The following is a 288358-nucleotide window of genomic DNA, read 5'->3' as shown; positions in this document are numbered from 1 at the left end:
CACACACAATTTCCAAATTGGGATCATATGTTCCACGGTATTCAAATCTTTCCCTCAAAGAATAATACATCATCAAGTTTTTCTCTTGGAAGAAAATATTCATCTGCAAGTTGAGCAAACCACCATCTGGAAATGCTGTAATTTATTTGCTCAATATCTTATCCAATGTTTGCTCTTGCAAATCAGGCTGAAATCAAATATCCTATGCATGAATCTTTGTATACATATTTGATTCTTTCCTAAGGATAAATTCCAAGAAGTGGGATTGCTAAATTAACAGATAGAAGTCTTTTTAAGCCCTTCTGTCTCTATCACCAAAGAGACTGGAGATCTGGAAATACATTTTGGCTGAGTCAGGCTGAGTCACCACGAAAGGCCTGCAGGGCTGAAAGCTGAGCAGCCTCGTTAGGTGACAGGTACCTCCACCATGATGGCTAAGGAGGCTCTTCTCACACACAGAGCTGTACGGGAGGCAAGAATCCCATTGAAGCGGGTCCACATTTGTGTGTCTACTACTAAAATATCCTCGCACTCTGAGAATGCATTGCACAATGATTGGGTCCAGACATCAGGGACTCATTTCTGGGATGATGCGGTGAAACAGTGTTAGTGTCACACACTCAGTCTTTGCTCCATCCTGCACTGTGTCACCAAACAGGTCTCCTCTACCTGTCCTGCATCTCACCATCCACCAACCTTCGAAGACATGGTGACTCTGAAAATGTTGACTATATAATGCCTGGAACAGGATAATCGCCACAAAAGATGTCACCATCACTTTCTGCTTTGACAGGAGGATTTGAAGCCATACTTCCCAAATCAGTGGTTCTTGGTTAATTGAGAACATTCATTTGACTGCATCTGGGGACATTTTTAACTGTCACACGCAGAAGGGAGTTGGTGCCACTAGCCTCTCGGATGAGGATCAGTGACGCTTCTAAACTTCCATGCACTAGACAGACCCTTAAACAAAATGCCAGTATCTCTCAGATTTGGGGGCAGGGGCTGGGTTGTTCTAATTCTGGCATTTACCTTGACTAGATACCAAATGTCCCACCCAGATAAACTACCACACAGCTGCATAGTGTGTGGCATTTCCCTCCCATCATCTGTGTTAATCCAACGTGTGGAACAGGTGGTTTTAAATGCACCCTTGACCAACAACACACACAGTCTGAACTTCAGAAGGATCCAGTGCCCGTGCATGTGAGCGGGTGTTGACCACTGGGATCTGGTGTAACTGCTGCAAATCCCAGAGGCAAGCTAATTCCACAATTCCTTGTTGCACACGACTTTGAGAGGTGCCTATGGCAATTCTGTCCCAGGTTCTTGGTCATGGTCAACACTGCTTCACGTGTCTCCCTTTGGAGCCAAGACAGCAGGGTGCCCAAACAAACATGGGTTCCTATTGTAGGGAAGTTCCAGAGAGGCAAACAGAAACCATAGCTACCTCCTAAGAAACAAAGCTAGAATACTATCATGTCAGCCATTAGTCAAGAACCTCAAGTTATCTACACGGGAACATTTTAATGTCCTACACCATCTATCTCTCAAAGAGGTAGTCTTGCTATAAATAAGGTTTGCTTCCAGCGGTGTTTAGCAGAATGCAAAAGGGAATGGCTCACCTCCAGCGCTCTTCCGCAGTTGTTCCAGCTGCACTGAGGGCTCCCAGACAGGTCTTTCATTAGATGAGACACAAACAGCACATGCTGCCAACCCTTGTGCTTGCAATGGCCTTTCCCTGGCTGCACTTGAAGAAATTCTATCCTGCCCCCAAGCCCCGCTTCGCTTGTTCCCTTTTCTTCAAAGTCCACTAACTCAGTCAGCCCTAAATTCTGAGCAGAGCCACCACTGCGCAGAAAGTCACCCTCAAGACAACGTCTCTCACACAGTCATCTTGGTCTCTGCATTGGGAGGGAGTATTCTAGACAACACAGGGCCACGTTCATTCTCCAACCAGAGAATGAATTGTGGGATTAATGAATGATTCTGTGAATGAATGAATGAATGAATGAATGAGGTACATCTTAATTCAGATGTGGGGACTTCTCAGTCTTCTCAGGGAACTGGCTGCCTCCCAATAATCATTCTCCTCTTTCTATGAAAACAAAACTCACATCTCAAACTGGGGCATTATCATTGATTTCTCAGGCATTCCTTGGATATAAACATGGTGCATGAGTTCACTTTAGGAACAGTGTGTGTCTTCCATTTCTTCTTCTTGCTCTATGCCGTTTGATTTTATGGCAGGAATTTTAACAGTCAGCTCCGCCTATGAATATAGAAGGTACACACAGAATAAGAGAAAGATAGAGAGTTCCTGAATGCTTGATAATTCATGAAATTGCCTTAGCAGTCCCATTGTACCTATCTCAAAGGTTACTTTCTAAAAGACTATAGACACTGGATGCCTACGCTACTGTGTTTGAGCCTCCTGCTGATGAGCAGACTAAATGCTAAAATCTCCACAGATTCCTTGAGTTCCCTGGGTGGACACATCTTCATCTCTGTGCATGATACATTTGTATTCTTCCAGAAGTTCAGATGCTCGCACTGTAGCCTTAAAAGCCTGGGGGGAGTCGGGAGAAGAAGTCCTCATTGTCCAGCTAGGTTTGCGCATTGCTGTTGCTGTTTCTACTAAAAACTTAGAACAGCGAGATGACGTTTTGCCACTAAACAGAGTTCCAGGAAATTTTCCAATGCTCAGTTGCCAACCTCCTAGTAATAGGTGGACTCTGCTGTTCTTCTGGGAAAGAGGAATATTTTATACTCGGAAGCCAAAATCCTTGAGTGCAGCTGTGACCCTCCACTGGTGCAAAACACCATTTTACATGAGAAACAATCCTTGAACCCACTTGCCCACAGTGTCCATTGCTGTCCTTGCTTCTTTTCCCATCTGTGTGGTATATATACGGCTCTTCTCTGGCTGATGCTCAGCTGAGCTTGCAAAGCAAAGGCCTTTGCTTTCTACACCAGCAGGTTGTCCCATTCACTTCCAGACTCAATCCACCAAATGCTGCACACACCAGCTCTAGGTCTCCTGCCTACACCTGTATCACTGTGGAACAATTGGGCTTCCAGATAGAGTCTGTTTCTGCCCCTGCCCATTTTCCCCATAGCCTAGGCCTGATGGAAACACCCAACAGGACTTTACAGAGATGGAAGATGGGGGTCTGAAGAGCATTTTGATTTTCAACCAGGCATTCTTTGTTCACATGAAGCTACATGTGCAAATCAGATAGCATTATATGTAGTGATATTTTGTTTGTATTTTAATAATACACATACAGAATACTCTAGTCAATACTTGGCCATAATCCTAAATTGTCTTTGGGTACCCATAAGATTATCAGCACCTCCAATCAGTAAGAAGTAGCCTAGAAAACTATGCTTACATTCCCACAAAATGGATTATGGATCTTTGTCTTTGTTTGGAGTGTTAGATACAAGCCGTTATGGATAATGGTCCGGAAAAAAAGGTAAACAGAGGAGATTTGATTCAGAGTTCTTGTTTTGAAAGAAAAAAAAGGGGAAATGCTGTGGAGAATGCACTTGTACAATGTAAAGATTTGTCACTCGTATTGGTTTAATAAAACACTGATTAACAACTAGCCAAGCAGTAAGTATAGGTGGGGCAACCCCACTAGGAGAGTTCTGGGAAGATCAAAGACAAAGATGAAGCCTCCAACCAGTTGCAGAGAAAGCAAGATGAGAATGCCTCACTGAGAAAAGGTACCAAGCCACATGGCTAAACATAGGTAAGAATTATGGGTGAATTTAAGTTATAAGAGCAAGTTAATAATAAGCCTGAGCTCAAGCAGTTTATAATTAATATAAGCCTCTGTGTGTTTCTTTGGAACTGAATAGCTGAGGGACAGAAACTTCTGTCTAAATTAGTGACTCATATGAGAGGGGGCTGATGTGAGCCAGAATTGAGGGAAAACAGACATGATTGCTATAGTCCCTGCATGTTTCCTTCACTCTTTTATCTTTGCATAGGTATTCCTCACTTCAATTAAGTCAGTAAATATATGTTATCACCCCAGGCCCTTCCTGGCCAGTCTTCTAAAGTGGCCCTACCATCAGCCACCCTCTCTTCCTCTGGGATGCATTAGTTTTAATGAGTCCAGGTCTTCTAAGAAACAGACACAGCAGTGGAATAAGAAATGCAAAGTGTCCTGAGTGTGATGGCACATGCCTGTAAGATCAGCCCTCAAGAGGCCGAGGTGGAAGGATCTGGAGTTCAAAGCCAGCCTGGGTTATACAGTGTAGAGCCATCTCAGAAACAAACATGGAAATGTTTGTTATAATATATGAGGAGGGAGGGAGAAGGGGAGGGGGAGAGAGAACATTAAAATGAGGTAAGAGAGCTGCCAAACTGCAATGGAGAAGAGTCCTAAATAATGAGGAAATGGAGGATAAAGGGGATGAGGGAGGAAGGGAGGAAAAGAGGGGAAAACTGGAGGGGAGGAGAACAAAAAGGGGAAGACGATGGGTCTGGTACCAAGATGCACTTCTAAGAATAATGCAAAACCAGGATTGATGGTACAGGCTTATAATGCCAGTCCTCAAGAAAGTGAAGCAGGAGGATCGCAACTTTAAAGCGTGACTGAGTACAAAGGAAGTTTGAGGCTAGCTTGTGTAACTTGGTGCAGCCTTATCTCAGAACAAAAGGTAGAGTAAAGGCAGGGCATGTAATCCAGTGGTGAAGTGCGTGTCTTGCATGTGTGAAATCTAGGTTCAATCCCAGCACTGTCAGAAAAAAAGAAAGTAAGAGGGGGTATACATGCTCCTGTAAGTAACCCCTCACCCAAACTTTTTTAAGTAACCCCAATAAATCCCTTGGTTCACCGAGTTGAAAAAAGAGGGGGGTATAGGGAGATGGGGAAAGGAGAGAGAACAGGAAAGCGGGAGAGAAAACAAGAGCAAATAAATCTCAGCATGGCCTTCAAAAGGTACTCAAGTCAATGCTTCCCATCAATGAGTGCCAGATTGTTCTTACATCCCTGCCTCCCTCTGTATTTGGCAGGGAGCATGCCTAAGAAGTATGGTCCTAAGAGTAAGCAGTAATAACTCCGAGAGTGGCTGGGTCTCCAGTCATTCCACATCAGCAGTGTGAGTTCTCTTCATTGCTCCTTAAATATCTGACAGTGTGTTTGCATTTGCTTGTTCGCTTCTATCACCTGAGCTAAGAAGCAAACTTGATGACACAAGAGGCTTGCTTACTCACTTCTGTGTTCTTGACTGCTGGAACAGTAGCTGGAAACAATAAGGATGCTGGATGGATGGATGGATGGATGGATGGATGGATGGATGGACAGTCGATGGATGGTGGGTGGGTGGATGGACATAAAGGGCTGAGAAATATTAGCAACGTAAAGTTGTAAGGTCTTGAAATTATATTGATAGTTAAACAGAAGACCAAAGACATCTCTCCGGCCTAGTTACATGGAGCAAGAAATGACCATGGTTGAGAAAGCTTCAAGGATGCTGTCACCTTAGGAGAAAAGAGGAGATTCGAAGACTCCACAAAGTTAAGAGTAACTCAGCTGAGCTGTCAGGATGAAGCGTAGTTTCTTGTTCATATCTAATCTGAGAGACAAATTCGCATCTCTGAGACTAAAACCAACAGCAGAAGGCTGTGCAAAGCAAAAGATATCATCCTCACCTGTCTTGTTTACTGTAACCCAGCTGTGTCAAAAACACCTGCAAAAACAACTTCAGGAAGGAGGGGTTTGTTCTGTATCGTGGTTTGGAGGTGTAGTTCATCGTGGCTGGCTGGATCATAGTTTGCGGGTGTAGTGCATCATGGCTAGAAAGTTCTGGAGGCAGGAGCAGGAGGCAGATGGTCTCTACATCTGACCCCACTGCAGTCATGGAGCCCAAGGACAGTAGTAGCTCTCCACCTGCTTCCTCCTTTCTTTTTGTTCAGTCAAGAATTCCAGTCCATGGGGGTGGTGCCGCCCACATTCAGGATGGATCTCCCCACCTCTTTAAACCTCATTTAAAGGGCGCTGGAAATGCCCTCAGACAAGCCCAGAGCAGTGTGCCCTAGATGATTTTAACTCTAGTCAAGTTCGCAAAGGAAAATTAATCAACATGCCTTCCTCTCTGGAGCACTCACATGCTGGCCTTTGTGAGTGATCATTAGCCATATTGATACGATTAGTGATGGAGATACCCTCCCACATCCTCCAGCCCACCCCACACAGGCACTCCATCAGCACAATTAATTTGTATGACCCCCTCCTGGCTTGACACTAACACACTGAGACCTGCCCGCACTACCTGAACACCAATGTTGAAAAGATCAAAGACAACCAAGGGCTTTCAGTAAGCAGAGTGTGGAAACCTGGGAAGAAGATGGCTTCTCTCTAAGTCTCTGGAGGAGTCTAAAGTGATTTTCCTCCCAAATAGTAAGAACGAAAGAGCCCAAAGCCTGTATAAATTGTCTAGTCCGTGTTAGAAGGGCTTTTCAGATTACAAGGACTCTCACTGGTGTGTCAAAGACTCAGCTGATTTGTACAACAAACCATAAGATTAAGTGCAGGTGATTCCATCCCAGGACTGCCCAGCGGATTCTCCAAAGCAGCCTGCCCTCTTTGGTCCACCACACTGTTTTCAGCCTGCGCTGCTGCAGACCGCTAAGCACTTGAACAAAGATGGAATCTTAAAAGAAGCTAATCATCCTCAACAGAAGAAAGGACCAAGGAAAACCAGAAGTCATGAAAGCAGATCTTAGGGTCAGCACCCATCAACACAGCTGAGGCCTCCAGCAGGACAGGAGAGATTCCCTGCAAGGATAAGGGACCTACAAGCACCCATCACCCCTTTCCTTCCTTGCCCAGTGTGCCTTCCTTTCGTCTGACATTTACACTGTGCTAAGGAATGAGATTTTCTGTGAAGTCTGAATAACGGTTTTCAAAGGCACTGATTAATTGTGCTAATATGATAGGACATTGGCTCCCTCCCCCAGGCGAGTTCTTATCTGAAATCCACTGACGTGGTTGCCACCCCATAACACTCCATGGCTATCTCCAAAGTGGAAAAGATGTTCGAGGCATACACTAGACTGTAGTTCTTTCTTTTTTTTCTCCCAAAACAGTATTTCTCTGTATCTTTGGAGCCTGTCCTGGAACTAGTTCTTGTAGACCGCCGACCTTGAGCTCACAGAGATCCGCCTGCCTCTGCCTCCCGATTGCTGGGATTAAAGGCGTGTGCCACCACATCCCGGTTTAGGACTGTAGTTCTTAATGGGAAAATTACTATCAAAGATTACTGAATTCTGACTCTTGCAAACATTGGGGCCAAGAAGATCATCTCTCCCACAAATAACTTGTAAAATAATAAAAGAGAAAAGACATATCGGCACTATGAACATAACATGCTGAATTATTTACAGTATAGCACTTGCACAAGACAGAATACCCTGTCCAAATGCAACGTAGGCATCAAGGGGGTTTTGCTTTACTTCCAGAAGTCTGAAGAAAAGCCTCCCAGGTTGTTTCTGTACTTGGGAACTGCAGCAATGTGGGTCACTCTCTGTTTGCATCCTGACATTCCCCCGTGTGGGCACGGACTGCTGCATCACCGAACATCACATCCTCGCAGAACTACCTACCAAGGCAGAAATGAAAGGACCGCTCCTTTGCTGTCATGGAGAAAAAGCCTTCTTAAGAATCCTGCTACATAGTTCCCTTATTATTCCTTGGGGCAGAATTAGACCATGTCCCTAGACCTTAGCGACATGCAAGCTGAGAAAGGAGGATGGGTATTTTCGGGCTTGATTGACAGAGGTATGGCTGCAAGCAAGGAGCGGACAAGACCTGGCTTGCACATTGGATGCAGAAATTACAGCAGTTCACAGCAAGCCAGAGGAGGCACACCTTAGACAAAAACTGAAGAACAAAAGGACTCAGTGAGGTGAGGATGATGTCAGGAGAAGGGTGTGAACTGTGGTTCTACAGAGAGGACCAACAATAAAGGTCTGGGAGTGAAGGGAGAAGTACAGGCAGGGCGCCAGTTCAGGCTGATGGGAACAGCCAACTACAGGAAGTCTCCAAATGCCACAGGGACCTGCTTCCAAAGCCCAGTAAGGCTGTGTGCAGAAGCCTGAGCCTGCAGCTTAGGCCAGAGACAACAAAGGAGGCAGGAGCCTAAATCCAAGAGCAGACACGCTCTGCTTGCCTGACACACAGAGCTTGCAGTCCAACTGTGACTGGCGAGGGGAGGGCTACTTTCTGGCTGGCTGAACACTAAGCCAAGACCCGTTAACTAGCACTCAACTCATCCCTAATGCATGAGCCTGTTGGGGACACTTCATATTCAAACCATAACCATCTTTCTATTCTATGTTCCCATCTTGAATTAATTTGTAAGCAGGCTTTCTGCTCAGAGAACAGGTCCTCTGACAGGCCTTAACTCAAAAGTCAATTGACTGGGCTAGAAAGATGGCTCAGTGTTTAAGCCATCTTAACTCTTGTTAAGTTGCTCTTCTAGAGGATCTGGGTTCAATTCCCACCACTCACATAGAGGCTCACATCTGTAACCCCAGTTCCAGGGGATCCAAAGTCCTCTTCTGGCCTCCACAGTAACCAGGCACACATGGTTACATCCAGTCAAAACACCTATACTGCTGCTACTACTGCTACGTAGGAGGAGGAGGAGGAAGTGGAGGAGGAGGAGGAGGAGGAGGAGGAGGAGGAGGAGGAGGAGGAGGAGGAAGAGGAGAAGAAGGAGAAGAAGGAGAGGAGAAGGAGAAGAAGAAGAAGAAGAAGAAGAAGAAGAAGAAGAAGAAGAAGAAGAAGAAGAAGAAATATTTTTTCCTGTGGCACAGCTAATGAAAGTCAGAAGGAACATTTGATGGCCTGGATGGACCCTATAGGGGTTCGTGTTCTAAAGTGCAGCCCTCGGGTAAGGAGAATTGTGGAATGGACACACAGTGATTAGAGGATGGAACACCAAGGACCATGGGAAAGGGTGGGGAAAGAATGGGCGGAGTTAGGAATGAAAGAAGAATCCGATGGTGTCTCAGACAGGAGGGAAGGGAACATAACAAAACATGGGCGACTCTTCCAAACGCAGCTGACGTGCGCCTCACGCTGCCGTATCCTGGCTTTGTAACACTGCACATTGATGGTGTCACTTTGGGGGAGTCATGGGGACTTGCAGCGGGTCCAGTAGCTGGCAGCGGTTGAAGCATGCATAGGAAAAGAGGAAGCAGAAGTAAAGCTATACAGGACCTAAGAGAATGAATGTGAGGGAAATCAGAATTAGGGAGGATACAGAGAAAGAAATGGGGTCAAGGTAAGCTATCCCAGGCTACAAAGGACTGGGATAAGCATTCTGAATATAGGGAAAGAAAAGAGAGCTACCTTTTAAAAAGAATATTGAATTACAAGTAAATATTACTACTGGAAACATCCAAGTCAGGGTATATGCCAGCCGAAAATTCCTGAAGACTCTAAATCTGTTTTGTGATGTCCTTCGACTCCATGGTCACTGTAGAACTAAGAGGATCTGCTGCATTCACGCGTTCGTATACTCAATCAACACCGTTACTCACTCAACTCAAGCTGTTGCCTGGCCAGACACCGGCCCAGGGATGGGTGACAGAAATCAAAAGCACTGGCAACAGCCCCGCTCCCTAGGCCATCAAATGCCCTTTGATGGCTGCCCTCTCTTGGCTCTCTCTCGCCTTTCTAGAGAACCCTCTCTGGGTGCACAGGCAGGTGTGCACAGGACACAGGGTACCGTCTGTGGATATGTAAAAGCAGCAAGGAGGAGAGCACCTGTCCTTTCCAGAAACTGAGTTTGGTAAATTTACCTAACTCTTCGTGTCTGACCAGTTCGCTTATGTTGTATGTGTAAGGGAAGTTATTCTCTTGACAACATAACTCAGTGTATGTGTTAGGACAAAAATAACAGGTAAAGCTGGCATGCCTGCAGAATGTACAAGTGATTGTTTGAGACAAGGCAGCATTTTCCCACTTACATATCTTGAAATAAGGATGATAATAATAAAAATAGTAATTTTAGGGCCTGCTTTTGTAGAGAACAAACGAGACAGTTAGCCCTGGGTCCCTGAAGCTTAATCTCTCCATAAATGTTAGATGCCAATCATGTTGATGATGTTGATAAATACTGGATCAAGTCCTCTGGCCTTTACCCATCCCTCAGGTAAAAACAGTGTGTTTGATGCTCTCTATTTTCTCTGCAGGTCTTTCTAGCTTCATAGTCAAGGTTATCAAGCATTAGGTACCTTAGCTCAGTTTGCAAAAGGGCACCCTTTCTAGGAGAAATCGCCAGTGCAACCACAAACCTTTGACTGGACAGACCCCCTTCCTAACCAGCATAAGTCACACAAACTATGTAGGAAGGCCCCTGCTGTGACTTTTAAAGCCAACTGTTGGCATGCCTATCACAGCAAGTATATTGTTCTATAGACTGAAAGAGGAGCAGGATAATAACTGGAGCTAACGGCAGGACTTGTCTTTCCATCGATGCATACCATACTACGGCAAACTGCTGAGATATTACCATCAATAACAATGATCCTGCACATGTGCTCAGGATAAACTAATTTTACCCAAACATGGACAATGACCTAATCACCTAACAATAGCCTAATAGAAACATTCCCTCTTGGAGCGTGTATATGAAGAGATGGATGGAGCTGTCTATGCAAATGTTGCAACCTGTGGCTAAAGAGGCACTTACCATAGGATTGCTTGAATTCGGGACCATGTTTATACTGTAAATAGGCAAATGTACTATGTAAATATTTATGCTCCGTTTAAAAGAAGAGCAAGATCTAATATGCACAAACTAGACTTCCTTCTCCGGGTGTGAGCTACATCTACTGCATGTGTATCATTTAGGGGCTTCTGAGAAACGCAGGGTCACAGGAGACCTACTGAACTTTCTGTCACCCGCGTCTTAACAAGACACTCCAACGCTCCCTGTGCACCTTAAATTTGAAGAGGCATTGCTCTAAAGATTCCCAGGAAGAGGTAGGGGTGGTGACGTGCTGAATGGCTGTCTCTTTCAGTCCAGAACACCACTGCAATACACCAGGAGGAATGTTGGGAAAGAGACGCCATAGCGTATTTTTTTCAACAAACTTTCATTGCCAGCGTATTGCATGTCTGGTACTATGTTATATGCCAAGAGTTCAGCAATGAAAAAATGAAACATCACAACAAGAAAGCAACCAATGAAAAGCAAGACAGGTGTGCAGCTTGTCACGTTACGGTCAGTATTATGAAGTCAAAGAAAATGAAATTTGGGGCTGGAGAGATGGCTCAGAGATTAAGAACACTTATTACTCTGGCAGAGGATCTGAGTTTGGTTCCCAGAACCCACATGGCATCTCACACCTGTCTGTAACTCCAGTTTCAAGGGATCTTCTAGCATCCTCCAGCACCAGGCACACACGTGGCACACATACATACATGCGGGCATATGCTCATATACATTTGAAAAAAATCAACTAAATATAAAACTAAAAATAAAATGATACTAGGTAGGTAGGAGGAAGCTTTGCAATTTTCAATAGGAAAGTCATGCTATGTTTATGCAAGAATAAAATTCCTTTAAGGGGTATGATATGTGGATATTGCTTGAATATCATGTCAGGTAAAGAGGACCAGAAACACAAAGACACCAGGAGCACAAAGGAAGCCATGTCTTCTACTGACAAGAAAGGAACCACTAATGGCTGTTTACAGGATAAACAAAGACTCTCCAATGGGGGAACTGTTAGAAAGGAGAGGATGAGATTCAGCACAAAGAGAAAGAGTTCCATCCCAAAAGGGTGCCTGGAAGTTTAAACAAGAGTAATTTGGAGGAACAGCAAGAGAGGGCAGTGTGTGTACCCAAAGGTGGGGGAACTGGAGGTCGTGAGAGACATCGGTATCTTTTCTGTCTCCTAAAATAGAAGTCTGATTTTTCAGTAGGTGGAGAGTAACAGCAGTACGGGAAGATAAGACAGGGCGAGAACGACTGTGTAGAAGAGGGCCGCGCTAGACAAGTGTGTGCTGGCAAAGCAGCAGGGGGCCCCTTTGTGTCCCAAAGCAGCATCCATTTGCTTTCCCCAGCCACGTGCAGCTCAGGGCTGGAGATGAGGAGACAGCTGAGGTTTCTGTCCCCACCTATCAGGGCGTGAAAGGGGAAGTCTGTTGAGATTGCAGGCAAGAAAGCGTTGACTTGAAGGATCAGGAAATGAGGAAGATAAACAGGGCATGAGAACTCAAGCAGAATGAGGCTCCTTGAAAAGCAATAAGGTTATGGGCTATAAGTCACTGCAGTCAGCAAGTCAGAGCACCGGAAAAATTAAACTGGAAATGTAGAAGATGACAGAGAGCTGGAATTGTTTATATAAAAGTTTATTGAGTTATATAGTCTTTGGGTTTGGGTTGTTAATTTGGGTATGTGATTTTTTTTTTATTTGTGACTTTCTATAATGAAGTTTAAAATTTAAATTCATTATGAGAGGAAGGGTAGACACTTAAGATTGGAGTCATGAAGAGAACCATATATGGGCTAGGCTGGACCATCCAATACGGTAGGCGCCAGCTATATGAGGCAGAGAGGAAGAGGAACTGACTTCAGAAAGAGATGGGACTGAGTGTTGCCAGGTTGCCTGGAGGAAAGATAAGCACAAATGAGAACAGATAGGAATTCTATCAGATAGGACAGCATTGTCCCCCAAATGCTGTGGTTCTCGTGAGTGAGTAAGAGAAGATGGCAGATGATTTAAGATAAAATGGAGTGTTGTGTTAGTTGCTTTTCTCATTGCTATGACAAAATGTCTGAAGAAAGCAACTCAGGGAAGGAAGGGGATATTTTGGCTCACAGTTTGAAGGTGTTGTCCATTATGGCAGGAAAGACAAACATGTGAGACAGCTGACCACAGTTCAGCACAGTCAGGAAGCACGGAGAAACAAGTGCTCACCCTGCATTCTCTGTATAGTCCAGGATCCCAGCCATGGAATAGTGCTGTCCACACTAACAGTGCATCTTCCCACCTAAGGAACCCTATCAGAAAATCCCCCACAGACAGGCCAGGGTAACTCTACATCCTGTTGATTGATGCTAACCGTCAGAGTGGTACTGATGCTATATACTGCCATGGTCATTGTAGGTTTCTTATAAGGTAGTGGTTCACAATCTTCCCAATGCTCATGCTGTGAGTTCCTCATGTTGTGGTGCCCCCCTCAACCATAAAATTATTTTCATTGCTACTTATAACTCTAAATTTGCAACCTCTATGGATCGTAATGTAAATTTCTGATATGCAAGATATCTGATAGATGACCCCAAAGGGGTCAAGACCCACAGGTTGGGAACCACTGTTATAAGGGATGAGCTGGAGCATGTGAGACAATGAGAACAAACTAGGCAGGGTGGAAAGAGGAACTCGGCCTTCTTTTCTCTGCCATCTCATCTAATGCTGTTATATGACAAGGAGAAATCGAGCACTTAGGGTTGAGCAAGTGCCAATCGCAGAACAGATGTTCAAAAACATGGTACAGGATTCCTAGTAACAGCAAACAGCTCCTATAAAAAGCACGAGAAATTGTGACGTGACCTTGAGTGATAACTATAATTGCTCTTAAAGACCCATGTGGGAAGGAAATCTATATATTCAACCATAGGCACCATCTGGAGCAGATGGAGGATTTCCCACTCTGTCCAGACAGCCGCCATCAGCTTCCCTCCCCAACTGAGGATATCCCTACAATCCCAAGCCACCATCACCCCACAGTCTGGGTCCTTACCTCTCCTTCCAAACCTGAGACCAGAAGCTGACTTTGAGGGAAAGTCTCCATAGCAGGTAGAGGGCTGCTGCTGTGTTCAGGAATGGAAAGTCTTTACCTAAAGAATTATTTTTTTCTCATTATGAGTGCCATATGGCAATAAAACGAACAAAAGCTAACATCTGGAGAGGAGCTAATTATGCCCATCCTTAGAGTTTCCGCTTCCATGTTCTTTCCCCTCGAGCATCCTCCCTGGCACCCTCAGGGCTGCTCATGTGCTCCAACCAACTCACATTTCCTTGTGTCTGTCTACAGGCTATTTCCAGGAAGGCTTAACTGAAGAGGGAAGAGCCACCCTGAATAAGAACAGCAGCATCCCATGAGCTGATGGCATCGCAGCAAGGGAAAGGGGAGAAAGTGAGTTGAGCCCCAGAATTCCTCCCTCTCTGCTTCTCCAGTGCAGACACGATGCGATGGGCTGTCTCACATCCCAACTGCCATGCTTTCTGAACTGGCAGCTGGAATAAATGCACTTCCACCTTAAATTCATTCAAGCCAAGTATCTGGCCACAGCACTGAGAAGAGTAACTAATATGTCAACAAAGCCATGCAGAAAAGGAGAGAAAACTGTTCTTTAAAGCCTCTAAATTTGTCACAACTTCTTAGGCAACAACAGAAAACTGATTCATGTCTCCTACTAGACTCTGAGCTCTGAGAAAATAGACCACACCCATCCCCACTGTAACCCTAGCAGCACCTCACACTGTGCCCAGCACATAGACAGACTTCAGCAAGTACTTGCAGGATGAGTAATTGAACGAATGGACACCATGCCTGCAATGTTTACAACCATTTCATAAGGATTCTTTCAATTCACGTTTCATTCAGACTGAGAAAACAGCCCTGGGGTGCACAGGCTATAACACATCCAAGATTCACATAAAAAGAGCATCCTGAGCACATCCACCCAAACCAAAGGCATGAAAAGTGTTATCTTTCCACCTAGACAGAGTCAGCAGATGCCTCTCTCTGATCCACACCCAGAGCAGACATCACTAATCGATCTGAACACATTTAAGAAAAGTTCATCACAGTCCTCCTCTGCTGTGGGACAATGGTCTGTACCCTGTCACTGTATTTTAAAATAACACTGATTGGCCTATTAGCACAGGTTTCTTATTAACTCTTATAACTTATATTATCCCATACTTCCTGTCAGTGTTAGCCATGTGGCTTGGTACATTTTTAGGTAAGGCAGTCACATCTTGCTTGCTCTGTGTCTGGGTGACAACTGCAGACTGAGCTTTCCTATTCTCAGAATTCTCCTGTTCTCATTGCCCCACCTATACTTCCTGTCTGGCTACTGGCCAATCAGCATTTATTTAAAATACAAGTGACAGGGTACAGACCATTGTCTCACAGCACTTCTCGGCTTAAGATTTCAGTAGCTCCAAGCCATTGGTCACAGCTGGCCTAGAACAGGAAATTGACTTATCCAGGGTTAAGCCCTAAGAACTTTTTCTGCATTTCCAACAACGGTACAGGCTGCAGCTGAATCCTCTGCTAGTTGACTTCCCCAGGTCAGCTGATGGCCTCTTCCTTGTAGTATAACTGAACTCCACAGAGACCCCCTTTTTACCATCATGGCTGTACTGTCCCCATCTTCTCTCTGCACCGACAGTCGATGACGGCAATGTGAGAGGGACAAACTGAGCATTTACTGCAGCTGATATTTTATTGTTTAACAATTAAGCGTACATATTGATACATATTCAACATAGGCAGGAAAGCTAACTGAGCAAGAGGTGTGTGTTGTCATAACCAGGATATGACTTTAAACTCGGAAACATACTAAAAGATGGGAGAAGCAGCCAATGGCTTAGCTCTTTGGTTGTGATTTTCTTTCTTTGTTAATAAATTGACTAAACCCCTTGCTCTAAGCATTTCATAGAATGGGGTTACCAAATACACTGTGTTGACGATGCCAGCTCTCTTGCCCAAGGCAAGTATCACTAATTAATCACATCATTCTTTGCTACCTGAGTCCAAGCTTTGTCTTGGAAACCATCCCACTATGATGCTCCAGGCAACCCATATCAATCTAACATTTGTAATCTTAAGAGAATACTTTGTGTCCTCAAAGATGACAGACATGGCCCCCAGCTGCAGAACGCCATGCACATTGTAATAGAGTAACACTTTGATTATTAGGTGGAGCTCAGACCCTGGACTCAGAGCACAGATGAGAAGCCCTTCCAGGTCTCAATTTTGTCATCTGTACAATAGACCTGAAACATTAAACTATAAAGGTGATTAAATATTTTAAAACATACATAGACCTTATGAGAGTCTGTGGCATACATAAATGCTGGCTATTCTTTTTTATATTCAGATAAGACATATAATAACAATAGTCACTATCTAGCAAGGGAGGGTGCATACCAGACTCGGCTGAGAGGTTCTCTATTATCAATTAAAATCCTTAATCATAAGCTGTATGCATTATGTGTGTATTTTGAAGACAGCCAAACCATTTCAACGGTGTCAAATAATTTTCCAATGCCAAATGCCTAGAAAGTTATAGGAACTTCAGTCAATAAACCCAAGTATTTGGAATCCTTGATGGAAGGAAGCCCTTAGTCCCAGCACTGCTCAGGCTCCTAAAGACAGGTGAGGTTAAATGCTCTTTACACTGGCCTTGGAGAAGGCCTGTAAGCTCAGGTGACCTTAGTGCAGTCACTGATAAAATAACAGAGACTATAAAGCAGGCTGGTTAGACGCTCTTTTCCCTGAACCACTAGGGCCAAGCTGTTGCCTGGCATTTTCAATGCAGAGGTCATTCCTAACATAAGAACTGCAGCATAGTCTTGTGACACAGAATGACACTGTCATCCAAGACACACATATGGCAGTGGTCCCATGAGGCTATATAAAGGCTAAAAGTCCTTTGTATGTATCTTCTCTATGTTTACATATGTTTTAGTACACAAATACCGTGTGTTATAATTGCTTGGAATATACAGTACCTGCCCTCCAGCTTGAGGCCTTGGAGCAATAGATTATAGGTAGGTTATGAACATATAGAATATATACTAGGCTATACCATCAGGGTTGTATGAGCCCATTCCAGAGTAATCAGACAACAACAAAATTGCCTAATAAGGGAGTTCCTGTGGTTTCCCTCTCTGGTTAAGTGTTAAATGACTGTATGCATGAAAACACACACACAAAAGTTGGCAATTACTTTTCAATTAGAAAAAGCTGGGCACAGTAATACATAGCTGTAATTCCAACAATGGGAGAACTGGGATAGGAGAATTGAGATGTCGAGACCAGCCTGGGTTAGATAGCGAGACCTTGTTCAAGTATTGAAACAAAAACAAAAACAAAAAAAAATGGTCTGGAGAGATGGCTCAGGGGTTAAAGAGCACTAAAGCTCTTGCAAAGCACCCGAGTGCCCATGACCAGTGCTAACTGCCTATAAGTCAGACTAGGGGGGGTAGATGCCTCTTCTGGCTTCTATAGGAATCTGTATTCACATGCACATACTACAATATGCATACACATAAAAGCAAAAAAGCAAATGAGATTAGGTGGGATGGGGGCTCCAGATTAAATCTCCACAAAAGAAACACAACTGACCTTGAGTCAGGGCAGTCAATGGACCCCGTGGATTACAGGTTTTGGCTCACACGGTCTCACCTGTGCTTCCCAGCGGAGGACCCCGCCTCCAGGATTCCATTGCCCTTCCTCTATCTCTGAGAACAGGTTTGGGGAGGGTCTGGGTAGAGGGGACGGACTGAAGGCCTTCTCCTGCATCTGCTGTATCGGTATGGACATATCTGTCATCCTTTCTAAGCCTCAGTTCCTTAGTTGGGGAGAAGGAAGATAAGAACAACTTTGCTGTATGGGGTTGTTACTAATTCGATTCAAACCCCCACCACCTGGCTCCCATGAACAGATCAATGAATGAGGGGTACGGGACCACTTGGGAAGTAGGCATCGCGATCTGAATTGTCATGCGAGAAACTGTGGCCTTGAAAAATTATGCACGCAAAAGGACCCTGCGTGGAAGAGCCCCGGTGCCGAGCTAGACTGCCCAGTTCCGGAATGCGCATGCTTGACCAGCAGGCTACACTGCCACTCCTCTGAAGAAGCCTGCTCTGGTGGCTAGAGAGGGAGCCCTCGGCTTGTTTCTGAGATCCTTAAACCACGGCCCTCTGAACTTGGGATACGACAGGACCTTGCCCCTTTCAAAGTCCTAGTGGTGACCAAGATAAGCTACCAGGTAGCCACGGTGCACATTATGAACAGTCCCTGAGAGGCCACTCGTGTCTGTTTCGCTTCCTTTCTGCAGAGCCTCACCAAACGCCGTGCCCAGACAAGCACTTAATAGGTTCCTTTGATGAAAACTTATGAAGCTGTTAAGCCTGGAAAAGTATTCATTTTCTCTGCGCCTACCTAACATTGGATGCCGACACTGAGCCGCAGGAAGCAAGCAACAAGAATAATTTAATAAAAGCATGTCGGAGCTCAAGGCAGAGGAGAGCGAGGGAAAAGGGCAGCCTTTGCATGGACTCAGTGCCGGAAGCTTAAGCTAGCGTTATCTTTGAAGCTGAATTCAGGAAAATTGCTACAACCCCTGTTGATGGTTGGAGGGCTTTGGGTTGCCTTTTTTTTGGGGGGGGGGGGGGGGGGAGCTCCGATCTCTGAATGCTGTCAACAGGAAGTACAGCTCTGTAGCCTCCACGCAGCAGGATACGAATCAGGCTGGGAAGCCAAGAAGGGTTCGGGGGCCTTACGTGGAGGCCAGGCCCATCTCAGAGGCCAGGCAGGTCTCTGATACACCCGGGAGAGTGACGCAGGAGTGGGTGTTTGCTGACAGGCAGCTTCATGCTTTGTGTGAATGCTTGCCTTGGCATTTCTCAGTGCTGAATCAGGGAGAAAAGTTGGGCAGGATGCCTGTGGAGTGAGGGAGAGAGGAAGGGGGAGAAAAGGAAAGGGAAAGGCTCAGAGGGGAGAGATGGGGAGGGAGGGGAGAGGCCAAGCCCTAGGTGGGAGAACAAATACCATACAAAGCCACCTGAGCAAAAGAAATAGCAAAAATATTTCATAAAGTACCAGATGCTTCCAATACTTCTTTTCTGTTTGTTTTAGGATAAACCACTCAGTAAGGTAAAATAAATAATAATGGAAAGAAAGGAGGGAGGGAGGGAGGGAGGGAGGTAAGGAAGGAGGGAGGGAGGTAACGAGGGAGGGAGAGGAGGAGGGAGGAGCAAAGAAAAACAAACTCATTTCGCTTTGCACATAAAGACCTAGGGTTGAGAAAGACCCAGAGCTTCACAGTGAAGCAGCTCTCACATTCAAATCTCCGTAAAATGAAACTCTAACCCGTATCACAGCAAAGGGGGGCTTTTACACACCTAACTTACACACCTAATTTACACGCCTACATCCTAGCCCATCTCATAGTGACCCACCACTGTACCTGCTTCCCCACCACCCCTGAAGGTTACAGAAAACCAACCGAACAGCGGAAAAGGCAGAGGTACACTGACATCCGCCTCCTTAGAAAAAAGAGGAAGCGAGCAGCCTCCAGACAAGTCTGGAGGGCTCTCGTTGAATCCCAAATGGTGTCAATGATTCACCTGATGGTGTCCTGCAGAGAGAATATTCCAGAACTCCCCATTCCTCCCTGATGGTGGCAACTCAAGCACCTCCATCTGATAAACATATAAAGATAAACCTGTATATTGCAATTACCATTTTCTTATAACCGCATGTTAGGAAGAAGAGAGAAAAAAAAAGTGAAGTTATCTTTAATCATGTCTTATTTAACCAAGCATATTCAGAATAGTAGTACTTCCATGTGTAACCAACACACAAATTATTGCTGCGATATTTTACATTCAAATTTTCACACAAGCCTTCAGATTTGAAAATCCGGTATGCACGATGCACTTAAGCCGTGTCTCAGCTGGCACAAACCTGGCATAAGAGCCTCGCGTCTACTGTATTAGACAGGGCAGGTCTACGGGATGTCAAAATACAAGCAACTACAGCCTCGCTCTGCATAATGAGAAGCGGCTTTTAAATTACCATGAGGGAAATGGATAATTTGATGTAATGTTCTGTGAATGTTGACACATGTATAGGTTGATGTAACCCCTGTCGTAATCAGAATCCAGAGCTGTCATGTTACCCCTAAAGAACGCTGCTCCTACCGTCAAATTCTCCACCCTGCCTTTATTCCTAATTGCAATATTTTTCTGTATGAATAGAATAATATGGTGTGCAGATATTTGGCACAGTTTGTGTGCATGTGTGTGTGTGTGTGCGTGCATATGCACAGGAGTGTGTGTGTGTGGTGTGTGTGTGTGTGTGTGTGTGATTGCACATGTGGATGCGTGCACACAGAGGTCAGCAGCTGATGTTCGGTGTCTTCATCAAGTCACGCCCCACTTTGTTTTTGGAGATAGGGTATCTCACTGGACCTGGACCTTGCTGATTCAGCTGGACTGATGGGCCAGCAAGACTCATGGATCCTCCAAGCCAGGCAGGCTTCTTGAACTAGTCCTAAGGCCTTTGATGGTCGTCCAAGTTCATTTTGTGCAGCACAAAACTACACTCCTTTTTCTGAGTGAGTAGCGTTCCACTGGGTAGAGGTGCCGCAGTTTGGCGATTCATCACCTGCCAAAGGCATTTTCACTGTTTCCTGGGTAGGATGATTGTAACTAGAGCCGCTGTGAATACAGTTTCATGTGCAGGTTTTGTGTGAACATGGTTTACTTTTCCGGGGCAAATATTAAGTTGTGGAATTGTTAAGTTATGGGGTAAATGGATGTTTAACTTATTAAGAAATCATCAAGAATCTCTGCCAATGTCCTTGGAGCATTTCCTGTTTCTGTCAGGAACATACAAGAGTTCTACATGTTCTGCACCTTGTCAACACTTGGTATTTCGCATTCTTTATTTTAGCCATCCAATAGGCAGGTGGTTTTATTCCATTGTGCCTTTTCTTAATGGCTGATCATGTTACTTTGTCCTCCAGATACCCTCTTGGAAAATACGTCTGAGTCGTTCACCCATCTTTAAACCAGAATGTATATTTCCTGAGCTTTCAGATCTTTATATGTTCCAGGCTGGTGGAGGTGACACAGCCTTTAATCTCAGCACTCAGGAGGCAGAGGCAGGAGGATCTCTGAATTTAAAGCCAGCCTGATCTACAGAACAAGTTCCAGGACAAGCAGGGCTACACAGAGAGAAGCTATGTATTGAACCCCAATCTCAATAAAAAGAAAGAAAAGAAAATTGTATATATTCTAGACATAAGCCTTTTGTTGGATGCGTGAGTCACACTCTTTTATCCTATTATGTACATGATCTTTTTATTAATGTTGCCTTTCATGGAGCATGCTTTTAATTTTGGTGATACCTAACTGATTAATTTTTTTTCCTTTATGTGCTGTGATTTCATTGCTACATACTCTTCTTTTCCTAATACCAGGACATAGAACTTTTTACATTAAGATTCTGAACAATAAGTCATGGTTAATAGCACCAAGCAAAACTACCTATGCTGGAGCTATCTAGAGAAATTCAACTATAGGTTTTAGGTGTGAAAATGTACATTTCTCACCCCTTACATCATAAATAGATTGGAAAGTAAACACTAGTTAGAACAGGGATAAATAAGATCTAAACCACAAAAGCCCTGTCTTGACCAAGAAGAATGGAACAGTGGCCTTATAGCTATCATCTATGAAATTCATTCTTACATTACAAGCCTCATCTTATAACACAGAAACCTGAAACTTAGAAGTTAGGTGATTTTCTGCAGACATGAAGCCAAGAAGTGTTAGGATCAGGGTCGGTTAATTCCAAAGCCTTTAAAACAGCATTCTTGGTTTCCCATTGAACAGAAAATGGGTAGGAGGGAGGAGGAGGAAGGGAGGGACTGGACACAAGTATTTCACAGAACTTATCCAACAGCGAAACAACCAGGTCTTTGAGGGGAAGAAAATCAAGGAATTCAAGCGTATAGAGTGTGAATTTCCATGACACAGTAGCTTCCCAACACAGGCCCTTCAGAGTGGGGTATCTTCCGCCATTTTGAGGCCTCTCACATTTCTCCACCTAAAACTGAAGTTCCCTGGAGAAACCACCTGATTGAGCCATCACAGTCATCAAGAAGGATAGCCAAGACTGAGCACAGTGAGGAACATCATCGCCATTCCTGGTTTGAAAGGAATGTTGACATCTGTTACCAGAGAGACAGAAAGGCTGAAGCCAGCCTTGGCACAGAACCCAACAGTCTGCTGGCAGCTGTGGCTTCCAATACCTTCCCATACACCCCTGTAAAGAACTGCATCTCACTACCATGTGAACACACACACGCACACACACACAAAGTAAGTGCTTCATATAACAGAGGAAACTCTTAAACCATGTGATATGCTGACCTGTCGATCCCTTTTCTTTAAAAAAAAAAATATGGGTTTTTCTTAACACTTTTACTACAACCCTGTCCTCAACTACAACTTCTTTCCTGCTATCTATGAAGTTTCCAGAAGTAGAGAGATGCCCCAGTGAAATTACAAAGTAGAGAACCCCATAATGTATCCCCAAAGAATACGAGCTGCTGCAGTTCACATAACATATGTGCACAGAGAGATGTCTGTACCACTCCCTTGAGCCAGACGAGCCTGCGGAGGTGCATGCACCTCCCCACAGAACTGGACTTTCACACATAGGCTTGGGGCCGGTTGATTTATTTGGAGAATAATTCCAGTGAGTGTGGGGGAGGGGTGGGGAAAACCAGTATGTGGTCACTGTGAAGAACAGTTTTGTGAAGAACAGTTTTGTGATGGACCTCAAAACTGACCCATCCAGGGCTCGCCAGAGCTACTGACTGCTGCCCTTCCATGATGAGGATAGAAATAATGTCACTAACTTCCGGACAGTGCCTGCTTTGTGTGAGATTAAGCCTCCATGGCCAAAGAACAACCTTACAACAAAAATTCTTCAGAAACCTGTAGCTATAGAAGTTGTCAGCAGATGCCCTCTGGGGTGGCCAGAGACAATACAGTTTGAAGGTCTTTGTGAGATACAAGTAGGAGGGAGAAGCCATAGACTCAGCCACTGTCAGCCAGTCCCAACCACAAACACCAGCCCCACCCACCCCACCCAACAGAGGGGCACACTCGAGTTGGCGGCATTACCTTAGAATCACCCAATCTCTTGAAGTTTAGTGGTACAAAGTGCTTCCCAACCTGGCTACCTGCCTTTTTGCCTGGGCATTGCTAACGGAAGCCAAGAAACCCAGCAGTCTCTCAACTCTGACCTGGCCTTTCTGCTTCCCAGCTTGGGGGCCCAAGGATGGGCCCTTCTTGGCCAGTTTTCTCTCTCAACTCATTTGAAGGAAACGAAACAAGCCCAGGCGGTGGTGGTGCATGCCTTTAATCACTTGGGAGGCAGAGGCAGAGGCAGGTGGACCACTGTGAGTTCAAGGCCAGCCTTATCTACAAGAGCTAGTTCCAGGACAGCCAGGGCTATTACACAGAGAAACCCTGTGTTGTAAAAACCAAATAAAGAAAGGAAAGAAGGAAGGAAAGAAGGAAGGAAGGGAGGGAGGGAGGGAGGGAGGGAGGGAGGGAGGAAGGAAGGAAGGAAGGAAGGAAAAAGAAGGGACTTGAAGCACCACTCCAGCCGGCTCGCGTTCAAGAGCCTCTGGGCGTGGTTAATCTTCCCCTTCTTTGCCTGGTCTCCCAGCTACAGTCAGCTGGGAGAAAAAGCTGACATCACAGCAAACAGGCTTTCCTGACATAGGCGACCGGTTTCTCTATTCGGAGCCTATTTGGCTCTCTGAGCCAGAAGCCCATCTGGTTGAAGGGAGACCCTGCTGTTTACAGCCTCCTCTGGGACTCAAAGACAGGAGAAACCCTATCCATTTCTACCCCCTCGTGTTTGTTCGATGAGACTGAATTTTATTTAAGCACCACATTTGGAGGAGGAAGTGGAATTTTAGTCTTTGCTTTCCCAGTTCTGTTTTCAGCATCCTCACCATGACCAATAAATTAAAGCAGTCTTCAAACAGAATAAGTCAAGAACCAAATCTCCCAGGCACACTGCTTCCCAAGCCCAAACACGTTTTCCAGCGAGTGTTTGAAAACCATAGAGCTGAAAGGGGCCTCAGAGGCATTTCTTCTAGGGGAAGGGGAAATTGAAGCAGAAAGCAGTGGCCCATGTCATGCCGCAGAAGGCTTTGACCTCACATCCTTAGGTCATGAAGCTCACTTTAAAGAAAGGTAGAGAAGGAGGGTGTCAGTGTGACCAGCACTCAGGGTCTAAGGTGGGTGTCTTTAAGTTCTTGGCCTCTCATCCAAAGAACTGAAAGAAAGGGTTCACCCCAGATTTGCTAAAATAGCAAGGAAATTTTATCCGGAGGCAAGCGATGCACAGATTAGGGAGGGATACAATGTCATGATTAACAGTTGGGCTATAGTGAAGGTATTCAAGGGTACCAATTATTGTATGGGGCTTCTTGTAAGGGGCTCAAGAGGATGGATTTGGTTACTAAGGAGCATAGTAATCTCTGTTGTGATTAAAATATTAGGTAGCATGATCATTTTTCTGTATTTTTTGCTCTTTCCCATAATGCATCTGGTTTTAACCATGTGCGCATGCAATCATACGTACGCATTTGATGGTCAATAACAGTTTGCCTGAGGTCACAGTTTTGCCTTACTGCACATGCATCTAAAACTGATTCAGCCTGAGCTGCTCATTCTATTCTTCATAACTTGATGCACTGAGAAAATATTGGAAGAGAAACCAAACGTAGCTATGGCTAGGACAGGGAGGATGCATCCTGTGTTCTGAGAGTGCGTGCCTGTCGCTCCACGCAGGTGGGAGTCAAGAGTCGTTAGATGCACTGTTGGGGGAGGGATGTGTATGTCTCACCCGCCAGGAAAGAAGCAAGGCTGCAAAGTGCATTACAGGAAGGGTGTGCATCATCCAAAACCCTGCAGAGTCCCAGGGATTCTGGATTCTGTAGACTGAGGAAGAGGGAGACAATACCTTTAACCACTTTCTTGGAGGCCTGTAAAATAAAAGACAATGACTGGAGACCGCCTTCACCCTCTGGGACCAAGCAGATATAGGTGCTAGGTTTAATTCAGCTCGCGGTGTCAAAGTGAGCAGTCTGCCTAATTTCCTTCATGCCTCTTTCTCTATGTATATGAAGAGACTTCACACCTACTTTGAATTTATGTTGTGGGAATTAAATTGAATGACTAGCCAAGTGAGTTTACACTGCTTACCGAGTGCTAGGAGACCAACAAATAACATCCCCATCCCTTCCAGGACACGGAAACAGGACTGTTGAGTACATTCTATCTACTGTTCATCTTTACCTATAGGCTTTTCAACTAATTCAGGGGTGAATATGCCCAGATTTGAAAGGCCACCTTCCCAGGCTCCTTTGCAGCTTGGTAATCATAGTTCGGTTCTGGAAAATAACCTAAGGAAAAGACTATGTGGGGTGGAAGGGTTCCAAGAAGTGTGTTGCTTCCCTAAAATCGCGGAGAACTATCTCAGCTGGCATTTTCCTTCGACCTCTGCCCTTTGCCTACACCTCTTCTCGTGGTCTACAGGTACAGCCGCTGTCTTTATTGCTGAAGGACAAGCACACCGGAACAGAGGCCAGCTCTCTGTCTCAGCTAGCATTCTCTAGTTGCTGACACCAATGCTACATCTTCTACCTCCCAGCTAAAACAAACCTCTAGTGTATTTCCCACTCTCTGGAGCTCAACACACTCCTAACTGACCGTTACCAACCCCCATTTGCTATGTTGGAATAAATGTTTAGAACTGCTGGGACATTTGTCCAACATCATGTCATAAATTGATTGGTGGCACCCATACGACTTCTGAATACCCAAGTCTTAGATTTATAACCTGAATGCTTTCATAATAGATTACACAAATTCGCCTCCTTCTAGAGACTGAAGTAGCCTGATTTAGTCTTAAAAACAATGGATTTCGTTCCATTTATGAAGGAGCCTTTTCGGCCCAGGGACAAATCCCACGTGAACATCTTCATCCTTCCACAAACAAAGCCCATCTTTGGCATCCAGAACATATCGTGCTGTGGAATCACAATTACAGCCGTCACCCTGTTGCCTAACCTAAAGAAGATCTTGAATTCAAAGGAAGATGCTTCGGAGCCACCGCTAAATATTTCATACCTTGAGCAGTTAGGAATTCAGAACTGAATAACGCCATCCTACTCATATAATTTTTTCATGCCCAAATCACTTGGGCGTAATCCTACTGTCCTTTGCAAGACTAATGAAAACTATTATATAGGTCCCAATAATGCATGTGATAAACAAATGCAACTTATTTCTTGCTCAGTATTTTTATCTATATCCGTGCTGCCTGCTGTGAATTTGCTCCGTCTTTGGGTTCACTCCTTTGCATGGGAAAAGCTACTCCTTGGAACTGTGCAGTCAGGTAGAGGTAGGGCTGCTTGGAATCAGTATCCCCATCAGGCAGGGGGAATGGCTTCACACTGAGTCCCCAGTGGCCTTGGCTGTGCACCTGCCCCTGTCCCCCTGGCCAGACCCCAGTGGCCTGATGGGTGAGAAACACATGGTTCCATCACCAGTCAATTGTATCCACCCCATAACTCTCCAACTCTCTGAAGTAGAACCATCTAGCTGACCAAACACCAAGGCACAGCAGACTCATTCAACCAGAAGAACTCTGCAGCTGAACCAAGACACATCTCTAATCATGCATTAAAAAGCAAATAATGAAGCTGGGCGGTGGTGGTGCACGCCTTTAATCCCAGCACTCAGGAGGCAGAGGCAGGTGGATCTCTGTGAGTTTGAGGCCAACCTGATCTATAGAGTGTGATGTGGGATTCCCCTCTGCATACTGTGAATATGTTCTATTACCATTGGTTCATAAAGAAGCCTCTTTGGGCCTGTGGCAGCACAGAACAGAGCAAGGTGGGAATTCCAAGCAGAGATAGAGGGGAAAAGAAGGTGGAGTCAGGGAGATGCCGTGTAGCTGCCAAAGTGGCACCAGTAGGCCACAGCCTAGTGGGAAATAGGTTAATTTAAGATGTAAGAGTTGGTTAATAAGAAACCTTAGCTAATAGGCCTAGCAATGTTTTAATTAATACAGTTTCTGCGTGATTATTTCAGGTCTGGGCAGCTGGGAAATGAACAAGCAGTATCTGCCTACAAATGTGTGTTCCAGGACAGCCAGAGCTGTTACACAGAGAAACTATGTCTTGAAAAAAAACAAAACAAAAAGTAAGTGATAGTTGTTTCAAGTTCCTATTCTCGAGGGTGATTTTTCTCCATTGTAAAAGTTAATTGATAACAATGTTCTGTAAGCCTCAGCTTCCCCAGTGGAAATGATAAAAATAGAAATTAATAACAATTTCTATTGTTATTGAGAGATGGCTCAGTGGTTAAGAGCACTGACTGTTCTTCCAGAGGACCCAGGTTCAGTTCCCAATACCCACATGGCAGCTCATAACTCTCTGTGACTCCAGTTCCAGGGGATCAGGCACCCTCACACAGACATACATGCAGGCAAAACACCAATGCACATAAAAATAAATAAATCGTAAACAAACATCAACATAGCACCTCTTAAACAAGGGCCTGTGTGTCATGAAGCAGTGTGCAGTTGTTCACTGCCACAAACATTAAAATGCCAATGTGTTACTTTAAGTTCTTTACTTTGAATCTCATCTGTAAGCTTGAAAATAATGATACTAGACAAGCAGTGTTGTTGCAAGGAATTGAGACAATATGCGCATGTGCTTAGGCTGTCAGAAACAGGCAAAGCACCAACAAATGCTTGTTATTCATGTGCTGTGTCGAATCTTATTATCAAAGTTTAGCTGCCTTCTCTGCCCCGGGCCTAGAATAAATCTATTCCATCCACAGTCCTACATCCGGCCTACAGAGTGTTCTTGCCTTGAGGATCACATTTGGCTCCAAACCTTTAGCCTCACGGGAGCTCCGCCGCCTTGGACATTTGCGGTAGAGGAAGACTTTAGAACCTTTGGCAACCCTGAAGCCCCTTTCCCTTCCGCCCCTTTGTAAACTCAACCACTAGGGGGCAGTCTCACCTCCCTAGCCCTGCAGAAAACTGGTTTGTCCTGTCCCATGGGGCGCCTTTCCCTTGATGATTCTGCTCCCACCTACTTGGTGAGCACAGAATCTGCAAGGCTTCCAGGCCCATGGACCCAGGCCCATATCTCCACTGCGGCTACTCTCCTGTTCACACGTCTCTTGCCCTGCCACTAGCAGAGCAACCCCTCCCCCAGATACCTTGAGCAGACGACGTGCTTAGCAACAATTTCCCTGCTCAGGGCAACCTCTCCACCAACGTGAGTGGTTTCATAATTCAAGCCTGCCCATCAGTGGACAGATTTAGCCCACTGCCTGCTGAGTCTGGAAATACTAAATATTAAAATATCCCAGACGCTCGCCCTTCTGACGCCCTCCACGCTCTCGGATTCGCAATTGATTGTACGAACAATGGGTGTCCCGGGACGCCCATCACTTTGTCCCTTAAGCGGGTTTTGAGCACCCTTGTACGTGGCTTATCAAAACAAGGGATGAAGTTGGGCATGTGACCTTGGGGAAGTCCTTATCTTTTGCCTTCGTGGTTGGGCCTTTTCTTCGACATCACGTAGCTGCTTTAACACTCCAGGCCCTTTTTGTGGTCTCTTTGCAATAAAGGGGGATGGGAGTCGTAGTTGGAGGACTTTGTCAAGCAAAATGAAAAAAAGAAATATTCTCAGCCCTTTTAGGGCAGCAGCAGAGAGCTTCCCAGTAATTGAAAACTGCCATCCGTAAGGGAGAAGAAACAGAGGGGCCCTTCCTTTGTGGTGTGTGGTGTGTGTGTGTGTGTCTGTGTCTGTCTGTCTGTCTGTGTGTCTGTGTGTGTGTCACGTCCCTTTTCCAAAAATCTAGCTGACTTGTGTACATCAAAAACAGCCATGTGTTTCTCACCTTTGCAGTTGAATTACTATATTTTTGATTTTTTTTAACTTCAAATCAAAGAACATTTAGACTAACACACACATCTTTGACAACTTCTCTGGTATTGATCAATTTAAAAAGTGGGTTTTAGATTTCTTAAAAGAGGGGATGCATCTCCAAGGATTCAAAACAGCGGGAGGGGTTCTCAACAGTTTGCCAAACCCGCAAGCAAGCTCCATGGATAGACAAACTTTCAAGAGGGGTTTCCTTCACAGTGTTGCAACGCAGTGAGGAATAAAGATAGTGGCTAACAATGCGCAACATGTGTGATCTTTTAGCGTGAGAACCGCGGTGGGTTACAGAGACCACTACAGAGGGAAGCCGATGTTTCTCTATCACCTTCTAGAGGAAAGCGCATCAGACCTGAGCACCGAGTTCAGAGGGGAAGATTCCAGACTCACTCTGCTGTTCTCAGTGGGGCTTTGTCTTCAATGCCTTTCGAGCCTCTTTTCCCTCAGTCATGAAATAGTCCGATAGTCATGACGCATTGGAGGAATCACACAGGTGTCTGTCCATCCTGGGGACAAATCCTTCATGCTTTATTTAAGGACGTCACCCGCGACCCACACAAGACTCTTCCCTTGAGAGTGAGTTCGTCACAGCCGATGAATACAGTACTCATCGGGTTAGTAAGCAGCTGTGCTGAGCCGAGTGACTAATTGCAAGTCGAAGTGGGCTTAGCCCACGCATCTCCCCTCCCAGAAGGAGGCCACAGGGGCGGAGCTTCAGAGCGGCCCAGCCAGGAAGCTAGAGATACCCAGTGTACTGGATCCCAGTGCTGCTATTCTGCAAGGCCACGGATGAGTCTCTTAATGTGTGCATATATATTATCTCCTAACTCTTCTGTCAGAGACCAAACTGGGTCTCACTAGCCGAAATTAAGATACTAGCAAGAACTGAAACACTCTGGAGACTCAGGGGAAGACATGTTTCCTTTCCTTTTTCTGACTTCTAGAAGCCCTGACATTTATTCAGTTCTCCTTTTCCGCCTTCACAGGCGGTGAAATGAATCTGTCTTTCTAATGTTGACCTCTCTTGTTCTTTTTCTCAGCCTCCCTCATCTCATAGGAATTTTTTAAAATTTTTATTAGGACAGTGGGGATAATCCAGAATAATGACCCTAGTTCAAGTCAACTGATTAGCGAGCTTACCCCCATAGGAAAATTCAGTTCACCTTCATCACATGACCTAACATATTCATAGACTCTGGAGACTAGGGAGCCTCTGGTTGCTCAAAAGACCAGGCTAATGGAGACAAGTTGGCCTCTTCCTGTCACTGAGGACTGCTGAGCATCCCCGTGGGGGTCTCACCTCACTGGCCTGTGAGGTGAGAGTTTGGATCCTGCCACCACCACTGGCATTCCCTGTAAGGAACCACAAGCAATAGACTCTTTTCATCAGCTCCACAGTCCAGGAAGAAAGTAGAAATGACCCCTGCAGATCTACACAGATGGGCACAGATGGGCACAGATGACGCACTGAAGGTCTCCTATACACCAGCCAGTGTGAGCCACCACAATACCTACCCCGAAGGAACTCACACCCTAAGATGTCACCACCTGGTCTGTAGTCATTGCTTTCCTCTCCAAACTATTAAAATAGCTTTTAAATCGCAGTTTCCCCATGAACAGGAACTGTGAAACACATCTCCAGCCTTTTAGATTGCAGCATGCATAGTCACGTGTGTTTTATTTCAGTTTTCTCTAAGTTGCATTTTCCAAACATTTAATATCACTAAAACATCTTTCTCTATTCAAAACTCCCTCCCTCTAACCTGTCTTCTTTTAGGATAGTCTTGTGTTTACAAATGACTTTACACAATGTAGAGCAGATCTGATTTTTAGATTTCCCCATATATTCTATATCTGGGTTCAAGCACTTTCCCATGGAGTTATGGATAACTAGTCCTTTTAATGAAGACACAATTTTCCTCCAGCCGATGATACATAATTATTTCCCAGCTCATTGGATGACTTTGGTTTATATTTGCTGTTTAGTCTTTCTGTGGGGCTGTGTGTGTGTGAGAGAGTGTGTGTTTGCATGTGTGTGTGTGAGAGTATGTGTGTGTGTGTGTGTGTGTGTGTATGCATGCATGCGCTGGAACAGAACAGGCTGCCATGAATATCTTCACACATTTATATTCCCGTCCAGTCTTTCTGTAGAATAGTTTCTCGCAAGTAGAATTCCCCCTGACCCTCACAATAGTGCTATCAGGCAAGCAGAACAGACCTGGATCCCGCTCTATCAATGGAGACACTGAGACATGGAGATGTGGAGCTGTTTGCCCCACAGTCACAAGTAGGTTGGTGCTAGGACTAGTGTGAAATTCCCACACCTTCTGAATGTTATAACAGGATGCTATAAACAGCCCTTCCGCGGGACCTCTGCCTGAAACAGAAGTTACTAGATGCCTTTGTAGATCCCTATTTGCTGCCTCTCCTCCACGTTCCCATCCTCTCACCACAAACCTACTCGCTAACACCCTCAAGACCTCCTCCCCCACAGTGCCACTCTTACAATCTCAAAGGGTTGTGGTGTGACACCCTAAAATGCTTGACAATGAACACCGAAAATGAGGCTTTATGGAAAGGTGATTCTTCTGCGAGTCCTTCACAGCAAAGCAAAGCAGCCTACTCCTGCTGCTGGGTGTACAGTCGTGTGTCCTGAGTCTAAGAGAGGGAGGGGGTTCATTCTCTTTCCACGGATAAGGACTTCGGGGTTGAAATTCTGGATGCACACCCTGACCCCTGTAGTAAGGAGGCCACTTGTTCATTTCCCAGCCGCCCAGACTCCTGAAATAACCACACAGAAACTATATTAATTAAATCTCTGCTTGGCCTTTTTGCTCCAGCATCTTATTGGCTAGCTTTTACATCTTAACTTAACCCATTTCCATTATATCATATTTTACCACGAGGCTCATGTCCTACCAGAAATGTTCTGCTGTATCTGTCTTGGGTGGCTCCATGGCTTCTCCCTGACTCCGCCTCCTTCCTCCCAGCATTCAGTTTAGTCCCCCTTCCCCCCACCCCCGCTGCCTAGCTCCATTCTACCCTATCTGGCCAAGACAGATTCTTTATCAACCAATGGTATTCACAGCATACAAAGGGGAATCCCACATCAGACCCCCACCTTTAACCTACCACAGACTCATGGACAAATCATTGCGGTTACTCAGGTACGGTCTCCTGATCTGTAATCTGCAGATGACAACAGCAGTGGTATCTGTAGAGCGGTAAAGAAGAGATGAGCTAGTTTCTTGCCAGTCATAGTGCCGGTTTGACCTGAGGGGTCAGTCAATAACTAACTAGTACTAGACTAGTTACCATCTACCCACTATGCCAACAGCCTAGGATTAGGTTACCACAAGAAATTAGCCATACAGCTGAGGGCTAACAACAAAACTTTCTTCTCTCACAGTCTGGAACCAGAAGTTTGGGATCAGGTTGTAGACCAAGCTCCGCTCACTCCAGCAGAAATTATCCAGAAGAGGATAATTCATCTCTTCTTCCCACTTCTTGGGAACGCTGACATTTTGACTTGGAGCAGTGGGACTCCTGTCCCTGCTCCACCTTCCCATGGCCCTCTTCCCCTCTGCTATGCACGTACTCTCTTCTCTTTATAAAGACACCCACATTGAATTGAGAGCCCACTCTAGTCCAGCACGTCTTCTGCTCAATCCTTACCTGCATTTATATCAGCAAGACCCTATATCTAAATATCTCAGTCCAAACAAATTGCTATGACCAAATGCTCTATGGTGAGTGATTCATAAATAGTAGAAATTGGGCCTGGGATCAGTTCAGTTGGTAAAGTGCTTCTTCCTAGGAAGAACCAAGCGTTGGTTCTGGCATCGGCACTGCGCAAACAGGGTATCGTAACACGTAACTACCGTCTCACGACTGGAAGGGTGGACACAAAAGCATCAGAAGTTCAAGGTTATCATCAGCTATGTAACCAAGCCTAGGCTGGCCTCAGCTTCGGGAGGCTTTCTTTATCTCGAACTGCTCACAGCTCTGGAGACTGAGAAGTTCAAAGCAGTAACCAAACTCCCAGCAAAAGGGGGAAGGGGGCGGGTTCTCTCCTTGCTGGAAAGATAGCACCTTGTTTGTGTCCTTGAATGGTGAAAAGGGACGAAAAGCTCCTCCAAGCTTTTCTTACAAGGAAATCAACCCCACTCCCAGGGGCCCTGCATCCACTGCTCAGTCATGTTTCAAAGGTTTCACATCTTAATACCAGTGCAGTGGTGATTACATTTCAGCACATTATTTTCTATTAGAGTTTGTTAATTGTACAAATGGTGTGTTTCATCATTAATCTTAAGTTACTAGGACAGGATTTAAAATGCCTGCAATGCAGAAAAAAAGTGAAGGAGAAACTGGGAAGTGGGAGAGAGAGGCCCAAAAAGGGGTATGGGAGCCTGAAGGCTGTGTTGGGTAACAAGACTGGGAAAAATCCTGTTGGGTGGAGATTCTCTCTCTCTCTCTCTCTCTCTCTCTCTCTCTCTCTCTCTCTCTCTCTTTGTGTGTGTGTGTGTGTGTGTGTGTGTGTGTGTGTGTATGTACAGGGGCCCATGGACCAAAGGTATTGAATTCCCTTGAAGCTGTAGTTACAAGTAGCTGTGCCACCTGATGTGGGTTCTGGGCATTAAATTTGGGTCCTTTGGAAGATCATGCAAGCTCTTATTAACTGCTGAGCCAACTCTCCAGCCCCTGGATTTTCTCAAGTAAGATTTTAAAGATGAAGTAGGCCATACAAAGCCAGCTCCTCTGTCACCCCTATAAAAACATCGGTTAAAAAGTCAGTCTTTGTGAAAAGGTGAGCATCTTTCTTCTCCTGTCTGGTTCCACGATGATGTCCAAAGCCATCAAACCAAGTGACCATGGACTGGACACCTCTGAAACCTCTAGCCAAAATAAGTCTTCCCTCCTCTACACTGGTGCTCATGATATTTTGTCACAATGAAGACAAGCCAATACAGTCCCCAATATCTAATTGGCAGACAGTAACTCACACTTTCTAAAGCCTGGCATCCTAATTACTACCCACAAGAGATTAGAGTTGAAAATATTAGTTCTTGATGAAGAAACAAGCCTACTAGAGGCAGAGCCTCAAAGCTTGGCTTCCTGATAGTCCATCAGCAGCACCACAATTGCCTGTCCACTAACCCCAGATCACCCACAGGCATGGCTTATGAATACACATGCATTTAGTTGGTCCTCCCTTCCATTCTCGGAGTGTCCCATCAGCTGGGAAATAGCACAAGCCCATCTTAATACTCTTGACCACTGAGCCCTTGCTCGGGTCCAATTCTCACTGTATCGAGCTGCAGAATGCAATCTGCTTTCTTCTGCTTCTCTTTTCTTCCAAACATGACTTTGTAACGAAGAATTGTGAAGCTTTGCCAAGACCAAAGACGAACTGACCCATTCTTCAAGAAGCCACAAGTGTCCCTAAATTGCTCCATGCGTATCTATCTCTGGGCTGGGGAGGTGGAGTAGGGTTCACAGACAAATAAATAGGACTGGGAATCAGCTTTACTCCCAAGATACCACAACGCAGAGAACTCTCAGTCCGAACTATTGCCTGACATCAGAGAGTGCTCAAAAGGTCAGGTAAGCAGAAATCCCACAGCAGATGGCACAAAGTTTCCCAGCAGCCTCTCTGCATGAGGACCAGGTCAAGTATAAAAAAAAGACTGGGACTTCATGGCAGGTGAATCCCAGTTAGATCTTTAAAAGAGTGGGGATCGGAGGGTGGGATTTATGTAACAGAGTGCTTATTTTTGAAGGATGTCTAATAACATTTCCAGGGATTGCTCTGTGGGTTGTCATGGCTTAGCGAGGCAAAATGACTAAGAGAACCCATGAGCTGCAGGGCTGGCTCAGTCAGTTAAGTGTTTGCATGAGTCCAATCCCCAGAAGCCATGTACAAAAGACTGGTGGTCCCCACCGGTAATCCCAGCACTCAAGTGGACACAGTTGGGTCTCTGGGGCTCACTGGCCAGGCAGCCGGGCCTTCTTCACGCACCCGCACTGACACACATGTGCACACACAGAAAGGGTAAGAGGGCTCCGCCGCTATAATCTCCATATTTCTTTTCTTCTTAAGTTACCCATTTAAACTTTTTTTTATTGTGCAGTCCTCATCAGCTTGAAACAGGAAAATAAGCTGAAGAAATTGTTTGAGTGCCTGTGTGAAGACTGAGCTAACAAGATGTGCATGGAAGCCAGGCCTCACATGGATAAAAACTAGATATTATCTTCCCTGTCCAACGACAGGCCATTGCCTCGAAGGAGAATACGCCTCAGGTGTTAAATGATTATTTATTTATTATTTATTTATGCAAATGATTTGGAAAATGAATAGTTGACACCAGAAAGCTGTTTGCCATATGCCATATGGAAATAAATCAAGATTTGTGAGGAGGTAGACTACAATGACATTTTTCTCTTTTCCATGTATGTAGAACTATAATGATATTATTCTTGATGATCCAGGAGATGCAGCTGGCCTTTATTTTAAGCTAGTTTATTTGGATTTGTGCTCTTCTATCATAAACAGAAATAAGAGAGTATCCAGGATGCCTGTGGTACGAATTCCTCCCACTACCCAGAAAGCAGCTGGGCTCCTGTTTTACCTTGGGGGCAATTCCTGAACAGGTTTCACTAGGAGACTGGTATGGAAAAAATGGAAGACCTGGAATCTGCAAGCTTCTGCCTGCCCAGCCTGTTGATCACAGAGGAAAGTGAGCAGGGGGGGGAATGGGGGGACAGAAATGTGGGCACCACACCTGAGCCCATCGGGAACACACAGGGCTTCACGCAGCTCCTGCCAAGGCCCCACGTTTTTTGTTTACACTTCTCCATCATTTGGTGGAGGGGATTTCAAGAGTTAATATGACAAAGATCTGGGCCCAGAGCCAGGCTCACTGGAGGATGCCAAGGGAGGAAAGCTACATCAAATACCAGAAGCCGCTTGGGATGAGACGTGTTCCCCAGTATCTCCCATGAGCTGCCTCCCCGACACTCCACAATAATAGCCTGAGGCCTTATGATCCTCCTTGTGACCGAAGAGCAAACTGAGTTGGCACCTCATCTGTCAGATGATCGGCGCTCAGTCCTCAGGCAACTCCTAAGCGGCCTGTGTCCTAAGAGGCTGGTTCCCGTTCAGGACGCTGTGCCCACAAGTGTTCTGTGGCATTAGGGACATGGGGCCAACATGGGCTTTCTGCACAGTCACTGGTTATACTCAGATTCAAGCAAGCTGTTGGGAGTCTTGGTACGTCTGCTGCACGGAGCTTGAGAGCAACGCCTCTCGGGAAGAATCCATCTAGAAATTACATTCATACAGGTAGTCCTGAGTCATGTCACTGCAGGACTTTCTGCTTGGCAAGACGTGCCATCTCACTTGATCCCGGCAAGGAGAGAAAAACAGGGTGTGTGTGTGTGTGTGTGTGTGTGTGTGTGTGTGTGTGTGTGCGTGTACATATATATACATCTTACATTTTATTTATTTATTTCTCTGCATGTATACACATGACATAGCATATATAGAGATCCGAAGAGAAATTGCAAGAGGAGGCTCTTTCTCTATTCCCTTTGGTGGGATGCCTCACTCAGCCTTGATGCAGCGGGAGGAGCTTGGTCCTGCCTCAACTTGATATGCCATGCTTTGTTGACCCCCCATGGGAGGCCTGCTCCTTTCTGAAGAATGGATGGGGGAGGTAGAAAGAAGGGGAGGGGAAGGGAGGGAATGGGAGAAGAGGAGGAAGGGGAAACCCTGGTTGGTATGCAAAGTGAAAATTTAAAATTTTAATTAAAAAAGGGGGGGGGTAGATTCTCTCTGTCCGCCACGTGGGTCCGGAGACCAAGCTCAGGTTCTCGGGCTTGGTAACATGACAAATCCTTTGGCCCAGTGAGCTCAACTCCTAAAACAGGGTTCTAGTCCTGATTTTCAGAGAGAAGAATTGACTTGCTGAGTAACCTCAGACCTGACCCTCCTTTTTTATTATCTCAGCATCCTTTCGTGTCATATGAAGAGATCAAACTGTGGTCACCCCAAATTATTTTTCATGCCTGTAATTTATGAAATTCATTACCAAGCATCAAGTGATGTTAGAATAAACACAAATGAAAAGGGTTACAGATTAGATGACAACTAACATTCTGGGAACATTGCTTTTATAGTATCAGGCACGGTAACGATATTAATAACTCAGGTCTATCGGGCCTTCTTCTGCCTTAATTCCTTATATGTGAGGTCATTTCATCCTCCCAACTTGTTCTGGCTGAGTGTAAGAAGCCCTCACTGGCTTACGTGTTTGAACACATGGTCTCCAGATGGGGGCGCTGTTCTGGGAGGTTGTGGAGCCTTTTGTAGGTGGGTAGCCACCAGGCAAAGAGCTACAGGAGCTGGGAAGGCTCCAAGATTGCAGGCAGCTGGTTTCAGGTCCAGCTCCCTGCTTCCTTACTGCTGAGCTGGGAGCACACTGCCTTAGATACCCACCACTACAGGCAGTAATAGGTCCTACCGTCTTGCCTTCCCCACCACGATGGGCTGGACCTTCTCTAAACCATGGACCAAAATTAATCCTGCTAGGTATTTAATCACCGCAAAATAAACCAACACACACCCCATGTTATACACCTTCCACGTTATACATAAGAAATGTGATGTTTATAAGGAATCAGTTAAAGGGTCGGAATCGGTGTGGGTGGGCACTGCATTAAACAAGCCCTACAATGGAACATTTTTTAAGACATTGAAAAATGTCATTCTGGGTTGGCACTGTTTTTCTGAGGATGCTTATGGAGCTGCAAGCAAAAATAAATAAATAATAAATAAATAAATGATATTGTGTCTCCTACTCCTTTTCCCGTATCTTTGAAACAGCAGCATTTCTCATGCTGATATATTTTCTTTGGAAAATTCTTCTAAATGGATAAAATTCTTTTGTTTCTTCATTTAAGCGAGTTCCAGCTTTTCTTTTATAAGTAATGTGGAAAAGCCCTGTTGGCATTATTATCCTTTACCCTTCATTTTAGTTTATTTTTAAAACCCAGATTTCTAAAAGCACACCTATAGGAAACAGGCAATTGAGGCATCCACAGTGCTTGGGAGATCTTCCCTAAAAGACTTCCCCAAAGAGTTGCAGTCTGTCATTGCGGCTAGCCGTTCAAGGGGAAACTGACCTGGCTTGCATTTTCAGTGACGTAATTGTATAAAATAAAAACTTCCATATTAAAGTTGACGCATCTCCTTGACAGTAGAGAAAGTTAAACACATGCCCATGTTTACCTGTCAATTACATATTCTATGACAAGATTTTTCATGTCTTTGCTAGTTTCACCCCCTGTTCAAACAGCTAATCACACCTGCTCTGGCCTCCTGCATCTTCTCTCTCTTCCTAGGCTCATGATATTGTCCTGGCCACTGATGCACACAAAAGCTCCTAAAGAAAAAGAAAGCAAATACCCCAAGTCTTCCTTTCTATCACTGCCTTGACTGGTACTGTTTCTGCTAGGATCTGTGACTACTGAGCCCTTTGAATGAGGCTTAGACCAAGGGCTGGAGAGATGGCTTGATGGTGGTAAGAGTGCTAACTGCTCTTCCGGGTTTGATGCCTACCATCTACATGGTACCTCACTACTGTCCAAAACTCCAGTACCCAGTGCCCTCTTCTGGCCTCCATGGGCAATGAACACACATGCAGGCAGAACAACCATACATGTAAAGCAAAAAATGATTTTTGAATGTGGCTAGACCAAATTAAGTGTGTAATGTACATCAAGTTCTAAGAACTTCGCAGAAAAAATATAGGGAATATCTCTCTTATCATATTAACAGTAAAAACAGCATCTGAATGTGATAAAATGAAGTTCAATATAAGGTTCAGTCTGCAGTTGTCACCCAGACACAGAGAAAGCAAGATGAGAATGTCTCACTGATAAAGGTACCTGTGGTTAACACAGACAAGAATTATGGGTTAATGTAGGATGTAAGAGTTAATAAGAAGCCTGAGCTAATAGGCCAACCAGTTTATGATTAATGTAAGCCTCTGTGTGTTTCTTTAGGACTGAATGGCTGTGGGACCAGGCGGGACAGAAACCTCTGTCAACAAACTTGAACACTGAAATCCACCACCACCATCCTCCAAAAACATCAGTACCCATTTCTACAGCAGCTGAGCCCCCCCCCCTAAACCCCAATTTAACCCCTCACACCCACAAGGGCTGTAGACCATCTCCCTGGCTATCTAAATTCTAGAAAAGGCTGCACCTGGAGCCTAGAGGAGCTAGGGTAAATGCAGACAGATGGCTTATTTATAGATCAGGACAGTCTGTGGGCTGCTTGGCATGCTTGGCTTATCTATAGGAAGAACAGCCAGTCTCTGAGAAACATAATCCCTTGAGAGCGGCTTTGCTCACTTCCCAGCCAGCCCAGATCCATCCCCACTGAGGAATGGAGCAGCACTACAGGATGCAGGCCAAGCACACTGTGATCTCTTCCCCATTCTATCATGTGGGTCTGAGCATGTCATGTCTGTGCTTAACAGTACAACTCTCTGTCACTATAAGCCCAGACAAAGTTCTCAGGGAGCAAATGAACTGCACCCCAGCCTGGTCCCAGCCAAACTCTCCCGCTTTCCATGTCCAGGTACCTAGACCCTTCCCAGCCCGTCCACTCCCCTTCATCTGCCAGCCCCACTGTTTCCCAGCATGCCTTTGTTCCTGCTCCTCCATCACCACCTGGCTGAACCCCACCTGTTCCTCATGAAAAGTTTCTGCTCAAATGTGTCAGGCTAAGGTATAGATTCCTGTTCTACCGCTTCCTAATACATGTCTGGGACAAGTCCATTGCCCTGCCTGCAATTTGATTACCTCATCCTTAAGGAATAATAATAAATACTGCATGCCTTCCTGGCACTGTAAGTATGTTCAGTCACCATGAGGAGACCATCCCATACCTGGTAGACAGTAAGTATTTAATACGTGATGATGCTATTACTACAAATAGCATCATCCCCATTATTATTTTAGCTGAGGTTTCTCAGTCTGCGGTGGCAGGAGCTTGCAATGAGACTCTCTACATCTCGGAAGGGGGAAAGCTGAGAATAGACCGGAAGTGGGCCAGGCTATAACCTCAAAACACACTTCCTCCTGTGAGGCCCCATCTCCCAGTGGTGCCACAAAGTACTGAAACAGTGCCACCAGCTGGCCACCCATGCATTCCAAACCATGAGTCTGCAGTAGTATCTGAGCTCTAACAGAAAAGCGTTCACAGTCCTCTGCTCAGCTGCAGCTCAGGCCAAAGCAGGGGGCAGCAACAAAGTTGCATCAGGAGTGACGTGTGCACAGAATGGAGATGAGGAAGTCAGCCAGACAGCCAATTACTGCATCAGAGGCCAGGCTTTGTCCTGCTGTCTGTGGGAAACATCCTGGAAGAATTCTCCAGTCAAAATATGATGGGCTGTCTAGCGGAGCTATGAGGAAAGCGAGACTGACGTTTTGAAGTGGGGTCTCCCATGCAGTGTCTGAGGAAGCCCTGGCTACCTGATGGAAGTCTGTGGATCCTAATTTCAGTTGGAAAACCCTTTGTAATGAAAACCAGAGTGCTTTTTAAATGTCCCGAACAACTAACTAACCAGGACTCCACAGAGACAGAAGCAATAGGAGTAATTTGGTCTTGAGTAAGGAATAGGATGTGCGTGAGTGTGGAGAGGGGATATTGTTATTCCAGGAAATAATTCCTTTCTGTTTCTGTTAAGTGTTGTCTCCACTCCGCACCCTTTCTCAAATACATTTCATTTAGTGTCAAGTACCAAAGTCCACTCCAGGTAGACTCAAACAAAGGGACACCATACAGTCTCAATGTGGTTTGCCTCCTCCAAGACACCACTGAAACTGATCCCCCGTTAGGAGACATTGTGTTACCATTATGATATGGTTAAGGCTTCGTTCTCATGAATGGGTTGCTCTATTCATGACTACAGAAGTCACGGATTTATAGGCTAGGGAGTTACATCAAGGCTGGCTCTGCGACGAACTTAATTTAGTTAAATCTCCCATGCAGTCATTTGCCAGGTGAGGTCTAGCCCAGTTCTGAACTCTGCCGGAAAGAAGGCCATCACCAGATGCAATCCTTTAACCTTAAACCAGAACTGTAAGTGAAAACAAGCAATGAGCACCCTTCTCCTCCTTTCTCTTCCTTTCCCTCTTCTCCCTCCACCTCTTCATCTTATTTTCATTCTTACTTTTGGGAAGAGATAAGAAGGTATCCTGCCAACCAATCTCGATTTCGAACACTTCCAAAGATTAACAGTTCTCAGAAACAATTCTGATTGGCCCGTCTTTGCCCACGTGTTCAATCTCGGTCAAGCAAGCTTTCAGAGAACCTGTGTCCTAGAGAGTAAGCTCAGCTGTTTTGCATAATTCTGGGTTTAGAGTTAAGGACAGAAAAAAAAAACAGGGTATCAGATTTGCCTCCCCACCTAAAGAAAGCCACTGAAGCCAGGCATGTGTCAAGGGTTTCCCTGATTGGAGGTCTAGAGAGGCCATTGTGTGAAGCTGTGAAGTTGAAGCCTGGATTGCCTTGGAGAACCCAAGATGTTAGAGATGCCAAAATCATGGGATCCCTGCCAAGGAAAGCTGCTAACAGGGAGTGGAACCAACCCAAGAGAAAGAAGTGTGTAGCAGTCAACAGAGCTGAATGGAGCTGGAGATCTGGAGAACATTTTGGCATCAGACGTGGAGATACAGAGTTTGGAGTTTGCCCAGCTGGTTTTCAGTCTCGTTTCGCTCCAGTATTTCCTCGCTATGCTCCCTTCACTGTGTTTTAGAATGGTAATGTACGTTCTGTGCCATTATATATTGGAAGTATGTGATCTGCTTTTTTATTTTGATTTTTACAGGTGATTAGAGCTAACAGATTGTATGAATCTCAGAAGAGACTTTGAACTTCAGACTTTAAAACACTGTTGAGACAGTGATAGACTATGGGGACTTTTGAAGTTGGACTAATACATTTTGCATTACGATATTGTTATAAGCTTATGGGGGCCAGAGAGCGGAATGTAATAATCTGAATGTAATTGGTCCCCATAATCTCACAGGGAGTAGTACTATTAGAAGATAAGCCTTTATTGGAATGGGTATGGCCTTGCTGGAGGAAGTGTGTCACTATGGGGGTGGGCTTTGAGGTTTCCTATGCTTGGGATGACACCAAGTGTCTCAGTCAACTTCCTGTTGCCTGCAAGATGTAGGACTCTCAACAGCAGCTACAGCAACACGTCTGCTTTCACATCACCGTGTTCCCACTATGATGACTATGAACGGAACCTCTGAAACTGTAGGCAAGTCACCCCAATTAAATGTTTTCCTTATACGAATTGCCAAGGTCATGATGCCTCTTTGCAGCAACAGAAACCCTAACAAAGACACATAAACTAGACTTCATTGATGAAATGTGTGGTTCTTGCCATACATGCAAGATGGTAACACATCATCAAGGTGCCTTCTCCCATGGCAAAGGATACAACCAAAATCTGTGACCAATTAGAAACCATAATTCTCTGTGGATGGTACTATTGCCAGATTTGTTAAATAAAAATACAAGATAACCAATTAAGCTTTAGTGTTTGCAATGACTGGCAAAGGTATATTCTATGAGATGCTTGGGACAGGGAGTAAAATGCTTTGCATTGAATTCTATGGGATTCAAGTTTAACTGGGCATTCTGCATCTTAACTGCCAACCTAGTGAAAAGGTGATGCTTTCGCATGACTCCGGATCCCTGGCATTTCCAAAATAATGATCGTATCCCTGGGAATGTCAATGCTGGAGAGAGCTGCAGGGGGTTTCAATATGCCAAATTGAGGATACGGTGATTGAAGCTGGCATCCTGAGAGCGAAGTGGATCTGCATAATTATCTGTGAATTAAATTGCTTTGTTGCAGAGAGTCACCTTATTAAATATGCATTTCAATTTTGGAGTGGTTGGCTGAAGAATCTGAGTATCAACAGATGGGAACTCCCTCACTGCAGCAGTGACCTTTACCTGTCAGGCTAGCTCACGGGAACACATGCAGGAAGACTTTAGCATTCCTCCAAACCCTGTCATCCTCTGGCGACTTTGGATGGTGAGTACTGGGCTCTGTCAGGACTGGGCTGAGCATGGTCACAAACAGCCACTGAAATGAACACCTGGGGCTGAGGGGATTGGCTCAGTGAATAAAGCCCTTGCCATGCAGGCATGAGAACCTCAGGTTAGAGCCTTAGCACCCAGGGAAAGCCAGATGCTGTAATTCCAGTGTTCCTACAGAGATACAGGGAGGCAGAGGCAAGAGACTCCCTGGGGGTTCTCGGGACAGCAAGACTGGAATATGTAGACAAACCACACAGTGGTAAACTATCTGTCTCCAAGTGGAGGGTGCTAAATGACACCCAAGGTTGTCCTCTGACCTGTACATGTGCAATAAGCACAGTATGGCACCACACACAGCCAGACACCCTGGACAAGGGCACAGGGGGACCTAGGCTTATCAAATCCACAGATTTACCAAAATCACTACCTAAAGAAGATGGGAACAACAGCTTTTCATCAGGTGAAATGAAACTTAATCTTTATAACGTTTTTCGGATTTGTTCTTTGACTATTGAATACAAGCATAAAGTACATTCTGGATTCTGCAACCCCCTTTCCTCTCTTGTCTCCCTCCCACCCTTCCCCCATCACACACAAGTCCCTCTGCCACACTGTTCTTATGTTTGAGACCCATGTGTTTAACCAGGATTGTCTAGGTGAGAAATAAAATTGTTTTATCTACCAGAGAGTGACGGACTTGAACACATAGATTGTCCCTGGTACCGTCAATATTAAGAACTGTAAGAGAAAAGAGGGTGGAGAGCGCCGAGGAAACAGTGTCTTAGAGACACAAGAGGGACTCTCAGGTGAACTCACGGAGACTGTAGCAGCACAGACAGGGCCTGCACAGGCTCAAGTCATGTGGAGTCGCAGCACTGGGAGGGGAAAGTGGGCATGAGCTTCCATCCCCAACCCAGAAGCTAGAGCCAAATGACGGCAATTTACAAAGAGAAAATTAATTTTCACCAATGGACTCTCACTGAGTATAGAAACTTCCCTTAAGGGTAGAACCCATGCCCAGCATTAGACAGCTAATGTAAAAGGAACTCAACAGTATTTTTTAAGATTTTTCTGTCTGACATTGCTTTGTCTGGGTATATTGTTTTTTATCTTACTGGTTTTTTACTTGGATATTATTATCCAATTTTGTGGTTTTACGGTGTGTATGTGTGTGTGTGCGTGTGTGTGTGTGTGTTTCTTGTGCTTTTGTTTGTTTTGCCTGTTTTCAAAAGAGAGAGAAAGAAGGTGTGGAGTTGGATATGTGGGAAGGTGGGGAGGAAATGGGAGGAGATAGGGTGGTGGTCAGAATATATTATATGAAAAAAATTATTCTCAATTTAAAATAAACAAATAAAACAACAACAACAACAACAAAAGAATCCCGTGGCACAGAGCATTACATTTAAAGTTTAAAAAATAGGTTAGGGCAATTGTGTTGGGTGTGCGAGGCCCTGGGTGGTACCCTCAGTACCACACCAAAGCCTTAATAACGATAATGGTAAGCACTGTGAGGTTAGCATAACGTAATCTCTCCAAGCCCCGGGTTCCTCCTCCGTAAGATGTGGACCATGCACAATGCAATACAGTTCTTCCAATGGGTTTTTTTTTAATCTCTAAATAAAATCACTTGTGGTGAAGCATTTTTTTTAACTCCAAAGCTTTATACAAACATAAAAAGACTTTTAATATTCTTCCTAATTACTTGTGTTTTTCTTTTTCCTTAATTAGTATCAACACTTTTACATGCATATGAAACAGATCAAGATGTCCATTCAGGAATAATTAAGAAAAGAGGCTTTATTTTAGAAAGACTGTGGGTTGTTGTCAGAGGGACAGCATGTCTTTTCTTTCTTTCTTTTTTTCTTCCTTTTTTCAGGAAATAAAATGCAAACGTGTTTGTCTCCCCGAGGTTCTTCTGTACCAAATTTTAATAGAAATTTTCTTGCACCTCAGTAATCCAGTTATGTTTATAATGATAAATAATAACAAAAGGGGGAAAGCTACAGAGAAAGAGCAAGAGACAGTAGCAACATGTGGTTAAATTAACGTTTGGAAAGAGCTGAGGATTCAAAGCAGGGAACACAAATAGATACACTCGACACGCTAACACGTGATAACACTCATTCACACACACCACACACACATGTTCACACTCACTAGTATGCTGGCTTCTTCTCCCTCCCTCATCACCCCTCCCTATGGAGAACACCCTTTCCTTTTTAACGGGCAAAGCGCGTGTGTTTGTACCGCATGTAGAATGTATGTGCGTGCTAGATTTGGCTGGTCTGCCCACGAGCTTTAAATCATTGAAATTCCAGAAGACTGTGCATACCTGGGGCATGGCAGGTGGGAGGGCCAACAGCATGTCGGAAGACTGCTTCCCAACTCTCTCAGGGAAAGCTAGAAGCTAGAAAGGACGGGGCCTGCTTCCAAGTAGCAGTTCTAGAAGAGGTGGAGCTAGCAAGGGAGCTTCCTATGTGCTTTGAAGAAATCTTGAGTTGAAATCATAAAGATTAGCCTGTCCGTGATCCCAAAGAAGCTGCGATGGTTACCTTCAAAAGACCTGCACAAAATTAGTCCTGCTGAGATCCCCACACAGAAGTGGGTAGGGCTCACAACGCCCCATCGTCCCTTAGGGGAGTAGACAAAAGAAAAAGAAAAAAAATGTACCGCCGTGTAGTCCCTCGTTTTTAAAATGCAGAAACTGAGGATGGCCAGGGAGGAGCAGTGACTCACCTGGGAAGGCACCAGCATTATCTTTACAGTGAGCCTCTGTCAGAGGGAAGGCGTTTTGGGGGAGTATGCCCATGTTGGTGTCCTATCACAGGGGGTGGGGTGAACCAGAGCAAAGAGAAGAATTTAGAATGCGGGAAGAACTGACAAAAAAAATTCTGATTTGGATACTAGAAATACTTTCACAAAGAATGTGGCTTCCAAGGCTGTCACTGAAATCCTCAAGGATCCTAGCCACCCAGTGCCTACACAGACACATTCAACATAGCCACCTGCTGTCTAGGGCACTCCTCTCGCAAAACCACAGCGACATACCAGACGATGGAAAAAAAAAAAAGCAAGTGAGGCAACAGGGGAACTGAAATAAAACATGAAAAAGGCAGGAAGAAACAGAAAGCAGTCAGGCCAGAGTGACGGAGAGCCTCTCCAACCACAGCACACCTGTTTGCATACGGCATCAAGTCAACATGCAGGGAGCAAACTGAAGAGCAAGCAAGCATGTCCTGGCTCTGCTGGCAAGTCAAAACCCTTGGGGTTACCTAAGAGGTGATAATCAGAGTGCTGGCCTCATTATGCAAACTAAGCACAGACAGGATCCACACTGAAGACCATCAGATCAGCTAAGGGAGAAAAGCTCAATCCAAAATAGGTATAAAGCCTACAAGAAACGCCTCAAAATGATATGCAAGAGGTTTGCAATCCATGGTGCCAGCCAGTGGAGGGCAGAGGGCAGAAGGACGGCGCTCCTGCAAGTGGGGGTGAGCATACAGTGAGCGGATGCTGAGAATACACACTAGATAGCAGAGCAGGCTCCCACAGACCACAGACCGAAGGGAGCATCTCCCAGGCAGCTCTTGGCAGGCCTTTCACCCTCAGACAGCTGAAGGTCTTGATTGGGAGCCTCACTCCCTAACTCACCCCCAGCGACACGCTCCACTGTAAAAAGGGATTGTGCGTGCCCCATCTACACTCTGCCACTCCCCATCATCCAAATTAGACATTTAATTAGGAGCCCAAATGGCCCCGCGCACCCTTGTTGTCCCTGATGGCTGACGACATCCTTTCACCCTAACCAGCATCCCAGGTGAGAAAGCAGACTGACAATAGCCAAGGGCAGGAATGGTGTGGACAGAGGGCTGAGGGTGACAATAAAGGAGCAGGGAGACGGAGATCATTGGATGATGGGACGGTTGAGAGCTTGACAGTGGTGGTTACACAAACCTATAATGCCAGGCTAGAGCCCTGTCGGTTTCCTGATTTCACTGCTCTACAGTAGGTATGCAAAATAGAATCGCTGAGGAAGCCGACAGAAGTCACGTGGTCCTCTGTGAATGACCTTTGCGACTTCCTGTGCATCTGTAATGATTTCAATACTAAAATGTTCTATGGCAACAATTAAAATAGACAAAAGAGCTCCAGCAAAGTCCCTGGAGCGCTGGAGCAAGGACTCAGCAGAACTGAGATGTGTGCAGTCGGCCCTGGAATCTGTCGGTAGCTAACAGCAACAGAGCCTGCCGTTGCTACAGCCACGGCTGCGCTAAGGAAGACTCTGTCCTCTGATGTTTGGGGTTAGAAGACAGAGAGGCCAAGAATTCCTGTAACATTATTTCAGCTGATGCAACAAAGTCACAGCTTTGGCCTGCATGAGCAGGGGTGGGAGGAACATGTGGAAACGTATCCCAGGCCGGGAGGCAGCCTGGAAACAGCAGGGCAAGAGCAGAGGCATCTGTCAGCCTCAGCCACATTCTGGGTAATGAATAGTTAACTCCAGGCCCACCTCTACCCAGGGCTATAAATACAGGGTTTGGTAACCTGCTTTCAGCTTCTCCCCTGTTGTGACTTTTGTCATTCGCAAACACCTAGTTTATTTTCTCTTCGGTGTCTGAGTAAGTTTAAAACATCATAGCAGACAGCTTTAACAACCAGTGCTGCTCCCCCGCAGTCAACTGTTCACGCCATCGGCACAACATCTTGCTCCAGCCATCTAACAGACTCACAAAGTGGATGCTATTATCTTTCCCTTGCTTGTGTGCAGAGGCTGGGCCATGGAAAGTCACTTTGCCTAAGTCACACAGATAATACTAGGTAGGGCCTAGATTCAAGCCTGGTTCACTCAGACTCCAAACCGGAAGGATCTCACCGAAAGGCTACACTGGCGTCTCATGGTTTGAAACCAACAAGGAGGCAAAATAAACAGGGTCTCCTGAGCTAGGTGACAAGCTCAGTCACAATCTTGTAGCTGCTGGTAGAGGGTAGGTCCAGTAAATTTCCCCTTCAGAAAACAGTGCCAGGGAACAGGGAGGTCTCTCTGTGTCTTCTAGGGTCTCCTTTCTCCCTTGTGAAGGAGGGGGAGAATCCTGCCACTTCGGGGTTCATATACTAGACTCCTTTTCTAGAATGCTCCTTGGAGTGGCAGGGACCCAGTGCAAACCTACCCATCCTCCAGTCCCACCTGCCAACTGCAGGAGCATCAGGGTTGCATATTAAACTGTGCCCCCATGGGATGGTGAAGGTCTCTTAGCAATGACTAAATACAGAATCAGGGGACTCAACTGTGGTGTCTCTTTCTCTGCCTTCTTTATGTGTGTGCAATGTGCTAGGCGTTAGAGAAGAAAATAAAGAATTCTCCTGGCCTGAGAGCTCAGCTGGGGAAAGCCTGCAAAATACACTTTCACAGCAAAAACTGAGGTCACCAGGCCAAGTTATTAGATTGGCTCTTCTGAAGCCAAGAGCAGGGAGGGACTCAGAGATGCAGCTAGCATCCTCACCACGAGGCTCAGCCAATGGGCGGAGGGTTTGGCCCTCTGTCCACGTGACTCTCAAAGGCAGAGTGAGATTCCCTCCAATCAGTAGGGGGACAGAGTAAAATTAAGTGGGTCAGAAGCCACCCAGCCTCACTCCTCAAGAATGTTATAGAAGATGTCAACAAAGGATATTCAGCCCTTCCTTAGTAAGACATGCTTAGGAACCAAATGCTATGTTTTCAGTCAGATTTATCCTGCAAGCCCCATATAATATAACACATAGATTCATCTCACAGAATCCCTCAGAGGAATATAAGCATTGTCCCTGGCTTACAGTCGAGGAAACAAATTACCCCAAGCCCCCCGATAATCAACAATATAGACAGGACTTGAACTCCTGACCTGCGCATAACTGCTCTGACATGGAATCCTGTAACAGATGGTGGTGGGGAGGATAGGGGATGAACAGACAAAACTGGACTCTAAGCCTGCCTGGATCGAAAGCGCCTGGCTGCAAATAGAGATCTTGGAAGACTGAGGGTATAGCTAAGTGGAAGAACACTTGCCTGGGGTGCACAAAACCCTGGGTTCAGTCCCCAGTACCTCCAAAAACAGTCCATGCATGCAGTTACTTGGGCAGACATAGACATGTGTACAATAACATGCTACTTGGCCATGAGTATATGTCCCTTCCCTTCCCTCCTCTCCCCTCCCCTCCACTTCCCTTCCCCCATATCTTGCTTCTGACATCTGCTTTTTGAACGTGTTTTTACATGTTCTTTGGGGATTGCATGTTCTAGATTTTGCAAAGCCCAGATGTGAGGTGTGCTTGATCCCTGGTATTGGAAGTCAGAATTTCTAAGATATCATGCACGTTGCCTGCTTGTAAGGGCTGGGGAAGAGACAGACACCATGAAGAATGGCCCTTCTTGAAGGAGAGAGCCTCCAGAAACTCAGAGAGCTCGTGAAACTTAGAAAACTCTGGAAGCTCATAAAACTTACAGTACTTTTGGGGCCCATTCCCTAAATTACAAAAGTAGTCAACAACGTCTGTGGGAGAAGGCTCTCCTCTGTGTAACTGCCCGCGACTCCAACAGCTCCATCATCTCCCACCGAGGAGCAGGAGTTTGGGCGATGCAGCTGCTGAATCACTCACCCTCCTGGAAGTAACCTTCACTCACGGTTCTGCAAGAAACCCCAATGAACTCTCCGGTTTGTGACACGGTCCTGGAAGGAACTGTTTCCGTGTTCTGTCATTGCTCTCTATCTGAGGTGAAAAGGAATAGACTCCCCAGGAAAAGTCACACAACAGAGGAAGGTGGTCAACTGTTGAGAGACAATATGGCTGAATCTCGGGTCCCCCTAGAGAATGACTTTCTCTTACAAGGCTTCCATAGATCTAGAGCTGGCATTGGCATTGTCTATCTGTCATGGTCACTGTAGATAGAGCTCATAAACTTTCTTGTATCAGCTCCAAGTTCTTAAGCAAGGTTCTGAAAAGATACTTTAAAATATTGTAGCATACCCTTAGGAGTAGCAACCCTACAGCTAGAAATGTGGGGGGTCTGTGTGTGTGTGTGTAATGTGTGTGTCTGTGATATATGTGTGTGTGCCTGTGTATGTATGTGTGTCTATATTATCTCCAGCACGAGGATCTCAAGTTCATCTCTTCATCTCAGTCTTTTAAGGCATGAGTTCCGGGGACTGACCTTGGGTCCCCTCTTTGCTGACTGGGCCATCTCACCAGCCCCGGCATCTAGAATTCTGCCCTTCAAATATGGTTGAACACACATGGGTTGACACAGGCACCAGGTTGCTCATGATTGCCAACGGCAAATGCGATGGGAGAAACTCAAATTCTGTCACTGCGGAATAATTTAAGACCTTGTGGAAATGTCTGTAACAACAGACTTGTCAGCCCTAAGGATAAGTAAGGAAGTTCTGCTTCTCGGAACGTGAAGGAAAGATGCAGAAATGGGCTGCTAGAGCACACAGCTGAGCCCAGAAGGGGAAGACAGCGTGTGTATCATGCTACCCTTGTGTCACATCAGAAGAGGACAAAGAAAGCCCGTGTATTCTTTAGTGTGTGTAGATGACCTCTAGACAGAGGTGTAAGAAATTGCTACTCTGCTTTCTTTCAGAAAGGGACCCGTGGCTTGGAGACAAGCTAACATGGACTTCTGCCGCATCCTGTTCTGAGCCTTCTTACTTAGGTCACCTGTAGCAAGATAAATTTATACCCACACACATAAACAGCCAAGGTAACACTCGAGGTCTAGTTACCAAGATGGTGGAAAGAGGATCAGAGACCCCGAATTTTGGCTGTTATTTCTGACACCCCAGAAACTACCTGATGCTTCTGACTGCAGATTTCTTCAGTTATGGGGTGTCGGGTTTGGGAGCTTTTCCAAGGCTGACAAGAGCATTAGGAGACAAGATGTACTTGTTCATTCTTGCTGACATTTGGGGGTTTTGTTTTATTGGTTGATTGATTTTGATACTGGGGATTGAACTCAGGATCTTGCACGTGCTAGATGAGCTCTCTGCCACTGAGTTATAACCACGGTCCTAGAATGTTTGTTGAGTGCTTGCTGTAAACCAGGCCTGGATTGGTATCAGTTGATAGCTTAAGGGGTAAATGAACGGCCCTGATGGTTCACGCAGGAGTATACAGGCAGCAAAAATTGGGCTCAGTGGGCTTAAAACAAAAAAGGCATTGAGTTGGAAGGGTTGAGGTCGAGAAAAGCTGGAGGAGTAGGGGGTTAAATTTAATCAAAATACATAGCATACATGTATGAAATGCTGTATTTTAAAAAATAAGGTGGAAAACAACTGGTAAAGGTATCCTGTTGTCAACCTCTGGCCTCTACACACCTGTGAACACACACATATAGTACATACACCATGCACACCTGCACAAAAAGAAAAATTAAAAAAAGAATAGCATCACATTCGCTTATGTTGTGCAAATCTTTGGCATGGTTTGAATCACCTTTTGTCAAGTAGAGTGTCCTGCAGAGAAGCACACTGGGTAATGGTTGTTGGCCTGAGAGTGACAAGAAAAATGTTGCCAGTGCTCGCGACACAATTTTTCTTGAATATCGCTCATCTGCAATGGGTTAGCTCTTTGTGAACGGCCACCTCAGTTTCTGAACTGTTCATCGCTCTAGACCAAGAATGACTGCTCTGGGCCCTCTCCCTGTGTTGCCGTCCACAAGAACAATTTTCACATCGCACTGTGGTTTAATATCTACTAATCACACCTATGTGCTTATTTTGCATATGCGTGTGCGCCACAGCCTGTGTGTGGAGGTCAGAGGACGCCTTGCAGCAGTCAGTCTGCTTCTTCCACCACGTGAGTTCCAGGGATCAAACCTCCACATAAAGTTCACTGCTCAGCCATCTCACTGGCTCCAAATGAGCTGGGTTTACATATATATATATATATATCAAAGGAAAAATTGTCACTTTAGGATTTTCTTTCTTTCTTTCTTTTTTGTAAAGAAAAAGAGGGGAGGAGCTGGCAAAGAAACTTCATAGGAAGGTCTTGAACACATTGAAGGGTACCAAAAGCCAGGCCCTTACAATGTTTCCTCCACTGGACCCGGCCATGACGATTGTTCTCTGCAATAGTTAAGAGGTTTTCTCGGCTATGATGTCAGCTCTAATGTTCTAGCATTCTGGGACCCTTTATGGTAACAGCGGAGGATGACTTCAGACCCTGCTGACTGTCGGGCTGATGACATGGCAGATCTGTAATGCTGGCAAAGAAAACTCTCCATGCAAACCCTGTGCCGCGAATATAAATAGCAGCCAGCCGTCATCAGGAAGCACTGCCGGGCTGAGGTCATCTTCCCTGGCACCATTGCAGCAGGCCCAGGCAAGTGCTGGGACAGGAGAGCGTGGAGCAGGACTTGAGAGGGAAGCCAGAACATGGAGCGCGAAACGTCTGCAGAGAAGACCAGCCTGGACTGTCCATGCACGCTGGGTGTCACGGTTTAAGTCTGAAACACCTCCCACCCGATCATGCTTCCAATTCTTGTTGCTCAGCTGGTGCCGGTTGCTATGGGGGAACCGTGGAGCTTTCAGGAGGTGGAGTCTAGCTGGCAAAAAGCGGTCACTGGGGTAGGCCTTTGAAGGTTATTCTCACCCCTGGATCTGACTTTGCCCTTTGTTTCCTGATCCTTTATTTTATGAGCAGCCTTTGCCAAGTGCCCTCCCTTTGCCTTTGCCAAGTGCACTCTTCCACCACACACCCCACCCCATGCTGACTGAGCCCCTGAAACCAGGAGTCAAAGCCACTTTTCCTTCCCTTCAGTTGTTTCTGTCAGTTACTGAAGTCACAGAGATGTGAAAGTCATTAATGCAGCAGGTACGATGGACCACTTTGGGCTCTAATGCAAATCCCTTCACAGTGGCTCCTTGTAGTCAACATTGTCACCTAATGGTTACTATTATCTCTGCTTCATAGAGGACAAGGAGGAGCAGAAAGCTTAAGTAGCTTGCCCAGAACAGTACAAGTGGTGATCTCATTCCCAATCTGGGTAGAGAGCTCTTGAAGTTGGCCTCCCTGCCTTCCTATGTATGTATGCTATCCCAGCTAAGAAGATGTAAAAACTGAAGGAATTTAGCAACAATGTTGAGACCCCTAGGCATGAAAATATTTTGTATCTAAGACATCATTTATTACACAGTGATCTGTTACTTTCTTACAGCCATATGTGGCCTACCATACTGGCCAATCTGCATATATATATATATATATATATATATATATATATATATATCCCGCCTCCACAGTGACACACTTCCTACTACAACAAGGCCACACCTCCTAGTAGTGTCACTCTCTATGAGCCAAGCATTCAAATCATTCCTATTCAAACCACCACACCAGCCACCCTAGGCACCATGGCTTGGACCTCTGATCCCAGGGTAAAGCAGGAGGATCAGAAGTTGACAGTATGAGATACACGGAGAGACTCGGTAACAAAAAAATAAAATAAAATAAATATGTATTTTATCTTTACAATTTTGTCAGGCAATATAGTTTGATCATGTTGTCTCCTCGCCCAGTTCTTCCCAGATCCCCCCCCACACCTCTCTGCCCCCAATTTTATATTCTTTTCCTCTCTTCCTCTCTTTAAAACAAACAACAAAAATAAGAAACAAACACCAAAAAAAACAAACCCACAAAAAATAGAAATCAGAGTAAACAAGCAAAAGACCAATAAGACAAAAAATACCCAAACAAAGCAAAATGAAACAGAAAGTCTACAAAAATACCACCGAGTTCATTTTGCGTTAACCAGTCCCCCAAGGGTATGGGACCTGCCCTGGAGTAGGGTAATATTCCTGGTGGGAGTCTGTTGGAGAACACTGATTATTTTTTCATTCCCACCATGTATCAATTGCAGGCAGCTTCTCTATTCCAGGTAGGAGAGGATGTCCACTTCCCCTTCTCAGGGCTGGGACCCTGTCTGACTTGAAGCTGTTCAGGCTTCGTATGTGCTGCCACCGTCTGTGTTGTGTCTGGAAGACACTGTTTCCTTGAGTCATCTCATTCATCACCTCTGGCTCTTACAATCTCTCCTACTCCTCTTCTGCATGGATCCCTGAACACTGGGGGCAGGGGTGATGAAGGTAACTCATTTAGAACCAAGGGCTCCAAAGTCTCCCACTCTCCAGTGTCCAGGTATGAGTTTAAAAAATAATAATAAAACTAACCAAACACTATGGGTACAATTATCTGCAAGAGAAACAGAACTCAGAAACTATGTCAACAATAATAATAATTACTTATTAGACCTTAAACAACTTCAACTTTATCCTTTCAATAGTTGTGAAAGAATTAAGTGATTAGGCACCATTCCTCTTTCACACAGAAAACAGAGAGTCAAAGAGCTGAAGTACATACCACAGGCTCCCCGGAAAGAAAATGGCTAAGTCAGTATAAATGTCTCCCTCTAAACTCCTGCTCCTAGCCATGGATGTCACAAAGCTGCCCTGAGAATCGTAAGAGATATCCCAGTACCAATTTAATTTAATTGATAGTTATCTATTATAAATGTGTGCACAAAATTGTATTAAGACTTGACAATCCAATGATTGAAGTAGTCTTTGCCCAACAGACTCTGGAGTTTAATAAGGAAAATGACCAAACAGGTTCATCCAACCATTACTGAGCATCTGCTATATCTATCCCAGAGACAGATATAAGTCTGAGTGTTTGAGGCTGGTGAGGTGGCTCCATGGGTAAAAGTTCTTGCTGGTTGCCTGAGAACCTGGGTTCCCAGGACCCACATGGTGGGAGGAGAAAACTAATTCCTGCTTGTTATCCTCTGACCTCCACATGCACTCCCCACCACACATACACTAAACAAAATGATGAGTGAATATTAGACGGAGGGAGGAAGAGAGGGAGGGAGGGACAGAGGGAGGGAGGGAGGGAGAGAGAGAGAGAGAGAGAGAGAATAGAAGGGAAGGAGGGAAAGAAGGGATGGGGGAAGGGAGGGGAGAGAGGGAAGGGAGGGGAGAGAGGGAAGGGAGGGGAGAGAGGGAAGGAAGGGGAGAGAGGGAAGGGAGGGGAGAGAGGGAAGGGAGGGAGGGTAGGGAATGGAAGGAAGGAAGGAAGGAAGGAAGAAAGGGAGGGAGGGAGGAAGGAAGGAAGGGAGGGGGAGAGAGAAGGAGGAAGAAAGGATAGAAGGGAAAGGAGGGATGGAGGGAAAGGAAGGGAGAAAGGGTAGGGAAAGGAAGGAAGGAAGGAAGGGAGGGAGAGAGGGAGGGGGAGAGAGAGAAGGAGGGAGAAAGGATAGAAGGGAAAGAGGGAAAGAAGGGATGGAGGGAAAGGAGGGGAGAGAGGGAAGGGAGGGGAGAGAGGGAAAGGAGGGAGGAGAGGGAGGGAGGGAGGAAGGAAGGAAGGAAGGAAGGAGAAGGAAGGGAAAACGGGAGGGAGGGAGGAAGGAAGGAAGGAAAGAAAGAAAAGTCTAAGTGCTTGGTTAATAGAAAAGACAGAGGTTCTATCTTGTTAAGATCAGAACACTTCAAGAAAGTGGGAGCTGATTGTTCTAGGCACATGGTGGTCAGTTAAAAAGAATCAAACCCTCATTCCCAACCAGGATGTGCTGGTTGCCCTCTGGTCCTCCATCTGGCCTCAGCAGGAGCTCACAGATTCAGGTTTCTCAGCAACACCTCCCAGGAACTGCCACCCTCCAGGGGACTGGCAGGTGGTGCTGTGAAACTGATCTCCCACTGTGCTGAACCCCCAGGAGTTCTACGCTGATCACAAAAGGAGGTCTCCCAACTGCTCCCAAAGAAATGAATTTCAACTCACCCCAGTTTCAAGAGGAACTGTGTTGGCAAGCAACATTTTGTCGCAGGGTATAGGAACAGAAGGGATGTTAAAGGCAACATAAAGATGCTAAATGTCTGCTCCAAAATGTTTGGGAATAAGGAGGTACTTTTTTTTTTTCAATCAAGTACCTCAGAACTGGAAGGAGGAAGGGTGTGATTGGAAATTTTCAAATGAACCAACAACAGGTTTCCTGTGTCCTTCCCAGGAAAAGTGACCTGCCACCAAAACACGTGGACCACATGGCATCTCTGTTTGGACTGTTGCCAAGAGACCATCCTCCTCACAGTGCACATCAGGGGATAGATGGTGCATTCATTCATAAGCTCTGGTACCCAGTTCTCTCAAGATGAGGTCTAGACCTCAGAGAACCCCGCAATCGCTAGCTGGCCTTGTGTGCCCCAAGCTGTTACAGCCACCCTCATGCCAGGGGGCACACCTCCCACAGCAACACAAAGTTTCCTCTTGAAAATGAGTCATATTAGAGGAAAAGGATTGGGCAAATACAGAGGCAGGCAACACTGCCATGGAAAATACAGGCTGGTGCTGTACTCATGGCTAAAGCTTGGAAGCCCAAATTTGGCTCATCTACATCTTTTCCAAGTTTGAGGTAAAGTGAATGCTGAAAGGCTTCAAAGGTGAAGAAAGGAAGAAGACCAGCAAAGGACCTTAGGAACTGAAGAACAATGGAGTGCAGGGACCGTGCACCCTGAATTCGTATACGCCTAAGAGACTCGCAAATACTAATGGGAGCAGAAAAAAATTAGAAGTACTAGTGAAACTTAGTCACGCCTTACTCTTCTGCCACAGGACAAGGAACTTTTAGACAATAACTGTCCTACTCCAAACAAGCATCACAAAGAAAGCCATAGTCCAGCCCCATCCATGGCCACACCTAGCGGAAAATGGAGATTTCCGTTACTGAGAAGTCATAAAAGGCCTACAAGGGAGCCAAGATTTTCAACACCATCTCAGTGTAGTCCATGGGGGAAAATGGACTTTTACTTTGTCCCAACAGTCTTCCCACCAGAGTGACGTCAAGAGACCCAGTAGGCAGTTAAGAGTTTCAACATGGACCATTCATCTGTCTATTTCAAGCATCATAGTGTCAGTGGAAACCATGTGGGAACCATGTGTCCATCTCTCTTCAGAAGGAACAGCCAACAGGAGCACAAGCACAAGCCACTCACATCCACAGGGCTGTGGAGAAATATAGAGGAATAGAAAGCATATTGTTTAAGGAAACAAAAAAAAATCCCCAAACACAGAGAAATATATAACCATCTAGGGTTGTGGTTGTCAACCTTCCTAAGGCTCTGACCCTTTAACAGGTCTTCATGTCATGGTGACCCCAACTATAAAATTATTTTTGTTGCTACTTCATAACTGCAATTTTGCTACTGTCATGAATCATAATGTAAATGGTTATGTTTTCTGATGGTCTTAGGTGACCCCTGTGAAAGAGTTGTTTGATCTCCAAAGGGGATTAGAACCGCTGGTCTAGTGGACTGTTAAAGCATCACCTGAAATAAAACCATCTCTTCGTGGTTCGTAATAACGCACTCAGAGATCAAGATTAAGAGGAAACCATAAAAAGCGTCCGTGGCTGGCATGATGACAAACACCTTGATCTCAGCATGTGGGAGGCAGAGGCCAGTGGATCTTCATGCCTGCTCTACATGGTTTTCATAGAGAGCTACAGGCCAGTTACTGAGACTCTGTTCAAAAAAACAAACTTTGGTACACAGTCAAATTCAAAACACTTTAAAAATATGTGGGAGTTAAAAGATAATACAACTATTAAAATAATAACTAAAAGGTTTGTAAAAATACATAGTATAGGAATATTCAAATTGTTATGGCAAAAATTCAAAGTATGACTAATGTTGAAGTTGTGTTTCTTAATATTTGTGTCTGTAGCTTTGCTCATTGTCTCAGTATTTATAATAACAAAACACAGGTCAACCTGAGTGACTATCAGCAAACAGATGGAGAAAATGTATATGAACACAATAAAATATGATTCATCCATTAAAGAAGAATGGAATCCTATTATTTGTGACACCATGGGGAAACCAGAAAGCATTATGTTAAGTGAAATAAGCCAGGCACAAAACTATCACATGGTTTCCACATATGTGGACTCTTAAAGGTTCATCTCACAGAGGCAGAGAGTCAAAGGCTGGCTATCAGAAGTTACACTGACTGAGAAGAAGAAGAAGAGGCATGAAGAGGTGCTAGCCAAGGGACTTATACTCACAGCTAAGAGAAGAGTGTTCAAGAGATGTATTACACAACATAGCGGCTAGAGTTAATTCTTCAAAACTGCAAAGAGAAGATCAGATGTGGCATCATATCTATAATACCAGCCTTCTCAAGGCTGAGACAGGGGGATTCTAAGTTCAAGACCAACCTGGCAGTATGCAGTAAGACTCTGACTCAGAAGAACAAAAGCAAATAATTACACACACACACCAACAAACAAAAGATAATTGCTATGCTAGTGCATTTGTTATTTAGCTACATTTAACCACTCTACAATTTATATGTACTATAAGACATGTTAAATATGATAGAGAGTTGCAATTCTATTCTATAATGTAAGAAATGCTGACTGAATTCTGATAGGATTATTGTGTATGCACTAAGAAGCAGAGTAGCAAAAGCCAGACAACAGAATGGAAAGGTATCTGAACAAATGCATAATGGTATCTGAAGACTTCAACAAGCATCGTTTCAAAACTAACTATAGAAAAAGCAACTCTGTAACATAATCAACAAACAGGACTGCATAGACATTTGGAGACTGTCTCACTCAAAAACACCAGATTCACATATTTTAGTGTTCATGAAACATATAGTAAGGTGAGCGATATGATGGGCTACATAGCAGACTTTAATAAAGTTAAAATAATAGAAGTCATATACTGTGTATTCCCCAACCACAGCAGAGTCAAACTAGAAGCATCACAGATAACTGAATAACTGCTGAATACTTGAAAACCAAGCGACATATTTTTCTACATAGCCCATGGATCAAAGAGGAAGTTTAAAAGGAAATACAGATTAACACTTAAAGTACCAAATTTGTGAGGCATCTGTAAAGTAGTACTGAAGGCAAGTTTATGACATTGGTGACTAATTTAGAAAAAGGAAGGAAGGAAGGAAGGAAGGAAGAAAGGAAAAGAAAGCATCAAATTAAAAACTTAAGCACCTCAACCTAGCATGTCAAACCTGCAGAGTGTCCTGGGACCAGAGCCTAGCAGAATCTTCATCCAAGAAACCAGAGAGACTTCATACACCAAGTGATGTGAGCCGATGCAGGGTCCCACAGCCAAACACTAGGCGGAGCTCAGGGAGTCCTGGGAATGATGGAGAGAAAGGGTAGGAGGAACCAGAGGGGTCAGGAACAACAACAGATCATGGTCCACAGAATCAACTGACTGGGACTCATGGGGGCTTGCAGAGTTCAGGGAGCTTATACAGGTCTGACCTAGGTCCTCTGTACATTGTTATGGCTAAGGAGCTTGGTATTCTGTGAGATTCCTAACAGTGGAAATGGCAGTATTCACTGATGCTTCTGCCTACTTATGGGATCCTTCCTCCTACTGAGTTGCTCCGTCCAGCCTTTATGTAATGGTATGTGCCTGGTATTATTGTAGCATACTGTACTATGTTTGGTTGAAGACCCTGGAAGACATGCTCTTTTCTAAGAAGAGATGGGGGAGAGGCATGGAATTGGGGGAGAGGGGAGAGAAACTGGAAGGAGGAGGAAACTGCAGTCAGGATGTAGTATATGAGAGAATAAAAATAATCCTTAGGTTCCTCCCATATGAAGAACATAGAGAAATAAGATAAACAAAACAAGAAGGAATTGTATTTTATTGCAGAACCAGTAATTAATAAAATTTCAACCAAAAAGGCATCAGGAAAAAAATGAAACAAAAACTCTTTAGAATTATGAAAATAACAAACAAGATTAACAAAGAAGAAAAGAGAGGATACATATTATCAGCATAAAAGAAAGTTTAACACTAGGGTCAGAAAACATCAAAAAGTTACTACCATGATGAACTCTACACACATAAAATGTAGCGACTTGGACTCAGTGAATGAGTTCCTTTCAAAACACAAGCCACTGCAGTTAGCTTATTAAGACTTTGCTCTTTGCTCTTTGGGGGCCACCAACCAGCTCCCAAATAAATACACGGAGGCTTATTCTTTCTTATAAATACCCAATCTTAGCTTGCCTTATCTCTAGTCAGCTTTTCTTAATTTAAATTAGCCAATCTACCTTTTGCCTCTGAGCTTTTATCTTTCTCTTTTTCTGTATATCTTTTCTTTCCTCGTTATTCTGTGTCTGACTGTGTGGCTGGGTGGCTGGCCCCTGGCATCTTCCTCTCCTCCACCTTTTTTTTTGCCCCCCTCCTCTTTATCTTCTATTTATTCTCTTTGCCTGCCTGCCCCACCTACTCTTTCTCCTGCCTTGTTATTGGCCATTCAGCTCTTTATTAGATTAATCAGGTGTTTCAGAGAGGTAAAGTAATACAGTTTCACAGAGTTAAACAAATACAACATAAAAGAATGCAACACACTTTTGTATCATTAAACAAGTATTCCATAGTATAAATAAGTATAACACATCTTTAACTAATATTCTACAGCAAGCCACCACTATTCTTGTATTATAAAATATCTTGAATGTCTGTATAGCTTTCAAAAAATCGAATTAACAAGTTAAAAACTTAAAAAAAAAGAAAAAGAAAAAATTGAATTTCCAGGTGTACAGGTCCTCAGTGGAGAATTCACCAAATGCTTAAAGAGAAACCAGCACAATTCTTTATGATGTCTCTCTGAAAAAGGAAAGACACACACCCCCCATTTATTTGATGAAGGTTGCATTGCTGTCATACCAACCCCAGAGAGAGATCCTACTGAAAATAAAATAAAATAACTAGGGTTATTAAGTCAGTAGAATTGCTTCTTGTCGCACAAGCTTGATAACCTTAATTCCATCCCTAAAACCCACAGCAGAATGAGAAAACCAACTCCTGAGAGTTGTCCACTGGCCTACACCCTTGCGCTATGTCACGCACGCTCCTCCTACACATTTCCGGTATATACACAACAACAACAATAAAGTAGCTCGGTGAAGAAAAAAAAGTCATGTGGCATTTCAAACAAATTTCCACTCAGGATGGGGAAATAATCTTAACACAAATCTCAGGACTTGAAAGAAAAATTAACTCAAAAGATACCACAGGCAAACACAAATTATAAAGATGTCAAAATAAGATACAAGAGAAAATTTGGGGGATCTAAGAATAGACAAGGAACTCATAGACTCAACACCACACGTGACTCACAAAGACAAAAGAATAAAAAATTATATTTCATCAAAATTAAAAACTTTACTTCTGGGAAATACCTAGTTAAGTATACAGAAAACTCAACTTCAAAATGGAGCAGCATTAGTAGATGGCATATCCAAAAGGAATAGCATCCAAAGTATCTAAAGCACCCCTAAAAGTCAGCAGTCTCAAAAAACAAACAACCCAGAAAGGAAATACAGTTTCTCATGTATGGCTAAGAAGCACGGCAAGAGTGTTTAATATCATTAGCGGTAAGAGAAAGGCAAACCAAAGCCACACAGCCTACCTATCAGAAAGGCTGAAGTTAAAGTGTTTCATTAGTGTTCTCTGTTCCTCTCAGTTGCCGGGATACAGCTCGCCGACCAAAATCAACTTAGAGAAGAAAAGGGTTAGTTTTAGCTTAGACACTGAAATCAGAGTCCACCACTGAGAGGAACTCAGAGGAGGAATTTGAAGCAGGAAAGAACACTGCTTCATGGGTTTCTCATTGCCTTATGCTTTGCTGGCTTTCCTACATCCCAGAACCGCCTGCCTAGAGAATGGGGCTGCCCATGGTTGGCCCTCTACACCAATTAGCAATCAAGACCATCCACCCAAGCCATGTCCACAGGCCTATCTGATCCAGGAGATTCTTCAAACCAGCTTTTCCTCTCAGACAACAAGGCTGTGTCAAGTTGGTATTTAAAGCTAACCAAGAGCAATCACCAAAAACTAATTAGGATGCAGGCAAGCTGAACTACCCAAACATTTCAAAATAGTTGGGCAGCATCTTACAAAACCAAACATGAAGTTACTCTCAGAACAAGTCATTGCAGGATCAAAAGTTTACACTTTATCATAAAAAAATGTGTACACAAACATTTATCACCTTTTTATTCATAATATCCAAAAGAGGAAACCAACTCGGATCTCCACCAACATGCTAATCCTATATCAAAGAACACTACCTAAGAATAAAAAGAGGCAAACCACTAGCCCGTGGAGCAAGTGGCATGCCACCACAGAGAGTGATTCTAGATGGAAAAGATCAATCTCAGAAGGTCACAGGTTGTATGATTCCAATTACAGATGATTCTTGAAGCAATGAAATGAGCAGAGTTAGTTTACAGGGGAGTTGAGAGAAGACAATGGTGAAAGAGTTGGGGGTGTAAAGGGGCTACCCAAGGGACCCTCTGCTGTGACTCCGCGTTAGCTCAGAGACCAATTTTGAGAAGCTACAAGAAGAATCACTACATTCCACAGACATAAAACGTGCATGCAAAAACTGATAAAAATCAAAATAAAGCTTTTGTCAGTATTGTAGTAACACGAACCTGCACCTCTGTAAGCTGGTTATCATGATGGGCAATGGGGGGGGGGAGGTACTACCATTTTTGTGACTTCCTGTGGGCCAAATTCTTTCTGGATCAAAATTTGTAATCTTTGTGTCTGTATGTGTATGAGTATGCATTTGATGTACATGCACATGTGTGTGAGAGTGTCCCCACCCGTGTGTGCATGCAGAGGCCAGAGCAGAGCCTCGAGCCTCTTCCTCTGCCATTTTCCACCTAATGTTTTGAGACAGGGTCTCTCACTGAACCTGAAGATTGCTGTTTCAGCAGACTACCGGGCCAGCAAACTCCCAGATCCATGTGTCTCTGCTTCACAACGGGGTAGTTCCAGACATATGGTGGCAAGGGCAAGATATTATGTGGGCATGGGGATTTGAACCCTCTTGCTTAGATAGCAAGTGCTCTTACCTAATAAGCCATCATCTCCCAGCTTCCAAGACTTGTAGTTTTCTTTTTATTTTTTTATTTTAACTACCTTTTTATGTATACTTTGCGTCTTTTGCATCATGCATCTTGATTTCATTCATTCCCTATCTCTTCATATCTGCCCTCTGCCCTTGCAAACTCCCCTCCTACCAAAAAATAAAATAAAATAAAATTTAGGAGAAAGAAAACAAAACAAGAAAGAAAAACAAGGAAAAATCTCTTCTTGGAAGCTGTAGTGTATCACAGTGAGTCATGCAGTAAACCCTTTTATCCATATAGCTTTACTTGCGAGTGTGCATTGCAAAGTGTCTGGTGGCTCAAAACAACACAGAGACCTTACGCTTTTCAGAGTTTAAATGTCTGGTACAGGTCTCCCAGGCACATACCAAGGCTTGATGGACACACCAGTGGAGAGCTTGATATCTTGCCTTTTCTTATTTCTAGAAGCTGTGGACATCGCTGTGACCTCTTAGCTCTGCCACCTCTAACTTTTTTATCTCCTTATAAAGAAATTCCTACGGGCGTTAGCTCACTCTGATATTATGGGATAATCTCCCATCACAAGATTCTTAATCACATCTTTAAAGTCCCCTTTGCCCTGTACAGTGACACTCACAGGTGCGAGAGATTGGGATGTAGATCTCCCTGTGGTGAGGGACGTTATTCTGTTCTTATACCACAGATGGCACTTTAGATCATCCCACACTCCCCCTCCCATCAGAGGTTGCTGTTTGAGCACACATTACCACTTTATCATGCCTATTAAGTTCTCAGACATGAAACAAGGGGGGTTCGTTGGGTTGGTTTATGTGGTAGGAGATACATAATCCAAGCAACTGCCCAACCTAAAAAGTTGGATCCAAGAAGCTGGATGCCCCAGCAGTCCTCATCAGTGCTTATGTCTGGGAGCTCCCTGGAGAGCTTCTTGCACTGGATCCACATGGAAAGGCTGACGAAGCTGGAGTCTGTCACTAGCTAACGGTGGCGGCAGTGACAGCAGCAGAGAAAGGAGACTTGCAGGCACACACGCCCTGGCTTCATTTTCATCCAGGCTGCCAGTGGGAAAGTGCCACCCACGTTCATGGCAGATTCCTCCACTCGGTCACTGTGTGGCATGTCAGTTCTCTCTGACAACGCCCTCCAGAAACATCCTAGCGTCTCTGACCATTCCCGGACATCCTGTCATCCAGTCAGGTTGGCAATCAAGACTACCCATCTAACTCACTGTCCCTTTGGCTCAGGAACTCAGGGCAGGACACAGTGGGGGAAGACTTGGCTCTGTCCTGCAAAGTCCTCTCCATCTGTTATTAAGACCCAGTACCCAGAAGGGACTCAGCACCTGGAGAACTCTGGAATCAGCTAGAACTATTCCCACTTCCAAGTCCCATAGCTGATGACAGTTAGAGGATAGGATCACTGCTGGCCCTGCTGACTCTTGCACCTGTTTGGGAACTGCTCCCTGCCTGCAACGGTGACCTCCCAGCATGGTATCCTCCTGGATGTCAGCTCCTTATCCAGCGGCTGTGGACTCTAGACCCCAGTTGTCTCAGTGGACAAGCTGACTTTTTTTTTTTCAGTCTTGGAACTCACATAATTATTTCTCTCACACACTATTGGTAAAAGTGTTTGCAAACCCATCCAGGTTCAGAATAGGAGAAATAGGAAGGAATAGGTGCCGTTTTACAGAACCAGCAATGGAGTGCGGTGTGGGCTCTCACTGTCTGCCGTGATCAGCAGCCCATTCTCTCTGGAGATTTACCTCCCATTCTCCGAACTCAATGCCACCAGACCCTCCGGTCTCCGATCACGCATCTTCGTGATCATCCAGACAGCAAGAACGTGAGGGGCTTTCCCTGGGGAAATGTGACCAGACATCTACTTGCCCTTGGCGAGGCACCAATGACAAAGTAAAGAAACTGTTCCACCCAAGTCTAGCTTGGTGAACCCATGAGTTTATCGGGGTTCCTTATAGGAACATAATGAGGGGTTAGTTATGAAGCATAACTATTGTTACATACACACACATACATGCACATACTCCTAACTATGTAACTACAACCTGCTCAGCCTGTGTTACCTGCATGTGTACGGTGTTGGGGCTGAGCATTGGTACTGAATAACAAATTTTGAAACAACAATGAAAGAAATAGAGGCCATGAATTTGAGAGAGAGCAAGGTGGGGTGCACAGGAAGGGCTGGAGGGGGAGAAAAAAGGAAAGAAGAAAGTGATGTGATTACATTTTAATTGCAAAACCTAAAAAAAATTTTAAAGCATAACTGACCCCAAAAATAGTTGCAGTATTGAAGAGCCCCAACCCAGGGTGGGCGATGGCCCACAGAAGCTGTGGCCCTGGAATTCACAGCCCGACTTGCCGCTCTGGGGAACTGAGCTCCAGCGCTTACTGTTTATCTCTACTTGATAAATATTATCTAAGAGCATTCCTCTGCTAGGGATCCAGACCCGTGCGTGCGTGACTCCTCAAGACCTGTTTATCTGTTTGTTAAGAAACACTGCCACAAGGAAGGGCTTGACACAGAACTGTAGCCAACCCAAGCAGCACGGCGCAAGAGGCCCTTTATTTCTTAGGCTGGATTTATCCGTGATCTCCAAACAGCACATTCTGGGGAGTTTGGCAAGGAGATTAATAGTGTTCAGATATGTGTGTTTGTGTGTAGACAAAGATGCAAGAGTAATACCTTCCACTTCACAGACCTGTTGCTGTAAAACGAGTCCCCCAAAGACTTAAAGTGTTAGGGTTGGAAAGATGGCTCAGAGGTTAAGAGCATTGCCTGCTCTACCAAAGGTCCTGAGTTCAATTCCCAGCAACCACATGGTGCCTCACAACCATCTGTAATGGGATCTGGTGCCCTCTTCTGGCCTGCAGGCATAGACACAGACAGAATATTGTATACATAATAAATAAATAAATAAATAATTTTTTTTAAAAAAAATACAAAGTGTTAAACAGCTACCACCCTACCATCGCATGGTCCTGTAGGCGGGGTGAGTGAAGCTGGGAGGTCTTACAGGGAAGGAAAGATTGACAGAAGGCGTCTTGAGAACTATCATACTTACCAAGGCTTTCTCTCTGAAAATGTTTTAAATGGTACATCTGTGTATGTATGTGTTCCTTTACTGATGTGCACATGTTCACTCTTGCATGTGCATAGGTGCAGGCATGACATGTGTGCATGTAAAAGTCAGGGACAAGTTGAAACCGTTGGTTCTCTCATTCCACCATGTGTCCCGGGTATCAAACTCAGGTCATCAGGTAAGGCAGCCTTGACCTGCTCAGCCATCTTGCCAGCCGCTTTCACTTTTGTGCTAGCAAAGAGTTTTTACTCTTGAATTCATGTGTGCATTTCAACCAAACAAATATTTGCCTAGGAATTTATCCTATGGGAATGACCGGGATGATTTTTTAATAGCATGATATTTTCCATTGAAAATAATTTTAGTTACCTAACGCCCAACAGTAGAAGACCAATTGGCCCCATGTGGCTGAGCACAGTGTTTTAGGAGCCTGTGCCCAGGAACCACATAGTGTTAAATTTAAATCCATCTGCATCACTTAGTAGCTAGATGTTATTGGGCAACATACTTAAGCTACTGAAATCTCAGTTTCTGTATCTATAAAATGAAGCGGTTAGAAAAATAAGGATTTTTTTTTGTGACGGTTCGATGAAATGATGCATGTAAAATCAGCTGTTATGAACTGATGATATTGATAATATTTGTATTGGTGCAAATACTTCCTGTTGCCCATATTTCCATATACACATCATCCCCGTCAACCCAGGTACCTAACTTTTCCATTAGTTCTAAACAATGAGTTTTAACTGAAAATGACATACGTTACTTTCTGGCCAAACATTTGCCTATAAAAGATCTTTTCCCTGTTGCACAACAATAGGCAACGTTTCATGAACTCCGCAATTGATTTGTCAGCCTGAGTCCTTGAGTGCCGATGATGGTCTGTCTCCTTGCTGATCATGGGCACACTGTTGTGAGGGTCAAAAGTAGCTCTCTGTGATTGTAAGTTACTGAGATTGAGGGGCTTTGGGTGACTGCAACATAAACCAGTCTGTTGTGACTGATGCTGTTGTTTAACCTTGCAATAAGCATTATGAAGACATTACTAAAGACAGCGTATAAAAATTATATAAGCCAGCGGCAAAAACAGTAGTCAGACAGTTGTAGTGGGAAGACTGTGAGTTCAAAACTATCCTGAGTGAGTTATGTAGTGAATTTGAGGCCACCCTCTACCCCCAACATAGCAAAAACACTTTCTCTGAAAAGATGGAACATAAATTTTTAATGAGAAAAGCCAGTTACCATATGGGGGTAACTTCATTGTGGGTAATTTCTTAACCTCGCAGCCGCCTGAAATATTCTTGCCGCTTCTACACATTCTCTCCATCACTCTCTCAATGATCAGCTCAAGGGTGTGGTTCTTCCTATCTTCTACCCTGTGTGTGTGCGTGGAGGGGGAGTGGTGAGTGGGTGTGGGAAAACTGTGTACTGAATCTGTCCTATTGAATTTGATACTGTGCATTGAATTTGTTTCAGGCATCCAGAGGTCATCTTGGAATTTACATCCCATGAATAAAGGGAGAGCTACTATATTATCTATTAACACATTATTTTGATCCTCTCCAACTTGGAAAGCAATGTGAGAGACAAAGTACACACACACACACACACACACTCACACACACACACACACACACACACACAGTGGAAGGAGGGCTGGGGAGATGGCTCAGTGATTAAGAGCAGAGGACCGAAGTTAAATCCCCAGCACCCACACGCCAGCTCATAACTGTCTGTAACTCCAGTTCCAGGTGATCCAACACCCTCACAGAGACATACACGCAGGCAAAACACCAATGTACATAAAATAATAATAACAATAAAAATAAATAAATCATTTTTTTAAAAAACAATTTAAACAGGCGTATGTGGGAAATGTTTACAGTGCCTAATGCTGGGTGGTACAACTGGTTTATTTCTATCTATTATTTATCTAATTTATTTGCTTTTGTTTTTATATTATATGTATGATATACTATATAATAGTATATTGTGCCATTAATAATTTAAATATCATAAATACATTTTACTCAGTTATTGCCCTTATATTATATATTTATGTGATGTTTTATTCCTTCAACAAAAGCTGGATGAAATTTTTCTAAATTTCAGCCATGGATATATATTAATTTTTATAGGAGAACTGAGACTAATAGATTATATTTTTCTGATCCCTCACAGTAGGTGGAGCATGAAGGCTCAATAATTTACATTAATTATCTCAACATTCCTGGGAGTCGAGTGTTTATCATTGTCCCCACTTAGTATTCATAGCTAAGGATGCTGAAGTTCAGGGACATGAACAATGGAGCTAAGACTCGAAGCCCAGAGCCTCTATGTCGTAGCTCCAATATAGCCGACTATATTGGTACATGAGCATACCACGATGCATGCTTAAGTTCTTTTAAGAGTAAAGGGGGTACAGTCCTATGTAGTGTGACATGGAAGGCCCATGAGCATCCTCTGAAGAAGCCAGCAGGCATCTTTTCCCACTTTAAGGCAGAGTTGCAGACCCATCTGCCTCCGTCACGGCTTGGAGCAGGTGCTTCTGGCTTCCATAAGCCTTCTTCCCACAACATTCAGCCATGCTGATCTATCTTAGCTCCTTTGCATATCTACTGAAAATATAGTTCTGTTTCTGTATGGTAAGCTGCAGGTTCTGTTTGCAAGCAAATCTGGAGGGGTGTGAACGCCAGGCAGAAGTTGGGAGGCTTGGGGTCTAGACGCGGCATCATTACCGGGAACCTCAGTCTCTGCACCTATAAAATGAGCTTTTTAGTGAGACAGAAGTGGGCACCAAAGAACCAGCACAGAGCTAGTGTTCTCATTCTGGGATCCTGCCTACCTGTCCATTCCCTCACCAGACACGCAGCCCCACAACACAGAAGCAGCAGCCTTTCCCTGGGAAGCAAAGCCCTTTGCATCCATTCCAGAAAAGCTGGAGTTGATATATTTGTTTATGTTCTGAGAATCAAAGCCAGAGCCTCGCCATGCGAGAAAAGCTCTCTACCACAGAGCTGCATCTGCTGTCCCAGAAGCTGTATGGGCTTGAATAGCATTGGTTCTCCGCTATTGGCTGAACCCTGACAAAAGATGCAGTTCCTTCATGTCATTCATTCATTCATTCATTCATTCATCCATCCATTCAGCAGTTACTTGTGCATCTATGACATCAAGCTGGTTTCTATGGTTCTTTACACTGAACTAAAACAAAGGTCCTACCTGTGTGAACCTTAGATTCTAGTAGGAATACAAATGAATAAAGGAATGAAGAGTACATATGAAATAGTGTATAGTCGGAAGCCACTGCTCCTGGTGGTAGTTGTAGCCACACTTTTACAAAAAGTGCAATGTCTCCCTGAGTGAGGTAACCCAGACCCAAAGAGATGAATATGGGATGTACTCACTCATAATTGGTTTCTAGCCATAAACAAGGGTCACGGAGTCTACAATTGGTGATCCCAAAGAAGCTAAGTAAGAAGGTGAACCAAAGGAAAAACATATAGCTGTCCTCTTGGCTATGGGAAGTAGACAAAATGGCCGGGGAGAAAATTGAGATCTTGGGGGTGGGGTGGGATGGGGGTAAGGGGAGATGGGGAGAGAAAAGGGAGAAGGGGAGAATGGGGGGAACTTGGGGAAAAAGGAGGATTGGGATAAAGGAAGGTTGGATAGGGGAGCACGGAAGCACAATTCTTAGTTAAGGGAGCCACCTTAGAGTTGGCAAGAGACTTGAACCTAGAGTGGCTCCCAGATGCCCAAGCCAAGGTCCCCAGTTAGTTCCTTGGGCAGCTGAGGATAGGGAACCTGAAATGACTCTATCCTATAGCAATACTGACGAATATCTTGCATATCATCATAGAACCTTCATCTGGTGATGGATGGAGATAGAGACAAGAGACCCACACTGGAGCACTGGACTGAGCTCCCAAGGTCCCAATGAGGAGCAGAAGGAGGGAGAACATGAGCAAAGAAGTCGGGACCACGAGGGGTGCACCCACCCACTGAGACAGTGGAGCTGATCTATTGGGAGCTCACCAAGGCCAGCTGGACTGTGACTGAAAAAGCATGGGATAAAACTGGACTCTCTGAGCATGGCGAACAATGAGGGCTGATGAGAAGCCAAGGACAATGGCACGGGGTTTTGAACCTACGTAATGTGCTGGCTCTGTGGGAGCCTAGCCAGTTTGGATGTTCACCTTCCTAGAAATGGACGGAGAGGGGAGGACCTAGGACTTACCACAAGGCAGGGAACCCTGACTGCTCTTTGGACTGGAGAGTGAGGGGGAGAGGAGTGGGGGGAGGGGGAGAAGGGTGGGAGGAGGGGGAGGGAAATGGGAGGCTGGGAGGAGGTGGAAACTTGTTTTTTTTTTTTTCTCCTTTTCTCAATAAAAAATGGGGAAAAAAAGTGCAATGTCTCATAAAAGCTACACCTAGGGAAAACTAAATGACCGGCTGGGTATGGTGGCCCATGACCAATTCAAATACTCAGGAGAGACAAGAGGATGGAAAATTCAAGGCTAGCCTCAGCTGCAGGTGAGATCCTGCCACCGCCACCCCCACGCGCACACATATAAATGAAAATGGGTCATTTGACTTTCAATTACGAGACTTGGATTTGTGCCAAGGAGGTGACTCAGAAAGTAAAAACACTTGATTACTGAGTTCAGTCCACATCACCCACATCAAATGCTGGATGCTGAGGTATGCATCTGTAAAATGGGAGGCAAAGACAGAAGAACGAGCCAGAAACTCGCAGGTCAGCTCGTTTGGAGTATTGTACAACAGAAGAAAGAAGAGAGGCCCTGCCTCAAAAGCAGGGTGGAAGGTGTGTGCTTGCATGCACATACACATGTACACACTAATAATGATCATAAAAATAATAATAATTTTTAATAGAAGATTAGATGTAAATTGCCGTTCTCAGTTTAGTCTGTGAGTTTGAACTAACAACTATCGCTATTTTTACAATCCTTCAGCATTCTCCTCTGTTATGTAAAGATGATCACAACAGCTCTGCCTGCCTCGTAAGGTTGATACAAGGACCAAGCCAGCCAGTGAAGCCAAATACATAATAGTCTCTGACTGAGACAATCAATGGCCAAGAGACCACTTGGTAAACTTTTGACTGTGCACTCTATGCGAGTTCAAGTTGCTACTAAGTCAGACTCATGCTATCAAGTTGAGAACAGTCTCAGTTCCTACACCTGCACAGCAACGCCATGGGATTCCTCTCAACAAATTAGAAAGCAAATGTCACTCTTTCCTCACTTATGCACCTAGATAAGGAAGATGGGCTTTCATTCTTGGCTCTGAAGTCACAAGACAAAGGTTGGAATTCAGGGTCTAATCCTAACTGGAATTTTGCTGTATGACTATGAAGTTTCTTTCCTTCTAAAAATCTATTTCTTTTTTTATGTGTATACATATTTTTTTCTATCTGTGTGTCTGTGCACCGTGTGTGCCGAGTGCCTGCAGCGGCCAGAAGAGGGCACTGAATCCCTGGAGCTGGAGTCACAGAGAGTTGTGAGATGCCTCCTGGGTGCTGGAAATTGAACCTGCATCCTCTGAGTGAGCAGTCAGTGTTCTTAACTGCTGAGCCATCTCTTCGGGCCTCTGGAGACACTTCTTAACCTCCTTGAACCATAACCTATTGTGGTCAATATAGTGGGGTAATCGTACTTGCAAATAATGGGAGATGCCGGGTTTGGTAAGACAATGCTCCTGGAAGCCCAGTGCACTGCCTGGAACCTCGTCAGCCCTGCTTGCTGTTCCTGAGAAGTGCAGAGGCTGCTCCTGCTGAGGTGGGGTTGGGCACGGTTAAGAAGTCTGGCTCTAAGACTTTAACAGAACTCGTAAAGCCTAATTTCTTCCACTTGTCTCTGCAAGCTATTACAGATCTCTGTGCTTCTGTGTCTGTGAGGTGGGGATAGAGCACAGAACTTATCAATAGTGTTTATAAATGTGGTCACAGACCCTGGAGGCCTCCCCCAAGAGCCTTCTATCGGGTCCTCAAAGTCAAAATTATTTTCATAAGAGGCTGAAATTTTGCTTGCCCTTTTGACTCCTTTTCTCTCACAGGTGCACAGCAGTCAGTAAGAATGTGTGTGTGTGTGTGTGTGTGTGTGTGTGTGTGTGGTGTGTGTGTATGCATGTGTGTAAAGATGTCATTATGAAACCTATTATTCTGTGTAATCCATGAGTGGCAATAGACATATTTAGAATTAATTTCAAATATGTAAACTGTCAGCATGTATGTATAACCCACAGAAATAAATGTTGTACTGGAGCCTCAATAATTCCTAAAAGTTTAGAGGAAGCCTGAAGCAAAACAGTTTGAGCACAGGGTTGTTCTAAGGATTAAGTAGCGACCAGCATACACACGCAAAGCATCTAGTAAATGCCACCCTTATGAGATTGGTTTCAACACTCCTGAAGTCTACCCATCCACATAGAAACAAAACAGGATTGTAACATTTGACACAAAAGTCACCCTCCTTTCAATTTTTGTCTGTGTGTGTGTGTGTGTGTGTGTGTGTGTGTGTGTAGGCTAAATGAAGCGATCAGATCTCCTGCAGTAGTCATAGACAGTTGTCAGCTACTGGATGTGGGTGCTCAGAACTAAATTCCATCCTCTGTGTACTCTTAACCACTGATTCATTGTTCCAAACTCCTTTTGCCATTTTATTTTATAGTGAGAGTCCGTTGCATGTTAAATTTTGAATCATTTAAAGATATTCCTGCACAGAAGCCCTCATGCTCTCATATCTGTGGGGTTTGCACCCTGAAGATGCAGACCATTCCAGGGTCACTGGCTTCCTCGCACTGGCCTTTCCCATGCTGTATACAACCTGTTACCCAGACAGAAGCAGGTGGCAATGGAAGCCTGGCTTCTAGAGATGCTGCCTAAAGTAATTGCTCATCAAGAGGAAGTGGAGCCTCAAAATAGGAATTGCTTCCTTAAGGTTTAGACAATTTCCATGGAAACAGCCTGCAAAGTATACCTAAATTTAAAGGACTGGGGGTGTTGGTAAAATGACCTGGAAGGGCATAATAAGATAAGTGACAGGAAAGTGTTGAGCTGGTGACAATTTTAGTGGTTGGTTGTTTGTCCTTTCAGTCCTTTCACTATTCTGGCACACCCTAATTTAGGGAGAAAAGCCAGAGTCCTAATTACTTTTCTTGTTGTGGTAGTAAATGCCATGACCAAAAGCAATCTGAGGGATTAAAGGGTCTACTTGGCTTATAGGTTATAGTCCATCATCAAGGGAAGGCAAAGCAGAAACTCAAGGCATGACGCTGGAAACAGAAACTGAAGCAGAGGCCATACAGGAAGCTGCTTGCTGACTTTCTCTGGATGGCTGGCTCAGCTTGCTTTTTTGTATAGCCCAGGACCACCATACCAGGAGTGGCCCCTTACACAGTGAACTGGGCCCTCTCGCATCCATCAAGAAAATGCCCCCATAGGTGTGCCCAAAGGCCAGTCTGGTGGTGGAGGTAATTCTTCAATTGATATTCTCTCTTCCGGGGGGGAGGAGGGGCTAGTTTGTGTCAAGTGGACAAAAACTACCCAGCTCAGACATCCTCTGATTCTAGTGTCAGATGCAAGTTGACAGGATTCTGAGATCATCGGTATCAGATGAGTCGGAGAAAGACAAGACATGATCCGGATTATAGCTACCAACAAAGCTCTGAACGGAATCCTGCTAAGAAGCAGACAGATTTTGTCTCCCTGGTGAGAGAAGAAACAGGAAAGCTAGTCCGCAGCCAGAATCCTGTTTTTTGGTTTTTGGGTTTTTCGGTTTTGTTGTTGTTGTTTTGGTTTTTGCTTTGGGGTTTTTTGGGGGGATAGGGGGCTTTTACTTAACCAGGAAAAATAACGCCCCCCCCCACACCCCACTCAACAATAAGCCGATCAAAGCTGGCAAGCCAGTAAAAAAAAAATGTTTACATGTGCACTAATTTAATCTTAAATAGGAAAAACTTCCCAAGAAACAAAGGTTACCAGAGAAATGGAAACCCTAGGGGCGACCTTAATTATTTTTTTTAACTACTTCCTTCTTCCCAGCCTACGAAAGTAAATGCTAATAGGGGTTCTCCAGAGCGTGGTCACCCGTCAACCCCCAAAGCCAGTCTCCCACTCTAGACTGGGTCGTCGCCTTGGACACCCTGCAGCACACCGCCACCTGTTGCTGTCTTGGCGCCCCGAGCGGAGTCGCAAGCGGCCGCTAGAGTTCGTTCTAATTCCCCGGAGCAGAGCTGGCTGGGAAGCCCCGACGCAACGCGCCTGCTAATCCGCAGGGTGGGAGGCGACTCCGCAGTCTCCAAACCCCAGGCCCTCTTTTTCCTCGAATAATTCCTAGTGTCAAATCTGGGTTCCAGAGCTCGGCCCTGTCGCCCACGGTGAGCTCCAGAGCGCCCACCCCGAAGAAATTCCGAAACACCCCCAGAGACTATGAAAGGGACACGGGGTCATTGAGAACAGGAATGCGCAGCGCAGACAGGTTGCTGCGGGAGGTCCCTCAGCGTCCCTTGGATGCTCCTTTAAAGCGTTTTAACCCTGCCCTGTCGCCCTTAGCACAGCAGCCGGGTCGCAAGTTCACGGTTCCCAAGGCTGCAGAGAAAAGGCGGGCGGCGTGCATACACACACACACACACACACACACACACACGCCACCCGCGGGTACTCTGAAGCCACACACACACCCACACACACACACCCCACCCGCGGGTACTCTGAAGCCTAGGAGGAGATCGCGTTTGGAGACCCCTCCCGCCGGGAACGCGGCTGTCCCAGCTTCAAAAATGACCGGTCTCACTTCCGCGGGACTCCAGAGTGGCCACCGCAGGCGTGTACATTTCTCCGAGTCTGAGAATCCCTGCAAATTTGGGCTAGACAAGTTTAAGTCAGCTCCCCCGGAGTCTGTTTGTTTACGGGCTTGGAGGGAAAAAGTTTGAAGATCTTTAACCAGACTGAGCCCAGGCGCGAGCGGAAATCCCCAACAAAAGTGATCTGACTTCAAGTGGTTATATAAGTGGGGGCGCCTCTTCCCCGCCCGACTCCCAAGCCCTCTCATTACTATTCCGGGAGTAAAATGCATCTCGCTTTAAAAAAAAAAAAAGTTTTTAAATATATCATTATTATCTTGAGCCGGAAGGCGGGCGAAAGAGCAAGCAGAGTCCAGCGTGTGTGAGGACCCCACCCGCGTTCTGCCCCTACGCACTGCAGGAGGACGCCGAGTCCAGGGTGTTGCTGGCGCTGGGCAAGCCCTAGCGCCCTGCGGTCCCACGGTCCGCCACTCCACGTGGTGAGGATCAACAGTTTGTTGAGCTCATCAGTGACACCTTGAACTTTTCATAAAGAAAATGGGTATTGCACCGGGAGGGTTTGACCGCGGCCGCGCGCCGGGTTGTGTTCAATAATATTCAGTGATCTCGCTTGCGCCTCCCCCACCTCTTCCCGCAAAAATTCCATCGAGTCCGTTACTGGACTCGGACTTTTAAGTTCATTTACTGCACACACACACACACACACACCCGTTTGGTCACTCATCAGAGCCTTTAGGACCAGCCTCCCCCCACCCGCAGTTCCCTCCTAAAAATGACATTTTGCCGGCGTCTGCCGAGGGGCCTGAATTTCACTTTGTAACTTTCTGCGGAACCCGAGCCCGGGTGGCAGCTCCGGTGGTGGTATCGTATGCAAATACGCATGCTGACGTTACAGATCATGTGGGTTTTGGCGTAGATTCCCCACTGATCGAGGCATTTTTCCCCCTTTTTTTTCCTTTTTTTTTTCTTTTCTTTTTCTTTTCTTTTCTTTTTTTCTTTTAAAAATTTCGGCCGACCGTTCTCCGTACGGGGGCTTTTTCTGTCTGTCTGTCTGTCTGCCAGGCTGGCTTTCCCCACCACCACCACCTCTTTCCCACGGAGCCCGAGTCGGGCGCCGGGTGGGGAGTGGGGAGTGGGTGGGGGGAGCCAGCAGAGTTCCATTTTGGAACGCCCGTGCCTCGTCTCCGCGTTCCCAGCCCGGGTCCCCGCGTACCCAGCCCCGGCGCAGGTAAGAAACTTCGCCCCGGCGCGGAGCACCCGCAGCGGGCACCGCCAGCCCGGAGCCCGACACACCGGGCGCCCGCTACTCCAGCCCAACTTTCCCATCGCCGCGGCGGCTCCCGAAAATGTGTTGTTAATGGGACTTGGCTGGTTTAAGGATGGGGGTGCGCGGGAGGGGGTGTGCAGGCTCTTTTTTTTTGCGGGTGGGAGGGAATCCGCGGATATGGGGTGAAGGGGGACGGAGATTTATTTTTTTTTTATGAAATAGTTTTGATTACAAGTTTGGGTAAATGGAAGCCAGACCGAGGAGGAGGAGGAAAACATGTCTACGTTTCCCTATGTCGACATAAGCCACAAAAAAATATGGCGTCCGCTTTCGACAGGGCGTTACGTAGACCCGACTCTGTTTTTTATTTATTTATTTTGTGGCCGGCTCCCTGCCTTCTTGGCCAAACTGCGGCGCATTGTGCGAGCCGGGCAGGTCCCGCGGGGACTCCACCGGGACGTGGCCCCGTCTCGGCGCTTTTTGGCAGCCTGGGGGCTGCGTGTAGCTTCTCCCCTCCCTCCCCCGCTCTCCCCTCTGCTCTCCTCTCCCGGTGACGATTCGCCGTAATGTGGTGGCAGGAAGCATGACGCCGTGTTGAGGCTGCCTCTCCTCGCGTCGCTCCCGGTGGCTGCAGGCGGTCGGCGCGCGGCGCGGGCGGCGGACGAGCGACCTGCGGGCAGGGCCTGAGCGCGGCGCTGTGCCCACGCCCCGCTCAGGTGCGCGGGGAGGGGGATGCGTGGGGCACGAGGCCCCCGGGGGCCCTGCTGTCCCCGGCCCGCCCGGACCAGCCCGAGTCTCAATCAGGTCTCCCGCCTGAGTGGCCGTGGCGTTTTCCAGTCTGTCCCACAAGAGGTTAATCATTGCTGGCGTTGGAGCGTCTTTGTGGCTTCCCCAGGACTTGGGATCCGGGGCTTTGCAAACTTGCCCTTTCCCTAGCAGCTTTGCGGGAGGCTGCGAAGACCAAGAAGCTCGGAAAGTTGGAAAGCGGGAGCATCACAGGAACGTCTCTTTGGCCTCCTAGCTGTACTGAGCTCGGGAGGCGGTGGAAGAGGATGAGGAGGGCTTATCAAACAGGGTGGGTGGGGGAAACCTGTCTCGGTAGCCAAACCGTGATTTGCCCAGGCTTCCTTCCACCTGACTGATTGGCTTCAAAGCCAGTGGGTCCCACTGATGGCCTTTTGTTGGGGGCGGGAAGAAGGAGGGAGCACCCCTCCCCCTTCACAGTCACGGCTCAGCTGGGGCCCCAGGCCGCACTGTCCTTTTGAGTCCCCGAGTTCTCCATTTGCTGCTCTCTGAAGGTTTCTTTCTGGGAGTGAGTAGCTCCTTAGATCTGAGGCCAGCCCTGTGTGGAAGCAGGACTTGGGAGACAGATATGCCTCCATGTGACCCCTGAATGGCTTGGACTTCCCACAAGCCTCTTAAAATGCACTCTCTCCTGCTGCCTTCTCTATAGAGTAGAGCAGAAATTAACACCGCGGAAGCAAAGAGGGTGAGAGTAGAGTGCTGGGAGACTCAAGTCAAAAGGTGATTTTCTGTTGATAAGGGCCTGGAGTCTAAGCAGTTCAGGCCCAGGGCAGTAATGTCAAAAAGCATTTGGATGACGTCCAAGTGGAATAAATATCTTGTTAAATGGCCTGTTTGATAGTAAAAATAGGCTAATGGAGCCGTCAAGTGGTTCCGTGGGACCAACATAAAGGTTTAAGTTTAAAGCGAAAGTCACAGAAGGCTGTTTGTTTACACATGTTCTTTTAAGGCTAGGGGGAAATCTAAAACTAAGATTAAAATGTGTCCCTGACAGTAATCAGGTCTGTGGCGTGTGAAAATATTGTTACTTTGTAAATACTCCATCACTGCTGGGCGAACTTGTACCTTGCTTTCCTGTAGGGTTTGATGTAAGCTAGGGATCCACCTGTAGATAATGGCACTTAAGGGGAAAATTCAGAAGGCCAAAGTTTTAGGGTAAACTAGTGACTCATCGTTTAAAGAGAGAGGAAAAAAAAATAATCACATACACCGAAAACACTGGATTCCCAAGATGAAAACAGATGATCTTGGCTTGCCCAGTGGTGATGGCATCCCAGGTGGTTACAGGAGCACTGTGCCTTTAACAACAACAGGGGTGGGGGGGGGGGGTGGATTTGGTGTTTGGTAAGTGTTGCTAGCACTGTTACAGTATCTAGGCCTGCTGGATGGCTGGATGGTCCTGCTTTATTGTGTAATTCTCTCCATTACCCCACAAGCCAACCATCACTCTTGTCTTCAGACACTGGTTGAGGAAACAGAGGTGAAGAAGGAACATTTGGCCAACCCACGGGGTGCAGTGTCTGTGCTGGAGGCCAAGCTGACTTGACAGCATTCATCTCTGGTGACGGAGGTCACTGGGGTGACAACCCAAAGGGTCAAGTGCAGGCAGGACGGAGAGCAGTAACTACCGCCCTGGGTCTCCACTCAGGAATTCATCTGGATTTCATTTGCTTATTCGTTTCTTTGGCGACTACATGTTGACGTATTTATTCGTTCAGCAGCTACACCATTCCGGCTACTCATAAGAGCCCACTGTCGTTAAACATTTTTATAATGCCAGACACTCTCCTGAGGGCTTCGGATGAGACTATGTTGTCTTCAGGACAGCCAGGAAAGATCACAGAGGCTCTCGTTGTCTAGAGATGAAGAAGTGCAGGCCTAGAGAGGTCAGCTCACTTGTTGACCGACTCCTGGACCATGAGTCGAGAGTGTCAGCACCCACACCAGGGATACCTCCACTGCTGCAGCACACTGCAGCAGACATTGTGGGGACGCGGAAGGGGGGGAGTGTGGCAGAGCCCCTGGGCTCAGCACAAAGCTCTGCTCCACACTAATGGAGATGCTGGTGGGATAAAGACCCCCTACCCTCTTGGAGTTTGAACAGACAGTAGGAGCGCTCATTAGGCCCAATCAAGCAGAATTAAGTAAGTGCTATGACTGAGGAAAAGCAACTATTGTGGACCACACGGGAAAGTGGGATTGTGCTCCTCCGAGGGGCTCTTGGGACTCTCCTGGAGGGGATGGCTTCTAAAGTGACCCATGAATGAGAAAGAACAATGCCTGGGGAAGGATGCATAGAATAGCATTGATTCAGCTGCAGGCAACCGAAATCCTGAAGACCACGTGATTTATCTAGCCCGGGACATTTTTTGTGGGGACCGGATGATGTCTCAGCTGTGTCTTTTCGTCCTGCATGTGGGTCTTAGGCCTGAGGTTTATGGAGATGGCTGTGTCCCTGGGCCCCAATCAGAGCTTGGCTATGTGGTGACCCAAACGTGCCAGGGAGAGATGAGCGAGTATTTTTAGTCAGACACATTACCGCCGTGAACATGATGGGGTTCTGTTTGTAAGGCAGAAGATGTGAATTAGCAGGTAGAGTGTCTGATTTCTGAGAGAGGAAGTGGAAGAAAGGTATTTGGGTGGTCCTGGAAGCTGTCTGCAGTCTGGGAAGTGGAGAGAGGGGTGCAGAGAGAGTCGTGCAGGAGATGACGTCAGCTTTTGCTCACTGTAGAGGCTGTTGACCATTACTCTGTAGGTGCCAGGAGCCATGGCAGGCTTCTGGACAGGGACTGTCATGTGTTTAAGCCTACAGAGTGTGCCTGGTACAGACAACCTTGCTTGCTTCTCCCTCGACATAGAATGAGATCAAGGAAATTTTCAGACAGGGGCTAATGATGTCTGGGAGGGGGGGAGACAGAGTGCAATGAGGGGGTGCAATGACAGAGTGTAAGAGGGGAGTAGAGATAGTCTTTAGATCCTGACAATAAAAATCTAAAATTAAGCCCCCGTGCTGAAGAGAGAAAGACAGGAGAGTTCATGGAACTCCCTGACCAGTCAGTCTAGCTCAGTCAGTGAGCTCTGGCTTCATTGAGAGACTGTGTCTTAAAAGATAAAACGGAGAATGACTGAGGAAGATGCCCAACATTGCCCTCCGGCCTACACATGCATGCACACGCACGCGCGCGCACACATACACATACACACATACACATCCACAAACCAATAATCCAAAATTATTTTGAGGCGCTTCAGCTGTTCCAGGAGGTAAGCAGCACTCTTTCCACAGTGATTCAGTTCACAGAGCAGAAGCAGCTGGACAAGGGACCTCTTTGCCAGCTAAGCGTTATGCTCATCTTCCTGGCCTCTGGGATTCCTGGGTCCTAGCTGCAGCTCTCCTCTCCCCAACAGACTCCTTTTAGTCCTGGCCCTCCCCCACATTGCTTTAAATCAAGAAGGTGGCAGGATTGGCCCCAGAGCTATATCAGCTTCCACTTGCAGGACTCCCCCAGCAAGAGCCAGGCTCTCTAATTCTTTTTACTCACACACTATTAGCCTTGTGCCTTTGGGCAGTTACTTGCCTCTCTGAACCCTGGTTTTTTCTTTAAAGCAAAACCACTCATAGCTGTCATATGAATTATTATGGAGCGTAAAAAGCTTATAAAAGAAAATATATTATATACATAATATATAATACATAGGGTATATTATATATAATGTATATATAACAGCACTGCACCTGATACATTAGCCTGCTCAGCAAACTGTCAGCACCATCATCATGCAGAGGTCACTACAGCCACCTCTAGGAAATGACTTCCTTGTGTGACATTGTAATTAACAGGCTCAGGGTTAAGCGTCCATCAGGAACCCTGCCTGTCCCCATCTCATCGTGCGTTCCTCTCACCAGCCCTCTTCCCAGAGCACTGGCACTTATTCTGCGGCAAATCTGAGTGGCCTCAGCGATGACAACCCTGATGAGCCTGGTGCCATCATGGGCTCCTCCTGTGTGGAATCACGGTCCACACCCAAGCAGAGCAGTGCTGAGGGCCACAGTGCTGTTCACATGCCCCCTTGATAGGCACCCAGATGGCCATTGTGTGTGGCTATCTGAACTGGGGGAGGGAGGAAGAGAGAGAAAGAGAGAGAGAATAAGACGAGGAAATGTGGTCCCATTTCCCCTCCCCAACCCTTCTGTAAAGCCCCCACCCTACGTTGAACAGGTTGTGATATTAAGAACATCCTCCTACAAGCTGTTTCCTGTTCTGTGCTTGTAGTCGTGCATTTAAGAGGGGCTGATTGGCAGTGGTGTGTGAGAGAGAGACCCCTAAGGAGCAAAGCTATCCTAACAGCACTACCTCCATATCCCCCCAAATTTCCCCCCACGAAACAGAGGACAGACCCAAAGCCAGCAGCTCTGTGCCCCCAGGGAGGACAGTTTACTTACTAAAAGCCTCAACTTATACCCCTTTTGGTCCCCGCCACATGCTCTACTTCCTAGTACGAGAATGTTCCTGGAGATTAAATCTAGTCACAGCAGTCTTTCACAGCAATAGCATTCAACACAGAATGCAACTGGCAGTGAATGAAATCTGTGTAATATTGATCCATAGGCAGTTTGATAGTAAGGAGTGTGGCCCAAGTGGTAACTTTGAACAAAGAGACTTGTGGGTGCACGGGCTTGGTGTGGGATGGAAGCGTTACAGGCCTATGTTGCATTTATCTTGTGTAGGGAACCAGTAAAAACCCCAGGGAACAGTTTGTCATTCAGTATGAGGACCTGACTTTCGTATCCCGGGGGCACTGGTGTGGCCAAAAGAGTCAGCTCCTTCTTTGTCTAGGCTGGGGGATCCTTCCTGTTGGGGTCTCAGGACCCAAGTGAAGGAGAGAAGCTGTTGACAGCGTGGCCTGGCCTGGCTGGGGTGTTATGCACAGAAGGTCCTGGGTACAAGTTCTCTTTGGTCTGCTCGAATGCCTGCAGCTGCAGCTGCTGAGCTCCAAAACATCTGCAGAATGTGGAGGGGGCCTAAGAAGTCTAAGTTAAAGAGCAGGCAGCATGCATGCATGCACGCCTGCGTGTGTCAGCTGCACACAGGTGACAGTTTCAAACTAGTATTGCAGAAAGGTACAAGAAAAACACTCCCCGGTGGGCCAGCTTCCCCCCCTCCCGCTCCCCCCCCCCGCTTTGTCAGCTCTGCCTCGTGAAACCGAACAAATGCAAAGCTACCCGCTCACCCAGACACACCATAAGTCCACAAATCAGTTCATCTGAAAAATGGCAGTGGCTACTGTGTGCCAGACACCGGGCTGAATGTTTCCCCTTTATTCTGCCACGTAGTGCAAGCAGGAGGGGTGGATGGAGAGCTGTGAATGGCCCCCTGCAAAGACAGGAAAGCAAAGCTCAAGGCGCTGAAGCCCTGACTCAGGAACACAGAAGGGAGGGAGGAAAATCAGGTTGCTTCCTGGGATCAGTTTGTCTCTAGGGTTTTCAAGCGTGTAGACAGACAAGCTCCTGGCTAGCCTGTAGGGGAGTGTGGAGAGAAGGTTTGGTTTAGACACACTGTGGGGCTGTCTATCCGGTTGCTTTTCTACTGCAGGGGTTTAGGGGATGGGCCACCATGTGAACCCGTGTGGGTACATGCATATGGCTACGTATAAGAATATGGTCAGAACTGGGCTTCTAAATCTTCACCCCTAATCTGTAGAATCCTACCACCCTGCTCCATCAGCGTCTGTCAGATGCTCTCCAGGGCCACTGGACTCTCTCCTTGACCTGGACAGAAAGAATCCCAGTGAGTAAAACTCTGCAGAGTTGGGACCTGAAGAGCTGCTGGGGCCTCAAGGAGAAGGCCCAGCTTCGGCAGCCAATGAGGAGCAGGAGAGGAGGGAGCAAACATGGGGGCGGGCGTGGAGAGTGGCTGTGTTGCTGTTTTTATACAATAAAAGAGGATCATTGTAATTGGGAACCTTTGAATCATAACACGTCTGCCCATGGCTCTCTCCAGCTGCAGAGCCATTTAGTTAAATAGCACACAGAAACCGCCTTTCAGCTGATATTACATCCCCGCTGTTCTTAAAATATGAGGCAGGGCTGAATCGCTCTAGCAACAAAGCCAACTCAGGCTCCCCCAGCCCCTGGGCCTACCCAGCGTCCCTGAGGGAGCTCCGTGGCCTGTGGAGGATGACGTGTTAAAATTATTTTTCGTTTGAGCTTCACCTCTGCCTTCCTAGAAACAGATTCTTGAAGATGTCTGCACACCGCCTGGCCAGAGCCTTAGTACCGCTTGTTGGGATGTTGGGATGGGGTGTGCTTTGGTTTTTGCCATTTGAACTTTGGTCCTTCCTACCCCCCCCCCCTTTCTCTGTGAGTGTGTGTGTGTATGTCTGTGTGTGTCTGTGTGTGTGTGTGTGTGTGTGTGTGTGTGTGTGTTGGAGTGGATAGTGGGAATATATGATCTGGAAACTGAAAGCTGGGAAAGGAGGCTTTCCCTCTATCTAAGGCATTTCAGAGAAGGGCCGAAATTCAGGCGAGAAGGGACTCTCCTCTGATCTCTCCAGCTGAGACCTCCACTCCTCCTGATTCTCAGGACCTGCCGTCTGCTGTCCTCCGGGGAACTTTGTGTTACTAACTTGATTCTGAGCAGCCAGGGTGCTGCAATCAGAAACAAGTAGACTAGGAAAACATGCAGATTTCTGGCCATTTCCAAGTGCCAGGGTGCTGTAAAGTGGAATGGGAACTATCACTTCAAGGGTGAGTGATGGACCTCCCAGCAGCCAGTATTGTCCACAGCATGCAGCTGAACAGTGTCTGTCCTTGATACTTTTAGAAGCAGGAACCTGGGTCTCCAAGTATATACCCGACAACCAAGTGAAAGGATGTTCAAGGGGATGAGTTTATTATTGGGACCCAGGAATGTTCTAGATAAGAGAAACTTCAGAAGCCAGACCTGATGCAGTGGCACACACCTGCGATCCCAGTGTTGGGAGGCAGACATAGGAGAATGACGTCAAGTTCAAGGCCAGCCTTGATTGAAAAGCGAGTTCCAGGCTATCCAGGACAACAAAGTGGCATAGTGAGACCTTGTCTCAGGAAAGGAGGGAGGAAGAAAGGAAGGAAACTGGAGGATCCAGCCTGGAGTAACTGAGGTCCAAAAAGCTATGCAAATCAGCACCAGATCCGGCCATCCTAGGGGAGTCCTTTCAGGCCTTTCTGCTTCCCTGACTTTCCTAGCACTTGCTGAGCACCTGCCTGAGTGACAGATCAATGGCCCTGCTCTCAGGAAGTCCACCCTGGGTGATGCTGAACCACAAGCATGGCTCCAGTCCACATAGCTACCCCGACCGACATCATGAGTACAGTTCTAAATGCCTTTCTGACACCCCAAAGAGATATCCGCATTCTGTCTTCTGCGTTTGACCAACAAGGAAGCACAACATAGGAAGGCGTTTGTCCAAGGGTTTCAGAAACCAGGCAGGCAGGCTCACACACCATCTACCCCTAGGACTTGTAAGGCCCCAGGCACTTACTGAGTCTCCGACCCTCTGTGCGCCTGTGGCTTTACAAAGCGGTCAACACCAAGGGCAGAGCCAGAGCTCAAACACAGCTCTTTAGGATCCAAGACCCGAAGAGTTTTATCTCCTCCAGGCATGGTGCATTTGGTGAGACTCCCAGGTTAGTTCTTCAAAGTCTCCTAAAAACCAAGGGTCCTTTTAGGAAGCTGGAGAAACTGAGCAACAGGTGCTTATTAGCATAAAAATCATCAAGTTTGATGGCTACACATTGTAAGTATGGCCCCTCTTCCTTCTTTTTCTTCCCTCCTCCCTCTCTCCTTCCCCGCAACCCTTCTGTCTTTCCTTTGTCTGAAACAGAGTGACAATGTGCAACCCAGGATGACCTTGACCTTGAATGCACACCTCTCCTGCTGGCATTAGACAAGGTGAAGCTAATCTTCTAAATTTGCCTTGTTGAGGTAGGACATGTTAAATTCACCCATTTAAAGCATACAACACCTCTCTACAGTATATTTATATAACTTTTGTAGCCATCACCACTAGGCAACTTTAGGACATTCCCATAGCCCCCATAAGTGAACCACAGGCACCCATAAGCAGCTGCTCTTCATCTCACCTCCTGAGCTTCACCCCAACCCTGATCGACTACTCTGGACTTTCTGATCTATGCCTTTGCAATCCTATAATCTGGAACTTTATATGTCTAGCTTCTTTTACATGGCTTGAAGCACTTGAGGGTCATCCACCATCCAGCGTGTATCCGTGTTTCTTGCCTTTTTATTGCCAAACGGTACCTCACTGGGTAGCTATGCCATGTTCTGTTACCCATTCACCAGCTGATGGCCTTTCGTGCCTCCTCCCAGTGACCCGGCAGTTTTCTGGATGGATGAATCCAGAATCTCTTCTAACCTGTTAGGCCTACCCCAGGAAGTATAAGAAATTTGCGAAAGCCGCTGTGAACATTTGTGCACATATTTTCATATGTACACTACACACGGTTTCATTTCTATTTGGTTTGTTTTGAGACAGGGTAGCCCAGGCTGGCATTGAACTCACAACGTAGCTCAGTCTGGTCTGAAACCCTTGATCGTCCTGCCTCTGCCTGCTTAGTTTATAGTCATGCACCGCTATGCCTCTTAGCTGTCGCTGCTTCTGTTTCTTATGGGTGCTTCAGTACAGGAATACTTAGAGGAGAAATTGCTACATATTGGCCAACAGTTGATACTGTCCTTTGGTCCACTTTACAAGCAAGGAAACAAAGGTGCAGGGAAGGGAGGGTCACACTGCTGGAGTGTAAAGGAACAGGACTCAACCTTCAATCTGTCTAGTGACTATCCAGGACCAACACTGTAGCAGAGTAAATAAAATGTCTGGTGCGTAAAATTTAAGGACGCACCCACTCTTGACTCCAAGAATCATAGGGCTAGTTAGCACTAGAGAAGCACTGCCTCCTTAAATTTGCCCCATAAGTTCCTAGTTTTCCATTTACCTTATCTTGGTTCTCAGTGCTGGGGAAGGTGGGGGAACATAGGCATGGCCCTAGAGATACCAGCTGGCACTGTGGTGGTGGCTGACACATCTCTGACCTTATGTCCTGAGAAGCTGCCTATTAGTCACTCGCTGTAGCTGAAGGGACATCCTGATACCTTTCTCTTGTGACCTGAAGACCCATGCTCACGGCATGAAAGAATGAGCCACCTCCCAGTGACCAGGCAGTTTTCTGGATGGACGAATCCAGATTCTCTTCTAACCTGTCAGGCCTACCCCAGAAGGTATAAGACCCAGCTACAGAGCCAGTTCTGGCTCTTCTTAACTTGTACCTTTCCCTGCTGGGCTATATATGTGTTCTGAGTCTAGCTCTGTCATCTCCAAAGCCAGAGTGATGCTTCTGTTCTTCCCAAATGGAGCAAACACTGATAGATGGTACCTTTGGGGTCAAGGTAAGCCAGCTATGGGATGTGGTGGATTCTTGTGAAATGAGCCCCAGTGGTGACCTCATTTGTCACCTCTCGGCCTCCTGGTCTTTCACAGTTGGAGTGTGGAGGGGATACATAGTCTATAGGAGGGGACTTGGGGGATCTACTTTAAGATGTCTAGATAAAGGAGAGATGTATCAGCTATGCAAACCACTTGAAATGATAGGAATCCTGTTGCTCAGTTTAGCACAATGCCTCATAGGTCCTGTGTGTGTGGCTTAAAGTCACTCTTAATAACAGAAGCCCAAGGGTCCTACTCAGCCTTCCTGCTACTCCTCCTAGCTCTGGGCACAGTACCATGCCTAGCACCTAGACACTAGCGAGCAGAGGCTATCCATATGGAGGGTCACCTCTGCTTTGCACTGTCCCCCAATGGTAGATCCCTGGGGAGACCTCAAGCTAGAAGAACTCCGGGTGTTTCTCCTTTGATTTTTCTCCCTTCCCCCGCCGCCAGAGTACCTAGCCTTGACCGAGTGGTTGCTCAATAGTTATTAAACTGATAAGCGGAATTGGATCCATGAGAGTTCTGCATGTGTGTTGTGTGCATGTTGACATGGGAGAGCGACCTAACGCTGCTTCTCACTCCACAGAAGTGAATAGAAACTTTCAGACTGCTTCTGTTTTCACCGTCTTTGCTTTGTTTTCAAATAGAGTAGGGGCTGGAGAGATGGCCCAGTGATTAAGAGCACTGGCTGCTCTTCCAGAGGACCTGGATTCAGATTCCCAACACCCACATGGCAGCTCGCAACTGTCTATAACTACAATTCCAGGGAATCTGGCTCCCTCAAACAGACATACATGCAGACAAAGCACCAATACATGTAAAATAAGAGTAAATGAATCTTGTTTTTTAAAGAAGAAAAGAGGAAGTCCTACTGGAAGGACTATCAGTCTGTCACCTGTCACCAATCTCCCCCTTCCTTAGCTCTACTGAAATGTGATTTGAAACTCCCAAATCCATGTCTTTTTTATTCTCTTAAACCTTCCCTGGTCACTGGTCACCCAGAAGTCAAAACCCATATGCTCCCAGGGGCTTGGCAAGTCAGGTGGAAGAGTGCAGGGGTAGAGTGTAGACCGATAGGATGTGATGCAGAGAGGTGCCAGGGTGGGGCTGGGGGAGCTCATGCCTTAACCCTTAGCATAAGCCTAGTTTTTCAACTGAACTCTCCAATCTTCCTGTAAAGGAAAGTAACCTCTGACCCACGGGGTCAAGTCCAAATTCCTCCCCCTAGTACACTGGCTGTCTTGGAACAGATTTCTTCCCGGCAGGCATATCTTGCTCTAAGTCTTGCTGTGTATGCCCCATTTCAGCTGCACGAGATTAACGCCTGAACCCTAAGTGCACCATCGCCTCTCCCTTTTTATTGTTTTGCACATGGGGATCCTGCCCCAATTCCCTAAACTTGCAATGTCACCTTTTCCTTCTGTGGTGAGCCTTGTTTCTCCCTCCGAGAGGCCAGTGTGCCCTGAGAAAAAGAATTGTCACTTTATGGATTTTGATCTGTTTATGTATCTGTCTCCCTGAAGGAGAAAAAAAAATGAGTCACTTTCCACCAGCAGGGAGAACTTCCTGTTTGTCTGCGTGCTCCCAGGACCAGAGCAGCGCTGACCCACTGCACTGGGGATTAAGAATGAATGGCTATGCAGTGTGCGTCTATGGCTGCCCTGCCGCGGTGAGCAAAAGGCTATCTTTGGAATCCAGAGAGAGACTTCCAGGAGGGTCCTGCTGGCATGGCACAGGTGCATAATGAGCTGTGCTCGCTGCTGCCCCTGGTGGCAGATCTTTGTCAGAAGCTTGAAGGACTTCTGGGCTGCTTCCTCTCCTGGAGAGCTTTCCATGACTCCTAATATTATACTTGCAGAAATGGAACTTGAAGCCTAATTCTAACTTAGGCTTGGGGTACAGCGAAGACTGGTAGGTGACAGTAAGGAGAGGTGTGATTCCAAGAAGCTGAGGCAGGAGGATCGTGAGTTCTTCTGAGGCCACCCTGTCCCCAAACAGTCCAAAACAAGATCAATTCTAACGGTATCAAATAGGGAGACCAACGTGCCAGATGCCAGCCATTAAACCAAGCATGGTGTGTGTTACACTTTATTTAATGTAATTTAAAACTACCCAGTTTGATAGAAAATTTACACCCATTTTGCGTAGGAGACAGCTGAGGCTATAAGACACAAATCTGATGAATTGCGCTGGAAATGGCAGAGATGGAGTTTAGAGCCAGATGCGAGTAACATCAGAGACAAAGTTCTCTCCTGTCACTCTGGAAGGACTGTTAGGATTCAGTGTCTCACCCTTAGCGATAGAATGCAAAGACCAGCCCTGTCTTCCCCTAGTGTGGCAGGCTTCATTCATGAACGACTGCAAGATTAGAGTCAATGACAGGAACATATTCGCTTCGCCAGAATAAGTACTTTAGGGCATTGAGGCAGCTCCTTGTCCTCAAGATACTCTTGTGGTTGTCACCTGTCAAAAGAGCGAGAGGGCCAGTAATCTTACTGGACTAACCTGTGCAGCAAGAAAAGCTGTGAGGATTGCAAGTGTGTGTGTGTGTGTGTGTGTGTGTGTGTGTAATAGTGGCTAACAGAGCATTCTTCAGGGAAGGGGCATGAAACCCTGTGATGGCTATTTTCAGTTGTGTACTTGGCCCCAAGTGGAAAAGAGTCTCAAGGAAGAACTATCTAGGTTGCATTAGCCTGTAGTCCTGCCTGTGAGGGTTAACTGGCCCATCCTGTATTGGGGTGGTACCATTGTATGGGCCGAGCCCTGAGCTGTGTAAGAATGGAATAAATCGAGCTGGTGGGTGAGCATGCACTCATTCATGTCTCTCTGCTCTTGACTGAACGCGGGGCGTGGCCAGCTGTCTCCAGTCCCATCCACCTTGACTTCCCTGCTCTGACAAGCTGTGACCTGGAACTAACTGTAAGCTGCAGCAAACCCCCCTTTAGCCCTAAGGTGATCTCAGTCAGGGTACTTACCACGCCAACAGAAATAAAACTTGAGCAGACCCCTAGACTATGAAGCATGTGTCACGGTGACAGATGACCCCACTGTCCCAGGGGCTTAGCAAACCAGGGTCTTTCTCTCAGGAAGTCAGTCCCCTGAGGAACCACAGCTCTCCACAGAGCCTTATTTCAAGCTGTGGCCTAGGAATCCAGGCTGCCAAGATTTTATGGTTGTGACATTTGAAGCCACTGGCTTTCTGGCTGCTAGAGCAGGGGGAAAGAAAAGGGACACAAACCCGCTTTCAGATTTGCCACATCTGCTCCCACAAGAAGCCTGGACAATGTTTGGTGTGCCTGACTCTTTATTACATAATACAGGGTCTCTGCCCACCAGAGCCTTAGGCTTGGCTGTGCTGCTCCAGCAGGCATTACCTGCATCTGCTTTGCTTTGTTCTCTGTGTGTGCTGAAATACTCCACAGAGGTCCCTTCTGCCTCTGACAGGCCCTGCTCTTCTAGAATTAAGACATGGCCCTTGAATTAGGAATCAGGACCACAAAGACCGTTAGCAGCAAAGCCCAGGCCTATACAGATGCTCCCAGGCACTTGGTCTAGGGCCGTTGGTAGCTCTGAGACAGCATCCCGTTTCCCTCTCAGTGATATGTAGAGGAGCCATCCTAGCAAAGTCAAAAGTCACCAAGCATTTCTGTTTTGTTTTAATGTATTACCTATTTGCCTTTCATGTACACTTTGGAACATGCCATAACAGTTTAGTTTCGCACTGAGCAGTCTGCGCGGCACAAAGGTTAACATTCCATGTGTTCCCCATGTACTGCCAAACACCAAGGATGCTGAGCATCACAACAGTAATGCTGATGGCCCCAGTTCACCCCAGCCGGCCCTCAGTGGGCAGCCCCTCCACAGACGACTGCTGTAACTTGTACACCCCACCCATGTGAGGTCATTATCTTTCTCTCCTCCTGAAAGAGGCCCGGGGAGTCTGCATGGAACAACTGAGCAAACGGAGATTGAGAACAGTACAAAAAAGTATAGCTAGGAAGAGTAACAGCTGCACCTCACTGGGGGGGGGGGGGGCTTTGGCCTGGCTGATTCTAAACCCATGTTCTTTGCGAGTCTGTTAGGCGGTACAGAAGAGGCCAGGGCTTAACCCACAGTCCTCACGAGCTTTCTGCCCATTCCACTCCACCCAGCCATTCTAGGGTCTGACAGAAGTGCTTGAGATCACGGGTGCTTGACTTAGTTCCATGCATCCCTGTAGGGAAACAAGGTGTGGCAGGTGCCACACTCAACGTTAGGCCCACCGCAATGGCAAGTGAGATATTTCTCTCCAGGCACGTTTGTTTATTTCTCCGTGGAATTTCTTCAAAGGCCCACTCAAGAACCTGGAGCCCAGCACCGCAGCCAGGGATGGTTGTATGTTCAAATTTGGCTCTGGAACCTCACCTGGCACGTGGACTTCACATATGCAGCAAGCCAGCAAGCACTCAGAAGATAGAGACAGGTGGATCTCTGTGAGTTGGAGGCCAGCCTGGTCTACAGCGTGAGCTCCAGGACAGCTAGGGTTACACAGTGAAACCCTGTCTCTAAAACCAATATATATATATATTTGAGGACATCCTGGGCTACAGAATGAATTCTAGGCCGACGTAGGCGGCATAAAAAATGTGGTGTGTGTGTGTGTCCTGTACTTATTAGTATGAGTCTGTGCAGAGGGCACATGCTGTGAAGACTGGAAGTCTATATCAGGAGTCTGCCCTTCATCGCCCCCATTATTTTTTGAGACAAGAAATTCTTTTTTTTTTTAAATATTTATTTATTTATTATGTATACAATATTCTGTCTGTGTGTATGTCTGCAGGCCAGAAGAGGGCACCAGACCTCATTACAGATGGTTGTGAGCCACCATGTGGTTGCCGGGAATTGAACTCAGGACCTTTGGAAGAGCAGGCAATGCTCTTAACCACTGAGCCATCTCTCCAGCCCGAGACAAGAAATTCTTAATGGAGTTCATCAACTTGGCTAAGCTGGCTAGCCAGTGCTCTGCCCCAACTCATTGATGGGGTTATAGACATGTTCCGTCTTTTTACTTGGGTTCTGGAGATTCAAACTCAGGTCCTTGTACTTGCACAGCAGATCCTCTGCCGACTGAGGCATCTCCCCAGCCCGAAGTCCATCTCTTGTAATCATATGGTGTAAGTTTTGTAATTCACTCCCAGCTAGTGAGACTGGTTTAATTACCCAGCGCAACAGAGGCCTTGGCCAGCCATCAGAGTCTGTGGGGAGTCAGACAAGGATCCTCTGGTCTAGGCCTCTCTAGCTGGCAAGCTTAAGCAGTTTGGTTACATCCTCAAGTATGGGAAACCACCTTATTCCTGAGATTCTGTGAGAGTCCTGTCAATTTGTCGCGCCCCCACCCCAACACCTTTGCTCTGAAGCAACTTTTGAGACCAGAGAATGCCTTTGCTTCTTCTTCTAGCCCAAGTAGTACAGATAGAAACAGTCTGCTCTGCCATTTATGGCCTTGAGGACCACAGACGCTGGTCACTGTTGTATACCTCCTATCTCTGTCCCTGTCCCAGCCTGCTCTCTTCCTCTCTCCTGGATCTATATATCATCCCATAGCCAGAATCCTGGTGGCCCATAGCTCTTCTGCTCTGTTAGTCATCCCTAAGACAGCTGGTGACCCGCCTGTAACCCTGGGCCTCTACAAAGACTAGCAGGAGTATTTAAGTCCCAGACAGCACAGTGAAGCCCTCAGGCTGCAATGGCCACCCTTGTGGCAGGGTGGGCGTTCAATGCATATTTGTGGAATTTCTCGGTGCTGATGGACCCATGCTGACCCTTATCTGAGATATAGGCAGTTGGAGACTTGGCACACTGGTGATTTGTCCTGGCAACAGATGAGACATCTCTGTACCACATGCTGTTGGTAACCCCCAAAGGCAAAACTCGAGTTAATCATGAGAATAGCTGGTGGTCATTTCTAAGCCAAGGCTTTTCCCAAGAGAAGGCCGAGAGGAAGGAGGGAGTGGAGGAAAGGGGAGAAGGACAGGAGGCAGGCAAGAGCAGAGAATATCCTCCTCGTGTCAGATGCATGTCGGGGACTTTCTGAAAGTTGTGGACACAAACCTGAGCCCACATCTGGAATGACTCTGCACGTGTAAACAGGTGCACACATCTGGACACTGCTGAGGGATCTCGGCACAACTTTGACCCCAGCAGACACTGGGAGTGGCTTGTCTCGGGAGTTCCCATTTACAGACACTCCACTTTGCCCATCCGTCACGACTTTCAGCGAATGAATATGCTATATACATTTATGTGGCATTTGGTGGTTTGTTTTATAGCAATCCCTAAACATCCCTAATCCTAGGTTTTCAGCCAGTGGTTCTTTATTGCTAATTATCTACTTCGTTGTGGATATCTGTAATGAAAGTCTCAGGACATATTGGGCAAATTATCATTTTTAATAGAACAATTACTTAAGTAAACATACTCCTGCACCTCCCCCAGGATGACTCCTGTAAAATGAGATGAGTTTTGTAGGTTGAGTTTGACAGCTTTCCTGATGGGCAGGATTTTGATTTGGGGCTTATTATATTTGGGGGAGTCTGGGGACCCAGCGGGTGTTTCTATTTCAGAAAGCAAATTCAAAAACTAAGGGCACACAAATATTTGATGGACTCCCTCACCCCCAAATGCATCTTTGAGGCGGGATGCCGCCAATCCCCCATTCTTTCTCTGTTTGGATATGCTGTCGTGGAACTTACGCCTATGGGCTGAGAGAAGTTCACACACAGGCAGGAGCTGGGAGACCATAGGCTACCTGACTCAGCCATCCTCCTGCTGCTGACTTTGAGCTAGTCATTGACGCCTCAGTTTCCCCACCTGCCTTCCACGCTCTGAGTCATGTTGCTCAGCAGGTTGGGTTGGCTCTGCCCCTTCCATGTCGGCAGGCTTCTGGCAGGTGTGACTGGCCTATCAGAAGCCTGTTGGCTCCTGAGTTCTTGGGAGCAGCCTGTCGACTTAAGCCTTTTTGGAATTCTTGTAGGAGGACTTGCCTTTCCACCTAAATTGCCCCCATGGAGTGGAAGCTGTCCTGCCGTTTCTTTGGAAAGCCCACATAGTGCTGAGCAAGCCGGCTGCCTTGCATAGCTTCTGCAGGTCCGAGCCAGTGCGTTCCAAAGTAATGTCTGCAACTGATTTACCGAGAAGCTGCTGCGAAGGGAAAAAGAAAGGGTGGCTGGGGGGTGGGGCAGGAAAGGGCTGGCAGGTTCAGTCCCAGGGCCTGGATGGAAAAGTGAATGGGTCATGGTAAGGGGAGGGTGCATGCGCGCTGGGGAGCTGGGGAGCTGGCCAGGGCGCCCTCCCTCCTCCTCTTCTGGAATGCAAAGTGTATTTACTGCCCTGTGGCTCCCAGTTCCTCTCAGGAAGTCATTTTTTCCAGGGCTAGAGGAGCCGAGCTGGCCATCTCTCCTGAGAACTTCTCCACTCCCCCAGTTAGAACTCTTGAGGATCAAGGGGCGGTGGCTCAAAAGAGGCCTTTGGAAAAGCAAGGGCACTGAGCCAGAAGGTAGTATTGAGGATATATACGTGATGGCCCTGGCCTGACCTTGCCATTGTCCCTCTTCTGCTGTGGGACTGGGAAGGAGGTGAGGATAGAATGAAACCAGCTTAGTAACTGCAACCTTCTCCCTTCCCTGCCCACAACAAACAGTCCCCAAGGACTCTCTCCAGCAGAAGCAAAGCCTCTCTCCTAAGCTAGCAGCTGCGGGGGTGAGGCGGGGAGGGGTGGTTGGGGGAGAGGTTGGCAGTGTATTCAGCAGCCATTTTTTAATCTGGTTCCCACTTGAGAATCAGGGATCTTCCTCACTCTTTCAAAGGCTTTTACTGGAGCTTTCTCTATGTGACATTTAGGTTCCACCTCCCCCTTAAACAGAGTCTCTCTAAAGTGTCCCTATCTCTTGTCCCTCTATCCTGCATCCCATAGCCATGCCCAGGACTGCTTGTTGTGGATGGGTCTTTGTTCTTGAGCTGTCCTAGGCGGCAGGTGGTGTTTAGGAGCAGCGCTAAAACCCTGGGTGCCAGAGGTACCTCTCCCCCAGTTATGATACCAAGAAAAGTCTTCAGATGTGTCCAAAGTCCCTTGAAAGTATGAAAACGTCCCTCTCAGACCCCTAGGCCAACTGATCCCGTTCTGTGTTCTCCCAGTCCTTCCGCTCTCAGGAATGGTCCTTATTTTCCCCTTGACCCTAATATTTGTCCCCCCTGGCAGCAGGTTCCACGAACCTGGGAAGTTTCTAGAAATCCTATACATACCTGGTCCCACCCTAATAATTAAACCTGACATGCTGGGGTGTGGGAACTCTCTGAAAAGTGTCCTGAATCAGTCCAGAGACCGCCTGGTAGGCTCTCTGTCTCCCTGGGGTGTTGAGCCATGCCAGAGAAGGACAGCACGCTGGGCTTCGGTCACCACCCTCTCGTCAGCACTTTGAATGCTTGGGGCCTTGAAGGGACTCAAGACTAACACAGAGCGAATGAAGGGACGCTCCAGAAACTCTACCCTCACTCCTGGGTGGGTTCTCTTTGGGGATCGTTCAGTTTTGTTACTCTTCCGACAGACATTCGGTGCCTGCTGCTGTGCTGGAGTGGTGGCAGATGCCAGGGTGCAAAGAATTGGAAAGCGTGACCCCTTCAGAAGCCTCTGGTGTCTAGGCGCCCAGCACGGATAGCAGTAAGAATGCAGGACAAGCTGCCCCCCCCAACAGGCACTAGACACCCCGCACCCACGCTCACATCTTCACACTTCATCCTCACAGCTCTTCACAGTGAGGTGTGGCTGCCGTTTCCCCGCTCTGGAGTTACCTAATGTCCTCAGAGTCACCTGAGGCTCTGCAGCCAGCCTGGATGCAGAACCAGTACTCCATGACATGTGCAGAGGGGTCCCCAAGTGCAGGGTGGATGCTCACAGGAGTCACCGCAGAAAGTCACCCCCTGCATACCCCAAGCTTGCGTCAATGCTCTGATACCAAGACTGTCTAAATGTGGAAGCAGACCCCAGAGCAAAGACTGCTCTAAAACAGTTCCCTGAGAAAGGAAGGAAGAAGGAAGCACAGGTGTGGACCAGGGAGCAGCTGGAGGAGAGAGAGATCCCAGACGTGGCACACAATAAGCAAACAGGTCACGATGCTGGAGGACTAGAGCTAAGTCCTGGGCACCACAGGACAGTTCTGGGACAGGTGTGGTACTTAATCATGGCGCTTCCGTGGGCCTTTATGCCTCAGTCTTCCCATCTGTGGAGATGGACACAATCAGGCTTCGATACAAGGATGCATTCGCGAAACCTCGTAAACATTACCTCCACCATGGAATATAGGGCAGCAGAGTTCGGTACCCAACAAGAAAGATGTGATGTACATAGGATGCGAAGAGTTGATGAGCTGCTTCATAGGCAGGGTCAGACAGGATCTACAAAGAGGCAAAGAACCAGGCTATAAGGCTGGAAGTTCTACCCGAAGGGGCCAGGGAGGAGTGGGCCTGGGACTCGGAAGAGTGGCCGTCCCATTTGAGAGTGGGTATAGGCCACTATTGACCCATGCCTACTGAGGCCAGATTCTGTGCTAGATACATCCAGACATGCAAGCTACACTCGAGCTGAGGGCTACCCTTGCCCCATTTGGAAGATTGGAAGCCTGAGGCTCAGGAGGACAGTCATTCTCTTCTGGTCTCACAGTGGGAGCATAGAGCAGGGATCTAAACCCAGATGTCTTGGACCTTTGACCCTCTCATCTCACCCCTTCCCGCCGGCAGAGCTCAGCCAGGAGGTGGGGGTGAGGCTGCTCCAGCAAATGGCACAGAGGGTCAAGCGGGCAGGCAGTGGGTCTGCCCTGGAGCAGCTGGTGAAGGAGCTGCGGATGCGGCCATTGTTAGATCATCAAGGCTGGGACAATGCCTGGCTCCGTGCAGGCAGCCTCCGATGTTTTCCAGTGAGTGAGCCACTGACCTATTAACTACAAATCAGGACATCACTCAGGCCCCAAACAGCAAATTCTGAGTAATAGAATTGAAAGTAATATCCCTTTAAGCTTCTAGTAATGGAGAAAATGGTTTGTTCCTAAGAGTTCTGATAATGTTATATATTTGTTGATTCAGGGAACCCTTTTATTACATTCATTCAGAATTCTAGACTGCATGCAAAGAAAAGCAAAAAAAAAAAAAGAAGAAGAAGAAGAAAAGAAAATCACAGTTAGGCTTATAGGTAGAAATAGCAAAATAGTGTTTTGCGTTCAAATTGATATGCGTGGTGACCTTGCACTTTAAGTGGAGGGCTTAAAGCTCCTGCTTAAGAGCAGCTAGACAGGGATCCATGGAAACTACATGGAATGCCCGCAGACAGGAGCAAGCTCACAGCGATGACAATGATGCCTAAGGCATAGTGTTAATGGCAGGGCCTCTTGCTTCTCACATGAGCTGCCCTGGCCCTTGGGACAAGTCATTTACCTTGTTGCAGTTTATTTACCCATCATAGCATGGGGCTCACAATTCCACCGTTACATACTCGTAAGACACTAAGGATCTTTCTATGAGGCTCCTCCTTTATGTGAGGGCTGCACAGCTATATCCAAAGACTTCTGGAAATGTCAGGGTGAGAGACAGCAGTGCCAACAGTGAGGGGGGCTTCTTAGGCTTTTCTACCCACAGCCCCTTTCGCCAAGAGTTCTTTATATAATGCCTAATATGTATGTATATAAAATAGATACGCAAATTGAACTTGCTGGGTAAATCATAAAGAAATGTCTCTTACTACAATTCTTTAATATATAATATTTACATTTCATATAATACGTAAAAACAAACCACATGCGAATGAGACAGGTATGCTGGTTTATTTTGACATAGACGTAAGAACTCAGACCCTGTCTGTGAGTTTGATTTTGCAGAACATACAATGTCTTCAACGTTTTTCAGCTATCATAAATACACAAGACTAAGTGACAGGCAGATGTTTAGGCCATTTCGGAAATCGCTGGGAATCCTGTCTTAATCCCAAGCCACAATTCAGTTAATATTTTTTTCATGAAACCCAAGTCATCCACTCAGATAGCAATTTTTAAAATCAAATACCCTAACCTAGCCCAATTCAAAGGTATTGTAATTTGATACTTCTATGCTGAGCAAGGCTGGCAGGGAAATATTAAAATCTGTTTTCTGTAAATAAAACATTTTGTTTCTGTGAGAGCAGAAAATTCACATGGACTATAAAAGACACGGAAATTCGCCACGTACGGAAACTGTAATATACAATAATCACAAATAAAGCTGGGTGTTTCGAGCTGTGTTTGGTATGCCACACCTGTGATGCCAAGCATGCATGTTGTGTTGCTTAGAACCAAGGTTGCAGGGACACCCTGAGAAGAAACAAGGGTGAGTGCAGCCACAAACACCTCATATTTAGTACACGTCTGATTTGAATTCACCTTTGGTCATGACACATGTTCAGAAACCCTTTACTGTTGCTGATTTTTTTTTATATATATATCAGTTATGTGACCCCCTTTGGGCCAGTGACCTATAGGTTAAGAAGCTGGGTTCTCAGAGGGTGATGCCTCCGTTCGGGAGCAATCACAATAATCTGCTAACTCCTGTAATTCCTAATCCAGGACTTGGGACAACAGCTGAGGCGTCCGTCACAGAGAAGGGAATGGTGTACCAGTTACCAAGCTAGCGAGTGAATGCCCTCAAAAAGATCTGCACCTGGCTTCCCGGGGCTGCCTCTTATAACAAATGCTTAGCAATGCACACACGTCTTCTCAAGGAGTCACAGTAACCAGGGAGCAAAGGGAAGCCATTTCTTATAAAAAAGCTAGATCTGGAAGGAACCAAGCTGTCTGTGTCTTCCTAGCTGAGATGGTAACGGATGTCACGAGTTCCATCCTCTCAAATGAGAGACAGGGCGCTTGGAGATGCTAACCTCATGCTGCATTTGTACTGAAAGAGCAGCCAAGTTTGCCGTTCCGGGAGGAGGGTGAGCCCGAAGTATCTACATAAAGGTCTCACAGGGAAAAGGACCCTCACCTGCATGTCTTCTTGGGGTGTTATTTAGTTGCATCCACCCCGAGGGCTTTCAGACAGAAAATGACCCAGAGGCCCTGTACCTTCTGGCAGGCATGGATGTTGCCCGGAGCTTGTAGAGAGAGGCAGATGTGAGTCTGGCCCCTGCCCCCAATCCCTCGCCAGCTGGGTGACCTTGGTCACTCTGTGTTGCCACTTCATCATCCTTGAGCCAGGGGTGTGATTGTAAGATCGTCCTCTCATCTCTCGGAAGATTAAACATATTCTGCTCCTAAAGAGGTCCTAGGCTAAACATTAGTAGCAACGGGGGTTTAGGAAAGGCGACCTTTGAGGGAATGTGATGGAGAGGAGTCAGTAATAAACAGGTGGGTTTCGTTATAAACCTCCTGAGCCCAGGCTTGTATTTCCTTGCTAACAGGCATTTTTAGTCATCTTGAGAGATTATGCAAGTCTAATACTACGCACGGTGCTTAGCAAGTGGTAAGACATCAGTAAACAGAGGCTGCTCATTGCCATGCAGCCAGGGGACTCGCCGTCACTGTTTTCTGAATGGTGCAGACAGGAACTTAGGGTTCTCTATTTCAACTGCTTGCAGCCCTAAAGCTCAAACCTTGCATCATGGGAAGGGGAACACATGGGCCTGAGCCAGGTCCCTCTTGCAAGTCCAGACCTCTGATTCCTCCCCACCTGCTCCAGGACCATCTCTTCCCCACCCCCAGTTCCCCTCCTAAAGAGGGTCTGTGGGTACATCCCACAGTTCTGACCTAGTTGGAACCTTTGCCACTGTCGGCTCTAGAGCCTGATCCTGGCCCTCTAGGCTGTTTCTATAAGGCTGTGCTGAGGAACAAAACGAGCAAAAATGGGGTTGTGAGAATCCAGCACCGGCTTGCCAAAATCAGGCAAGAGCCAGATTGTCTTCATTTTTTTTATTTATTTTATTTTTTGTTTTTTTGCGACCGAGTTTCTCTGTAGCTTTGGAGCCTGTCCTGGAACTAGTTCTTGTAGACCAGGCTGGCCTCGAACTCACAGAGATCTGCCTGCCTCTGTCTCCTGAGTGCTGGGATCAAAGGCATGCACCACCACCACCCAGCTCTTAACTTCATTTTTTATACTATTTTCGGATCTGCTGAATGAGGAGGAGGGCAACAAGTCATGAATCCCTGTTTTTATCAAGGTGCTTGAGAAGTCTCATCCTCAGCCCCTTGGGCAAAATGATCACACCATAAATCACAGCTGAATCCCAGTGAAATCAGAAGGACTGAGACACAGCTGTTTAGGAATCTGAGGTCTCTGGATTTACTCCCATTCTGCCCATGTTTTCATCTGTAGCTTGTATGTCCCTCCGTGTTATCTCATGAAGTTGTCCAGCTTATCAGTCTCAGAACTTTTGCTGCTACTTGTGACCTGTCACGACAGATAAAGTCTCTTTACAATCCCCCAATATCCTCGTGGTAAAACCGTAGGAAAGGAACTGCCTCCTTGGCCTGTTTGGATGATTGAATGCTTGGCCTAGTGCCTGAGTTCTTAGAAGCATCTGTGGCCAGAGATGTCCTGAAGTTAGAAGTGGTGGTGGTGGAGGAGAGTATAAAGCAATGGAGACCACCCTCTGAAAAGTCTCAGCCAATAGGAGAGATAGACCAAGCCTAGTGACTCAGAGAATAGCATCAAGTCCCACGTGAGCAGACATGACAGATCCTGGTGGTAGTGGCTCTGTGGACACAGTGCAGGAAGAGCTTCTGTGGGCAAAGCCTGTGAAATAAATGGCTTAACAACATTCTACTGGTTCCTTTACTTGTTGCTGTGATAAAACATCCAGAGACAGCATTGCCATGGATGAAGGGGCAGAGGGCTTCTCTGGGGCAGAGGAGGGAGGCATAGCCGCAGAAGCAGCTGGCAGCTGTGGCGGCAGGAGTACGAGGCAGATGGTTGCACTGTGTGCAGTCAGGAAGCAATGAGACCTCGGCTCACTTTCTTCTGTTGACTCAGCCTGGAGCCCCATCCACAGGGAAGTGCTCCCCGTGTTTAATATGGGTCCTCTCACTTCCACTGACACAATCTAGATACTCCCTCACAAATGTGTCCAGAGGTCTGTCTCCTAGATCTCCTAAATCGAGATTAGCTGACCAGAGTGCAGCAGAGTGAAGTGGGGTTCACTTCCCTCCCATGGGGTTGCAGACCTAATGCAGACTTTTGCTCAGTTCCGATCATTGTGGATAGAGTGGAACACCCACAGAAGTAAGGTGTCAAAGGAGAGTGGCCAGGATGGCAGACAGCTTGGAACAAGTTTGCATACGTTTTACTTTTTAAAAGCTGGGAGGATTTGGTGCTGGAGTTTGGGGGTCAGCAAATGGCCCAGCTCCACTTCCTGAGAAGCTTCAGAACCACATAAAGAGTTGAGCCAGACAGCTGGAGATCAAAATACACAGTGTGTTGCTGATCAAGGCACAGACTTGAGAACATGACCCGCGTCCACTCGCCAAGTGGCTACTCTGATACACCCTGCCTTCATGACCTCCATGCAAGAGCCCCGCAAGGGAGCTTTGAACCTTCAAGGCAGAGTCGTACACAAACCATTGCTGTTCTCTGATGCTGGTGGAGAGACCAAGAAGAGAGATCGCCGCTGCCACAATGTCTCCAGGAGACTAACCCCACCAAGTCAGTAGAGAGGGCTTTTAGCAGCTCCCTCATTCTGGGTCACATGCCCTAAAAGGAAAGTGGGCAACAGGACAGGTCCTGAGCGTTGGAGAAGGATGCTTTGGTGCAAAAAGGAGGTGAAAAAGTAATAATTCCCCTCTAACATTTAGGAAGGCTGCCAGGAATTTAGCAACCATGTATTTTGTGTATATGAAGCTTATTGTTAATTCATTCAATGACTCCTCAAATATTTATCCATCACCTGTTCTGTGCCAGGTGCTATTCTTGGGCTTTAAGGAGGAAGAAAATGGAGATTTTTTTTTCCTCTAGAAGTACATATTTTTGCCAGGTGGTGGTGGTACATGCCTTGAATCCCAGCACTCAGGAGGCAGGGGCAGGTGGATCTCTGATTTCAAGGCCAGCCTGGTCTACAGAATGAGTTCCAGGACAGCCAGGGCTACACAGAGAAATCCTGTCTCAAAAAAAAAAAAAAAATCAAACAAAAACCTTACATTTTTAACTTTGGGAGAGACAGAGATAAACCAATAATCCTAGTAAGTGGTAAATAATATACTATGCTAGACAGTGGTGGCAGTTGTTAATGGGGGCAGTGGGAATAGTAGCCTGAGGGTTGAAAGAAGTGAGGGGATGGGATGGCACTGGGCTGGCACCCAGGTCGCTAGGTCTCAGCCCAGAGCTCTCTTCTTCCATGTCTCTGCTCTAGACGTGAACTCCCTTTGAAGAAGGTGTCTGAGCCTCTCTGGAAGCTTCAGAAGTAGATCATGGCACACTTTGCACTATGCTTGAATGGCAGGTCAGATTTCTACACTAACAACAGGAGAACATCCATCCTCAGGAGGGATATGATGCAGGAAATCATTGCTGATGTGTTAAATGGTGCACCAGCGAATGCAGGGCGAGAGAAGGGAGACCATTGGCTTATGGTATGCCACAGTGGCACTCGTCAATCCCGGCGTGTATTGACGGCTTCCTGTGCACCTGGCATGGTGGCAAGATATCAGCGTTCAACAGTCGCTTGCTCTTGACCTCCTCCTTAAGAAGCAAGCACTGTTATTCCCCTCGTTTTAGAGAGGAGGGGACCAAGATGAGAACGCTGATGGAACTGGTCCTAGAGCACACCACAAATAAATAGCTGAGTCAGCTGGGCAACTGGCTTAAGCATCAACCTTCTTGACACCTCCCATCACAGAGTGGCCAGACCTAAGAAAGACTGAACCAATGGCAAGACTTGGATAGCTCAGAATGTGTGTCCATTTCCTGTGGGGTCTACACGGAGGATCAGCTACTTTTGTTCTCTTGCATTCTTTCCTGGGAAACCCTCCTCTTACTACTGCCCATCCCATTCAAAACCTTGTGAAATTTTGGCTGAGAAGAGGATTTTAGGGTCCTCTGGGAAGAGGTCTAGGTATATATGTCCCTCCCCTCTCTGATGTAGACCGCAACTCCACTTAGAGGAACCAGACTACAGAAGAAAGCCATCCTCCATGACTAACAACAAACTCAGCATTTGATCGCCTGCTGATGATGACGGTAGCATTTCTGTCAGGCTTACTCCACCAGGCTGTCACATCCAGGTCTGATGCCACCAAGTCCCCTAGATTCTGGCTGGCAGGTTTCTCACTACCATCTAGAAATGAAAGGCTGAGATGAATTCAGGAAGGCTAACTGATTTGCTTAGCCGCAACATCATACTGACGAGCTGGATCAAGAGAGAAAACACGGATCCCAGACAGGCCGTAGCCACCAGTCTCTGCTGACTGAGCAGCTCTACTCTGAATGCAACCCAAAAGGCCCTAGAGGCGTGGATCACAAAAGCCCTTCAGTTCTCCAGTCTTCCTGAAAAGAATCATGAAGAGCCATTGTGAGGTGCGAGGTCCTTGCGATATCTACTTAGACTACAGAGATATCAAAGAAGCCAGTCTTTAGGATTGGCTCTCTACAAAAAAGATTGTTTTCATTTTCTGGGAGCTGGCTGGCTGCATCTGTTGTACTAAGTTGGATTGTCAAGGGATTGACAAGCTTTGGCCAGGTTTAGGAGTTTGTGTTGATATTATGGCTGTGAAAAAGCACATATTGGTCCCCACCGTCTATATGACTGTAACTGGGGTTTTTTTTTTCTTCCTCTTTCTCTTCCATTTCATGCAACTTTTGCTCACTGCCTCATTGGCATAATTGACACATTGGCTCAGGCCGCCAAGATTGCCAACTTGGAGCCTTGGATTAGTTAGATCAGTTATGACAGACGTGATTATTTACAAGAAAATAGAAGCCACTATAATTAGACCTTCTAAAGAGTACATTTGGGTAGAGAAGGAGAAAGCACACATTTAATCTGGCACGAGGCGTTTGATTTCAGCCCGAAGCAGGTTCTTCTCTTCTCTGTTCAAGGAGGTGTTGGGGTGTCTGGCACTCTCTTTGAGACCGCCATGTATGTTTTGTGCCACAGTTCCTAAAAGAAAAGCCAGGTGGCAAAGCCAGTGTCTAAGGCAGCAGGGCAAGTGGCTTTGGTTCTCGGATTGGCCACTTGTCCTCAGCAACAGTCTATCTCTTCACTCATAAAAGAGCCCCTGCCTCATCATAGGACTGAGAAGTCAAGTGTAAGAAAGTAAGGAAAGCATCCAGTAATGTGGTGGGCTCAGGCACTGGGTGTTAGGCCTCCTGGCTCTTAGAGCAAAAAGATCGGTCGCTTGCTTCGTCCTCCATCATAAAATACAGACACACCTATCTCAAGTCATGGGTGAGGGTTGGAGAAAACGCAGAATGCAAAAGAGGCTTCACAGCGCTGTCTCGGGCCTCATTGCTCCTACTACTGTATTTACAAATGTCCATGTTAGTTGCAGGCATTATATGCACTCTGGGCTAGGCATCCTAGAAGATGGCCAGATTCTCTGTTGGGTACCGTAGCACCATGCCTATGGTCCATGATACTTTGCAACACCCGAAGCACATTTAATTTGATTTCTTTTAGAATCATGAAGAAAAAAATCAAGTATAAAAATTAATAAATAAGAATAGGCATCATAATGAAGTCTACCTGGATTGTATCTGTTTATATATCAATGCAGTTATAAGACCTAATTTATGTTTCTTACTTATTTTATCAATGAAAAATTATTTGTTAATATTATTTTTATGTGGAGGAGGGGACAATGAAAGGCAAAACCGACCAGTGCTCACCAAAGTCACTGCAGAGACTTGGTTGTGAGTGCTTTATAAATACTGATTCAATCCTTCTTGGAATGGTCTTCTAATTCCACATGAGAAAAACCAAAGTTGAGAAGCGAAGACACATACCCAAAACTATTTGGCTACTTAGATATGCTATTGCATTGGCTAATAACTGTGACAATCCAAAAATCAAGACTACTCAACACATTAGAACTCTGTGTCTTGTTTACACCACCATTCTGGTATATGTTTAACATTCAGCCTCCTGCGGTCCTTCAGGGACCGGGCGCCATCTTCCTCCTAGCTCTGTCTCCTTCTGGTTCTGAGAATTCACACCATTCGGTTGATGGACAGAAAACTTTGAGAACTACAGGTGGGAGATTTCCTTTCAGTCAAGCCTAGAATTGACCCATGTCACTCTGTTTGGGTTCCACTGGCCAGAAAACAGTCACAAACCCACCTCTAACTGCAAAGAAGACTGGGAAATGTAGTCAGGAAGGTTCAGATACTGAGAAGTACAAGTAAGCACCTGCCGGACAAGTGGGTGCCGCATTCCCAGAAAGGCCTCACAGACAGCATCCATGCTCTTTCCATTTGGCTTAGCTGGTGTTCTCACAGTCTTGCACACTCACTCACTGTTCTCAGCACCCGACTTCCCCACGTGGCACAGTTGCCATGAGAGACAGTAGGAAGACAGCTGCATTTGGGAAGTTCCTCTGATAGCTCAAGCAGCCAGCATCATGTCTTCTGTGACCCCTGGCACCAGGACCACAGTAGCACCGCTGGACAGATGCAGAAGATGGTGGTGGCAGGATGGGAAGGGTTTCAGACGACCAAGAGAAATCAAGCTAGACCTTGGCTGGACATTCGGTATCAAGAGGCATCAGCGGGAAGCAGGAGATGCTGATGGTCCTCCATAACAAAAGCGCTGCAGCCCTGGTATTCCAGCCGTTGGCCAGATATGAACTATGTGGCTCTCCCTTTTCCCTGCAGTGACAGCTTCAACTGAGCACCTGCCATCCTGACAGATAAAGCTGCCACATCCAGCTGGAGGCGAGATACCAACCGGAGGCTATGAACTCCTCCTTGTAAGGGCCGGGCAGGCACAGCAACCTTGGCAACAGCCTTGTATTAATAACCCTTAACTCCTCTAGATCCTAACAAAGCTGTTTGTTCAGAGACCCTCAAATAAGCAGGAATATCCCTCCTCCCCCAAGAAGCCTTCACAGATGATTCAGCCCTCAGTGGTCCCCACCTCTCCAGAGCTCGGAGAACTTGTTGCCACCCCATCTAAAGGTCCCACTTCATCTTGTAACATTTCAATACCGTCTTTTTGTTCGCTGTTTGGCTTGGGGGTACAAATCCAGGACTATGCTTTTAGCAGCATGAGCCAGTGTTTTCCCAAGCATTCTGTCAAGACCCAATGATAACCTACATCAATTCAGTCCATCTGGATTCACACCTAGGACTCAGCTTGTTGTAAGAAAAAAAAAACTGATACCCAGGTACCATTCATTCAGTACCAGCCCTTCGTTTGGAACTAGAAAAGGTACTCTAAGGAAAGGAAGAAAGGGGAAAGGGTTTACTACCAGTTATCTGAAATATTTACATCTCATCCCTCATTTCTGTAAGGTCACTGTTGTCACACTGGATAACTAAGTCTGCGTCCACAGTAGCCTGGCCTCTGTCAGGCCTTGCCACATGATCTCATTGCCATTGACCTGGTGATGGATGCCAGACAAGCCCCCTTTCTCTCTGCCTGTTTCCTTCTCTGTCAGGGTTGTGATGTGGCAAGTTGTTGGTAGCTACAAGCTTTCGGTGTGCACATAAGGAGAAGATGCGTGGCAAGTGAGCTCCCCTTAAAGACAGAAGGGGTACACAGCCAAAGTACCATTGCATGATAGAAGATCTCTTCTGTTGGTCTGGTTGGCTCCAGGTCCTGGAGGAGGGATGAAGTATAGGGATAGGCAAGACACTGAAGACATGGTCCCTACATGCAAGGACCTTAAGGGTCCCCTGGACAGACAAGGTGCCAGTACCTGACAAGATACAGTATCTGCATATAAATAACAAAGACCACACATGTGGAGGATGAGACCCAGACTAGTAGGTCACAGGAAGGTTGGTCTGAAAGAGCTGGAACGAGAGACCTGGCCCTTACTCCCCTTTCCTCTCCTATAAGCTAATATCCATGTTGTAAGGGAAGAGGAAGGAGGGCATGAGATGCTGTTAGATGGTTGGCACAGGGTAAGCACCGAGTTGTCCAATCATCGTCTTTCACAATGCTAGGTTCTCCCCATGGTAAGGAAGGGTTAGCCAAATGGCCACAGAAAGCTTTCTAGAGGAAGGACTTGAACTAGGCTTGAGGATGTAGCTCTATGGGTAGGCTGCTTGCCTAGTGTGCACAGAGCCCAGGTTTGACCCCAGCACTGCATACACCAGGTGTGGGAGCACCTGTAATCCCACCCCTCAGAGGTGGAGACAAAGGGGTTCAAGGTGATGACTATATAGGGAGTCCAACCAGTCCGGACTAAAGACTGTGAAAAAAATAAAATAAAAAGACTCAAATTTGAGTTGAAATAAGAAGAAATGTGACCAGAGACCCGCAAAAGAGCATGGACACCTAAGCATGCAGGCTAGGGCACGCCTGTGTCCCCAGAGCAGACAGCAGAGTGAGCACTGCACTAGACTGGGACTTGTTTGCTTTCGGCATGGCTTCCAGATGTCATTGGTGTGTATACCTCCCAACCTCCCCGAAGGCCAGATACCTCTTCTTCTCTGGCATCCTTAATACAGGCTAATCCAAGCTGGGTTCGCCTGCAGAAAGCATGGAATTCTCCAGAGTCCCACACGCCTGCCTTGACTGGCCTGCCCCTCCCTCCTGTCCGGGGCATCTATAAATCCAGTTTCCATAGCCCTCAGGGGTTGGCACGGTCGCCACAGACCTCAGTCCCATCACGATGGAAACAATCAAAAACCACTTGGCAAAAGGGAAGGGGGTGACCTAATGTTTTAGAGCAGGATACTTTTTCCCCCTCTCACCACTTTTATTCAAACCCTGAAGACAAAGCAACTACCCCGTGAGCCCTACCAGACCAATGCCCGAGGGTCCCCTAGCCTGCTGCCTTGGAGACCTCTGCAGAGCGATCCGCTGGGACTGTTCCAGAGTGACAGAGCTGGCTTTCCTTCCTGGTTTGCCAGGCTTCTTAGGGCCTCTCGGAAGCGAGGATGTGGCGCAGAGGCCTGAGGAAAGGCCCATATATAGAGCCAAGGGAATGTAGGCCTCTGGCAGGTGGCCTGGAATAAATGGCCGTGTTCTGAGGGTGAACACAGCCAATTATAAATAGCACCCGCCTCCCTCCCCTTCCGACTCACTGTGTCTGTCACCGGAGGGCTGATGGTTAAATTTAAGGGGACTGAGCAGGACAAGGGCACAGGAGAAGGAGAAAGGAGATGTTTGCCAGGTGGTGTGGGCCTCCTGTGCTTTGCCCTGAGTACAGGCAAGTGTGGTTCAGGGAGTGGATTGTGTCCTCTGTCTCAGCAGTGAGGCTCAGCTTGGTAGCCGAGCTGTGGGACTGGGTTTGTGGGCACACTCCTCCAGTCTTGTCTCCACAGTGTTCACTGCCTGCAGCCTTGAGAGCAGTGTTTAAAATCAAACATTCTAAAAAAAAAAACGAGGGAGGGCCGGACTTCGTGGCCTTTGATCCCAGCACTCTGGAGGCGGAGGCAGGTAAATCTCTGGGAATGTGAGGCCCAGCTGATCCCCACAGCTGGTACCTGCTCAACCAGGACTACATAGTATAAACCGGTTAAACGAACACCACAAAATCAGGGAGGGGCAGGCAGATTGTTGTATCTCCTGTAGACAGAGCTTGAAGATTACAGGAGTGCAAACGGAAAGTGGGCACGGGGGACAGTGAGGTGTGAACGGGTGGCCAATGTAGCTAGACTCAGGGTCGCACTGGGAATGACCATCTGTGGCCATGGCAATGTACCTCAAGGATCTGGGCTACAAGAGGGTGTGACTCAGAGGCCACATCAGAAAGGGGTCCCCCAGACCTTCGCTCCTATGTCCAAAAAAATAGCAACTTTACTCTTAACTATATCATTTTTTAAAAGGGAGTCACCAAACCAATATTGTATTTAGTGCTCCCGTGCTAAGCCAATGAAAGCCCAGGGAAGAAGGAGCCCATAGCAGGTCAAGACCTCTGACTAGTCTGCTGCCATGCCTGCATTTTTTGTTTGGTACAGGGCAATCCTGGAAGGCAGGGAACAGGAAGGATGCTAGGAATGTCTTATTCAATCCCATCCTTCAGTAAGTGACGTCAGAAGCACAATAGGACTTGTTCAGATTCTAGACACTGCCAGACCTCGGGCTCGAAGTCATAGCAAGTGTTCAATCAGAGCTGACAGATGTTGTAAGGACTCCAAATGGCATGATTTGTCCCATGGAGCTGTGTGGCAGAGGAAGAGGTGTGAGGTGAGCTGAGGAGAGGGACGGTGATGAGAAGCTACAGGGGCAGGGAGAGCTTCGAAGCAGAGGAAGCCGGTGCTCATTTCTCTCTTGCTCCTGGAAGCAGAGACCTAGGAAAGACAGCAGCTCTTCTGGGGCAGTCTGTCCCTCTCTCGCTCCTCAACAGCTCCTCACTGGAGGGATGTGTGATACAAGTCAGTGGCCTCACCGCCCTGCCAGGTAAGGCCAGGTCCCAGGCTTCTGGAGAGGTCTTCCAGCGACACAGCCCGGCTTCTTAGAGGCTGCTCTGCTTGGGAGTTTCCGTTGTGCCTGGGCAGAGCCCTCCTCCCTTAGGAGGGTGGCTGGAAGGCTCCTGCTGCGGGACCTGAATGCATAATGCTCCTCATCCATTTTGAGCTGTGAGGACCTCCAGACAGCCTGCTCTAGACAGGAAAGGACGCAGGCAGGGACAGGTGGTTTGCTTTCTGCAACTGCCTGCTCCCCCACCCCATCCCCACCCCGATCCCCGTGTATTCCTTAGGGAGAACAGTAACAACTTCCTAAAACATACTGTCCGTGAATACAGGGTGTGCTCAACCGTGATCCCAGGTTTTGTTTCCTGGTCTGTGGGTGTAGTATGTATTCCACAAAACTGAAAGAAGCTGGGAATGCATAAAGATCCACAGGAACACAGATCTTGATCCTCGTCTCTCTGACACACTTATATAGGAAGGGCACGTTCTTTACAGTGTGCTAGCTAGATTCCTGGCCTTAGACTTTCCCGTCAGACAGTGAAAGCTAACCTCTGTCCACTCAGGCTCACCTCATCTAACCAGGCAGTGCCTTTTCCAGTGTCATGAACCCCACAGAAACTAAGTAAATCCAGGGCTATCAAGGAGAGTACGCACATTGCTTTACCAACCCTGAAGTTGATCCAAGACACCCCCTGAAACCCCACTTTCTGATGTGTATCCGGAGAGGTGATTCTGGCTTGAGATATCTTTCTTGGCATCTGCCAGTCCCCACATCTCCATCCCAGCTCCACAGGCTATGGAGCAATTATAGAGACACCAACTCCCTTCTGCCACTTGCCTTTCTCAGTGATAAGTAGCAGGGTCCTGCCAGCTCTGAGACAGGGGTCCCCTGGTCCCTTTCATTTTGGAAATGGAACCTGTCAGGGTGCTGACGGACTCTGTATGTTAGGCTCTGACAGATGTCAACAGCTGCGGGAGGTGGACCGACTCTCCGTCCTCTTGGCCACCTCTTCACAGGGCTTTTACATCATAATACTATGTTTAGTCTTTACTTTTGTATCACACACATACACAATACCAATATCCCATGCCGCCTTAGGGACCTTGTCTCTTTTGTTCAGTACCATGTCTCAGCTGCCTGGAATACTGTCCGATTTAATAAAACACTGTGTCAGACGAACACATGAATCAATTCGTAGGTACGGTCCCTCAGGACTCTTCCATCTATAATTCAGTTTAACTTTGTTTACCTAAGGTTTTTTTTTTTTTTGGTTTCTCTTTCTCTTTCTTTCCTGCCTCTCATCGCCTGTCCTAGGCACACTCTCACACTGAGATGCCAACCTTGACCATCCTAAGGACACCCCCTTTCTCTAGTCACCAGGTTTCACTTCCTCTCTCTAATGCTAATATGCAGAAGAGCTGGGTTCTTTACCATTTTTTTTTCATCTGTCTTCTAACACTATGACTGCTTACCTGAGAACGGGCAGTTCATGAAGAATAGAGGTTCTGGAGGCTGGGACGTTGAAGAGTACAGGAAATATCCGGTGAGGGGCTTCTTGGGGGTCCTAATTTGATGGAGGATATCACACAGTGATATTGGGGTCTTGTGCCTGTCTAGTTCAATAGTTGTCAACCTGTGGGTCGTGACCCCTTTGGGTGTCACATATCAGATATCCTATAAATCAGATATTTATTTTACAAGTCATAAAAGTAGCAAAATTACAGTTATGAAGTAGCAACGAAATAATTTCATGCTTGGGGGTCGTGACAACATGAGGAACTGTGTTAAAGGGTAGCAGCAGTAGGAAAGTTGAGAACCACTGATCTAGCTCTTCTTTTAGGCCACTAACACTGCCATGGGGCCCCATCATTTGGCTTCATCTAATGCTAAATACCTCCCAAGACACCACTTTCAAATACTATTAACACAGGCATTCACGTCTTAACTTCTGAAGGACACCATTGCACTAATTCGCAAGTGTCCTGACTTACTTCCTGGCTCTGAACTCCGTGAGTTCAGGGGCCTAGGCTGCCCGTTCAGTGTGGACTCCCACGGCACATTGCACACAGTGGTCTTTCACCTAACCTTCATCGCAACCCAGAGAGTTTCAATTCCACCAGACGTACCTTTGTCCATCAAACCCAGGAGGGACTGTGGAAACCCTCTCGCCCAAGGCTCCTGTTTTTCCAACACTCTGAGGAGGTGATTGGCACCAGGGCTTCTCCTTCTGGAGGCTTGATGGGAGTAGCCTATTGCCTTGTCATTTCCAGCTTTTAGAATCTACTCATTTTCCTTGACTATAACTTCTTCCTGTTTTAAATCCCAGAAGGAGCCACTGGGACTCCGGGTTGGTGTTCTGACCAACACTCTTACCTCTTTCTCATGTGAGTTTGGACCTTTGTTATTGTGTGATATTTTAATCTTTTGACTTTTTGCGGGGCCCATCACCCAGCTCCCAAACAAATCACACATGGAGGCTTATTCTTAGTTATGAATGACCGGCCTTAGCTTGGTTAATTTCTTGTCAGCTTTCCTTATCTTAAATTATCCCAACTACTTTTTGCCTCTGGGCTTTTATCTTTCTCTATTTCTGTATCCCTTTCTTTACTTCTTACCCCATGACTGGCTGAATGTCTGGCCCCTGATGTCGTCCTCATCATCCTCTTGCTGCTTATTGCTACCTCTTTTCTCCTTTTATATCCTCTGCCTGCTAGCCCCGCCTATCCTTGCTTCTGCCTCACTATTGGCCATTCATGTCTTTATTAGGACCATCAGCTGTTTTAGACAGAAAAAAAAAAACCCCACAGTTTCACAGCTAATCAAATGAAGCATAAGCAAAAGTCACACACCTGAAAATAATATTCCCCAACACCTTGTGATTGCCAGAGCAGGCAGCATCAGCCCCACCCCCCATCTCAAGATCTCTTGCCTACCACATCAGCACAGCCCTTCCTGCTCCATGAGAGAGCATGTCCACTGACTCCAGGGAACAGGACTATAAAATGTGGGGGATGGCGGGCATACATCCCTTCCATACCATCTGCCATTGGGTACATCTTCAGGCAAATATGCATGCAGGTCATCTGTAACCCAACACCTGCTGCACCTTGCTGCCATGGTATTTACTGTGCAACTCAACAGCCAGTTTAGCATCTAGCCTAGAAAAGCCCCAGTTGCCTTCTGAACAGGGCTGGCCATCTTTGGTCCATCCGTCAGCACATCTCGGGCATTTAATGACTTGGCGGGTCATCGTGTTGCTTATCTTGCTGAGACGGAAGCGTGCTCCCTCTCCTTTACTACTCGGGTCTTAAGGAGGAAAGACCCCAACCACTTCCGTGTTTCCTGCGGCTGGCATAATAAGATACGATTAAATATTTAAAAACTGGAATATAAAAATTGTGGCTCTATAAAATATTTAAGTAAATAAGTCAAATGTTTTCATTTCTATTCATTAATTTCTGATTTGACAATTTTATCCAAGTGTACAATTCTGATTACTCACTCCTCACCCCCACATACCTCACTTATCCTCCCTACCAGTCCTCTCTCTACCCTACCAATCATCCCTCCTCCCTACTAGTCCTCCCTCCTTACCAGTCTCTTTCCCAGATTCATGACTTTGTGTATGGAGGTGGCAGAGACCCATTTAGTTTAACCTGGACTATCCTGCGATAGAGCTATCAGATTTTGTTTTTTCGAGACAGTCTCTCAAGTATTCCAGGCTAGCCTCACACTTTCTATATACTGCACAGATTGCCTTCGCGAGGTGACCTTGAGCGTGAGGGTGACCTTGAACTCCTGATCCCCTGATTCTACTTCCTGAGCCCTGAGATTCCAGGCGGGCACTGCCCCGCTCAGATTATATAGTGCCAGGGATCTAACTAGACAGGCATTATACCAACTGAGTTGCAGCCCCCAAGCCCAGTGAATTAATAGTTTTCTGTTTAAATGCTAGGCAATAGCGTGATGCTATGTGCTAGCCTATCACTGGTTGATGTTTCAAATTTGTTATTCAGGGTACTGCATAGGCGGTATAGTCCCATCTTCAGACTGCCACATATAGCTGTATACAGACACTATGTCAAGAGTTTAAATTTAGACCCTTTCATGGATAGGAAGGTTGGTGGAAGAATCTGTCATGTTCACCACCACCACCCCGCCCCCAGGCCTCTGGCTCCTGTGAGAGACCCTGCTTGGAACAAAGGCTGAAGGAGAAATCTACAGAAGAAACCTAGGCGTAATGGCACCTGCCAGTAATCCTGGCACCTGGAAGGTGGAGGCAGGAGAATCCGGAAATTCAAAGTCATTCTTGGTTATATAGTGAGTGAACTGGAGGCTTCCCTGAAATACAATAAGACGGGGGGGGGGGGGGGGTGATACAAGGGAGGGAGGGAGAGCTCTTTCAGTATGTGCAGTGTCGATCAGACTTGGACGAGTGACAACCCACACTTGAGTTATGCATCCACCTGTCTACTAGGGGCTCAGAGGCCTTGTCCTCTGTGTTTCCCTTTCACCAGCAGCTTGCCTGAGTTGACACTGCCGTACAGAACGCTCCAGACATCTGCCTCTCACCCTCCTGGTGACTTGATTAAATGCAAGATCAAGGTGCTAGCATGGTCACTTCCTGAAGAGGGCCCCTTCTTGGCTTGCAGATGGCTCCCATAAGTGGTGGGGACAGAGTCCGCTCTCCCTTTCCTCTTCTCGGGGCTCTCATCCCATCAGGATGGCGCCACCCTCGTGACCTCGTATAAACCTAGTGATGTCCCAAAGCACCCCCCTTCTTCCACATGGGGAGCGGGACTTCACTGTTTGAACAAGCATCAACCCAAAACAGATCTGTGACAATTCTGCCATCTGGTTTCTGGTAGGCACCATTCTTCTGTAGCCAGAGCAACCGTTTTCCTTCCAGCCTAAGCTCCTGATTACATCAATGTCTCTCTGGTGACAGCCACCCTGGCAGGTTCCTCCCACCCTCCCTATCCTTCCTAGGGTCCAAAAGCAATGGCTCCCTCTGAGATCCACAGAAGGCAAACTATCTTTCCCGCCTAGCAGGTTAGAGCTTGGAACCCAGGCTTTCAAACTGCCCCCTAATATCACCACTATTCCACACCAGACAGGAGGGGTTTGGTTTCTTACTCTACCGTGAATGCCAATTTTAAAATGTCCTGGTGGTTGTGGGAAAGAAAATAGAAACCAAAAAAAGGAAAGGGGGAAAAAAAAAAGAAAAACCTAAATAGTTGCAGACAGTCTCTATGTTGATGTGTCATGTGAAATTCCACTTTATAATAAAAATACATTTTAAAAGTCACAACAAAGCCGGGTAAGCCAAGTACCAGGTCCTAAGCTAAGAGCCCTGTATCTCTTCCCCAGTTCTTTCGGGCTGCTCTTGGTCCAGTCCTGGCTTCTTTTAAAATCTCTTGCTCACTGCACTCCCTTTTGCCTTCCAGCATCTGAAGCCAGGACTGGTCCATTTGTGCAATCATTGGCTTATTATCAGGGGTTTATAGCACTTCTCCTATACTTAGGGCATCCTGTATCCCTGTATTACCTTGGTAACACACAATGGGGTACAGTCAAGGGCATCGGCCCAGGGGTCCATCCAAGAGCCAGATTCACACATGACCTCAGTGAAGTCTCAGCCTCACACCTCTAATTTCCAAAGAAAGAGGCCAGGCTTGCAGACCAGCTCCAAGCAGGTGCCTGGAGTAAGGGAGACAGAGATTAAGAGAGCGAGGGGAGATGGCTTTGGCAGTGAGAATCCCAGTCTAAAAGGTTCGCCTGCCACTGAGTTCCGTCCGGCCAGTCCTGCTCACTCCATGCTAAAGTATGAGTTCTGAGATGCTAGTTCTTCCTTTTTTAGACTTTCAAGGAAAAGTGAAATTCTTCCTTTCCCAGAAGCATATCCAAAATATTTCAAACATGATATGGGTTGAAGGAAATACATCTAAAGCCAAACCCAGCCTCAAATAAACAATTCACAGGGCCTAAGACTCCATAGAAGGTATAGGGCTTTCCTCTTCTGAGAGGCAAGTGTGCTGCCATGTTGAAGACCCAGACTGTGCCTCTCCCCTGCCACTGAGGCATGAATTAATGCTAAGCTCTTAGGAGTCCTTGGAAGATGGTAGTTGCTTGACTAAGAATAATAAATGACTATACCCACACATCTAAATGTCACATTTCTGTGTCCCCCTCACTGCACCCTCCCAGTGCTGGTCCTGAGGTCTTGGATACACAGTATAGTACCCAGCAATGTGTACTTACTATGTAACCCAGAAGTGCAAGGTTTAACGACATTTTAGAATTGGCTACTGTACATTTATACTAAGTGAGTATAAAAGACCCAGGATTTGGGGCGAATAGGTATAATATTTGGTGATCACTAATATCGCAGACCCTCCAAGGGAGCCTCCCTGGGTCCCTCCTCTTAATGCAGGTAAGAGAAACGGAGCTCCGCAACGAACAGGACTGCGCCGTTTGTCAAAAGCTGGGCCGCACCAGCCCTTTCCGCGTAAATTAATCTATTCCTCTAAGCTATAAAGTTCTCCTTCCCGTTCTTTCTGTTCCCGCTTGCATTGTCTCCTCCTGGCTAGGAGGTAGGAGTTAATACTGACTCGCAGACATATCTCACTTACCAGGGGCCAGCCTGGGGCCGGAGTAGAAGAGAAACCCATTGTTTCTGAATCTGCCTTTCTCTAAGGGCGATTGCACCTTCTGCGGTTGAAGGGAGTACAAAGGAACACTTGAAGCTGGTGGCACCGGCCCTATTTTCTTCCCTGGAGGGAAAATGGACCATTATTCTCCCAGTACCCAATTCCCACCAGGCTCGCATTTAACCTCCAGTGGAGAGAGGCCCCAGTTTCTAGCAGGTTCCCTGCTGGACACTCCAACAACATATTAGCATATTTTGCATTTAAAAGGGGGCTTGAAAAATGAATCCAATGATTGGCATGGTGTTTCAAAAGGACCTTCCAAACTACTAGTAATTGTGTGGTTTTAAAATTCACCACTCCTGCCTGAAATGCCCTGCGCCTGGCAGCCAGCTTAATCAGAAGACCCTGCAGCAGGCAGGACTGTATTTCCAGGCTTGTGATACCCAGAGATAGCCTGTAAGGTACCTGGAGACTCACTAAAGAGAGCCTTGCCCCAGTTTTTCAGCAAAGCTTGCGGTGTTGTCTTCTTCCTTACACAGCTGAGATTTATGGCAATCAAAGCCTCTACTTGGGGGATTATTGGGGAAGCAGAAGGGGATCAATGGGAGTAGGAGAGAGGGCCAGAGAGGGTGATAGAGATGAGGATGATCAAAGTACTTGATATTCATGCACGAACCCCAGTATTTTGTACAATGAATGGAAAAAATTAGAAAGCCCCTTCTTAGGAGAGAGACGGATCAGCCCTTCTAGACTCTGCCATGGTGCCAGGCAGTATGGACAGGATTGGGATACTAACTGACACAGCTGAGCCAGGCAGTGTGGACAGGACTGGAATACTGACGACACAGCTGAGCCAGGCAGTGTGGACAGGACTGGAATACTGACGACACAGCTGAGCCAGGCAGTGTGGACAGGATTGGGATACTGACAACACAGCTGAGCCAGGCAGTGTGGACAGGATTGGAATACTGACTGAGGTGGTGTGTCGGGAACAGATGCTGGACCAAATGCTTGTTGACATCATGTGGTTCTGATCTGGCCAGAGGGGCTTTGTTATAGAGTGTGTGCATCTCTGAAAAGAAGTTTCCAGAACCAACTCGCTGAAATGCTGTCTGGGTCCAACTTTCCTTTCTAGGTCAGGGAACAAAACCCAGAAAGATGGCTACTCACCCAGAATGGTTGCCATTTTGCTCTTTCATGAAGGTAGAATTTTGATTCCCCCCGATTCTCAGTATAGATTTAATTAACAGATCTTAAAAGAAAGTCCAGACAGAAATTAAGGGCCTGAGATGGACAGAGGTCAGAAGTCTAAAGTGGAGAAACTTCGAAACTGGCAAACTGTGCTTCGTAGAGAAACGGAGGCTCTGACTGATGCGATTAGCAAGTACAGTCATAGAGGCAAATGATTGGCAAATATTTGCTAGCTTTCTCGGTGCCAAGTGCAGTGTATGGATTATATCATTTCGCTTGCACAACTCTGTACAGCCAGGTGGAACAGGTTACATCCCAAGTCTGAACAGTTAAAACCAGAAATGCTTCAAAGTCAGAATTTCTGAGCCCTGACAGGACTTCACAAGTGGAAAAATCCCCCACCACAAAATGCTGTTCCGGGCATAAAATTGTTTAAAATGTCATATAAATTATCTTTAGGCTGCCTGTAGGGGGTGTGTATAAAACAACGGTGAATTTCACCTTACGACTTAAGGCCCAAAATCAAGATGCCTTACTATGTGGATGAAAACGTTTCAAAAATCCCAAACACTTTGGATCCCAAGCATAAGGGATACTCAGGCTACACTAACATAGTCCTGTTTCTTACATGCTTACCCAGTTCTGAATCAGCTTCAGAATCAGAATCTTAAGGGAGTAAGAAGGAGCAGAACCATAGGTAGATGGCTAAGAAATGGGGTTTTCCAGACCAGTGGTCCCTGGAAGAGAAAGTCAGCAAAAGAGAGGACGAGGAAGAAAAGAGCTAGAAGACGAACAAGAGGGGGCCTGGGGCCTGGAGAGCAAAGCAGAGGCACATGAAGTGGGACATCACAGGCACCTCTGTGGAGTGGACATTGGTACCCGTGGGAAAACAGCTTTGCCGAAAGAGGGAGAAGAGCTGATTTGGCTTCAGGAGAGGTGGGAACTAAATTCCTGGGGTTTGCTGCTGTTGTCGTTTGGTTTTGTGGTTTTTGTTTTGTTTCACTTGTTTGAGAAACTAGAGAGAGAAAAGTGCTTATAATAGGAGGGTATGGGGGACACATGGATCCAGGAGAGGTATGGGGGGACACATGGATCCAGGAGAGGTATGGGGGGACAGCTCCTCACACTGGTCGTGTCACGAAGAATAGGAGGAAGGGCCTGGATGAGAAGAGCATCTGGAGAGGACCAGAAGCCATGGCACACAACTGGTCCCACGGCTAAAAATATGGCAGAAGATTGGGTCCACCTTCTTGGACTGGAGAGCCTCAGGGTGCTAACTTCAAGCCATGTGAGCTTCAGGTGACACTGGTATTGGGCTACTGTTCAGCACAATCACCTGGGGGCTCTCCTCCCCACATGGAGCATGCAAGGGTTGGCTGTGGGTTGTGCATACTGAGAAGATAGCAAGATTCATTTGCTTGGGCCGTGTGAGCTGGTAGTCACTTTAGGCGAAGCGTCCAGAATCTGGCAGATTATAATTCGTCATCTACAATTCAACCGAAGGGTGTTGAACTTGTTAAAAAGTCATTAAAACACCATATTTCACCAAAAATATTGTTTGAAGAAACCATTTACTTAACTCTGAGCCACAGATTAAGCAGAATTTTTATACAACTTTGTTAATAATGGATAGAAGGATAGATGGTTTCATGGGTTTTAGGCAAAACAAGGAATACACAGCCTGGCGTGGTGGTACACACCTCTAATACCAGCATGTAGACAGAGGAAAAGGATCCTAGGTTCAAGGATAGTGCAAGACCCATCCCCCAAAAGGGGCAAGATATATAACCAGTATGTGTCATAACATTGCTTTAAGCCAGCTTAATATGTCCAAAGTCACACAAGTCAGGAGTTCTGGTCTTGTCACAGGAAATAGTTCGTGGCTCTTGTCTCTACCCTGTAAGTTTGCCTCCACATCCAGTAATCTAAAATGATTTATTTGTGCCCACCAGTGTTCACTTAAACAAACCTGTCACCTTTTACCTTTAAAAGACCTTCAAGAAATTGCAATAGTGGTTAGAGCTGGGTGGGGAAAAAATGATCATTTTTTCTTTGCTTTTCACATTTACTGTTCCTTTTATAGGAATATATACATGTGTAAGTCTGTATTAATTATCAGGGAGAATAAGAGCAGCACAAAACTCCTCCACCTCATGGGAAGGGCTGGGGAAGAAAGTTCATGGTCTGTATAAAGACCAGGCTGCCCGTGACAGGCTCATGACAGGGCAGAGAACTGATAGACAAGCAAACCCTGTGACAGCTGCAAAGCGGGGGTCTGGGCTCTGAGCATTCTGGGGTTTTGTTTGCTTGAGAAATGGCCTCACAGTGTAGCCCAGGATGACTTCCAACTCTGAATTCCTCTGCTTCAGCCGTCTCTCCCAAAGGTGAGGGTCAGGATGGCAGGTGTGTGCCTCCACTCAGGGAGCTCTCTGACTTTGGAATACCAGAAAGATAGGAAATAAACAGCCCCAGGTCATTTATCTTGATGGGCTTTGTGGTATAAAAGTTTAATTCAGAGTGACATTTGAAGTAGTGACGGCCATATGCTGGCAGAAGGGACGACAGGAACATACTGTGAAGAAGAACCTGGTGATTAGGAGGGGGCTTTGTCACCAGACAGAGAGAACCTGAGCCTACTATGTGAGGCCTCAGGTTGTGCAGGTTCTGCTCGTGGAGCATCTGAGGGAAACCATATCTAAGCGCCTACAACAGACCCCTCTAGTCTTTAGCTCCATCCTAGAAGTTCCTGGCGATGGCAAAGATGTTTAGCAAGCTAGCCTTCTGCCATCCCAGTACCTTTCAAAAATCACAGGAGCCCTCATTTCCAAAGCAGGGACCAATTTGTTGTGGTCTCCTCTGGGTCACTCCATTTTCATTTGGTTATCAGAGCCCATCACTGTGGAAGTCAACCAAACTGATTTCACAGGTTCCTGGTAGGTTTCACAGATGTAGAAAGTGAGAACTGGGAGGGGGTGGGGGAATTTAAAACAATGTGTTTCAGAAATGCTAGCAAATCAGAGCTTCATTTCTGTCCCTTGGGGGTGGCCACTGGGTAAAAAGCTTAATTCCCACCCATATTGGAGGTACAGAATGTGGCTCTCATACTTACCAGTAGATAAATGTCTCCCTCTCTGCTGGTGCATAATGGCTTTTGGTAGAGTTGGTCCTGGGAGAAGGAAACTGTCTTATTCCTACTGGGCAAAACTGGGACCGGGAGAGAGTTCTGCTTCAGGCAGAGCCTGTTCTTCTCACAGGACTAAGCCACAACCCTATCTTTCAGCTGGTACAGGTAATAGAAGACAGAGGCCAAAGTTAGGGCACAATGGGAGCCTGGGCAGATTGGCCTTGGTCCTTGGCTCACAAGGACCACGTTCGGGTGAGCTTCAGCCACTGGCTGGCCATGCACCACACCACTGGAGTTCAGACTGAAGGAGCCAGGAAAGAGCCCTGCTGTCTAAACAAATATCTGGGAGAGGTGAGGGAAAGCTCTGGCCTGGGCATCAGGGACTTCCTGGGAGCATTTACGATAGAAATGCAGCAAGTTCAGACCCACTGGGGTAGCTTCCTCTCCTGTAAGAGAAAACTTCTTAGCATTCCACTGGGCCATTCTGGGACTTACCATTATGCCTCCAAAAAGAAGTGATGAGGTAGGCTGACGATGTGGCTGGGGTGTAGCGTGCCTTCCTTGCAGGCACAGAGCCCCAGGTTCAATCCCCAGCTCCATAAAATCAGGAACGCTGGCTCATGCTGGTGATCTCCATTCCAGAGAGGGAGAGACAGGAGGATCCAAAGGTCAAGGTCCTCTTCAGCTGCCTAAGGAGCTCAAAGCCGATCTGTACTGCTTGGAACCTTGCTTCAAAAGCAGAAGTAGCACCAGGCAAGTCTATCCCAGCAATATTTACGCAGCAGAAGACAAAGGAAAGAAAAGCAATGTCAAGAAAGAGGTGAATCGTAAGACAATTTGACAATTCTATAAGCTAGTGATTAAGAAAGTGGTAAAGGCCTTTGAGCTATCCAGTAAGTTTGTTCAGTATGAAGGGGGGAAAAGTTAAATGTTACAAAGTACAGAATACACACTAATATAATTTTTAAAAAATAGGCATACGCAAAATTACAGCAAAATGTGGAAATACTTTAAATCCTTGCACATAACATCAGAAATGATTCCCTTATTCCCTTAATCCTAAATTTATTTATTATGAAGTGTCTGTGTTTGTGTGTGTGTGTCTGTGTGTGTGTAGTGTGTGTATATGAATGGTGTGTGTGTGGTGTGTGTATGTGTGTGGTGTGTGTGTGCGTGTGTATATGTGTATGGTGTGTGCGGTGTGTGTGTACGTGTGTGTGTATGTATGTGTGTATGTGTATATATGTGTGTTATGTGAATGCGTGTGTGTGTGTGTGTGTGTGTGTCTGTTGAAATAAAAGATATGTACTGAAACAGAAGATCACCATACACCCTCAGTTTTCTCTCTGTTTCTCCTTTCTGTCTGGACACAAGCACATTTGGTGGAAGCGTAGACACTTCATTCGTTCAGGAGGTCGCCAGCTAATGGGTCCTGAGCAAGCTACAGAGGCCTGGACATCAGTAATTCTCCCATGCACCACTCGCTCATCCATGAGTCTTTCTAAACCTTCTTGGGCTTGTTTATATTTTTAGCTGGTGCAGCCTCTCAGGCCCAATGAGTTCCATGTGTTTTCCACACTCAGTGCGAAGTGGCAGAGACCTGCCCAGCTTGTGTCCTCATGTGACCTCCTTTGGTCTCCAAGGGGTCCTGCCTGCTCACTGCACAGAGGGACGAAAATAAGTCAAGTTGTGGCCTGTTCCCGTTAACAACACACACTCTCGGATTTTGTAGACTTGCAGGACTTGGTGCCAGAGAGACCCAAGAAACTGTTTAGGCTGATGTTTTCCTAAAAGTTCGCAAGATGCTGCTCAGGATTTCCAGAAATCAGTGGCAACTGTACAAGATTCGGGGTTGCACGGTTCCGCCTACTTAAAATGTCACAGGGTCATGGCGGGCAGAAGGGCTGTTTTGGTTGTGTTCTGGGCTAGAACCAGATATCAATAGTTAGCTTGTTCAGTTCACAAACTCTCGCTCTTGCTATACATGTGTTTGGTTACTCTATACATGTGTTTGGTTATTCTATACATGTGTTTGGTTATTCTATACATGTGTTTGGTTACTCTATACATGTGTTTGGTTACTCTATACATGTGTTTGGTTATTCTATACATGTGTTTGGTTACTCTATACATGTGTTTGGTTACTCTATACATGTGTTTGGTTATTTTGTCAATGGAGAAGCTAATTGATGTATGAGAGACATGATCTTTTAAAATGCAGGTTGTATAGAAGGTGGGCATTGATGGGACCGTGCCTATCTGGACCACGCTTGTGTTGGGAAGAGGGTAAGAATGTTCTAAACCTGCCTGAATAGATGATAAAATGGACCCAGAGCAGCTGCCTGCTCCCTCTGAAGAGGCTGCCCCATGGGGCCATTGGTCTAGAGCTAGGTTGTCCATTCTAAAGGCTAGTTTCTATAGGATACCTACTTTACCTTCTGGGATGTGCTTCCTGTACTGGGAACAATCTAGTAAATGTTGAATCCATGCATGCTTAAGTTATGGTCTTTCTTTCCCAGCTGCCTTCAGTCTGGCAAGTGACAGATGGCTTCAATTGTCTTTCCTCCCTCCTTCCATCTTCCCTAACTGCAAACAGACCAGTATGTTAAGCAAAGTTCAGTGAGAAAGGGTAGGCTATGAACCTCATGCACTAGGTTCAAAACCTGCCTCACTCACTCACCACCCTGTCCGTGATGCCAAGATTAACTTCTCTGAGCACCGTTTTCCCCAGTTGCAAGTGGAAATAATGGTAGCATTTGCCTTACAGGTCCTTTGCGAGGTTTAACCAACTTGATGAGTGAAAAGAGCTTGTGAAAAGCATAATAAACACGAGCAGTGATGGCCCCCATCGTCTTTGATGTTACTAATGGCTTTCATGGAAAGGCAATGACCAGGGTATAGCATCAGCGTTGGACGCACTTGCTTTGCTGGACCAGTAATGACCATCTCCTGTCTGTGCTGTTGGCTTTATCTTTAGTGAAGAGCAGAGAGTCGTCCACCCCCATTCTTTCAGTACTTTCAAAGGGAGAAAAACAAAGCGCTGAGAACCGATGCCACATGGCCCATCAGGGCCGCACCAGTCAGCTCTGTCACTATAATAAAATACTAGAGAGAATTAACTTATGAAGAAAAGGGATGCTCACAGTTCTTAGGGCCTCTGGTCTAAGAACAAGGTGGTCCTATGGCTTTGGGCCTCTGATAGGCATGCCAGGTGGTAATGGGTAGGAATCGTTTGTCAGGACAAACTATATACCTCATGGTCAGGAAGTGAAGGAAAAAGTGGCAAGCCAGCAATGCAATGTTGACTCACAGGCGAGCATCAGCGCATGAACTTTTAAACAGCCCTTCTAAATTATTGAGATAGGGCTGCGGAGGTGGCTCGGTTGGTAAAGTATTTGTTGTGCAAACATGAGATCCTCAGCACCCACACAAAATGTGGGCATGGGAGTGTGTGCCTATAGCCACGGTGCAGGGACTAGGAGAAATCCTGGGGGCTCACTGGCCAGACAGTCTAGCTGAAATGGCAAGGTAGGTCTTCTAGGTTCAGTGAGAGACCTTGTCTCCAAAAACAAGGTAGAAAATCTAGTTATGCGGCGCTGGGAATGAGACCCCAGATCTTTGTGTGCAGCGCCAGCACACTTCCAGCTGGGCGACACCCCTCCCTAGTCTTTCTATTTTTTCTTTTTAATTAAAAAGCAATAACTGCGGGAAGGCAAGATGGCATGGAAGGTGTGGAAATTAGTCTTTTCCGCATGGAGAGTCTTGTGCACTTTTTACTTTGTTATCTTATGACTATTTCCCAGCATTTCAAAGCAACACTCATTTGGACAAAGCGAGTGGCTGGCTGGCTCGTAGGTAGTGGCTGTCTGGGTTCTGCACTCATTTCCCTACTCTGGAACTGTTTGTGCTTTTGCCTCCCGGCTGAATTCTGCAGCTTCCCTCTCACACCCGACTCCAGAAGGCTCAGCAGCAACCCCATCCTGGCACTGGTCTGGTTCCTTATCAATACAGACTCGCCAGCCCACGTCTAAGACCCTTTCAGCTCTCCTGCGGCCTCTTTAACTTGTATTTGTTCTACAACCCCATATGGATGTAGATATGTTTACTGTGTGCTGTGTGAAGTAGTCTATGAGAGTTAATATTATTAATATTAGCATAAAGGACTTGCATTATCTTGGTCAGTGTACCAAGATGGGAGGATCTAATGACAGCGGCTCTTATCGACGCCGTTCGATTGTGTGAATTGACAATAAATTATGACACTGTGGAACGCACACATGCATGTGCACGTATATGTGAGGGGGTGGGCACGTATGCATACGCACACATATGTGTGGACACATATACATAGCACACACAGACATGCACACATAAAATAAAAGTACTGAGAGAATTGCAAATATGACCACAAGACCCTGCTACATGTACCTTCCGTAGTTCTCATTGTTCCTCGGGGCTTGGAGATTCACAGATCAAAGGCCAAGGAGACTAAGTAGTCACACAAGATCAAACCCATCACAAGTACAGGAAGAAGCTACTAGAACAAAGTCTGGGCTGTTTTCCATATGCTACCAGACCTATCCTTGCCTCGGCCGGGAATATTCTATCATAAGAATTGTGAATTGGATTCAGAAAGGAGTCCTCGGGGCAAGGTGGTTTTCTTGGTTGGAGTGGCCTTTCATTAGCTCTCCACAAATCAGTGTGCTCTGGTGGCGGCCTTTGACCCACACGGTAGAGCAGCATTGCTTGATAACTCTATATAACCCACTATGAATGGTCCCCTGGCCTAAGCAGGGAATGTTGGGAGGAGGGTTGCTGCATCTTCGGTATGCTTCCTTGGCTAAAAATGCCAGTGGTAGCCAAACTGAGGGACATCCCTGCCCTAATGAGGGTCCATCCAGCCTGACTGATGGTCTCTTTGCTTAAGTGCTAAATGGGTGTACCCACGCCTTTGAAGGCAGCTTGATAGAATTCTTGGCATTGAAATTGGCGTCAAAAGTCATCAACTCCAGCCCGAGATCTGCCTCTTGTCTGTATCACCTTCTCTGGGAGCCTCTACAAGCAGAGGTATGTTGCTGGAGGCTTTCTGTCTCACCCACCAGTTTCCGATTAGCTACTCTGAAGCTTAATACCAATTACAATTGTTTGGTCAATGGCTTAGGCTACTTACTGGTTAGCTCTAACTATAAATTAATCCATTTCTGATAGTTTATATTTTACCATGAGGCTCTTGGCTTGTTACCTCACCTCTTGCTTCCCCAGTGGCTACATCGTATTTCCCTGACTCTGCCTTCTCTCTACATCTTTGCTTGGACTTCCCCTTTTTTTTGCCTGCCCATTGGCCAAAAGAACTTTATTCATCAACCAATAAAAGCAATACATATACAGAAGGACATCCCACATTATCTCCCATTTTCTGTCTAAATAAAAAGAAATTTAACATAGTAAAATTACATATAGCAAAACAGTTATCAAGCAGGAAATAGTTACAATATTTAGTCTATTTGCATTTGACAAATTCAAGAAAATATTTTATTATCTGTATGAGTCTAAAGATGTATATCTAGTTTATCTTTTATCGTAACTAGGGAAAACTATAACTGTTACTATCTGTCTTCAATTCTATCAAAGACTCCAGAGGATATAATATTACCTAAGTAAACAGGAAGTACATTGTAAGTAACTTTCAAAACTCTAGAACTGACAGAGCCATCTGGATGCCTGGACAGTCACCCAAAGTTCTTCAGTAACATTGGGGCATCCATCTTCAGCCTATAGGCCCATAGTATCCGGCAGACTTTTCCATGAAGCAGGAAATTTGTAAGACTGCCCTCACCTATACAAGCACCTTGTCACTCACTTTCTTCTGTGTCCTGCAGAATGTCTGGCAGACTCTTTCATGAAGCAGGAACCCTGAAGGACTGTCCTACTTTCTTTTGGCAAGTTCAACAGTCATTTTCCTGTGGGTCCTTCATGTCCAGTTTATAGAGCATACAATTAAGCAGTCCAGGCAAGAGCAGTTTCTTGCCCAAATGGCTAGCAAGCTCCACAAGGAGCCTCTTCGATGCCCATCTTCCTCTTGAAGTAATTGGTGCTGCCCGGAGCAGATGTGTCTCACTGTCATGAGAAAGAAAATGTGCTCACTCTCTTGGGAGGTCAGAGCAGAAGCCAGCGTTGTGCTGCTGTTCCCATCTCCCTGGGATAGAGCAGTGGGACCTGGCAGTTTCTATCTTTGTCGGGTATTCAGTGAGTCTATGTTTTCCCTTTGAATCCCATTTCCTTTGTATCCCCATAATAAAGATAGTTTGTAACTCTTGCAATACCTCTCACATTAAAGGGCTACAGGAAAAAGTCATTCCTGTAGTCAGCCAGGACTTACATGTTGTAATCTCAGCACTCAGGAGACTGAAGCAGGACCCTCTGGAGCTCAGTCACATGATGAGTTTAGGGCTAGACTGGGCTATATACAGTGAGACTCTGTCTCAAAAACGAACAAACACACCAGACACACAGAAGAGACTTGGAACACAGTTTCTCGCTAGCAGTGTGATCATGGGCGAGCCACTGAATCTCTCTGAGCTCTGCCTTTCTATCTGCACAGTAATAACACCTCCTTACTGTGCCATGAGAACTAACAAAGGCAAAGCATAGAAAGTGCTTAAGGGGCTGGAGAGATGGCTCAGAGGTTAAGAGCACTGCCTGCTCTTCCAAAGGTCCTGAGTTCAATTCCCACCAACCACATGGTGGCTCACAACCATCTGTAATGGGGTCTGGTGCCCTCTTCTGCCCTGCAGGCATACACACAGAGAGAATATTGTATACAAAATAAATAAATAAATATTAAAACAAAAAGAAAGAAAGAAAGTGCTTAAGACAAGGACCGACGAAAGCACTAACTTGGGAGGTTATCAGATGCTGTTGAAAAGGCCGGAGATGACACTGAAGATCATCCTTTTGTCATTTCCCTAAGGGAACAAGCTAGCTGATCCTTTAAAGGAGATCTCATTAGGCCTTCGGTACTCTACGTGGACTGTATTCTAGAACTGCTTTCACTTCTACTTGACAGAGACCAGACATTGCCTGGGTTCCAAGCAACTCAAGCCAGACTGTTTGAACAATGTTGATGCTGTCATGGTAATCAGCCATAGTATCCTGGTAGCAGGAAAGCAGGGAACACTGCGATGCAATACCAGAACTCTGGAGTGATTGAAAGGAATGAAATACAAATGCACCTTTTAAACAGAAGCAGATAGATTCAACAGTAAGGTGCTTGTCTGACTATCAGGTCCCAGTCCCCAACAGTGACCAAACAGCAATAACAAGAACAAAAGACCGATTACGCCCTCCTCTCCTGCTCTCAGGACTGTCGAATGGTTCTGAGTTCAGTGAGAGTCTTCACGGGTCATATCGGAGGAGTGTTGTGTCCGATCTCCATTTTGAGATGACTATTAGCCAAAGAGGACTTCAGAAACGGTACCAGGGAGGACACTGAGGGAGGCTGCTGTGGGCATGCATGCCAGAGATGTCAGCAACGTTGAAGAAGAGAAAGCCCTGGGTGGATTTGGGTGGAAGGTGAGAAGCAGCCCTTCCGGTGGGCTGGCTGAATACCGTTGGCAGAGAGAAGAGCCCTATAGGCTTTTTGAATCCAAGTGGGTAGGTGATAGGAGTCTTGAGGAGAACAGCCTCGAGGGGAGTCAGGCATTCCTAGGAATTCTATAGGATGCCGCCATTGAGCCCACACGCGGGCTCTCTTGTTTCTACAGGGGAGAGTGGAGTGCCCCATCCCCTGGCCTTCTCTGAAGCATGCGGGTCACCGTCCTGTTCCGTGGCATAGAAGCAATGCTTTCTGTGAGAAGCTCAAGCCCAACCCCCTTCACCCTGTCTGTGAGGATTTCTTCCATTGGCTTTGAGAAGCCCTGTGTCCCTTCTGTCGCCAGGGAGTAATTAATAACCCTTCTCAGAATGCTGGGCCTGGGACCAAAAACAAACAAAAGCCCCGATGTCCTACCTTCTAATGTTTCAGCCTTTGGGGAACTTTTTTCTTGTGCCAATCTCAAGGGATCTTTCCACTGCTGATGCTTAAAAATGACTTTAAAAAAAAAATATTGTACTTAGACCTCAAGTAACCTTTACCCTCTGATGGCTTCTAACTGGGTGGAACCTAGTAAAATTACAGTAATGTCTGCACCAATCAGAAGGGTTCTGAGTAGCATTCCACTCAAAGGCCCTTCTGATACACATTCCTTGGTTTTAAGAAAATCTCAGAGGTGAGGGAAAGGAAGAGGCATCTGAGAGACAAAGGCTGTAGTGTTTATGATTCTCACAGCAGCGTGGTAAGTTGGAAGTTGCTCTAGCTAGGGCACATGAGCAGCACCTAGCATGCGGGTTCAGATGCTACCGTCTGCGTGAGTAGGTTCTAGAGAAGAACTGGGGTACAATAAGGCTGCAGTGCGTACCCGGGATCCTTTCCAAGCTCTGCACGCTCCACAGCGTTCTCATTTGTAAAAGGAATCTGTGATGAAAATGATGCTCAACGGGACAGGATTCAGCCCTTCTTTGTTCCACTCCACCTCCAAATTGGACACCAGCTTTCTTTGTGTATCCGCCTGTCCCGAAGATGGACATGTCCCTGTGATCTTTCTGAGCCCACTCCAGCCCACCTGCCTCGTGCTCCAGATACCCCTCGACTCACCATCTTATACTCCTTGTTGTTCTTTGAGGTGGGGTTCAGGCCCAATTCCATGCTTTCCTCTCTATTCTTGCCTCTTGGAATCCTCCCTTTGTTACCTTCCTCTAGTGTTGTTTTTTTTTTTTTTTTTTTTTTTTTTTTTTGTAGTTCCTAGCCGGGCCCTGTAGGCAATGGCATGATGCCATGAACCCCAGATTATCTTATTGAAGGTCTAAATTCCTCTGTTGGTTGTCAGGATCAGAGGCCTTGTCTTAAAGTTCCTCATCCCCCAGGACCAAGTGCCTGGCTCAGAGCATATTACACATCTGACATCTGGAAAAGGATGACAAGAACTAGGACCCACCACAGCAAGTGGCCTGTGTCCTTGTCTTTAGAGGAGCCACCTTCTGTCCTAAAGGAGGAACTGTTATTCAGAATGCTGGCACACCAAGCCACCTCTTTTCCCAACACTGTCTTCACCCCTGGTACTAGCCAATCTCTGCCCTCTGGAGGCGATTCTGCTTGCCACAGCTAAGGACAAGAAGTGGAATGTCCCCACTAGAAGTGGTTATGCGTTGGGGGATGAGTGTCAAAACATGGAACGAATTACCAGACGTTGCGCTTGGATTTTCCCTTTGCCTCCTGACTCTAACTTTGTTCCTTGAAGACAGTTTTGAAGGCCAGCTTCCATGGTTACCTCGCTGAGGAAAACTGTGAACACTTTGCCACAAGTCGCCCTTTGAGACAAGGCTTCTCTGTGAGCGTGCTTAGAATTTGTCCTCCTCATGTTCTAATCAGTGAATGAGCAATTAAACCACACGTGTGAACCTGTGCATATCGTGTATGTGTGCATATACATGTGTGTATGTGCATGTATGTGCATATGTGTTTGCGTGTGTGTTTTTAGTTGGTTGACCTGTGCTCCTGTAGGAGAGAAGCAGTCTGCTGAGCTTGCCCTTTCTTGCAGAGATAATCCCTATTTATGAAACAGCCTCTAGCAGGAAGCCACACCCCTCAGTTGCCACTGGGAAAAGTGACCATGATCAACCCTTTATTCCTGCGCTCTGGCCTTCCCCGTTGGTCTCCAAATTTCTTCCAGCTCAGTGGCTTCTTCCACTGAGTTGGATTTAATTATTTCATTCTTTATAAACAGAACACAGCCCCCATCCCATATTCTTAGCCTCAACCCTAAACTAACTAAGATGTCCTCATTAGTACTCTAAGGACATTGCTGTGTGGGAAGACATATAGGCCCCATTCTCAGGCATTGTTTATTCGCAATCCCGCTGCCCATCTCTATTCAAGTAATGAAGATTTGACAAGGCAGGGCAGGCAAGGTCTGTTTTCCCCAGGATTCCTGATACTGGGGTTTCAGTCCAGTAAAGTATTTCCGTGAGCGTCTGAGGGAAAGAAATGGGCAATCCGTGTTTCTTCAGAGACCACTCTAACTGTCTAACTGTCTGGCAGTGGGCCAGCTGTGGCTAGCTCACCCTTCCCGCACTTCCTGGTTTCACAGCCAGGGTAGGCGGGAGGCCAAGAGATTTTCACAATGGATAATCATGTGAAGAGGGGACAGTCTTGAAATCCAGACCCCACATGACCCCTAAATGACGGTCAGGAGTCCCGAATCACCATTAGAATCTGTTGCCCAGAGCTGCTCTGGCCACCAGGGTTTCCTCATGGCCACTTGTAGGGTCATAGCAGCAGTCAACTCAACTCAAGAAAAACCCTAGACAAGGTGGAAGCTACCAGAGAGCATTGGGATGGCAAGGCAGACAGGGCTTTTCTGAGGTTTTCAAGGTGAAGAGCTGGGATGGAGAGCAGAAAGGATTTTAGGGAGCCTGACTGCCATCTGCAAGTTTGTTCTTTGGTCTTGTGAGTCTGAAAACCAGCTTCCTCATTGGAGAATGGGATTGACAATCTCCGTCTCCAGGAAGAACTGTAACCAATGAACACCAGGTGTTCCCAACAATGCTGCACCCTTATCAGGTGGTATTTTACCTCTACCTGGGTTGCCTCTTTGTATTGGTTTCCTAGAGTTCTTGTAACAAACTGTCGTGAACCAAGTGTCTTAAAACATGAAATAAAGCCAGGCAGTGCACGCATTTAATCCCGGCACTAGGGAAGCAAAAGCAAGCAGGTCTTTGTGAGTTTGAGGCCAACCTGGTCTACAAGAGCTAGTTCCAGGACAGGCTCCAAAGCTACAGAGAAACTCTGTCTTGAAAAAAAAAAAAATGAATGAAACGAGGCAGTAGGGCTGGTGTTCAGTAAACATTCAGCTCTTTCCGTAATCCTCACTGGGCCATCATTCACTCATAATTATCATCGTTATTGTTAACGTTCATTGAGAGTTCCCAAACACATCTTAAATAAGCTTTTTCCCAAGATACAATGTATCAGAAAAGAATGAGACCTCTGTTAACACATGATCAGTCAATAGTTAGCATCTCTTTATCACCTTGCACACTCTGTGTGTACATATCCATTGCACATATCAGTTCTGGCTCTGGTTGTTCCATCATCAGCATCAGCCTGCCACCGACTTGACCCTGAGCACAGCCTCCAGGTACTGCCCCATTGTCCCTTTCGTGGGGTGCCATCATGTTCTGATATGTGTGGATGACACCTCTGGAATCAAGTCGCGTGAACTTGAACATCCAGCAGGATGGTGCCATTGCTTCTGGTTGCATCCCTCCTCAAACCAACCCTCTTTAACAGTCCCATGGAGCATGGTAGCAGCCATTAGCCATCCTGCCCGCCCACCTTCACGGCTTGCTTGCTCACCCCACTCTCCAATTCCCACGCACTCATAGCTCTTGTACAGGCACCCTCCAAGCCGCCGCTAGTGCAGCCACCACCACACCTGCTAAGAAGATGCAGAATGTTTTGCAAGTGCTCAAAGCTAGTATAGATGGGTGATGGGAAGTGTGGGGTGGATACATGCTCATGGGGTGTTGAGGAGCCCGCTTTGACTTCACCAAGAGGGCTGGAGAACTCACAGAGAATGAGATGGCACCGTCATTTAGCATTCACATCAGGACAAGATCCCAGACTGGGTCTTGAGTAGACAGAAAGATGTAAGGATAGAAAATGCAACGAGGTTCTGAGCAATGCTCCAGACAGCGAGCTCTATGAAGGAGGGGCCAGACGTGGTCGCATACACCGCTAATCCCAGCACTCAGGAGGCAGAGGCAGGAGGATACCTTACAAATTGGAGGCCAACTTGTTCTACATAACAAGTTCCAGGTCACCCAGGGCTACACAGTGAGATGCTGTCTCAAAACAAAACTAAAATGAAGTAAACTAAATACCGGGAGTGAAGCAGATTAGAGCCACAGACCTCACTCCCTAGGTCAGCACACCGAGACACCTGGCCATACCATGGGCGTGTCCAAGAAGACATGAATCTGTAGATCTTTACAGTTAATAAAAAGTATGTTTGCCTATAGAAAAAGAAAAGATCATAAACCAAATTCAGTCACCACCAACCCTAAACCCTTCATTTGTTTCCTGTGTCACGTGGAGTAAAAGTTGAAGTCCTTCTGTTAAGTCCCCCACCCAAGGATATCACAATCAACTATGGCCGTCACTCTGCTGTAGCCCCTGACCTGTAACTGGTCCTGGCCTGCAGGATGTCCGCCTTGCCTTTACACTGGCTGTTTCTCAACCCCAAAATGGTCTTCTTCCAGCTAACTCCGTGGGCTTCTGCCCCCTGCCCAATTCAGGTTCTGCTTAAAAGACGCCTTCATGATTTATAAGCAATCATTGGTTACTAAGGGAGAGGGCCCCAGGGGCCCTCACCAGTCTCTGAGTTGCTGGGGATGGAGACACTGGCCGGGTGCTCCTGTTTAAGTAACCCCTCACCTGAACTCTACAAGCAACTTGGAAGACTCTCACTGGCTCACAGGAGCAAAAACGGGAAAATAGAAAAGGGGACGATTTGGAAAGAGGTAGGACATCATGGGAAGGGAATAAGTGGATAATAAAAGATGAATGGAACATTTTTATACATTATATAGATGTATAAAAATGTTATAATTAGATGTTATCATATGTAATTAGTATAGGCTAATAAAAGTAAAGTATGTAATAGAAAAGATCCATCAAAACAGCATTTCCTGACCACTGGAGGGTGAAGCCACCATGAACCTCATCCATTTGTCTTGACTTTCCTTCCAAGCAGCCATCATAACTGATGTTAGATGCTTATTTGCTTGTTGAATTACCTGCCTTGTCCGTGTCTCTAAGACTCTACCAGGGGAAGGAGTTTGGGTTGATGGCTTGGGAGCCCCTGGCACGTATCAGATTACGGTAAACATTACATAGCTGCGGGAATTATTAAGGGCCAGGCTCTGGCTTTAAACGAATTACCTCATATTTCCCAGTACTCTGATGATGCCGGTGCTATGAGGGCCTCATCTGTCAAGAGCTCAGAGAGTAAACACATCTCCTCCGACTACCAACTAGTAAATGTCAGCAGCAGGTCCCGAACCAACTAGTATTCTTCAAGACCCCGCTTTTACCCATTGACTGCCAGGAGGCAGACAGGAAAGTCATGTTCACGAACAATTTGGGGACGGAGTACACCACATGCAAGTCCCAGGTCAAGGCGGCTGTGCCTCGGGGTCTCAGCAAATCTCCCACACCCATTTCTCTCCTTCCTGCTTCGATTTTAAAACCTTGGAGACAATGTTTTTGTTGCCTTCCTGGAGGACGCAACTTGAGGTGGCGAAGAAGTCCTCTAAAAGGCAGCCCTTCATAGAACATCGCCAGCAGAACTTGGTGATCCAGGCTACTCTGAGCTACGCAAATATGTCTTTTATCCCCAGAACTGACCAGTCCATCTCTGTGCCTGCGATGGCTTTATTGTTGGAAATCAAATACTCCAACATCCGGTGGCACAAAGAGCGCTGGACTAGACTAAGTCGCTTTTTTCTCCACTACTAAAATAACTTCTGTTAGCAAACAAGAACAGCAACTCTTATTTCCTTAATCTTATCGGGCATCTGGGATGTTCCCAGCACTCTCTACTTATAACTGGTTCAATTCCCCAAGCCACTCCTGGGAGAAAGTACAGCTAGGAGCCCCAGTTAATAGCGGGCACAGAAGAAGTTCAGAAACTTTGCCAAGCCCGGCAGCTAAAATCAGATCAAGCTAGAGCCGAGCAGTCAGGCTGTCTGCTGAGGACACATTGTAACAACACATCGCTCTGGTTTGTGACTCTCAGCTTGGTGAATTGGGGGGAATGTACTTGATCAGACTTCCCTGCCTGAAACGCCTATGCTTTTGGAGACTTGAGAATGTGGTGGGAGTTTTGAGTCATTGGTGTGAATGGAACGGGATGAGCCAGGGGCGGCTGAGGATGCTAGGCGGAAAGGTCTGAGCCGCCGTTCCCTTTGATCAAGTTCTCACTTGGGTCGTGCTGTGCTACTACTGCCCATTACGTTTCCTTCTCTCCACGGTTTGTTGAAACCTGGAGCCACTTCCCCTCTGAGGGGAAGGAAACTCGAAGTGTCTTGACTTCAGCCTTACATTTTTCCTTGGCTCGTTCACAGAGACCGTGTGTACAAGCCCAGGGTTGTTACCCCTGGCATGGAAACAGAGACTAGAAAACAGAGAACTGACTTGGAATAGGTAGTCTCAGGTCACATCTTTTCCTACCTCCTGGGATTACTTCCTGGGTCCGTTCCCAGACCTTTTTCTATGTCATTGTAATCACCTCAGTCTTCCATTATCCTCACCGCCTCCACTGTTGCCACACCTCCGTGGGTACGAAGACACTGTGATGATAACTGAGAACTGTCCCTTTGTGTGCCAGGGACTGTGCTGGGGACTCCTCCCTCTTGATTTCCTTGTCATCTTCACAATATATATCCCTTTGGGATGCATAGCATTCCTGATGCCCACTTTATGCAGGAGGTACTTAAAACCCCAAACCCTCACTTTACACAAAATAGCACAGCTAAGAAGTGGCCAGACCAGCCCTTGATGGGTGCCACCTGCTGCTCTGGGCCCTATAGGATAATTCCAGATTCCTTGGTGTGGCATTCAAACCCTGTGTGCCCACTACTGCTGTGCTGAATGCCCTGACTTTCTCCTTCCCCACACTCCGGCAACCTTGCCGAGCCTGCTCAGCCACATCCTGCTCTGGCCCTGACTCTTGCAGCCACTCATCTTCCACGTCCCAGGCAAACCCACCCTCTCCATACAGTTTCCTCTCCCCAACTTCTCCCATAACCTGCTTTTCGGCCTCTGTGGCTGTCAACCAGTGCGACAGACACCTTAACACATCTCGCGTTTCCGAGAGATGCAGGAGAACAGCATGGGGGAGAGCAGCTAAAAGGCAAAATCACAGAAAACACGGCCCCTTCCCAAGGGCCTTCTGACACATCATGCCAGACCAACAAAACATATTTGTCACTGAAACTTGAACCATGAGTTTGGGACTCCTGGGGGCTCATTGTGGCCCCATGTGTTTCTCTGCCTGCCAATGCCTAGATTGGGGGAAAGGAGACAAGATCCTTCCTGGCAATTTGGCTTCGCGGAAAGTATTTTTCTTATCACTGGGTCCATGAAGAAAGTCTTAACAGTTCAAATCGTGGGCTATTCTTCAGATAAATTTAAGTTTGATGGGCCCCTCAGCCACTTATTTCCTAGAAGACCAAAGGGATTCTCGTAGTGGCTTCACCAGTTTCCACCCCAGCAGCAGAATAGAAGGGTTTCACATTCCCCACAGCCTCGTCAAGGTGTATTTCTTATATATATTCCTTCTGCCTAGTGTGCGATAGAATTCAAAAGCAGCCCGCATTTCCCTGATGGTTAATTGGGTTGCGCGTTTATTTTTGTTCTCTCAAACATTTATTAGCCATTTGTATTTCTTCTTTTGAGAGCTGCCTATTCATTCAATGGCCTACTTATTGATCTGATGATCTGGATTGTCCTTGGTGTTTAATTTTTGGAGATAGCAATGCCCTAGATAGATCCTAGATACTAATACCCTGTTGGATGTATAGTTGGCAGGCTTTCTCCCGTTCTGCATGGAGGTTGTCTTTTTGCTCCTGGATTGCTCCCTTTTCAGAGTTGCTCTTCTCAGGCACCCTTTATTACTGGAGTGACAGATAACCCTGCAAGCCACTATTTGGACAATGAACAAATCAGTAGTTTGAGATTGGACTATATGACATAGTAAAATTAAACTGATAGACAGGGGCTAAGGGAGGAGGGTGGAAGGAGAGGTCAGGAAGGCCTTGCTGGGGACATGACTTAATGGCAATATGAAGCCTCAGGCAAAGAATTCCAGGTAAAGGGGGGGGGGGGGTGAGTGTACGTGTTAGGGCTGGTGGTGAGCACACTTGGTATCGAGCCCTGGAATCCATTGTGTTTGCTGTGGTTAGTACCAATGGCCTCCTCTGAGTCTGCCACCCTTTCCAGTCTGTAACAGGACTGAGATGCAAGCCATAACTGAATGAGATTTCAAAAATGAGTAACTGAGCGAGGGCTGGGGCCGGAAGAGGCTGTTGCAGCAGAAACGATGGTGATAGGGTGGGGTTATCTGGTATCTGAGGGACACCGAAATCTTAGGGCAAGCCAGGCAAAGAGGCCCAAGCGCCATTTGGATGACATCAGTGTTGGCTGACAAAGGCAGCCTCCATTGTCCCTGCAGAGTGGGCAGGTTGTCAGTCCAAGAGAATGTTCTCTCCACTCAAGATGTACGGCCTTGGGCACAAATCCAGTGTGTGAGTCACTACCAGATGTACATCTTGTCAGGGAAAACTGTGGCCATTGAGAACTAGTCATGGGTTTCCAGAAACTTCCCGGGCAGGGGGCAAGGGGTCCCTTTGGGGAAGATGTTCAGGAAGACGTGGGTCCCTGGATGGAGAGCTGATCTGCCACTCTCAGGGTCCATCACTTGCTAAGACCCTGAGGTAGGGTGGACTGCAACCCCTGGACCAGCTGAGGCATGCCTACCTCCTCTTCTCTTCTCATACCATGCCCGTAGCCTCCTGGACTTCTCAGAAGTTCACAGAGTGCGTAAGAATTGAGTGGGGGAGGACTGCCTGAGCCCTCATACCACAACTGTTTTCAACTCCAAGGACTTCTCCAAATGAAGCTTCTCTGGCCCTCATCTACAGAGGAGGTAAATTGGGAGCTCTCCAAGGTTCCACGAAACCTTTCCTTCACCTCCAGCCGTTTAGGCAGAAGAAGGTGGAGTCTTCTATGCAGGCCCTTTCTCAGAGCCGGTCAGACACACACAAGGTTGGAGCTCCACCCTAAACAGGTCTGTGCCTCTCCACTTCACTCTGACATCCTCCCCACTCCCCAGACCCTCTAGTCCCCAGATGCCTTCTTCCCCATCCCTCTCTGCCCGCACTTCTCTCCTGGTAGCCATGGAGGCTCGGTCACCACAGGAAAGACATTTCCACCTAAGGGAGAGGGACGCTAACGCAGAGCCAAGTTGGGAACTCCAAGAGGCAGCGCCATTAGGAAACAAGATCTCCTCCTTTACCCACCTCCTGTTGGAATCCTGAGTCCTTTCCCAGAATAAATGGTACCTCTACTGCAAAGCCCTATAGTCCTCCTAGCCAGCACTGTCACCTTGGCAGGACCTCCCTGCCACGCCATTTCATGGTTCCACTGTGGATACTTTCACTTTCTTTATTCGTGCATAGATTCTAGATTCTCTGGAATCTCTCTTAAACTCACTGAAAGCAAGAACCAAGCTCCCCCCAACACCCCAGCTCCCCAGCCCCTCACCCTACCCACCCACCCCCTACCTACCCACCCCACCCCAGTCTTCCCACATCCACCACCAGCCTTCCCTTCCACACCCGATGCCATGTTTGTGCTTGAAGCATTCATTGGAGGGGTATTTATGGAGTAAACCTTTCTCCTATGTGGAAGAGTTCTGCCCTTTTAGAATAAAGGCGGGGTGTGTAAGAGCATCTGTGAGCTCCACCCCTTGTGTGGTGTGAGAGCTGAGCTAGTTGGTGTCCTTGTTTGTAAATTAGGGATCATCGTGGCACCTGCCTGAGCAGCTGAGATGAGTTAAGGAGCCGTGCAGGCAGAGTGCTTCCTTCAGTGGCCAGCAGATGCTCGACAACATCTGCGGAGCTGCTCAGTTTGGGTGGTCCTCGACACAGAATTGTATTTCTGTTTTTAAAACTATACTATGCTGCCTTGAAGTTCAAGTTTGGCATTGGCTTGCTGCCAAATCTTTTCCAGGCCCTGCATTCCCTACAGTTACTATGTGTGTGCGCTCGTCAGTGTGCAGTGTGCCCCTGGTTAAACTCTGCCCAGAGCAAGGCCAGGAATATGGGGGAGGGAGAAAGGGTGAATGAAGCCTGAGACTTCAGTTTAACTCCTCCCCAGTTTGGGGGGGGGGTCCCCGCTACATTAAGCACTCTACTCAATTCATATGACTGAGCAAATTTGGACTGTGGAGAGAGAGGAGAAAGAGAGAGAGAGAGAGAGAGAGAGAGAGAGAGAGAGAGAGAGAGCGCACTTCTCCAGCTATGAGTCAGCATTTTTGTGCTCTTGCACACACATATTTTTAAAAAATAACTTTAGTAAGAATCATTTATGAGGGTAAAGTGAAAACTTCTGGCAGTTTTATTTTGACCCTGAAGGCAAGTAATACTTAAGATATTTAATAAAGGGTTGGAAAGAGAGAGCAGTTGGGGAAACCCCCACAGATAGCAGCTTTTCTCATTCCTACCCACTCTCTTTCGCTCGTAGGACAATCGAATTTCTGTGGGTTTACCTCATGCCCCTGGAAGCCCAGATTTTTGTTAAATGTGGCCCAAAATAAGGGGTGTACAGAAGAAAGGGAACAGAGTCAGCATTTATTAGGTGCCCCAAGTTAAAGCGGTAACTATGAGGGGGCAGAACACTTAGAATCACAAACCTAATTATAATACAATTTCATCTCCACCCTATTTAGTTTCGTAGATGACAGAATAAAGCATCTTGTCTCCAGCCACAAAGCTCTTGAATAAAAGACACCATCTGTCAGTCTCTAGCCAGGAACATACCATCTCAGTGGACCAAAGAAATCAGGGTCCACAGCCAGGAGGGAGACAGGTATACCCAGGGGGGATGCCTGCAAGTCCTAGCATGTCATGACTACCTTGGAGACCTGCACTCCATCTACCTCCGTCACCCATCTTTGGCTCCTGCTTCTTGAAGATTCTGGAAAATTTCCCAGTTGATGCTGTCTCCGTTGGAGTTGTTTGTTTAAAGAAAGAAACCACTGCCCGCCCCAGGAGCTTGGGTTTCCAGCTCACTTTCTTGTCTCCTGTGAAGGTTCAAGGTCCGCATGGCTTCTCAGTCTCCCAGCAGTGTGGAGAGTGTAATCAGGGGTGTTTTCACGCCCCCACCCATTCCTACACACACACACACACACACACACACACACACACACACACACACCCTGCCAATGGCCACAGTGGAGCCAGAAGCCCCAGACCAGACAAAAGGAGGCTTGAGCCAGGAGAATTCTTCCCTACATAAATCAAACAGCACTGTGGTTCTGGAGATTTCAGAATTCTGGGCAGAGCTTCTCAAATTATGGGGCACCTAGATAAAGAGGAGACAGCTTTCCAATCAAGAGACACTTCTGACAGACCCCGAGCCTGGACTCCGACACAGAATCCACGTCGTGGGTGACCTCCCTTCTCTCCACTTACTTAAGGCTTTCAGGTGCCACACTGATTACCTCCCAGGCTCTCTCTCCCACACAAGGCACCTACTCCTTCCTTGGCAGGACTTTCATGCCCTGTCTGCTGCATGTCTCTCAGAACTCACCTCAATTTGTGGTGGCCTCACATGCCCTCTTTGCAATCTTGGCCCCTCTGAACTGTGCTAAGATCAGCACAATAATGGCTTTGTCCCCGTTCTGGTGAAGCTAGGGTTCACCCGATCCACAGCTTGGCCTGCAGTCTGTGCTCCTGTAAAGAGATAGTGAGAGAACAGAGAAACAGCCTGGAACAAAATGGTTTTACTGCTCCCTGGTGTGGGGCGTATCAAGTGTTGACTGCACTTGACAGCTCTGAAGAGAAATTTCTCCTTTCTCCATTGTGGCTACGTGTATAGGTTCATGTTTTTGCAGGGGTATACTTATGCATGTGTGCATCCATATGCACGCACACGTCTGTGGAGGCTAGAAATCAGCCTCTGGTATAGGCTGCCTGGCAATGACCACCTTGCTTTGTTTTTAAGATAGGTGCTCTTGCTGGGACTCACTGGTTAAGCTAAGATGGCTAAGCAGTGAGCCCCAATTAATAATTCTCCTGTCTCCAGCTCCCCAGTGCTAGGATTACAAGCATAGGCACCACTATGCATGGCTTCCCCCCGCCTTTTTTCTCAGGTGTATGTATGTGATATGTGTGTATATATGTGTATGTGTGTTCCATGTATGTGGTTCATATGTATGTATGTGTGTGTAGACCTGAAGTTGATGTCATCCATCTTTTCATCTTATTCACTGAGGCAGGGTCTCCTGGTCAATACAAGAGCTGGAACACTGATTACCCCAAGAATCCTGTCTCCACCTTCTAAGGCTTCACAGACAAGCCTCCACGTACAGCCAGCATCCACTCGGGTTCTGGGATCTCGGCTTTGGTCCCCTTGCTTTCAAGACAAGAACTTTAACTACAGGGTCATCTTAGCCCTTGGTTTTCTGCATAGGGGCTATGGATGGAGCTCAGGTCCTGATGCTTGCATGGCGGGCATCTTACCAGCTGATCTATCTCCCGAGCTCTGAAAGAAATGTTTTCAAACAAATGCAAATCAGTTCTAGGGTATGATTCAGTTCTCATCCATTGTCAAGATGTCAAGCTGCATCTGTGAATCTCAGGGTGATTCTCAACTTAGCCCTCCTCTAGGGGGATGTGAGTTGAAGATGCTGGTGGGAGAATGACCCAGTATTCCAGGAACTTTGGGCACAGGATCAAGGTCGAAGAGACAGTTACTGAGGAAGACGGAAGGATGACTCAGTCAGGCCTGAGCTCCAACTCCCTCAGACTTGGCTTGCCATCCATGAGATGAGTACGTGAACAGCTCTTCATCAGAGTTGTGGGGAAGAGAGAAAACGTGAGCCGTGGCTTGGTGGGCAGCACTCTCAGTGATGATGCTCTTCAGGATTGAGGGCTGGTGCTGTGAATGGCGTGGGATAGCACCCGGAACAGGCCTTTTAGGTCCACACTTCCAGCTTGTGGAGTGATAACCGAGCTGAGGCTCCACAGAAACCAACCTTCTGCTCCTGGTTCTAACCTGGGTTGGATGCAGACAGAGCCCAGAGCTCTCTCCTCTGTGCCATTCTTCTCTGTATGATGCTTTTGCCTCAGGGTGTAATAGCACGTTTAGCTGATCAGCGTTTCTTCCTGCCAAGGAACGTGTTTGCTGAATGAACGTGAAATGAGCTACCTCAGCAGAGGGTGTCTCTCTTCTGTTAAACCTTTAAAGCACCCCTGTCTTTAAAGCGCCAAGCAGCTTGACAAGGTCCAAAGGCAAAAATGGGAAGCCACGTGAGGAAAATTCCATCTGCATGTTTTTTTTTTTTCTCAGTAGCACTTTGCCCCATAGGGTCGATGCAGTAAGGCAGGCCAGGAAGGCAGGAAACGGTGCATATTTGGAGGTCCGAGGGCACTACAGTCTTTCATTTGGAGTCTCCCAATGAGCTCGGTCATTCATACACAGTCACCACCACCCAGCATCCCTCCCACGCTGGAGGAGGAGGCGGGCTGTGTATGTGGCCCCCGAGGTACCAGAAAGAAGTGATCATCGAAGACGAAGGGGCTCTGCAAGAGCGGCAGTACTGGACTCGAGGCCAGCACCTTCTGTCTCCAAGCATTGTCCCATCCGCCATACTGGTCAGAACCAATGTCTCTCTAGAAGGAAGGTGTTGGAGCTGTGTACCTTTATACACCAGAGCACAGAACTCATTCTGTGGACCTCTCCTGCCTTGAGAGTCCCTGCCAGTGGGACCCCATCCAAATCACTGGGCTACTCTGTTCAAGTGGCTGCCTGTTCAATTTGGAAAGATAACAATACTGTCGATAATAGTAAGTGCAAACACAGTTGTATGCAGGTCTGTGTAATACCTCTATCAGACTCAGGGTGAGATGGTCGTAACTGGTGTAGGAAGGAGACAGAACATTCAAGAGAGTGACCTAGCCCAGCCACAGTGCTGACCAGGGCGTAGGGAGCCGGAAGACATCAGTAAGTCAGAACACAGTGTGACAAGATAGGGTGGGGAGAGGACAGCAGGAGCTTTGGGATCACGAGGCAGGGGAGTGACCTTTATCCAGACAGCAAAGGAGTGTGGTGGCTGTTCTCACCTTCCACCACTCAATGTGCTCAGACTTTCTCACAACCAATTGTTTGTCCTTTCCCCTCTTAGACTATTTCTTAAGCGTAGCAACTTGGCGTAGCTGAAGTGGTGCCTTAACTGTGAAGAGCTCTTGCTGCCCTTCCCAAAGAGCTTGACTCCCAGCACCCACGTCAGGTGCATTTACACACACACACACACACACACACACACACACACTGAATGTAGGATGTTAAAGGTTGACCATTTTACTTTGCCAGTAAACATTTTTGATACCTGTATGTGCCTGATTCTATGCTCAATACCAGATAGACATCAATAAAACATAGTGTGTGTGTCTATGAATGTGTGTATGAGTATGTGTTCAATATTTAATAGCACCGTGAACTACACATTGAAGTCATTTGTAGATATTAGTGCCTACAGTGTAACGTAGGTGATCCTCCTCACCCCAGTCAAAAGTTGTCCCTATGAGAAAAGAGAAACTTCCATTCACCCGAGAGTTCATAAGGAAACAGGAAAAAAAACAAATGGGTTTTTGAGGAGCCTAGACATGGGGTGCAGGGGAGAGAGTCCACACATGTTCATAAGGCACCCCCACTGGCTGGCTGCAGAGCCCCAGGAGGGCCCAGGCCGCAACTCGCCCTGTTGAGAACAACATCAGCAGAGCCGGACACACGCCCTATTCTGCCAGCTCCAGTTCTCCGGAGGAATTTTCAAAGCACACAGGGTGTGTTTGGCAGGAATCTCTCAATATGCTTTGGGGCCTTCTGTTTTATTTCGCTTGAGGCCTGAGCACTGAGCGTCCCCCTTTATTGGTACCAAAAAGAGGCCCTGGACAGCCTGCTGCTGGTGGCAGGCAGGGGAGATTTAAGGAGACTCTAGGTAAGGCTACAGAAGCCCAAATCCCCTTCCGCACCCAAGCGATCTGCCTTTGGTTTCACCCTACTAAAAATTCTTCTTTGCCACAGACTGCTGACTCACCCAGGTTTGGGGTCTTTTTTTTTTTTTTTAACTCTTCTTTCTCTGGCTCCGAATTGCCACAAAGTCTAGAGATTGTAAAATTGCCTTGATGAACACCTGGGTCCTTATATTATGGGCTCATTTTTATCGTCCCACCTCCATCCCAGTTTTCCTGTGGCTGAGGCCTGCTAGGAAAGAGAGTTGGATGCCCAGTGACTCTGCCCTGCTTCTCACACCAAGATTCTCTTCTTCATAGGTCTCCGTGCACTGGCTGCTTTGGGCATCAGGCTGCAAGACTCCCAGGATGTAAGCAACACGGGGCAGACACTGGTAAGTGATGCTGTCTTTGGCTGTGGTCACACAAAGGGTAGGAGCTGCCTGGGAAAGGCAACCCAGCAACTGTGTTTCCATCCACGGGCACCTGGACGTAGCACCGAGCCAAGCTGCCAGGTGTGAACCTCTCAAAGTCTGCTGGCTTCCTACCAGGGCTTCCCTCAATGCCATGAGCCTGCAGGTGACTGGCTCACCCCTCCCTGCACAGATGACAGCAACTCAGACTTCCAGGCCAAGGGCATATTTTTAGAGTTATGTTTAGGGGGGAAAAAAGGTCAGAACAGAGTACATACTGCCTGGCTCGGTCAGTAGGCAAAGCCACTCTTGCACAGATAAAGTATTAGCCCCGGTCGGAAGGAGCAGGGAGGCTGAGGGCTCCCTGACCAAAGAGATATGTGCAAATGCATGGAAAACTCAGGTCGATAGTGGGTTCCCTGTCAGTGGCAGAATTCAAGGAGAAGCTGGACAGATGTCCCCAGAAGACATTGAAGCAACAGGCTGTGATGGAGCAGGGTTGGGCACTCTCTCCTGTGATGGCCTAGAACCTTTGAGGGACAGGATATAGGGAGGTCTGAGGAAGCCTGGAGGAGGTCACCAACTTAAGCACACAGCAATGCCTCTGCTTCCGGCAGCCATCACAGAGGCTCCTGGGTGAGATGAGCTTGGGTCTCACCTGTGCCCTGATGTCACCAGCTGGTGTGGTGCAGCCTTCATGTGTCCCTGTGAATCCTGAACACCTGGTGAGCGTGACGGGCAGACAGGATGCAAAGCATGATGGGAGGTTTTCTGGGGGATGTCTCAACTGCCGCCCCCTCCCAATAGCACTTCTGAATAACTCCCTGTTAGGCACACCCTCAGAGGATTTGGTCCAGGATCCTGACTGCACAGAGTGGAAGAAAAGGCCTAGGAACCATGTAAAAAGGGACCACCCTCTGCCCAGTTCCCAGAGTCCACAGGAGGCATAAGTGGGAAGGCCCAAGGAGGTAGACACCAGAGATATGGAGATGGCTTTTTCCAGAAGCTTGGGTCTTTTAGCAGGGCCAAGACTTATCCCATATGCTCAGGTGACCAAACCCCTACCTGCTGGACAGGAGAGAACTGGGGCTCTAGACCCAAATGAGGATGTTCCCCAGGAGTGGGACCCAAGTTGCAGAGCAGAGTACAAGTGACCAACTGCTGTGCCCTCAGGGCGGTTCTGGGAAGCATTCCCTAGGCCCTAGAGCAGTGGTTCTCAACCTTCCTAATGCTGTGACCTTTAAAAAGTCCCTCATGTTGTGTGACCCCCCCACCACAAAATTATTTTGTTGCTACCTCATAACTATATACACTATAACTCATAACTCATTATAATTTATATATTACTGTTACAAATTGTAATATAAATACATGATGTTTCTGATGATCTTAGGCAACCCCTGTGGAAGGGTCATTTGACTCTGAAAGGGTTCCAAACTCACAGGTTAAGAACCACATGTCTTAGAGGGGGCTCTGGGATGGCGCTTTTCCTGTCTTGGAAACTGCTGGCCTGGATGAAGAGCAAATGTTTGACAGCGGTTGTGTGCAGAGTGTGTATTCAGCTGAGTCCTGGACACTGTTTGTGGGCAGAAAAGGGAGAGGACGAAAGGGGAAAGCAGTTACTTGCTCTGAGTTCGTTCTACAAACGCAGAGATGCTGTGAAGGGTCTGTCGATGGGTGTGCATCATCGCTGCTGTCTCCTTGCTGGGGTCCTTCCTGTGTCTGACCCTGCTCCAAAGTCTGTTGCCAGCCGCAGGCTCCAGGGAACCTGGTGAAGCTCCATGTCCAATACCCCTCCACTTAGCATCTCGGGTAAAGGAAGGAAGTGGAAGCCTTTCACTTAGCTTTCTTCTTTTCCTGCGTTTCCTGCTAAGGAGCTATGGCAGGTGCCAGCCTGCGATGTGTCTCTGTATGTGGAAAGTGAGCTAAAAATGTGTGTGTTTATCTATAAAAAAAATCACTGCAAAACAAAAAAAAGAATTATTATTCTATAGAAATTGTATATTGGTCCATTTTCAGTTGCTGTAACAGAAAATCTGAGTCTGAGGAATGTATAAAGAAAAGGGGATTATTTAGTTCACAGTTTTAGAGACTGGATGCCCAAGATCAAGCGTCCTAACCCGTTTGACCTCTTAGTGGATGGTATTGTCACGGCAAGAGCATGCGTGGAAGAGACATACAGTGTGACAGGAAGCCAGAGATGAGAGAATCAGGCTTATTCTTATTTTCTCACCTTACTTACTCTCCCTAGAACTCATAGAGGCCCTGAGAGAACTACACTGATCTCTTCCAAGGGTGGCACTCCCGATGACCTAATCACCTCCCATTAGGCCACACCTCTTAGACGTCCCACCTATCAGCATCACAACCCTGGAGGACAACCTTTTTGGTGGTTGCCCTCCCAAACCAGACGATGGTGTTTGACAACCATCTGGTCCCTTCCAAGAAGAACATACTGACTTCAGAAAGATCCTGAACAATGTTCAGGGCTCACTGGGTTCTCTCAACTATGAACGCACCTAAAAATCGTCCCTTAGTGGTGACTTCAATGACCCTTGCAGCCAGAGCTGTGATGCAGTAGCGGGCCAGCCGTGGTGAAGCGGGTATCGGGAGTTGAAGGGCATTGTCTTGAATCTCTCGCCCGTCCACAGATGTAGAGCCAGCACAGCTGTGGTCCTCCGACATATGTGGGAATACAGGTTTGGGGAAGCAGGTCACTCTTTGCAGTACACAGTGCCAAGATTTGACCCTCGCAGCCTGGTTCCAAACTTCTTTACTTTGCCTCCCTGTGGCTGCCATTAGCTCTCTATGGGCATATGAAGTCCCGCCCCCCCCACCAACCCCTGATTTGCTTTCCTGGCTCTTTTCCGGCCAACTTTGGCAAAAAAAACTCCTTTCCACAGTAAAAGGGCAAATGAAAAACAGAAGATCTGTCAGAAACAGCTCTGACCTAAACAGCTAGAATGTGTTTTGGCATTCATTCATTTGTTCATCTGTCCGTCCATCCATCCAACAAGCATGACTTAGCCCCACGACCTCATGAGAGCCCACATCTTTGGCACCGACAGCTGCAAACTCCACGTTCCTGGATCCTCCAGAGTCATTGTCACCAGATAGCTCAAGGGGGTGCTTACTGCAGAGTGCAAAGCACTTGATTAATATTCTGCAATTTGGGCCGCACTAGGCTGTTCCAGCACCCCCACCCAACTCTGTTACCATGACGACATTATTTTAGCAAACAGCTCTTTAATATTTAATGAAAATTACACTCTGACAGGCGGATAGAACAACTGCACTACAGAGGGCTTGGAGCGGTCCACGAGGACAACTTTGCACAAAGCCATCAGTCCCCTGCTCCCTGTATGCTGCTTGTCACCAGGAAATGTGGGTGTTCTGGGGCCAGGAGCCACTGTTATGCCAGACACGGGTTATGCACAGCAATTGAAGGTTGTCGCTTTTTTCAAATGCGGGATGTCATACCAGCTCCACGAGTATAGGGTAGCATGATAGCATTATTAAATACGACTTTCTACACCGAACCGCGGACCCACCTCCTAGCTCAGCTGAGGCTGCTGAGAGCCTTTCAGCTTCCTGTATCTTGAGTCCAAACTGTATTGTAAGACAGCATGTGCAGAGAGAGCCCAGGGTGGGCTCGCCAGGCTGAGAACCAGCCTTTGCCTCCTCGTCAAAGCACCATCTGTCCGGCCCATTGCTTCAATAGCAGCAGGTGCAGGAATTAGGCGATCCAGACCCCTGCCTCAAAGGGGTGTGCTGAGTGAGACAAGACCACCCTCCGGCCACCTCCGTCACTGTGTCGGCCTGTGTGCCAGGAGTTGCGCTACGCTCTCGTTGCGATCTAGAGCCGCAATGAGAAGGGTGGATGAATAACTGAAGTGGAGAGAACAATGTAATGGCCTCGTAGCTGTATGTTCTTGGGTAGGTTTTCTAAATTCTCTGTGCCTCAGTTTCCTCACCCATCAAGTGGGAATATAGCACGCTTTTCATTAAGAGTTGCCATGAGGTTCAAAATGCCATAAATACATGAGAAGACCTAGAAATAAAAAAAAAAAAGAGTGTTTAAAACAGTGGGAGATACCAAGCAGGAAATACACACTAAATAGGGCTTCCTTTTCCATGTTCCCAAGTATGCAATTACAGGAACTAACACGTACTGAATGCTTACTCTACTCCAACCCCAAGGCTGAGTTGGAGTCGTACAATGACATCACTAAAATTTCACAGGCAAGTCTGTGAGACTATGTCATCATCATCATTGTCCTCACTTGGCAAATGAGGAAACTGAGGTGACATGGAGTCACAAGGCCGCTAGATGCAGCCTTAACAACTGGCTAGGTAAGTGGCCGTAGATAGCGTGGAAGCCATGCATGTGTGCAGACATGGTGGGGCTCAAGCATGGAGGAGCAGCCTGTGGCAACAGAAATGGGCTGCATCTGAAGGAGGAAGCATAGTCTGCCTCAACTGTTGAAGAGGCAGATTCTTGGCACCAGCAGGAAGCTCGTCTCAAACAGATATGACTTGCTTATTTAGAGTAGTCATTGGATTTTTATTAAAATAAATGGATTGGGAGAGGAAAAAGAGGACAGAAAGGAGGATATAAAACTTGTAGTTTTCTGTTCTCTACTCTCAGGATTCCATTGAGTGGAACACCACAAGAATGTCTGTATAGGGTGTGTGTGTGTGTGTGTGTGTGTGTGTGTGTGTGTGTGTGTGTGTAAAATAACAGCTCCTTCCAGTTGCTTTCCAGAGCAAAGAGACAAGCAGAGAAAGGAAAGTCCAACTTGTGCAATAAAACACAGGTGAAGTCATACAGTTATAGCATGCTCCAGTTTTTAAAATCCCTTCTCTGGCCATTTTGGTTATTTATTCCCGTGGTAGTGCTTTGTAACAAACAACCCCATAAGCCTCATTGGCGGGCAGTAGGACATGCTCAGTCAGCTCCCAGATCTGAAGGGTACAATCGATGGCCTCTCTGGGATGAGATGGCTTCTGTATTTGAGGTCAGTTTAGGGGGTTGAGATCTTGGCTGTCCTTGTCATTGAACACTGACTGTCTGCTGTTTGACCTAGGGTGACCTCAACTGGAATGACAGGAGGCAAAACTGTATAAGTAATTCACCCTGCAAAGGCTTACCAGAGTGTGACCTCATGGTAGTGACAGGATGAAGGGAAGGTGCCTCAGTTACTATCACTAATCTGCATCCACTCCCCCAGAGCCAATCACAAAAGAGTCCCAGTGAAAGGGCCCCACTGGGCTGTGTCACCGAGCAGACACAGGGAGGTGTAACGACTGAGCTATTGCCCAACCATAGTGTGGTCACTGTGCTTTCATGGGGGGGGGGGGGGAGCTAGGCCCAGGACAGTGTGCGGCTTCCAGATGTCCCACCATCGCAGGGCTGGGGTGTGGACACAAGCTGGCTGGCTGGTCCAAAGCTGGTATACTCTCCCACTTCTGCTCAGTAGGAAGAAGCCCAGAAACAGAACTAAAATATAGTTGCTATTGTCCCTTTGAAACTAGAGATCCAGCTGCCCCTAAGGGAGAACATGACTTGTGGAAGCCAAGCTGTAGGCAGCAGGCCACAGCCCCGGGATCATGCAAACCCAGTGCCATCTGTAGTCTGATCTTAAGACTGGCGGGGATTTAAACTGGCAAATCCTGTGGGCCTCCAAGAAACTACCGAGATGGGAGAGATAACCTGAGTGACTCAGGTGATGGTTCATCTTCATTGTCAGCTTTTGAAATCACCTGGGAGACACAGTGCTGGGGATGTCAGGGAGGGCATTCCTAGAGAGATTCACCTGAACAGGAAAGACCCACCCTGAATGTGGGCAGCGCCATGCTTCATGGGCTACAGTCCCAGCCTGAAGAAAACGGAGAAAGTGGGCTGACACCAGCATCCGCACATCTCTGCTTTTACTTGGAAAGCAGACTCCTTGTGACCAGTGGTGTCACATTCTCCATGCCTCCCCTACCATGATGGACAGTGTCCCCTCAAATAACCCCTCAAACTCAGAGCAAAAATCAACCCTTCCTTCCTCGAGTTGCGCTTTGCCAAGAATTGGGTCACAGTGACAAGTTAAGTCACCCAGAGCTGTGGCTTCCTCTAAGTCCCAACACTGGATATTGATACCCAGTGGCTCATGACCAAGGTCCTTCTATGCAGGAGGGACATTTCTGCCGTGTGAACCCGGGTTAAAGGGCTGAAAGGAGCTAGACTGGAGTAAGCAGCCACTGCTCTTAGCACAGCTTGCCCGACCTTGGAACCCTTTAAGCACCTCACCATTGCAGCCTGAGGCCAGAGCAGTCAGAGTTTGGGAACCCCATCCATTGAGGAGGCAAAAGTAAAAGTTGACACTAACTGATGAGAACCAGGTATCCTTTTGTATCTCTATCTTGCCATTTACGGTCCCTATGACCGTATCTCTGTATCTTGCCAGTCCCTGTGACCTAAGCATTTAATTGCTTGCTTTCTGTCCCTCTGCTCCTCTGAAGAGCAGGGTGACCATGCTTACTTCTGAGAGCTCTGTGAGGATTCGGTGAGGTAATGCACCTCAAGCTCTCACAGCAGCACCTCGGCAAACCTCGGCAAACCTCGGCAAACCTCGGCAAGCCTCGGCAAACCTGGGAGAGAGCACCTGCCTGGCACTGCTGCCGTGTGTTAAGGCACAAAAAGAAATAAAACAGTTTGACAAATATCACCTGTGGCATGGGGTGGAACCACCCTAAGTGTGTCAGGTGAAGAGATGAGGAGTCCTTTGGGATGGGTCACTTGTCCAAGGTCACTCTGCTGCTGAGGGGCAGTATGGGGACTAGAAATGAGCTGTCCCCACCCTGACTCTCCTGAGAAGGAGCTCTATCCCACCCTAAGTCACTCATCTGTCACTCCATAATAATTGTCCCTATTTACAAAGTCTTTGCATTCGTAGATCCGATGGGCACCCCTGCCTCCTCACAACCTTCAGCTTGTAAATGTAACCATGCTATGCACCCAGACCTATGTTAGCCGTGCAAGGAGGATGCGGTGTGTATCCAAGAACAAACACTTCATTAAGCCCTAGATTTAATTAACTTAAATCAATCTCATTCCCAGTTCCCATGTCCCACTTGAAACAGAGGGCTGCTTTAAGTAGAGTCCCTATTAACTGGAAGTTCTGATTGTAGTGGTTTTGAATCCACCTTCTCCATTAATATCTCACTGGCCTTATCTGACCCTGAGGCAGCCTCTTCCCCCACGTGATTCATTTCGTTTATCTCTGGCCTTGCTTCAGACACAAGCTTTGCACTGTGGTCTTTCATGTTGCAGCTATTGTTCCCTTAAAGGGTGACTTGGAAACAATAGCCTTCCCTCACACCATTCTGCAGGCGCCTGCACACATGCGCACACGGAGCAAAAGCTGTATGCTTCTGCAAACACTGAGATCATTGTGTCCATGATCCTTTGCCTCCCAAAAATCTTCAGTTCCTTTTGAAAGTTTTTTTTCTTTCTTTCCATAATTAATAATGACCTGGCCCAGAAATTGATATTAATGAAACATGCCAAATTTGTGCTTAGATCCCTGAACGGTCTTCTTCCTTCCCACTGTTAACGGTTATATCATCATTTTATAATCCCTGCTTCTGTCCAAGGAAACTTCCATCTCCCATCTGGACATAAGGGATATATTCGTTACTTCCCTGGTGCTGTAAGTAAACACCATGACCAAGACAATGTATAAAAGGAAGGGTTTATTGGGACTTAGAGCCCCAGAGGGTTAGAGTCCATGATGGGAAACATGGCAGCAAGCTATAGACGTGGTGGCTGGGACATAAAGCTGAAAGTTCATACTCTCAACTGCAAGCATGAAGGAGAGAAAGTGACCTGGAAGTGGTATGGAATCTTTGAACTCTCAAAGCCCCTCTCTAGTGGCATGCTTCCTTCAATCTAGCTTCTATCTAGCCTTCCTCAATGGTGCCACCAACTGGAGATCAAGTGTTAAACATCTGAGCCTATGGGGGACATTCTCACTCAGGGCACTAGAAAGGGTCTCCCCATACAAATGAACAGATAATTCTTTTTTTTTTTTTTTTTTTTTTTTTTTTTTTGGTTTTTCGAGACAGGGTTTCTCTGTGGCTTTGGAACCTGTCCTGGCACTAGCTCTTGTAGACCAGGCTGGTCTCGAACTCACAGAGGTCCGCCTGCCTCTGCCTCCCGAGTGCTGGGATTAAAGGCGTGCGCCACCACGGCCCGGCGAACAGATAATTCTTTATGGTGAAAAAGTGTATATTTAGAATTAGCCAGCTGAACTCAGTTTGGATGATCCAAATTTTGTTGGCAACATCTAGAGTGTCATAATCAGAAGCCAACCGAACACAGGCCTTCTTCTCTCCATTGGGCCTTTTGTGGGTATTGACTTGGCCACATCAATGACCAGTGTTATAGAGTTTCTTCACAGCCTGTTTGATCTGGTGCTTGTTGGCCTTGACGTCCACAATGAACACAGTGTGTTGTTGTCGTCTATCTTCTTCATGGCTGATCCGGTGGTCAGGGGGAATTTGATGATGGCCGGGTGGTCAAGCTTGTTCCTCCTGGGTGTGCTCTTTTGGGTATATTTAGGCTGCCTTCAGAGCCACAGGGTCTTGGGTCGCTGGAAGGTGGGTGACACACTGATTTTTTTTATGTCTGTGGACGCCTCCCAGCTCTGCCTTCTTGGCTTTCAAGGCCTTTGCTTTAGCTTTGGCTTTGGGAGGGCAGGAGCTTCCTTCTTTACTCTAGGTGCCATCCCAAATGGAACAGATAGTTCTTAAAATACAAACCAAAGCCATATATGATGGGCTGTACCTGTCTCAGGGTCCCAGAGCAAGGCAAGAGGACCATCATGAGCTTGAGGCCAGCCTGGACAAGTTCCAGGCCAGCTGAACCACAGAGTAAAATCCTGTCTCAAGACACCAACAAACAAATAACAAATCCCATTCTTCCCAGAATCTGTAACTATCTATACCTCTGCACTATGCAGATTGACTTCCAAACATCTTCCCAAGCCTGGAAAGGTCTCTCCTCCCTTCCTCTCCAACCTCATTTCCAGCCATTTCCCTTCTCACATCCTAGACGTCAGCCCACTGCTTTTCCCTGTTCCTCAGCTACACCTAGCCTGGGGCCTTGGCAGAATTACGTACTTACTGCTGACCGCATGTGGATCCATTATCCCTGCCTAGGTTCCCACAAAAAAAAAAAAAAAAAAAGAGGTTGAGGTTGAGGTTGAGACAAAGCTCCTGACTTTGCATGATGGATAAGTATTCAGCCACCCCGTCAGTCCGTGCGGAAAATCCCCCAGTTACCGTGACACGTGGAGTCTTTGGAGTGGCCGTGCAGAGCATAGCTGATTACACAATAATGCAGGGCATCTGTCCCCCCAAGGCACCATACCACAAAACTGCACATGAAAAGACACAGGGCTGTGGGAAAGATGTGGTTAAGGACAGAGTGCTGTGAACAGGAAACCCAGCCTGGTTTTACAGGTCACCAGCGGCTTAGAAATAGACAAATAGGGCAAGGGGTGTGGGGCCTTACTTTGCAGAACCGGGGGAAGAATGGCACACAGACTGTAGAGTGGTATAAAGACAGTGAAATGGGACCAGAGTCACAGTGCCAGCTATGAATCATGTGACTGTAAACCCATCAGGTAAACTGAGGAAGCTGGCATAGGTCTGGGGTATGCACATATTTTGTTATTATTGTAACGTGCCTCTGAGATAACCGCCTTCCCCATGTGACCAGTCACAGGAAGTAATGACATTATAGTATCCTGTGCACAAAAAAAAAAAAAAAAAAGGAAGGAGACATTCTAAGGACTCACGGTCAGTTTTGTGTATTTCCTGTGTATCTCCGTTCAGCTGGACAGCTTTCTCTGAATTCTCCTACTGTTTCTCCCTGCCAAAGCCAGGCACAAGCAAAGGCTAAACTCACATAATGCATAAGTATCCTTTAATGCATCGCACGTTGGAACAGTGTTTTGGTTTTAAGCATCATAGCAGAACTGACTGTTTTACGTCTCTGAAATTGTCACTGGTAGTGGAGACAGTGAGCTCTCCTCTCTCTATCTTGCAGTTTCTCCTGCTGGCAATGCCTCTCCTTTGCAATAGCAGCCCTAGAGGAGCCAGGGTCTGAGGCTCTGGTCAGGGGAACCCAAACAAAGAAACTGAAGCGAATCCCATATCACAGGAGTCCTATTGGCCATAGTATCCCAGTCCTCATGGGAGTAGAAGGGGTGCAGAAAACTAGTGGCATGGAGACCAAAGAGTATAAGAGGGTTATATGGATATAAGTACCATCTGCACTGGGTCCTGACCCACCTGTCCTGAGCTTTGTATGTCCAGTCTCTGGGTCTTTAGATCTCCATTTATAGACACCCCTTCAGAAGGCAGAACAAGGGCCATGAGCAAAGTGGACTTGACGTGCAGAATTCGCCTGCATACCGCATACATGGGAAGCCATTGGCACCAGAGAGACATGGCCTGTGACATATCTTTATTGCTTTGTTGTTGTTGTTGTATGTGTATGTTGTACCCGTGTACATTTGTGAGAGTGCAGGCACACACATGCCATGGCACACATGAGAAATTCGTAGGACAACCGTGGGTGTTGGTCTCTCCTTTGCACATTGTTTGAGACAGGAGCTCAGTCTTGCTCATCGCTGCATGCATCCGGCTGGTCCATGAGCTTCTGAGGATTCCTCTAGCTTGTCTCCCATCTCCCCATATAACGCTGATGTTACATATGCACGCTACCTGGGCTGACTTTACGTGGGTTCTGGGAGTTCAAACTTAGGTTACCATATTGGCTCAGCAAATTCTTTACCCACTGAGCTCTCATCCCAGTGCCTGCCTGACTTTTATTTAAAATATCACTCTGGAACAAAGTAAAACTGAACTGTCGGTAAGCTTTTGTCAAAGCAGAAGACCCGAAAAGGGGCAGTGGTAACTGACCTAGGATCAGAAGAGTGGGATCAGTCAGAGTCCTTATGGAGGAAGAAGCACCAGGTGCTACTGGTGGGTCTATGGGGGAGAGAGGAAAAACAGGAAAAACAGCCTGTCTTGACTTTGCTGTGGGACCTTTCTTGCTCCAAGGAAAGTCCCTGGATTGTGGTCAGGAGATTGGCTTGACCCTGTTTTCAGGATGAACTGAAGCTTCAGTTCACCAACATGTCAAGTCCATCATCTCTAGAAGAAGCAGTCAGAGGCCGGACTGCATAGGGATAGCATTTGGTTGGAATAAAAGCAAACACACCCAGCAAGAGTGAAATGTAGGGGCTGTGGAGAGCCGCCAGCCCCTCCTGACTGTCCTACAAAGACGAGAGGTGTTGGGTGGTGTTGAAGGTCCTCATGACACCTACAATCATAAAACATTTGAAACACTGCTTCTCGGCAGCTAGAAGAGGGGGAAGTAGCCTCCTCCCCAGGGACCAACTGTCGATGGCTGGAGACATTTTGGGTTGTCACGGGATGCTATTAGCAAACTGTGTAAAACCACAGCCCTCATCAATGAAGAGTTTTCTAACCCCTGGTGGCAATTCTGGTAAGGTAAAGAAGCCCTGAATTAAAAATGATGACACATGAACACACACACACACACACACAGTTTTTTAAAAGGGTCTAAACATGATAAGCAGACTGCATCATCAGGGGACGCCTGAGGATGTAATGGCGCTACCCACATTCGGGATGGGCTCATCCCTCATAGACAACAAGAAGTCAGCTTCCCAGTGACTGCAGTTCAGTTACTGGCAGTGAAGATTTGACAGCACAGCTATCGAGTCACATGACCTGGATTAGCCCTAGGTGCATAGCGTTTAAAGGCTACACAAGGAGGCAATGATGTAGTTATATTATGGTCTAAAAGAAATAATTTAAACAACTTAATAAACAACTAAAAAATTCTTCACACTGGATAATTCCTACTACATAATATTCTGGTCCAAGCAAAACTATGGGGGAAGAAGGTCAGAAACGGGGGGAAGGGATGAAAGGGTAGAAGATGGGGTTTTAGGGCAGTGGGGCTATTCTCTATGACACTGTAACAGATACAATGGCTGTGCATTTGCCCAAATCCAAGAGGATAATCAGCGTAAGGGGAACTCTGGCAAAGCCATGGGTGTCCGTTAGCAGCAGTCTGTCACTACTGGTTCCCCGGCTGTAATTAATATGCTGGGTGAAGTGAAGGAGCTTCTTAGTCCTTCTGTGCTTTCTGTCTTTTTGTAAACCCGAACTGCTCTAAATATCAGTCTACTGAAAATGCTCAGAGCCTGGCGTGCTAACGCAACCTAAAGTCCCAGTGTTTGCGAGGTGGAAGCAGCGCCATCAAGAATACCCAACGCCAACCTTGGCTACATAGGGAGTTTGAGGCTAGCCAAGGCTACCTGAGATTCTGCCCAAAAATTAAATAAATACAACTTTAAATATGATAAATAGAATTGAGATTATTGTTATGATCATCCTAATTTTGGAGGTTGCTGCATAATTCCAAAGGAGCAAACACATTAATGGATTGTTGATTCTGTCTTTATTACTGGGCAGAATATGCCAAAAGGAGGAGGGAATTGACCCTCCTAAATAGTATTTACTCAGGCCCAAGCAGTCAAATTGCAGAGCCTTCTGCATGAAGTCTCCACTGATGCTCTAAGACAAGGAAATGGAGACTCAGACGGATAAGTCACGTGACTGGAGTCAGACAGCATCACAGGAGGGATTTGAGCCAGAGCAATTGTTAGACCAGTGTACCTTACACTATGCTCTACGAGTGTGTAGTGTGTGTGTGTATGTGTGTGTCTGTGTGTGAGAGAGTCAGAGATACACACACAGAGAATATGGATGGAAGTCAATGTGTGAATGATTATGACAGAGAAAGAAATGGAGTAGTGATTGGTGGGTATGAGTAGACAGAAGGAAAAATGAAGTAAAATTGAAAAAAAATGCAATTGAGCTGTATACTTATACAGAGTGTGTGTGTGTGTGTGTGTATGCATGTGTGTGTGTGCGTGCGTGCGTGCGTGTGTGTGTGTGTGTGTGTTAGAATGAATGAAAGAGACAGAGAAAAGGGAGGTTCTAGAAGGTAAGGAGACAGGCACCATTGGGCTATCTTGAGCCATTAGATCGGGCCTTGGCTCAGGAACACTTCCCAGCTGGCCTGAGGCCCTGTGTGGCTGAGTCACTTCCTGTGGGTGTCCCCATCTTGCCGTGCATGCCTGTCAGGGCTCATCATAGGACAGTGTTCAGTGGAGGCCTGGGTTGACCAGTGCTCTCCTCTGCCTCTGCTTTGCCCCTGAAGCATGCTGCCCCCTTAAGTGGCCCTGCATAACTTGCCTTCTTGAGGTGGTTCAAGGATCCCAACCCTGAAAGGGGAGCTGCTGTCCTCGTGGCCAGGCAGGACCGTCCATCCTTAAGTGGGGAGGGAAGAGCAGCCTCTGATTTTGCATTTGTATAGAACCTATTAACTGTTAGGTCCAGAAAGGTCCTTTGTACCTTAAAGGTCTTAAACTGCTCTGGACCAGTGTTTCCTAGGGGCCTCTGATAAGACCCCTGTGGGCCATTTCCATACTCCCTCATCTGTCTCACCTCCCACCTGTCTCCCCTCCCACCTGTCTCCCCTCCCACCTGTGTCCCCTCACACCTGTCTCCCCTCACACCTGTCTCACCACTCACCTGTCCCACCTCCCACCTGTCTCCCCTCACACCTGTCTCACCACTCACCTGTCTCACCTCCCACCTGTCTCACCTCCTTTTTGTACTGTCTTAAAATGATGCCTGCAGAGGGGAGACAGCTACCTACCTCCTATCCTACCCCTATCCACCTCCGCTTTTAGTGACTTCTCCAACCCTGTATTACCTTTTCATCCTCTTAGCATCCCTTGTCCCACCCTCCACCTGCTCACACCGATGCCCAGGCCAGGACATGGCTCTTGCATAGTAGCTTCTGTTCCCTTCTGTCTGGTACAAAGCCTCACAAAGAACAAGTTCTCGGAAGAGTTTGACCCGCACTGCATAGAATCAGGAACAACCTTGACCTGGGGACGGGAAATTCACCCCGATATTTTTTTCTCCTGTCCATTTCAGAATTCTCAGCTATAGCCTCTTTTTAATTCTCATATTGTTTTTCCATCACCACGATTGATTCCCCCTCACCCTTGTCTCCAGGGTCCTCTCCGGTGAACTGTATTAAATTGCAATTACTGTAGATGTGGATTTTCCCTCTAGCTCTCTCCCTCTCTTTGCAGGGGGCACACAGGTGGCGGCAGACTGAAAGGCCCGATTCTGTCACAGGGGAGGTGTGATCTCATCAAGGGCATTTGCAATTAAATTAGGCGACACTTCTACCAGTGGCGAAAGGCCCTCTGAGGAAGGGACCCGAGCAGGGTGATGCCCGCTTGCAGGGAGCTGGCTTCTGTCCAGAAAAACTGCAGGAGCTGGGGCTGCGTAGTGCAGGAAGAGGGATGACTGCTGGGATCGTTTCCAATATAATTGGCTTCGTATAGCTCAAGTTTAAGCGATCGATTTCTGTAAGCTCTTTTACAGTTGGAATACGTAAACAAATCTGTGCGCCCTCACCCTGCAGTGCCCTGTTCTGTCGTCTTTTCTTTTTCATTAATGCCTGGACTCCTGTCCCATATGTAGACCTGACCACTCACCCTAGCTGTGGATGCTCCCTTAGACACAACAGCCAAGAGTCCAGATGGATGCTCGCCCTGCCCTCAGGGTACCCACGATGGAGGAACCAAGCAGTCCTGATATGGTGTGATTATGCCCTGGCTGAGATAAGACTAGAAAAGAGGGACATTTTGCAATTTGGCTGTCAAAACCATCTTTTAAAAATCTCCCTTTGGATTCTGATATCCATAGCCAACCCAGAATCTTTCCCGCGGAATGAACTTTATTAAGACTTTCAATCAACTTACTCACAATTTTTTTTTCTCTTCTGTAATCAGTGATTCATCAGCCTGCAATTGATTAGGATCACTATAATGTGGTAATAGCACAGCTGTCCACTCTGTCTCCAGGAGACCCTTTCTACTGACAGGAGGGCCGTGGCAGGGTCAGAGGTGGGAAATATACCCTGCTGGGGCTGGGATGCCCCTCAAAGGTGGAAGATTCAGAAAGAAAAGCAAGACTACCTGCCAGGCTAGACTCAATGTCCTAAATCCCACTGGTCCCTCTAGAACCTTATTATGTCCCCTGGCTATGACTTTTTAAAAAATATTAATTCATAGCCGGGCGGTGGTGGCGCATGCCTTTAATCCCAGCACTCAGGAGGCAGAGGCAGGCAGATCTCTGTGAGTTCGAGACCAGCCTGGTCCACAAGAGCTAGTTCCAGGACAGGAACCAAAGCTACAGAGAAACCCTGTCTCGGAAAAAAACAAAAAACAAAAAACAAAAAAAAATATTAATTCATTTATTTGTTCATTAGAGAACAGTTATGATTTTTTTCTGCCTTAACATTTTAACAGAATATTTTCATTAATTCTTTGAATATTTCATACGATGTATTTTGATCATATCTACCACCCCACTCCTCCCAGAATCCATACCCCACCTCCCTATCGGCCCCTAACTTCATGTACTCTCTCTTTTATAGATGTAGCACACAGGTTCCAGTTGGTGCTGCCAAGACACTCAAGGTCCCTCATACTGTGGGACCATCTACCAAGGGCCACACCCTTAAAGAAAACCGACTCTTCCTCCCCCAGAAGCCATCAGCTGTCAATAGCTCTCCCCTTTGGCGTGAAGGCTCATGAGTTTCTCCCCGCTCCATACTAGAATGCTGACTGACTTAATCTCATATAGATCTTGTGTGAGCCACCCCAATGGCTGAGCGTTCATGGGGCAACAACCCTGTCAACAAGCAGAAGATCCTGTTTTGGTCCAGTCTACCCTGACCTCTGAGCATTACAGTCTCCTCACCTCCCTCTTCAGTGATGGTCCCTTGAGTTTTGCAGGGTCTGGTGAGGTGATATAGATGTTTTATTTGTGACTGAGCACTTTGTGGACAACTTTGGTCACTGTGATTAATTTCCACATTAACAACCATCTGCTGCTCAAAGAAACTTCTCTGAGAAGGGCTTCACTAATCTATAGAGGTTAAAAAAAAAGAAGAGATACAAATTTAGAAGGCAGTTTGAGATCTCTATTTAGTAAAATAATAGTATTAGGTTCACCCCTGGGGCCTGCGAGTTCCCCAACCATGGATTCTTGGCCAGATTTATTGTACCAAACATGCCTTTCTTCCCTCTTGTGGAATGGATTTTAAATCCAATCAGAAAGCATTTTGTTAACCCTATAACGTTTGTGCTGCTATTGCACCAATAGCCTTGTACTGTAGTCCACAAAGTTCACAGATGGGTAAGCCTATGAATGGCCTCTTTCCCCCAGCAGCCTCCATGACACCTTCCAGTACTAGAAAAGCTATCAGCAAAGATTCTTACTCATTACCAACTCGATTTCTCCATGTCCTGTGACCAAAGTGTGTAGTGTCTTTAGCAATAAGGACTTGCCATCAAGTTAAGTAGGTAACCAAGAGCAGTGATAATATCCTGTTTTATTTTGGGTCCTCTACAAGAGCAGTATATACTCTTAAGTGTTGACCAAGTTTTCTGTCCCACCTGGCCCTGCAGTCGTTCAGTCCCAAAGAAACACACAGAGGCCTACATTAATTAAGAACTGATTGGCCTATTAGCTCAGGCTTCTTATTAACTCTTATAACTTATATTAGTCCATAATTCTTGTCTGTGTTAGCTTGGTACCCTTTCCGGTGAGGCAGTCACATCTTGCTTGCTCAGTGTCTGGGTGACAACTGCAGACTCACTGTTTCCTCTTCCCAGAATTCTCCTGTTCTCACCCCACCTATACTTCCTGCCTGGCTACTGGCCAATCAGCATTTTATTAAAATGCAATTGACAAGGTACAGACCATTGTCCCATAGCACTTAAGTGCTGAACCATCTCTCAAACACCTTGACTTTTTTTTAAAAGGCTCTGATTCATTAAAAGGTATATACTCCAACCAGTTATTGTATTCCTTTTGGTTTCCTTCTACACAAACTGGGTATTACAAGACCTGTCTCATAAGATTCTTGAGAACAGAATAATGCAAAAGAATAATGCATGTAAAGGTCTGTGGCACAATAATGAGGGTCTAGTTGTCTCTTTATCTTCAGGGGATTGAGTCCAAGGATCCAGCAGGTAACAAATCCTGGGATTCTGTTATTCTTTTCATAAATAGCATAACATTTGCTTATAACCTATGCACATCCCCCATTTTCAATCATCTTTACATTCCTCGAGTACCTAGTGCAATATAAACCTAGGTAAATTGTTGAAGCATGTTGGTTAGAGAAAATGATAGGGGAAAACCTGTACCCACTCAGCACAGATACAGTATGCCTTCTTTGTATGTGTATGTATGCAGTTACATATGTGTGTAAGGGGACAAACATGTAAGGGCACACGTGTATTTGCAAGTGAGTATGTGTGCGTATAAACATTAATGAAGAAGCCAGGAGACAACCTCAGGTGTCATTCCCACTCACACAGTACATCATTCTTTAAATCAGGATCTCTCACTGATGTGGAGCTCACCAGGAAGGCCAGGTTGGCAGCCAGTGAGCTGCAGAGGCTACCTGGTGCCATTTCTCCTGGGTTTGGATTACAAAGGTTGCCACCACACCCATATTTTTTAACATGAGTTCTGGGAATTGAATTCAGGCCCCCATGTTTCCAAGGTAAGCAGTGAACTGACTGAGCCATCTCCTCAACCCCCAAGTACAATATGTCTTTGAATATTTTTGGTCCATAGACAGTTGGTTCTGTGGGTATAGAATCCACAGATATTGAGGGCCACCTATAACTGGCGTTTGGGGCATGAGTCTACGCTATGCATTGTGCATGCAGTAGCTTATTTAATAACTACACAAACACAATAAGGTGATTTTTTCCCCCTGATGTTCATTTGTCTATAAAGTGCTGATTGGACCAGTCACTGGGGAAAAACTCTTGGCATCCAAGCCTGACAAGCTGAGTTCAACCCCTAGAACACATGGTGGAAGGGAAGAACCCATTCCTGAAAGGTGTCCTTTCACACGCTGTGGTACACAGGTATCCATACTCACACTCATGCATCATGTATACAAACACAATAATAACAAGCAAACCAAGAGCACTTACTGAGCATCTACCACATACCACATTGCATGCCTTATGTTGATGTTCCAGCCATGAACAACAGACATGTTTCCTGATGACATAGAACCTGTATCCTGGTAGCTGCTCTTATACCACTTTGCAGTCCAGGGCACCAGGATTCAGAGATGGTACATCACTAGGTCCAGGCTCACATGGCCACCCTTTTAACTCTGAAGCCAGTCTCTGCTCAGCTGTCCTCACTGATTCTTTGGATCATAACACCAAAGACTTCACGGTGGGAATTTTACTAATGCCTAGAACTTAATGACCCTATCTTGATGGTGCTTAGACTCAGTTATGTGTCCTCCAAATGACACAGAGCCCAAGAATGAAGCAATATTGGATGCATACTCTATTTATATGGTTCATTTGTTGTGTGTGACCTGAGAGGAGGTTTTACCCCTCTGAGTCTTAATTTCCATAATTGTGAAATGGAGTATGAATATAACAGTCAAGGTTATGAGCCAGTTCCAGATAACCAAAGGGAACGTACCTGAGAATACGGGTCAGTGGTGGCAAGTGCTAGGATGTCACAGGACCTTGTGGAAGAGCATCTTGAACGATTCCCAGGACTGGCTGAGCACTGGAACACCTTTGTCCTAGCTTTCTTAAACTGTAAATTTGACACAACCTAGGGTCCCCTGAGAAAGATGTCTCAGCCGAGGGACTGCCCAGATGTGACTGGCCTGTGGGCATGTCTAGGGTGGGGGTTGTCTCAATTGTTAACTGACATAGGAGGACCAAGCCTACCATGGGCAGCACCATTCCCTGGACAGATGGTACTGGGTTATATAGGAAAACTAGCTCAGCATGGAACTGGCAAGCAGAATTCATCCGTAGTTTCTGATTGAGTTTCTGCCTTGACTTCCCTCGGTGATGGACCGTAAATTCTTTCCCCTAAATTGCTTTTGGTCATTGTTTTATGACAGCAGCAGAGATGAAACCAGATGTGTAGAGGCAGAACAGATGATGGGTAAGAAATACAGTTAGCATCCTGGTTCCCCTCTTACCAGTAATGCTACCAGTCTTGCTGTGTCTCGGTTTTATTACTTGTTAAGTAGAAAGAATCCCCCCCCCCCGCACACACACACACACATCATGCAGTTGAGAGATCTAAGTTATCCTTTGAGGTGACAGCAACCACCATGTGTGCATGCTTCAAGCTCTATAGCTGGGTTCTTCTCTGAAGAGCTTAGCAGCACATCTTTTAGTTCTAAGACATCTGTGATGATAGAGTTCCTTGTTCTGAAAACTCAAGTTTAATTGTTTCTGGAAAACATCATAATCCACTCTTTGGTTTTGGATTGATCCCTTTCAGCCGGGAAGTTTTTGTTTTGACTGTCTCTTTTGTTTTGTAAATGTGGCATTTGGAAATTCAATGGAGCAATTTAATTCCCATTTGCTGAAGTACATTGTCAAAGGACAAGAAACAGGCGCGACAAAGTTGGGATCCCAGGATGTTGCCTCACATATGATGTGATTTTGTTTCCCACACAAAGAACAGAGAGTTTGTTTTTCCATAAGATGGTCTGTGGCAAAGCCCCTTGCCTCATACCAGGGTCAACTCAGTGTAACCAAATGGCTGGCTGTGGGCCAAGAAGATGACCCAGTTAGACCAGGGATAGATTCCTACTCCGTGCCCAGCTTTATTCTTGCTAGATGGTGGGAACCCATGTGACTGGAAGGCCTCATTCTGTCTTTAACCTTTTGGACAGCATCAATCTGAAAATTCAAATTTGGAGAAGAAATCATGGTGGACATTCTTCAATTGATGGAGTATTGCCTGGGGAGTCCACTGTGGGCCAGCACCACTCGCTGAGATCTCTGCTCATGGGCCACACTTCCCCGAGTGCTCCCTTCATGTTTTGACCAGAATTTTATCTTTGAGATAAGGAAACCTAATCTCGTAGACGTGAAGTGTCTGTGCCCACAGCCACACAGTTGCAATGTATGGCGTTATTGAAGAAATCCTCTTTATTCCAAAGCCATTGTCGTTGCAGGAAACCATGGGGAAAAAAAATAATGATTTTTAAAAATACCTTGGGGAAAGCCGCAGTGGTGGTAGGATGGAGGTAGAGCTGATGGTACCCATCGGTGGAATTCTGCTGCTCATCCTGGGAGTGGTATTGCTGCCTGCTACCCAGCCCGGGACAACCTCCAGCCACCACTTCACAGATGTATAGACCACTCTGTCTTAAAACACAGAAGAAAGGCATGAAGCTTGCAGGCGTGCAGTCCCAGCACTGGGGCTAGAACAGAGCTCAGTCTACCTGCTCCTGTTGATTTTCTTTTTCTGTCCTCATTCATCACGTTCTCCACCTTGTAGAATTATTAGGTAGTTCTAGGTCAAGTGATTTAGTCCCGGTGTGTCGCACTCACAGACAGCCAACACACATGCGGCACTCAGTGCCCGGCAGTGTCCTAGGTATCTGCCTGTATTCACTCCTCAGTGCCTCACAGTGATCGTCCACTTTACAGGTAAGGAAAGCGAGGTTTAGAGAGGCTGAGTCCCTCGGCTTTGGGGTGGCTACACTGGGCTGCGTGCCCAGACAGATGAGCCATGAATCTGAGCCTTGCCCTTCCCGCTGTAACTGTGATTTTGCACAGACTTGTCCAGAACCTGCCCACGTCGGGTTTTTACAAGATTACCACAGTTCTGGATGGAGCCCAGGGTTATTAAATCCTCCCTGGAGCCGGGTCCTCATTTGAATATTCATAGAAATCCAGGTTTGCAGGCTGCTGAAGTGTGTCCTTAAAAACTGGGTTTATTTATTTAAATCCCCCTCCCCAGAGCCACAGTCCCCTGTAAGTTCTGCCTAGATCCTGCTCCTCTCCCTAGCTCTTTTTTCTTACTGGTACCTGGAGCATTTTCTACCCAGACATGTATTTAACTACCTGTCTTAGTTCAGATGTCTATTGTTGTGATGAAGCACCGTGCCAAAGTCTCATCACCTTGTAGTCTGTCGTCCAAGGAAGTAGCAGAAACTCAAGTCAGGAACCAAGCAAGAACTAATGTCGAGGCCTTAAGGAATGCTGTTTACCGCTTTGTCCCTAATGCCTTGTTCAGTCTGCTTTCTTATAGCACCCAGGGTCACCAGCCAAAGGGTGGTACCATGTCCTTGTGTGATGGGCCCTTCCACATAGATCATTAGTCAAGGAAATGCCCTACACACTCACCCACGGGCCAATTCTATGGAGGCATTTTCTCAGTTAAAATCCCTTCTTCCCAGATGACCCCTGCTTGTATCAAGCAGACATAAAGATTAGCCAGTGCAGAGCCTTCCTTCCCATCCCTGCTAACAGACACTCAGTGCTTTGACTCCAATACATAGACCTGCGTGTCCTCTGTGCTCAGTACGTGCACACTTGGTTATGCACTCCCCCCAAGACACTTGTCCCCCTTAAGTCCCAACACTGCCCCAAAGAGAAATGGTGTCCCAAGATTTTGAGGTCGGGAGGGGGGTTGTTTTGTTTTGTCTTTTTGCGTTTATCCTACTGGGCCCTGAGGTGTTACCTTAGTCAACACCTCCCACCTCACCTTCCAGCCTTCTGATCTGTGTGGCAAATCAAGGAGTGTCAAATAAAGGCAGCTCATACAGAGAGGTTTCACCTGAGGTGGGAATTAATGCAGGCAGCATAACCGGAGAGAAAGGAGGAAAACAGAGCGGCGTGTGAGGCGGGCTCCCGTCCTCTGGGTTTGTAGCAAGGCGGGCCTAGTGAAACGGAGGTGATGTCAGATTTAGCCTTACTGGGAAAGGGTGTCAACTAAAAGCAAACTGCACGGGCTGATCATGGCTCTCAGCAGAGGCTGTCGCTTTGTTGTAGGCTTCACTGCATATGCCTTCTTCTCTGTCACCGACGCTGCACGGCCTAGAACATAGGAGTGAAGGTTCTATGAAAGCACCGACTCGACTTCTTCGTGTCCAATGAGTTGCATGGGTGTTCTTCAGCAGTAAGGCCATGCAGTCCATTTGCAGAAAGCAACCTATTGTCTTGGCAATAGTCGGGGTTATTTGGAGATGCCCATGGGATTCCTTTGGCCAGCATCTCAATTAGATGTAATCCAATCCCAGGACTGGGAACTTCATTTGACCACAAGAGATGTCTAGCTGCGGCTCTGTCTCCCCATTATTTGGCAATTTCAGTTAGATCTCCTTCATATATGTTGCGGAGCACAACAGCTGTCTGCGCTCTATGCGCTACCATACAGTTCCCGAGCTTTGGGCAAGGGGCTGGAGGTTGAAACACACAAACACAAACAGAGAGACAGAGACATGGACCTCTAGTCACTGGTAGGAAGCCCTCTATTCAATAGCACCATGAAGGCTTATATACCCAACAGTCAAGTGGGCCAACAGGTGAAAACCTTATCCTCTGATCCACAAGGCCAAGGCAACACGTGCTTGTGAAGCAGAGCTAGTAAACAACGTTGACACAGCTTTCAGTAACTCAAATCAGAAGGAAAGTAAAGATCTCTAGCAGGGAAGAGCAGCTGGAGGCCAGGACTCCAAATGGTCCCAACATATGTATGTATTTTAGGAAGCTTCTACTGTATTAGGTTTCCATACTATCACCAAAATGACCCTTAATTTTAGCTGTCTCTCCCCTTACTCCCTCCCTTGTCCCTCTCTTTCCTTCCCCTCCCCATCCATCCAGAACTATCTATTCCATTTCCCTTTCCTAATGAGATCTATATGTACCTTGTAGCCCCTTACTCTACCTAATCTCTGTGGTTTTATGGATTGCAGCTTTGTTATTACTTACTTGGCAGCTAATATCCACATGGAAGCGAATACATACCATATTTCTCTTTCTGGGTCTGGGATACTTAACTTGGGATGATCCTTTTTCTAGTTCCTTCCATTTAGATCTGGTGTTTACTTTTAATTAAGAGGTAACTCAGTGGGTAAAATACTTGCCTCATGACAGTAAGGACCTGAGTTTAGAGCCCCAGACCCACATGAAGTGTTAACCTGTGTGCTCAGTGTGCCTCTGCTAAGATTCAAAGTTAAGACAAAAGAATCCCCCAAAATTTACAGGCCACCTGGTCTTGCATACACGGTACTGAACAAAAGAAACCCTGTCTCAAACAAGGCAGAAGGCGAGAACCAAAACTCAAAGTTGGCCTCTGACCTCCACAGGCTCACCGTGGACATGTGCATACACACACACACATGTAACGGCGTAAATGAATGCAGACAGAGTGTAAAAATATATATATAGCTTTAATGTAGAAATAGACTTACAGAACCACCGTTCCCGCGGAGACCAGGAAAGCAGAAGCGAGACGCTCGGAGCTTGCTCGCCAAATTTATAGGCAGACATTAGCCCCAGGCGAACACGCCCCTTAAGGGGCGGGACTTATCCCTACATCTCCCCTTTTTGTCTAAATAAGACAGAACTAAACCAAATACAACTACATACAATAACAACAAATAATAAATACAACAAACAATATTGAGAACAAAAGCTTTGCTAAACATTCTATCTCAAGAAGTCCAAATAATGTAAAGAGTAACTACAATTATATAATCTTCAACTCAGTCAAAGATCTGAGAAGGGAATAAACACTACTCAACAAACGAGATATATCCAAAATGTGCAACAATTGACAGAGACAACTGACTACCTGGGCAATCACCCAAATTCTCGTTTGCAACGTTGAGTCAACCAATTTTGGCTAAGGCCTAACATAACTGACATACCATTATTAAAGGCAAGGAACTTTTCAAAACTATCTTACCCTGTCTTGGCAGGATATGACAGTCCTGTTTTATCCATTGATGCACGCTCTGTATCTGTGTCAGTGGTTGAGGTATGGGCATTTCTTTGCCCAAAGGCCAGTTCTGCCAAATAGAAAGGCTCCAGATGGAGTGTTTTTGGTGCTCAACATTCTCTCGGGAATAGAGCGGTGTTGCCAGGAGCAATTGTGTCTCACTATCACGAAACTCTGAGTTAGATTAAAGGCCATTTTCTACAGCTCTTTGAAGAGGTTGAAGATTATCTATCTATACTGAGTATAATCTCTATATATCTAAAGAACCTGATTAGTCTAATTATAAATGACAAACTTAGATGACAATTAGTCTATATAATTCTCAATATCTATCTAACTTAAAGAATAAGACAATAAACAACTGTGAAACAAATGAGGACAATGACCTCCAAATATAAACAATGTACAAATATACATTGCAGTAGGTAAATATATATCAATACACAAATATTATATAAGTATCTTAATCAGAGGTAGAAATGTACACTGCAATATGGTAAATATATACAATATATATATATATCAATACAATATATGTCAATACATAAGAATGTTTTAAACAGAGGTAGAAACATGCATGCGTACAATAGTCCATATAATTTAACTTTGTTTCATTATACAAGAATTGATACCAATATATTTGTCTAAAAGCAGTAACTCACAATTATAAATCTATTATCCCATCATTCCCTCTTTTTTTTTTTCAAAATGATCCTTGAGCTTATAAAATTCCTCTCCCAACCCTCAATCATATACTAATTATAATCAACCCCTAAATGATGTCCCTAAACCCAAGGGCAAACTTTACTGGGAGAGGGGACGTCGTTCTCTAGAATTACTTCCTGCTGTCATAGGGGCGACGTTCTTTCTGGGGGATCCTGTGAAAGTAAAATGATGGTTAAATTTCAAGATAATGTCTTTTAAAATTGCAAATAGTCTCTGAGTATTTTCGTGCAGGTCTGGCCAAAATGTTGTATAAGATGTGCACCATTTCAGCTAACCAAGTTGGAACTGTCTTGTGCAGCTGGTATCAAAAGCAGGTCTTGTAGTAGCGCTATCAGTATCATGACGTCATATCAACCAGGTGGAGTTGTTGTTATGGGGCCCCATCTTCTTCCTGGAAACTTCAAATGTCACTTCAGGAAAAACTCATTGTTCATTATGAAAAACTTAAACATTAATCATATAGACATATATATATATATATTCAATGAAAGACATGATAGATATATTCAATGAAAAGTATGATAGATATGAAGAAATGCAAAGATGTTTTCTAAACTCATATTTCTTTCTGTCCCATATCATGGCTCTTGACATGAGACAGAAATTCCAGAAACTCTGGGTTTTTCTCTTACCAACAGGCTTGGAATTGGAGAGGGACTGAGCCAGAGTCCAACTTCAAAACCAGCTTTATAAATTTAGAAATATGGTTTAATATTACTTACACAACCCATTCAGTTGTCTTGATATTTCCTATTGGGCAGGTATTTTTCCATCTGTCAGTATCCAAACAACCAGGGTTCCTTGAATTTCTCAAAGATGAGTGTTTCCCTGTGGAGATAAGAACAGAACCCTGCCCCCATTTTATATGTTTTTCTTACCACCTGTATGAATATCATCGTTGTGGATGAGTTGTCATTTCTCCTTTCCAAGAGGTTTCTCCTCTTCAAATCGAAACTTTATTAATTTTGATGGTATCCACAATTTTTCTTCTCCTGTGGAAACAAGAGCAAAACCCCTTCCCCAACGTAGCACATCTCCTGGCTTCCACTGAGAGGTCAGCACATCTTTGAAATAAATCGGTTGATTTAGTTCAGCAGACTTTTCCATTATCCAATGTCTTTCTGCTGCTGTCGTTCCTTTCTCATTAGCGTTAAGAAAATTCAAGGTTAATAAAGCATTATGTAATCTATTTCTGGGGGTATTTTCGATCCCTTTCTGTTTGTTCAGCATATCCTTTATAGTACGATTTGATCTTTCTATAACTGCCTGACCTGTAGGATTATTTGGTATACCTGTAATGTGTTTTATATTATAATATTCAAAAAAGCATTTCATTTTCTTAGATACATATGCTGGACCATTATCTGTCTTTATTTGCGCAGGTATACCCATGATGGCCATAACTTCCAATAAATGTGTGATTACTGAATCAGCCTTTTCTGAGCTCAGGGCAGTAGCCCATTGAAAACCTGAATACGTGTCTATGGTGTGGTGTACATATTTTAATTTGCCAAATTCTGCAAAGTGGAACACATCCATCTGCCAGATTTCATTCCTTTGGGTGCCCTTTGGATTAGCCCCTGCAGGCAGTGGCGTTTGGTTATAGAAAGAGCAAGTAGGGCATTTCTTTACAATCTCCTTAGCTTGTTGCCATGTAATTGAAAACTCTTTCTTCAAACCTTTGCTATTAACATGATGTTTTTTATGAAATTCAGAGGCTTGTAGCACACTACCAATCAATAATTGATCAATTTCTGCATTACCTTGTGCTAGAGGACCTGGCAGACCCGTATGGGATCGGATGTGTGTTATGTACATAGGGCAAAGCCTGTTCCTGATCAAATCTTGAACCTGGAGGAACAATGAGGTTAGTTCAGTATCATCAGGTATAAATTCAGCAGTTTCAATATGTAAAATAACTCTTTCTGCGTATTGTGAATCTGTAACTATATTAATAGGTTCTTTAAAATCCCTTAGCACCATAAGAATGGCATATAATTCCGCCTTCTGGACAGAATTATACGGACTTTGTTCCACCTTATCCAAGTCTTCTGATTTGTAACCTGCCTTCCCTGATTTATTGGCATCAGTATAGAATGTACGGGCTCCAGTTATTGGAGCATCACGGACGATTCGAGGAAGAATCCAAGAGGTTCTCTTTATGAAGTTAAGCCTCTTGCTTTTTGGATAGTTGTTATTAATGTCTCCCAAAAAATTAGCACAAGCTCTTTGCCATGGTTCATTATCTTCCCATAATTTCTTTAGTTCATCAGCAGTGAAAGGCACTATAATTTCTGCTGGGTCTATGCCTGCTAGTTGACGAAGTCTCAGCTTGCCTTTTATAATTAACTCAGAGACTTTTTCCACATAAGTTTTCAGTTTCTTACTTGGTTTATGTGGTAAAAAGATCCATTCCAAAATAATATCATCTCTCTGCATTAAAATTCCTGTAGGAGAAATTTTTGATGGTAGTATGACGAGAATACAATCGAGCTCTGGATTCACCCTGTCCACATGTGCCTGTTGTAATTTTTCCTCAATCATTGTCAGTTCCTTTTCTGCTTCAGCTGTTAATTCTCTGGGACTGTTTAAATCCTTATCACCATCCAAGGTTTTGTTCAAATGAATTATTAGATCAGGTGTTATTCCAATAGCTGGTCGTAGACTGGAAATGTCTCCTAACAGTCTTTGAAAGTCATTAAGAGTCCGTAGGCGATCTCTCCTAATTTGTGCTTTTTGTGTCTTAATTTTTTGCAAACCTATTTTATAACCTAAATAATTAACAGAATCTCCCTTCTGAATCTTTTCAGGAGCTATTTGCAATCCCCATTTAGGTAAAAGTATCTTTATTTCTTCAAACAGTCTGTTCAAGGTATCCATGTTTGAATCGGATAACAAGATGTCGTCCATGTAATGGTATACTATAGATTTGGGAAATTTCTTGCGTATTATTTGCAATGGTTGATTCACAAAATATTGGCACAGGGAGGGGCTATTTAACATACCCTGGGGGAGGACAGTCCAGTGGTACCTCCTCGAAGGTTGAGAATTGTTATAAGTAGGCACTGTGAAGGCAAATTTTTCTCTATCTTCTTTTTGCAAAGGTATAGTGAAAAAACAATCCTTTAAATCAATAACTATGAGAGGCCATCCTTTTGGTAATAAAGAGGGCAAAGGAATTCCAGATTGCAGAGGGCCCATAGGTTGAATAACCTTGTTGATGGCCCTGAGATCTGTCACCATTCTCCATTTACCTGATTTTTTCTTAACCACAAATACAGGAGAATTCCAAGGGCTGGTAGATTCTTCTATATGTCCAGCATCTAATTGTTCTTGTACCAGCTGTTCTAAAGCCTGTAACTTTTCCTCAGCTAAAGGCCATTGCTTTGTCCATATTGGTTTCTCAGTCAACCATTTTAGAGGCAAGGCTGTTGGTATCTCTGAAGGGACATCAATTGCTTGTTCTTTTACAGCCCGAATGGCCGGTTTTCTCCGTTTGTAATATCTTTTAATATTATTCTCAGAAATATAGGCTCTAGATTTAGCAGGAATGTTAATTTCAGTATTCCATTGTTGTAATAGGTCACGACCCCATAAATTCATTGCGATATTGGCTACATATGGCTTTAATTTTCCTATTTGTCCCTCTGGCCCTATACATTCAACCCATCTCGTGCTCTGCCTTACTCGAGATAGGGTTCCAATTCCCAGGAGCTGAACATTTACATTCTGAAGAGGCCAATACGGATGCCAAGATTCTGGGGTAATGATACTTACATCAGCACCTGTGTCCAGCAGGCCAGTAATAAAAATGCCATTTACACACACTCTCAGTTTAGGTCTTTGATCATTTATAGAAGTTTGCCAAAACACACGTAACTTATCTTTCTGATCATTATTGCTTGTAACAGTAGGCATGGGGCTTCCTAATTGTCCTGATGAGGCACGTTCTCTGCAGAAACTGGATATGACTGAACCATGTTTGCCATGGGGGCCTGTGAGGCCCCCCCTCTCACGTTTCCCGACTGTATCAGGTTGCCTTGTCTATCTCTTGTAGACCTGCATTCATTCGTCCAATGTCTCCCCTTTCCACATCTTCTACATAAACCTGAAGGCTGAGTCCTCCTATTTCTGTTATTTCTATAAGATGCATTATTATTATTTCTGAAAGATGCGTTATTATTATTATTATTATTATTATTTCTGAAAATCCGTTGTCTACAATTCCTTTTAATATGACCCATTTTTCCACAATTAAAACATTTGGTATTCTGGTGTCTCCTTTTACCATTGGAAATTGCTTCTTCTACCCATGCTTCAGTGCCATAATCAAATGTATCAACATTGAGTGTATGCAAGACCCATTCTTCCAACGGCGCTGATCTGAGCTTTAAAGGACCCAAAATCCTTTTGCATTCCACATTTGCATTTTCATAAGCCAAAGACTCAATCATTATACGTCTTGCTTCTGGGTCAGATATTCCTATTTGTACAGCCTTAGTTAATCTTTGTAAAAAGTCACTAAAGGGTTCTCTCTGACCCTGTTTAACTCTGACAAATGATTCCATTCTCTGTCCTGGGTCTTGTACCCTGTCCCAAGCCCTTAAGGCTGCTGTAGTACACATGGAGAGTGTGTTTTCATCCAAATTAGCTTGTTCCTGAGGATCGGAAAAGGGCCCTTCACCTAGAATTTGATCTAGGGAAATGTCAATTCCCTTCGCTTTTTCCTGCTGTTCTAAGAGTCTAGCCTCTTGCCTGAATAAGCATTTCCATTTCAATTGCGGTCCACTCTCGAGTACCGCAGAGCTCAGCTGGAGCCAGTCCGAGGGGGTTGCTCTGCTTGTCGTGGCCCAAGATTTTAGCATCTCTTTAACAAAAGAGGCTTGCATCCCAAAAGTCATGACAGCCTGTTTTATTTCCTTGAGATCATTCATACGCACAGGCTCCCATGTATCCTCCTTGATGACCCTAGGGTTTTTGGAACCAATCACCTTCTCTGTTGTTATTACGGGAAAGGCAGGTAGAGCTGTAGGTAGAGCTTTGTGGAAATTGTCCCGGAGAGACTTACCCACAGATGTAGTTAAAATTTTCCTTTCTACCCTTTGCTCTTCTTCATCAGAATTTAGAAATTCCTCAATCTTTTCAATTCTATTCACCATTGCCTTCTGCAATGTCTGAATCTCCTGTCCAGAATTATGTTCCAAAGCCTTCATTGAGGATTCTAATGTATGAAGTTTGTCCGTTAGAGATAACATCTCATCTTTGGACATAATTTTTATGGCATAAACCGTGCCTTCTTGTATTGACAATCTTTCCGTCAATCTGTCATAAGCTTTAGACAAAATCCGATTGTCACATTCAGCAGTTTTGATTCTCTCAGTTAATGTTTCATTTCCTACAGAAAGGGACTGAATCTTATGGTCCAGATCAGCTGTTCCCTCTTCTATAGTAATGAATTTCTCCTTAACATCAGCCTGAAGAACTTCAACCTGATTCTTGAGAAGATTGTTATCAGCCTGGAGAAGTTCAAACTGATTCTCGAAAAGATTGTTATCAGTCTGGAGAACTTCAACCTGATTCTTGAGAAGATTGTTATCAGCCTGGAGAACTTCAAACTGATTCTTGAGAAGATTGTTGTCATTCTCAATTGTTTTTAAGCGTTCAATCTCTACCTTAAGAATCCTGGATTCGTCTCGTAAAGACTTTATCATATTTCTATTATCAAACCATTTGGTGCCAATGAAAACTACGAATCCCAGAAGGATCCATATATGTGGGGTGATAGACACCTCTTGTAAAATCTCCCACATGGTACAATTAAAAAAATCATTAAATTCTTGAACAGTAATGTGTTCAGACATTTTATTTATAAAAGAAAAATTTTTTTACCTGCAATGATCGGTTCCTGCCTGTGGTGGTCTCTGTGTTTTTGGAGCCTGTCCTAGAACTAGCTCTTGTAGACCAGGCTGGCCTTGAACTCACAGAGATCCGCCTGTCTCTGCCTCCCAAGTGCCGGGATTGAAGGCGTGCACTACCAAGGCCTGGCAGGCCTCAAACTCACAGAGATCTGCCTGCCTCTGCTTCCCAAGTGCTGGGATTAAAGGCGTGCTCTACCACTGCCTGGCCGGCCTCAAACTTGTGATCCTCCTGCCTCTGCCTCCTTCAGCAAATCCTACCGGCGTGGGCCACCACAACCGGCCAAGTAACTTTGTAACAGACCAAATCTGACGCTGTGGCAGCTTTTGTTGCAAAACCGCAATTACTTGAGCTTCTGCTAATTCAGGCAGTGGGGTTCCGCTGCAAAACTTAGCCAAGGCAGGCAGAATGGGCCTGTGTCACCGAGTGTGTCTCGGACTCGGCACTGGGGCCGGAGTCACGAACTGAAAAACAGCACCCGGGAGGGTACTGTGTTAGCTAGCGGGCTACCCGCTTGAGTCGGGGGCAAAATAGCCCGACGTTGGACGCCAAAATGTAACGGCGTAAATGAATGCAGACAGAGTGTAAAAATATATATATAGCTTTAATGTAGAAATAGACTTACAGAACCACCGTTCCCGCGGAGACCAGGAAAGCAGAAGCGAGACGCTCGGAGCTTGCTCGCCAAATTTATAGGCAGACATTAGCCCCAGGCGAACACGCCCCTTAAGGGGCGGGACTTATCCCTACACACACACACACACACACACACACACACACTCACACAAAACTCAAAGTTGGCCTCTGACCTCCACAGGCTCACCGTGGACATGTGCATACACACACACACACACACACACACACACTCACACAAAACTCAAAGTTGGCCTCTGACCTCCACAGGCTCACTGTGGACATGTGCACCCACACACACACACTCACACACACACTCACACACACACACACACTCACACACACACACTCACACACACTCACACACACACACTCACACACACACACTCACACATACACACTTGCATACACATGCCTATCACAGATATACAGAGAGACAGACAGACAGAGACAGAGAGACTTTAAGGAACAGCAGGATTGGTGTCTGTTAACAAAGTTGGATAAACCATGCGCAGAGTTTTAGAGGGACATTTTCAAAACCACCACACCGTGGCCTGGGGACCCCATCATATCTCCCGGCTTGCTTCCTACTTCTGGAAGACTTGAGGAAAATGCCAGTGTGGTGGAGATCACCTGAAGGGTCCCACTTATTCCACCCAAGAATGTCTTCCTCCGTGGGTTTGAGGGTAGGAGGCCTGGAAATCTTTATCTAAACGAGCTCCCCAGCTGGCTGTGTGCAAAGAGAGTTTAGACTGTCGCAAATCACTGTTGTTACCGAATGTGCTCTAAAATGACAGGCCTTGCTCTGACCAAGAGCCTTCCTTCCCTTCCCTCCCCTACAACCTAAGCTGCTCTCTGGGAATTAGATTTCATAAAACCCAGTTTAATTGTTGAGCAGTGCTTCCTCTTCCAAGCCATCGGCCCATGCCTGTTGGGGGCCATCTGACTAGCCAAGGTCTCTCACCCCCAGCACTGCTGACTTTGTGGGTTAGGTGATACTTTGTTGCATGGATTACCATCACATGGATTGTGAGAACCGTGGCAACATCCCCGACCTTTACTGACTGTGTACCAATAATGCATCCTCAGCCTCACCTTGTGACAACCAGCATGTCTCCAGACACTGCAGAAAACTTCCCACTGCTGAGGACCACTGGGCTAGGCCGATGACGTCATCGCCCTTGGTTAAGGCTTCCCTTCACGCCTGGTAATGAAAGATGAAAGGGGATTTGTTCCTGCCCCTCACCCGCACCCCTGCTAATGCAATTAGCCCAGAAACTCAGGCCAGAGGTGAGATGTATACTACACTAGACATTATCCATGGCTCTCAGGCCAGCTCACTTGGCCCACATAGCAAAGAACAAGAAATCCTGTCTCAAACAAACAAAAAGGCAAGGACTGACAAACTGATAAACCTGAAGCTGTCTCTGACTGTCACACCTAATCTTTCTCTCTCTCTCTCTCTCCCCCTTCTCTCTCTCTCTCTCTCTCTCTCTCTCTCTCTCTCTCTCTCTCACACACACACACACACACACACACACACACACTTTTGAAGCAAAAGAGGGTGGAAAAATCCACTGTGTCTGAAGTAATAAGGGCGGCGGCGGGGCTGCGTCCCCAACACCCCGGCCGCCTGCCCGGCTAGCTTATGCCCCGAAATAATTACACGGACACTGTATTCTTTTAAACACTGCTTGGCCCATTCTCTTCTAGGCTAATTCTCACATATTAATTTAGCTCATTTCTAATCATCTGTGTGTAGCACCCCAAGGTGCGCTTACCGGGGAGATTCTAGCCTATGTCCATCCTGGGTCGGAGCTTCATGCTGGGAGCGGGGCATGGTGTCTCTCTCAGGCGTCTGCTCCTGAGAGGAGAGCTGTCGCGTCTGACCTCACTTCCTCTTCCTCCCAGCGTTCTGTTCTGTTTTCTCCTCCCACCTATCTTCTAACCAATAAAATGGGCCAAGGCAGTTCCTTTATTAGCCAATGACCTTCCTCCATCATGTGTCCAACCAAAGGACCCAGCAACACAGAAGACTTTTAGACAGTGCCGTGTTGTTCCCGATACCCAGGAGAAAACCATGGCCTAAACATTGTTCCACCAATAAAGTCTGAATGAAGGAGAAGGCCAACCTTCACTGGGGTGCAGCAAGCCCCCCCCCCCCACCATCACCCTTTGCCCTTCTATCCTCTACCAGTGTGATGACAGAGAGATTAAAGGTAAATCCAGGCGGAGAGTGGAGAGTTCCAGTACCTCCCAGAAGACAGATCCACTAGGCGGGTGCACAAGTAAGGGCTGACTGGGAATAAAAGCAAGGCATGCACGACGCTCCAGACAGGGGCACATCAGTGCAAACAGGACCACCCGCCCTTTCCGAGTAACAAGGAGGCTGTCCATTGAGAGTCCATGAAGACCGTATGAAGACCCAAGTCTCGCTTGGGAGTAATGAGTTGGGCACACTCCCTTCTTCTTATAGAAGAGTATCAAAGAAAGCCCGTGGAACCAAAGGTTTAAAGAAGATCTCAATTTTTTTTTTGTCATTTCAATTGGATTTTAATAAATAAAACTTGCTTGGGGATCAGGAGAGTAAAACAATCCCACTGGTCAGCCTTACAGCCAGGGCAAGGGTAACACACACCTTTAATCCCAGTAGCCACACTGGTTGCCATAAAAACTGGGTGTGGACGCCTTTAATCCCAGCCCTAGACAGGATTATAAAACGGGAGGAAGCAGCTCTCAAGCACAGTCTCATTCTGAGATTTCTAGAGGCAGGATCGCCATTTTTGACCTGAGGTCGAGGTGAGAGCTAGTGGCTGGCTGCTTTGCTTTTCGAGTCTTCAGGTTGAATCACAGTTTCTCTCTCTGAGTCAAATTTCATTGCAAGGATTTAATTTCAGTGCAGTTCACTAGGAAGATCTCGCGATGAGTGAGAAAGAGACAATGGATGCAGTCCTAGAATAACAGCAGAGTGAGAACTGGCAAAGCTTAGGAAGTGGCCGTTATAAAAATGCTTTAGTGAGAAATTATGAGCATACTTCCAGCAAATGAACAAATATAAACATATCAAATAGAAAAGAGAAAGAACCCTGTAGACAATTTAGAAATGAAAAACAAAACAAATAAGAAAAAAAAAAAAAAACCTCACCAGATGAGCTCATCACCCAAACAGTCGAGACAGGCAGAAACAACCAGGCACTTGAAGGTGGAACAATCGAGAGGCTAGATCTTGAGAAAATAGACTCGGAGACCTGTGGGGCTATCACAGAAGATTTGACCGTCCCGTCATCACTGTTTCATGCAGACAGAAGAGAGATAACAGAGCGGAAAAGCCACTCAGAGCGCTACTAGAGTCTGCATCTTCCTCACAGGATGAGTTCCAAGGTGCCTTGTGCACCTGACATCATGGATAATCCCACACCATGTATACCCACAGCCTAACACCATGACGTCACTGTGATAACTCCAATGATGCTCACTAAGTGACTAATGGCACGTAGCAGATACAGTGTGCCTTCCTCAAACTGAGACACTCCTTGAAAGGGTTATGCAGGCAAATCTCCATAGAAGATGGCCAACCAGCATGAGATCAGGGCTGCCCTCTTACTTTGTTTGGATGACCTGAGCTCTTAAGTCTGCTCTGAGTAGACCTTCTCATCTAGAAAACAGTGCCATGCCCTGTGATGTGTCCTGAAGGCCAAATGAGACCAAAGATCTGTCACAATCTAATATCACAATCATAAGTGCTGTATCAGAAGGGCTAGTGATGGCCACGCAGGCAGTGCTGAGCCCAGCTCCAGGCCTGTGATGGCACTGCAAACGTGGGAGGATTGTTTTTATTTGTTTATCTCAACCATGCTGATTCTAATGCCTCATGCTGCATCTCTGTATGATCCCCAGATGGTTTGGGAGTTTGCCTTGGATGTCATAACAGGATCGAAGGACAGATGGCAAGAGCTGGGGCTGGAGAGACGGCTCAGTGGTTAAGAGCACTGACTGCTCTTTCAGAGGCCCTGGGTTCAATCCCCAGCACCCACACGGCAGCTCACAAGTGTCTGTAAAAAAAACTCCAGTTCTAGGGGACCCGACACACATGGCAAAGAGCCAATGTACATAAAGTAAAAATAAATAAATTTAGAAGAGAGAGATGCAGGAGCTACCTGTATCCTTGCCTAGCAAATCAGTTCAGAGGCCCAGAAGTTCTGCATGTGTGTTAACTTTCTGTTGCTGGGACAAAGCATCTAAGGAAATCAATTTTAAAGGAGAAAAAAAAAAGTTTGGTTTCTGAATTCAGAAGTTTCAGGGCACTGGGTTTCGTTCTTTGTGGGCCCATGGTAAAGCTGAGCATCCAGCTTGGGGAGTATGATGGAGGAGAGCTGGTCACTTCTCAGAGGAAACAGGAAGAAGGGATCCAACAAGGCTGCACCTCCTAAAGGCTGGACCACCTCCCATTAGACTGGCCACTAAGCCCATTTCAACACATGGCCTTCGGGGGACATTTCCCAGCCACAGTGACACAAATGGCTCCTCCGTGGGCAGCTGTGGACACACTCAGGGGCTGGGCGAGTTCTGTGTCAACCTGGGAAGCACTTCCAAGTGAGGAGTCCTGAAGGCTATCCAGAGGGGACTGACCTCCTTTCTGGGTGGCCTGAGGCTGTAAGGACTGTTTCCCACGCCCTCACTGCAACCAGGCCTGAGACTGAGGTTCCAGAATTAATATTCAAAAGTACTCTGACCAGAGGGCTGGCTCACACCTTGCAGAAATGAAGTTGGTTCTTGGTGTGGCTTCCAAGTGTCTTTGGCTCTACTCCAAGTGTCCCTCCCGGGCCTCCCTGGACTCCGTGGGCAGCTGGGAACTTGCCTGGCCTGGCTGGGCTGGAAGATGGATGGCAGTCTCCAGTTTCCTGTCTGGCTCCCTCCCTTCCCCATCCCTCTCCTAACGTGTTCGATGGTTTTAAACTGCTTCCCTTGGGTTCCAGAAATCGGTGACCCTGAGCCCACGGGGGCTGAGAACTTACCTACAAGGTGGCCTAAATAAAGCTGATCGTATTGGAGCTCAGTAACCAAGGGGAGTAAATTTAGTTGAAAACAAGTAACAGAAGGAGGGGCAATTTTGTCATTACTGCTTGCAGATTTGTATACTAGCGAGTTTCTGAAAGTAATTCTAATAGTCATTATACTTACTCAGTCACCAGGAGCTTTCTCTTGTCCCTGCCCCACCCACCCCAGCCTGATCTTCTTCCTGGTCCCCTCTCTTACCCAAGGCCGGAGGCTGGGAGGTACCCAGGTGTGATGCTTTCTTCCCTCTCACACCCCCGCGTGTCACTCTGTAGCCCAAATCATCATATATATCTCTTGCCTCCACCGGAACTTCCTTCCTCCCACCTATCTTCTTCCTGTGGCCAGGAAGAACTTTAAAGACATGGGTCCTGCCTTGCCTAAATGGGGAAAGGTGGCTGTGAGCCCATACACTGGGGACCTCAGCTCAACTTGAGCAGATGAGAGAAAAGGGGGTAACTCGGCTGCCACTTTGGGTGCTGCGGAAGGACAGGGACAAATTTTCCAGAAGAAGGCAATCGATCCACAAGGCCCCCAAAGACTAAAAGAGCCAGGTGACCACAGAAGCCCTCAGCACAGGCTATCATTTTATAGAAGCGGGAAGTGAGGCTGTAAATATCACGTTTGGGGGTCTTAGAGGGGTAACTCCGTTGATGGCTGCTTACCTAGCACGTGCAAAGCCCTCAGTTCACGCCCCAGCGCTGCCTAAACCAAGTAGGGCGGTAAAGCCTATGATTCTAGCCCTGGGGGGGAGGGGGGTGTGAAGCCAGAAGAATCAGAAGGTCGTCCTTTGCTAATAATCTAGTTTGAAGGCATCCTGGGATGTATGAGCTCTTGGGATAGATGAGGGGTGGAGAAAAACAGCATTTCTATTACTAGCAAATGTTCTGTTACCTGCTACCCACCAAGACCGTCAGAACACAACAGCGAGCCAAACAAAGGCATCCTTGCGAGAAGACCAAGAAATGGTAGAAACCCTGATTCCCAGAACTCTAACACATTTATGAACATTTTCATAGAACACATCCATGCCCTGAAATCCACCCACTGAAGGTATGCTGGAGAGAAGTTTTTAATATGCGCAAAGTTGTGTGACCGCCATCCTAATTTTAGAAGATTTTTATCACTCGAGAAAGAAATTCTGTCCTCATTAACATCACGCCCTGCTTCAGCCAGCTCCTGGAGGCCAGTGATCTGTCTGCCTCTGTAGGCCTCCTCATTCTGGATGAGAATTGTGGAATTGGAATTGTATGGAATCAGATTGTGTGGAATCTTTCGTGACTGGCTTATTTCAGTTACCAAAGAATTCTAAAGATCTGTACGCGTCATTACATGCATTGATGCTTTGATCCTCTTGGCAAAGAGGATGTCTCTGTGTGTGCATAGACCATACTTGGTTTAGCCGTACACTGACAGACACTTTTTGACTATTAAAAACATACAGCCAGGAACATTGTATACAGGGATTTGTGTAGCCAGGACTTGGGTTTGAACCTATTCCTTCCAAAGCCTACTCCAGGAACTTCTTAGCAGTCCCCCTGCCTCAAATGATAATCTCATGGAAGCCCGCCCTCCTGGCTGGTGGAGTTTCAAGGGAAACAGTCCATGAACTCTGGTTGTCTCTAAGGCATGAACAAGCGGAGGACGACCTCCAACATGTTTTCTGTTCCTCATGAAAAGCATGCAGAGAAGGAAGGCCCAGGTCTTCAGACGCCAGCAGACCAAACCCAGTGGGTGGGTTCTGAGATGCATATAAAAGTCTGGGAATCCACAATGACAGCTTACGTATGACCATCTTCAGTCTTAGAATTGACCACAGGGCTTGTACTTGGGGCCACTGTGGCTCTTTCCTAAACCAGACGCCTCTTTCCCTGATTCTCTCAGGACAAAAAACGGTTGTGACACCACCCAGTGTTGGGAGAGAACTAGATACATGCACAGAGTCCAGCAGTCCAGTGAGCTGTCAGTTCTACGCCTTAGCTGATTCTGGGAACAAGCCCCAGTGGACGCTCTGATAGCTGAAGAACATTTTCTCCTACCTATTTTCACAGAACTCAACCCGATGCCTCTTGTCTGTGTTCCTGTCACCCTTCTACTTAAATTCGGGAGGAAAGACTGCCTGTTTGTGCATTCCAAGTAAGGTCCTTGGCACCGCTTGAGGTACTCAGAGAGAGGGGGAGCAGGAAGAAGGCAGGCAGCCAGCAGCACAGGGGACCACTGTTTTCACCTGGTTGCTTGGTCCTGGCAGTGAATTCCCTGCCAGGTTGGCAGGGCAGAGGTGGTAGCATACACTAGGCCAGAGGGGACAAAACACTCAAAGCACTTGAGTCCCACAAGCCGAGGTCACTGTAACAAATGGTGGAGCCGGGAGAGAACTTGACAGTCAGCGGCAGCTGGAGCAGATGGCATTTGTCCTCAACTCACAAAGCACAGGGACTTGCCAGTTATCTCTGAGCCACGCCTTTAGCCCTGCTCGGAGCTGGCCTCATTTCTGCCTCTTTTGCAAGCTGCTGCCATTTAGAGGCGCAAAACATGGGTGTCCTGGGCTACCAGGTTCTCTCAGGCCTTTACCCCACATTTGTTACCTCCAAGATTCACACTTAAGCACAGCCCAGCTAATTAAAGCTTACACCAGTGGCAGCGGTGGCAGTGGCGTCCTTCCCGAAACAATGGATTTCTAGCAGAGGCTTTCTCTGCCGCATTGTTCTCCTAGGTCTTTCCATCTCTATGGAGAAACTGCTCTGGGGTGGAGCATCTTCCTCTAAGATCTACTGCCGCGTTAAGTGATTCGGTGTTTTCTTGCCTGGGAATAGCCTGTCTTCTTTCTTTGCTTTCTCCAAATCTGTATCGCAGACTGGGTGGGTCCAGTTTCTACAGCCTTGTGGAAGCATCCAGGAACTCTCTGCTCTGGTTCTGAAGATTATGTCCCCCTGTCTCTAAATCAGTGATTCTCAACCCATGGGTCGAGACCCCATCTGGCGGTCGAGCAGCTTTTTCACAGGGGTTGAGTATCAGATACCCTGCATATCAGATACTTTACAGTACAATTCACAACGGCAGCAAAATTGCAGTTTTTGAAGTCGCAGCAGGATAGTTTTATGACTGGGGTTCACCACAACAAGAGGAACTGTATTAAAGGGTTGCAGCATTAAGAAGGATGAGAACCACTGCTCTAGATGGCCCTAAGCATCTCTCAGCATCCTGTGTAGCAGATGCTGACGTTTAAAGATCACCCCACCCGCTATGGTCTGAGTGTGTCTCTTGGAGGCCCAGGAGCCAGGCTTAGACTCCAGGACAGTGATTTGAGACAGTAGAACCTTTAAGGTGTGGAGGCCTAGTATAAAGGAACTAGGTTATAGGTCTCTACCCTCGTAAGGAATTAATGCAGGCCTTGAATGGTACATTAGTTCTCACAAAGCAGTTATAAAGCTAAGTCCACCCCCACCACCTAGACCCCCTTCTGCATGCAGCCGTTTTCCTCATTCTGTTCAGCCATGTTGTGATGAACCCAGAGAGACCCTCACCAGCAGCCCAACAGGTATGACAACCTGATCTCAGATCCTCTAACTCAAAACCTGTGAGGTCAATAAACCCCCTTTCTTTAGAAAATGCCCAGCCTTGGGTATTTTGTTATAATAACAGAAAATGGACTAAGACATCATCTAATTAGACCCCAGGTCCAAAGCAGATCAGGCATGCCCTGTGTGGTCCCTAAGAAGGTATCAGAAGCAGTATTTGGGGCTGCCACTTTTTTTTTGATGTCATGGCTCCCTGTATGGATGCCTTTCCAGAAATAAGGCAGAAAGGCAAAAGTCGGCAATCCTGCAGGCATTGGGCCATGCCATGAGAACGAATGTCGGCCCTTAGCTGTCTCCCATTCTTCTCTGTCTCCTGGATTTGCTAACCATATTGGTGTAACCACCTTCAAGAGCTCCCCAGGTCTCTTCCTGGATTATTTTCAGGGCAGCAGTAAAGAGATCGTAAGGAATCTGTTAGAATCCTGTTCTGATCATTGAGGATTGTACTCAGGAAACCACCCGTTTGTTCCTCTGATTTCTTGGGTTCACGCTACCAGGCAAATTTTCTCTCCTCGTTCAGGATGACAAACAAGACCCCTGCCACTCTGGGGTCCCGTAGCATTGTACAATGTCTCAGGTGGGCAAATAAAAGCTTCACTCCCATCCGACTGAAAATGAAGCCGTGTTCTTGATTCCAGTGCAGTCTCACTTGTGGGGCAGTAGGGAAAGGCTCGCGGGTCAGTCGCGCTGGCCAGCCTCCGCACCATACGGGCATCTCAAAGACCAAAGACACTCATAAAGAATAAATACTACCATGACAGACAGCAAAGGGGATGCTGAATCCTAAAGTCTCTGAAGCTTCCCTAATGTAGGTTCCAGAGCCTGTGGATTTCAGGGTTTGTCTTCTTGCTACCCACCTGCAACCAGTGGCTTATACTAGTACTGGTGCCCAGAACATTGCTGACCAGGTCCAGACACCTGGGGAAGGGCAGACAGGCCTCTTGCCTCGGTGACTTTCACACGGCCAGCCTTAAAGTGTAAAGGCAGGTGCCGGCTCCCGGCCTTTCAGAACATCGCCTGCCTCTTTTATGAGATTACAGGCCCTTTCATCTTGGCTTTGGCCTGGTTTTTCTCCTTCCTAGCAAGGCTCCAAAGACAAGAACAAGGAAGGGATGCTCATTCATAGCAGAGTCCCCGCTGGGCACGGCGACCTGGCCTATGCATCTTCCAGCCACGTGCTTTTGAGCAGAGCAATCTGGGAAGGAGCACAGAGGACAGGGTTAAGAGGGGTCTTTTCCCTAGCACCAGGAGGAAGTTACATTGCATCCTGGGAATGCTCTGATCATGCCTCTGCTTTGTGTCTTCCACTTCAATCCAGTGGAAAGCGGCTTTGGGGCCTTTTCTTTCTCTTTTTCTTCTTTCCTTAGAAGGGCTCTTTTAAGGCAGGGGCTGAGAACACAACGCACCTCTTGGGCTTCTGCTTTCTGAGTGTGCGAACACGCGCCCGCCTTCATTCTTTGCTGTGTTTGTTCGTCCTCTTGCTTTGCAAGTTGGCTTGCCTTCAAACAGCACAAACGGGGTTTCCCTCCTGTGTTTCTCTCAATGAAGCACCGGGAGCTGGACCCTCTCTGAAATCCCAATTTCTTCCAACCACCCATCTGCCCTGTCTTTTAGCAGTCTTCCACGCATCGTCCCTCCGAAGACAGGCAATGCTAGCAACTAGAAACAGAACAGGACCATGACAAAACAGGATCTCTGCTCTTGACACCCATGCTTCTTCCGGACACTTTTCAGACACGTACACACACACACACACACACACACACACACACACGCTCTTGGTACTCATGCTTCTTCCGGACACTTTTCGGACACGAACACAGACACAGACACACACACACACACACACACACACACGCTCTTGGTACTCATGCTTCTTCCGGACACTTTTCGGACACGAACACAGACACACACACACACACACACACACACACACACACACGTGCGCGTTCTTGGTACTCATGCTTCTTCTGGACACTTTTCGGACACGTACACACACACACACACACACACGCTCTTGGTACTCATGCCTCTTCTGGACACTTTTCGGACACGAACACAGACACACACACACACACACACACACGCTCTTGGTACTCATGCCTCTTCTGGACACTTTTTGGATACCCCCTCCCAGCTCTAGCTCCACCACTGTCCTCTTAGCCCCCTCCTCCCCAGACTGTGCACCCCAGTCCAGTCCAGCAAGTTGCTCTCACATCTCTCAACTTCTGCCCTCACCCTTCCCCAACCAGGGCACTCTTTCAAGATCCACTCCATGGGCCTCGCCCCTTACCTCTGAGCAGCCTCTGCCTCCGTACCTACTGGCCGGAAACAGCCCTGGGTCTTCGCTAAGAGCTTTCACCCCACATCGTGTATATTTAGGGACTGTGCTTCTAGGAATGTCCAACCTCGGGCTTCAGCTGGGTCACTGTACGTAGACCTTGTCCCCACTCCCTGTAGGAAGCCTCCGGGCTGGGATCGTTCCTCGCCCTCCTTTCTGGAAGTCCTTCAGGAACTCTCCAGGTGTCCTGCATTCTACAGAGCACCAAATACAACCTCCTAATCCGTCCAGAATAAGGGTACTTGGACTCCTGTCCCTGCTCTAGAAGCCGCACAACATATACACGGTTCTCTGACACAGCCCACAATCCCAAGCATATCTCAGCCCAGGAGACGCTGTTGTAGTGTGGAGATGGTTTCCATCTTATCCCGTCCCTGCCCTATTCTACCATGAGACTCCAGATTTCTGTTGAGACAGCTGTCGATTTCGCTTTCTCTCCTCTTCACAGAATCAGATGCGGATCCCTGGGACCTGGGCCAAAGGGAGATCTGATAAAAATCAGGCAACAGGCCATTGTCAGAACTGAATTTCCATCTGATGACTGAAAAATCCTGTGTTCTCAAGTCAGGTTACTGTCTCCCCTAAGGATATGTTACTTCTACCAGACAAACCCTCCGGGCCATAGATGTCACAAAATTACAGTTGGGCCTATCCTGTCACAATTCTCAAGGTGTCCTGATGTGTCTGAATCCAGAAACAAGCATAACATAGACCAAAGGCACACACATATACCATTGTCCTTTCCTTGCCCAGAGCAGGCATCAATAATCAATCACAGAACAGGTTCTAGCTAATGAAGCCAAGGAATCCACACAACATAGACTTGACCTCCACTATGAGGCCTTCCAGATCCTCTCATTGGAAATGACTCTAGTTCTGACAATAGTAGTTTTGTTTGTTTGTTTGTTTGTTTTTCTTATTTCATGGCTCTCACATGACTCCACTACTCCTGCCTGAGCTCACCTGGCTTATAACAATAAAACTGATAGCCAAGATTTAAGCTCTGGTCTTGCTTGACCCAGGACCTATTCTGTGTTTCTTAAGCTCATTTAGTCCTCAAAATCATGTGAAGTTGGTACCTTTATTGTCCCCGTGTGACCAATGAAGAAACTGAGACACGAGAATTATTGTTCTCACATTAGAGACTATAGCCTACCTACCTTTGTTGTCTCAGTCATGGAGGGACCGTTTTTTATTAGCTGGTCTTCCCCAGCTGTTCATTGACAACTGCCGTGGCCCCTGAGATGAAAGCAGAATCTAGCACCATTCTTGAGGTAGCCAATATGAGAGAATTTGTTTTGAGAGCCATTTTCTTTTTTTCTTTTTCCTTTTTCACCATCTTTAAATTGATTTTATTGAGCTATATATTTTTCTCCACTCCCCTCCCTTCCTCTCCCCTACTCTCCTACCCTCTCCCATGGTCCCCATGCTCAGGAGATCTTGTCTTATTCTACTTCCCATGTAGATTAGATCCATGTATGTCTCTCTTGGGGGTTAAGGGCCATTTTTATGGAGAGATGGAAGGATAGAACCTAACTGAGCAATGGGCCGTTGAACTGGAGACTGAAGGAATGTATAGACAGGGAAGGAGAAAAGAAAGCTGCAGAATAAGTAATCATTTCCTTCTGGGCCTGGATGCTCACAGGCCCTCCCCTTCCCTCCCCAGCCTTCCTGTGCTCAGCTGACAGGATCAGAATGTGTTAAGAGTCAAAAGCATCCTTGGCTGTGGGTACCCAAGCCCTGGCAGGGAGGGTCCTCGCCACCAGGTGTTTCAGGGTCCCTGTTGAGACAGCCTTCCCCAGCCTTACAAGGAGCTTTGAAGTCATTGCAGGCGTGGTTACATATGTTTGTTTTTCAGCTTATGAATGTCAGTTGTGTGATTACATGTATACATGCGGCCCTTCACAGCCTTGGGTCCTGTGTCTGGGTTCAGCTAAGCACAGGTCAAGAATATATGAAAGCAAACATCTATTTTCCATGTCATTTCCCAAACATCCATTATAAAACATTTTACATAACTTCTATAGGGCTTGTGGTTAAATAAGTATTATAGAAAAGATTTTAAAATAATGGGAGGGTATTATAGGTTCTCTGCAAATGCAGTTTTATATGAAGGACTAAAACATTGAGACTCTTTGGTAACTGTCAGAAACTCTAGAACCAGTTACTCCCAAATACCCACAATTTTATCAATTGTCTTTGAATAATTCCTTTTATAAAAGTTGGAATCATATGCATTTGTCTGTGTGTGTGCATATATGTATATACCTATGGCATGGAGCTGCAGTTTCTCTTCCTTTTCTCCCTGAAGACGTGAGTTGCAAACAATAAAATGTGTGCTTTCTTATGCACAATTCTATGAATTTAAACAAATCACTACCAAAATAAAGATGCGGCATTGCTCCGGCTCTTGTCCCGCCTTGCAGTCAGTTCTGACCCTTGGCCTCCAGAAACCACTGACTTCTGTCTCTGCTCCGTGCCTTGCTCTTAGGCACTTCACTGGGATCACAGTGGCCGTGGCTTTAGTTTTCACCTGACGTTATGTGCATATGTCTTCAAAGGTATGACTTTTTAATGACTGCCTGCCTCTCTGCACGCTGCATGCCCTCCAGCTCCCCACTGCAGTCTCTCTCGGAGAATAGAAATGAGAGGCAGGAGGTCGTGCAGGAAAGAACAGGGCAGGTTTGATCCCATTACTGCTCATCACCTTCGGTGGGAGGTCCTGGTTCTTCTGCCTTCACCAAGGTAGAGGAGCAACATGGAGGCCAAGTGGACAATAACGAACTCAGTATGACACTGACCTGTCCCAGCTTCATGTCACTGGAGCCCTGGATGTCATGGGGAACCTTCTGGACTCATGGGTGAGGTTCAGATTCTTGTTAGGGAGATGGAAGAGTGTTTCTCCCTTCCCCTTTGAGCCCCTGTAAGAATGACAGGAGATAATCAAGGGAGCTGACCACGGGGCCAGACACAGGGCTCGTTTTTCTTTCTCCTATTCCCCCACCCCCTGGCCACTACCTTCTGATGTCCAGATCCACAGACTGTAAGTACTTTCACCACAAAAAAAAAAAAAAAAAAAAAAAAAAAAGAAGTAACCATGGGAGGGGCTGGCATCAAGTCTGTGTCAAAATATCACGTTATACGCTGCAAATACATACAGTATTAATTTGTCAACTACATCTCAACAAAGCTAGGGTGCATGGCCAAGGGACAAACTGAGCTTCCTCCCTGTACTCTCAAGAGGGTTCAAAGACAATGGATGGAAGGGAGGAAGAACTTCAAAAAAAACAACTCCGTGATATAGGAGTTGGGCTTCGAGAACTTTCTCCCACAGATATAAAAGGCATCTGCTCAGTACATAATAGAAGTAGGGAATTGGGGTAACAACACCTGTTCCTCTTAAAATTGCCCAAGGCCTCTTCTGCATTCATTGAGGGCATTGGAGTTGTAGGAACCTCCTCTCCCCCCCCCCACTCCCCCACCCCTGCCACGGCCACCCGACATTGTCTCCTTCCTTCCTGGTCTCAGAATTCTCCCAACAAAGCAATGTCAGTATCCTAGTGTGTTGCTATGGAAAGAAAGGCAACATCACTTGGGAGTTTGTGAAAAAAAGGGGGGGGGGTGGAGGTGAAGGAAAGGGAAAAGCAGAAAAAATAGGACAGGCAGGATTTCTTTCTAAGTACTGCTGAAGTAGAAGAAAAAAATGAAAAGCTATCCCCCCAGTACACGCACCTGTGTCCAAAATCAGCAAGTTTCAGGTCTTGTCTCTATCCCACAGGACCATCTTCATGGAGCATTTTGGTATCATTGCTTCCATACAATTCTGAGGCACTGTTAGATTTTCAGGGTGTCTGTTTGCTAAACGGATGTGCAGTGGCCATTTTGAGAACTAGATTCCTGATCCCCATGTCCTGTTTTGTTGTTGGTGGTGGTGGTGGTAGTTGATTGGTTGGTTGGTTAGTAGGTTGGTTGATGCTCACCAGGTATTGTCTGGGCACCTGCTACACAGGCCATTGTGCTCAGGGTTGGGGAATATATGGGGTTGTCACAGCAACTGTGCCCACTGGGAAAGAAACACCGTTACAGATTACTCTGATAAGCCTCTGAAAAGTTCCATCAGTTCTTCCCGAGTAAGGGAAGGTAGAAGAGTCAGACAGAACGAATCTAAGCAGATTGTCATAGAGAAAGGATGGGAGCGAGGTAGCATGGGGGAGACCAACCTTTGATAGGAGACGCGGAGGGGAGGCCACTCCAGACAGAGGCAGCCGTTGGAGTAAGTCTTGAAAGTGGGAGGAGGCACGAAATAAACTCTAAAAGGTTGTTAGAGAGTTCAAGCAAGGGGGTGCAGCTACTTGTTCACCCTTGACTGAAGATCAGCCCTCCTTCATTAGGAAATGTGGACCCCTTGGACCTGGCACTCAGCTTCTGGAGGGACACCGTGGAGTGGGACAGAAAAAAGGGAGCTTCCACCAAACCAACCAGCCCAGCCCAGGACACTCTGGCAATTAGTAAGATAACAGATGTCATAACCAGACTGGCCTCATATTGTAAAGAGTGCAGAGACTAATGCTCCTAACACACACACACTCCTCGGCCCCACATATCCAGTGGCTTCCATTGTACTCAGAATGAAGCCCATCAAAGCCCCATTCTCTCAGGTGGCCGACACCTTTGTCATGCCTTTTTCCCTTTGCTGCTCCGAGAACCTAGTCAGCTCTAAACCTGGCTGCTGCCCCCTCCTTTTTCCCTCTCCACCAGGAAAAAGCTGGCACTCAGTGGCCTTTCTGATACAAGTGAAGGGGACCCCTTAGAGATGGTGACGAGTCGGACAGCCTTGCCTTTGAGAATCTGGACTTATCAGAGAAGACGACTCTGCTTTGTTCTCTGTCTTGTCTGTAGTCTCTAGACTGACTGCAGTCATCAAAAGTGGCAGACAATGAGGAGGAAGGTGTAGAGAGGCCACAGGGGCAACAGACAGGGTGAGGGCTGGTAATTGGGTCTTGGGAGTCTGAAGATCCCAGAGGAGGGCAGGATGGGATTCAGAGAAGAATCAGGAGCCACCACTAGTCATTGCTGAAAAAGAGACAGAGAGAGACACAAGGGAAGTGGAGACTTGGAGAAGAAGCATGTGGTGGCAGGCACGAACAGCCAGAGTGGAAAAGCATGTTATATGATTTAACTACAAGGTCGTGAGCTGGAATTACATCCCCCTTGTGGGTCATTAGGGGAGCAGAAAATCTGACTGTGGCCTTTAGAGGTGGGTTTCAGTGAGTGATTAAATTGGAAAGGTCATTAGGGTAGAATCCTTATTAGATCCTGGTGGGTTTATAAGAGGGTGGGAGACCAAAAGAACCACACCGCTATACATGCTCTCCATGTCTCTCACCATCTGATGTTCCATATCACTTCTGGACTCCACCAGCAAGAAGGCCATCACTGTAGCTGGGCGTGGTGGTGCATACTTGTGATCCTAGCACTTGGGAGGTGGAGGCAGGAAGGTCGGGAGTTCAAGGCCAATGTTAGCTACTTAAGTTCAAGGTCAACTCAAGCTATTTGAGGACCTCTCTCTCTCAAACCACACAGAGAGAACGGAAGGAAGGAAGGAAGGCAGGGAGGGAGGAAGAAAGGAATAAAGTATGAAAGAAAGGGAGAAAGAGGGAAACGCTATCCCCAACGGTAGCCCCTTGACCTTTGATCCCCAGAACTGTGACCCCAAATCTCTTTTCTTTAGAAAGCACTGTGTCTCGGGTATTTTGTCTTGGTAATAAAAAAAACAAAACATGGCAATTCACCATGAAAGGAAGCTATGTCGTTCTATCCCAGCAATCCAACAAGGTGCGAGGGTGGCGTGACCCCACGTGAAGCCACCTAGAAGGTTATGAACAAACAACGGAGCACAGGAGGGAATATTCCAAGTGACTTTGTGGTGCCGTCCTAAGTGACAGAGTTTGGGGTCCCCAAAAAAAGGAAGTCAGGTCATCACTTTACGTCGAATAAATGCAGGGCTTGATCTCTCTGGGGAATCAAGAAATCCATGAATGGGAGAGGATGGGCTTTCTAAGTCAGAGCCCAAGACGGATAAAAGCCCAGGGGAGACATGACGGCAACACGGAAGGCAGCAGGCCTGGGAAAAGAGATGGGAATGAGTCATGAGGCTGGCTTGGAGATTGAGGGAACAGGACAAGCTAGGACACGTCTCTCTGAAGACTGTCTTCCTAAAATATGGAGCAGAGGCACCCATTGTTCCCACTGGGGCACTGTGCAGAGGCAGAAAGTGACACGTCTTGTCCCCCTGGTTCTGGTCAAGCAGGATTGGGAATGCCAGCTCTTTGATCAGTCCCATGAAGCAATAGCTGTCACCATGGCTGGTGGAGCCTGGCCTCTGCTCCTCTCTGCCGAGAGACTGCAGAAAGTGCTTCTTCAAGTGGGCAATGCTGCAAGAACATCACAGGCTGTTGGCCAAGCTCAGCATACCCTTGGGTTCATTTCTGTGACCACAGAAAAATGTCCCCGTAAGTGTAGAGACTCAAAACACTTCTGGGAGTCAGAGGCTGAAGGTCAGGTTCCCTAGACTCACATCAAGGTGAGGCTTCTGAGGGCCAGAAGGGAATCCTTCCTGCCTCTTCTGGCCAGTAGTGACTATCTTGTATTCCTTAACTTGAGACACCCTTTTCAAATAAGAGGAACATAATTTGCTCCCGTGGCCATTTCTCCTTCCTCTCCCCACCTCCTTCCCTCTTCTCACTGACTGTTATTGTCCCTGTCTCTGTCCTTCTTAGAAAGACAATTGTGACCACAAGCAAAGACCACCTAGGTAGTCCAGAATAGCCGGTTCGTCTCAAGAACCTTGGTCACATTGTCAAAGTCCCTTTTTCCACACAAGGCAAGATCCCCAGGTTCCAGAGCTTAGAACCTACATATCTTTGGGGGTCATTTTCAGCCTCCTACCCATGTGTGTCCTTGGCAAAGAAATACAAAAACACAGCCTGTGGATGCGGTTTGAATCTGCGTAGGTTTTTTTTGTGTGAGTGTTGCTATTGAGTGGACGGCTTTGTGCAGGACATTCAATCCAAGAATAAGTGTAAACTCTCAGCCTTGATCCTGAGTCTTTGAGATGAAGGGGGAGATGAAAGGGATCAGGAGAAAGCTGTGGGCTGAGGAATGCAGAGGATCAGTTGGAAAGGGCTGGGGTAGGAGGGAGGGAGGGAGGGAGAGATCTGACAGGCAGACTCTAACAGCTGCTGAAAAGCCCTGTCTCACCCTGACACGTGCCTGGGGAGCAGAGAAAGCACAAGGCTCTGAGGCTCGGAAGATGCAGTGTGTGCAGACCCCCCGCGAGGAGGGAAATGAAAAGGTTACACAGGGATTGTCGATATAACAAATCCCAGGAGCGGATAGGCCTCTCTAAATGTTTTGATAGCAGAATGTGATGGATTGTAAATCAGAGCAGGCCCATCTTAAACATTTGATGGCGCCTTATTTATTTGTGTGTGGCACATGAAACTAGAATTGATTCCCTCTTCTTTCAATCTCAGGGAGATCCACCCCCCATCCCCCACCACCCAACCACCCCACCACCATACCCCCCCCCCCCCCCGCTTTAGAACACATCCCTACTCTCTTGGTCCTGGGGGTGGAGGGGTCTCGGACACAATGGTAACTGTTAGGGTTCTTCCTACACCATAGCTTTGCTGAGGGGAGAGGGGGTGATAAGGAATTGATTGTTTCAAAATATGTCTTCATCCTAAGTGTGTTTTTAAAAATAAGACTGTTGCTCAGAGAAAATGGGAGCGTAAAGGTGTTCAGTGCAGAACAGGAGCGGACACGCAAGACGATTTCCTTTGAATGTGGAATCAAAGGCCACCTTGACCTCTCCCTAGGGATTCGGGTTGACCTTGCCTTTGCTGTTCCTCTCGGCAGACATAACAGACGGCATTTGTTTCTTCCGAGTCACTGACAGCTTCAGAGCATCTCAGGCATGAGTCTCTCTCTTCCTAGTGTAAGACCTCTTTAGGGCAGGAATCCTGGGTTTCATTCCTGATGTCTGAAGCAGACACTGACATAGTTCACTTGACAATGAACAAGGGACTGAGAGGAATGAATGAGCTGGGAGCTCTTTTCCAAAGACGCGTGTGTGTGTGTGTGTGTGTGTGTGTGTGTGTGTTGTGCACATGTGTCTCTCGGTGTGTGTTGTGCGTGAGTGTGTGTGTGTTGTACATGTGTGTGTTGTGCGTATGTGTGTTGTACATATATGTGTGTTGTACATGTGAGTCTCTCTGTGTGTGTTGTGCGTGTGTGTTGTGCACGTGTGTGTGTGTCTGTGTGTGTTGTGCATGTGTGTCTCTGTGTGTGTGCATTGTGTGTGTGTGTGTGTGTGTGTGTGTGTGTGAATGCTGGGTATCTCTCTTGATCCAGCTCCACCTTATTTTTTGAGAATCCAGAACTCATCAATTGACTAGTCAGTGAGCCCCAGAGGTGATCGTTCTGTCTCTGCCCCCGAGAGCTGGGATTACAGGCAATGCTCTGCCATGTGGGTGCTGGGGATCCCAGCTCAGGTTCTCATGCTCCTAGCCAAGCCATCTCACAGTCCCAGGCTACTGCTGTGAGACAAGCCTGAGGAGCTGAGCTCAACCAAACCAACTGGGTTCCTGTGGGCCTTGCAGGAGCCACAATGTTTCATTGTCATCCAACACCCAGAATTCCTACCTTCCACCCTTCTGTGAGATCATTAAGCCATTCTTTCTCTATTCCTGTGTCCTCCTCCCAGCTGCCCATCATTCCCCTCGATAGTGCCATATTCCAGCCTAGGGTTATCTCAGGGAGCGTGGACTGTTCCCAGGCGCAGCTACATCAAAGAACATCACTTTTTCACAGGACAGAGATGGTTGGATTCTATCCAAACAGCAGATGCCAAGTGATGGCCTATTGTCATGTCTTTCAATACGACCAGTGATTAGGAACGCAGGTTCCTAAGCCGTGCTCCCAAATGTTTGGGATTGATAAGTTTGGGCTGGGTCTCGAAAACTGACGGCATTTCAGAACCGTCATGGTTTAACATGGTGTAACAGCCATTTTGCTGACATACCCACAAAATTCAAATTTAAACTTAAGGTAGACTGGAAAGAAGACCGAAAACTTAGAAATGAACTCAGGGTCACCACTGGCTTATTGAAAGCAATTCCTGTCAATGCAGACAGGAGAAATAGTAATAAAGACAGAGACAGATGAGTGAGTTGGGAACTGGAGCTTAGAGACAAATGCAGGATCACTGATGTCTTCCTAAAATTTACCCCCACCCCATACCAGCATTGTGTCACCTATGACCCCTCCCGGTCCGAAAGCCTTGGAATAGACAGTAATGTTGTAACTTTGGAACACAGGGGAGCATCATCTGCTCCCTCTGGAACTGTAGCCCAGTCTGCTCACTGCCCTGTCAGAAAACCCAGCAGAGCTAAAAGCATCCTTCTAGACTGTGATGTCTTGGGGAGATGCTCCAGACAGCCCAGTCATTTCCTTTGACAGCTTCAGTGTGAAGCCCTGGAATAAGAGGTAGCTCCCATGAAGGCCCCAGGTATAATTTCCTTGAGTTCTCCTAGGCCTCAGAGCACCCCGCCCCAGGCTGGGCTTCTTCAGAGCCTCTGCCTGAGTCTCCCATAGTGGAATACTACAGAGAGGAGTCACCAGCAGGGACTTCTCACACTCTCGGGTGCCCTCCTTCGATGTCAAGAACCTAGACATGACCCTCAAGCTGACATCCAGACTTCACATCAGCCCCACAGAGCAGTCTCCAGGGCCGATTTGGTACTTTGACCCACTTTTCCTTCCTTAGGAACTTCAGGCCACAAACAGAGAAAAGTCAGGAATTGCCACCACCTTGACTCTAGACAAAAGAGTGGTGGAAAGGAAGAGACTTGGCTTAGCAGAAGCAGTATCACTAGCAAGCCCTTAGTAAATACAGAAATGCAGGGTCTGATCCAAATCTTCTGACCATAATCTGCCCTTTGAAAGATCTCACACAGTTTGTAGATAAAGTTGGTGTCCCAGCTCTACTGCTTCACGCTCCTTCAACACCGACCATGCTCCCTAACCACTCTGAGCGCTGGTGCCCACACGCTCTTCAGCACCGACCACGCTCCGTAACCCCTCTGAGCGTTGGTGCCCACACGCTCTTCAGCACTGACCACGCTCCCTAACCTTTCTGAGCGCTGGTGTCCACATACTCTTCAGCACCGACCACGCTCCCTAACCCCTCTGAGCACACATAACATTTTAGAGATGTGAAACTCAGTCTTTGGCCTATACTGATCCTGTAGTAAATGTCTGTTGTCCTTGCTGGAGAAATGAGAATGGAAGAATCTAAATCTAGTGACGCCTGCATAGAAAAACCACACTGAATGAGAGAAAGCTCTAGATGGGAAAAAAAAAAATGAAACCCACTCAGCAACTATTCAAAGAAGCAAGGGAGCTGTGGAGCGAGGTGTTTGGCAACCACCAGGATCTTGGCTGTTTATTTTGGCTCTGTTAAGATGGCTCATCCCCTGCTGGGTCTCAGAGGTCATCACCTGCTGGGTCTCAGAGGTCTTACCCCCATTGATCTCTCTTCCTGCCAGCTCTGCCCTGACATTGCCCTGAGAACCCTCTGCCTCCTGAACCCTGCCTGAAAGGCTTTGTCCCTCCGCTACCTGTAGAATCAACCCTGGGCTCCTTAGTGTCATTGTCTAATCACCAAGCCTCCTTCCACCCTAGAGGCTCATCCTTGTCACGCCCACCCCATCCACGCACCTTTACCGCTTACCAGCCTAGGAGGATAATGGCCATCAGATTGCAAACAGCTGTCTCATTCCTTTCCTGCACCTGGGAAGCGTACCCTCCCTCCTTGGAGGCCTGCTCACTAGGGGAGGCTCCTGGTGCAGGGCCAAGAGCCCTAGGGCTGGAGAGCATCTGTTCAAATCTCCACTCCGCTGAGAAGTGGCTGTACACTCTTAGTCAAGACGCTCGCTCGCATTCCCTGGTCCCAGTTGCTTCACCAGTCATCGTGACGACTTCACAGAGTCACTATAGAGTCACCTAGAAGGTACTGAGACTTCCCACCAGTGGCAGTATCAGCAGTCTGTGCATGAAAAGGAAAAAGTTGCCCTCCCCTTGTGAAGCCCTTGTCTACACTTACCCACCCCGGCAACGTGAAATGGGAGCAGGTTTCACGGTTCCAAGTCTTCCTTTGCTTGTCTTCACAATGTCCTTGTGCTCCATCGCCATCATCTCGTGGAGAGAGTCCCTGTCTGTTCTGCTTTACCCTCTTTCCCTGCTCCCCTCTTCCCCATGGCGAGCTCTGAAACTGTTCATTGAGAACCTCAGCACTGGAAACCATGCCTGCCATAGGCAGGTGCCCACTCAGTCTGTCACTGGCTCTGACAAGTCACTTCTGTGACCACAAAAGGCTTCCAGGGGACAGAACCTAGCTCCAGTATTATGGGGTGAGCTGTGCTCGACCCCTAGACTCATATGTTGGGGTTTTAATAGCTGCTCAGGGTGCAGAGAAAGTCTTGATAAAGGCGATTGTTGTTAAGGGGGTTTATTAGGGTGAACTCTGACCCAGTGTGATGGTGCCCTTCAGTGAAGGGTGCTTTGCCTTGCAAGCAGCTCTAATGAAATTTACTGGATCTCCTCTCCGCTCTGCTCTGCTCTGCTCTTCCCATCCTTCTTCTTCTCTCTCCCTTCCCCCTTCTCTGGCTCTCCGTCTTTTTCTGTGTTCTTTCTCTGTCTCTCTGCCTCTCTCTCTCTCTCTCTCTCTCTCTCTCTCACACACACACACACACACACACACACACACACACACACACACAGGCAAGGACAGTTCACTGCTCTTTTAAAGCCAAGTGTCACTAGTATGCTGGGGGATATTTCTGTGCCCAGTTCAGGCCCTTAGGAAAGTCAAAGCCCACGACTCACCTGCCACCCTTCTAGATGAGATTATCTCAACGTGGATTTTATCTGTTTATTCATTTCTATTTTTTAAGATTTATTTTTATTTCTGTGTATGCAAGCGAGCCTATATGTGCACCATATGCATGCCTGGAGCCCACGGTGCAGAAAAGCATGTTGGAGGCCTGGAACTGGAGTTAACAGGTGTTTGTGGGCCACCATGAAGGTGCTGGAAACTGAACCTGGGTCCTCTGAGACAGCAGTAAGCACTCTTAACCTCTGAGCCATCCCTCCAGCCCCCCCCCCATTCCTTTCTATTTTTGCCCAGTACACCTCAGGCCGTGCTCCGAACACTTTAGCTTCTGAGCCAGTGAGTACCAGGACACATGTGACAATCCCAACCTTGGCCATGGTTCACACATCCAGACAGGTACCCCAAAGACTTGGATCTACAGCCCCCCACACTTTACTGTGCCAGGATAATGCTTCCAATGGCAGTGTTTCTTCAGTGTGACCTGAGAGATAATTCCCCAGAGGCTCCATATCTCAGGAACCCTCTCTGGTTTCATTCTTCAGCCTTCTGTTTTAATCTCCTCTGGCTCTTGTGCTTGCTTGCTGAGTGAGTTTTGGAAGCCAGAGCATGTGGTTCTGAACCACAGTTTTGGAACACAGAGAAACTTAGTGCCTGTTTCATTACAATTGCCCTGATCTCGCAGGCTCACTTAGCAGATTAGAATCATTCTGATAGTTCCCATAGAAAGAGTCCTTTCTTCCCTGCACCCACTCCTGACTGTTGTCTCTGTTCTCCATAAGGGACGTCTCCTTTTGCTCCCTTTATTGGTAAAATGATAACTCAGATGCTCCAAGCCCCTGGCCAATGGGTAAGAACTGAGCCCCATCCTGCTGTGTTTACAGTGCCCATGAGGAATGCTGGAGACGTCCCCTTCCCATGTTCTTCCATAGCCTGGCACCCACACACGGCATGTACACGGACTTGTGCACACCCAGGCACACACTGTCGAACATTCCTGAGAGCATTTTACCATAGTTTGCCACCCTATATAAAGCTGCAGCCCCCACAAAAGGCGTTTTGCCAATCTCACCAGAGCCATGACAGTCAAAGCCCAACCCTGCCAGTCCTAAGAGGCTAGGATCAGTCACCTGTCCTCAACAGGTTCATTCAAGAGGCAATCGTGAAGAGCAGAGAAAGGAGACTTATTGGATGTAACTACACCAGGAAGAAGAACAAATAAAGAGATCCAATGACAACACCCTACTGTGCCCAAGCCCACCTCCAGAGCACTGACATGAAGTTCAGGTTTAAATAGAGGGCAAGGGGTACACACAGCTAATCGGTCCTGGTCAAGGTATGGGGCCACCCGCCATTGGCATATTTAACTCTTGCCTTTGGGTCTGTCCCGCAAGTTGTCAGCATTTAATGACAGCTCTTCCAAGGAAACACGCCTTGCCTCTAACTGACACCAAGGCCTTGGCCTTTCTCTTCCTTTCCGTGGTACTAGAAGAAAGTCCCAATTCCTTAGGGTCCATTGTCTCGGTAGTCTCTAGCCAGTGAGATGTTATAGGCATGGATCAAAGTAGGATCTTGTGTGTCAGAACAAATAAGAAACAGAGACATTTTATTAAGAAATAGAAAACAAGCCAGGTGGGGTGGTGGTGACACATGCCTTTAATCTTAGCACTCCGGAGGCAGAGGCAGGCAGATCTTTGTGAGTTCAAGGCCAGCCTGATCTACAAGAGCTAGTTCCAGGACAGGCTCCAAAGCTATAGAGAAACGCTGCATCGAAGATAGATAGATAGATAGATAGATAGATAGATAGATAGATAGATAAAAATAGAAAACATACCTGAGCCTAGAAAGAGGGCCAATGAGCTGGAGAAAGTTACAAGGTCAAAGTTGCACTCAGTTCCAGCCCGAAGGATGGTGGGGTTGTGCCGTCCCCCAAATTCTGTGTCCTGTACTTTGCTGGCATGCACTCTATCCTTTCTACGTAGCCCTGATGGGGAGAGGCCTGTAGTTTTCTGCCAGCTTGTTTCTTTCATGTCAGTCTTGATGCCTCTCTCTGCTCACCCAACTCTCCTGCCACAGGGGGGTTATGGTGTAGCTCTTAGAAATAGTTTCACTCCTTCCGGGACCGTTGGTTATAGCACGGCCCACAAGACTGCCCCAGTAATAGAAATGCCCTTTGGAGGTGAATATGATAACCACTCCCATGTGGTTCCTGAACACCCTCACTGAAATTAAGTCCAAAGAGCCATATATGACTGATGGCTGCCATACTGAACAACACAGATCCAGAGCAATACACAATCAACAAGTAAACGGGTAGCTGTGCCCTCAGCCACAAAGTAGACCGATATAATAGTGTTAGTTATTGCAGTGGGCTTTGAGGACAGCAAAACAGAGCGGAGACAAGGAGCAATGGGGAGGAGGTTCACTTGCAAGGAAGTGGCAGTCAGGAAAGCCCTCTTTGGGGGTGGAATGTTCTGACAGAGGCTCCGTGAGGAAAGTGACGCTCCTGGTGGAACAGCTGGAGTGTGTCAGCAGAGCAGAGAGGCCATGGGTCACAGCATGCCCAAGCTTGCAGGCGGTTACAAAACACTGGAGTGCACTGTGACGTGAAACCAGAGAAGCTGCAAAAACCACCCAGAGCCAGCTCTGATCTTAACACGTACCTCCCTCTGTTGCTCCACCAGAAGATTTGTGGGTAGCTGTGGTCGGAATCCAGGCTAGAGAGAATAGCAGCTTAGCCCAGAGCTAAAAGGTGCCTTTGGACACTAGAGCTGACGGGACTGCCAGTGCCTTGGCTGTATGGAGAAGGCCAGACGTGCTGGGCCCAAGAGAGAAGTGGTAGACCATTCGTGGACTTGAATGTTCACGTGCAGAGCACACGTTTGAGAGAACGGAACTCAAAGGGACATGGAGTCTGGAAAAAGCCAGTGTCCGTGTACAATGGGACCTTAGCAAGGCTTCAGCTCCAGCAGCCTCAAGGAGTTAGCCTTGGTCACCCATCCCAATAGGCCAATTAAAGAGACGAGTGATGACAAAAGGCAGAGAGAAATTGTAATCAACGTGTTGGGAAGAGCAAAAATGGAAATAGTCTAGTGACCACAGGTCCATCTTCTTGATATGAGCTTTAGGTTAAAAGAGGGAGAACTGGGGCAAAAGGTGTGTGATTCAGTAGCCTTGGTCAAAGCGTCATCACACCCGTGATTGTCTGAAAGATGACGGAATAACAAATCCATCTCTCAATCACGGTTATGGTCACAACTCCTTCAGGACAATGTATCCAGCATGTAACCATAAGTCATTGTTCTCACCGTAGGATGGTCTGTCCTGCAGGATTTGCCATTCCTGGAATCCGCGCTGACTGCAGCTTTAGGACAATGACTCTTTGTGCCTTAATCTTAAAGAAAGCTGAGACAGCTCGCATGGCCAGGCATGTTGTGATGATGATCCTGCCTGGCAGAGTGAAGCGGGAGTCTGAATCAACGTGAGACAGACCCAGAACAAAGGCAGAGGTGTGAAGGGTCTGCCCCTCTTCAGCTACCTCTCCTGCCTGAATCAGGAGTCAGTATTATCAGCTTCTCAGTGGCTATTGCAAGTATGGGCAGCAGAGGGACATGGTCACTCTCCACTCTGCCTTTCCCATGGCCTCTCCTTGATGCCACTCCTGAGGGACCTGCACCCACTGTTGGTGGCTTGTTCCAGCCTGAAAACACCAGTGTTCCAGTGCCAGAGAGATTGGGCTCTGGGGATCACTAGGGGGATGCTGGCTTTTTCCTGATTCCTGGGGCACCGGCCCTCTTCTGAGTCCTCCTTAGTTTGGTCCCTGAGCCCCCAGAATCTCACAGAGTTGATTTTTTACATAAGTTTTTTACTTCTGCCCTTGAGCCCTGTCCTAAGTGGGACCCAAAGGCCAATATGTCATCTCCTCTCTTCACTTCTCGTAGATGTCACTTGTCCCTAAATACCCTCTTCTCTGTTCTAAACATAATATCACACTGAAAGTAGCCACAAAGTGAAAGGCATTGCGATGCCGACAGTCACCCAGTCCAGTAGTTCCTTAGAGTTCTGGTGACATGCCCTACCTCCTAATAAGCAAATTGTGCCTGTGGCCCAAATTAATATTTGTTTAATGCATTTCCAATCAAAACTCTAATAGGGCTGTATTTTTGTAATTGATTATGATTTATGAAATAATCAAAATAACCAAGAAAATGTTCTAGGGAGAAAAAAAAAAGAGGAACAAGAAAGAGCCACTCACTCTGCTGTGCTCCACACATCTAAAAGGAAATTAACAGCAAGCCCCAGTAGCCAGCCAGATGCACAGACTGGGCAACCAGGAGCTATCTGTAGTAAATGTCAAGTGTAGTGTGTGGTGTGGGTGGTTTCTTATGCCCTAGTGAGGACGGTTTACATAACGCATGATGCTGAGATAATGGGGAACGCATGAGGAGAAACGACTGTACTTAACTCTGTACTAACTCGAGAGTACTATACTTAACTCAGGATAAACTCAGTACTAGAAACTTAAATGTAAAACAACAACAACCAAAAAACCATTAAGTTGGCAGGACATGGTGGTACAATGCCTATAATGCCAGCACTTAGGGACCTAGGGAAGGAAGGCAGCTGGAAGTTTGAGGCAGGCCTAGGCTACATAGCAAGTACCAGGTCAACCGTGACTAAATAACAAAGCCCTATCCTAAAAAGCAAAAACAAAGAAAATTAAGCCAAAAGTCTCTAAAGAAACCATAGATCTATTACTAGGATATGATATGATTTGAGTAAATGAGCTACATGCAAAAAGAGAAAACATGGATTAATATGCCTTACCTAAAAAATGGAATTTCCAAATATGAAAGAAGCCACAAGAGGAAAAAGTTATAAATTTGCTATCTAAAATTGAAGATTTCTACATGTTAAACATACAAAAAGTAATCTCAAAACAGCTAGAAGGTAGACTTTTTAAAATTGCAGCAGGTGTAATAAAGCATTTTTACAAATTAGTAATAAAATCCCAGAGCACCACACTATGAAAGTGACATAAACAGGCAAGTCACAAAAGAGATGCTATAAATGGCCCGGAAGCCTTTGGAGACAACGCAGCTTTCCTAGTAATCAAACCCACAGAAGTGGGTGAGGGAAATGGCCGAGTGGGCAAATCACCGGCTGTGTTCAAAGTCCCCAGAATCCACGTACGTCCACACATGGTAGTACATGTCTGTGATATCAGCACTCCTATGGAGAGATGGAAGACAGAAACTGGGGAATCCACAGAAACTCGTAACCAGCTAGTCTGTCTCAGGTATCTGTCAACAAGACACCCTGTCTCAAGCAAAGTAGACATTGAGGAGCCGACACCTGAGGTCTATACACACTCAGATAGATAGATAGATAGATAGATAGATAGATAGATAGATAGATAGACAGACTCTGAGTGCTATGCACATTCAGTGGCACTTACACACCTACACACACACACACTGGGCAGCAGAGGAGAGGGAGGTTTTCTATTTTAAAGCCTAGGGGCTGAAGAAATGGCTCAGCAGTTAAGAGCACTGGCCTTCTGCAGGATCAGGGTTTGGTGTTTAGCCTCCACTTTTGGTGGCTCACAACTGCCCATAACTCCTGCTCCAGGAGATCTGATGCCCGCTTCTGACCTCTGCAGGCACACCCAAATACATACCTATAAACAAAATTAATCTTTTTTCTAAGTCATGGAAGTATATTGAAATAGTTCCCCTATCTAATTGCCCAGGCCTTCTGGGGCAGTTCCTTGTGTAAGCTGAGTTGGGAATCAGACCTTCTCGGGCATGGCCAGAGGGAAGGCCGTCTGAGGCAAACATGTAGTCATGCGAACCGTTTCTAGGCCCGTGTCCAAAGGTGGTTTATTACAGCTCACAGTGAGCCAACCGTGATGGCACATGCCTGTAATCCCAACACTCAGAAGGCTGAGACAAGAGAATCAAGACTTCAAGGCCAACCTAGGCTGCACAGCGAGGACAAGACCAGCCTGGACTATTGGAGAGACCCTGTCACAAAGATACAAAAGAAGTGCCACATCTCTATAATGTAGTATCATGTTGTCCCTTTGAACGGAAATGGGGTACCATTTGAGAGAAACAAGGAAAGTACGGTGTTTGAGTTGGTGGCTTACATTATTCTCCTTTATTTCTTTCCCTACATTTTGTATACTCTTGTGCTTTTATGATAAGAAGTGATACTCCCATATTCCTTTTTTCCTGTTATTTGTTTGAGTTTTTGTTTTGTTGTTTTGGGTTTTTTAAAAAAAAAAAAAAAAAAAAAAAAAACACAATCTCACTATAAAACCCAAGCTAGCCTGGAACTCAAACTCATGATCTTAGTGCCTCAGCCACCTGAGTGTGTAGATTACAGACATGCGCGTGTGTCACACCACTAGGCTGTCTTATCCACCTCCTAATGCCATGGAAACCCGTCTGCAGGCCCCAGTTAGGTGTCTAGCTTCTGATGTCCCGTAAATAAAAAGCAACTTGCAACACCTGGCTTGCCCTCTGTGCCCGGCTCTGCACTTCTGAAGATCCTGCTGTCTTTGTTCTCTTTCTGTAACTTTGTGTCTCTGAACATGGAGCCCCCAACCTTGTTTGCTTGCTGTCATTTCCCTTCTTCCCGGAGAAAAGAAGAGAAGACCGACTTTCTTGTGTCTAACTCCCGCCCGCCTGCCATCAGTGCTTACATGTGTGTTTGATTTGGTGCCAGTATGGGGGGGGGGGGGGGGTCATGGGAACAAGTCTGAAAAAAAAATGCTGGTTTCTTTTGCATTGCGAAGAGTCGCTGATTCCAGCTTTGTTCTTGTCCCGCAGACATGAAGCTGCCTGGTGTGCTCAGAGATTGGTACGGCTACGATTATCTGTGCTGAAATCATCCTGAAAACTTCATCCGAAGACTTCAGCATTCAAGGGAAGCCAAAGGCATTTGAGAGGGAATAAAGCCAAAAGTCAAGAGCTTCACTGTCCCGTCCCTACCCACTCCAAAAAGACGTCATTGCTCACACACAGGCAACATGGCAAGCAAACGGAAATCTACAACTCCGTGCATGGTCCGGACATCACAGGTAGTAGAACAAGATGTGCTGGAGGAGGCAGACAGGGCCAAAGACAAAGGAATGGGCATGCCACAGTCCGACGTGGCCAAGGACGGCTGGGCAGCAGAACCTGAAAACTCGTCCAAAGAAAATGAAGTGGTGGAGGTGAAATCTATGGGGGAAAACCAGTCCAAAAAACTCCAGGGTGGTTATGAGTGCAAATACTGCCCTTATTCCACACAGAATCTGAATGAGTTCACAGAACACGTCGACATGCAACACCCCAACGTGATTCTCAACCCCCTCTACGTGTGTGCCGAATGTAACTTCACAACCAAAAAGTATGATTCCTTATCTGACCACAACTCCAAGTTCCATCCAGGGGAGACCAACTTCAAGCTGAAGCTGATTAAGCGCAATAATCAAACTGTTCTGGAACAGTCCATTGAGACCACCAACCACGTTGTGTCCATCGCTGCTGGTGGTCCTGGGGGTGGTGACCATGACCCCGGGGTCTCTGTGGGTAAAATCCCCATGATGAAGACAGGAAAACCGAAGGCAGATGCCAAGAAAGTGCCCAAGAAGCCTGATGAAGTTGCCCCCGAAAACCACATGGAAGGGACTGCCCGCCTGGTGACCGATACCGCTGAGATCCTGTCCAGACTTGGAAGTGTGGAACTCCTTCAAGATTCACTGGGACACGTCATGCCTTCTGTACAGCTGCCACCAAATATCAACCTTGTCCCCAAGGTCCCCGTCCCTCTGAATACTACCAAATACAACTCTGCCCTGGACACAAACGCCACCATGATCAACTCTTTCAACAAGTTCCCTTACCCCACCCAGGCTGAGCTCTCCTGGTTAACAGCTGCCTCCAAACACCCGGAAGAGCACATCAGAATCTGGTTTGCCACCCAGCGCTTAAAACATGGCATCAGCTGGTCCCCAGAAGAGGTGGAGGAGGCCCGAAAGAAGATGTTTAATGGCACCATTCAGTCAGTACCCCCGACCATCACTGTGCTCCCAGCTCAGCTGGCTCCCACAAAAATGTCACAGCCCATCCTCCAGACGGCTCTGCCATGCCAGATCCTTGGCCAGCCCAGCCTGGTGCTGACCCAAGTGACCAGCGGCTCGACGACCGTCTCTTGTTCCCCCATCACACTTGCCGTAGCCGGAGTGACCAACCATGGTCAGAAGAGACCTTTGGTGACTCCCCAAGCTGCCCCTGAGCCGAAGCGTCCCCACGTCGCCCAGGTGCCAGAACCTCCACCCAAGGTGGCCAACACCCCGCTCACCCCAGCTAGCGACCGCAAGAAGACCAAGTTGCAGATTGCGCATCTCAAGGCAAGCTTTTTACAGAGCCAGTTCCCTGACGATGCTGAGGTCTACCGGCTCATTGAGGTGACAGGCCTCGCCAGGAGCGAAATCAAGAAGTGGTTCAGTGACCATCGGTACCGGTGTCAGAGGGGCATCGTCCATATCACCAGCGAATCCCTTGCCAAAGACCAGATGGCCGTCACAGGCACCCGACACGGTCGCACCTATCACGTGTACCCAGACTTTGGCCCCCAAAAGTTCAAAGAGAAAAGCCAGGGACAGCTGAAAACCCTAGAAGACAGCTTTCTGAAAAGCTCTTTTCCCACCCAGGCGGAAGTGGAGCGGCTGAGGGTGGAGACCAAGCTGAGCAGGAGGGAAATCGACTCCTGGTTCTCAGAGAGGCGCAAGCTTCGAGACACCATGGAGCAGGCCGTCTTGGATTCCATGGGGTCTGGCAAAAAAGGCTCAGATATGGTAGCCCCCAATGGTGCTCTCTCTCGACTTGACCAGCTCTCCGGTGCCCAGTTCGCTGGTTCTCTGCCCAGCCCTTCATCAGCAATGATACAAAACCAAGAACAGGTTCACCTGCTGAGGAGCACTTTCGCGAGAACCCAGTGGCCCACTCCTCAGGAGTACGACCAGTTGGCAGCCAAGACCGGGCTGGTCAGAACTGAGATTGTGCGCTGGTTCAAGGAGAACAGATGCCTACTAAAAACTGGGAGTCTGAGTTGGCTGGAGCAGTACCAGAAGCATCACCTGTCAGATGCCGTATCAAGAAAAGTGGCCAAACACGTCGCTGAGAGCCCAAAGAATGGAGGTGAGGTGGCTCAACATTATGCCAGGGACCCCAAAGCACTTGGTGAGCAGGACTCCGACAAGCTGGTCCCCAGGGTGAAAGTAGGTGACGAGCAAGCCAAGGACTGTGTGGCAGGCAAGCCCTCGGAGGCCACCTCAGACAGATCGGAGGGCAGCAGCCGAGATGGCCAGGGCAGTGAGGAGAACGAGGAGTCTGGCATCGTGGACTTTGTGGAGGTGACGGTCGGAGAGGAGGACGCCATCTCAGAGAAGTGGGGGAGCTGGAGTCAGAGAGTCGCAGAAGGAACAGCAGACCAAGCGGACTCCGACTCTGACAGCGCCCCTGCAGAGGCTGGCCAAGCCTAGACAGGTAATCCTGCCTGTTTACTCCAAAGAATGGGGAAGTGCAGATTTACCCTTTAAAAAAAAAATGGCCCAGATAATGTAGACAGGGATTCCAAGATGCTGACTCAGACAATGTACTTTTTTTCATTACTATATTAATTGTCCATATATGTTGATAAAAATCATCCAGATATGTCATTGGCATGGTATAGTCAAGTATTTCTTATCAGAAACACCAGAGACTAGAGCATTTCAGATTTCAGATTTTTTTTTCAGAATTTGGAACATTTGCACATATAATGGGGTGTGCTGAGGGCTGGGACACTAGTCTGAGTCTGAAAATATTTATGTTTCATGTTTACGCTATATGCAGAGACCAAAGGTAACTCCAATGCGATAGTTTTCATGATTTTGCCCATGCTTGAAACATCGTTTGGTGGTGTGGCATCCCCTCCTCACATCATGCTGTCATTGGAAAGTTTCAGATTTCGAAGTATTTAGTGGTTTAGAATTTCAGATTTGGGATGTCCGACTTAGGCTTATCATGTTTATGTATCACGTACGGTGTGTTGGAAATACAGATCCCATAATGGAATGGCTCGGTGGAGCTCATCTTCATATGACTACCTCAGACACTTGTCAGCTTCTTTGGGGTAGCAAGTAAGTTCTTTGTCAAGGTTCTTTGACGAAAAGATGAAATAAATAGGGCTTAATAGTCCTGTACCCTCGTTTGTCAGGTAGTTTGTCAGGGCATCTCGGAGGGGATGCCCTGCTGCCTGGACCTGTTTGGACACCAGCCTTCGGGCGTGTTCACACGAGTCTTTTCAGACTGTTAGACCAACACACCCTCTGTGTGTATTATGGTCACGGTTGGGGAAAAAAGAAAAAGAAAAGAACAAGAAGTAAGGGGGGGTGTGTATCTTTTCTTTCATTGTCTTTTTGTTTTATTTCACATTTGCTGAATTGGAGATTCAGGGTGGTTTCTTTGCACCTGAGAGTCTCTGGAAATGTTCCCTGTTTGCCTTGTGTGGCTCAGGGAAGGTGCCTTGCTGTTTACATCCCAGTCACCCCTTCCAATCTGGACAAGACCTGTGCAGATGCAGACCTGTGGAGCCACAAAAGCCAGGGAAAGGGAGGTTACCATGGTGACTAATGGCCATGTCATCCACATAATGGGACAGGTCTTGAAGCCCTTGGTGCGTGTGCTTCCCAAGAGGTCAGTACGAGTCAAAACCCCAGTGCAGCAGCTGGCTTGGCTGTGTGTGTGTGTGTGTGTGTGTGTGTGTGTGTGTGTGTGTAGAAAGGAGATGGGGGCTTTGCTGTGTGTGTGTGTGTGTGTGTGTGTGTGTGTGTGTGTATGTGTGTGTGTGTAAAGGGAGGTGGGAGGAGGGCTCCTTTGCTGATCGATCACAAGGGCGTCCTGAAACATAAGCTGGAAAGGCCCGTGGTTTGGCCAGGTGAGCTGCTTTAGAGATCACTGGAAAAGCCACAGAAGGGGCCTCCCAAGTCATCCTTGACAAACAAAAGTAAGGGTCTCTAGGATGCTTTGCATGGTCCTGAAGGAAACCCTGAAAGCTCCACCCCTCCGTGCTGATGAGCTGAGACAACTTGGGCCAGCCATGCTGCTCGTTATGAACTCGTGTATTGCATGATAAAACGAGGTGCCAGGCAAGTCAGTAAAACCCCCTTTCTAGCCGGCTCCAGCAACAGTTTAATGAGCTGCCAACCCAGAGGACCCACACATCTTCTGGAGGAACTGCCTGTGAGTCGGGGAAAGGATACAGCCCACAGAGGAGGTGCCGTTGAGCACTGTGTATGTGTGCGTGCGTGTGTGTGTATGTGTGACTTTACCAAAAAGGCCTGGATCTTAGCCTAAAACGGTAAGATGTATACATAAACCAGAAGTCCCTCTGGACTGTTCTTTTTAAAAACATTTTATTTTTTAATTATGCTTGCGCAGAGGGGGAGGAGTGTGCATGTGAGTGCAGTACCCAATATGGCCAGAAGAGAGCGCTGGATCCATCGGTGTTGGAGTTACAGGCACTTATGATTCTGAGAACCAAACTTGGGTCCTCTGCAAGAACATTATGTACTGGGAATCACGCAGCCATGTCTCCAGCCCCCACCATCTGGACTGTTTTATACAAGCTCTGCACACAGAAATCAGAGGAGCCCAGAGGGAGAAAGGTGGTTTTTCCCGGGGGGGGGGGGGGGGGGAGTCCACCCACCACGCCACACGTGCAAGCCTTCTTTCTTCTCGTTCAAACAAAGGGAACTCAGAAACCTGAAGCAAACTCCCCAGAATTCACTTGGCTGGTGTCTAAATTTGGCTCAAGCTCTCCAGCCACTCTCTTCGCGGCCTCCAGATTTCTGACAGTTCTAACTCTTGGTGATTAATGATGGCTCGGGGAAGGTGTGAAATTTGTGAAATGTCAAAATAAAAAAAAAAAAGAAGATGAAGAAAAAACTTGCCATGGCTCAGCTTGCTCAAAATATTTAAGGCTGCTTAATTATTGCATGCTGACTACAACTCAGGGCCCAGAATATGTATGCCCCTCACACACTGTTCAGATTGCTGTCTATATGCAGAAGGATGAATGAGTGAATATGAACAAATGAATGAAGGAAGGAACGAACGAACGAACGAATGAACGAACAAATGAATGAATGAATGAATGAACGAACAAATGAATGAAATGAAATGAATGAATATACCCCAATCATTAGTTTGCACGCCTCCTTTCCCCCACCAGACCCTGGAAATCAGGAACCCCTCCTCATCAGTCTGAGTTCCCAGGGCAGACCTGGAGGAGGTGGGCTGTGTCCCGGTTTTCCCTGTCCATTTGCTATTGCTAGAAACACAGGCCAGATGGCTTTGAAAGAAAAGCGGTTGATTCTGGCTACGCTCTCAGAGGTCCACGGTTGAATGACCATCTGGTGATGGCCTTCTTGCTGGTAGATTCCCAAAGCAGTTCAGAGACAAGAAGCATGGAGCGTGTGTGCGTGTGTGATGATCTCACGCACTATCATGTTCTCATCATAATTACTATGTCATTTGTGCAAACGTATGGTTTCTTCATGGCATCTCTGTATGTGCTTTGGTTATGTCCACCCTCACCTTCTCCCTTTTCCCCAGGCCTCCTTCTTACCCCCTGGTAGTCACCCCACTGATAGTCCTCCGCCTCCAAGTCCAGTGTTGTTTGTTCTGATTTCTTTTGTTGCTACATACAAGAGGAAATGGGTGATGTTTGTCTTTCTGTGTCTGGCTTATTTCTCTTAACACCGTGAGCTCCAGACCCCATCTGTGATGAGTCCTGTTCTCCTTTATGAAGAAACACTCTTGTGTTGCGTACACAATACTGGGTTCTGTCTGTTTGCCTTTTGACAGGCATCTAGATTTATTGCATGTCTTGGCTCTTGTGAGTCACGCTGCAGTAACCATGGCTATGCGGATATCTCTAGTATGTACTCCCTGTAGGTCTTTTGGCTACATAGCTAGATAAATGATAGCTCTATTTTTAGCTTTTCTGTTTGTTTGAGGTTTTAGTTGGGGGGGGGTGTTGGATTCTTCTTGTTGCTGTGGCTTTTGTTGTTTCTGAGGAACTCCCATACTTTAGACATAACCCCGTTAAACACTGTAATAGTGACCCTTCTTGTAAGCAAACGCCTGATTGGGACTGCTTTATGGGAGAAAGGACTCGTTCTTGCTTACTGTTCAAGGAGACACGTTTTATCAAGGTGGGTAAAGCATGGTGGCAGGAACAGGAGGCCAGCTGGTCACTTGCCTGAGCAGCCAGGAAACCAAGAGAGCATGGAACGGGACCCTGACATAAAACATCAAGATCCAGCCCCAAGCAATTCGCCTCTCCGAGTAGAGCTTCCACGGCGTTACTAGCACGCCTTGGTTCTCAGAAGGCCACCTTCATCCTCACGTGGACTGTGTGAACAGCCACTGTGCGTTCACACCCCCAGCATCTTTTTCTCTGCTTACCCAGCCCTATTAGATTAGTACTTGATTGTTCTCCACTTAATTACCTATTTAAAGATCTTAGCTGCAAACACAGGACTCCAGTATACACATACGGTTCACGCAGCAACACTTATAGCATGGTCTGTGGTTGTCGGAGTTAAATGAGGAGATGAGAGGGAGCCCCCAGGCGCTGGCATTAAGAGCGGCACCTGCTCGGTAGCGATGCCTGTGAACTTTTTTCTGCCTCTCCATATGGTGAAGTTGGCTGGCTACTTCCTGCCTTTCCACACTGACGTTTTCCATTGGACCCCGCTTGTGCGAGCTCACGCCATGCATTCGCTGTATAACGAGAGGGGTATGCGTGAGAGGCCTGGGGCAACAACATGGGCTGACATGTGCGGGGGGGGGGGGGTATTTACCACGCTAGGCATGGCTCACATGCCTCGCACATGCTCACTCATTCTCACAGCAACTGCTATCAGCAGGAGTTTCTTCACGTGCGACCATAGAAAAGACACAAAGAAAGATGATGTACCCAAGGTCATCCGTGTAGAAGGTAGTGAGGCTGAGATCCAAACCCCAACCTAGATGTGTAACCACGTGAAGGCAGGCTTTGCCTGGGAACTAGCACAGTGGCAGCCTCTGTCTGGGAACCAGCGTGGAGGCAGGCTCTTGCAATGGAGCCCATCCCCATCCTCAAAGCTCTAAGAAGGGACTCCCTCCTCTGGCCCCCTGGGCTCTGGTTCTCTTCGAGTCCCAGCCATGCCATCTGTCTCTGTGGTTGTGGCCTGAATGATCCTCAGAGTCCACTCTGTGCTGTTGGCCTTGGCTGTTGCTTGCTGGGGTTGGAGCATGGCCCCTTGTTCAATTACATCTTCACCAGCTTTCTGGTTTCGCTGGTTTCTTCCACTGCCTAAGCTAGGCTGTCCTGGAACTCACTCCGTAGACGAGGCTAATGTTGAACTCAGAGATGTGCTTGCCTGTCTCCTGAGTGCTGGGATTAAAAGCATGGACCCCCGTACCCAGACCTGAACTGTTCTTCAATTCCTTTCACAGACTTGAAGCCTGGTTCGGTGGGGTCATTCCCTGAGGCTCTCACTCCCTTTATTACATTTAAACCTTTTCCTGGTGCTCCTTTCTCCTCAAACTGTCTGTTTTGTAACTTTTCTTGCTCAGCTCGCCCTTTTTCATTATGGGTCTGCAGAACACTGGCCACTAATAAGCAACGCAATCAATGCTGGATTGTTTTGAAATGTCCTCTGTCAAAACTGTTAATCCCTAACTCTTCAATTTAGCCTCGGGCAGACTTTTTTTTTTTTGAATGAGGGCAGAAAGCAACCATGTTCTTTGCCAAAATATCACAAGAACAATCTCTAGGCCACATATTAATGTTCTTCCCCTCCGAAACCTCTTGAGCAGGGTTCCCACAGTTCAAGTTACCCTCAGCACCGCTGTCTTCCATGTTCCTAGTAGTATTGCCTTTAAGCTGCACTTAAAGCATTAAACGTTTTCCTAACCCAGAATCCCAAAGTTTCCATTCCTCCATATAAAAACATAGCCCAGCCTATCACAGCAATCCACCAGACCCTGGTACCAACTTCTGTCTTAGTTAGGGTTTCTATTGCTGTGAAGAGACACCATGACCACGGCAACTCTTATAAAGAAACACTTGTAATTGGGGGATGGCTTACAGTTCAGAGGTTTAGTCCATTATCAGTATGGTGGGAAGCATGGAGGCATACAGGCAGACATGGTGCAGGAGAAGTAGCTCAGAGTTCTACATCCGAATCGGCAGGCAGCAGGAAGAGCAAGTAAGTCATTGGGCCTGGCTTGAGCTTCTAAAACCCCAAAGCCACCCTCCAACAAGGGCATATCTCCTAATAATGCCCCTGTTTGTGAGTCTACGGGGGCCGTTTTCATTTGAACCACCGCAGATGAGGAGCACCACATGGACCTCCCGGAGTATCCGTGTAGCACTCAGCACTGTTCAGAGGAACCGGGACCTAGTGATGGAGAGGGCTTTGAGAGGAAGCAGAACCAGATGCAGAAGAGCTTCCACCCACCCCCCTCCAACAGCTCCTCAGCCCCTGCTTGGCACAGGATGAAAAAGATGAGCCATGAGTGGACATTTGCAAAGCCGAGACCACAGATAACAAGGACTTTTCCTTTCAACCTCCCAGTGCCACCAGCAGCCAGTTATCACGAAAGGAAAGGAGCAGGGGAGTGTGGGAGAGACAGAGACAGAGACAGAGAATGAGAGTCTATGTTACGGGAAGAGAGTCACCGTCTCTCTCATGAAGTGCACAGTTATTCTCTCCCAAGTCCTCGGGGGCCCGAGAGAAAGTCCTAATGGGAAAATAGAAAAACAAAGCAAAGCAGAGCTGTCACGTGATTCTGTTTGTTTCTTCATGCTTCACCAACACGTAGAGTACTAGGGAAGCATATTTTGTCAGAATTCGATTGTCGACGTGGCCAACTGTCCTCAGAGTCGATGTGGGAAGTAGGAAGGGTTCCTGTGCCTACAAGGTGTTTCTGGTGAGGTTGGACATCCTAGAAGGCAAAGCCTTTCCAACGGAGGTCATAAGAAAATGTGCCTCGCGCCTTGCAGCTTCCTCCGAAGCTCTGGGGTGAGGTGACCCACTGGGCATGCATGCTCTGTTTGGGGGTGTCTGATCAAGTGATAAGACTCCCTAGGGAGTTAACAAGGGGCCACACAGACTAAGCACAACGATAGGGTCTAAAGAAAACAGCCACCCCTCAAATGTGGACTTTTTCATTCCCATTTACAACAGCCACCACCATGACAGCTCACACACACTCCCCATATTCACTGACAAATGCCTGTTGAGTATCCCATGTGGGTCGGGCACTACAAAGAGATGATGGCTGGAGCCAGCAAGGAACACAGTGGGTCCCACCCATGGCCATGGCACTACCTCCTACCAACGACAGTCAACTAGACAAGTGAAGGCAATATATGACAGCCATGCTGGACAGTGTCTTGGCTGTGTTGCTGAGAGAGAATCCCTTGTGTGATAAGGTCAGGGACTGGAAGCACTGTGAGTAGGTGGAGGAGAAAGGCCCGAGAATGTCGCCCAGCTAAGTCAGATCTCATCCGTGCAGGGCCTGAGGCACAAGGAAAACTGGGCCTGGTTCCCAGGGCAGCTAGTGAAGGCAGGAAAGAGAGTAAATGGAGTGGCTCAAAACTGCCACTCTGATAGGAGAACAGGGCCATGCCCAATGCCCTGGGGGCCTCTTTAATCAGGAGCCTGACACTAGAATATGCCAAGGGACAAATGGCTGCTGCGGGTGGCAAAAGGGAGCGTGGGGCCAGGGCTTGCTTTGTCTGCCCTGCTCCATTATCTGAACATGGTAGGGCTGTGAGAAACACAGGCAGGGCCATCATCCCTACCCACCGTCTCTTCACGCCTAGCAGGAACCTGGGACTGGAGGGGAAATTAGACCAGTCTAGGAGGTGCTTGCTGACAGCCCTTTAGGTTTGGGCTGTGAGGAGACACCTCTGGACAGGGATCCCATTTCCACCCTCACTTTGAGAGTTCCAGCTCCCACAGCCTGAACCCTGACCATGTCCACATACTCCAAGAAGGGCAGAGGAGAACTAGAGTCCACGAGATCTGAAGAATGCTTCTAGTACCTGAAGCCACACACACACATGTATTTGGGATAAATGCAAAAGGAAAAAAGGTGGGCGGAGATAAGCTTTGTCTACCTTTTTCTGGGCCTGACTTTTTACCTGTCCATCAGTAATCATCATCAACACTGTTACAAAAGGTTGGAGGAGCATACATGTTTATGCCCATGTCTAAAAACTTTATTAAGAAGGTTGGTAAGACGTTCCGGTTGGTGAAATCATTGTCAAGCTTGAGTTTGATTCCTGGAACACATCCAGTCCCACGGTTGTCCTAGGACCTCCACATGTGTTCTCTCTCTCTCTCCTCTCTCTCTCTCTCTCTCTCTCTCTCTCTCTCTCTCACACACACACACACACACACACACACACACACACACACCTTGTCAGCCTCCACCCACGCTCTAAACTGACACTTAAACCTGGAAAAACAAGGCATTATTTCCTGAGCCCCTGTAAGTGAGACTTTGCATGAATGCAGTAAATGCCTGGCAGGAATGACGTCACTGGAATTGTTTAGTTTAGCTCACAGTTCAGGCCATGGTGACTTGGGGCTGTGTTCCTGGGTCTGGGGTATGGCAGACTATGACGGCAGTGGGAGCCTGTGACTGACAGAAAGCAGAGAGAACAGGAAGCAGCCAGGGATAATATACCCCCAAGAGCCCTCCCCTAGTTTCCTAGTTATTTCCAGGCCCCACCTCCCAAAGTAGCCATCGCTTCCCAATATAGCACCACGAGCTGGGGACCATGTGTTCAAATACAGGAGGGTCTGTCAGGGGTATTTCAGGTTCAAACAGAGCCCGACATGAAGGGCATCTGTCCCTCCTTCAAACCCGTCCAGGCTTTGGAAAGAGTCTCCCAAGCCGCAGGAGGACTAGGAAGAGGCTTTCCACCCCAAGGAATGGCAGTCCTCTCTCTGACATCTCTTTGGTTTGTGTCGTCCCTCTAGGGCCCTTGGTCTGAACTTCCGCACTGACAAAGGGGGGCTCTGTCTTTGAAGAGAGAAGAAAGCTCCGCCCCAGCGTCTGTGGGCCGTCTCACCAGTCTCACTAGCGACTCTGGGTGCAAGTGCTTCATTTGTGCGCGCCTGGAGGCCACGGGAACTCCGGAGCTCTCGGCGCCCCTCCCAGAGGCCGGGTGGGAATTGTTCGTAGTGCCAAAGTCCTACTACTGCGTGTTTTCGATGAGTCCCTGTACATAGTCTCCGCCTCTGCCCCAGCCCCACCTCTTGCTATACTGGAACCGATTTATACAATGTGGGAATTTTGTTACCTTTTTAATCGAGGGCAACTTCCTTTTCCAGCCACTTCCATGGTAAGGTGTTTGCTTTTGTTTCTTTTTTTTCCCTCCCCCAGGAAGGAGGGCTAACCACATTGCTTTTCTCTTTTTTTCTTTTCACTTTATTAACGAGGGGATGGGAGCATTACTATTAGTGCCACTGTAGCTACTGGATTTTAGGTAGGAAGAATTTATTTTTAAGGTAGTTTGACATTTGGGAGGTGTTTCTGTGGGAAGGACTGAGGTTGGTCCTCTGGCTCAACATTGGATGGATTCACAAATAGCAGGCCTTCCGCACCAAGCTCATGCCCAGGCCCCCCAGTTGCCTTTTGGGGACCCTGCCTCTCAGCCCAGCGCCAAGAGGTGGGTCTGGATTCTCAACTGCTTGGAACCTGGGGAACAGGTGGCTGCCCTCTTTTTACAAATCATTTTGAAATACCAGCAGAAAGGGCTCCCACCCTTGGTGACACTATCCTTGCTCTTAGGAAACAGGAAGAGAGTCGTCTTTCTGCCTAGCTCGTACAAAGGTGAACATCTCTGGGTTTCTTTGCTCTTCCTTGCTGCCTTTTCTGGTGTGACATTTGACAAGATCTCAGCTCGAAGCCTCACTATAAACTGATTTTTTTTTGGGTGTGTGTGTGTGTGTGTGTGTACGCGTGTGTGCGTGTGTGTGTTTGGACCGATTTTAGATACCTGAGTGCACTTTTATTTTTAGTTAGTCCTAACTTTTGAAGAAGAAAAGCCAAGAGATATATCTCGTATAAATGTCACGACATGGATTCTGTTTGCTGTCCTTGTCCCCTCTCCCACTCCCCGCCCCTTGACCCCACTGGGGTCCACTGCACAAATAAAACGCTAGGGGGTTTGAATAAAAGCAGTTTTTCTAACTCGTTGCTCATTTGTTGTAACTCAATAAAGCAAAGACTAAACATTTTTGTAACCTTCCCTCTGTTCCTTGTTCTTCATTGTTAACTGACCCTTGAGGCCTCAGCCTGTACTCCTGACTTGGCCACCTCCCATTGCCAATTCATTATGGCCTTATTTTTTTAAGGTTTATTTTTATTTGGTGTGTGTGTGTGTGTGTGTGTGTATGTTTGTGTTAAAGTCACGAAACAGAAATTATCCCTTTTGTTTAGATTCCTGTGCCAAAATCCTAGGCATGGTGACACCTGGTTGCAAGGAAAAATGGCCAAGTGGTCCAGAGCCAGCGGCGGAGGAGTCCTGTCCCTCAGGGGACAGTGGGGTGGCTATCACAGTCAGACAATCAACCACAAGGAGATTTAGCTACATCTGACCTCAATTCCACCTCCCTTCCTAGTTCTGTAAACCGCTGCCAGCTACTTTCATTGTGTTTGATTTAATCTGATAATCATGACCAATGTCATCCTGAACTTAGAATTTATTCAAGACTTGCCAAGGTCAACGTCTACTCTTCCTCACTGGGTAAAAACGTCTCTAGTGTCTTGAAGATCACCTAGCCCATTCGTTTCTGTCAGGGACACAGTTGTGGTTGCTGTCATTACCGGGATGCCCTCTGACAAGAGATGAACCACCCCAGAGATGGTTTCGGGGAACAGTGTTCTGTTTTACTGTTTTATTGCACATGAGAACCCCATTTACAGAGTGGACGTCTATCAACTGTGATTTTGGCACATTACCTCAGACTGGAGAGTGAGCGCTCATACCACATCTGTACACGGAAGAAGCACATGACACAAGAAGTGGGGAGTGCGGGTTCATCAGCAGGCCAGCTACCAGCTACTCATGATCCCTCAGAATCCATGTTCTGCCTTCAGGAGCATGGAGTGCCAAGCTCTTATTCCAAAGTGCAGTGTGCCAGATAGGCTGGCCGCCAGCTCATGCCTGCAAAATGCCACCTACAAATGGTGACAAGTCAAGCTTGGTGAGGCCAGAGGTTTCGGGGGCCAATAAGAGGGAAGGCATTGAGAGTCACAGTTAAGGAGGGGTTCCTCTGGGTGTCCCCCCCAACCAGATAAGAAGATAGGCAATCTAGAACAAGAGCTACAAGCTCACGCCCAGCCACAAGGAAGGGAACAGGTGAGTCTCCACCTGGCCTATGTGCATCTCTCTTCCTCCTGAGTTCCAGGGGTGTCAAGAGGTGAGGGTGAGGTGGCCATGTTTCTTAAGGGCACTCGCTGGAAGTCAAAACGCCTGCAGTCAACTCTCTCTGTTCTGCTACTGTCTGACTCGTTTTTTCTATTGATCTGATAAAGCATCGTGACCAAGGCAACTTATAATAGCATTTAAGAGATGGGTGAGGGAAGAAAGATAGAGGGGGAGGGGGGAGAGAGGGAAGAAGGGACGGAGGGAGGGAGGGAGAGAAAGAGGTTTGGCATTGGCAGGCATTCTGACTCATTCTCGTCCCTCCACCACCTTTCTCGCTGGGCTCCCAGCACCTGGCCCCTCATCACCCCCATGCTGTCCTGTCCTTCCCATTAATGAGAGTCTCCAGTCCATCTCCACAGGTGGCCGCACTTCCCTCCTGCTATTTACCACCCTTGCAGTTAGGCTTGCCACTTGGAAGCAATTTAAACGGAATTCTTCCAGCAAGTCAGTGGGAGCTACCATCAAATGCCTAATGTCTTGTAGAAACCAAAGGGGAAAAGGCCCTGATAATAGGCAGGAATGAAAAACACAGAAGATGGCTGTGTCCTTTCAAACAACCAACAAAATGTGTCAAGCTGCGTTTCTCCGGTGGGTATGATTGATGCAGGGCAGACCTAAGAGAGTTCAGTGGGGCAGGCAAGGTGCTTGAAGTGGTGGGAGAGAACTGCAGGGGAGTAGCCAGCTGCTGGGTCTATCTAACGTGGACCCTCTGGACTCCCAGCGCTTCCTTCAGGGGATTTTCTCTTCACATTCTGTTGAGAGCGGGGGCTGCCCATCATGGGGACTCACCTCTTCCAGCCAGGGGAGAGCCATTACACACTAGTGTGTGTAGACACATACAGGGCCACATGTAAAACCAAATCTGGACCAGTTAAGGTTTGGTAGAAGGGGCTACTTTCTCCCGTGTGGATGTTGAGTGTGATATGGTTCTGAGACTTTCTCTAGGAGATATGAACAAATATCTATGCGTCCAAGCTAGGGTGCCAACAACAGACCCAAACAAAGGGACCCTCCCAAGTTTAGCTTGATGAACCAGTACGTTTAATAGAGGTTGCTTACAGGAGGAGGTAACTCAGGCGTATCATCACCTAGCTGAGTCACTGGAACTCTATTCATCTTGCTGAGAGGGCAGTTGCTCACTGCTTTTTCTGCCTCCAGGGAGCTCCACCTCTAGAGCTTTGTAAACTTTCTGAGGCTTATAAGCCTTTCTCCTCCCTCCTCTCTTCCTCCTCCCTCTCCACTCCTCCCTCCCTCTTCCCTGTAGGAGAGAACACTGCAACCCAGAGATCTTGCCAGGAGAGGAAGTCAGTGTATAAGTAAAAACTACAAGTGACCCAAAAGGTTAAGAAGGGAGCATCATCAGGAAGAGGTAGAGGTGACAATAAACGGTGCAGGGACATCTAGTCCCTGAAGTCTGCAGTTCCTAAGACCATCTCCCTGACCTTGCGGTTTCATAAAACCAACACATTCCCCTTTTGACGCGTGTTAAACAAACAAACTCAGGAGCTGGTTTTCTGTTACTAAAACTTCTGAGTTCTAATGGGCTGATCAGATCACAAGATAAAAAGCAAGGGAGATAAAATGCAGGTAAAGAGACACACACAGCTAGTGGTTCCTGAGCTGGATGACACAAGGCTAAGTCATCAGTATTCAAATGTGGTCCCAAGATCTCCAGCATCAGCAGTTGGACAGGGTGCCCAGGGGACTGGCATGCTCATCATAGGTGAAGCAACTACACTGGAGACATTGGATAGCTACCCCCACCTCCTCCAGCATTCATGCGGGTGAGTGGTAAATCCAATCACATATCACCCTATCTTCAGAGTGTAGGCCGGTAGCCTGGAGAGGAGAAGCAGGCGAAAGGCAAGGCTATTGAGTGTGGCCTAACAGGCGTGAGCACACTTATCTATCTGACACACTTGTGCAACCACTTCCAGCCACAGCCCTGGAGAATAACAACTCCCTGAAGCCCGACAATTCAATCTGGACTGACCTAGGGGTGCTATCCGCTCCTCCCTCTGCTGACGTCTGAGGGCTCCCCGGAGCCCATCTAAACACCTCACCACAGAACATACATATGAACCATGGGGCACCATCATGGGGCGGTGGGAGGGGGGCAATACAAATGAATAAAAATGTACTTGAGCACATTCCAGAACGCATCTGAGTCAGGTATCCCACAGAGTGGAAGAAGCACTCTCGAGTTCCTCTTGACTTTGAAGAACCTAAACTCTAACAGGGGAAAACGAGTTTTCCATCAACCATTCTAAACCCGTCTCCCATAAAAAAAATGCCGACTATTTGACTCTTGGCCGCATCTTTGCAGGAAAGAGGTGGAACTTGTGCTGGGTGCCCTGGGTCGTTGATTCAAAGTACTATTTACAAAGGCATAGGTAGGGTTTGAGGAAACCACTGCGAGGGAGGGAGCGAGCTTGGCTAGAAAAGCAAAGGACCAGAAGCAGGCAGTTGTACTGAGTGTTTGTACTGACCTGAAAGGACATATAACAAACATGTAAAGACATATGTCATACAAGTGGGAAGACAGTCCAGGGAGTAAACATATAACATAAGCCATGGTGACCCAGCGGGAAGACAGTCCGGGGAATAAACATTCTGAACCTACCCTCTGCTCTTCCACTACTGCCTCCATATAGCAGAAGCCAAACACAAAAATATCCATCGCTCAAATTCTTCCGATGTTCCTTCTGGTCCAGGGAACAGATCAGTCAGTCAGTGGAATGGACTCAGGATGTCAAATCCACACCATTCCACATTCTGCCACATTCCACACTTAAAGCAAGCAATAATGATTCAACTTACCTTCACCTGGCAGGCTTCGTAATACTTAAGGAAGAGCCCGTTCATGAATCCAGCTCTGGAATATGAGATGAAGCATGTCGTGGGTGCCGCTGGCTGCCTAGCTGACAGTTACTTCCTCTCTCTTTGTGGTTTGATTTTGAATTTGTGTGTACACATGTGTGCATGGACATGCAGATGTGTTTGCCTCTGTGTGTATGTGCGTGCATCCCTGCCTGCACGCACGCACGCATGCACACGCACGCACGAACGCACGCATGAGCACATAGGTCAGAGGTCCGCATCAGACATTTTCTCTTTCACTCAACACCTCACTTTTGAGGACAAGAGTCCCTCACTGAATCCGGAACCTGCTGTTCCAGCCAAACAGGCTGCCTAACAGGCCACCGGATCCTGCTTGGTTCTGCATTCCCATCGCCCCACCAACCCTTTCCCACACCCGCCAACCAAACAAATAAATATGCTTGTCAGTAGCCTATTCAACTCCAAGTAAGGGGCATATTGACCTCCCAACTTCCTTTGCAGCTAAGGTGGCTACTAGACATGGCCAGAAGACCACTGTATAGCCGATGCCATTAACCCTCTCTCCTCTTTTCCTACCTGGTACAAGTTACTGATCATGAGACCGCGACCCCGACCAGCTGAATCCATGTCTGTTTCCTGCTTACAAACTTCTTTATATGTGAGGAAGGTAATGCTATATTTGTTTAATTAACTTCACATGGGAGCATTCTGATATTTACCCTCATAACACCACCTGAATACCATCCCCGCATGACAGAAATCTCTCCGTGCGTGCATGTACCTATTCACCTCCCCCTGCAAAGTGGGAGATGAGTTCAACATCATTTCCTTCCTATTCCAGGATTCGTGTTTGAAGGACTAGTAGGTATCTGCCAAGTGAATAAACCAAAGGAAGATCCAGCAAGCAGATATGAAAGGGCACATTCAGGATTTTAAAGAATAAGGCTCCAAGCAGTAAGCTGGACGCAAGAAAGAAACCACCATCTTTAAACAACCAAGTCACCCCGACTCAAGCCCAGATGTGGGGCTGGGAACGCAACTCAGAGGACAGTGTGCTCATCCAGCACGTGCAAAGCCCTGGACCAAGATCCCTGGCACCACGTGCACCCAGGCATGGTGGCACACACTCGTCATCCTGGGACTCAGGAGGCTGATTTAAGATCATCAAAAATTCAAAGTCATATTTGGCTATGTAGGAAATCTGAAGATCGCTGGGCCTCCGGGAGACCCTGTTTCCATAAAAACAAAAGCAGATGTGATCATTTATTGGGAAAGAACCCGAAGAACCAATGTGGGACTTCCCAATATAAGTAAAACAGCATGTAGGAAGCAAGTGGAGGTTATGTTTGAAGTCTTTTTACCTTGGGATTGCTTCTCTTAGCTGAATTTACACCACAAGTCCTGGAATTAGGTCATTCTCTCCAAATGCCCTGGTTCCTTATGTGCGTGGTCTGTCCTTCTGTCTGGGGGCTGATGAGTAAATGGTCTCTAGGCTGTTACAATCTTTCCTCTTGGAATGTCCACGACTTCCCCTTTCCTTGCCTAAATTTCAGCCACTCCTAGAAACCCAACCTAAATTCCACCAGACCAAATACAAGAAAATCTGAGATCATGGGGTAGCTGGATTGAAGGCTGAGATCCACCCAAACCAGATCTCAGGACATCCTGTCCTTCTGAACCCCTGGGAAACCACCAGCACCAGCACTTACTTCTTAGCACATCAGAGCTCTCTGCCTTTGTCTCCTTGGGAGGTTCCTTCAGGTCTCCATCTCCCCATTATTACTGTTCCCCCTTAATAACAGCACACCCACACACACACACACACACACACACACACACACCTGTGTGTGTCTCCTGCAGTCCTGTTCTAACTACCACATATAAGGCTGGAGCAGCACCAACACAGCACATGACCATTCTGTCCGTGGAAGGTCATATGACTCAGGCCTAGCCAATAAACGCATCTCTCTGACCTCAGTCAACAATCCAGAGACATACAGATGACTCGGACTGGGCCAGTCATTGTTGAGGTTTATAGACACTGGGCAGGGGCAGCTTCAGAGAACAGGGCATGAGGAAACTAGGCAATGAAGAGGGCACATGAAAACTATGTAAGTCATGTCACCATGTGCTAAACACGGAAGCCTGTTTAATGTCTCTTCGGAAGACAAGGAAAAATAAATTCCCTTTCAGTCTTGTTTCACTTGCTGGACCTGTGCTGCCAGGACAGACCATGTGGTCACGTTTTCAATAAAGTCTCATGAACAATTTCCAGCAGATGAGAAATGAAGCTGAGAGCCAGCTGGCGCCACACCCCTGTTCCTAGCGCATGTCTTGTTACCCGTTTCCACGGACCCTATGTGTCTCCACCTTTGCTCATCCTGCCTCCCGTCTTGTAAGGACCCTTATGAGGCCTCGAAGAGATAGACACATGACTAAAGCATGGAAGAGAATGCGGGTGTCACACGGGCTGCCTGGGACAATGCTTATTCACCTGCCTTGAGGAGTCAGGGGTCCAGGAATCCTGGCCCTTGCTTTAACACTAATGGGGCTCATAAGCCTGGGAAAATCAGTCATTCTTCCTCCTTCAGCCTCTGTCTCCTTTCTTGAAAATGAGGGGTTTAGGCCTTTTAACTGCCATTTCAGGAGCCTGGACCAGCATGAGGAGCAGAGACTCCAGATCGCAGCACTCAACCCCAACCAAAGCCTTCGCGGGAGTTTCACGGGACAACAGAGAGCCGAGTGTGTTTCTGAGCCATCGCTCTCAAGCTTAGGAGCAAAGAGTGTCAGCAAACTCCCCTGGAGCACCGCAGAGAAGCATGGGTCCACAGTGTATAATTAAAGAAGGGCAGCAACGGGGTGGGAAAGTGAAATACGGACTGTTGGGGACTGTTTATCTCAACCCAGAGCGTGTCATTCAGCATCTCTCCTCTGCCAAGCTACAGCCACAGTGGCGCCTGTTAAATAAAACAGAGGATCTTTGTTGGAGGTTACTTCGCCAGCTGCTCGAGAAAGACAGCTGCCCCCAGTCTACGTCTGGGTGCAACCTCTACCCCTAAGAGGTGGGTGAACCTTCCAGGTGCCGTCGCCAGAACCAAGCCAAAGGCTGAACTGGCCTTAGCGCAATGACGTTCTCCCTAAGAGATTGTGTTTAATCCACATGCACTCCAAGGGATGTTTTGCGTAGTGCCTTCAACTCCCTTGTGTGGCAGAGTGGCTGCATATTGTGTGAGAACAGCTAGGGCTCTGAGAAGGAAGGATGTCCAGAGAACAGGATAACTTTGATCTCTTCCCACATTAGAGGACGACATCCCAGACTTCAGAGTCCTTCAAGCTCAGATTCAGGAATCTTCCCAAGGCTGCACAGTTAATGAGCATCAGAGGCAAGGTTTCAGGCCAGGTTTCCCTGAAACCAAAGCCCAGGCTTTTAACCACAGCCGTCCAGTCCTTCGGCAAGTGATTGCCACAGCTGGGAACCGATTGCCACACTGCAAGCCATGCACGGACACACACACATTCAAAACAGGCTGACCCACGGCGGGTGTGTTCCGAACACTTTCTCCCTCGGGATTCATCTACACACTCCCAGGCCAGACACTCCTTCAGAGGGCTCTGACAATCATGTCTGTGGAAAACTGAGAGGAATGAGGGCTATGGCAGGGACAGGGTCTCCCAAAGAACCGTGAAGAGGGCTGAAAACAACTAGAGGAGGAAGATTCCTGCTGATTCATAAGGGTGAGGAAGCTCCAAGAATTTCAGATCTATGCCATGACCAATGAGGCCCTGCTTTACATAACTAGTAGTTTCATCTTTCTTTCTTTTCCTTATCGTTTACCAGAAGCTGCCTAGTTGTGGGATGTCTAGCCTTCCTCTCTGGCAGGACACTCACATGCTGCTTTAGAGTTAGCCATCTGAGGGACCCTTTCCACTCACGAGCCTCGGCAACCAGCTCCTTCTACACATTACCACCATCAAAGCTGAAGGAACAAATTGATGGAGCAACATCAAACCTAATGAGAGAGATCCCAGAGAAAGGCCAGGCCACATAGCTAGAGTCACCGTTATAGTTACTGCCAGAGACGAAGCAGACAGGAACAAAAAACACATGACCTGGGGAAGATGGGACACAGGAGGAGATGGGGCTGTTAGCCAAAACTAAGGACATAGGAAGAAGCAATAGAAATCTACTACTTTACAGGCTAATTAAAAATATAATGTTCGAATAGCCCTAAGGGTGAAGTAGTAGTCCACATGCCTTGGATGTATCCAACAGCTCTCTAGTTGGACTTAACCCACTCACCAATAGGGAAACTATATCTGGTATTAGAAACCTAGCTAACTGCTCAGCTCTAGTGAAGTCATGGTCATTGGAGGAGAATCTACACCCACCTACAATTTACTATTTTTTAAATTTACAATTTACTAAAACTATGTTTACTAAACCAGCATCATCCCTAACAACTATTTAAACGTCTGTTCTTATACCCAACGATGAGTAGAGTCTTCACCCCTCATCCAGGAAACTTCTCTTTGCAAGAGATAAATACTACTACAGAAAGCCATGACCCATCAAATGTAGCTGTGGACCCCAGTCCCACTAGCTACATCTGCAAAATACTCCTACACCTGAGACTCGGCAAATATTGTGGAAGAGGAGGGTGGAAAGACTGTAAGAGACGGGGGTCCCAGGAGTTTGGTGTGAGATTGTGTCCCCTAGTAATATCAAGCTATATCCATAAGGGCTCACCATCATGACTGCCGGAACATGAGCTGAACAAGGAAGGCACCAATAAACATGCCAAAGTGGATGGGGAAAGACCACAAGGCCTCAGCAGTTAAAGAATTACAGGCATCTGAAGAAAACTGGGACTGGAGAAGGTAGCCCTCCCCAGGGAAGAGCACACCTGCCACGCACCACCTGCGCTCTGTGCGCTGGCACCCAGTTCGCGAGCTTCGGGCAAGGGGGCTGGAGGTTAAAATACACAGACACACACAGACAGACAGCGACACGGGTCATCCTTGAATTCCCCAAGAATGCCCCCTTTATTGTGTTCAGGGGCAGATTATATAGAGAGAGCCATGCCCCAGCCAAACCCACCAGAAACCACTCTCCTGCCATCAGGAACTCCTGAAGGTCTCATGCTCAGAGCAGCTATAGGCACTCAGATCAGGGGATTACAAGAAATTCAGGATCTGGGGTCTCACTGCTCCCAACACATACCGATTGGTTGTCCAGTGCCAAGTGGTCATCCCTGAAAACATACATTTAAATGACAGTATGAGAACTGAGAAGATTATATTTAGGAATGTATATAGATATACATTCACACACACGCACACACACACGCGCGCGCGCACACACACACACACACACACACATTAGTGGGGGGGGGTGGAAAAACCATGAATCTGAAGGACAGTATACAAGAGAATTGTGAAGGAAAAAAGGGAAGGGAGAAATTTTATAATTATAATTTCAAGAATAAAATAGTTTTGTTTTTATTAAATGGAGTGCCCCGTGTAGGTGGGTTATGCAATCCAGAAGACATGAGCTATTCGGCAGAATCTAAGTGCCAAGGGTAGGATGCTGCCCTAGAAGTTGATGGCCAGGAAGGCACTAGAGACCTCCAAACAATGCAGGTTAGTGCCATTGCTCCTGATTGCCCACTAAAACTAGAAGGGAAGGATCTTACTACTGAAGATACCATGTACTTTGGGTACAGGACATAGAAATGGGATGGAGTTGAGCAGGGTGGCTTTCATAGCGACAGAAGTTGCTATGCAAATAGCTGGAGAAGAGTCATCAATAGTCTTACCAAGTTTAGCCGGGCAGTGGTGGTGCACGCCTTTAATCCCAGCACTCAGGAGGCAGAAGCAGGCGGATCTCTATGAGTTCCAGGCCAGCTTGGTCTACAGAGCAAGTTCCAGGATAGCCAGAGCTGTTACACAGAGAAGCACTGTCTTGGGAAAAAAAAAAAAAAGTCTTACCAAGCCACAACATTATTACCGTTATGGGGGTAACCAGCCACATTCTGATTGGATCTGAGGTTCAGTCCACAGGAAGTAGTATTTCATGCCTTAAGACTGTGGGCCTGGTCAAAATCCATGGCTGGGAAGGTCACAGCTCTAGGGATGAACTTACTGATTATTTTACTAGTTTTACTTATTTTACTAAATGAATATGCTATCAAATTCCTCTCTAAATATGGATGTTTATACCTACAGAGTGGTACTGCCCTCTGAGTTATTGAAGTTTCTTGCAGCAAACAACGGTTAATGCAAAGACTCATGACTGGTCAAAGTAACTGTGAAGTGTTCACTCACTGAAGGGACATCCATAACATCCCTCTGAGGCCAGGGAATAGCACAGAACAGGGAATGAAAGGATTGAAATGACAGATGATAAGAAATAAGGCCATAAGATGCTGTCTTCTGGGCAAGCTACTAGGTCCTCCTGTATCAATTAGCACTCAAGAAAATGTCCTACAGACACCCCCGTAGGCCAATCTGACGAAGGCGATTCCTGAACCGAGAGTCCCTCTTGCTAGGTATATTTAGGTTTATGTCAAGCTGACAAAAACTGACCAGTATACTCCTCTAGCCTCAAGATCTTAAAAAGCAAATTAGACTTATTTTATGTGAATGAGTGTTTGCCTACATGTATGCATGTGCACGATATGCATGCTTAGAAACCTACAGAAGGTCAAAAGGTATCCAATCCCCAGGAACTGAAGTTGCGGACTGTAGTGGAGGTGCTGAAAATTGAAGCTGGGTCCTCTGTATGAGCAATAACCGCCATCACTCCAGCCCACGCACCCATCCCCGACACAGGGCAGTTTTAAACAAACGTTTTTTGTAACTATTTGTTCAAGTTGTCTTTGGTAGACACAAAGACGCTTGAAGTTGCTAAAGACTGGCTTCCCAACCTAAGCTATGAGAAACTGGGATAGTTTCTTCTCTGAGTTCAAGCAAGAAGAGGGAACACATGGTCTTCAGAACTCAAAAAAATAATGGAAACGCTGGAGGGATAACTCAGTGGTTGAACTTAGACTAGCCACGGAATGAGAGTAATGAGAGATAACCCTTCCTCCACATTCAAAGTACAAGTCTAAGTTCAAGCGAAAGCTTCGTGGCAAGGGAGGGGTACTTGTTGATGTCATTACTGTTCTATTCATTTAATTTTCTCTTGCCAAAGACAGTAAGCCATACTTCTTAACATTAATTCAGCACTGCTTTATATGCTGCAAATGCCCCCCCCAAAAAAAATACACAATTGCCTTTGAGTATTTATCTCGCTAGTCTTTAACCTCCCAAGACGTCTCCGCTCACCTCAATAAACACATACATGCATCTTGCAACTGATCCCAGACTGTGATCACTGGCATGAGTTTATGTCATACTCAGCTGTTTTGACAGTTGTCACCTGTAGAGCCGAATATGTGTCCTTATCTTGCCATGGAAGGGAGGCAATCACTCCAGCTTTCCTATGTCCCTTTATACAGATTACCACTATTGTATTCATCCCCTGGCTATGCCAGGCAGAGCTCCTCAAAGGAAAGAGACAACCTAGTCTCCTTGGTAGCCCTTGCGCCTTCATGCACTGGGTGGCCTGTAAGATATTTAATATATATTAATAAACTAAATGAAGGATGGATGGTATGGATGGATGGATGGATGGATGGACAGATGGATGGGTGATGGATGGATGGATAGATGGATGCATGGATGGACAGATGGATGGGTGGATAGATGGGTGAGAGAATGGGTGAGTAGATGGATGGACAGATGGACAGATGGACTGAAGGAATAGGGTGTGAACATTTGAGTGGATTAGTGAATAGACAGACAAGTAGGTAAATGGGAAGATGCATAGATACTTGTGTGGCGCAACAGATAGTGATATTTGAGTGAGTATTTAGGTGGATGTTGGGTAGGTGGATAACTAGATGGTTGAATGTTCTGATAATGGACAGGCAGGCAATGAATCATCAAAAAAATGAAGGTATGCTGTTGTATTTTTAATGTGAAATGTCCTCCCTGGGCTCCTGTGTTGGAAAACCTGGTCCCCAGCTAGCAGTGCTAGTTTGAAAGCTGTGGAATGTTTAGGACCTAGAGCCTTGTTGGACGAGGTGAGTCATTGAAGGCAGGACTTCGGGTCCATTCTCTGCTTCCTGACTACATGTGCAGAGTGACTTGCCATGCCTTTCTCACCATATGGATGGGAACCCCTAACACTGTAAGCCAAAATTATTTCTTTCTCCCTTAAGTTGGTTCTTGTCAGGCTATTTGGCCAACAAGAAAAGTAACTAGTACAGATGGCTAAATGATTAGAAAGATACTGCCTTTCCTGTAGACTCAAGATTAGATGTCCCTATCTACCTTTTATGATAATAACACATTAAGTTAGAGATTACAAACCAACTGCATTGTGTGTTGGGGTGGGGTGTTGGCCAACATAGAATCCAAGGCCATGGTTCTACGCCCATCTTTCACCTAGTAAAATAGATATGGCTTAAACAAATTCCTAGCCTCTATGGGCCATGCTCTCCGTACTTTTAAGAGACAGCAATGCAGTAGCCAATGGTCTGCAAACTGGTAGCCCTTGGCTACCAGTACCATGTATACAACAGTGCTTGTCACAAGTGAGGAAGGGTAGGGTAAGTAGCTGTCATCTGGTCAGTGTCCACACAGTGGGAACATAATGTCTTCCATGCTAAGCTATTCCCAAGGGCACTCCTGTTCTCCTAGACTAGAGGACATCTGCTGTCCCATGCTTTCTCCTTCTCATAATTCAATTCCACGTCCTACTCTGCCATGTCTGTGCCTCTGGGAAATGGGAGATCCCCAGGAGGGGCCCACGCAGACGTGCAGCTGGCAAGGCCCCATGGCTGAGTCACTTTCTGAGTGCTCTTGCATTATTTCTTTCTTGGGAAACTTGAGAAATACATCCACAGTGCAAAACTATTCGGTCAATATTTACTTACTGAGGACTTTCTTTGTGACAAGCACTATAATTTCTGGGTAAACTAAACTGAACAAATGCTGGTCCCTTCCTCCCACCCACTAGGAGGGAAACCCCATTGGCCTGTGCCTCTGTTAATTGTAGGCCACGCCAGGACTTTGTCCCTGCCCATTCAGAACCTGGCACGGGACCAACACGTTGGTACCATTCACTGCCGCTGAACTTCAACTTGATATAAGAGGGGAGGAAGACATGTTAATCAACAACCGCAGCTGGATAGAAGACAGAACTGAGAAGACAGCGGAGGACTGGATGGGAAACTGGTGGTCTCAGGTGTGTTCCTAGAGAAGGGGATGCCTGCCAGACAGAGGTCAGAGACAAGGTGGGAGGGGACAGGGTTTGACACAAGTGAGCTGATAGGAAGGAGCCCAGCACTTTCTCTTCTGGCTTTCTCTGATATTTAACTTCAACCTGCCCCTCCCTGAGCAGTAGAAAGCGTCTTAACTCCCTCCTGGGTGAACAGCTTCCTGAGAATCCCATAGATTATCTGTCACCTCAAAAAAAAAAAAGCACCTATCTGCAGATAAGTGGAGAATTGGAACAGGCACCTGCTAGCCTGACAAACCCAGCAGAGAAAGGACATCAGATTGTGACAGGTGCCAGGACCAGAAGGCAGGAAAAGGGTGGAGAGATGCTGGCAAGAACAGCTTCCGCACCTGCAACTTCTCTGTGTGTGCAATGGTGCGCAGGGCTGGGGCAGAGAGCACCCATCCCAGGGGAAGCTCCTCGTCTCGGCTTGTGTTAACATTGGACAAAGGCACAGAGTCTTACGTGCCTTGGATTTAAGAGCAGGTGGCATGGCCACTCTTGGCACTAGCTGCCTGTAAATCAGTCTGAAGCTGGGCTCCAGGCCAGCCACCTCTCTCCTGGGGCAGAGAATGTGTCCTCCACAATGATAGGGACAAATCTACTCCCCGGCAGCTCAGCCTGGTCTCTGTCTCCTGAATTGCACTCACCTAGAGCTCCCTCAGATCCCCCACGGTTCTCATTTCCTGACCTTTGCACACAATACCTTAGATCATCTTCCATCCCTGCTTTTACCTAGCCAACTCTTGCATTTCTTTCAAAGCTCAGTCTACAAATCCTGCTTCTAGAAATCTCCAGTGTCCCCACATCCAGGTCTGGAGAAGCTCTCTTCCTTGAGAGGCCATTGCTTCCTCTACATCCTCATAAATGCCTCCATCATAAAGGATCAAATAGCCTCAGCGTATCCCCCGTCTCCTAAGCCATGTCTTTCCCCTGTATCCCCAGCACCAGGCCTAAAAGATCATGCCCCGTCAAATGAACAAGTGTTCTCCCTCAGGTGAGCCACTGATAAGATTTTAAAGCTTTTCTGTGGGGTCTGAAAATGCCCTCTGCATGGGAAACCAAAGGGTATTCACAGACACCTGCCTACTTTACTTCCTCGTGGCTCTCCCAGTGTTAACCTATTAGCCAGTAAGGAAACTGGGGCCGGAAGACATGTAAGTGCTTAGACTGTCCCTTGGAAGATGGCAAAGGATGGGCATCCAGATTGGCCGATCTGACAGCTCTCTTGCTCTTCCATCACGTGCTCCAGGTCTCTAGCATCGCTACGTTCAGTCTGTCAGTCTGCAATCCTGCAATCTAGATGAACAGTCACCGCCCACAGCCCTCTGATGACAGATGAGTCAAAATGATCCTAGAGACTGTCTGATCACCCCTCTCTGTATAGGGTAGAAAGCTCAATTCTCCTAGCCCTTACAAATACACCTGTATAAAACCTCCACCCCAAGGCTCTGAGATGCTCGTGTGTTCAGTACCTGTCCACCAGCAAAATAAAGTGGGTGATTACAGCGTTCATATTGGGAAAGTTAGAGGAGGACATGGAGACAGGAACCAGAGTTCATGGACCTAAGTACCAGTGACACTACTGCCAGGGGAAGATGACTTCTACTTTTTTCTGCCTTTGGATCTTATATCACACTGGTGCTCTTTACAAAAAGAAAGAAAACCCTACAGGAATCTAGCTGACAGGAGAATAAAGAAAATTAGTTTCTCAGTCTTTGTGGTAGAAGAAAATGTGTGTCAAAAGTTAGGTATGGAGCTAGATGCCAACAGACATCTATTCCACCATTAGGGCCATGAGAAAATAAGGTCATTGTTCCCAAAGGATCTTGTTAAATAAATCCAGTAGTGTGGCCCTCTGCCATATTTCATGGCTCTGTTTACAGCCCTCTTACATTTGAAGAATTCCTGCTTTCTATCTCCAAACCCAAGGTGTTCTTATTTTGCCTGCCTCTCTTGCAGCTAAGAACAAACACTGACTCCACAACAGAGGAACAGTTGGAATAGAGGCACCAGTCAACATCCATGTTTTGAAAAGGTGGCAGAATTTGCTGAACTCTTGTTGAAGAAGGAGGCCTTGATGCTGGAGTGGTGGGATAGCTAATCTTGCCTGCCGTCTTGACACACCTAGGAAGGCAGAACTCAACCTAAGAATTGTCCCCACCAGATCTGCCTGTGAACATGTGTGTGGAACATTTTTTTAAAATCATTAATTGATGTAAGAGGGCCCATCCGGTTGTGTAGGTGCTATCCCTGGGCAGGTAGGGCTAGGCAGTATAACGCTTACACATTCTGTGTGATGGCAGTTCCTTCATTCAATAAGCTCTGCAGCAGAATTGGTATTATTTCCAGTGCACAGCCTGCACCCTGGTTCTCCAGGTTTCCCAAGGACTCTCTCAGTTACCCAGCCATGTCTTAAGCAAATGAAACTGAAGGATGTCCTCTCAGAAAAGTAAACTAATTATGAATATACAGCCCAGAAAAGTGTCATAAACTGAATCACTACCCATACCAGTAAGTTGATCAGAAGCCCTAGATGAGCCCCATTGGCCTTTCCGACAACCACCCCCTCACTAAATAAAGTCACTAGCCTAACTCCTAGCATCATAGCCTCGAATTTCTCAGCAACGAGCCCATGCCACGTATACTGGTTTGTGTACAGCTTCTTCCATGTCACTTGTCTCAGAACTTCAGCAATGCTTCCCACGGCAGCGCAGTGATCAGACTCCTCAAAGTACAGGATTTCATTGCACGGTAAGCGAGAACTCAGCCACTCCGGCACTGTTAGACACTGGGTTGCTTCTCGTATGGCTTTATTGCAGGTAATGTTGCTTACCTACATTCTTACAAGTGTCCATTTTGACCACTGGAGTGTGAGTTAGCCATATGTTTGTTTTTTTCTAACTTACATCCACCAAGCTGTCTTCAAAGCAAGCAGAATTGTTTCTGATGGTGGAGATAACAATCCTCTGGGCACACAGCATCTTCTGTCATTGGCGCCACATCAATGTGAGCCTGGAGCTAAGTGAAGCCACTGCTATTTCACTGAAGCAGGTCCTGGCAGGGCAAGCAGGTTCTCTGCTTCTCTGACACTCTGTTTCCCTACTTGTAACAACACCATCCCGACAGCCTCTCTGAGGATCAAACCAATGTCAGGCCTGAAGAGCACAGGAAGGAGGCAGGGGCAGACGCTTGCTGTGGACAGCGTGTTCCTCCCCAACAGGAGCTCACTGAGTTCTCGCAATCGGCGAGGCAGGCGCTGGGGCTCGTGCTTTTCTTTATAAAGCTGAGAAGCTCAGAGAGGTTCAGCAACTGGTTCAAAGTCATCAAGCTGGCCAAGGGCAACACCAGCTCTATCAAAGCCTGGCCAGCATCCCGAGTCATGCTGATGATCACAGAAAACAGGAACTTAGGCTCAGCAAATGACTGGTTAGAGGGGTCACTGGCTGCCTCTGAGCCTGGTATCCCCAACAACTCAGGGCCACAGACCCTTCCCAGGGTAACTAATGAGGACTAAATGGACACGTGATGAAGAGCGTGTGTGTGAGTGTGTGTGTGTGTGTGTGTGTGTGTGTGTATGTGTGTGTGAAGTTTCTCAGGCTAGTTGAAGGGTGTATTTATAATATCTGATCTAATCTCACACTGGTCTTACCCATTTTGAAGCAAGACTGGATTGTATCCTAATTCTGGCACCCTGGAGTTGGAGAATGTATAACTAAGAAAGAAGAAAGGGCCCGCCTCAGCTGCCCTCACTCCCTGCGGGCTGCAGCCCCCACTCAGAGAAAGGCGCCCAGTGGGAATGCAGCCTGCACACTAGAGAGAAGTGCATGGCCCGCTGCCTAAGCACACTCCCACGAGCCTCTTTCTGTCTTTGTTTCTCAGGTGAGTGTATTCACACACACACACACACACACACACACACACACACACACAGAGAGAGAGAGAGAGAGAGAGAGAGAGAGAGAGAGAGAGAACACTCCTCTCTCCCTGGACAATAGCTCCTCTCACTGCCACCCCCACCCCCCATCAAGAAAGCCATTGTCAAACGTACATGCTGAAAATATCAAAATGCTAAAAAGACTGCTTCTTCTTCTTCTTTTTTTTTTTCAAGAGCCCCTTCCTAATCACAAGAGGCCACTTAGTCTGAGTGGGACCCGGTAATGTTGATTAATGATTATGTATTTCTCATGAGACGTGGAAAAGCTTGAGCTCCCGCCCCTCCCCAGGTGCACATTAATCAAGGCCAGGCTAAGATGAATTAGAACCTTGACCTCCACTCCACCCACAGGACCCTCCAGGGCCCAGCCCAGGGGTCACTGGGTTCCCTGCCGTGATCTAACAGCCCCCGCAGCAGGCTCCTCCCCCACTGCCCTCCCTGTCTTTCCTTACAGAGTTGTGGGTCCTCTGCCTCCTCACTGCAGTCCTATCTCCTCTAATCACAAGCCTGAGGGTTTGAATATTAATAAGAATCTACTCTCCTCAGGTATTTCGTCTTAATGGTCTTTAAGGGCTTTTCTGTGACTCCCTTCCTCTGTGTGGCGGATACAAAAACCATTAATACAGGAGTGATCCCAGCTTCCCTCCCCACCACTACCCCTAAATGAAATTTATCTTTGCCTTTTCAGGCCTTTGTGACCTCCGTGTTTTTCCTCCAACGTGGAGGCTGCGAGGCTGCGTACTGGAGAGGGTGACTGGGAAGACAGGAAGAATGAAGAAAAGGGAGGAGGGTTTGGGGTTCCAAAACTTAGGTTGTGGGTACGTTTTTGGCCATGAGAAGTCAAGGCTTTTAGCAGGGCCTCGGGTTGCAGGGTGACAAAGCAAGGCAGAGTGAGGGCTTTGGGGATCCCCCGAGGGCAATCAACGTACACAACTCTCACCACCCCACCGGGGTCAGTCCATTCAGTTAGAAGTCTGTTAAGACCCTTATTTTAGTTTCAGATGGATTTGTTTTATGTGATGAAAGTTTTGCCTGCATGTTTGCATGTGTACCCTATACATGCCTGGTGCCAGCAGATGTCAGAAGTGGGTGTTGGGTCTGCTGGAACTGGAGTTACAAATGATTGTGAGCCACCATGTGGGTGCTGAGAATTGAACCCAGGTCCTCTGAAAGAGCAAGAAGTGCTCTAAACTGTTGAACCATTTCTCCAGATCCAAGTTTCTTTCTTTAAACATTTTTATTTACTGTGTGTGTGTGTGCGTGTGTGTGTGTGTGTGTGTGTGCGTGTGTGTGTGCGTGCGTGTGTGTGTGTGTGTGTGTGTGTGTTCACAAGCACAGATGCACATGCCATGGTGTACATGTGGAAGTCAGAGGACAGCTTGCAGAAGTTGGTTCTCCTTTGCAGCTTGTACAACACACACTTCTACCCTCTGAGCTATCTCACTGGCCTGGGAAACCTGTTAGTTTCCAATGGTTGCTATTACGGCTGAACATGTTCGTACTCTGAACTCTGAAGTCCCACTCCTAAACATACTGCAGGCCACCGAGACAGGCATGCACATTGACACCAAGATACATGACAGAGTGTTCATGGAGGCCCTATGCATCATATCATAAATCTATCCAGTGCGACCCACATGGAATGGACAAAGCATGCTTTATCCACGCCAGGGCCAAAAGCATAAGCACCAGAAATATGGATGACTCCCACAAATGCCTTATTAAATCAGTGAAGTCAGGCACAAGAGAGCACATGGCATGATCCCATTTACACAGCACTCAAAATTGGGCAAACACCAGTCTACGAGGCCAGGACAATAGCTCCCTTAGGGGTTGTTGGAGAAAGAAGGTGCAAGGTGGAGGGCTGGTGACGTCTACTCCAATGGGTCGCTAGTTACGCAATGCACTGGCTAGGGCTGATTGTGAGGTTGAAGACATCTAGAATCGGCAGAGTCTTGTTTGTATCTCTGAGGAGTTTCTAGATGGCACTGAGGTAGAAAGACTCACCTGAAGTGTGAGAGGCACCGTTCCATGGCCCGGGGTCCTGGATGCAGAGAAAGGAGAAAGTCAGCCGAGTGCCTCTTGTCTCCTGATTCCTGACTGTGCACACAATGTGACCTGCTGCCCCATAATCCTGCATGACGCCTTCCCCACCTTGATAGACTTTCTCTCCAACTGTGAATTGGCATGAGCCTGTAGTGAGCCTGTTCTCTCTTAAGCTGTTGTGAGCCTGTTCTCCCTTCAGCTGAATTGTCAGGTGTTTGACCACTGCATAGAGAAGTAACAAAGACATTCAGCTTATAAAAATCTGTCAAGCTATACATACTATTTTCTGAACGTGCAGTATATAAATTTCCTAAAACCCAGACAGCATCGTTTTGTTTAAAAAGTCCCTCCAGAGCAGGTTCAAGTAGGGTGTCGGTCTCTCCGCTCTACTGGCTGGGTCACAGTCACTGAAAGGTGACACTGTACTAAGGCGGTTTTGTGTTTTCTCTCTCCAGCCTTCTTTTGATCCTCTTTCTGTGTGTATGAGATTACATTTCCGAGTTTCCTTGTGGTTGGCTGGGACCCTGTGAGGTGCCCTGGCCAACAGATGATGATTGTGTGTGTGTGTGTGTGTGTGTGTGTGTGTGTGTGTGTGTGTATACACAGAGTGATGTGTGCTACTTTCAACCTGGCCATTAAGAAAGATATCTACATTTCTCTCCTAGCTTTCTCTTTCTCGGCCTGACCCTTACCTGCAAAGGATTCAATGGTAGACTCAGGTCCTAGAAGATGGAGGGACGAACAATTCTTGGCACGGCACAAAACGATGTTCAAAATCCCTGCAGCAGATGACGGGACTCTAAGTCTCCAAACACCTGCAGTGAGTTGAGCCCCATACTCACTTCCTGCCTTTTCACCCCCACCATCCTGCTTGCTTACCCACACTGGACTGTAATTTGAATAGGCACTAAATCTCTACTGATTAAAAAAAAAAGATGGAGATTTGGGGGCTGTCACATAAACCTGACTTAGGTCCTGGGTCCCCCAAGAGGCACTTTCCGTCATAGGAATGGGAATAGGAAGGAACCCTCTTAGGAAGTATTTAGTAGTCTTCCTCTGGGTTTCCAGGGAAGAGAAAGCAATTTCCCAAAATGGAAAAGTAAGAAACCTCTCATTTTTCTTCCCTGAAAGATGTAGTAATTAGGAAGGAACTGAGTGCAGCCCTGTGACACAGCTGGACCCCCAGAAGCCTCCCCCACGTAAGCAGGCAGCGACCAACTGTCCTTACCCAGCTGTGCCAGTGGCCAGCGGAGGCTTTCAAAGTTTGAGGTTAAGTTTTAGGACCCCCCAGAGCCACACCCTGAAGTGCCAGCTTCTCTACCATGAAACCAGCATTTGTCTTCCATTGAAGAGCTGTGCTTATTCCCCAGTCACCAAACTTGGGAGGGATGGCTGAGCTATTTCTTGGCTCCCTGAAAAACCTGAGGCTCAGAAGATAACCTCCACAGCAGTGGCCCAGAAAGGAAGCCAGATTAGAATATGTGCATGTACATTCGCACACACGTACACAGGGGAGCAAGGGCTCACGAGTGTGCACACGAGGAGGCGAGAAATTGTCTCTACCGCTCTCTATTTGTGCAGGATCTCTCACTGAACTTGGCGTGTCACCAATCGGCTAGGCAGCCTGGCCAGGTAGCCCCCAGGGATCCGTCCGTTTCTGCCCCTCTAGAGCTGGGGTTATCATGGTCATGCACTGCCATGCCTGGCTTTTCACATGGATGCTGGGATCCGAACTCAGACCCTCATGCTCACACAGCGAGCACTTTACTCACCCAGGAGAGCATTGTGGCACATACCTGCAGTTCCAGGTGGTGACCCATCTGGGCCACAGTTTGCATCAGCCCCACTTGTCTTACACAGTAAGAGCTGAGGTTTCACAAGAGCATAGCGTCTATGTATAAAATGTCTGAGCACCTGATGTTGGTACCCTCTGCCCATAACAGTGATCTATGACACTAGGTCCCAGAAAGAAACCTGTGGTCAGCTTCTAAATTAGTTAAAAGTTCTTGAGGGATTGATGTGGGATGCTGTGGATACCATTGGTTAATAAAAGAATCTGCTTTGGCCTGTAGCAGGGCAGAACACAGTCAGGCTGGAAGAGATTTAGTGAGAGAGTAAGTGGAGTCAACAAGAAGCCATGTAGCTGCCGCAGAAGATAGACACCAGATGCCAGATAGAACCTTACAGGTAGGCCACAACTAGGTGGCAATACACAGATTAATAGAAATGGGTCAATTTAAGATATAAGAGGTAGCCAATAAGATGTGTGAACTAATAGGCCAAGCAGGGTTGTAATTATACAGTTTCTGTGTGATTATTTCGGGTCTGGGTGGCCAGGAAATGAATGCACAGTCTCTGCCAACAAGGGAGCAAAGAAGAGAAATATGCAGACAACCTTAGGCAATGCTGTCCAGCCGCTGGTGAGCTGGAATACAGATGACCAACGTTCCTGCGAAGACAGAGACAGAAAGTTCCAGGGATGAAAGGAAGAAAAGAGGGCTCCTTGCATCAAAGGGGGTGAGCACTGAAGCTCTTTAGGGTGTGTTAATTTTCCAGAATTGCTATGACACATAATTGCAGACTTTACTATATAAAATAAGACAATAATTCTCAATTCTGGAGGCATGAAGTCAAGAGTAAGGTGTTAGCAGGACCTCCTTTCCTTCCAAAGTCCTAAGAATACAGTCTGTTGCCTTTCAGCTTCTAAAAGGCATTCCTTGGCTTGTGGCCACATCATTATATCTACCTATAATATATATATATATATACACACACACACACACACACACACATCCCATGTGTTGCCTAAGATTCTTACCAATAGATTCAGCCAGCCCTGACAGAGAAGAGGTGTGGGAATAAAGACACAACTCACATGACTTTATTGGGAGGAAGTTTTCAGGGATCCCTCATGAAGAATTCACATCCTGAGAATCATCTGTGTTTATTCTCCAAACAGCTTTTATACCAAAATGTAAACTGAGGGGGAAATTCATTAGCATTCTGCTTCCTAGGTAGCTAGGAGAATGACTGTGGTCATGTCCACACCTTTCTATGCCCATTTTGTCATGTCTTCCCATCTCACGTAGACTGAATTAACATCTCTTTCCCAGGCCACTTCCCAAATTACAAAGGAGCAGAGCGACAAAAGCATATCCTGACCCTTTGTTTTGGATGGCATCAGTTTGTCTCAAAAGCCTAGGTGACCACCTTCTGTGTGGCAGGTGCAAATTGTGCCCTGAAGTTCTGTCTGTCATACAATATAGAAATGTAGGCCTGTATAATGCAGCCCTGTAATTCCAGTCTCCTGCCACTGGATTCAGAGTCACCCAGATAATAGAAGATGACTTCATCTCAACAGCATTTAATTACAATTGCAAAGACCTACTTTCCCAAATGAGGTCACACTCTGGTTTTTGGTACATGTAACTTCGGCAGGCCCATTCAACCCACTATTCGGGAAATAGTAGAATCTCGGAGAATAGGTTCACGGGAAATAACCTTCCTTTCCCTAACAGAATTCATCTGCTTCCCTCACATGACCCCTGAATCTGGCGAGTGTTTCTGGGTAAAGGCTTGAATCAAGAGCTAAATTACCCAAGACATTGGAGGGACCGAGACATAAAGCAAGGATGGAGAGAAGAGTCAGTCACAGCAAAAAAGAATTTAGGTTATGAAATCTATTTATTCCTTCAATAACTGTACTGGGTGGTTTTGTGTGTTAACTTGACACAAGCTAGGGTCATCAGAGGAAGAAGCCTCCGCCAAAGAAATGCCTCCATGAGACGCAGCTTTAAGGCATTTTCTCATTTACTGATCAATGGGAGAGGGCCCAGGCCATGGTGAGTAGTGCCATCCCTGGGCTGGCGGTCCTGGATTCTAAAAGAAGGTGGAGGGTTGAGGAAGCCATGGGAAGCAAGCCAGTAAGCAGCACCCCTCCATGTCCTCTGCATCAGCTCTTGCCTCAGGATCCTGCTCTGTTTGAGTTCCTGTCCATGATTTCCTTCGGTGATGAACAACAATGTTGAAGTGTAAGCCAAGTAAACCCTTTCCTCCCCAACTTGTCTTTTGGTCGTGGTGTTTTGTTGCAGCAACAGAAACCCTGACTAAGACAAATTGGTACCTGTGTAGTGGTGTATTGATGACAGACCAGACCATGTTTGGGGGAGGCCTGTGGAAGGACTTTAGAACTTTGGCCTAGAAAAGCCATCGAGACCTCAGTGGGATGTTCTGTGGCAACTTGGAAGATTGTTGAGAGCAGGGCAGAGGATGGAGGCCCGGCTTGTGAACGTTCAGAGGGAACTTAAAAGACTATCAGGGCCATTTGTTATTTTGAATTAAGATTTTGTAGTTCTGGTTAACGGGGCTGAAGAATCAAGTTAACAGAACCACTTAAGCAAAATTTTGCTTTGCTGGGATACTTGATGCTAGTTGGCTGGAGTTAAAAAATTAGCGGTGATTAAGAAGAGACCATTATTTATCCCTGGGGTGCAATCTTCTGGGACTTGTTTCCTGAGAGCATTGAGAAACTGTGTTCCTAAGGCAGTCATGGTTATACCTTGTGCTGGCAGCTGGTCTTGGTCATGTGTCACCCAGGTGGTACACAGATTTTTGAAGGCATAAAGGGGTCACAGAGAGCAGCTGAGGCTTGACACTGAGAGGCCACTGGTGAAGGTGCAGCCTCAGTGGCAGTTAAAGGCCCAAGGCTGAAGGGGTCATGCAAAGAAGCTGAGGCTTGGGACCATGAGGAGAGTCTATGAGAGGCTATTGGTCAAAGTGCAGCCCAGTAGCAGCAGAGACCTCAGCATTTTGGAGATGCCAGTGCCATGGGATGACCACCAAGAGCAGCAGCAGCAGGGGAGTGGAGCCCGACAGAGCCTAGAAGTCAAGCTGTGTGTGCTGCAGAGGGTGGAGCCAGAGATGTGACCCGAGTGCAGGTTTCCAGAAAGTGAGTGGACCCCAGACATTGGACGGTTAGAATCTTATTTTGCTATGATTTGACTGTGACTGCCGATTTTACCCTCTTTAATAAGGATTTTACTGGAGGCTGCAGTTGAGATACTTGAATTTTAAAAGACTTTGTATCTTTAAAGAGATTGGCTATTTTAAAGACACTGAAATTTTAATGTGTTTGAATTTCTAAAGACTGTGGGGCTTTTAAAGTTATTTAAGATCTTGAGGATGAATAAGAAGAAAGGAAGGGTTATAGCTTAATAGTGATGTTTGTGTGTCAAGCTAACAAGAGGTCAGTTTTACTGGGTGGTTTTGTGTCAACTTCACAGAGCTAGAGTCCCCAGAGGAAGGAGTCTCAGTTGAGGAAATGTGTCCTTGAGACACAGTTGTAAGACTTTTTCTCATTTAGTGTTCAATGGGGGAGGACCCAGGCCATGGTGGGTGGTGTCATCCCTGGGCTGGTGATCCTGGGCTCTAAAAGAAGGTGGACTGAGGAAACCATGGGGAGCAAGCCACTAAGCAGCTCCCCTCCACGGCCTCTGCATCAGCTCCTGCCTCCAGGTTCCTGCCCTGTTTGAGTTCCTGTCCTGACTTCCTTCAGTGATGAACGGCAATGCTGAAGTGTAAGCCAAGTAAACCCTTTCCTCCCCAACTTGTCTTTTCGTTATGGTGTTTTGTCTCAGCAACAGAGACCCCTAATAACTCTCCCAGAAAGCCTACACAGGGAAGGCTCTGTTGGAGATGTGATAGAGAGCCAGAGAGACATGGTACCCACCCTCAAGTCCAGCCAGCCACTCAGTCCCTGATGTTAAATGTCAACTCCCATCATTTCTGAACCTCCCCTAAATGATCAGCAAACTGTACACTCCCTGCTAAATTCTTGGTAGCCAAGCCCAAAAGTGGGGATACTGTCTCATTTTCAGGCTAAAACGAAACACAGTCGGTGGCTTTTCCCAGGTCAGATGTGTGGCACACAAACCCAGTCAGGGCTTGCTGCCTACCCAGCATGCACTCTTTCCTTCTTCCAGCAACAGCACTCTGATGTGCTTTTAGACAATGGCCTCTCCTCCTATTATGGGGAGTTGTAATGGGACTGACAGGCAAATGTTTTTTCTGAATTTAAAGCTAGGAGCAAAATGTCTAATGTGGGCCAACAAGACCCAAGAGTTGGATTCTAAAGGGAACAAAAGAACAGAACCAATGGTGAAATGAACATGGCCCATCGAGAAATGAGCCCAATGCTTGCCGCCTGGATCCCGGGGGCCCTGCCAATGTAAGAGTTCTCAGCCAATCCTTCGGTCACGAGTTCTTCCAAACCCCTTCAATAGACTTTTCGGGCTTACCTTAGCCAGGGTTCTTCTTAAACTGAGAGCCTATATGACCACAAAAATCTCAATCTCCTCTCCAGGAACACGTCAAAGCACCACCAGGAGAGAAGCGGGCCCTGGCTGGGATGCACTACATTCTTAGAGCTGGGTTTCCTGCTTCTTTATCAAGACAAGTACAGCCCAAAGCCAAAGGCTCCCTATGCTAACGGCGATTGTCCTTGCTCAACAAGGGCCCGCTGTGTCTATGCCAGCCCTTGGGAAAGGGCCAGCACACCGAGGAGAAATCAGATTCATCTGGGTCAGGTGAAGGCTTCCAATGAGTCGTTAGTCTGCCCAACTGAGCCTGTCCTGTACCAAAAATTCAATTCTGTATTCCGAGGTTTGTGTGGTCCCACGCTATGGCAGGGGTTTCCTCTCCCTACTACGCTGACATCTGCGTTGACCCCAGGGGAATTTCTCAGAGAGCAAACTAAATTTACACCTTCAGTTAACTCTTACACACTCTTGCTTGCCTGAATTCAGTCTGTACCATCTCCTTTACCCAAACCACCCCAAGTCTGAGGCTCATGAATATCTAACTACACACTGTAGACAAGGACCGTTTTGTTGTTTTTAAAAGAAACATTTTGAGTACATTCTTCCCATTATTTCAAACTCTTTTAATATCTTGCATCAGAGGACTATGACTTTTTTACATAAACAACCAAATCTTTGAATGCTCTTGGGAGACCAGGCCCTAGCTCTCCCCTAAAGCAGGCCAAACCCCTACTCATCAGAATTGGACAACCACGTGACAAGGCTGGCGCTCCAGGTCAGTGGGTAGGGTGCTTTCCTAGCATGCGAAAAACCCTGAGTTTGAGCCCTAGCACAGCATAAACCAGGCATGGTTGGTACATGCCTATAACCCAAGCATTCAGAAGACAGAAAAGAAGGATCAGAAGTTCAAGGTCATCCTCAGCCACCCAGTGGGATCAATAGGGCCTACATGAGACAATGTCTCAAAAACCAACTTAAAAAAAAAAAAATCCCACAAACCACCTGCATTTTATTTGGTGCACCTTTACTGTTCCAGGACGGAATGACAATTATCAATCATGGAAAAGATTAAGCAAATGGCAAAATGTGTGTAACAAAGTACAGGGTAGCAATGGGACATATGGGATGGCACCTAATTGTCCCTACAGGTCGCTGTCTCTCCTTAATGAAATCCTTGCAGCATGACACCGAATGAGAACCGCCTCTCCCTCACCTGGACCTACAGAGCTTGCCAGTGGAAACCAGTTACCATGAGCAATCCTCGTCCCAAGTCCTGGGAATCCTGCAGTCAGTCTCTCTCTCTCTCACTGTTCTCCCATCCCCCCACCCAATCCCAGCACCATAGGTCAGAGCAAGCCTTATCAGAAACTGCTCCATAGCTACCAACACAAAATTCGGCCAGTTTGTCTTTCCCTTCTCTCCTAACTCCCACCTTCTCAGCCTTTTCCCAGCCACACCCTACTGCCTTCTGCATGTCCAGCAATAAAGTCCTCTCGGCTCCAAACTGTGTTGTGTAGGTTGTGCTATACTTGTTGGTATGGGTGTGTGCACTTGTGCATGCCATTGCGTACACGTGTGTGGAGGCCAGAGGGGGACATCGGGTATCTTTCCTCGATTGCACTTCACCTTCACTTTTGGAGAAAGGGTTTCTCATTGACCCTGAGTCAATTCAGGTCAGGTCAATGCGCTTCAAGGATGCACTGATCTCCGTACCTCCATGTCCAGAACTGGGGTTACAGGCTCAGGCTGCTACCCCTAACAGTCAAATTTCTGAATTGCCTTTGTTGCTACTCTTGCTAGTACCTCTCCCCAGAACAAACGGCTTCTCTCTCTACTTTAGCCTACAATTGCCTACCAATTCCTCAACACCAAGCTCCCCTTCCTAACTAACATTTCCATTCTGGAGGCTTGCTGAATTGTAACTGTCTTTGATTACATAACAAATACGAGATTGCATAAGGTGGGCCAAGGGGACTGCCTCCGCAGAAAGCACACCTCCTGAAGGCAGACCGTATCCTGCCGGCATCGGCTTCGGTTTCAAGAAAGAACGGCACGTTAGGTTCTTATCTTTGACACTTCCCTATATGACTTAATCTTTAAGTCCTTCCTTATCTGGGGAAAAAAAAAAACTTCAAAAATTGGTTTACAGGAAAAAATTGGTTTGCAGGAAAAAGTCAAATGGAAACCTACTACTTTATTAGCTGAGTAAAAAATGAGTTAGGAGGGTAAAGAGCCGGCATGGCTGAATAACACTCAAAGAGTCAGGTGTTATTAAACCAAAATCCTAGTGCTAAGGATGGGATGCGTCCTTATGAGCTGTGGTCAGGGAGGCTCAAGAAGTTTTCAGGACAATACAGGTCCTTGAAATTCCTCTTGGCTGCCCTCCAACTATCCAGAGTTGACAGAGACCCTATGGCTGAAGACACCACATACATTGATTGGGTATAAGAGACAGTGAAATCAAACTGGATATGAGCTGGAGATTTCCTCCTGGATGGCTGGCTTTCATAGTACCAGAAGATGCAATGTAAGCTGTTGAGAGTGGCCCAACTCTGCTGAAAACCCTACAAAACTACAATACCAACCTACAAAGTAAATTGTGCCCACTAGCACAATTATGGTACAACTGTTATGCCTGGCTGAAGTCTTAGGCCCTAGTGGAAATTTACTATTCTTGTTTAGCTAAACTGACACAGTATCAGGCTGCCTTCTGAAGACTTTACAATAAAAGGTAGCAAACAGAGAAAGAGAGACTTAGTTACAGTGGAGGGCTGAGCTCTCAACTGGACATCCTTATCACTACCTGTAAAGCTGCTGGAACAACGCAGAGGAACAGGAAGAATCTAAGAGCTGGAAGAGAGGGAGATCAGGGAAACCGTGTGGGTATAGCCCAGCCATTTCAATCATGATCTCATAACAGGAGCAGCTGCCAGCCATGGGCCTGCGCTAAACTGGGCTTGTCAAGAGTCAACCCAGACCACCAAGGGGCGCATGGGACCCTACTTTTCCTGCTCGACTGACTATGAGCTACTGCTGCATTCTGGGGAAGGGCAGGCATTGTCTTCGATTGTGTACCCACTGATGATCATGCTCCGGTGAATAGCAGCAAACCTGTAAACACACCAACAGCCCTGGTTAAACTCTGGGTCACAAAGCCCAACTCTCTGAATACGGGAAAGGGACTTGTAGGGGGCTGGTAACGGGTGTGAGAGGGATGAGAGGATAAGTGTCACCGTAATCAAAACGTACTATATCAACACGAGTATGAAATTATCAACACAACACATTTAATAAAAGAAAAAAGTTGGTTTAAGCACTGGTTCCCAAAGCCAACTGAGTATCAGAATTACCAGAAACTTTATAAACATGTAAAAAGGAAAAGACACAAGATAACTACTCCCCCCAGGCCCCAATCCCAAATGAGTTTCACGTCAGAAGCCAAGGAGTCCTAAAATATTCACAATGGAATACACCTGCATATAGACATTAACATGTCAGGACAGATCAGAGAGAAAAGTGTGGAAAAGGGAAACCAGGGGACAGGAGCCCTGGGCTTAAACCACACACCCAAGGAAGCACAGGCTGTGCACACAATCACCCAATCCCAACCCAGAGCCACTTTAGAAAGCAAACTGCCAGAAAACACAGCTGCCCAGGCCAGGCTTCTAAGATACTATCAGGGAGAAATCCAGGAAGATCCATACCTTTGTCCAAGGGTTAACAAGTTTTATTATTTAGTATTGTCACTACTGAAAATGTAAACTGGCAAGGGATCTCACAATTGGCAATGAAGAAGCGGCCAACTGAGACACTGCCTATTATTAGTGCTATTCAAAAGGTAGCTCAGAACATCACGAGGCTGGCAATGTCCCATCATTTCAAATAAATAGGATCTTTCCTTCGTGTTCTATTATTTCTCTATTAAGTAGAGAAAGGAGGTGCAAGGCTCTGCTTCTTTGTGTTGCACTGGAAGGCCAGGAAACCATACTCAAACTGTTCACCTTTAAGATAAAAAACTAGGCATGTGCCTTCTACTCTGGGCTTCCTATGTAAGGAAGGGTTTATGTAATTCCAGAGTTCCAACACTCACACCCATGGGTGAAAACCTAAAATCTGGAAGCACCCTGCTTCCAGAGGCGGTGGTGTACGCCTAATTCAAGAACTTGGGAGGCCGAGTATCCCAAGTTTACAGACAGTCTGGGCTATATACCAAGACCCAATCAGCACATACATACACACCACACCGCACACATATGTGCCTGCTCATTCTCACATACATTCACAAAGATTTACACACACATTCATTCTCACATTCATACACTCTCACATATATACATTTACACTCACACACACTCTCTCTCACACAAAGGAAAACTCAGTACTAATTCTTCCAGGAATTCCAACATTCTCTAATATATGAACAACATCATATACAAAAGGCTTGCTGTGTCCTGCTAATCAAAACCTACTGGAAATCACATAAAACTGATCCAGTGAAGACAATAACATAAAGTACATCATACAACACAGCACAGCAGAGGTATGGAAACTTAACATAGACAGCCTTCAAGTTGCACAGTTTAATTTACAATATTTACCAGTAAAAAGGATTAGTTACAAAAAAGAAAGCTGTCTGTACAAAATAAGGATTTTTTTTTTTCACATTCATAAAGAGAACCCACTGTGATGTCTTACCTTGTGAAGTCAAAACTAAAACAGCTCGCTTTGGTACAACTATCGGAGAAGGACTGGTAATCCAGGCAAGATAATAAAATGATCAGCCTCCTAACCATGTTCAGGAGAAAGAATTTAATGAACATTTTGCCTTGAAGAGTAAAGTTCTACATACTTACAGACCCTTAGAAAAGACAGTGCTCTCAGGAGCCAGCCTGGTAAGAGAGTGTAGCACAATCTCCTGCTCTCTCATTGGGACAGTCATTTCCGAGTTCGAGCCTCCTCCTTGCACAGGGAGAACCTATGCAATGCCATAGGGAGAATGTGGAATTTTACAAACACATTTTGTAAAGCCTCAGGACAGCAGGAGAATCTGGGTATTTCGGTTCAGCCTCTCTCCACCCAATTTTTTATCATATAAATTAAATATGGAGAGGTACACAAATTTTCAAACTCCCACTTCCTAATACAACACACATCACAGTTTTAATAAGCAGATAAAGACAAGACATACTGTTAGGGTACATTTCCTGCAAGGAACCAACCAAAGTACTGGAAACGTTTGGACAATATTCAAAGTATAGCGGCCACACCACACTGTTCCCAGCAGTCTGGTTTCAGAATAAAAGCATAAACTAACTATATAAAGCACTGTGACCTTCAGAAAATTTTATTTAGTGATGAGCCAAGCTCAGCTGGCAAAAGCCCACCTATAAAAAGGGAGTAGGTCTAATTCACAAATGTATACATGCATGACCCAAGATAACAAAGACAAATAATTCTAAAGCTATTGGAACCTCTAGTTATGTGTCACTTACTCAGGTGTGCTATCAGCCTTAAAAACTGATTGACTGATACACATCCAAAGAGCCAAACTTCCCTCACCAGTAACCAAAACACCTGACCAAAAAAATTAAGGGACAAAAGCAATGAAAGAAAAATCTAAAGAGTCTGACACTTTCTCCTCTGCTGACTCAATGAACACACATCCACCGTGAAAATGAAACGCAAACAAAGCCCTGAAGCCTGCCTCCAGGGACATGTCCGGCCAATGGGATCTGGAACCTCCTAACACAGCACAGCACAACAGCTCTGGGTACACAAATCCAGCAGAGCGCACCCATGGAAGAAACACAAAGAGATCATGCTGAACCCATCTCTGCGTTAGAAGCAGCCCCACTATGGTTTTGATCACTTGGCTCAGGGGGAGAGAAGTGCCTAGCAACAACTCCTAACTTCATTATTCCCACGGGGCCTCACTGACTCAGTGGTGCTTTTCATATAAAAATATCTGCAGAGGCAGCAAATGGCCACGCTGCTGTCTGGCCGACAGAGTCCCCACCGCTGAGAAAACTCTTCGGCCGCCGCTCCAGTCTTCTCCCTACTGTCACAGTCCTGCCAGCAACAGCTGAGAGCGATGTGTGAACAAGCTCTTTGTGACCAAGCTTTGGCAAAAAGTCAATAAATAAGAGTTTGTCAAAGGCAAAACCATTTTGTGGACAACTCGAGTTGCAACTCTGGGGACATGTGTGTGAGAAAGAGGAAGGGATCCTTTGGCAGGGCTTGGCTAACCAACCCCACTTGCCCAGCCCATTATTCAGATGGAAAGGGAAGAAGAGAAGACACCAGAAAATAGTCAGTTTTGAAATCTGCACAGCTGATATTTGTTCTTCATAGCAGTAAGGACTTGAATGAAAATCATGAAACTTGAGGAACACTTGTATTTTTCCTTCAGGATTTAAAAATGTCGTCTTGTACTGAAAGACTACATTCAGCGTGGGTCAGGTCCAAGAGCGGCAGCAAGAACTTGGCCATTAAGCGTGCCCAGTACTGGGAGGAAACTGTCATCTGCTCAGCATGGCTGGTGGGCAGGCCAAGGGCTGCTTCTCACTGGTCTCCAAGTCGGAAGCCCTGGCCCCAGTTGTGTCTCCCGCCTCCGCCATTCTGATCAGCAGCTCTCCTCATGCTGGCAGGGGGCACACCAAACCCTGACACTCCTCCTCTCCTGCTGGGTAGCCAGCGGTACCTGGAGGAGAGAGAGAGAAAAAAAAAGACAAAGACGAGAACAAGGTTACTCATAGACCATCTCCAGCCACTCGGAACATCTCCATCTCCTGGGTGTTCCAAAACATTTGTCATGATGGGAGAGGCCAGAGATACTGGCTTATTTGGCTTTCCTTTTTAGCACTTAGTGCAATGCCCTGACCACAGATGGCAACTGCTTTTCACGTTTCTAAACTTTATCAAGCTTTCAGTTAAATTCACGCTCTCCATATTTTTTTCACCGATTATAAAAGTAATTCATGCAGAGCAATATGGAAACAAAAAGATTGCACACACAAGCACAAGAGTCACTGATGGCTTCTTGGTTTGTCAGCAGATGGGTCAGACTGGATCAAAGAATTCAAAATGAACTCACTTCACTTTCAGAGAAAACCCAGAGGCAGCACGCCTGAGCCCTGCACAGCATCTCCACAGCTCTGGACCACAGGCTTTCTGTCTCAAAGCTATGGTGTATTTCTAGTTTACTCATTGCCTGCCTTCCAACTGTACCCTTCCCATCTCAGACAGTGTCAACGCCAAGGCCAAAAAAAAAGTCACATGATCTCTAACTTTACAAATTAATAAACCAGGCATCACAGGACAGCTAACAAAACTTTAACCCATGTCTGTTCTCAATGACATTTTCAACATTTCTCTTCACTGTCTGCATTCGTAAATTGGCAATGTGTTTGGACCTGTTTTATATAGGGTTCTAAAGTTTAAATGTTTGCTAGAAGCAGGGAGTACAAACTTACACTCTGGTTTGAAACTCTTTGCAGCCAGAATGTCATGATTAGTAGTCACATCAACACCCACAGCACAACCTTATATGAAAGCAGTTTACTGGCCAAGAGGCACCTGTGTAATGTCACATTTAGAAGTTCATTGGATTGTCACAATTACCCTGTGAAGATATTAACATACACACACACACACCCCTTTCTTTCTTTTCCTTTTTGGCTGTTCTGGGGGTTGAATCCAAAGCCTCAGGAGTGCTAGGCAAGCACTCTACAACTGGGCTATGCTAACAGCCTTTTTGTTTAAAAAAAAAAAAAAATCCCAACAAGGTTCCACTAAGTTGCCCAGGCTGACCTTGAACTCCAGAACCTCTGCCCTCACCCTCCCAGGTATCTGAGTTTAGAGGCAAGCCACAGTTCCCAGCTAAAAAAACTTATTAAATAGACAAGAAAATGGAGGCAGAAAGCGAGTGAAGTTCATCAGGAATAATGGTCAGTATTCCAGCCCAGGCAGCCTGACCCAAGCTAGTGTCCATACACACTCCTTCATGTGCACGGAAGCATCTACTACAACAGTGAGTTCGACTGTTCAGACACCAGCGTGCATCAGTTTGTAACATGTGAAATACCTTCACACTCCTCCCCAAAAAAGAGAATGACCCCTTTTACAGAAAAGTAACTGTTGGAAGAAAACCGTACAGAAGAAAAGATATAGCTGCCTTTTAAAGGGAATGCACAATATGGATTTTAGAGTTTCTATAAGTCAATTCCTCTCTCATGCCCAGTCGGACATGGGGACTCATGCCTATAATCCCAGCTCTTAGGAGGCTGAGGCAGGATGACAAATCCCCAGCCATCGGGACGTCCATATCAAAACTGTCTCTAAAAAACTAAATAACAAAACAAGATACAGTTTATCATTAAACTGAAGTGTCATGTCCAGGCACCAAACTGTCAGCATCTGTAACATCTTGTTCGATACTCCCCCTCTGCAGTACAGAATAAAACAGCACTTGAAAAAGGCAGTAAGGCTGTCTCACTCTACTGCACACACAAGACAATACAGAAGCCAGCTCCACTGCTTAAGCTAAGAGTGAAATTAAATGCCAGTAATTAGAATAAAAAGACACCCAATTATACATAATCAACAAAAATTTATGGTAATTCCAAAGCAGTTACTGCTTTTGCAAGGAGCTACATTTTGCCATCTGATCTTTATGCAAAATCTAACAGAAGGGCGTCCACCAACAGAGAGATCTCAAGAGGAAGGCAGGCTCGAGTGTGCTGCCGATTTTGCCATTAGAATTTTCTACACTTCTGTCCACAATTCAAAAATATCCGTAAGCTCTTAAAGTCAGGAAATGGCCGTTTTAAGGTAAAGTAACTGTTGGTGACTCCCCAGGACATAAGCTTTTTAAAGCTGATACATCTGCCAAACCTACTTGATAACCCAAATCTGCCCCCACTGTGTCCTTCGGTGATTAGAAATAGATTGGTCATGTGTTTCTTCAGTCTGACGGCAACCCAGAGGCAAGAAGAGAAACAAATTTCTTCTTATTTTCTTTTAGAAACAAACAAACAAGCCACTGAATTATTCTGAATATTATAGTTCGCAATCAAATGTCTTCTACAAACAGCCTAGCCTGCACAGAGCTGGGGCAAAGACTACTCTGGTGTTACTGCCCCTCACCTATCCCTTGGAAAAAAGACAAAAGTACAAACATTACAATAATATCTTGATTCAGAGGGGTTCAGTTTTTTAATTCTTAAATGCAAGTGGTTATTTCCTAGCCCTGCACGAAATTAGGTGTGACTGTCAGGCAGAGGGTGACAGCCAGATGGGGATTAACTGGTCCCTCTTTAAGAGCCCTTCGCTTCACTGACAGAAGGGCCGTGCTACTTACACACTCATGTCTGAACATCTCCTCTCAGCCACCAGTCCTCCCCACAACGTCTGGTACATGGCTTTTATTAACCCAGATCCCAACACTATGCCATTAATCCACAACCCACCACTACGCCTTCAACAATGAGCCTTGCTTTATCCAATCCTGTGAGACAGGGGCAGCCTCTCAACTCAAACTGTGAACCAAAGGTTGGAGGTTTTAGTAAGTAACGTGACCAGTATCAAAAGTAGTACTAGCCAAGCAGTGGTGGCGCATGCAGAGGCAGGTGGATCTCTGTGAGTTCAAGGCTAGCCTGGTCTACAAGAGCTAGTTCCGGGACAGTTAGAGCTGTTACACAGAAAAACCCTGTCTCGAAAAACAAAAACAAACAAATAAAAAAAAAAAGGAGTACCAAAGGGAATGGCACCCAACCCCCAGAAGCTATTGCCCTCGGCCTCTTCTACTTAATTCTAAAAGAAGACAACTACGAAGGACCTACTTCTAAGGAGTTGCGACCGCTACACAATTCTCAAGTCTCTCATCTTAACTTTAAACAATCTACAAATTTTCTAGTCTATAACGTTTAATATACAAAAGTTTAAACCAGGCAGGGTAGTGACACCTATAATTCCAGCACTTGGGAGACTGAGGCAGAACAATGGAGAGTTTAAGACTAACCTGAGCTACACAACAGGAACCCTATCTCAGAAACAGAAACAAAAATCACATTCTAAAAATGGCAAATAACAGGCTAACTTACTCAGCCAACATCACAGGTGACACCGATGTTCCAAGAAAAACTGTGGTGCCATCCTTCATGCCTGGCACTTTACAGTGGAATCACGTGCCTCAGCCCGCTCAGCATAGCTGATCTATTTTTGCGATGGTTTAGTCAAGTTCGTGATCTTTAGCTAGAAGCTGTCACGAGAGACAGCACTGTGGCACCAACCCTGGTGTCCTGACCGTGAGAAGAACTTCACTAGTTCTCATTTCTCCCTCAGAAAGGGCAATAGAGTGTCTCTTCACGAAACTCCAATCAGGATACTTGAAACCACAGGACAGCACCACATTCAGTAAGAGGAGAAAAAACTTACAAAAACTGAGGCGTGGACAGAAAATTCCTTCCTCCCAAGTCCATTGGATATCTGAACATCAGGAAGAAATAAAGATGTCCAACGAGGTTTCCAATGAGCTCATTGATCACCCTGCAAAGAGAGTCGAGTCAGTGCAAAGACATCCAGGCAACACAGTGAGCTGCACAAGCTGTAACTAAGAGCATGGGAAAGAGAGCAGCCTTCACAGAAGCCCATTCCAGCCCCTGGGAGTCAGTGACAGCTCTACAATGGCCTTTACAGTGTGAGTGACAAATGCATTCTGAGGGAGAGGGAAATCGGGCCTGAAGAACTAATGAGGCCCACAGCTCCCCAAGGCCAGAGGCACCTCTCAAATCTCAAGGCCCCGCCCACCCTCAAAATATGAACTTTGTTCCAGTCTATTTCAGGAGCTGGGGCAGGTGCAAAGCAAGTTAGTTTCTGAATTCTGAAACACAGTGCATGTAAAACAGACAAATATGCAGACTACCAAGAGGAGAGCATGGGAGGGAGACAGGTGACAACACACGACTGCTCTGGCTCCTGGAGCCATGACACTCAAATGAGACACATGAGACCACTTGGGACTTTTTCAGGTTTCCCAAGGCTCACCCAGGGTTCCCTATCCACTGCTGTTATTACACATCATTCTTCATCGTCCCACAAAGGGATCTCGCCCAAGCCTCCGCCCTTGAGGGTGGGAGAGCGGAGGGGGATTCACCAATCTCAAAATGTACTTTGATCTAGACCATCCACTCCCTTCTCTGTAAGTGCAGACGAGGAGTAAGGACCACAACAGGCAAACACATCAGCTAGATGAAGGACTAGTACTTTCCAACTCGATTAACTTTTGAAAATATTTGGTAATGGAAGAAATGGAAGCTCTTAAAATACCTCTAGTTTTGTGTTTTGTTTTGTTTTTATGAAGAACATTCTCATTATTTTTTTCAAGACAGGTATTTTTCTCTATGTACCTCTGGCTTTCCTGGAAATCACTATGTGGATCAGGCTGGCCTTGAACTCACAGAGCCTGCCTCTGCCTCCCACATGCTAGGTTTAAAGGTGTGTGCTACCACACCAGGCAGAAGAAACTTGAAAACTTATTTGTAATTGTGTGTGCATGCCTATGTGTGTGTATACATAGATATAAGTCTCCAACCAGGCCAGAGATACCAGAAACCACATGGAGTTACAGGCTGTTGTGTGCTGCCTGACAGGGGTGCTGGAAACCAAACGTGGGTCCTCTGCAAGAGTGGCACCTGCTGTTGACCACTGTGCTGTCTCTCCATCCCAGAACAACTCCATCTAGATGGTTTCTCTCTGAATTTAGACTGGAAACGTGAAAGGTTTTCCACATCTCAGTACTAACTCCAGCAAGAGTAAAAATTTCAACCTGCCTGGCAGAAGTTCTATACCATCAAACTGTGTACAAAACAACTTCTCGGAGACTCCATTTCTGTGGCAGTATGCCATTTCCCAGGCATTCTGAAAGTGCCTTACAAGTACATAATAGAGTCATCTTATGGATAGGTTCCTAAGAGGAATCATGACAAATATTTCTGTATCTACTCATTATGGATAGTGAATAAAGACATATATATTCAAAAAATATGTCTAGAAATACAATGTATCTGGTGACAAGCTAACAAAGTCTTTAAAAGACCAGGAAAGGAAGATAACAATGAATTAAGTTTCCCAAGGACTGGTTTCCAGTTAAATAAATCTAACATTACTTACGAGCCTCCAATGATATAGTTGAATCCGAGGATAACCCAAGGTAAGTAGCAGGCCTAGGAAAGAGGACACAAATGTGAACAGCCACGTCTGAAGACACCATGACACTGCAAAACCTAAAAATGGGGAAGGAAATACTAACCAGAGCTTTATGGAAATCACTAGGTCATTAAGAATTTCTCAAATCTAACACCATCCTCATCATAGTTACATCTTCCTACCTAAAACTGTGCTCATTTGTACACCTGTAATTGCATGGAAGGAATTCTTTCAAATTCAGTATATACCCTGCTGAGTTAATAGTAACAAAGAAATAAGGGTTTTATGGATGACAGTAAAAACACCCCAAACTCTAAGGCTCCAATCAGCAAATGGTCATAGATAATTAACCTGAATTTTTATCTAACACTGTGTGGATGTCTTGAACACTCTCACAACAAGGTATTAGCTTTCCAGATCTGACATCCGAACCTTAGGACAAACTTAAGACTGAGTGAACTTCAAGGAAACTTCACAAACAAATAAAAAGAGGGTTATCCATAAATAGCTGTAAGGCTAAGTGAGGTAAGTAAGACAAAAATCCCAGACTCAACAAATCTAACCCCAGGCAGATGACTCAAGCAATATTCAGTTCTGTAATGAGTAGGACATTACAGGTAGAAATGGTAAGCTCAGGCAGCATTTGAAGGAGCTATTCAAGGTAAAGTACTTAGCACCTAAAAGGGTATGCAGGAGTGACAAAAAGATTAGAAATGGCAGGATTCCTGCATGTTGTCTCTTTTGCAATTTCTCTTGTACTTCTCCCCCCACCCTCCCACACACAAACACATACACAAGATCACTGAGGAACATATCCCTGAGGAACCTGAGGTTCAGAGGAACTGGAAGCAATATCATCAAGGGATGTTGGGATGGCTAGGCACAGGACTGAGGAGGGGGAGGAAGGTGCCTGCCTATGCTATGCTACTCTGCAGTGACCCCTTCTGGAAGTGTCAGAAAGATACACATTTGAGCTTAGGGGGGATTACTACAAAGACAAGAATTGAGTTTTGTTCCACCTAGGTAAAGTACCTTAAATCGTGTTCCAAACCAAAATGATACGATCAGGTCTCTGTTCAGCTGGGCCCAGACATAAAGGACCGACATGATCAGAGGAATCATCAGCAACTGCAAAAAAGGCGACATATGAACCTCTGGTCCAGGAACATGCAACAAGGGTTTGATGTGGCCTGTCTACTACACCCACCCCCTAAAAATCTGCAAACAAAACCAATGATTAGAATTACAAACTAATTGCATCATTTATCATACAATGAGTTCCATAAAAATCTATAATCAATACAATCATGTTTTTACAGGAAGTCAGAAACATTAGTTCAAGCTGTTATTTAAAAATAAAGTTTTTTCTTAACCATATAAACTGCTTTCAAGGAATACAGAGCTTCATACATGGCCAGAAAATACTGCAAACCCATTACTCTGAATGCATAAGCCAAAAATAAACAGAAAATTCAATGATTTAGATAATGTCTACAAAAGCATCAAAGGCTTAGCTAACATATTCAAAACAATAGCAGTTATCATTTTATACTTTCAATGTAATCTCAAGTGCTTAAATATACACAAAAACCAATAGTTGAAAGACTTACCTGCATATCCATTGCTAAACCAGTAATCTTGGTTTGTAAAGTTAAAGATCATATGCACAAAGTATTCCACAGATATCAAGGTTGATCTGATTATTTCCCTCCAATAGAATTTCATTACACTGTTCCAAAGGAGAACATATGTCTATCAATTAGATATGGGAACACACAAAAGTTCGGGTAACTGTGCATAAGTTTCCCCTTAGCCTGTACAGTCAGTAGAGCAGGAGAACAGAAATGAAAACCTCAGTGCAAATTGGTCACTTGGTATCTTTTGGTACCCTGCTATTCAGCATCTCTCCTTCAAGTACAGGATGGATATGCCTATGCACTTCAAACAATTATGATCCTGCTCACACTCAGGGATTAACAGCACGGAAGTCCATGACTTATTTAAGAGAATTCCCTCCATTCTCTTAAAGGAGAGGGCATATCCCATGCCCTATATTTTTCTGGCTTTTGGCCAACTTTAAATGGCAGTTAGGTCCGACTGTTTGCTTATCAACTGTGCCTCACAGAGAGATGGACTATACCCGGAGTAGGGGACTAGATTATTATTTAGGACTCAAAAGATGGACAGCAATGAAATCAGAGAATAATGCTGGCTATAAATCAATTTTCTGGTAAGAACCACAGATTCCGAAAGCTGCCTCGCAGCACGGACTGTGCTCCAGTCACAAACTGTCATCCCAGAGAACACAGAGAACTGGGCTCAAGGAGACAGCAGTAAAAGTCAGCTGACTATGGAAAATCCCAGAGGCGATACTAAGAGGAGGCACCCCCAAAACCCAAAATTTATCCTCGCTTTAAAAAACAATCTTCATTAACTACACTTTTTTAAACAGTATAAAAACTGATTTAAATATTTTATAGAATTCTATTTCCAAAAACCTTAAAACGGGGGGTGGTGGTGGAGGAGGAGCATGTTTCTGGCCCAAAATAACACTGAAGGATACCACGATGCAAATCCAGTTAAAGAGAAGCATGAACAAATAATCTGCTGGTCTCCCATCAAAAGCTCCTAGAACAAACACAAAGCAAACATCAGGGTTCAGAACTGTGGAAGAAAATGGCATCTATGGAGAAAAATACTTCAAAATGTTATATTGAAACAGTTAAAACCACTTCTTTAAAGAAAGGGGAGTTTTTACCAAAGTCTATACCATGACATAAAACTGAACCACAGGCACCTGACTACGATCGGTTTATGCTCCACTGACCTGACTTCCAGAAAGCTACACACTGTGGCTGCCATGGGCTAAAACAGACCCAAGGGGGACAGTCAATTCCAGAAATACAGAGCCTTGTCCCAAGCGCAGTGAGGCCCTTTCCCCTTCCTCATGTCCTGCTGGTTTTCCCTCATGGTCCTACCGTAATCTACTGAGCACACTTTTGATACTGGTTAATTCCCGTCTCTCACCCATAGATTAAAGCCTGTCAGGGGCCATGTCCACTCTGCCTACCGCTGTCGCTCCTGCAGCGTGACTGTGGGAGCCCATTATTATGACAGGGCTATTAGCTGCTGCTGCTGTCAATATCGGGACCAGACAGATGCACTGCCACTTGTCCAGCCCGGGCTGACGTACCGAGCAGAGTCAGCCTCTATTACAGATCTTACACTCGGGAACAAGGGAGGACAAAGAAAAGGCCAGACCTCTCTACAACTGACTTTCTCCATAAGGTATCTGTGAGGTGCAAGGGTCAAGTGTATGACCCCTTACTTAAAAGTGAGAAAATAAAGTCCATGACCAAAGTCACATGCTCGTCTGAAGCAGTGTGGGACTAAGGACTAGGTTAGCGCTTTTCTCACCCCACCGCTGCTAAGAGTGCTTCCTGCATTCCAAGGAGAAAACCACAACAGTCCAGCTCTTAATCTAGGGACAGTTCCCAACAAACACCTCAGTCAGGACATTTTGAGAGAAGCAGAGGGAAGAGACAAAAATGACTAGAAAGTCACTTCTCCTCTACACACTCTGCTAGGATTACAAGGCACGGCAGTCAATTCTTCAGCCCTGAAACAAGAATCACAAAGACAGAAGGATGGATCTTAGGGAAAAAGAAAACATAACAACAGCTTTTGTTTGTAGTGCACACCTGTAGTTCCAGGACTCAGGAAGCGGAGGAGTACAGGTCTGGGCCAGCCTGGGCTACAGACTATACATAGTAAGGTTCTATTCTCAGACCAGAAGGGAGGAACAGGAGGGAAGAGTGAGGAGGGACCAGTCGCCTTTCCTGCTCTCCTTGCTTCTCTCAGCACAGTGTAAGGACACACACACTAAAGGCTCACTGTATTGAAGGACTTCTGAATCTGAACAAGAGCCAAGCTTTTCTGGAGTGGTTCTGGCTCTGTGATTTCTAAGGATTCTTTAGACTGAGATACCTATAATCATATAAACTGTAGTGCTGTATTATTTGGCATGCAAGCAACTAGGAATTTACAATTAATGGTCTTAAATTGCATTCTTTCAGTGCAAATCAGAAACCCCTTAAACCAACACTGCTTCATTCTTTTTCTTTTTTCGTTTTTTTTAGTTTTTCAAGACAGGGTTTCTGTTTAACATCCCCGGATGTCCTGGAACTCAGAGATCCACCTGCCTCTGCCTCCTGAGTACCGAGTGCTGGAAGTAAAGGCATCCGCCACCACCGTCCAGCTACAGTATTTTGTTTCTGGGGTTTAGGGGGGCTTTTCTTTCTTTCTCTTTTTTGGGGGGTGGATCTGAGACAAAGTTCCACTGTGTAACAGCCTTGATCTCACAGAGATCCATCTGCCTAAGATCCACCTGCCTCTCCCTCCCAAGTGCTGGGATTAAAGGTGTGTGCCACCGCTGCCTGGCTCATTCTTAATAATTTAACAAGGCAAGAAATTATGCAGGTGGCATATTAACTTAAGGCTGTGTGGAGTGCAGAGAAAATGAAAAACAGAAAACCTGGCTTCCATTCCCAATAGTGTTATCTCAAACAGCTGCGACCTTTGGGAGATCTGACCACTGCTCAGGACAATCTTTGATGGCAAAGATTCCTCTCCACAGTCACGTTCAAAGCAGCAGCATCAGTCATGGAGGCCACAAAGTGAAGTCAAGTGCCCATCAATAAATGGATGAAGAGAATGCAACATTATCTATATGATTTAACAATAAAGAGGAATAAACTACAACTACATGCTATATAGAAGACCCTTAAAAACATGATACTAAGTAAAAGAAAACAGTCACAAAAGGCCATATATGGTATGGTCCTATCAAAATTAGTACAAGACACTACTAGTACAGGCAAATATAAAGAGCCAGAAGGAAACTGGTAGTTTCCTGTGGCTTATGTGGAGGGAAATGGGCAGCAGTAACAGGTGTAGACACTCGGGGGCAAGGAAATGCTATAAACTGCTACGGTAATGGCTGTACAATTCTACACACAAACTAACTGAATTGTCCACTTTAAACTCAAGAGAGGAAGCTGGATGGGATGTGGATTACCATCTCCCTTGTCACGGATAGAAGATGGGATCCAAGGGCTTCCCTGCATGCTAAAACCTACAAATGTTCGCAATCCTTGGATAAAATGGTATAGTATTTGCACAGAAACTACAGACTCTGACATATACTGTGAAATAGATCAGATTACTTATGGTCTCTTTTACAATGTAAATTCTGTGAAGTAGCTGCTACAATATGTTGTTTGGGAAATAATGATGAGAGGAAAACTGTACAAATTCAGTACACCCGTTTTCCAGATATTTTCAAATTTTCAGGCAGCTGACTCAGGACACAGAATCCACAGATACAGAGAGCAACTTTTTATCTCAAAAAAATTGTTTCAAAAACGCCTCTCAGCTTGAGCATTTCAAAAATGCTCTGACTGGAAAAACAGGGAAGCCACTTCTAAGGATAAAAGCAAACAAACGCATCCAGCAGTCTAACAACTGACAGGTTTCTCTACCTGTTGCGCATATACAGAGTAGTACAGACCAGCTTGCGCAGCCTGGTCAGGTTAATAAAGGGGGTAAATGGACGTAGGAACACAGCAAACAAGAGCAGAGGTGGCCATATAACTATCCCAGTTCAGACTCAGTTTCCGTTATCAAAGGGAATCCTTAAGGCTTGGCGTCAGAAGCATGCTAGGTACTGACAAATGAAAAGGAATTATACATGATGTGCTGTGTGTGTGCATGTGCGTGTATATCAGCATGCATGTAGGCAGAGGTCAGAGGATATCCTTCCATTATGTGGGCTTCAGGGAATGGGCCTTGGTGGCAAGCACCTTTACCAGCTGAACTACTTACTGGCCTCTGGCCTATGCTTTTCTGCAAAGAAAGGTTGGGACCCCACCCAATCTCTGTATTAAAACAGCGACTTCTTTTTGAAAAACAGCAATGTCAACTTCAGGGAAAGTTGTATTTCACAGCAAATATCCAACCCACTCTGTCCCTGCAGCTGTAAGGCAGGAATAATTTTCAAATACTTGGGTAGATTCAAGGATGGTTCGTAAGAACAGGCAGTTTTATAAAATCTCCGAAGCCTGCCAACCTTTGCAGATCACTTCCACTCAGAAAAATGTATCTGTATTTTGTCAGAGTATCAATTTACTATTTTTTTTTTGTGTAAGCAACTTAAAAATAGCGTATAAAGTATTGTAGGAAATAGATAATTCAACAAGACACTTTTAAAACAATGTATTGCTTCTCCATCATACAAGAGATTATATTTGAAAAACTACCACAGTACCTACCAAATACTGACTACATAAAGTCTATGTGCAGTATATGCATGCGTGCACAAGCAGGTGCCCATAGCGCATGTGTGAATGAAGTCAGAGGTCAACAGTCAGCATCTTCTCAAGGTTCACCCCCTTATTTTCTGAGCAAGGCACTGAAACTGGAGCTTACGGTAAAATGACTCCACTAGGTAGCCAGGGAGCCCCCAGAATCCTTGGGTCTCGGTTTCCCAGCACCAAACTGCAGGTGCACAGTGCCACACCCAGCTTATTTACATAGCTAAAAGGATCTGAAATCAAATCCTCAGTCCTGTGCTTTAGCCATCCTCTCCAGCTGCAGGCCGGGTGCTTGAACCACTGAGAATGAGATTAACTCTGACTGGCATGAAGTAAGCCTTTCACCGTCAGTATAAGAGATGCATGTACTCTTGCCCGCTTTTACTCTAGCAGGACAATGACTGGAATTGAGAACACAGCCCAGGCATTCAGGAGACAAAGATAGGCAAAGTTCTGATCTGCTGTTATTTCCTTCTGTAACACTGCTACTTCACAACTCACTCTGTGAATAAAAACTCAAGCAGGCTGCACACACCTTTAATCCAGGACTCAGGAGGCAGAGGCAGGTGGATCTCTGAGTTGGAGGCCATCTGGGTCTAGCCGGGAATAGATAGTAAGACCCCATTTCCAAAGAAAAAAGAACAAACACAAAAAACACAAAAAACACAAAACTCAGTCTAAGAGCCTCCTACAGTCATGACCTAGTGTGCAGGTAAGAACCATCATTGACCATTCCTTCATATAATGCTAATGGCCCTCCAAATCCAAGTAAATGTACCAATTAGTAAGTTAGGATGAAACAATACTTAAAACAATTATGAAAAGATAACTTACCTGCTTCAAGTCGTGTAGAATACTGATATAAGAAATATAAATTGACCAAATAAAGAAATCCAGTTCCTGGACCCACGGGGAAATAAAAGGTGGCAGTGAATGGCCTCCATATCTGGACAGATCAAAACAAACAGATGTCAGTGTCTCTGAGCTGGATGGAATGGGGTTTTTTTTCCTTTTAACTAAACAAAATCAAACTATCTTTCTATGAGAGATAAAGTTACATCATCAACACAATTTGGGAAAACAAAGTTCCTGCCAACTTATATAACATCAATTCACAGATCAATTAAATGAAAGGACATCAAAGATTATCAAAAATCTTATTAACATTTTTAAACAAGTCAATAAAATCAATACTGTGCAAACGTATGGCTAGTCTTGCCTGCAATCAGGCTTCCAGATAATCCTAAGGTAAAAGTATCACACTCAAATGCTAGAGGTTAGCAGGAACCAAACCAATGTGCTCAATAGGCAATATGGGTTCAAAAGTAAATAACACACACGCACGCGCACACACACATCAACATGAAGGGGGAAGCCCTGACTCCAATCTCCAAATGTTATTTCCATCAACAACTGACTGGTTTCCTTTTGGAGGCAGTACTGTGCACTGACCCCAGGGCCTCACACATGCTCCGTTAAATGCTCCATCACCAAGATACATCTCAGCCCTCCTTTCACATATGATTCTGAGAGACTCACTACATTGCGTAGGCTGGCCCTGAATGTATTCTACAGCAGAGACAGTTCTTGAACTTTCAATCTTCCTGCCTCAGCATCAAGAGCTGCTGGATTACAAGAGTTGCCTGCAACACAAGGCCCTGCTTTTGTTTTTGGTTTATTGAGACAGTGTCTCTGTGTAGCCTTGGCTGTCCTGAAATTCATTATGTAGTCCAAGCTGCCCTCCAAACTCAAGAGAGCTGCCTGGCTCTGCTTCCCAAGTGCTGTAATCAAAGGCATGCACCACCATACCTGGCCTCTGCTTTGTTTTTGAAACAGGATCTCAAAGTCCAGGCTATGCCAGAATGTTCAATCTGCCCGTCTCAGGCTCCTGAGTGTTAAGATTCCAAAAGCTGGCCACCATGCACGGCCCATTTCCTCCTGTGTTCTACCATATTCCTCCTTCTTCACCATACTTTAAATTGCAGTTTTCTATCTTCATTGCCTTGACAAAATATTTCTATTGGCTTCAGAGTATTTCTGTATGTGGATATCCAAACTTCGTTTAAACTGTTATGATGCCATGATGAATATTTTTATATATTCTCTACAAACATGCACGCACACACATGCGCACACACACATACACAGAGAGAAAGAGAGAGAGAAAGTAAATGCCTGTGAATCAATCTGTTAGATCAACAGACATATGCACTTATTTTGGTAGATATTGCCAAATGTCTACAGAAATGCTTAATTAATTTATACCTCCTCCTAAAATGTAGATGAGTGCCATCTTTCCACACTTACTCACCACGGAGAGTATTTTACAATCACTAACCTGAAAACCAATTTTTATTTGCTCTGAGAAAGCTAAGCATCTCTCTATATTTTCTAACTATATTTCCTCTATCTTTCCTATATTGTAAAAACATCCTCTTCCAACAGACTGCATTTCTTTATGTATTAAGGGACTTTCTTGTTGCTCGTTGTTTTCTGTTCTGCCTTTAGGCTGGTGCTTTCACAGCACTCCTGGTTATTTTCTTTGGCAATAGCTATTGCTATAGTCTCTGCATTTTTAAATACACTGACTTTTATAGGATTTTTACCATATGTTCAACATAAAGTTTAAGACACAGGCAGGTACCCAGCACTACCAAGCTTACAAATTTTTCAAAGATGTTTTTCCAAGGATAAAAACATGTCCAATTTTACTGCAACGCCTTCACAATTCACAGATGAGGAAAAGATCCAGCTTATTTTTCTAGATGATCATTTAGCTTTCTGGTCTCATTAAAGTAACTATACTTTCTCCAATTATGTGAAAGGCTAATTCACCTTAAAGCCTACTTTAGACTAGATCATTTGGAATGAATGCCTATACTAAGTTATTTTCATTTCTGATTTAATATTTCCAGATCTAAGGAAATATAACCTCCTTCCCCCTTTTCCTTCTCAAGTTCTCTTACTGGCTAGTCCCAGTACTCTTCTAAAGGAAATCAGATCCAACATCTTTATTTTTTTAATCAATGTGACGCTGACATACTCTTGCCAAACTTTCACAGTTTTCTACACAACTTTCTCTTCTTCCTTTTTATAATCAACCACAAAATAAGTAACATGTGAAAATTGAATCTCTTGGCCTTCCCAAGCACACAGCCTATGCGCAAATAAAAGTTTGTATCTTCTTTCACCTTACCATTCACCAGCTCACATCTCCAAAACAGTATTAAACAGCAAGAATAAAGTGACAGCCTCCTAGACTTTGGTAAAACAGCATGACGCTGACCTTTGGCTTAAAAGCTATGTGTCTTAAGGCACACTATCATGTGCCAAGCACGAAAAGCATGGCTGGATCAATCATGGCAAGACTGTCAAAATGAGCAAGAGTTGGCACAAGGAAGGGACAATACACTCTTGGCATAAAGCCCCCAAGAACTGCAAGAGCACAGTAAATAGGAGAGGGTTGTTAATGATCCAAGGCTTCTAGAATGGAAGATCAGAGTCACAGACCCTGCAAGAACAGAGCTGCCAACTCCATTCTCCATGGACAGAAATGGAACCCCCAGAGCTTAACAATCTGTATGGAGTAAACGTGACCTTCCAAGACCCTGTATTAAAGCAGAGAAGCAATAGGTTCAATCATCTCCATTCATAGCTTGACTATCTTGTGAAAATGGCACTGCAGAAGGCATAGGCCCTGAGCATAAGTTGCTGTAACATTAATATTTCTTAGCCTCAATTTCAAAGTATAAGGGGAGAATCACATACAGTCCTCAATTGGTTAATGACGTTGTTACTTTGTGTTTTGTTTAGGAAGTCCTAGTAATGGAACCCAGAACCTGAATATGCTGGGTAAATCTACTAAGCTGTATACATCCCCAGACCTTGATTAATGACGTTTTAAAAATGAATGAATGAGTATGCTACTTGGTTTATTTACACGCAATGATTCAGAAGGTCTTATACATGAGGAAACAGCATGATAAAAGGTTACACAAGAGCTAGTAACTAGTAGAGACAGAATTCTGTCCTAGCATGACTCTAGAATTTGTAAGAGACATCGGTATTACAGCTACAATTAATAAACATTTCCAATACTGCTATCCTTGTATGACCCAGAAACGAACTAAGAGCAAACCTAACCACCCCCACCCCTGCTTGCAAAATGCACTGCAAACAGGGCAGAAGCAAGTTCCTAGCCTTGGAATCTTGTACGGCTAGACGTTTGAGCTGGCTTTCTTTGTGTATACAGTGACATTGGTCCTGGGACACCTGCCCTCGTCCTTTATCTTAAGGGGCTTGAAAGGCTGGCCTCAAGAAAGGGATGAAACTGCTCTGTTAAAGCATATATGGAGGCGTGCTACTATTACAGCCTTCCAGAAAACACCTACTGACCTGGTTTGTAAAACTTGCATCTCACCTACTCCCATACTCCTTTAAATTGCTCAACGCCTGATTTTAGCAGAGAAACCTCTGGTTTTTCCCTGACTACATTTTCTCTAATGCTGATGACACAACACTATTTTTAGCCACTGTGTGCACCTGTTCTTTAGAAATCAGTGTCTGTCAAAATACCTCACTTCTCTTGCCGTTCATTAAGCCTACCCTTGAGTTACACTTGCTTTCATTCATCGGAAAGACTTATTATTTTTGTATTACTTTAAAATTATAATTTGAAATCACTAAGCACTGGCTCTTTTCAGAAGGATACAGTGTTTATTTCTGAAATCCCCAACAGCCCCCTTCCTTCCTCTGTCTGACATGTAAATAGGAAAGGAAGCAGGCTTTATTTGCAGTACACCTTCAACTCTGGAAAGCTGAGGGAGCAGCCAGGCCCAGCACAGAAGCTCAGGACTGGCAGACAGAACTCTGAGTCTCACTCCCCCGAGAGGACTTGGTGGAGAGAATCCTTCAACACACAGCAGCCCAGGGACAGACCTTTAATATACAGTGGGGTTTTCTTGGCCCTGGTAGGGATGAGGTTCTTTAGGGGAGGGTTCTGCTTTCCTTTTTTTTTTTTTTTTTGAGACACTGGCAATCCTGACTGGGCCCTGCTACTCACATTGCAGGCTACACTGCTAATCTCCTGCCTCAACCTATCAGGTATTCAAATTACAGGTCTGTGTCACCATGCCCAGCTACAAATTGTGTGTGTGTGTGTGTGTGTGTGTGTGTGTGTGTGTTCTTCAAGAGAAAAGCTAGGCCCTAGTTAGATTTAGGTAATCTGAGGAATCAGAGTTCCTCACATAGGGATGACATTAGCCTACATGTTCAATGCCAAAAACCCTCAAAAAGACCTATTATTCTTAAGTTACTCTTCCAGCAGTGTTAGAGGCTGTGTCCTTCATTTAACTAGAACTTCCCAAGGACCTGCTGATGAAATCACTGCAAATGCCATCCAGAATTAAAGTGGAATAATAAAGTGAGAAAAAGATTTGTCTGAAACAAAGAGGGTTATTTTGAAGTTAAGAATGTCAACATTGGGGAGCGAACAGGGAAAGGGGATGAGGGCATGAGCTCAATACCTAGAAGCCAAGTAAAAAGCCAAGCACAGTGATAAACACCTGTAATTCCAGCGCTAGGAAGAAGGAAATGGGTAAGCACCTGAGGCTTGCAGGCCAACCAGCTAGGCTAGGCTAATCAGTGAGACCAAATCCCAGTGGGAGAGCAGGGCAGTGGCAATACACTGCCAGCACTCAGGGGGGCAAAGACAGGGGGAAAGGATCTCTGTGAGTTTGAGGTCAACCTGGTCTACAGAGAGAGTTCCAGGACAGGCTCCAAAGCTACAGAGAAACCCTGTATCAAAAAAAAAAAGAAAAGAAAGAAAGAAAGAGAAAAAAATCAAATGGCACGAAAGAAAGAAAGAAAGACATCAAATGACACCCAAGGTTAATCTCTGGCCTTCACACACTTGTATACTCGAGCATGCACGCACATGAAACACACACTGCATGGGCCTCCAAGCAAGATGATTGTGTTGAATGATGATGCTACTGCCATGTCAGCCTACAGTTCAAGTTTACTCTCTTTCCAGCTATTTATAAAGCATATCCCAAATATTCTAAAGTCAACCTGCAGTGCCTGGGTTAAATGTGACATACAAGCAAAGCTAGGGAATGTAAGCACCAGTCTGCAGCACCGATGGAGCTCGTGCCATTTCTGATCCTGGGAAACAAGAGAAGCTCAGAGCTCACAAGAGTCTTCCCATTCGAAGCTAGGGGTCTTTTGTTGTTGTTGATTAGTTCTGTTTCTTTTCTAAGGTAGACGATGCTCGAAGCTACTATATAGCCAAAGATGACCATGAATTTGTGATCCTCCTGCCTGCACCGCTCGAATGTGGGGGTTACATCACAGGCCACCATGCCTACGCTGGTGTTTATGTGGTATTAGGGATCAAACCCAGGGTTTTGTGAAAGCTAGGCAAGCACCACACCAACTGAGCCACATCTCCAGCCCGCAGGGTCCTTTCTGATTCTTGCTGTGCTGTTTATTTTTCACTTTCTTGGGCTAGGGTCTTACTCTGTAGCAAAGCTAGCCTGAAATCTGCTGTACAGCCCAGCCTGGCCTCTGCTTCCCCAGTGCTAGAATTACAGGAGTTCACTACCATGCCCAGTAAGTTGGGATTCTTTTAAATAACAATAATAATAAATTCATGGATTATATTTCTAATTTAATTTAAAATTAATATTAAAATACCTTATTACTACTAATAAATACAAATGGTCAACTATTTCAATAGTTTGCTTATTAAGACTGTTTACTGATTATTATACAAATTTTTGTGTTACAGTTGAGAGGCATGAAACATCTAATTTATTTCCTTGATTTGAAGGCACTTTTATTTATGTTTTTGAAATTAGGGCTTACTTTACAATTAATATATTCATTCAATGTAATTTCTACTCTTCTCCTCCCCCCTCAAAAAAAACATTAAACTAATGGAGAGCCCTGTAGTCACTAGAGTTCTATAACTCTGGTGAGTGAGTTAGCACGCCATTATATTATCTCTGCTTTCAGGTAAATATAATGTAGGTCCAGACATAACTTGGTTCATGGCACACAACTTGTAAGCGTCTGAGTTGGGGCCTTGATGTCAAGACTCAACAACTTGAAATACTTGAAAGACTGCAATCTTTCTATCCTAAATAACTCAACTACCCAATGCCTTATAGTCTTCCAGTTCTAGGAAAAAAGGAAGAATCATTTTCTATAATTAATTTGGGAGAAATCACTTTTCAAAATGTTCTGCTAAATACTTGGGGGTGAGGGGCTAGCAAGGAGTTTAACAACTTAGACTATTCTTAACCAACTGAGATAGAAACAAGCTTTAGTGTTCATAAAGGAGCCAGCACTTATCTCAAGACAGTTGTGGAAGCTGAGATAACATACATACAGAAAAGCGCAATACTAATCAAAGCAAATGGTGCTATATGGTTTTTAAAAAATGAAACATTGTGCAGCTCCACAGGGGCATATAATCTCAGCAAACACTAAAGTATAAGGAAACTGCCACCTCTTTTGTAATCAGGAGCAAATATGAAGACACTCCATCCCTGGGAAGTACTTGATAGGTAGAAACTGTGGACAGCCCAGCAGTGAGGCTTAGCACACTTGCTGTGTTTTGTTACCCAAACTAGAGAAATAGCACTTTAGACTTTATAGTTTGAAAGCACCACACTACACAAAATTAGTCTACAGGGGAGAAGGAAAATACCTTCAGTACTTCAAATTGTGAATGTACAATTCTAAATCAATTATCCCACAATTTCTCTAAGCTGCCACAGATGGAGTGCCCAGGGAGAGGCGTCTGCTGCAGAAACTGGGAAAGCACACCTTCTGTGCTTTTCGTTCTTGCATTGTTTCTGCATCTGAGGGGCTGATGAGGTGTGAAACAAATGATGTCTCTAGTTAATTCGGCTCCATGCTTCTAATATTGCTCTCTCTGTAGCTTATTAGAAAGGCTTTTGATGGTGATTATTCTACCAATCTGGCTATAAGTGAGCGACATTTCACAAGATGGCTCAAAGAGTCTATTTCGACCACGTCTCATAAAATGATTTACAGCCAACGCTCCTCATGCACACATATTACCCAATATGCCACCAGGTACAAGGTGCACAACAGTACTCCAACAAAACATATTAATTAAAGCAAGTGACTGAACCAGTATGCAGTTCAGGCTGTGCTCTAGAACCATGTTCTTTCAACCAACGCTGCAGGTTGTCTCTACTCAGATGCCTGGAGAGCACCTCCAGATTTAATACTGACCAAAGCACAACCACAGTCCACACTGCCAACCAAACCCAAGCCCCTCAGAGCATAGCTTTCCCATGCTCATAAGGACCTGTGCCAGTCACTCCTGAAAAACAGTGCTATCTATCCTTGAGCCCGCTCTCCTTCTCCTCCTCACCTTCTGTATCCACACTAACTGCCAAATCTATCCACAGCCACCTGGGAACCAACCACCAAGTTCCTTGCTCTGATTTGAGAGCACCAGGGATGCCTTGCTCGGGGTTGTGTTCAAATCCTCTCAGGCATTACTAGTGCTCTCAAATCAAAGTTCAAAGGTAGAGAGTATTTGCCTGGCATGGGCAATGCCCTAGGGCCCTACGTTTGATCCTTAGCATTGGAAAAAAAATTAAAATTGAAGTCTCTTACTATGAACTTCCAAGCACTCTGTGATCCAGCCCTCACCTACAGTCCCATCTTTGCTCTACAGGACTCACCCCTGGTTAACTCCCTGTCTTCATCTCCCAGGCTTCCCCACTGCCGCTGGCTCTCTACTCCATACCCGGTCCTCTTTCTGTTCCCAGTTCATTATTCCTCCTCTCTGGAAAGTGAGGTCCAAAGCCAGACCCAATCAAAGATATTCTTCAGTATCCTTAGACTTTTCAGAAACACCAATGTCTTAAATCATTTTCCTTAACAATGTGCCTCCCTCTGTTTTTTCCATAGGATCAGGAACCTCTGTCTAGTTCACTATTGTAGTCAAGTGCCCAGAACATCACAAGCACCCAATTATTCCTAACAACTCAAGCAATATATAAGCAGCTGCTATGTGCCCAGCACTAGTCTAGGTGACACAGGCAATCGTAAAGGTCCTACAAAATCTTGTTCTCTGATGGGAAGTGGACTAACAAATCCCAACAGATGGCATGTGGCAGGACAAAGTGAAGGTGAGGGAAACTGAGGTAAGGAGAAACTCTGATGGAGAGCATCAGAGAGGCCTTAAGAGGAAAACGCATGTGGGTAGAGGCGTGAAGGATACACAGAGGTAAAAGAGCGGGCCGTGATTATCTTCCTCAGTAGAGAAATAACAGGTGCAAAAGCCCTGGGGTCGACTTAGCACAACAGCAAGCAGGCAGGTACTGGGGGATTCTAGGGAGATGGACAAGACATGATTTATGTTTTAGGAGGCTCACTCTAGCCTGCCCACTGAGAACGAAAGAGCCAAGCTAGCATGACGACAGCTTGCCATGGAGAAGGAGAAAGCCCTGGGTCCTGGATATACAGCTGAGGTGGAGTCAAACGGACAGACCTTCTTGATAGATTCTGGCCTGGGAAAAAGAACTCGAGGGGCTGTACAAGGTATGTATCTCAATGATAGCACACCTGTCTATGTTATGCCCTGGCTTTGACTCCCCTGCACTGGAAAAGAGAGAAAAAGCAAAAAAGAACTCAGGGATGTCTCTATGACTGTTAGCTTCAATTCCTCTAGCAAAGCAGTTGCTGTTTACTTCTAGGGCAAAGACAAAAGGAGATTTGGTTAGATGTCGACTGGTCACCAAGTGGTGATTTCCACCACTACACTAGAGATACCTGTGTACCTGACAGTCTCCCATTGAAGTATTTATGCCCATGGCTGGTAAAGATCTGCCTCCCACGGTTAGGGAGCAACTACAGAGGGATCCTATCATGGATTCCTGCGGCCTATCGCAACATCTAGGTCAGGAAAACGAGAAATCAGCAAAGGAGACTAGAGAATAACACCCAGTGGGGAGGAGAAACTAAAAGCCAAGGAACTTGTACCGAGATTCATATCTAATCTTGGAATCTTGAGTTTCCCCTGATAAAAAATTTATAGCACAGAAGCGATAAAAATAAGCTCTGGGAAATTAATATTCTTTGGCCTGGAATAATAATCTTGAGTGTTTTCCTGGATGCTTAAGGAAACTGACACCTCCCGTTTCCTGAGTAGTTTATTCATTCACTGATACATTTAACTACTCTACGCCAGGTGCTGGGTTGGGGCCGGCAGGAAATACACAGAAATTCACACTTTTTAAAAATCTCCGACCTTAAATCACACCTCTAAGTCGGAGAGAGAAACTGTAAACATACGAGCCATCCATTTAGAAAGCTGTCAAGTAGACGCCACTGATTAAGAGGCACCATCACGGTGGGGATTGAGGGAGGGCAGAGGACGTTAAGGCAGCTGGGCCCAATCTGCCATGAGAATGGTAACTATCCCTAACCTACCTTCTCCCTAGTTCCTTCAGAGTGCGGAAGGCGGGAAGCCCAATCTTGCCAGACAAGTATAGTGAGTCACTTCCCAGCACACCAATCTGCGACTCTAAGCTATCCCCGTCTTAGTTCCAGACCCCAGGACCTCCCCATACCCTAAGGACCCCGCCTTAAACCCCTGGAGCTGGACGCACTACAGATCCCACCAGCCCCAGAGCGCCCCGCAGCCCGCCGAACCAGTCCTGCCGCCGCAGGGACACCTGGGGGCTGTAGTCGCCACTGCCAGACGCCAGCTACTACCTGGAAGCGATAGAGGAAGGCTTCGGGCCAGAGGAAGAAGTAGGCCGGGCTGATAATACCGAGCTTGCCGATCAAAGGAACCGCGACGGTGGCAGCAAACCAGTAGCGCGTGATGGCCGGGATGCTCCTGAACCAGTCCCCGATGTCCGACATGGTCACCCGTCAGGTGGCTGGCTGCGCAGCGCCGCGCGTCCTCCCGTGCCCACCCCGCGCTCCTCGACCGGCTCGGCCAGGGAAAGTGGGAGCGCAGCCGCCGTGCAGGAGGCGGAGACCGACGGACGTGGCGCCACCGAATTCGGACGAGCCAGGCAGAGCTCACAAGAGAAACTTCCTCTTCCGGTGGCCGCGGACCACGTGACCAAAGATGCCCTCGCGGATTAAAGAGCCAGCGTCGTTTTTTTTTTTTTTTTTCAGAGGAGAACCGAGGCTCTGCGTCCTGGGGTGGGGCCAAGCGGGACAGGCGGGGCGACGACGACGTGCCTAGTGGGAAACAGTGGTTGCCCAGAACAACGGCAAAGACTTTCAAGCCAACCCGGAGGTCACAGGCCCTTCACCTAGTTCTCGCTGGAGGTGTAATCTGAGTGGGTGCCTCTTGGAGAATTTATTTAAAGGGAAAGGGGGAGCTAAAGTGGCTAGTTCCCATTTGTTCCCAACATCAGCAATTTGTTCACCATTCCAGGCGGGTTTCTGGACACTGGGGATGCCATTGTGGCTGTCACACGGTGGCTGCACCTGGTCTTTACAGTCTCCTGGTAGACAGATCAAAGAGTAATAAAGAAGAAAATGTTCAGAGAAGGATATGATAAAAATAATAATAATAAGATGATGGGGTACAGTGCTCCGGAAGACTGGAAAATCTTGAGGCAACAGATTGGAGGCCGCATTTAAGAATGGACATATTCAGGGCCTTCTGAGCAGAGTGGCTGGACAAAAATCTAGGGAAAGAATTTTTCCCGAAGAGAAAAGACTGCTTTTGACAAGAATGCCAAAGGAGCTGAAAGGGGGTTTGGCCTTGGTTTTTAATCTAGTTCGTTGAGGAGCTTCAAGTTAGCTCCAGATGAAGGTGATTGCTTTACAACACACACACACACACACACACACACACACACAATTGGTGGAAAGATAACAATTTCGCTAGAACTTTCATTCTATGTTGTTGCTCTTGTTTTGGAGCTAGGAATTCTGGTTTAGAATCACTAAAACCTTCCATAGAGAACACAACTGGAAACTGACCTGCGATGAACAAAATATTTGAACTTACTACAGTAAAAGAGATTGCTCCCCAAAGAAACCTGGACCCATCTCACTAAACAAAAGCATCATTGTTGGGTGGCGGAGGAAGAGGGGCGTGTTGGCGAAGCGAGAAGAAGCAGTGCTTTGTGGCTGCAAAGCAAAGCAGAGCAGAACTGTGTGTAGTGTTTGATTAACATCAGGCCCGGACCTAAAACAAGAAGCAGACTCAGTGAGGGGGGGCAAAAAAAAAAAAAATCCTCAAACTTAAAACAAATGGGACCTGAAAAAAATATTTCACTTTGTAGATTAATTGAGAATCTTAGGTCCACCTGGCCCAGGTGGCTCACATCCTCCGAGCAAAGATAGGGTCCAGTGATGCGTTTCCAGTTTCCAGTGTTGCATTATTTCGAAGGATTTGGTCACTACCCTCTTGAGGTTAAGAAATACACATTTTGCAAGATAGAACGGTGCTAAGTATTTCACAGTTTAGTGAGAGGACACCAAATTTGGGGTCCTGAGGAATCTCTAGTAGAGAAAGTCTATGAAGAAACTTCATACATAGTCAGGACACAACCTTGCAAGAAGGTCATTGGACCTGTCTCTTCCTGTCCCCGGCACTGCCATTTTAAATAAGGTATAAGGAATAAGAAACACTGGTTATCCAGCGTGGCTCTGGAAAGTTCCACTAACGAGCTCATCAGTCCATGTGCATGAGAAAAGAACAGGAAGATCATATAGCCAGAACCCAGGCTGTGTTCCCAGATTCACTGAGTAAGCCTTCTGGACTGGACTGCCTGCTTTAAGAACACTAGAGGGTTTGTCGTCGCTGATAGTTGCTGTTGTTTGTGTTTTCAAGGCAGGGTTTCTCTGTGTAGCCTTGGCTGGCCTGAACTCATGTTGTAGACCAGGCTGGCTTCAAACTCACAGAGATCCACCCGCCGCTGCCTCCCGAACGTGCGCACCACCACCACCTGGCTTAGAAACACCAGTTATGTGGTGAGGAAACCACTTCTCTGTGAGACTGTGATGTGAAAACCACGTGACCTCTCAGGCCTTCGGTTTCCTTGCCTGTCGTGGAGCTCCTAGAACTCTATTGTTCACACAAAAGCACAGGAGTCCGAGGCAGGTGTGGTGGGACAGTCATGCAGTTGCAGCATGCAGGAAGCCGGAGAGCGAGAGTTTCCGGCCTCCCTGAGCTGCACAGCAAGACTCTGTCTCATAAAAGCAGAAAGATAAAAAATAAGAAGAGACTGGGGAGCTGGTTCAGCTAAAAACACTTGTTTCTTCAGTGGACCTAAGTTCGATCCCCAGCACCCCAGCTAAGAACACTCGTTTCTTCAGCTCGATCCCCAGCACTCCCTGGTGACTTACAGCTGTCTTCCAGCTGTACATTCTCGAGAACAGAGTGTGGATTAAGGAAGGAATAGATGAGAGAGTGAAGATAGCGTAGGGAGGGCATCCCAGTGAATACTGAATCCCGCCAAGCTTATTTCTCATAGCCCTTTTACATCCCAAGCCAAAAGGGAGGGCAAAGGGTCTTTCTTTTTATCATAATACAAGGAGCAAACAAGAGTGATTACTTTCTTAATTCAAAACATCTAATAGCTGTGCCCTAAATCAAACATCCTGTTATTCAGAGCAAATCATCCAGTTGCTACACCTTAGACCAAACATCCTGTCATCGAGGCAAGATGTACAGCAACGTCACATTAGGTCAAACATTCTGTTGTTTGTCGTTGTAGGAGCAATAATAGCTCCAACTCTCTAACTTTATGTCAAGATGGAGAGGAGCCACTTCCATGGGCTCCCACAACAACCATCCATAACTCTGGTTCCAGGGGATCTACTGCTACCTTCTCACTCCTTCCAGTACGGGCATACACATGGTGCATATACATATATGCAAGCAAAACCCTCATATATATATATATATATATATGTCATTTTAAAAGCATTTTTAAAATAAAAATCCACTCCCTATTGTTTCTCTCAAAAGCATAAATTAGAAAAAAAATAGAGTAAAACCAGCAGCCCATAGCACGTGACTAGCGAGAACTGCAGTTCTGCATTGTGCAGCTCTCTGATGCTGACAGATGGGGAGTTGGTAACTCACAGGTTCTGTTACACAGAGGAACACAATCCTAGCAGGATGCATGACACATAATGGCATGTCTCTTTAATAAGGTCACAGCATATTGCCAATGTGGAATTAATCCTTACGTTAAATAACAGGTCGATTAGCCGCACTTTGCAAACGAAACTGAAAAGAATCATGATATTCCCAGCAGAACCAGTCCTTTTAGTCACAGTTCTGGAAAATTTCCAAACTCTGGCGCTCTGGTCCAGGGGATAAGGGATCTATGGAGCAGTATAGAAAGGATTTATTTATTATCCTTGATGCCTGGGTATGCGTGCCTGCACATAAAGATGTGTGTGCATGCATGCACGCATGGATTGTAAACTCAGCCTGTTAAAAATCAGCCTGAATTCCGGTCCTTCTTCTGTTGTTTGCTAGTGTATAATGTGGACAGTTCATTCACCTGATTCCTCCGAATGGAAAAGATGAGACTGCGCTGTGAGCGCATACGGTACACCATGTTCTGTACTTGTGCTCTGCATATATTATCTCGCTTCACATCTTAACACCCATCGATGAGTACTGCAGTTTATGCAAACTGAAAAGCGGGTGAAAGTTCTGCAAAGTCACAAACAACTCAGTTGTCACCAAATCCATAAAGCCAAGCACAGCCACACACAGTTATAAGCCCAACCACTGAGAAGCTGAAGCAGAAGGATTGCGTCCGTGAGTTCAAGGCTAGCCTGAAACCTTATCTCAAAAATCCCAAAACAGGGGGGCAGCAAGATGGCTCAGGGAATAAAATCACTTGCTGCCAACTTTGACAGCCTGAGTTGGATCACTGGAACCTCATGTGGTAGAAAGAGAGAACTGACACATGCTAGTTATCTTCTGACCTCACATGGGTGGGGTGGCAGTCATGTGTGTATGCACACACACACACACACACATGCACACACACACACACACACATAAAATTTTAAAATTTAAGCGCAAATTTTAGAAATCTACTTAAACCCAACTAGACAGCCTGTTTCCTCACCACAGTGCCTTTCCTCCAAGATAAATGGAGAGATTTTAAAAAGTCTAAAGTTTCTGACAGGGGGCCTGGTTTTGTTCTGCTCGGCAAAAGACCTGGATACAGGAGGCGTTCCGTGCTTAATAGATGAATGGGCTGGACTGTCTGGAACAAAGAGTATATGTAGAGTTGGGAAGAAAATAATTTCTAAGCTGAGTTTGGCAGTATACAACTGGAATTCCAGTTCTCAGGATGCTGAGGCAGGAGGCTCACAAGTGTGAGAACAGCCTGCGTTATATAGTGAAAATCAGTCGCAAATTTAAAAAAAGGAAAAGAGCAGGGCATGTTGGTGTGAGCCTTTAGTCCCAGCACTCAAGGAGCATTCAATTTCTTTTAAACAATCCCTGCAAGTCAAAAGAATCAGGATAACAGCAATCTAAGCAATAAATACTGCTACTCATCAAACCATAGTTTGCATTCATAATTAAAACAAAAATTCCCAACACTCTTCAGGTATATAATGGGGAAGTTCTATGAATACCCAATGTGTCTTCTATCTGAGCCAAAAACTGTTCAGGTCATTGCAGACTGAGAATGTGAGATGGATCTGAATGCAGAAGACTCTTTCCTGTGGTCCTTGGGTTTAAATCCTCAACTCTTATATGGAGATTCATCTAGACTTAAGATACAGACCAAAAAAAAAAAAAAAAAAAAAAAGCTCTTCAGCTGGAGGCCAGACACACACTTGGAGAAAGGAATGTGTTAGGCAGTTCCCTGGTCCTTGCAAACACTTGATGCCTCTTCCCACCTCCGTCAGGAACCAGCTACTAACAAAAAATGTAAGTCAGACTTTTCCATTTCGTGATTTAAAATTATAGGGGTGAGAGAGTGTGTGTTTGACACGTATTTAGAATTCCAGTACTCAAGAAGCTGAAGTAGAAAAATTCAAGACCAATCTGAACTAGATTGTGAGACCCTGCCTCAGAAAGAATGAGAAGGGGAGATATTTATTGGGAAGGAACAATGTATTAGAAGAAGATCTGGCAGAGGAGGATATTCCTGAGAAGAGACAAATAGCAAAAATTGTAAATTGTGTTATCTTGCAGCATATATATTATACACACACACACACACACACAGAGTGTTGTTTGATCTTTTCATTTAACTTCCATAAAGATTCCTTCTCTGTTCCGACAAAGTCTTACTAGTTATATCTATCATTTTGATGGCTAATTTTCTACCATTGATGTGGCATGATCTGTGATCGTTTTCCTATTTTTGAAACTCATTTTTCAATACTCTGAATGATTCTGCAATGAGTATCTTTTTTTTTTCCTAAACGGGATTTCTCTGTGTAGCTTTGGAGCCTGTCCTGGAACTCGCTCTGTAGACCAGGCCTGGCCTCAGACTCACAGAGATCCACCAACCTCTGTCTCCCAAGTGCTGGGATTAAAGGCATGTGCCACCGCCTGGCGAGTGTCTTTGGCACACTAATACCTTTTTAACTAACAGCTAGCATTCATTGCATGTTTTGATTGGCACCAAGTTACGCCACGTTTGGGCATGGTCTCAGCGAGTCTTCACATCAGTGAGGTACTTTGATTTCACTCATAAGTGCAGCAGGAGCTGCAGAGAAGTTAAGCAGCAGTTTGGTGTGGTGATGCGCACCTGTGCTCATGACAGTCAAGAGGATGAGGTGAAAGATTCCGGGTTTGAGGGATACACAGCAAGTTCAAGGCCAGCCTACACTACATATATGCTGAGGCCCTGTATATGGAACAGGGAGGCATAAGACTCTATATTTAGACAATGGCATACTGATATGGATATCCAGCAATGCCGAGAGGGGTTATGAGTCAGCACAGAGTGGCTGACATCAGATATCTGGGGAATCCCCACAGAAGAGAATAATGGACTTTGTTGTATAAGAACAGTTTTGGCAACATGCCACTTTTATCCTAGTTCTGTATAAACATGTCCTTGAAATAAACATATATGGTGGTGATGGGGTTCCCTCTCCTACAGGAAGTAATGCAGGTGGAAATGCTTCTGCTCTATTTCCATACATTCTTAAATTTCTAGCTCCCCAAGACCTCCAATCCCTGGCCCCACAGTTCAAATCCATCACCCTGTCTCAAAAAAACAAACCAAAACAAACAATACAATAACAACAAAACCCCACATATTTAGCTTGCTATATGCTACTGAAAATATGTAATACTTAAACCATGGTCTATTAAAATCAGTGGTGGAATTCATTCATTTATTCATTTAATGTCTTTCTTTTCAACGTGTGCTATGTACAAGGTACTCCTCTGGGTAATTAGCCAACTTGACAATTACTTTGGAGCTTAGTTTCTACAACGGGCAGAGACGTAGTTGAAAGGAATGAAAGATGTAGAATAGGTGAAGTGATAGCTAATGCTAAGGAAAAGAGAAACAGGTGGAGGCTTGCGCTGGTCAGGAAAGGCTTCAATGAGACCTCAGGAGATACTGTAGTCCAGACCTCAAGACAGTGAAAGAACCGACTGTGTGGCTATTTGGGGGAAAGCAGATTCGTTACAGGGATAGGAAAGGCCAGCAGGACATCAGGGAGGGAGTCTTGTTTGAAAGCCATTAACAAGACCAATGTGGCTGAGCAGATGAGGAGAGACACAGGAAGGACCGTATAGATAGTTCCAGAATAGCATGAGCTATGTAAGGAAACCCTGGTTGGATATTAGAAACAAAACTGTAGCAGTATACAAGTACTGTACAAAGAATCAGATATAAGGTTCTTAAATGTTGCATTACTCAGGACTAGAACATACAGAAACTAGATGTGCATATGTAGAAGACGCTTGGTTGAGTAAACTAATATTTGACTAGAATGCAGCTGTAAAGAAAGAATAAGGGGACTCTTTATGAGTACAGAGTGACTGCCAATAATCCTGGCGAGTGAAGAAAAGGGTTCAAATTATAAAGGCACATAGCTTTCATAGGACAGGGGGGTGCTGTGTAAGGATGGGGAAGGAAAGAAGCCATCAACAGTCTCGCCTGCTGTGACCTCTGTGAACTGCAGGAACTAGAGTAGCAAGATATCACTTACTCATGGATGCAAGAGTGTGAGACTGTTATGGGAGTAGTCAACTGCTTCCTGGTTGGATTTAATGCCCACTCTACAGGAGAAACGCAAGTCATGGGGCTTGAGAGATGGCTCAGCAGTTAAGAGCACTGGATGCTCTTCCAAAGGAACCAGGTTCAATTCTCTCCAACCGCATGGCAGCTCACAACTGTCTGTAACTCCAGTTCCCGGTCATTGGACACCATCACATAGACATACATGCAAGCAAAACACCAATGCACATAAAAAATACAAATGAATAATAAGAAAAACAGGCTTCTAAGGTTCTAATAATAAAATCAAATAAAATATAGTAAGGTAAAAGAAAAATTAGCATATTTTAGTTGGACAAGACAAACACAAGGAAAAGAGCCCAAGAGAAGGCACAAGAAACAGAGACTCACTCACACACTCAGGAATCTCATAGAAAAAAATTAAACTGGAAGACATAATATGAATCCAAAGGACCTGTAGGATTAAAAGGGAGAAGAAGCTGGGTGGTGGTGGCGCACGCCTTTAATTCTCAGTTAATTTAATTTAATTAACTCAGGAGGCCGAGGCAGGTGGATCTCTTTAAGTTTGAGGCCAGCCTGGTCTACAGAGCAAATTCCAGGGCAGGCTCCAAACAGCTACAGAGAGAAACCTGTCTCAAAGAGAGAGAGAGAGAGAGAGAGAGAGAGAGAGAGAGAGGAAGAAGAAGAAGAAGAAGAAGAAGAAGAAGAAGAAGAAGAAGAAGAAGAAGAAGAAATGTAAATAAAATAATAACAATAAGAATGAGAGAGAAAAAAAGAAAGAGAGAGAGAGAGAGAGAGAACTGGTACTAAGATCTGGCCAAGGAGTCATGTTGGAGAGTTATCAGCCCCAAAAGATGAACATACTACTACTATTTTGCTAAATGGACATAGTATCAAATCCGGAATTGGTACTAGGCTGCCTTACACACAAAGTTCCAGGACAGCCAGGGATAGATACATAAGGAGTCTGTTTCAAAACAAAACACCCCACTTGTTGATTGTCTGACTAGGAAGTAAGCTCTGTGCACATGCGACTTGGCTTCATTCACTCTGCAGCCCAAGGAGCATCTCTCGTGCACTGCAGCAGCTCAGTGAACAGCTCATAACTCACGACTGCATAGCGCCGCTGCCAAAACCCAGCACAGGTAACCTTTGTACCAGAAGGAATCAAATCGCTCAAGTAGAGAAGAGAGAAAAAGAGTCGCAATAAGAAAGCCAGAGACTTAGGGGGACACGAGGTAATTGGAGATGTAGCAGTGAATACTCTAAGCACCGACTCGTTTGGTCACAGGATGTTATTGCTGTTGATGTGCACGCGTGCATATGTCTAACTGGCAAGGCATCAGAGCCCAGAATGCTACATCTGTCATGTTTGTCTGAAGGCAATCCAAATAAGCCGAACACACATTTAGAGAGCTCGGAGATAATTTTGCGTTTTGTCCATGCTGTCAGAAGCAACAGGGGAAATGTGTTGGGAAGAGAAAGTGCACATACTCGACAATCAGGGCTGTGCCTGTTGTAAGGTGGCACCTGGAGTGCCTCAGTGCGGTCGCTGATGACAGTCTGGCTCGGTTTATTCTTTGCGGGGGCTCTGACTATGCACTGGGGCCTCCGTTTGATTAGCAGCATCCCTGGGGCCACCACAAACAACTCCTTTCCCTGGTTACAACTCCTGAAGTGTTGCAGATCTTGTCAAATGCCCTGCGAGTGGGTAGCGTAAAACCACCCCAACTGAGAAGCCCTGGGTTCTGTGATACAGGTAATGCTTATTCACCCCTCCTTCTTTTGCAGTTACATGTTCATTCCAGTACACACACACACACCTAAGACATCCCCCATCCAATACAAGATGATTCATTCCTTTGCGTACTCCTTCCAAATGTGCCCCTGGGTTTCTTGCTGTCGTCAACAAAAAACTGTTGTAAAAGAACCTTTAATAAATGGGATCTTAGCCAGGCCTGGTGGCTCCCATCTGTAATCCTAGTACATAGGGGCAAAGGCAGGAGAAACACCCCGAGTTCAACTGCCTGGGGTCCAGAGCAATACCAGTCCCAAAGAAAACATCTCCTAGCATTCTTTCATGGACACAGTTCATTCCTGCAGTGATCGTGGCCTTGATCTTGTGCTTCCGCAACAGGACCTAATGTGTCTGTGACGTCCCTTTCTTAGAAGCCAGTGTCATGCAAAAATTCTCAGGGTAGGCTGCTGAATGGTGAAAGGCCCCGTGGAGCAAGGTATGGGTGGATGAGAAACCGGCTCCGATGTTCTAGCTCTAGCTGAGCCTCAAATTAAATGCAGTCATGAATGACTATGGCTGTGCCATGTGGATCAGAAGAAGTATTTGGCTGAGCACAGATACACAAAAGTGTGAGAAAGAGGACATTCTTGTCTTTACGGCAGCAAGTTTTGAGGTGGTTTTGTTATATAGTAGGAAACAGCTGAATAAAATGACCTCAGAGAGTGAGCAGCGCAGTGCTTGAAGCAGCTTCCTCCCAGTTTATAGGAGCCAGTGTTATACTCTCCGGGCTGCTTTGAGTCAGTGATTAAACACAACTGTCATTAAAAAAACCAAATGACACAAGCTTACTTTAAAGCATAGGTTTGAGAGGTAATGCCACATTTTATTACCCGTAAACTTGAGGTTATCTCTGTCTGATGCACCTTTCCTGCAGCTCAGCTCCGCAGCCAGGGATGCCATTTCGGCAGTTTGAAACTGGTCATGGTAGGAGCGTTTACACCACAGAATTGCTGAACTGTAGATGCCACAGTTTGGATTTTTTCTTCAGCCCAGAGAGGCAGCTGCTAAACATTTACAGCATGGCACCCGCCCTCTTTAGCGGGGGTTTAATAATGCCTGTCATCTATATGCCGGACACTTCCGAATCCTTCACACTTTCAAGTTTAGTACCGTGATTATCCTAGCTTTGCAGATGGAGTAATCAAGACGCAGACACATTAACTTCTTGGGCCGAAGTTAAAGTCCCTCTCAACAGTGGGTTCAAAGAATATGGGTATTGTGAGTCCCATGTCTTTTAACTTCTAATCCATATTAGAAAGTCTTCTTGAGGCCGGAGATCTAGTCAGTGTAAGTTTACTGGTAGAGGAACAGGGCAGAGGGAATGAATGAGAGATGGCTACTTAACCTACAATGTAAACACAAGACTCCATGGGGTCTGATTTAAAAAAAAAAAAGGAAGTATGATATGAAAAGAAAAGCCCTAGGGAAATGAAAAAGAGAGACTCCACACCTGACCCAGAAGCCAGTCAATGTGGATGCCATTAGCCCTTGCTCTCATGTGTATTTCTTTGCACAGGGTTCTCCTGCAGGATTAGTTAGGTGGTTCTGACTGCTGGACTCGGCTAACAAAGACCACACTCTTCTAAGGTCAATTAAGACCACACTCTTCTAAGGTCAATTAAGACCACACTCTTCTAAGGTCTATTAAGACCACACTCTTCTAAGGTCAATTAAGACCACACTCTTCTAAGGTCAGTTAAGACTACACTCTTCTAAGGTCAGTTAAGACTACACTCTTCTAAGGTCAGTTAAGACTACACTCTTCTAAGGTCAATTAAGACCACACTCTTCTAAGGTCAATTAAGACTACACTCTTCTAAGGTCAGTTAAATCAAATACTTCATTGGATAGCCTGTCTTTCACTTTTCTCACGAGAGAGTGTTTGCTGTATTTCCCAAACTCATCAGTACGTTAAAAACAACAAAAATCAAACCAGGGAGATGGCTCAGCCCATAAAGTACTTGCCTTGCATGCCTGTTGACCTGCTTTCAATCCCCAGACCCATACAAAAAGCTGAGCGTGGTGATACACGCTTGCAGTCTCCGCCCTGGCAAGCTTCTAGTCGACGAGATTCCCCATTTCAAAGAACAAAGTGAATAACAGTACCTGAAGAACAATACTTGAGGTTTACCTCTCTCCCCACCTTGTGTGTGCACGCGCACACATACACACACACGGACACTTTCCCCCAGTGCTTCAAAAGGATGGGTTTTACCACTGACGAAGGCTACATAGAAAATGGGAGGTCCTGAATAGCAGTTGAGATGTGACACCATTTGCGCAGGGTTGCTGGGTACGGCTTTCTTCTAGGTCATCGCTATGTGGGTGGACGGCTTCTCTGCACATAGCCTTCCAGTGGGCGCCAGAGGAAAGATGCTGTACCACCCCAGAGCCATTTCCCTCCATCCACGCCGTCTTCCTTCCTCACGGCAATTACAGGCGCTTTCCTCCGGGTTTACTAGCGTCGTGTCATGCTTGATTGATGACTTGCCCTCTGAGCCCACAGATGCTCTTAGCAGCCTGTGAATCGGGCTAATTATTCAATGCTGTAGGAAATATTCCCAGCATCCTGACTTCATAGCCATCTGCCTGAGGAAGTCTTCAGATAGGCTGGTACTGCAGAATGTGATGTTGAAGGTTTAGGCTTGACCGATAGAATTTTCCAGAGATGGTGTACACTAATGCCCGCAGTAGCACAATTAGAGGGTCATTTCTCTCGCTGGCAAATAGCTTTTAAAACCACCTACCAGTAACGGGGGAATCATAAAATTATGCCCTCTTGAGATGGAGGATTATACAGTGTGGCTAAGGCCCGAGTGTCTCTAGACTGTTCTGACTTTTAGGACAGCTTTAAATGTGACAGAGGCTGCTAACTCCATACGCTCCTTCTCTTCGGCTCTGGGAAAGACTGTGAACACTGGAAATCGCAGGCACAGTTTAATCTTTCATGGACTTGGAAGCTTCACTCTGTTTTTTTTTTTTCTTTTTTCTTTTTGGTCTGGGGTCCTTTTACAAACTGAACTTGAGCTGGGCGGTGGTGGCCTTTAATCGCAGCACTTAGGAGGCAGAAGCAGGCAGATCTCTGTGAGTTCGGAGCCAGCCTGGTCTACAAGAGCTAGTTTCCAGGACAGGCTCTAAAGCTACAGAGAAACCTGGTCTTGAAAAATCAAACCAAAACAAACAAACAAAAAAAACTCAATTTGGCAGTGCAAGCCTTTAATCCCAGTACTCAGGAGACCGAGACAGGCAGATCCCTGAAGTTCAAGGCCAGCCTGGTCTACAGAGCGCTTGCCAGAACAGCCAGGGCTAAGCAGAAAAACCATGCTTTGAAAAACAAAACAAACAACAATAACAACAACAAGAGAAACCCTGATCTATGTCAGCTGTTTTCTTCTCGTGTGTGGACGTGAACTAGCTATCAAGCTCAACATCACATTTCCGCCACCCCCTGGGATAGTGCACAGTTTCAGCTGTAAGGGCCAAATCCTTCTTCTTCTACATGAAATATCACCCTTGCTTGCTCTCATGTATGTTTGATGAGACTACCTAGGCGTGGATAGTTATTTGAGCGGCTCAGAACACATTTCTCTTTTTCCCCTGTTCCGACAGAAGCGGGGACATGCCCACGTCATGTTTACCTACGATGACTTCTGCCTCTTTCCTCCCTCTCACAAGGTCACACTGCTGAGTCACCAGCTGGATGGCAAGCGTTGCCTGGGTTTGCATCAGCTGGGAGCAGGACCCAGACGTTGTACTGAAGAAACAGAACTGTTTATTATGTAACGTTAGCCTTTCTCAACAATCTATCAACATCATCCAGCTGTTGCCTGGTTGCAGTTCTTGCTCAGTGACTGCCCTGGCCAACTCCATCTCCCCTTCGGTCCTGCTGGGAACGACAGCTCATCCCCTCCCCTGCCTTTCCATCTCAAGCCTCAAACCCTTTACTTTCACTTTTGTGTATATGTGTATGTGTGTGTGATGTATGCACATGTATGTGTGTGTGCCTGTTCATGTATGTGAGTGTAGGTATACATGTGACACAGTGTGTACTCGTAGGTCAGAGGACAACCGCAGGAGTCAGTCTCTGCCTTCTCTCCTGTTTGGGACAAGGTCTCCTCCTTGTTCACTGCTAAGTAAGCCCATGTGTTTCTTGGTCTTCTCTTGCATCCACCTCCCAGCTCACCTTAGGAGTGCTGCGATTACAAACTCATACTACCATGACCTGCTTTTGTGTTGGGTCTGGGTACTTGCCTAGCAAAAGGTTTACCAGCTGAACCATCTCCCCAGTCCACCATCTAATTGTTTTAAGTGCCCTCCCCACTGCAGACCAAAGTGCACCTAGAAACAAGGATGGCCATTAGATTCTTTCAGCGTAAGATTCAAACTCCATTGCACGGCAGCCTGTTTACTTCCTTCCAACTTTCTGGCTTTTGCCTGCATCCTGCTTCACTCTGCCGTTCACTCGGCAGTCACAACTGTTGATGTTGTCATCACCGGTGGTTTTGAAGAGTGCCCCGTGCAAAGGCATCTTGATCCGGATGGAGCTGAGGGTTTATAGGAGCAATAGAGTACGAGCTGGGTGGGTGCACTTTGTATGTGTGGGTATGAACATGTGTGTGCATGTGGAGGTCAGAGGTCATCATTGGGTGTCCTTCCTCAGAAACCATCCACATTTTTTTTTTCTGAGGCAGCTTCTCTCAAACTCAAGAAGTAGGCTAGGGTAATGGGTTGTGGAGCCCCCACGATCTGCCCGTCTCTGCCTCCCCAGCACTGGGATTATAAGTGTACCACCATGCCCAGTCTTTTTGTGCATATTCTGGGAGCTTGGAACCCAACACAGCAAGCACATTACCGACTGAGCCATCACCCAGTCCCATGGGTAAGGGGTTTCTTAAATATGATTATCAAAACCCTCCAAAGATGAAAATAGGTAGGTTGATCTTCATTAATGTCTTCTACTGTTTGACAGGCACCGTTTTTTTTTAAAAAAAAAAAAAAACACCTGGAAAAAGCCGCAGACTGGGAACATATTCACAAAGCATATATATGTACAATGAAAAGCTTGTATTTAGGATGTATGAATAGCTCCCAAAGTGCAATAATAAGAATTCAAACAACCCAGTTAAAAACACATAAAAGATTTGGATAATTACTTACCAAGAATACATGTAAAACACAAATAAATAATCACATGAAAAGGTGCTGAGCCTCGTTTGCATTTTCAGAAGAAATTAAAATCACCATGGATACCGGGATATTCCCAGAGTGGCCAAAATGACAAAGATTTATTGCAAACGTGGAGCACCTGAATTCCTGCTCTGAGGATGGGGAGGGAAATCGCACAAACGTGCTGAACACGTCTGCCAGCTTCCCTGAAAAGCGAAACCGATGTCTGCCACACAAGGCGGTGGCTCCATTTTCAATAACACCCCTCCAGGGAAATACAAGGAACACTCACAACAGCTTTACAGGGAATAAGTAAAAATTGCAGACATGGCAGTGTTCAAGAATGAGTAAACACATTATAAGGATATAATGAGACACCACTTAGCCATGAAAATGATGACTAACAAGTATCCCAACAAAACAAATGGATCTCTTAATAATACTTCCAAACTCATGGTATATGAAAGAAGCCAATTGGAGGAGAAAAATAGGTGGGTGATGAATAAGACCCCATTTATATAAATTGCTATAAAATGTAAGGAACCAATGCCAAGGAGATAAAAGGGGGATAGAAAACGATCACAAAGATATAGGAGGAATTTTTTTTACAGGTTTCTTTGTGTAGCCCTGGCTATCTTGGAACCAACTCTGTAGACCAGCCTCAAATTCACAGAGGTCAGCCCACCTCTGCTTCCCAAGTGCTGGAATTAAAGGTGTGCTCCATTACCGCCCAGATAATATAGAGGAAAAATTTAAGATGATAGAATGTTCATCATCTTGATTTGGTAGTAGTTTCACAATGGGTACTTATGTCAAAACTTACACAATACACTTTATGTAAATAAAGCTACATATATGGGTTGTATGTGTGTATCTGTTATTGACTAAGCCACATGATCTTTTTTCTTAGCTAAAGAATCACTCTGTAGCTTAGGATGGTCGCCAGTTTGAAATCATCCTGCCCCAGCCTCCCAAGTACTAGGATTACAGGTATGCGTCAGCATGCTGGACCAAATACTTCTTTTATTGTTGCTTTTCTGTTGCTGAAAATCATAGGGATCAAGAACAAAGGGATTAGAATTCTATTTTGCTTTTCCCCCTACTTCAATTTCCTTGTCTAAAAAATAGGGATAATAATAGCATTTGCCATGGTAGATGGAATGCTTCATCTCTCCCCGTCATATATGTCCATATGCCAATCTCTTAGTATTCATGAAGTTTATTAAACACACACACACCTTTGAAAATGTGATTAAGTTAAGAATTTTCATATAAGAATATCATTCTGGGGGCCGGAGAGATGGTTCAGCAGTTAAGAGAACTCATTTCCAGAGAACTTGGATTTAATTCTCAACACCCACCTGGCAGCTCACAAGTGTCTCTAACTCCAGCTCCAGGAGATCTGACACCTTCACACCAATGCACACAAAATAAATTGTTTAAAAAAGAATATTATTCTGGATTATTCTTGTGAATCCTAAATCCAGTTATAAGTGCCCAAGTTAACAACAATCAATTCAAGCTCTGAGACTTCAAGAGAACCTTGTTAGAGAGACTTAAGAACTGAAATTCAGGAGATACAGATTCAAATAGTCTTGCATGAGTGTTCCAAACGAAATGGGTAAAATAGGAGCATTTATGGGTCAGAAGTGCTGATTTATTGCAAAGCAGCAAACACTTGTAAGATGCTTCTGTTGGAGGCTGGAGAGATGAATCAGTTATTAAAAGTCCTGGCTGCTAAGAGGTTCTGAGTTCAATTCCTAGCAACCACGGGGTAGTTTACAACCATCCAAAATGAGATCTGGTGCCCTCTTCTGGCCTGCAGGCAAACGTGCAGGCAGAACACTGAATACATAAATACTTTTTTTTTTTTTTTTGCCAATTGAAGAGTGATTTATTGGGCAAGACGTGGACTTTTGATATGGCCTCAGTAACCACGGTTTTGATATGGCCTCAGTAACCACGGTTTCCTTCACTCAACAGTACAAGGGCTCAAAGATAAGACAGACAAATTCTCCCCATGAGCCAACAGGGAAGCAAGGGGCAAAGGGAGCCTCTTTCCTTCTTCCTTCCCTATCACTCTGGGCTTCATAAATACTTCTTAAAACAGAGAAGCATCTACTGAAGCTGAGGAAGGGCAGGAGCTATGTGGC

At 46.3% G+C, this 288358-nt stretch overlaps 2 protein-coding genes and 1 long non-coding RNA gene across 3 annotated transcripts; 2 read left to right on the top strand and 1 right to left on the bottom strand.

Annotated features, from left to right (window-relative positions):
* Positions 1–75800: 75800 nt before the first annotated feature.
* Positions 75801–216795, top strand: Zhx2 (zinc fingers and homeoboxes 2). Its single transcript, XM_041672212.1, has 4 exons — positions 75801–76084; positions 143160–143233; positions 204287–206989; positions 215533–216795. The coding sequence occupies exon 3, from the start codon at positions 204487–204489 to the stop codon at positions 206983–206985; it is 2499 nt and encodes an 832-aa protein (XP_041528146.1). The 5' UTR covers positions 75801–76084; positions 143160–143233; positions 204287–204486; the 3' UTR covers positions 206986–206989; positions 215533–216795.
* A 13238-nt stretch (positions 216796–230033) lies between these two features.
* On the top strand, positions 230034–243898 carry LOC121461415. The gene is made up of 4 exons (XR_005976179.1): positions 230034–230124; positions 232120–232911; positions 236806–236960; positions 243606–243898. It is a non-coding gene; the product is annotated as an uncharacterized LOC121461415 (long non-coding RNA).
* A 1824-nt stretch (positions 243899–245722) lies between these two features.
* On the bottom strand, positions 245723–272115 carry Derl1 (derlin 1). The gene is made up of 8 exons (XM_041672127.1): positions 271797–272115; positions 261867–261978; positions 257225–257289; positions 256272–256298; positions 255694–255789; positions 254626–254678; positions 252892–253002; positions 245723–249157 (listed from the first exon to the last, which is right to left on the bottom strand). The coding sequence occupies exons 1-8, from the start codon at positions 271947–271949 to the stop codon at positions 249019–249021; spliced, it is 756 nt and encodes a 251-aa protein (XP_041528061.1). The 5' UTR covers positions 271950–272115; the 3' UTR covers positions 245723–249018.
* Positions 272116–288358: the final 16243 nt, after the last annotated feature.

Source organism: Microtus oregoni, unplaced genomic scaffold (genome assembly GCF_018167655.1).
Source record: "Microtus oregoni isolate MIOR12 unplaced genomic scaffold, Mior012 000022F_ref0000154, whole genome shotgun sequence".
Classification (NCBI taxonomy): domain Eukaryota; kingdom Metazoa; phylum Chordata; class Mammalia; order Rodentia; family Cricetidae; genus Microtus; species Microtus oregoni.
This window is presented reverse-complemented; position numbering and strand designations above follow the sequence as displayed.

What these genes read in the sequence shown, in the direction of transcription:
- Derl1 (XM_041672127.1), bottom strand. Translation starts at nt 271,949, where the DNA reads ATGTCGGACATCGGGGACTGGTTCAGGAGCATCCCGGCCATCACGCGC. An exon ending in TTCTACACGACTTGAAGCAG is followed by an intron (nt 257,290 to 261,866) that starts GTAAGTTATCTT and finishes TGTTTGTTCTAG; the next exon opens with GAGCTTTTGATGGGAGACCA. An exon ending in AACTATATCATTGGAGGCTC is followed by an intron (nt 253,003 to 254,625) that starts GTAAGTAATGTT and finishes CTCTCTTTGCAG; the next exon opens with GGTGATCAATGAGCTCATTG.
- Zhx2 (XM_041672212.1), top strand. Translation starts at nt 204,487, where the DNA reads ATGGCAAGCAAACGGAAATCTACAACTCCGTGCATGGTCCGGACATCA.